We start from the raw sequence: 231,672 nt of genomic DNA, 5'->3' as shown, positions 1-231,672 counted from the left end.
TCAATTGGGCGGAGATCTGGTGTGTTAGGAGGGTTCTCGTCTTTGGGAAACACCTGCACGTTGTTGGCGGCGTACCACTCCATGACCTTTTAACCGTAATGGCAAGATGCCAAATTCGGCCAAAACAGTACGGAACAACCGTGTTTCTTCAGGAAAGGCAGCAGACGTTTATTCAAACACTCTTTCACGTAAATTTCTTGGTTGACAGTCCCGGAAGCTATGAAAATGCTGCTTTTCAAGCCACAGGTACAGATGGCTTGCCAAACCAGATACTTTTTCGCGAACTTTGACAGTTTCATGTCCTTGAAAATATCTGCAAACTTTTCCCTTCTTTTTGCCGTATAAAACTCCTGTCCCGGAAGTTGCTTGTAGTCAGCTTTGACGTAGGTTTCGTCGTCCATTACTATGCAGTCAAACTTCGTCAGCATCGTCGTGTACAGCCTCAGGGATCGCGCTTTGGCCGTCGTATTTTGTTTATCATCGCGATTTGGAGTCACTACCTTCTTGTAAGTCGATAGTCCGGCTCGTTTTTTGGCTCGATGCACGATTGTAGACGATACACCCAGCTTATTTGAGGCATCTGAGAGAGAGAGGTTAGGGTTTCGCTTGAAACTACCGGCAACTCTCTTTGTCGTCTCAGTGGCTTCCGGTTTTCGATTTCCTCCCGATCCAGACTTCCTGGCTGTCGACAAACGTTCCCCAAACACTTTAATTACATTTGTAACGGTTAATTTGGCAACTTTTAGCGATTTTACCAGCTTTGCGTGCGAGTAGCACGGATTTTCGCGATGCGCGAGCAAAACTTTGATACGCTGCTCTTCTTCCTTGGACGGCATTTTGACAACTGAAGAGTGAATTCCAAAATCAAAATAGGAGCAACATTCTACACACACACACACCTTCAAAATGAGGGGTGTTCAGGTTTTTTAAATGCAAAATTGAAAAAAATGCGTCAAGTTGATATTGACCAAATTTTGACCGTATCACCCTTTATGGTGTACGCGTAGCATTGGAGATTTGTTGAACTTCATAATCTAAGAATGCATGTGAGCACATACTGCGGTACAAATTTCTTGATAAATTTTTAAAATTAAAGTCCAAAGTGGCATAAGACTCCACCAGCCCATAGAAAGTGTTCTATGTATGCCGTTACTGAGATTCGATCTCATGACCTCTTTCTTAGAAGACTTAAACGCTATCCTCTAGGCCAAGGTCCAGTCGGCAGCTAAAATTTCAAATTTCAGAGATACAATGATTTAGAATAAGGTTGCCAGAATTTTTCCCTATCGTATTCAGGCCGGACAAAAAAACTGGCAAAATCCGAGCAGTTGGTTTTAAAATTTTATTTTGAACTCAAAAACCGGGCAATGTTCGGGCAAATTTGGGAAAAACACATAAATATTTGCTTCAATATCAAAATGGAAAGCAAATATTTTAATCAAAAACCCATCAGCCGAATTTAAATTGTATTTTAGGCTTCCATAAAATCGGTTATGTTAGTTTTGACAAAAATAAAATAAAATCCTCTCATTTTTGGTCACATAAATAAAAAAAAATTACTCGTTTAATGTTTTCTGTTCGTTTTTGCAAATAACCTGAAAAATCCGGGAAAACCATTTTCAACAAATTTTGGGCAATCGGACCGTTCTTAAATTTTGAACTTAATATTCGGGCAAGTCCTGATATAACCGGGTAATCTGGCAAGCTAAATTTAGGAAAATGAAAATGGAAATTCAAATGAAAATGATCCAAATATTCCTGACGTCACAGAAAAGTGTTTTGAATGTTTGATAAAAAAAAGATTTGAATTTATTTAACAACTATGTAGAAAACTGGTAAACGTTTTGTTTTCAAAAATACCTAAGATTCATTTTGAATATTTTTTTTTTAATTTGGTCAAATTCCTTTTTTTTTCGTAGAGCTGTTTAAAAAAACCAACAAGAAAACTTTTTCTCAGAAGTTAAAATTACTTGAACCAGCCAAAATCAGCTCTTAAACTTTTTACACTAATGTGATTTTTGTTACTTCATGCTATCAGAAATTGCTCCATTTCATAATTTTTGAATTATATCTCGAAAATTGTTTCTAAATATAGGGAAAAGTTCAAGGGATGAAAAACTATCATTTTATTCATACCATTTTTGTTGCAAAATTTTTACTATTTTAAACAAATTTCAAAATTTTCTTTAATTCGTTTCAGATCAAAAAAAGTTTTAAAATTTAAATAAATAAATTTGACAATGAAACTCTATTTGACAAAATTGAACACAACTCTTTTGGCAAACTCAAAGGTACTAAATTTGTAAAACTTGGTTCATCGGTTCTTTGATATAGACTGTCGAATTTCGGTGTTTCCTGGATTAGTTCATGTCTTCGCGGTCCTTAATGTGGTAAGATGCTTGAAACCCCGTGAGAAAAGCTAGTTGAAATAATAAATATTATTTATGGAAATTTCATCCTCAAGGATGGATTATGAAGGACGGTTCATCCCTAAATGGGCTGCATGGAAAAACCTATGAATGCCTCGAAATTACTTCCTATCGCACAACACGCATCATGCAACTTTTGAAGCTGTGTAGCGTGACATCAAATGTATCGCGACGTATACGTATCTTGTCACGCGTGCATTCACGCGACATTACATACTTTCAGGCGTTTTAAGCACAGTGGAGTTACTCTAACCCGTTTGGCTCCATGTAACGTAATCAAACAAACGGAATTTATAGAATCGAAAAAGTAATTGAAAATGAAAAGAAAAAATCATATTTTTGAGATTATTGATTGCCTTCACAAAAAACTGCTTTGGATCATTTAAGTTGTTGATTTGAAAATCCTACAAAGGGAAAAAATCATTACCTGCAATCTCAAAGAAAGTTTTCTTCGAAATTAAAACATCACAGCTATCCATGTTTATTTTTTCGTTAACTTTTGATTTTTCTTTATTTTGATACATACAGTTTTATCATGCCTTTTGCTTTTGATTTTTTGAAAATATTTTCAATAGCAAAAGACGCAGTAGAAGACACTCCTTCAAGACCAGTTCCGGCGTCAAGTTCTGAAATAACAACACCGCAAGGATCGACCTCAACCGGAACTCCAACGACCCATCGTTGGAAGCGCTGTAGGAATCCCTACATCAACTATCTAGGCTCATTCCGCGAATCTCATCGAGATCTCAGGCCTCAGGAAGTGCTGCACCGCGGGGCTGCAACTTGGAATGCGATGACCCAGGACGAGAAACTGCCGTACATCCGGGAAGCATTCTACTATCCAGCGAGACGCCGAAAATTTTCCACAACAGCACTTTCTGTGACGACACGAGGGCGAAGTCGAAGCCGTGTGGAACGATTGTCCAGGGAAGGGCTTCTGAGCCGAGAACTAAAATCTCTGAGAAAATGAGTAAAAGATTTACTAGGAAGTGTTTTAACAATTGTTTGGTTTGCTAGGTTTACTTGGAAAATATATGTACATAAATTATAAGGTGAACTGAAAACGTGTATTTATTGAAATTTTTGCAAAAAACAGCCCGAAAAAACACTAAAAAAAAGAAATTTAAAAACAATAAATACTAACCTGCATTTTCTTATGATTGAGAACCAATAATACAAGAAAAAACTTCATATATGAACCTGACATCTGAAGTATAAATCTGAAATCTGAATCTGAAATCTGAATCTGAAATCTGAATCTGAAATCTGAATCTGAATCTGAAATCTGAATCTGAATCTGAAATCTGAATCTGAAATCTGAATCTGAAATCTGAATCTGAAATCTGAATCTGAAATCTGAATCTGAAATCTAAATCTGAAATCTGAATCTGAAATCTGAATCTGAAATCTGAATCTGAAATCTGAATCTGAAATCTGAATCTGAATCTGAAATCTGAATCTGAAATCTGAATCTGAAATCTGAATCTGAAATCTGAATCTGAAATCTGAATCTGAATCTGAAATCTGAATCTGAAATCTGAATCTGAAATCTGAATCTGAAATCTGAATCTGAAATCTGAATCTGAAATCTGAATCTGAAATCTGAATCTAAAATCTGAATCTGAAATCTGAATCTGAAATCTGAATCTGAAATCTGAATCTGAAATCTGAATCTGAAATCTGAATCTGAAATCTGAATCTGAAATCTGAATCTGAAATCTGAATCTGAAATCTGAATCTGAAATCTGAATCTGAAATCTGAATCTGAAATCTGAATCTGAAATCTGAATCTGAAATCTGAATATGAAATCTGAATCTGAAATCTGAATCTGAAATCTGAATCTGAAATCTGAATCTGAAATCTGAATCTGAAATCTGAATCTGAAATCTGAATCTGAAATCTGAATCTGAAATCTGAATCTGAAATCTGAATCTGAAATCTGAATCTGAAATCTGAATCTGAAATCTGAATCTGAAATCTGAATCTGAAATCTGAATCTGAAATCTGAATCTGAAATCTGAATCTGAAATCTGAATCTGAAATCTGAATCTGAAATCTGAATCTGAAATCTGAATCTGAAATCTGAATCTGAAATCTGAATCTGAAATCTGAATCTGAAATCTGAATCTGAAATCTGAATCTGAAATCTGAATCTGAAATCTGAATCTGAAATCTGAATCTGAAATCTGAATCTGAAATCTGAATCTGAAATCTGAATCTGAAACTGAATCTGAAATCTGAATCTGAAATCTGAATCTGAAATCTGAATCTGAAATCTGAATCTGAAATTTGAATCTGAAATCTGAATCTGAAATCTGAATCTGAAATCTGAATCTGAAATCTGAATCTGAAATCTGAATCTGAAATCTGAATCTGAAATCTGAATCTGAAATCTGAATCTGAAATCTGAATCTGAAATCTGAATCTGAAATCTGAATCTGAAATCTGAATCTGAAATCTGAATATGAAATCTGAATCTGAAATCTGAATCTGAAATCTGAATCTGAAATCTGAAATCTGAATCTGAAATCTGAATCTGAAATCTGAATCTGAATCTGAAATCTGAATCTGAAATCTGAATCTGAAATCTGAATCTGAAATCTGAATCTAAAATCTGAATCTGAAATCTGAATCTGAAATCTGAATCTGAAATCTGAATCTGAAATCTGAATCTGAAATCTGAATCTGAAATCTGAATCTGAAATCTGAATCTGAAATCTGAATCTGAAATCTGAATCTGAAATCTGAATCTGAAATCTGAATCTGAAATCTGAATCTGAAATCTGAATCTGAAATCTGAATCTGAAATCTGAATCTGAAATCTGAATCTGAAATCTGAATCTGAAATCTGAATCTGAATCTGAAATCTGAATTTGAAATTTGAATCTGAAATCTAAAATCTGAAATCTGAATTTGAAATCTGGAATCTGATTTTTTATATCTGAATCTGAAATCAGAATCTAAAATCTGGATATGAAATCGGAATTTGAAATCTGGATCTGAAATCTGAATCTGAATCTTAATTCTGAATTTGAAATTAAAAGCTGAAATTTGAAAACAAAAATTTGCAATCTTTATAATTTATTCTTTACAGTCTATTTCTAAGCGTTTTTTTTTCGAAAAAAATGCTTACCATTTTTTCTGTTTTTTAAGGCTACGTTTCTTATGATTTCTTTCTAAATAAACAAACTTTTCTTAATTATGAATGTTTTTTATTCATACATTTCTATAAAATAATACTCACATCTGTAGTGGATTCATTTGGCATTCGAAACAAGCTTCGTTTAGTTTCTTCTGTATAAAAGAATATCGTTCTTCATCATATTGAAAATCTTTTTTTTACTTCTTACATCTAAACACATAAACAGAAACATGTTAAAATTAAAAATTGGTGACGCCTTTCCGAAAATAAGGCCTCCACCAATATCGGCTAGTTTTTTTTTCGGTTCAGAGGACGACAACGGCTGGTTCTACCTAATACTTTCCATTCTCGGCCTGATCTTTGTGGCCTTTCTTACCGAAGTTTTCACCGTCCTCGATCGTTTCCGGCAGCGGATGGCCCTGAGTTTCCGGGAGGAAGAACACGAAGAATGCTCCCACCAGGGGCGTCAGGCCGAATATGATCGGTGGCAGCCAGTGGGCAATGGTTCCGAATCCGGCCACAAACGGAGCAATCATGGAACCGATTCGGGCAATCATCGATGCCGTACCGATGCCCACATTTCGGACCACCGTTGGGAAAAGTTCACCGGCATAGAGATAAACCGTCGGGAAGGATATGCTCATTCCGACCAGACCGATTGATGCCAGACCCACGTTCAGCCAGTTGATGTGCTCCGGAACGAAGGCAATGGCCAACATCGTTAATCCGGTTAAGGTATTTGAGGCAATCAACGTCTTTTTCCTGCCGTAGGCCTTCATCATGTAGATACAAATCAAAGTTCCGGGAAGCTCAAGCGCAGCTCCAATAGCCACATTGGCAAAAATGTCTCCTCCCGAGTGACCAATGTACTGGGCCACTCCGAAGAATGCCAATCCGCACACGAACCAGTTGAAGCACATGAACAGTGTCTTAGCGCGCAAATTCGGAGTCCGGAACAGATCCATAACATTTCCCTTGGCCGCGGCTCCATGGGTCTTGGTCCTAGCATACTCTTCAATATCCGACCGAATGTTAGCTGTTGGCAGCTTATTGCGTTTGGCGGCCGTTTCCAGTACCTTGATCGCCTCGTCAGTGTTGCCGGATGTGAACAGATACCGGGGTGATTCCGGAACTAACCAATAGTAGGAAACTAGTAGGATCGAAAAGATGGATAGGGCAAACTGGAGATGGTGCCAATCACGGAGGAAGTAAGCGAAGCCGGCCAACGTCAAGTGGCCCAGATTGAAGGGAATCTGGTACAGGACCGAGAACAGCTCCCGCCATTTAGGACCGATGATTTCCATCACCAGGACGAAACTGTAAAGGGAAAGAAATTGATTTTCAAATTAATTTTCTACGCTTCAAAATTTTAACTGATATGAGAAAAAAAACATTTTTTAAATTACATTATCTTATAGCTAATTGTTATAACTAATTCTGGGAACAGGTAGAATGTAGAATGGCATTTTGTGACGTAAAGATTTTAAGATGAGAAACATTTCGTAGAACATTTTAAATCATTTTAACGCACGGAAAAAAAGTTATAGAGCTTTTAGTCCAAATTTTTCTTTTATATCTGAGATCTAAACTTACAAAAATGTTAAAAATGCTAGGTAATATGTCTTTACTTATTTACTTGCCAACATTCAACCATTTCTCGGTATTATATTTAAATTTAAAATATTTAATTAAAATTTAAATTTAAACTTAAAATTTCAATTTACCTTGTAACCATTGTTCCGCCGGTGGCAACGGCCGTCAGGAATCGCAACACCACAAAACCCCAGAACCAAGGAATATATGCCGCCCCGACGCCGGTGAGGAGCTGAATTATGACCGCTATCACCATTGGGGGCCGTCGACCAAACCTGTTCCACGAAAAAAAAAAAGTTTTAAAATAACAGTCAATCGTTTTGTTCGATTGACCATGACACTTCTTTGGGGAAGTATGATGGCGAGAGAAAAAAAAAACTTATTTTAAAACCTTACTTGTCCGCGAGCGACCCAAAAACGACTCCTCCAACCAAAATCCCAAACATGAAGATCGTCTGCGAAAGGTTGACCAGATTGGCCTTCTCGCAGACCAAATCCCACTCGCTGATGATGGTTTTGCTGAAGACGCTGGTGTCGTAGGTCCAGCTGCTGCACTGCTTGGAGCACTTGTCCAGGGTCGTGTTCGAAGCGCAGGTGTAGTCCTGGGCCGCTCCCAGGAAGATTATGCCCATCTGGTGCCAGGCTACCGGGAACTTAAGCGGGAACACCACGGCACAGACCAGAATGTGCCACCAGCCGAGCTGGCCCATCGCCTTCTGCACCGGGTCCAGGTTCCATTTCGAGTCGCTCTTGCCATCTTTGGCCGTCACTGGAAAAAGGGGAAATGAAGTAGAATAAAATTTGAACTAAAATCATTAGATTTGTTTGCGTTAGGATTGAAATTTCAAAGATGACCTCCGAGAAAGATTTTGAATCAGATTTTGTTTCAATAATCAAAATCAACAAATTCAAATGAAAATTATACCGTTTGAGAATTTTTTTTTTTTGCCGTAAGACAATACATCGAGGGAAGCGTCAAAGTCTCTTTATTAAAAGTAAATCGAGGAACGGATTTCCAATCTAAATGTTTTTCAAGGTTTGAAATGTTTAAAATAATTATCCAATTTTCAAAAATAAAAATAAAAATCTAAGTCCGAAAACATCAAAAGTTGACATTCTGTATCTCGAAAACGACTGTACCAAATTCTACAAACTATGGGTCATTGAGTTATCAAAAGTGTTTCAAACAATTATGCAGAATACACTTTTTTATAAAGTGTATCACTTTTGTGTTATGCTTCTCAGTAAAGCGCACTTGCATCAAGCGAAAAAAAAAGCGATATCTCGCATTTAGTCCGCAATGTGTTAATTATCATTGGAGTTTTAATTAAAGCAAATCGGAATTTTCCCAGTAACTATAAGTAAATTGGAAAAAAGTACCCTACCCAAGTTAAACATACTGCTTATATCCAAAGAAATTTGAAAAAAAAAATGAGTAGGATAGTTTGATTTAAAACTGTCTTCTTAAGACATTAAAAAGTGCCATTTATCCTTAAAACTAACTTCATCGTAAAAAGAACGAACCTCTGCGCTGCCGTGTTACACCGACGTGACGCATAAACCATTTTTGTTTTTAGCGGATAAAAGCGATTTTCTCTTTTTCCTTTTTATTCGTTTAAATATCTGGGACTTTTAATAAAATGTGATCTGTAGAATTTATGCATATGTCAAATGCAGCCTCTGAAGCACAACTCTTCATTTTGCGTAAAATTCGTACAATTGCTTCAAATGGATATGCGTCAGTTCGGCGTATAAACGTTTGTTTTGAGTTGACGATTCTCCATTGACATTTATCCTTAGTCTTGTCGTGCAATTTGAACAAATTTCGTTCTTCAGTTAAAATGGCCAGTACGTTGGATCTTCTTAAATTGTATTCGGGTGAGGAAGAAAATTTGAGTGATGCCATCGGAGAAACTTCTCAATGTTTGTATTTCTTTGTACATTAACATAGTACTTTAAAATGGACAAGGTAGGGGAAAGTTTTCCTAAATGGGCCTATCGGGTTAAATGCGCCTACGGCCGTTTGACGAAATGGCTGACAAGACAACATATCTAATCAATGCATTTTGATGGTAATACGCTTTGAAAATAAGGCAAGGAAGAATTTTATGAATAAACCAAGTCAAAAAAATTTAAAAATTCATACAAGGTTTTGATACCTTTTGATATAATATTTTGACTTTTAAAAATTATATGTAAAGAAGCTCAAAACAAAAAGTTGGGTGGTTTTTGTTTCTTTTCAAATGAACCTTAAAAGTAAAACAAATTTAAACTTTTATAATGGTTTCATAATGATGTGAAAGTGGAATAAGAGAGTGTTTTTGTATGCCCCTATCATGTTTGTAAAAAGCCGCTACCCTTAAATATCAGTATAAATTGAATAAATATATGATTTTCATCATCAAAACTTCAAATCTAAGCTCAAATTAACATCTAAAGAGCAAATCGAAGATCTCAAAACCGATTTGATAAAATTTATCTTAGGAATGAAATCCCCCCATATGATGGCAACCCTAAATTTTGTTTATTCCATAAGTTATAAAAGACATAGATTTTTATAAAACTTCAGCTTTGTCGTATAAAAGTTAACAGTTTCTAGCATTTGCAATGAAATTATGTAGAAGTATCGCCAAAAAACAAAAATTTTGCCTAAAACATAAATAGGCGCGTTTAGCCCGCACGGTTTGAGGTTCGGCTATTTTGAAAACAGTTATAATAAAATCAATTTCTCTAAAACGGAAGGAGATCTCAACAAAAAAAAACTCCAATGTATAGAAAACAGATGTCTGCTCATGTGCATATAGTTTTTGTACACATATTCGATGTAATATTTGATTAAATTAGTATTCTGCTTAATAGGCGCATATAGCCCGCTCCTCCCCTATGCTATTCCGCCCTCTTCAACTGTATTGGTGAAAGGCTCCAAAAAATAGTTCTAGAGTTTGTTTTGATTACGTCGTATGAGCCACCTGACGAGTTTCGAGAAAATCGATGTTGAAGTTTCGTAAGACATTTTTTAATCTTGTAATTAAAGTATCGCTCTGAATGGTATACCAATTAAGTATGCGCTATAAGAATATGTGAGATTTGTCCTTGCGTGTTTGTTATAAACATCAGTATAGTTGTTCGAGAAAACATGCACTTGCGACCTTTTGCATACCATTTTTGGCGCAAACGTCGTTTTGCAACTCGTTAAAATTTTTCTTATAACTTTATTCCATTTGGAAGTTACCTCTTAATATTCTGTTTAGGTACTAAATTTAACCCCGGGTAGCAGCAGAAAGCAGCAGTGATGTGTGCGAGTGTCCTCTCAGAGGCCTGCCGAAAAGGGACTGCGAACGACTGACTTCAGAAAACATTCTTTAACGCTGATTTCACACTGGTGTTTACTATCTGGTGCCTCCGATAACCGCTCAAAGAATAAGGGAACACATCAATAGCTCTCAAGCTTATTTTGGCTTCCACTGTGGTAAAAAATATAAATTAAAAATTTGCTTAGACTAAAAGTAATGTGTTTTTCCCTTACCAGCAACAAATTTTTCCACTGAGATAGCTTCAACCACTCACACTAATGATATCTTTCCGATTATATTAAGTTTTCCAGTTCTTTGATACCGTACTTTCTGCGAAGATGCAAAAGGACCGATAAACCAACTCACCGAACTGTGTTTTTAGGTCCTTTTGCATGCACGGCAATGCTGGGCAATGCGAAAGGTCGTTAAAACCAAATTGCACTCAAAAGTTATAAAGTCTTCATACGCCTTAAAATCAAATCATAATATTGAAGTTATTTATTGTTTAAATTTAATAAAGAATGCATGTTTATCAACTGTTTGCAGTCAATAACTAATTTTTGTTTATAATGGTTCATACGACGTAATCAAAAAAAACTCTAGAGTTATGAAAATTTTTAGCAAATGTATGGATTTCGTCTAAAAATCTTATTTTTTATAGAATTGGTAAGCAATGAAATTATGAAAAATATATGAGCTTACGCTTTTTAATACCATCAACTATGTTTGGCTCTTTGTATTAGTAAAAAGTTTGATTTGGTGGGTTTTTTTTCGACTGCAAAACAAAAATTTTAACGATTTTTGTAATGTAATGATAGTCAGTTCTTGTGAAAATTTTCAAAGTAATATCACAAAACGACTAATATTCATCGAAATATTATGTACCCTTCTTATTTCATAATTCTTTGCTAACAATGTAGGAATTTTTTCGTTGAGTTTATCATACATTCGCGGACGACGACAAAATTCTCATTTTAATGTTCACAATTTATGTACGATATTAGGAAATTTAAAGAAAATTTACCTTTTTATATGACCTCTAAGAATCAATCTTTGATTTCAAGCACTTTTCAGAAGAAACAAACGGCTAATTGAGACAAAATTAACGATTTTTATTTCTGTTCTATAGAAAACCAGTAATTTTTCATAACTATTTTTGTTTGTAGTAGGTTTGCCGTGTACATACACGGAGCTGCCAAATGAGGTTAAGCGCAGTCAATGTGGTGGAAAGAGAGGTGATGAGAAAGAATTGTTGCAAAAGTAGAAGTAAAGTTTTTTCTTCGTAAACATAGTTACCATGACAGAAGTGACGTCACTACCGACCATTTTCGCGAGGCATTTTGCCTGGGATAAATGAAGCTCCCTGACAACAACGCGTCGCGACGCAGGGCTTGTTTATGTTTATTTTTCTTTTTTCTCTCCGACGTGCAATAGTGTGCGTTCCTTTGCGCCACCTTAGTAAAAGTGTACCTCATTGAAGCGCAGTGGCCTCCCTGTTATATTTCAAAGTACATACTATGGTACATTTAAAACAATTTCCGGTAATTAATAAAATTCGATTGTACAGCTTCAAAAATAAATAAAACTGTTGATTTCACCACAAAAACAAATTTATTTGTAATAAAAAACAACGTAAAATTTATGAAAAATAAGTTTTATTCTACAAATGTTAAAAAATTTCTAAAATTTTTAAAATAATGCAGTTGTTGACATTTGCTTTCAAATTTTATTTACCAAACAGCTTCGAAAACTTCTTTTTTGAGACCACTTTTTTCTTCACAATGAGGGGAGGGGGTCGCTCTATTTTATGTTAAACAAAATGTCATGTCAAAATATGATTTTATTCCAAATCTGAGGAATGTCGCTTGCAAATTATACGGGTTATTGAATTTTTTCTGTATCACTTTCAGAAATGCATGGATATGCGTAACTTCGGCGATTCGTTTCTCTCGATTTTCTTAAAAACTGTTTGTTATAGATTTGTTGAAAGCATTTGAAAGCTCATAGAAAATCGCACAAAATAGCGTCAAAAAGTCAAAATCGGTAAAAATGGATATGCGTAACTTCGTCATATCACGGCAGGGTGCGTCGATTTGCCTTTGAAGTTATAGACAATTTTTTGTTCATCTTTACGTTCGATGGAGATCTTCGGTGGTGTGAAAAGGCAGAAGCCGCAAAATCATTTTCAGAACTTTGTTCTGAATCCTCTGGATGGCGTTCTTCCTAGTCGCGCAGCAGCTAGAATAAGGTTACCAGATACGCGCTAATATATTTAAAAAACCTGACAAAATCCGGGTGATTTCATAATTGTCAATCGAAAATCCGGGCAATATCCAGGCAAATTTGGTTAAAACGCTCGATTTAAAATCGTGTTTAAGGCTGCCAAAAAACCTTGCTCAAAAAGTTTCGTTTTGAACACATAAATAAAACATTTTTGCAACACAATTTGTTTTTAAGTTGGATTTGAGAATGAAAATAAACCCGGGCTAAGTTTGGGTTTTTCCAATGAAATCCAGGCAATCGGTCCGGCCGGACTTTTCCTAAATTGTATATTAGATATCCCGGTAAAACCGGATAAAACCAGGCAAGCTGGCAACCTTATTTTAGAAAGATTTATAGGAAAATCCAAACGAGCTAATTTAGCTACTAAACTAAACCTTTTTGTTGAATAACCTTCAGATTTGCCTGCGTTAACCATATTAGTTACACTCAAAGGTTGATGTGTAGTAGAATGTCCATGACGAAAACCAAATTGTTCATCAGGGAAAATAGAATTCTGAATAATGTGAATCATTATTCTATTCAAAAAAAAACTCTCTCAAATAATTTACTTAAAGAAGGAAACAAACTAATTGATCGATAACTTGAGGGCTCTGAAGCTCTTTTTCCAGGTTTCAAAATGGAGTTACTTAGACATTTTCCTTTTATTGGGAAAATAAGTCAAGTGAAAACATTCATCGAAGATTTCAAATTAATTATTTAAAGTGATTTCAAGCAACTTTAAAAAAATATGTAAAAATCCAATCTTTCCCTAAAGTTTTCATATTTTTAAATTTAATGAAAATCAATTTCAGTTTAGCAATAAGTCTCGCAAGAACACTAAATACATTTTGCTTCGAAAGCATATCATTAAATTCCAAGGAAATTTTAGTATCAATTGGACTTACAAAGTTTAAATGAAATCATGAGCAAACTCAAATTGTAGGGCTATTTTTGAGCTTTTTCTACGTTAGTTAGAAGAAGTTTATTTCCATCTTTCGAAGTAGGAATTGACTTTTGGTGCATTTTCAAAATTTAGTCAATTTCCAAAATGGCTTTGAGTAGGCTTTTATGTTTTCTACTGCTTTTGCCAAATTTCCATTACGAATGAAATTTGAATGACATTAGATCTCTTTTTGAAGGTGGCAATAAATAAATTTCAGATAAAGATCTCTAATTCGTTGATTTCATTTTTTTTTTCACTTCAATGCATAGTGTTGTTTTAAAACAATACTAACTGAAATCAAATCACCTCGAAAACACGTGGATTGTTTGAAAAAGTTATTGAATAAAAAATGGTGCTGAAGATTGAGAGAAACTTAGCTGTGTTGTTTTTATAACTGAATTTCAACTAAGGTTGCCAGAATTTTTCAGCACGTACACAATGCCGGACAAATCCGAGCATATGATTTCAAAATTGATGACCGGAAATTCGGGCAATATCCGGGCAAATTTTGTCAAAACCCAGAAATTACTCAACAAAAATCCAGAAAAAAAATTTAAAAAAAATTTCGTCAAAACCCATCGACAGATTTGGATTCATATTTCGGGTTTTTAAAAAACCTTTCATGATTATTTGTAAGTTTCAAAATAATCAGCTTTAAGTGAAATCAATCATTGATAACTGATTAACTATTTTAAAAGTCTGGTTTTTGGTAGCTTCCATATTTCTCAAAATAACGTCTCTAATCCTGTTGAGTTTGTGATTCGAATAGAAATAATGTAATTTTACTACATTTTATAAAGGGGTTTAAATGAATCTCTAAACTTAACACAAATTATTTAAATTAAGAAAAGTATATTGCATTTAAAAACCTAAACCAAGACTGTGATGTAAAAATATGTTTGGACAATCACCAATTTTCTTTAAATAAATATTTTTATAATTCAGTTACCAGACTTTGTTAAATGTATCAAATTCAATTCAAAGATTCTCCTTTTAAATCTAGTTTCCATTTGCTGAAATATGATTATTTTACATCACATGTTTGTTAATTTCAAAATTTCATCCATCCAAACAATATTTTTATGATTTCAGCTAGTTGAATTTTTTGTAGTATTTTTTAACCCCTTAATGTATGCAGCACCTTTGTACTTTTTCTATAAAAACATTTTTGACAAAAAAAATTTAAAATTTAATTCGAACAAAAACCAAAAATTAATGCCATTGGTGCTTTACGCGTTATGACATCAGAAAAACATCAAAAATTATAAATTTTCAAACGTTTTCATTTGATTTTTCATTAACAAAGTTTGCAGTAAGTTGCCCTTTATCTGGTGAAAATCGCATGCTTTTGTAAATTTAAAAATTACTGACGAAGTCAATATTTTTTCTGACTGCTTCAATTTGATTTCCCATCAATTTAAAAACTTTTGATGTACAAGCGGTTTGATTATTTATAGATATTAAATTTTTAGAAGCCATTGAATTGTGAATTTTTGAATGATGCCCCAGTGGACGGTACCTATTAAAAGGAGTCTAGGATAGGCATGCCAGATATTTTCAGAGAAAAGCGGGACATTTCATGAAAAAAAAAGCTAAACATCGCCGAAAACAGCGGGACATTTTGGAAACTCTTAAAAGCCTAATTTTTATGACCATTCCCATACATATGTATACGTTCCTACAGCTAACATAGTTCATAGAAAGTAATAAAATATAGATAAATGAATTTCTTTTAAAAATTTAGATTTTCAAGAAAACTTCCATCTTCGTAAACTGCGAACCCTTCAATCGATAACATTGTTGTTCAAAGTAAATTATAATCCAAAATTTGAAGAACGGTTTTATATTTTTGAACAGTCAATTTTGACCAAGTTTATTTAATTCAACTTGTCAATTCTTTCATTGTTTGATTGGAAACATATTTTTTGGCTCGGTAGTCCTATTTTATCCGGCATTAAGCTTTTCCTTAAGCTTTACATTCAAGGTATTTCGGAGAAAAATCTTAAGTCATCATCATTTGGAAGCAACTTAAAGAATATTTTCTTCAATAGAAAATTATTAACATCATTAGAACGTGCTTAAATAACGCTTAACTGAACCCCATTGTTATGGTGAAAATAAGATAAGCTTGCCAGATTGCCCGGATGTTTGACACAAAATTTAGGAATCTGGTTGCCCAGATTTCGTAGAAAAAAAGCCTGGATTAAGCACAGCTTTTTGCAAACGATTCTGTTTGAGCAAGTATAATCTAAATAATCTGAACAGTTTCGCGGAAGCCTAAAATACGATCTAAACTATGCTGATGTGTTTTGATGTGAAAATATATATTCAAGTGTATTCTATTTTTTTTTTGTTTCAAATAATTCCGTAGTTTTGACCAAATTAGCCCGGCCCTGATTTTGTGTTAAAATTTTTGAAATCAGATGCCCGGATTTTGCCTGGTTTTAAGAGAAAATTTCCCGGATTCACGCGGTCCGGATATGTCAGAAAAAAAACTGGGGCATGTCCTGCTTTTGCGGAACGGATGGCAACCCTAGTCTAGGACCCATAATTGATCCCCTCAATTGTAGGTCATTTTTTTAAACGATTTCTTAGGTTTATTTTTTTCAGGGTCCTATCAACAAATATTTTTGTGGTTTGAGTAAAAGATTGTGACATTTTAAATTCTGAACTGTTAATCAAATATAGAATTCCATTGTGTAATACGGCTTTTTCTCCGAAGTTATCCGTCTCACGAAAATCGGCATTCTCGTTCCAGCTCAAAGATCTTACAATTCGGAGTGCGTTCCATCAATTAATCACCATTAGTGCGTGAGATCCAGCATATCTTAAAGCTCCTCAAATATGAGCGAAAAAAAATTTCTTTACATCTGCGCCTCAACTTCATCAATGCCTCCAAACGACGACGACGGGTGTTAAGTATTTTTGTCACCCTTGCTGCGTAAGTTTGTCAGACATTTGATAATCATTCGCCGACAGCATTTAAAGATGGGGGATGTTCGTCCATCCGTCGAGTGATACATGCATTGACGGGCGAGTAATTTACCACCGTAATTGAAGATACGCAAAAAAGAGGGTCAAGATCTCCAGTAGAACTTGCTGCTAATGGTGGTGGATTGGCAGTTTTTTTTTCGTTAGGAATTCGCCTCAAAAACATGTCTGTGTCAATGTCAGTATCTGTGATAAAATTTCTGTAAAAATATCCCATAGCGAGTAAAACGGGGAATGCCACCCGTAGATTGACTACCTTTGATTGTTTTTTGACGTTGATCATGATGATGTTCTTCTGATCAGGGGATTTTGTTTGTTAAATGGGGTAGGTTTTATTATTAGTTTTAAATTATCCTTATTATTATCTAAATTTTTTCATAAATATAAAAAATTGAAGAAGTAAAATAATTGAATGAATTAAAAAAACAGTCAGATCTTCGATGAAACGATCAAACGAACGAAAGATTAAAAAAATCATGAGTGCACTCGTTACGTGCCCAGAATACTCACAGGGCGTTGACAAACAATTTAGGAACGGTGTGTTGCATATCAATTTGGCGGGTAAACAAACCGCTTTATTACAAAAATAATGAATACAGCAGATAGATAGTTGAAGGTGGTTGAAGTATACACTTTCTCGTATAATTTGCTTGGCATGTTCAAGCACAATCACAAGCTAATTCGATCAGACATGAGCGGCTAACATTAGACCTCATCATCATTCATAATCGACAGGGGAAATAAAACTTCCTCAATTCAAACGGTAGAATAGTCTGGTCTTATGATAATCTTTTGTAACAAAATTTTCAATCAATTAGATGTAGCCATGTTTTATCTTGATGACAACTTCATTCAATAGTTTGAAATATAAATCATCATCGACTCTGACCATTTTGCTGAATTGCTGCAAATTGTATTACTTTTTGGAGTCACTTAATGATAACAAAGTTTGTTTATATTGTTTTTGTACGTCTCGGTGGCCGAGTGGATAGCGTGGTGACACGGTAATCGCATGGACTACCTGAGGCATGGGTTCGATTCCCATCTTGGTACTGGGTGTTAAATGTTAATCTTAAGTTGTCCACGTTTATTCAGTCTGTGAGCCTAAATCGGCTAAGACGGTGTATGTCTTTTCAATTTATGTGTGAGTAATAAAAATTGTTTAGAGCTTAACTGAATAAACTGAATTTCAAATGCCTCTCCAAAATCTGAGCAATGGATTTTAGATTCTGATTCTCAATTAGATGAGAAAGAATAGATATTCCCTAAAGCAGAGCATTTGGACTTAACATGGTGTTTTGGAATGTATCCACCAAAGTTTAACTGAGATTAAATTGCTTTCAAAAACCTCGGGTTGTTTTCCAAATGGTCGATTAACTCTTTTGCATTACTCGGTCGTGATGAAGGTATAGATTAGGGTGACAGCGAATAAGATCATGTCGAATTTCAAAAACGGACCACATAGACTGTTTAATGTGTTGTCCTGTGCAAATTTTCAGCTCGATCGGGTCGAAAGGGTTGATTTTTTGTATTTTTTATCTTTTCCTCACTTTTTTAATCATTTGTTCTTTGGTCATTTTTTTTAATTTTGTCGTTTTATCGTCTTAGTTACCGATGTAATTTGACAAAAAAATGAATTTTTATTCATTTTGAAGACCACCTTTTTAACTGCTTTTTGAAAGCTACCGGTTTTTCTAAAAACGGTTAAGTCCCAGAAAGTTGATTTTTGGCCATAATTTTTTCTCAGGATGATAACAGATAAAAAAAATTCGGTTTCCCCGTTTTCATTCGGTCACTCCTTGGAGAAAGATAATCTTATCAAAACTCAAATATTTTAGAATAATTTTGTCGTTCAGCTGTTGATTTAAAAAGTAGCTGGTATTGAACTCTACTATGATGATAGTCATAAAATCGCATAAGGACATTACAGTTCTACAGAGTAATTATCAAGAAGGTATTTAAAGCTTGCTTCATTTAAAATTGGAACGGTGGACGGATTTGGAAGTTCTTGGCACCCACGTGTTGGGAATTTTGTCAGCTTCATGTATGCATCTTTGACATTCCGCAAATCGACTGTACTTTGCGAACAATCAACATGGAAGCCGAAAATAAGGAAAAAAAATTCTGAACAGTTTTTTTTTTTGGAAAATCCATTGAGGTCTGCATCTAGGTTAGCTGAACAGCAAAAATTGGCCAGAAATACCGTATGGCGCGTTACCAAACGGTATAAGGAAACATTGACGACGATTCAGAAGCCTCAAGCGAATGGTCGGAGTGGAACTGTCGAACAAACTGCTTGATAAGATTTTGAATACGATTAAGAAGAATATCTGTCAATCTGTCGGACCGTAATTTGGCCAGAAAATTCGGTGCTGCTCAAAGTACCGTGAAGAGAATTCGACTCCGTGAAGGAATCAAGTCGTATCGAGCTAGCAAATAGCCGAATAGGACCATAAAACAGAATAGTGTGGCAAAAATCCGTGCTCGAAAGCTATACGGTGCTGACCAAGTTCGACGGGTGTCTTCTGATGGACGATGAAACCTATGTCAAGGCTGACTTCGGGCAAATTCCAGGTCAAATGGCATTCGCTCCCACGACCATCCCGTGATGTTTTGCCAAGATTTGGCAAACTGTCTTTACAGCAAAAACGTTCTAAAATAGTATGCACAGAAAGGGGTCCTGTTTGTTTCGAAAACCCTTTACCCACCCAACTGCCCCAGTTCCGCCTTATAGAGAAATACTGGGCAACCATGAAGAAGAGACTCAAGGCAAAGGGAAAGGTTATCAAAGACATCAATCAGCTAAAGACCTAGTGGAATAAGATAACTAAAACGGTGGACGAAGAAGGTGTGTGCTGCCCAATAAGCCGTGTTTCAGGAAAAATTCGAGAATGCCTTCGAAACCGTGAAAAATATTTTTTCCACATTTTCCCTTAAAAGTATGAAGAAAATGCTACATTTGTATGAAAAAAGATCTGGAATCCAATAATAAATAACTGATTACAAGCAATTGCTTTGTTCCAATTCTAAATGAATCAAGCTTTAAATTATAAATTATTGATGAAGATTCATTCCTCTTATATTCATTTTTAAAATAATTTTTCTTGAATGCTTTTTCCTCCTATCACGAAAAACATTTTAAACGAAGGTTGCCAGATTGCCCGGATTTATCCGGACTTGCCCACATATTTGACACAAAATTTAAAGAAAGTCCAGCCGGACTCGGTAGCCCGAATTTCGTTGCAAAAAGTCCGGATTTTGCCCAGATTTATTCACTTTATTTGTAAAATGTAGCAAAAAACTAAATATGAGTTGTTAGAATTTTTCATTTTTACGTCTATAAGATATTTTTAATGGCTAGTTTTATCCAAATAATCATGACTTGCGCGTTTTGAAAGCTTGAAATACAATTTAAAATCTATTGATAAAGCTTGATGATGATTTTTCGTGTATTCTGCTTGATATTTATAGAATTATTATTGCCTGGATGATGCTCAAATATTGGGTTGAACATTTTAAAACCAAAGCCCGGATTTTGACAGGTTTTGTACGGTTCAGATACATCCGGAAAAATTCTGGCAATCTTATTTAATATCCACCTTTTTTAGGAAACTTGAATGGATTTACCCTTTTTATCAAAACAACAAATGACAACAATATATTTTTTATATGTTCATATGTTACTAGCTGTCCCGGTAAACTTCGTTTTATCTTTCACTTAATAAATCATTAGTAAATGTTTAATGTATTAAGTTGATTTTGTATGGGAGCCTCCCTTCCATAAAAAGAGAGATTCTAGAAACTATTACACAAACAATCACTTTCCCAAATTTTTGCACAGATTCGATTTTGGCAACATTCGTGCTGAATCGTTCGTTTTTTGGCAACATTCCCATAAAACGCCTTCTTTTGTTGCTTTTTTATTTTAATTAAAAAATTATCAAAATTAATGTAAAACGCAATATGTATAAGCATCAAATTTATAAGATTGGTTCAATTATATTATTTGTCAGCAGTTATAAAAAGAATAATTTCTTTTTTACTGTTTTAAACTTAAATAGTTGAGCAAATATAATAAATTTAATACTACGATATTATATTTATGTTACGTTTTATATAATGTTTGAGAAGTTTAAAATAATAATAAAAAATAAAAAAGTGTCATAATGACCGTTCCATTTTGACAACACAAAATTTACGAGCGTGTTGCCAAAAACGAACGGGTCTGTATTTGTTTTTGGGTTTCATGAATTTTCTATGTTTTCCGTCATTTCTGAGTAGGTACTAGTGTAGCATCTTGAACCTTCAAGATCTGTGGTTAAACTAATTATGATCTTAAGTTGACATAAGATTAACAGTATAAAAATACTTGACTACTTAGATACTACATTCCTCCCCTTTTTCCATTCTTAAATTTTCAATTATTCCATTGTACTTCCCCTGACCTATCATTTTGATGAGTCTAGTCTAGATCACCTCCACTAGACTTGATGAGGTTCCACTGCAAAGTTGTACCCTGTTTTTTATGGGATTGAATGCATTTAACACTGTCACTCACGCGACGTATCCTCGAATCACTTAGGGAACATCCATAAATGACGTAGCTTTTTTTGAGTTTTTATCCCCCCCCCCTCGTAGCATTTCGTCACAAAGTCATAGACCCCCCCCTCCCTCTAGATAATAACGTAGCTTTAATAAACCCCCCCTCCTCCCCATTTTTAAAAATCGGTTTTTGATTTTTACTTTTATTCTCAGCATTTTGCAAGAATAATACAAAAAATAACAAAAAAAGGGAAAGAAGTTATAAATGGAAGTTTAAAAAAGCATATCAATCCGTCAAAAAAAATCAAGCTACCTTCTTCTTCTCACCTCACTTCTTCTCTTTTGCCTCTCTCGTGTTGGGCGTCGATCGTGGCGATGGCGGCGACAGACTTGACGTTTTCGTCCAAAATAGAGGGAGAGAATATAAAATCTGCGACTGTATGCGTATGTATGGAAAACGCACAACCAAGGGGCGCGTGAAGGTGAACATTACTCAAAACAATTTTAATTTTTTTTTCCGATATTTAATTAAAGCTACGTAGCTTTACTTGAACCCCTACCCCCCCTCTCGTCACACACCGTCACACAAAGTCAAACCTCCACCCCACCCCCCCTCCCCCCCAAATGCTACGTCATTTATGGATGTTCCCTTAGCAGAAGGCCTAGTGTTAGCTTTGTAGTTGTTGGACGAATTTAAATACCATACCATACTATCTCATTTCATTTTTAGTATATTCTCTCTAGTCAGGCTTTACACTCGACTGCATGGTAAAAGAAATTACCATACTCCCACAATTATAGTGCCATGTATTGAGCAAAGGATTTATTCTGGACTGCATGGAAACATCGCATGTTTCCACACTTAGGGCAACTGTTCCCAAAATTCAAGAACTCTGCACTGTGTCTGAGGCACCTCCAGCCAGGATTTATTCTCGACTGCATGGAACATTATATGTTTCCACACTTTGGGCAACTTTTCCAAAAACTCCCGTTTTACCGGGTCTCGGAAACAGTTCCCGAATCTCGAGAACCATTTGCTGTGTCTGAGGTATTTTCGTAGCTTTACTGTATTGGCATACAAACTACGCACTACAACCGGTACCTCCAGCCTTTTCCATTTGTCGACTGCATAGTAACATTTGTCACCATACTTTGGGTAATTGCTTCGAAATTTACCCGTTTTAAAGGACTTCGTCAACAACTCCCACATTTCGAACGTGCGTCGTCAGGCTGTGTTTGAGGCACTCCCGAGTTCCGGTTCCGGTTATGCTTAACCCACTACGTACTTAATCGACACGAAAAATGGGAATGAATTTTTGTTACCATTATTGTCCTTTGATCGAAACACAAAATCTTGATGTTCTTCAAAATGAACTGCTGATAGCTCTTCCAAAAAGTTTCAAAATAAGATTTTTATTCTCGTCGCCAATTTGTAGCATCTTGAACTTTCAAGATCCGTGGTTAAACTACTGTACTTCCCCTGACCTATCATTTTGATGAGTCTAGTCTAGATAACCTCCACTAGACTTGATGAGGTTCCACTGCAAAGTTGTATCCTGTTTTTTATGGGATTGAATGCATTTAACACTGTCACTCACGCGACGTATCCTCGAATCACTTAGGGAACATCCATAAATGACGTAGCTTTTTTTGAGTTTTTATCCCCCCCCCTCGTAGCATTTCGTCACAAAGTCATAGACCCCCCCCCTCCCTCTAGATAATAACGTAGCTTTAATAAACCCCCCCTCCTCCCCATTTTTAAAAATCGGTTTTTGATTTTTACTTTTATTCTCAGCATTTTGCAAGAATAATACAAAAAATAACAAAAAAAGGGAAAGAAGTTATAAATGGAAGTTTAAAAAAGCATATCAATCCGTCAAAAAAAATCAAGCTACCTTCTTCTTCTCACCTCACTTCTTCTCTTTTGCCTCTCTCGTGTTGGGCGTCGATCGTGGCGATGGCGGCGACAGACTTGACGTTTTCGTCCAAAATAGAGGGAGAGAATATAAAATCTGCGACTGTATGCGTATGTATGGAAAACGCACAACCAAGGGGCGCGTGAAGGTGAACATTACTCAAAACAATTTTAATTTTTTTTTCCGATATTTAATTAAAGCTACGTAGCTTTACTTGAACCCCTACCCCCCTCTCGTCACACACCGTCACACAAAGTCAAACCTCCACCCCCCCCCCCCTCCCCCCCCAAATGCTACGTCATTTATGGATGTTCCCTTAGCAGAAGGCCTAGTGTTAGCTTTGTAGTTGTTGGACGAATTTAAATACCATACCATACTATCTCATTTCATTTTTAGTATATTCTCTCTAGTCAGGCTTTACACTCGACTGCATGGTAAAAGAAATTACCATACTCCCACAATTATAGTGCCATGTATTGAGCAAAGGATTTATTCTGGACTGCATGGAAACATCGCATGTTTCCACACTTAGGGCAACTGTTCCCAAAATTCAAGAACTCTGCACTGTGTCTGAGGCACCTCCAGCCAGGATTTATTCTCGACTGCATGGAACATTATATGTTTCCACACTTTGGGCAACTTTTCCAAAAACTCCCGTTTTACCGGGTCTCGGAAACAGTTCCCGAATCTCGAGAACCATTTGCTGTGTCTGAGGTATTTTCGTAGCTTTACTGTATTGGCATACAAACTACGCACTACAACCGGTACCTCCAGCCTTTTCCATTTGTCGACTGCATAGTAACATTTGTCACCATACTTTGGGTAATTGCTTCGAAATTTACCCGTTTTAAAGGACTTCGTCAACAACTCCCACATTTCGAACGTGCGTCGTCAGGCTGTGTTTGAGGCACTCCCGAGTTCCGGTTCCGGTTATGCTTAACCCACTACGTACTTAATCGACACGAAAAATGGGAATGAATTTTTGTTACCATTATTGTCCTTTGATCGAAACACAAAATCTTGATGTTCTTCAAAATGAACTGCTGATAGCTCTTCCAAAAAGTTTCAAAATAAGATTTTTATTCTCGTCGCCAATTTGTAGCATCTTGAACTTTCAAGATCCGTGGTTAAACTAATTATGATCTTAAGTTGACATAAGATAAACAGTATAAAAATACTTGACTACTTAGATGCTAGATATTTTTTATTTTATCAGCATTCAAGAAAGTTAAAACAAAGTTATGATGTTTGTTAAAATTATATAGGTCCTGTAATCGCGGAAAATATAAGGTAATGTTATGTAAACAAAAAAAAACGATGACCACACTTTACGGAATCAGTATTATTAAACTTTATCAGTGATTTTCTTCAAATCATTCCACAAATCTCATACGACCCTTACAAAACTGACTTTGTTTTTTTCGCTGCAATCTGTTGTTTTGATTGTTTTGACAGTTCTTATTGGTGTTTCTGGAGACATCCGGCCGGAGGCTTAGAAAAAAAAGCTTCAAAAACGTCGTTGGGATTTCTACAGGCGTTAGGTTATACGTCTGTTCTTTGTGATAATTTACTGATTTTTGAGTGAGGTTTCTGGTATACATCCTGTAGCATTCACGAGACTAACTAAACAGTTATCTAAAGTGTGTATTAACGTCTTCGTATTCAAAACAAATAAATAAATTACACTGCGTAAGCAATGAGCTATGATCATTCACAGCTCGTTACTTGAGGCGAAACTCACATAATTGTTGTACCCAATCTAATTGATACATTTGAAATTTCACTCCAGCCAGTAGGCAGTTATGATAACATGCCTCGTCACGAGCTATCGAGAGCTAATTATCACACTGATATCATCAATGCCACAACAATACTATAGGTAGGTATGTAGCTCCAATGTTTGAATGCGTCAAAAACTAGCACCGAAAGTGCGCATTATTATGATGAGAGCCAACGCCAGCGTCTCAACCAACAGCTGATTTTATCAGTTTCCGATGGAGACGATAAGTGATCATCTACTACGTGATCTTTGAGGAGAGAGGCTAGACTTTGAAGCAGAATTTTCCACTCAAACAACAGTTGCTCATCGTAATTGAGCTATGTTCAAATAGTTAAGTATTAAATCCTATGTAGACACAGTAGTAGGTACTAAAATTTTTCTTTCGAAATTATCCTACTTATTGAAATAACAAGGTTCATTGATTTGTGCTTACAAATTGATTCACGCGCCGCATTTGACGACATCATCCATCAACTCGATCAATTGATCATTCGATTGAAGATTCGAACCGACAGAGATGATGTTTGGGTGCTAACTATGTTGTCAAACAACTAGCTTTAGAAGCTTAGTCGTTTCTCTTCCGGAGAGCACATGGTGAGATCTCTGAAATGTGCTATGTATGGAGTGTAGACAACAATACAAAACAGTTACGTTTCAGTCAGATTTGTCGACGATTTGATGTCTGGTCTGACTGAATACATTTGATAACATCAGTTCAATGAGCAATCATAATACACAAAACAAGTTCATTAAGCTCTCGTGGGCAGCACGTTTGACAGAGCAATGACAAAGCTGCAATTACAAATATTAGTTTTAGAATAGTTGTAGCCATGCAGATTGTTTCCGACTGTAATTAACAAAATAGTGAGCGACTTTGAAAGTGTCTATCCGTGTATTTATCCCTAAATATATCTTAAAAATTTACAGGGTGTTCAATGAGTTCGAATAAGAATTATGACCACGTTAGTTTTAAGCCGATTGGTCAGAATTAATAAGTTTTTATCGGAATAGAACAGTAATTCGAGGCCCTCAGAATCAGAGGGAGATATCCCAAGCCACCAAAATTTTGGATATCACCTGACCTTGAGCTGTACAAAAGTTCCTGTGGAACTTTTTTGCTGTTTTCGATGTCCATGGAACTTCATTCTTTATCAAGTTCAGCCAAAGCTCAAATAAAGCTTTAAAGTACTGTTTTGGTTTCTGTTTCTACTTTTTGGTAGCTTTCACAATCTACTTTTGACGTATTTAAATATTTTTCCACATAAAGTAGCTACCAAAGGGTTGCAAGTCTTTATGTTATGTTACAGCTCAATAGTTCGTAAAAAATCTCTGTTGTACTCTTTTGTAAACTTAAAAGTTTTTAAATTAGTTCCAACAGGCGTTCAAAAGCAACTACGGAATATAGGAACTTTGAAATTGATTTAAAGGCTTAATTCTGCTTGTATCGTACTTCAACTCATGTTTGCTTGAGCTTGAGCTTGAGCTTAGATAAACCGTACATTTCAGTAGTTGCTACTCCGTGATTGACAAAAACCATCAAAATTGTACAAAGATCCAAATAAATGGGGCTTGGGATTAGCTTGCCATTTTCTGTGTACACGTTTCGAAGGTTCCTTATCTTTTATGGTCAACAACGGCGCCGGCCATGTCCTTAAGGTTCATCGGGGAAAGGGAAGGATTGTTAGTTCGACTTCCGTTACTACTAGAGACCGAATACACCTCTAAATCGTACTTCAACTCATGTTTGCATAAACAAACACGTTGGGAAACGGCAATGTGAAGTACACATTTAGTTGAGGAAGAACTTTCTAACAGATTGAAGATGGGAATCAAGTACCTACAAATTGTGAACAGGAAAGTCGTTTTAGATCACATCACATCAAGTTAAATTGTTGCCTACCCATGATGTTCATATAGAGCAGCAAGTATGTAGCTCGATTATCAAGCGCTGAGCTCGGGTTCGAAGCTTGGCAAGAACACGCAGAGAAAACTAGGCTTTTGAACCAAAACAAAAATAATTTTGTTTCAAAACATTCATTTTTTTGAATCTAACTCCTGTTTTATTTGAACCAAAAACTTTTGTTTTTGATTCAAAAAAATATTTTTTGAAACAAATAATCAATTATTTGAACTAAATATTTTTGGATTTTGAATTTAAGCAAATACTTTGATTCTAAATAAATGTTAATTGAGCTTATTTCTTTTAAAACAAAGTCAACTTTTTTTGAACCAAAGGAAAATATTTTTAACTTGAAGAAATGATTCCTTTAAATAAAAACTCCAGCCTTTGATTCAAAAGATATTTTGATTTGCCTTGCAAGAAGAATACAAAACCGAAAAATCGAATCAAGTTTGGCCGGTCGTGTGAAAATGTAGGTCAGAGTTAGATATATTAAAAGGATTCAGGATGAAGTATGGTAAGTATGTTAATTAAAGAGTGAATATCGAAGATTTTCTATAAGTGATTGCGTTTTTACAGAACCAGAGCAAAAGGATGGTTTCCCTGGATGCCTCAACCGAGATGAAAGCTGCGCACGATGACACCGCTCCAAATCCAGCGGTCAGGTCGACAAAAATTTAGACCGGATCGATTTTAGTGAACTAGTTTGTGGCCAAGTGTTTCATCTGTTGTAAATAAAAATTAATTTAACATATAAATTTCTTTCTTTTTATTTTTTGAAATTCCTAATAGGAATTTCAAAACAACAGGAAATATGTCCTCCAATTGGAATAAATGGAAAATGGTTCATGGTATCATCAAAGTTCAATGAACCAATCTTTTTAAATCTAAATCTAAATTACATTGTGGCGAACGAAAACAACTTTGTATCAAATGAAACAGTTTTTTGTTTCAAAGTATTAAGATTTTGATTCAAAGATTTTTCAAAAGAAAAATTCTTTGAAACAAAGGAAAATGCTTTTGAACCAAAAGAATTTTTATTTGTCCCAAAACCAAAGGAAAAAATCCTTTGTTTTTGCGGCACTTTCCTTTGAAATAAAAAACCTTTTCGCTGCGTGAACATGCTATTTAAATGTGAGTTAGTAACAAATATGGTTGATTGATTTAAATCCAATTAGCGGACTTGAGAAGGTGGAATATTAAGGATCGAAGAAGTATTTTTTTTAGATTTTTTGTACTGCTTATAAAAGTGCTTTTTGAAGCTGGTTAGAAGTTGTTTAGCAATTTATTAGAACTTTTTGTCAACTTCAAAGTTCGTTTAGCTACTTAAAAATGGAGCTGAAAAAAGCGTGTATTACAATACACGATTGAGGTGATCAAACTTGATAAAGGAATGTTATCCGAACTTTTGGTTGCTTGGGTTTATTCCCTCTGATTGTTAGGGCCTTAGTAATGATTAATCACAATTATGTTCACGAAAAAATCATCTTTAATCATTATAACGAGCTTCAAACCTTTCTCAAGTCTATCGTTTGCGGCACTTTATACTTAGTTAGGAACAACTTTCATGGTCGTTTAGGTATCCTGCGCTCGTTTATTCTCAATAACATCTATGATCAAAAGAATAAATCCAAAGAAGCCAAAATCTAGTGAACAAGAGTTTATTCTTTTCACTCTGAAAAATCGTTTTAATTTTCTTGAACCAGTACTTGCTGTGTAAAATGGCCGATTGAAAATTGATACTTAGCGCAAATGGAAAAATGAACCCTTTTGCGCCATGAATATTTTGTCTGAACATTTTAAAAAATGATTAAAATATTTTCTTTTTGCTTTATATACTGAACATATGCGCTATGACTTTGCCACATTAAAGAGACAAAAAAGTATACCTATTTGTTTTTAAAACAACGTGATAAAACAGTCAGAACGCATGGAAAGCAACACGAACTTAAAACAAATTAGACTCCGTTTTTCAAATTGCAACAAATCCATCAATTTTCATAAATTTAATGAATTAAAAGAATATTGACATTTTTAACACTTTGTTTGTTGTGACTGTTTTGGAATTTTTTAAAATGTTGATAATTTTGATAGTTTGAATAAATCAAAATTTTTACCAATTTTGTCAACCTCGTGATTCGTCAATTCTGTCAATTGAGTAAATTATCATAATTTGCATCATGATCGTTCGCTCAATTCTGTAAATTCTGCCAATTTTATCAATTCTGTCAATATTGTAAATTTCGGCAATATTGTCATTTTTGAAATTATTGAAGCTTTTGAAAATATTGTCAATTCGGTTCACCAATTCTGTCAATTATGTCAATTGTCAATTTTATCAATTTATCAGTTTTGTAATTTTTTTTTTTAATTTTGTCAATTTGTTCAATATGTCAATTTTGTCAATTTGATCATTATAGTGATTTTTATCAGTTTTAAACATTTTGACAATTGTGACTCTTTTTACTATTATGATAATTTTGGCCATTTTTAAAAACTTCGACAACTTTGATCATTTTGAAAATTCTGATCATTTTGACAGAAATGATCTAAATTTTTTACGCCAAAACGAAGCGTTTTAGACCTATAGTGTCTTTGAGACATTTTACCTACATTACAAGTGATTAAATCACCTAGTAGTGAGGTAGAAAAAATATTTTTGTTATTTTCATTTTAGAGCTGTCATCTGAATCAAAGCAATCGAAAGATTCCTTTTAAAAGGAATCTTTCGATTGCTTTGATTCAGTTGAATCATTCAACCAAGTAGGCTCATACCACAACAGAGAGAGCTGTCATGTTTTTAGAAAGTTTTTAGATAGTAAAAAGTGTATCCATTTTGTTGAAGACGTCAAAATTGTAGAGGATAACCATAAAAAGTTACAAGGATTCAAAAGTTTAAAAAAAATTAACGTTTCAGTTTTTTCACGATATGGGTGGTATAGGTGTGTTTGAAAGAGTTTTGAGTAACTTAAAATTAAATTTAATAAAAACATGCCATTAAAATTATAATCATTAATAAAAATAATAAAACTTTAACGAGATATATTGAAAAAAAAAACTAAGAAAAAATAGCTATTTTCAAACAACTGTGTCTTCCTAGTTCGGGTGAGTTCGGTTAATGTTTTGGTTGTATTGTAATCAAGCAGATTTTAAAATTATAAAAATCTATAGATTTTAACGTTAGAACATTTAGCTCTATGACTGATTTAAGCTAGTTATTTACAATGGATTTTGAGGGCAAATTTTAAAACAAAAATAAGCAACAGTATATTCTAATTTTTTCTAGCAGCAAAGCGTGGTCTATTGTGTAGGATACTTTCCTCAGGTCCAAACATCGAGCATCACGATTCTAAGTTGCCTTTCAACATCTTGTTGAGAAAGTTGAGGATTTCTTGAAGTTTTCGCAAAAGAAATTTTAATCTTAACTCTTTGAGTGAAGCCATTTTTTTTTCAACTCTCAAAAAATATACAAACAAAAAAATACCGTCAATACTAAACATCTTCCACTAACTTCATGCAAATTTTCAAGCATGTATTGATCAGTTCGAATTTTTTTGTTATGAAAAAAATGACCATTTAAAAAAAAATAAAATATGCTCTAAAAACCGTTGAAAATCACTAGCTTATATCAATCATAAAACTATAAAATAAACGGTTTAAAGTTAACATCTATAGATTTTTATGAACGTAAAATCTGCCAGATTATAATGCAACCAAAATATAAACCGAACTCACCCGAACTAAATTGCTACACTTTTTACAATCTAAAAACTTGCTAAAGACATAACAGCTCTAAAATGAAAATTACAAAAATATTTTTTCTATCTCATCACTAGGAAATTTAATCACTTTTATCAAAAGCTCATTTTGAAGTACTTTTATTGTAGGTAAAATGCTCGAAGACACTACAGATCTAAAACGCTTCGTTTCGGCGTAAACAAATTTAATAACTTTTTTGTATTGTTTTGTATTTTGTCAACTTTGACAATTTTGTCGATCTGGTCAATTATGTGATTTCTTTTTTAAATTTTGACAATTTAGTCAATTTAATCAATTTAGTCAATTTTGACATTTTTATTCAATTTTGACAATTTGGACAATTTGACACATTTTGTGAATTTTGGCAATTTTGTGTGTTTGATTATTTTTTTCCAATTTTGTTATTTTTGTTAAATGTTGTCAAATTTGTAAATTTTTGTTAATTTTTTTTTCTTCAAATTCAATAGTTTACCAATTCTATCTATTTTGTGAATGAGTTTGTCACTTTTTAAATTGGTCAATTCTTTTAATTTAATTTAATTTTAAATTTGAAAATTTGGTCAATGTTGTAGTTTTAAATTTTCGTTACAATTTTGACTATTTTGACTATTTGATTGACTGAGTAGGCGTCAGTTGAAAATGTATCACGCGTTTTTCATAGCTGCAGAATATCGATATGAAACATCAATAAAATTGAGTTAAAAATAGTACTTTTGCTTTAGATTAAGTTTACTATTCAATCACTTAAATAGAAGTGTAACGGTGGAAAATTGTTTTTTGTTCGACGGATGTTCAAACTGCGCGACAGGGAGTAAAATGGCTTTCCGAAGACTCCGCCCCAAAAGTGGGACAGTATTTTTATTTTCAATTGCATGATAACATTCATGTCCACAGAAAATACGAAGTTTTTGAAATAGAAGGACCTGCTTTGGGGGGTTCTCTAGTTTGGGTAAAAATGTGATTAAAAATGTGGAATTCGTGTATGTTCCAGATCGCAATTTGAATGCAAATGGTGTAAGGTGTTTTTGTTTAAGTTTAAGTGATGTTATAGAAACATATTAACAGATATGTTTTTTTTTTGTTTATTTGAAACAGCTCATACCATAGGTATTAAAGAGCCAAACTCTTGTTTGTCTAACAGATGTGTGAAGTGATTAATTTTAGGAATTAGGAAAAAAAACATTTAAGGAAAACATGATCATCGAATTGTAGATAAGGATTTGTAAAAATTGTGATTATAACGGTGGAAAGTGCTTGAATTTAGATACCAAAGCCTTCGTGTCGTAACAACATGTTTTGCTCGATTGCCGATTGCTGCGATTGTGAGCAAATTCTTCGACGGAAAACGAAGGAGCAGTAAAATTATCGAAAAACTGGATTTATGAGCTCTTACTGGATTTTCAAAGTTTGTTTTTCGGGAATTTTAAACAGAGCATTCGTTTACTCAAACTATAACAAAATTTTCTGTCACGTCCTGAGCGTGAAATTTGTTCTACTTTTGCTTGAGATAAAGTGATACACAGTAAAAATAAAAGCAAAGTTTTCGTGCTTGGTAGCAACGTGATACCAAATTTTGCTTAAATTGACTCAAATTGACTGTTTTCAATTGTGTCGTTAATGATAATTTTGTCATCTTTGTTAATTTCTTCCATTAGGATTATTCTTACATTTAGGATTATTTTGATAATGTTTCAATTTTTACAATTTCTGATTCTGTGTTCAGTTGAAAACTATTGGTAGTAAACTGAACATTTCGCATCATGGAGGAAAATTGATCTAGACATTAGCATATGTATACGCCGAGAAAAAAAAAACTCCATTAATGTCAAGCCTTGACTAATTTAGTCTATATGTTTCTCATTTGTTGTCAGTTGGCAATGAACGAATGAATGGGTTTAAAAAAAATCAGTGACGAGGTGGTATCTGGAAGCGAAAACAAGCTTCTGTTCCATTGAATGTTTGTACAGAAAATAGTTGCAGACCCGCCAAAAAAACGAAACCGCAGGCTATAAATAAATCAGTTCCAAACACGTCCATATGTACGTCCGATATCCAAATTGCATCACGTTTATTTGTCTCAGAGTTCAGCTCAATGGCAAAGAAACTTTTTTTTTCTAAGCTGATAAAATTTTAAATTTACTCAGTTTTTGTTTACTTTTTACTTACTTTTCAAACAGGTGCAAATTTCTAACCGGAAATTCTTTAAACTATTAAATAGTTTTGCCGCCTTTTATCACTGTTTTCCATTCAACTTTACACAACGCACCTGCACCTAGGGTTTATCTTTTCAGGGTCTCACACAAAGAAAAACTCCCTTGGCGCACGATGACGTGCCGACAAATTGCACTCTCACTTTTGCAGATCATGCATTCAACACCACCCGTCGAATATCTCCAATATCGATCAATCAAAACCTACAGCTTCCATACACTTAAAGCACCGGACCAGATCAAAAGAAAGATCCCTTCTCCTACGGTGGCTTGATTTTCCAATAGGCCCAATCACCTGCCAATCACAAGCACTGCGATTTTGCGCGATCGCGATCGCGGTTTCGAATTTCCAAATACCGAACAAATGCAACTACCGGGACTGCAGGTGTCCAGTTTCTAACAGCCAGCGTGCGATTGGCGTTACGCCTCACGAGATCGATTGGCGCACTCAAAGTTTACGCGCGCGTGTGTGCTTGATCTGTCAGACTTCCGTCGTTGGTGAAATTGGCGAAATAATTCCCAGCAATAGTTGTTGCGTTTTTACCTGGCCAACTCCACCGGCTTATGGCCAGAGACTAAACCCGAATCGCTTGTTTATGAATACTTTTATAGGGGATAAATAAAATTGAGCCTCAATCCGCAACTTAACATTGGCGGTGGAGAGTAGTAACGTTCTCTCTCTTTCTATAGAGGCGAAATTTGCTCTATGATCACACCTTGGGCTGGGAGGTTGAGACAGTGGATCTCAATCGAGATCAACGGATTAACTTACTAAACTAGGAACGCAACTTATCTTTCGAAGGAATCTTCTTTAAAAAAATTTAAAAGTTCGGCCTAAGATTTATTTTCGATTTCTTAAATATCCACCAGTTTTCCTACTTTCTGAACCTGAATTTCACCCTGATTTAAAATTTTATTTGCAAACTATTTTATAAATGCGACATATATGAAGTGTACTGGGCAAATGGAACCTGAGTTGCCAAGGATTCCTCCTCTGCTCTTTTAAGTGATCTGTAGGTTAGAAAGAGGAGGACGAATTACAGGTTAGGATCTTGGTACTTATGTTTAGCGCCATATATGTAGTATTTTTAAAATTATAACTGATATCATTATACAGAGTTACACTTAGTGAAGAAGCATTGAAACAAAACCACAACGTTCAAGGGAACTGTGAATTTTCAAAAAGTTGTTCAAGCGTAGATCTTCAAACTGTTGTTCAGGCTGTAGCTGTTTCGGTCGTAGATCTTCAGGCCATAGGTCTCCGGACCGTAGATTTTCTAGCTTTTGGTCTTCAAACTGAAGTTTTTCAAACCGTAGGATTTTTTTTCGAAGGTCTTCAAACCATGAACTTCCAGTTGTAGGTTTTCAAGATATAGCTTTTCAAGTCTTTGGTTTTCGAGCCCTAAATCTTCACGCGATAGGTCTCCATGCCATATGTCATCTAGCCGTAGGGCTTCTAGTTTTAATTCTTTGGGTCGTAGGCCTTCAAACTGTAGGTCTTTAGCCCGTAGTTCTTCAGGTCTTCAGGTTTATTTTTCTAGTTTCCAATTACAGCGTCGTTTACTTTGTGAAGTATCATTGAAACAAAACCGCAACTTTCAAGGGAACTGTGAAACCCAAAATACTCCTTAGAGCGTACACAGCAAAAATTATTTCCTGTAAAATTACGCAAATTTCCTGTAACAAAAAGGAGCAGGACATTTACCGCAATTTTACAGGTCGAAACCATGATTCCGTGACATTTAATTTTTAGTGTATATTTATTTCCGGCAAATCAGTCCAATTATGTTTAACAAACGATATTTATTTTTAAACCGACGTTTCGATGTCGTATGACATCATCTTCAGGGGTTCTACAATTATTTATGTGTAATTATAAAATTTGTGTGTGATGTTCGCTTACTTTTAACTCTACTTACAAAAATTGTCGTTGTTATTGCTTTTGGAAAAAGCGTACTGTTTGAATCTGTCCGTCACTAGTTTCACTGTGAAAATTGATAAAACTAAGTAAAGGCGTCTTGAATTTGAATTTGAATTTAAAATCTCACCGGTTATTTATATAAAAAAGTTGGGTGAATTTAGGCGGTAGAGTTTTGTATAACTGTTGTTTCAACTGTGTTCTTTCTTTCTTTTTTGTGGTTGGTTTTCTTGTAGTTTGACTTGTGTAAAATGTCCAAGATACACGCAGTCCCTTCACGCAGTATCTCTTCAGGCCGCAGTAGGTTTTCCAAGTCGTAGGTGTTCTGACCTGACGCCTCTGAACTGTAGTTCTTTTTGAAAAAAATCTCGTAGGTCTAAATTAACATAATGTTTTTTTTCTAGTTTCGAATAACAGTGTCAAAAGACACCTCAGCGATCATTGATCGTTTGATCACATGTGTTGAAGTTTGTGTTGGTTTTTTTTTAATATTTTGTTTGAGAGAAACATGAAAAAGCAGTTTTCAGATTTCTAGTTGGCTAGTATCTTTCAAATCATAAAACCACCAACCCACAGAATGTTTACTATGTATGCCAACAATTTTAGCTTTTTTATGGTCAGCAAAACGTCATCATGACCAATGTTTTATGCTTCGATAAAATCATCATGCTGTAAAATTTTTTCAACCGAAGCTTTAATAAAGCTTTTATAAAATATTGGGAATTGATTGCGATAAAAAAAAATATTTTCCAATACCGCCAAACGGGGTATCAACAGCAGAGTTGCAACATTTGTATACCACAACACATATTCAATTCATATTTAAATATACTGTTATAAAGTTATCATTTATTGATTACACATTGACTATGATATAGTTTCTCACATCGAGCGATAGTTCTTTAAAGTTTTTGATTCTCATAGAAAACTTGAAAAATCGTGGAATAGATGTCCACATATTTTACATTTTTCGATGCCGTTAAAAATATTTACCCAGTAGGACGAATTGACCTTATAATATCACCTACAAACCAATTTTTTTAAATAAATATTTTTATAATTCAGTTACCAGTTTGGGCTAAAATGCATCAACATGCAAATCAAAGATTCATCATTCACCATAGTTTTGCATCACACTTTTGCTCATTTCAAAATTTTATCCATCCAAACATTCAGCTTCATTCAGCTAGTAGAATTTTTTTGTAGTATTTTCTACCCCTTAGTGTTTGCAGCACTCTTATGCATTTTTTTAAAACATTTTTTACAGAAATAAACGTCAAATATAATTTGAACAAAACCAAAAATTAATTCAATTGGCGCTTGATGCGTTATGACATCACAAATATATAAAAAATTATGAATCTTCAAACATTTTCATTGGATTTTTCATTAAAAACAAAGTTTATTGCATCTTTCCCCCTTTTTTTAGTTGATTAATAACTGTCACTAAGTTTTATAGCAATATAATAATTAAGCACTGAGTGCTATTATAAAACATGTAGAAAATCTTGGAGCAAACTTCTATGTTTGTATTTCATTGTAGTTTTAACAGAGCATTCATAACTGTTTCAAAACAACTAAAACAGGATGTTCAGTAAAAGCTTTATAAGCGTTTTCAAAACTACCTGAAAACAAATGGTCGAAGGAAGAATATAAGCATTTTTCATCACTATAATAAAACCGTCATAAAACGAGCTGCACAAAAAAAATGCCATAATTAAATCATAATAGGGGAGATAACCATCATTTTTTTTACTATAATCAATTTTAAAACGCGTTTTTACTTTAACTTGTTGCCTCGGGTTGTATAGAGCACAATTGATCGGGGCACGATCAGCATTTTCTGCCGTAACATCCAGCAGCGAATTCAACTCGATGAAGTCCACTGAATTATAGAACCACAGCTTGAGTAGTTTATATTTGACGGTTTAGCCTATTGGTAAGGTGTCGGAGAGATTATCAAAAGATTCAAGTTCAATTCCTAGTCGAGGTTTTTTTTCATATATCATTCATACCATTTGAGTTTGAATTGTTTAACAATAAACATGAATGACAATTTACTTAGATTTTCAATCATAATTTAATTTAAATTTTTTCCATCTTGTTTTTTACACTTTAAGGACCGCGAAGAAATCTAAACTGAAAAACTTCAAAATTTGGTACTCAGTATGTCAGCAACCGCTGGACCAAATTTTACAAATGAATTGTTTTTCAGTTACCTGAAGTTTTGTGTTTATTTTTGTATAATAAAGTACCATTATCAAATTCACATTTGAGTTATGATTCAAAGTGTGGCAGAAACGCGGCGAGCGAAAGAACGAAATATCTCGTATTTAGTCCGCAAGGTGTTAATTACTTGTGAATCGTGCTCTTTGTTCTGATCTGTGGCTTCCTCAATTGTGTATAACATTTATTTGAATGATTAGATAATCTCTATGACAATTTTAATTCTCAAAAAACACCATTTGTTTCAAAATTTTAATTTTGAATTTATTTGGTGGTGCAATGAGTGATGAGTTCGAACTATTTTTTTTTATACGAACACAAACACATACAGGATCTCAATGAAACTTCATGTTTCCTCGAAGAGATTCCTTTTTACTTAATTCTAAGCGTACAACTTTCGAGGATATGATGGCTAACATCTTACAAATGCTGAAACCATCAAACCACAGAAAGTGTACTATGTATGCTGTGACCGGGATTCGATCTCATGACCGTTGACTTAGCAGACTTGAAGGCTATCCGCTACGCCACCGGCTACGGCTTCCGTATCTGCTTTGAATTTTTTTTAATCGTATACTAAATACTAAACGATACTGAGAGATAGGGACGCACAGTGGTTAAAATTTAAAAAAAGTTGGCAATAATTCATAAAAAACTTTTTTTGTATGCGTCTTGTTTGAGGTTTATACTGAAAAATTGAATATTTTATAATAACATTCGAATATTTTTGTTAAAATTAAGTATGTACTCCGAAATTCCTCTAGGTAAGTTGCATGAATGTTAAAACTGATGTTAAATGGCGAATTTGCATGAATATCGAAGGAAACAATGCTTGATTTACTCTGTATAAATACTTTAAAATTTTCATTTTTGAAACAAACAAGCTATCGTATTCAATATATAACAAAAACTAGCAGCTAACTTTAAGATATGTTTTTGTTAAGGCTTTCACCTACCCAACGATATATAATTTACCACGGGGTCAAATCATTAAATATTGGGTTGTTAACTAATTGAAATTTTAATAGCTCATGATATTAAGGATGTTCTTCATCTCCAAATTGTTAAATAGATTATAATATATCACTTCGGAATAGATATTTATAAATTTTCAAAGATGACGATGCTTTCTTAAGTTGTTTTTAAATTAAGAATAAAAATTCCATTTTTTATTCTTGTATTTATGCTGTCGTACAAGTTTGTTCCATGGAATGTGTATAAAAAATTATCTAATTACATCATAACGTTCCTTGGATATTGGAGATTTGAATCCTACATAAAAAATAGGCTGTTGATGACTTGAAAAAATGACCTTTTCCAACCTTTTGGGGATTTGAACCAATGTGCGACGTAGAAAGAATTGCCTCATGGAGGAGGTTTTTGGTGACAACATTTTTCCTACAACATTTTTGCTTGAATAATGCAAACGTAAAAAATTATGAAAAAAGCGAAACTAAGAGTATCTCATTATTCGGGTTTAAGTTATTTTACATTAATAGTTATTCATTTAAAATCATTACTTTCGAAAATTAGTCCTCTAAAATGTTCAGTATTTTTAATCTTAAAAAAAATGAGGAATCGTGAGCGCTTCATTTTAAAGGAAAACTTGTTTTGGGTCCAAGTCATATTTATTTTCAACTTTTGTAAACTCTATACATTCGGATTTCAGTTTAAATCTTGTTTTTGAAATATCTACTATAAAAATAATGTTTTATTTCATCATTGAAATCCTGCAAAAAAATTAATAGTGAAATTAAGATTTTTCAATGAACGAAAATGAGTTCTGATCTTATTTTATAATAGTGGTTTGGACCAGTTTTGTGGTATGTTTTGGGCAATTTTAAGTTTTGATTACACTAGTTTACAAAATTTAAAAAAAAATTGTGAACTTGATTAACTGACCAACATTTTTAATGTGAAATCGGGCGCTGAATCCGAAAATGAAATTCAAAAAAATCTCAGTAGAACCGTTTTTAAGTTATGCTCCAAATATGATATTTCGAAAAAATTAAAAAGTTTCTTGTACTTAGTTTAAAATATCTCAGACGGCATAACAGTAATTTGAAATCCCTCTTTTGCATATTGAAGGTGAATAAGTTTTCTATCGATCATTTGAACACTGTTTTTGCGTTTGACCAACAGTATTGCTGATATTAGTGACTTTATGTAAAAAATAATTATAAAAATCGCATTTTTTTAGAGAAAATTTTGTTTCAACGAAAGTTTTAGACTCGATGGTTGCATTTGAAAAATCTGATTTTCTTTTGCGCTTAAATGTGAATTCAAAACAAAGATTTCAAGTGGTTATTTATCAAAATCGGTTGGAAATTGAAGAAGTTATTGCTACTTTACAATAACTGAAATTTTTGGAGTTTTTAATAATTTAACAAACCGCAGTACACTTATCATAGTATAGCAAGAATGAAACATGATACATCTCACTCGCTCCAAGTCGAAGTTATTTATTAGCTTACCAGAAGGTCATATACCAAGTTTCAGGAAGATCTGACCATAGGGAGGGGTTGCTTAAGTCTCAAACGTGAATAAAGTTTTGAGGTATTTCGCCCGGAAGGAACGAAAAAAACTGGTTTTTCATCAATAACTTTTTTCAGCACTAGCTGATTGTTTTTTATGGTTGATTTTCTTAAAGCATAAGTTGAGACAAATATTTCACCCGAAGAATGTAACTCGATTGGATTTGAAACAGAAAAGTTATTGCGGTTGATTATGATTTTTTATCATTAATATTAATTCGTTATTTAACTAGTGGATCTGAATGAAAATTCCGAATGATGAAACATTGATAATTAAAATCTGGATCCCCATTATGAAACTTTTTTAAATTTCAATTCTGCATAAGAATTAAGAGTAAAAATTTCAAATCCAAATAACCAAAATTAGAATCAGAACTTTGTCCAATGATGAACCGAACTGAAAATCAAGGACTGGATACAGATTCCACAATCCGGTCACAGACAACAAATTTAGATTTAAGAAGAAAAAAATGGAAATGATTCAAACCTTAGCTCATCAGATATTTTTCCGCATTTATCCGGACAGGGCAAATCCGGGCTATTTTAACTAAAAACCATGCAAAACCCGGGCATACGATTTCAAAGTTAAAACACAAAATCCGGGCAATATCCAGGCGAATTTAGGAAATCTTAAATTGAAATCAAGAAAACCAAAACTCGAAAGGTTTTTTTTATTCATCGCAGCACATCAGCTAGTTTATTTGGATAAACTTTGTTCAAAAATGGCTTAAGACGGCAAAACACACAATTGTTATCACGCAATTTAAATTTTTATTTGATTTGGAAAATAAGTAAAAACATTCAGTAGCGATGATATAGCTCAGTTGGCAAGTCTGTTGTCTCCTGAGCCGATGTCCGCGAGTTCAAGCCCAAGAGTAAACATCGAACGCAGTTGTGCCGGATAGTTTTTCAATAACGATCCGCCAACTGAAACGTTGATAAAGTCGCGAATGCCATAAAGATGGTAAAACGACTATAATCGAAACAAAAAAAAAAAAAAAAAAAAAAAAAATAAAAACATTCAGGCAATCAGGCAACCTTAATGAGTCTTATTGAAAATTTGATATTCAAGACTAAGGACTGTACCCAAAATTCATGCACTAACCTTTTTGGTGAATAACTATTGATAGCGTTTTTCGAGAACTGTCTTTAAATATCTATCAACAAGTTTAAAATTTTTTGTAAAATCTTCAGTAGAATTGTGGAACTGGGATAAAATTTCGAGGTTTTGGCCTTAGTTCAGAATCGAAGTTGTTAGTTTTAGGTCACTTGAGTCGTTCATAAAAATTTGATTAAAAATTAAAAATTTTAATTTTAGAGAAGAACATTTTTTGAGCCGTTTCAAATAAACGAATTGTAAAAAAAAAGAGAGAAGAACATTTTGCTTGACACTTTTTGAACTCTCATGGGGGGATTTAACACTCAAACCCACCCACCCCGTTCCTACGGTCAAGCTGAGGGATCGTCAACATTAAAGAAGACCGAGTCATGCGATAGCACATTTCAGCTGGGAAAAGAGGGGTAACTCTATGTTGTGACCAGTTAAATAATTAAGATCGTCCACAGTTTCGTTGAACTTTGACAAATTATCCCGCCTATGGATGGGACCCATTTATTGAGCTCACCAATAATTCGCTTTAACACTGCGAGGCGTAGACGATGTAACCGAACTGCCTACCAATATCAATTTACAACAAATTCCGAACGAATGAGAGAAGAATCATGACGGAAAAGCATGTTTCCCGGTTAGATAGAACAAAAAAAATTACGATTGTATCAAACATTGTAAAGGGGTTTACTTAAATTTCCCAATAGCTAATTGTTAAGTCAATAAATCAATTGAGCGGTTATTTTATCTTGCCACAATGTTTCTACGCATTGCAGTTTAAAGACAGTCGGGATCGTTTGAGAATTGGAAAATTTGTCCTATTATAGAAGCTATAATTACAGCTTAGAATGTACACAGCAAGAAAAATTCGTGTAATTTTAGATTGAAAACGATGCACGAAAACGGAACATCGTTTTCAATCTAAATTTACATCATCATTACATTGAGGCGTGTAAATTTAAACCATAAACGATGCACGAAAAGAGAACAGCTTATTGTCGTGTAAAAATACACAGCGATGTAAATTTTAGATACTCCTCGGGATATTTGCATTTTTTTTTAAATATTGAGATATTATGAGTCTTTTGAGAAGAAAACTACACTACAGTTTACTATTATTAAACATTTATTGAAAAAAAAAAAAAAAAAAAAAAAAAATTAAAACATAAATAGTAAAGAAAAACTAAGTACACCCACCATCACGAGCACCGCCAGGCTGGTCACTGTAGAATACGAAGATATTCATATTCTGCTGATATTTCATCCGCTCACTGGGAAACCAAAAGAAATTCCGTTCCGGGCAGTCATGGTCCGGATCCATAGGTCACTGCCGGGTCAGGATGGATTTTTGCTCACAAATGCCTCGGATTGTTCTGGAAAATTCCTCTCCAGGCAATCATATTCCGGATCCCTGCCACTGCAAAATCTGCCGTCGCTTTAATCGAGAAATTCTGTTATCTTATTTTAATCGCCGCTGGGATATATTCTTATTTAATTTTTGGCATTTCGGCGAATTGTGAAAATTCAAGGTAGAATATTTAGAAAGAACATGAAAGTATTATAGGTGGAAAGGTCAAAGCTAGAGCGCTTTGGGTAGAAGAAATTGAATAGTTGGTGAAAATGTGAGCAGGGCTTTTGTTTTGTGAACAGCTTTTGAACTACTTGAACTACCCAAAGCGCTCTAGCTTTGACCTTTCCACCTATAATACTTTCATGTTCTTTCTAAATATTCTACCTTGAATTTTCACAACTCGCCGAAATGCCAAAAATTAAATAAGAATATATCCCAGCGGCGATTAAAATAAGATAACAGAATCACTTGGCTAAAGAAGGGGGGAAATGGGATAACAAAAATTACAACACAATTCATCACGATGCATTTGGCAAAAAAGTAAGGCATCGGATGGATAATATGCGAAACAAAAAGTAGCAACCATCCGATGCACCTAAAAGTAGCACGCATCGATAGAATTGGCTTAGCAATAGAACAGCACATGTGAGCGCTGCTTGGGTGATTTTTTGCCCGGTCGGACACAATCTCATGTGTTCGACCCGTCCGTGTTTCAATGTGGGTAGGAATGCGATGGGTTTCTTCATCGCTTCCTATCAACATTGAAACGGCGCGCGGCAAAGAATCACGCAAGTAGTTCAAAAGCTGTTCACAAAACAAAAGCCCTGCTCACATTTTCACCAACTATTCAATTTCTTCTACCCAAAGCGATTAAAGAAACGAAGACGTTCGGTTTCCGAAAAATGACTCGACTGGCAAATGGTATACAAACAAACAATTGCATTCAATTTTAATTCAACAGATATAATTTTACACTGCTTATGATATACATTTCATTGGCCGATTTATTTTTACATCACGGAATGTAAAATTATAACAAAACAATTTATTTCTATTCGTTTTTTGAGAACAGACTAAAATTACATCAAAAGGAGTGGAAAATTACATCTTTTTTCAATTATACTTGTAAAATAATAGATCACTCGTGTTTTAAATTCCGTATACTTTTAGAAATTTTTTGCTGTGTACATAAGTTCTTTCCTCATTAAATCATCCGGAATAACAAACAGAAGAGTCTTCTGTTGAAATTCTTTATCAAACTTGCCTGTGTAGCTTGCCTCTGATTGGACCAATTAACTTTCTATTTAGGGAAATAAACAGTAGCATGAGTTGAAAATTGTAAGTTATACCTATAACTATGAATTAGCACTACAATTTTCGAGTGGAAACTAATAAATTAATTGTAGATCTGGTAAACGTCAACAGAATTTCCAAACACGTAAGTCTGAAAATGACCTAGCGATAAGTGATTTGCGCCTTCTACTTGGACACACACACGATCTCTGTGGTCTGACGCGTTTGGCAAGCAACAGGTTTAGCTCACTTCTCACACCAGCTCTTGGTTTGCATTTAAGCAGCATCCACCTATGGCCTAAGAGCAGTTCGTCGCGCTCAAGAATTTCATTTTCGCACCAAACAACCTACCTCACCTCAATTGGTAGCCACCATCTGGTTAGTGATCAGTGGATGGAGATTGGAGCTTCCCCTCAACGAGAGTACACACTTCCTGCCAACATGCCTCTGCAGCGATTCTGGTTTTCCATTTGACGAATTTCAATTCCTCTCGCTCGATATCTGGTCTATTGAGCCAGAATATGCGAATAGCAGTGGTTTCCAAGCGAAGTGTCTTCTCTTCGCTATAAAGTATGTACTTTCATTCTATACTTCAAACATAGCTTCTATAGTGGGACGCATTTTCAAATTCTCTAACAATTATAACAACTTAAACTGGATAGCGTTTCAACATTGTGGCAAACTCAAATTAGATCTCAATTAATTTATAAACTCAACAATTGGTTGTTGGCAAGTTTAAGTCAACCCCCGTGTAAAGTTTATTTGATATAATCATGTTTTCGTTCTATCAGTCCATGAACAACTCGATTGTTCTCGCAATGCGTTGCTCGAAATTGGAAACCGGCTGATAGTTCAGTTACATAGGCTACATTAAACCGATTAATTGATGAGCTCGATGAATCGGTCTCTCCTTTAAGCGATATAATTTGTTCAAATTGAACGAAACTGTGGACATCTTTTATTCCTTTACTGTAACTGGTAGACACAACATATGGTGAATTGTTTTTCAAATTCACAAACTCAAAAGCACAGCTTTATAGATGGAAAATATACAGGGTCCGGCAATTATGCTACATTAGAACTAACAAATGATTTGATCAAAACAAAACTTTTTCATTCGAAATTATTAAGATTTACTTAAAAAGAAACCATTTATTCCTAAAACATTGGTGTAATTCGATTTTCTTTTCCTTGAGATTAACCACTCACTGCAAAAGCTCAAGGCGCATTTTCTTAAAAGCTTGCGGGTGGTTTTTGTGGTATTTTATCCAAGGTTTTAGCTATACTGTTCCAGAAATTATAAGCACACCTAATGTTGACGGTCATTTTGACCCGAATTGATCCCCCCGTCTGGCTGCGTCCTTTTGTTTACACATTTCTGTACGTGATAACATCAACAAAATTTTTAGTTTGTGATTACATTTCAAAATGCGTGGTATTACTCCAGAGAAAAGAAAAAGTATCGTGCACAAGTGGTGTACTGTGAGTGGAATCTCATTGAGAAAATTGGCCAAAGTAGAGGATGTGAGCGTCGGAGCGGTACGGACAGCTATTAAAAAATATGGTGAACATTGTACATTCGAAGATTGTTGAAACTTACGGTTTCCTAGCGGCAGCAACCGATTTCTGCTGCCACGAGCAGAACCAAAACATTTTTTTGTTATGGTTCCTCTTGCTATGTCCAATTCGCAATCGAGAACAATATAATAGCGCCAGCACTAAATTTTACTTCGGAAGTCCGGACTTCCGACTTTTGGGTAAGAGTATCAGAGTACTCTTTGATAAATGAGTTCTTTCCCGGTTAGGGAATGTGAGAAGTAGAGTGCGACAATAGCAATCGCTAATGAATTGTGTAGTTATTATGTGTATAGCACCAAACCGAATAGCGACAGTAGGACTAGCGACGCTTTATTACTAGCGAGATTTCTGTCATTCGCAGGGTTGTTTTTCTTTTTTCAGTCCAGTAGGCGATTTCGATGTAGTACTCGAACATTGTTTATGTTATTTCCTGTACATTTTCCTTAGGCTATCAATCGCATGCTACAGGTCTCCTAGGAAACTTGCGGTGCGTCGTTATTATTTTCAACGTCGCGACGTATGCAACGTGTCGCTTGTAGGCAAAGCTGCTATGATTATTAGCGCTCATATTCTGCATGCATAATATGTAATGACTAGACTGACGAAACATGAATAAAGATAACTTTATTCCATCACTGAAACCTGCGTTGAAATATTCATTTCAACAAAGTGGTCGAAAATCTGGTCCTATAAGTTCTGCTATCGACAAAAAGGTCAAGGATGCCTACAAACAGAAACCATCGGCTTCCGGTCGGGATGGGGCGAGAAAAGTCGACGTCTAACGTGATGCGTGCTAAAGAGCTACTTGAGATCAAGACGTATCGGAAGCAGAAAAAATTTAAAAGAAACCCAAATCAAGCCGTTTCTGTCAAACCAAGAGCCCAGAAACTGTATGATTCAATATTTTGCAGAAATTCTGGGTGCATTATCAAGGACAAGGATCAAGGACAAGGAAACTTTTCCTGGGCCACAATACTTCACTTTAAGCAAGGACAAGGATATCCCCGAAACGGAGGAGGCCATTTTCACCAAAAAATTTGGAAATAGAAGGTGATGGTGTGGCAGGCAATTTTCGAGTGCGGCTAAATATCTAGCCCATACGTCACATCGGAAACAATGAACACCCAGAACTATATCAAGGAATGCCTGCAGAAGCGTTTATTGCCGATGATCAAGCTTCGCCATCCTGTCTGACCTGCGGAGACATAGAAGAGACACCAGAGCACGTAACTAGTGTTCAACTGTCCAAGGTTCGAAGAGGTACGTGCTAACATGCTTGCCGTCTGCGGACCAGACACGACAGCCGACAACATCGTGCGGAGGATGTGTGAGGACGCCAATACTTGGCGCGTGGTCAGCGATGGGTTCACCCGGATCATGACTGCCCTGCAGAGGTGATGGAACCAGCACCAGTCTGCGATCGGTGTAGGGTGACTCCTTTGTCGGGGAGCACCTGAGTAGTGTACGTCCGACCCTGGCAGTAAAGCATACAAAGATAAGACAATACCTTCTGCGTATGCCGAGCTGCTAGCAGGCAACGCTATTCAAACCGTATGGAGCACATCTCTCAGATTTCCCCTTTTTTTCCCCTCGTTTTGACAGATTTAAGCTTTTTTCCTCAGATTTAAGCTTTCGTCTCCTATGCTCTCAAGGCAAAAAAAGCTTAAATATGAGGAAAAAAAAGCTTAAAGACGAGATTCACGACCACTTATTTAAAAGATGTTGGTCACACGATACATAGACAAATCGTGTAACGTTGCAGGGATCTGGCTGCTAGATACGTCGCGCGTCTATGTGTAGGATACCTCCAACGTAACCGTCGTGTAGTATCCGAGTCAAACGCGCCCTCTGCGACGGAAGCTGTGGGGATAAGAATATACCTTCTCCACAGTCGAACTCGTAGGGGGAAGAGTATTCACGTTGCGGAATACTCTCGGGTAGAGTGGTCTCACGTCGCCGTCGGATGAGCCACTCGAGTCGGGTAGGATGACATCACCGTCGGGATTCATCTGAGTCGCAAGCGTCTAAGACCCGTACGTGTGCTGTGACAGGCGCAAGTCTAGGATAAGCTGCTCTCGATTCGGCACACGGCGGGCAAAAAGCCTAGGGTTGCCAGCCAAAAAGGGAGGAGGAAGACCGGACCACGGTCGGAGTAGAATGCCCTTTCGGCGGGGGGTATTTGAGTAGTCTGCGTCCGATCCTAGCAGTAAAGCATACAAAGATAAGACAATACCTTCTGAGTATGCCGAACTGCTTAGGTACGTCGCGATCGTTGTGTAGGATACCTCCACCACCGCGAAATATCTGAGTAAAACGCGCTCCCTACGAGAGAAGCTGCGGGGATAAGACAATACCTTCTTCGCAGTCGAACTCGCAGGGGCAAGAGTATTTACGCCGCGAAATACTCTCGGGTAGGGTGACTTCACGTCGTCGGCGAGTAAAGGCCGGACCTCGAGTCGTTAGAGGAGAGGTCCTTAGTCTTGAATTGTAACAAGAGGCAGGGTATATATGCTGGAGTTAGACTCGAACTAGAGTTGCCGATCTGCGCTTAAGCGCGGACTTGGTCTTCCATCTCGGGTATAGCCTTCGTTGCAGGTCCGGATGGAAATTATTGCCAGAGGCCCCAGATGGACTTTATGGCGTAGGGGTACTTAGTATCATGAGTCGTCCAATTGCACCCATGGACCCAGAGTAGCATACTGGGGGGACTTGGTCGCTCGCCGTGCCTTGGAATGCAATCCGTTAAAAGGATTTACAACCTGGGTGATCAACTAATAAAAACACTAGGGTGTGGTACAAAAACCAATACGTCTGTTTTGTGCCAAAAAACATGAATCTGCCAAATTGCCCCGAGGCACGGACAAATCGAGACTTTTTAGGCGTTGACCAAAGCAAAGTTACGAAAATACATAAAACCAGCTGATGACATCGGAAAATTTAAAAAGGATTGACAAAAAGTGGTGAAAATGGTGGGTAATGCAACTGTGCAGAAGCGTATGAGTCATGTTCTAGGAAAAGTGCGAAGTCTGGCTTATGATTAAAGATTTTCATGGAATAAGAGTACAGTGTTGGTAAGACACAATTGATACAGTGTGCCAAATAAAATAAATAAAATTTGACTGGCTCATACCACAACAGAGTAAATAAAATTTAATAAAACTATTTTTTTTTATTATTTTGAAAGTGTGCGTATAATTTCTGAGACAGTCTATACGTCGAGGAATACTTTCAAGGTGTCGGTCGTCAAGCTACCCCTCACCATTCCGATTTCTTTTTGATGTTCTGTCCACCTCTTTTAAAATCAAGGCTATTTTTAATACGTTTGCTGTTTCCTGAAGCTTGACCTTCAAAATAACTCAAAATTTTGAGTTTGGTCGAAGTTATAGTAAATTCAGCTGATTTTCCCCCTTCGGCACATAAACAACATATTTGACTTTTTATCACTCCACCACCAATTTTGAGTAATGGCACGATCAAACTTGAACAGAGAATAAACTTTGTGAGACCTTTTGAAGTGCTTTTCTGAGAAAACGGTCGCATTTCAACTCAAACACAAACAGGATCTCAATGAAACTTGATGTTTCCTCGAAGAGGTTCCTTTTTCTTAACTCTAAGCGTACATCTTTAGAGAATATGGTGGCTAGCATCCTACAAATGCTAAAAGCATCAACCAAAGAAAGTGTACTATGTATGCCGTGACCGGTATTCGGATTGATTTTCAATTTTTTCAATTTTTGTTTCCTTGTTTATCTCCGGGAAATACAGGCGAGACTTGTCAATGAGAAGTTTTTGGTAGGCAACCTGCCAGTTGTCGCTAACAAATTCGTTTTGGTAGCCATTTTAAAAAAAATTCAAAATATCTCTCCACAAGCAGTCTAAATATTTTGCACACGATTTGACCACCGTATTTTGTTTATTTTACCAGTGCGTGGGCAGCTTTTCTACCTTGCAGAAATGAAGCCAGTCTGTTTATAAGTCAGCTAGACGAATCAGTCAGAGACTTCAGACTTCCTCTATTCATATTTTCAGATTGAGCTTTGAACAAGCTCTTACATTCCTCTCACTTCACTTCATTCATCACCTTCACTTTTATTCAAATTTTAGCTCACTATTGGGTCCTTTATGACTTCCTAAACGATTTACTATGTGAACTTTGGTCGAATAGTTGATTTCCAGCTGTTTTCGGGTGTCCTGGGACTTTTCTGGATTTCTCTCGATCCTGCCCAAAAAATTTTGTTAATGAATTTCAGTATTGGATGCTACATATCTCGAAAACCAATAGACAGATTGTCACCCAAATTGGTACACGTACAGATTACATTACTAGGTAGTTTCACTGAAAATTTCATCAATTTCCATCGCTACATTCAAAAGTTATTCACTAAACAAAGTGTTACATTTTTCCGAATACACTCCTTAGGCCACTTTTTGGCTTTTTTGCTGATCACTACGAGGCTAACAGAACCCTCATTCACTCCCAAGTACTCTGGCCAGATTTTAGCTCATTTGGATAAGTTTCCTATTTTTCATTAAAAATTAGTATATGTGTTATTGCTTGCCTTTGTAAATAAACAGTAGAGATGTTATAGGTTCCGAATATTCGACGCCGAATACCACCCTAAAACCGTTGAGCCGAATATTCAGCTCAATGAATAGTTGAGCAAAGTATTCAAATGTAATTAAAGTGTGAAGTTAAATTACAAATGTAATTAAAGTGTTTGGGGAACGTTTGTCGACATCCAGGAAGTCTGGATCGGGGGGAAAGCTAAAACCGGAAGCCGCTGAGACGACAAATAGAGTTGCCGGTAGTTTCAAGCGAAACCCTAACCTCTCTCTCCGAGATGCCGCAAATAAGCTGGGTGTATCGTCTACAACCGTGCATCGAGCCAAAAAACGAGCCGGACTATCGACTTACAAGAAGGTAGTGACTCCAAATCGCGATGATAAACAAAATACGACGGCCAAAGCGTGATCCCGAAGGCTGTACACGACGAAGACTGCGTGGTAAGAAATATCTGGTTTGTCAAGCCATCTGTACCTGTGGCTTGAAAAGCAGCATTTTCATAGCTTCCGGGACTGTCAACCAAGAAATTGACGTGAAAGAGTGTTTGAATAAATGTCGCTGCCTTTCCTGAAGAAACACGGTTGTTCCGTACTGTTTTGGCCGGATTTGGCATCTTGCCATTACGGTAAAAAGGCCATGGAGTGGTACGCCGCCAACAACCTGCAGGTAATTCCCAAGGAAACCCTCCCAACACGCCAGAGCTCCGCCCAATTGAGAAATACTGGGCTATTGTCAAGTGGAACCTAAAGAAGACCAAAAAAACTGCTAAGGACGAGCAGCAGTTCAAGGCAAACTGGCTTTCTGCAGCGAAGAAGGTGGACAAGGTGGCTGTACAAAATCTGATGGCAGGGGTTAAGCGTAAGGTCCGGCAATTCGGATTTGGAAAAGCGGAAGCCTAACTGAATATTTTTCCTGAATTTTATACTAATTAAACTTGAAAAAGAAATTTTATTTGATTTTGTAAATAAAGATTTCACCGATTTACACGCGTTTCCCTTGACCAAATTTTGACCGTATCACCCTTTATTTACCTATCTAAAACAAATATCACTGTAGATAGTTTTATTGGCTATTATTTGCTCAATAATATTTAAAAAAATTCAAATTCGTCTTTAAAAAGTGTTTGACTTTTAGTGTTCAAAAATATTTGTTTAGAGTTAATTTAAAAAAACAATTTCAATTTTCTTTAAATCCCTAAATACGATTTGAACGCTGATGTATATCATCAGCTTCGATAAAAGTTTCAAATTACATTTGTACGTCTCGGTGGTCAAGTGGTTAGCGTGGTAAAACGGTAATCGCTGGTCCACTGATGTCATGGGTTCGATTCCCATCTCGGTACTGGGTGTTAAATGTTAATCTTAAGTTGTCCACGTCATTTATTCAGTCTGTAAAGCCTAATCCGGCTAAGACGGTGTATGTCTTGAAATAATTTCAAGGAATTTTCCTTCACGTTCCTTTTGTTATAAAAAAAAAGCCTTAATTTGAATGGTATGCTCAAGGTTTAAAGATCGTCGTTCTTTTCAACAACTTTAATTCTACTTAAATTTGAACTGATTAGGTATAGTTTAATCAAAATATTATATTGGTTTTCGACCAAGGTTCAAGAAGACTGAATACACTACGAAGAAATTTTACTATCAATTTAGCTGTATGTGCATTGTACAACGCATGGTTATGGCCTTGAAAGAACCGTTCCAAATTTACAATCCAAACATCCGATTATATATGGCAAAACCTTCGGCAGTTTTATGCCGTGGATTCTATCGGTGTACAAAATAGCCTAAGGTAGGTTGCCAGTCGAACAAATTTCCAGAGAAAGGTTAACTGGATATACAAACTCTTTTATTCGACACCTGATGGTAAAACAGCGAGTTGCAAACATGTTTTAACCTTATTCTCGTTCAAGTGGTTGAACAAAATGAGAACCCGGTCAGTAAAAAATGTAAGATTTTGCTATATTGTGTACAGAAATTTATGAAAGTCGATAAAAATCCAATTTTTTTTTATTTTGCTAGATGATTTGACTACATACCTTCTGCATAACGCAAATGTTCCACGTGAGCGAATTAAACAAACGCGCCACGCATTTGTCAAAAAGCGTGTAATTAATGTAGGCCGGTCTTTCCGAAATTGGGACAAAAAGTTTGGCAGTAGTTTAATCGTCCGACACAATGAAATAGGTACCAAACATTTGTTCTTGAACTACATTTGAACTCATACGGTGGGTTTTGGCGAAATGACTTAATTAGTTTACTCGTGTCGCCTCCGGAATGAAATATTCTACATTCCCATACCGAGCGTTTAGTTTCACTCAATGAAATCACTACCTATTGAGTTTGAAGGCTATTAACCCTCGACTGTATATGAGACCAAATATGGCTTAGGAGTTTATATTACATTGATTGCTTTATTTTGTATTTCAAGGCAATTCATAATCTTTAATTTATCAAAAATACGTTTCGCCATAATAAAATCAAAATTTAGATACAACATTCTGATAATTATCTGCTGTAATCCATTCTATTCTATTTTGTTTATTTATATGTAGGTAGAGTATTTTAACCCGCTTGGACATTCATCCTCTAGTGCTTAGTATCATTGGCTACTTCTGATACTAGCAAATTTTCAGAAGTAATGGTAAACAATTCCACAAGTCATCTGTCTTTCAATTGTGTAGTTGATTACTTAATTTCCCTAAACTCACTAACCGGTTAGTGACAGCAATTGATAACGGAAAATGACACGGTCCATTGTAAGAAATATTGAACCATAAAGATAAACGTGGTAACAACTTAATAGTGGGTACTTTCTTATTAAGTAAACAACTGACAGTAAGTAAGCAAGTAATCGGTAGCCTTTTCCGAGAAGATCGTCATAGATGGCGTCTTGTGTGGATATCCAGTGCATCATTTGTGTCGTCACATCTTGATGATTGGTTTTCAGAATGCGCTTTTTGGAATTTTATATTACGTTTTAGACTAGACAATTTAAAAGAATATTTTCGGTCAGTCCTTTCCATACTTAGGTAATACATCACTCAACTTATCACTATGCTCAGACCGTTGGTTTTAAGGAGCCAAACTCTTGATTTCTTTGTATTTTCTATTCATTATTCAAAACTATTATAGTTGAAGATACTATGTCGTTTATTACAAAAATAGTTTTAAGTCCTAATAGCATTGTCCTCACTGTTTTATTGGTTTGTAGTGAAATGAAAAAAAAAATGAAAAAAAACGCGAATAGGAAACGATAAACGACTATAAATCAATTCCTCCTTCTATTATGAGGTATGTAAGATGTAAGCACATCAGTAAGTAAAGCCTGAGTATTCCAAGCTTTCTAGCGCGGAGCTCGCAAATCGATTTAGCAATTTTCTCAAATCAGCTGTCAGAGCAAATTGATTTTAAATCAACTTTATGATAGCATAATTTGCCCATTCGGGTTGCATTGTAGCTGAAGGGTCATTGTTTGCTTTGGTTGCCAATTTTAGATCCAGAGTCTTCAGGAATTCAATAATTTTCAATCAGCTTTATTTGTCTCCTCATGAAAGGTTGTCTAAAAATATGTCTTACAAATTCTAAACATTGAATTACCTGACTTACTATTCTAGGAATGATTAAAAAGTTCAACGATCACTAAGCTAACATTTTTGACCAATTTTTGCAATTCCAACGTTGGCTTGTAAAATTAATCACAATTTCCTCCAAACCACATGTTAACTATTAGATTGTTTAAAGGACATAATAAAAGTTTTTTTTTTCACTAGAGTCCTTAATTTATTTTCCACTAGGGCGGTCCTCAAAATGATTAAACCAAAAAGTAAAAATGCTTTTCAAGTGGAAAATTATCATCTTTAGATCACGTTGATTGCACTCTGATCTGAACAATATTTGATTGTCATATAACATAGAATTGAAAGCAAAAGTGACTAATGCAGCAAAAGAAACTAAAATTCAAAAATTATTATAAAAAATAACTTGAAAACAAACAAACAGATGAGAAAATTCGGAATATGGATTATAGATGGTAAGTTGCTGAAGAAAGTTTAATATAATTTGCTATTAACGGTTTTCAGAATATTTTACATTAAAGGTACTACAAAGGAGGTACGCTCCCTGCTGCAAAAAAAATAGAAATAGAAAGAAACACAATTTTGAAACTAGCATAAATACGAAGTTTTCGTGTGTTTCGAGATTCAATTTGCGAATCAAGTTCTACTATAACTAAACAGCTAAAATTCGTAACAGATATTTGGTCTCACTAATGACTTAAATTTCTGACTTTATGTCTTGTTAACGCGTTCGTCGCCATGGTCCCATATTCGGGTGACGGGTGTATTTCTTGGGTGGGGGGGTTGTGTTGGGAGTGCGTCACAAAAAAACGGGTGACGCTCTCTTTCTCAAATGAGACACTCAGAATTTCTTTGGGCCTGGCAAATAAAACTATCAAAATGCGCTTGGCGACGAACGTGTTAAAATCATAACATTGATAAGTTAGTTTATTTTCCCACGAAAATTGCAGAAATAGACCAATTTGTTTGTGAGGTACTAGGATTTTTAATCTAAGGAAAATAAGCGTGTGAAAATAACTTTGCACGCTCCTTTCTTAACTCAAAATTAAGTTTGTCTGAGGTTCAAAAGTTTTTATGTTTTGAATCAAAACATAATTCGATTCTATGAACTTAAAGTTAAGTTCCCTTTTCCTCCTTGCGAGTGTTCCAAACAGAGTTCGAACTGCGAACTCAAAAGTAATTCAATGTTGAAATTTTGGCCGAACTGTAGGGGAGAACTGTACAAGACGCACCAGTTAAGCATAATCGCTACTTACAGCGATACCCATCATCTATGAACCAAATTGAAAGTTCACGACGATTCAGTGATCACATTTACATCTTATCAAAAAGAAATAATATGTTAAAAACACGATTTTGGTAATATTTTTGTGAAAATCTTAAACGACCAGAAAACAAGCCACGGGGTAGAACGCCAAAACTAGTGGACACAACGCACCATACCAGATGGGTGGTGAGAAATAAAACAATGATTATACGGAATATAGTAATTAAAACATCAAATTTTTTATTACATGTTCATCGTATTTTTGCAAACTAACCATACTTCGGCAAAAAATCATTTATTATTGCTTAATTTACCGAAAATTTGCTGTTCAAAATTCACTTTTTTATATCCTTATAGGTAAAACGCCTTCAGGTAGGCAACGAAATTCAATTTCTTGACTGATATCGCGGCAAACATGGCGGCAGATAACTTCTTCGAGTCAAATATTGGTGCACCTTTTAAACTCAAACACGGACGAAATTTGCTATAATTATGCTTTCTTATCGTAATTTGAGAGTCAGCAAATCAACAGAAAGACATTTTGTTTCGACATATGGTTTTTCTGAAAAGTTAACTGTATTCAAAATTTGAGCTTAAAACACGTGGTTTTGCGGGCATTCTGCCCCAATTTTGATATGATTGATTTTTTTTTAAATTTGGGGAAGTTAGTGAAATATAATAAAATATTAATAGTCATTCGAAAGTTCATACGAGTGTTATAACGAAAAGCTGCAGTTGGATGAGATAGCGCAGACTGGTTTACCATAAAACCTTATATGTTAACCAAAAAAAAAAACAAATTTTAGGCAGAATCCATTAATCCTTCTGTTTCTAAGAATAAAAGTCGTTTTAGTGAACTTTTCATCTAAAAAATGATGAAAAAGCTCATTTGCTAAAATGAAAATGAAGAAAACCACCATTCGGAGCCAAAGGTTATTGTATTTTTTAAAAAGAAAGGCATGGGCCATTTTACCTCGCTGGTTCGTCTTGTACAGTTCTCCCCTACTTCCTGTAGCATCGAATGAAGGAATACAAAAGTTGAAATTGGAGCTCGGCTGTCGAACTTAGTTTTGGGTATGCCTGTCGGAAATTATGATCAGTAGTTGGGGCCAAAATGATCTAAGGAAAATAAGCGTCATGTTTCAGAATGAGTCATGATATTCCAGCAATATTTCAAGCCATTTAAAATGAATAATTCAACTGCACATTGTTTTAAATTTCAATTCAACTAACGTTTTTATTGGAACATTGTTCACTAACAGCACTTTGGTAAACTTGATTTTAAAAGAATGCAGAGTTAATTTCGAATTATTTTTATATATAAATGTTTTTTTCACATACAACAAATTTTTTTGCCAAATTTTCATGTTTAGAACAAATTACCAAAAACTTATTTCAGAGTTTATTTAGTTTCGACAATAATGTAAAAAAGTGCAATTTATTCAACAACTCCTTTTAAATCTATTTTTCCAATTTATATCCAATTTATATTCCAATTATTATCCAATCAATATTTTCTAAGTTTATTTTCCAAAGTAAATTTCGGTATGCTTAGAACGAAGTACAGACCCCGTTCGATTTCGGCAATATTCGATTTTGGCAACATCCGAGCAAAAACCGTTCGATTTTGGCAACATCCAAAAAAGACGGTTTTTTTTTGTAACTTTTTTATTTTTTATTTTCATTTCAAATTAATCAAAATTAATGTAAAACGTAATATTAGCATGAAATTTTCCATTTTGGCTTATTTATAATAGTTTTATACTGTAAAAACACAAATTTTTCCATGTTTTACTGCTTAAAACTAATATAATTGAGCCAAATTGCAAAATGATATGCTAATATAAGGTTTAACATCAATTTTGAATAATTTGAAATAAAAAAGTGACAAAAAAAACCATTCGATTTTGGCAACATTCGATTTTGGCAACATAAAATTTTCGGGCGTGTTGCCAAAAACGAACGGGGTCTGTATTTTACATGTTTATTTGAAGATTTTAAAATTGTTCAATGAAAAAAAAATTCTTTACCTCTTAAAAAAAATTATTTAAATATTAAATAAAAACTAACTACGTGCCAAACAGCTTTGCTGCAAACCGCCATGCGACTCTATCAAACAAATACTGTGTGTCTTTAGAAACTGACAGAAGAAAACATACTTCCGACAATCTAGTACAAAAATAATTTTTCTTCGTCGAAAGTTGGAAGTCAGACTTCCGAAATTAAATTTAGTGCTGGCGTGATAAAAATTTCATTTAGAGACTAAACTTGAAATCCTTAATTCAAATCAATTGAGTTAACACCAACATTCAACATTCTAACAAAATATACAAAGAATGTATCAAATAAATAATAGACGTTATAAAGTAACTCTCTCTCTCTCTCTGATCGATATCTTATTATTTAAAAAACTCGTCTAAAGTTATCATTCCAATAATAATTAAATGCATTTTAAAAAAACGTTATGCATTTCATATGATGATTTGCTTAAGTGTTGCTCGGCTACACTGACGAAAATGGAACCTATCAGCAGATCTGTCAAATTACGGTTGTCAAACTTCGGGCCTAACTACCGTTGCGTTAATCCAATATATCTCTGAATACACAATAGTGAAAACTCAGAGCTGGTAATGGTGATTGTTAACGACTGACATTTAACGAAAATGCCAGCTAGATCGAAATCATCATCATTTCTTGAACCCAAAGCATGCCATCATAACATGTGGTTTATCAGTCTAGAGCGTTTTCGTTGATAGCTTCGACCCATACCCAATCACTTTCTTATTTGTAGTGACGGAGTCAGTTGCTGAGATTTGGCTAGCAAACGTATGTCAACGTGCTACTGAGTTTGTGATTGACATTTTACGGTCATTAACTATCACAAAAAATGGGTACCGTGATATTTAGTAAAACACGGGTTTACATTCATGCACACGTGATTGTGCGTTAAAATAGTATAGGAAAAATGCGGGAAAATCCTTGCTCTGAAACATTTAGCAGGCTATCATCTCAATGGAAACCGATGACATTCAATATTTACCATGCTAGCTTGCATTGAAAATCCAACAAAGACGATTATCAGCCTGCTGATGATCGCTGACTGTGGCTCGGTGCATAGTTGGAGTTTTGGAAAGTGACGATGATTGGAAAAAAACAGTAGCCATCTTTAACTCTGTCAATTTTTCCCAGCTCTGAGTAAAAACTTTGTAGAGGAAAATCGGTCAGTGTATGCACGGAAGAGAAACCCAGTTCTAAAATAAAAGTGTTCCGTGATATCAAGTCCGGTTTTCTGTTTCATTATTTGAGTACATATTTCGGAAAGTTTTGCGTTTACAGGTTTAATATTGATATTCAGATGAGAATTGAAAAATTATCATCGATTCAGACGCAACAATTGAAATGAAAATAGGAGTTCATCTTGTAAAATTTAGTTTGGAAATACAGAAAAATACTTATTCAAGTTCTAAATTAAAGCTCAAATGCATTTTAAAGCTTAGACTCAAAATACAAAGTTGGGACGGAAATGAAACTAAGAAGTAAGAAAAAATGGTAGCTCGAATTCTACCGAATCAATTGAAAATCAAATCTCAGATTTAGAAGCCGTATTTAGATTTATAATCCATTTAAAATTCCATTGAAAATATAATAAGAACAATAATTATGAAAATGTGAAAATTTTAACATATGTCATGATTTCAACCGAGACGATGTTTTCCGAAGTTCATAATCTACTGTAGGTTGATTCTGATTATCATTAAATATTGGTGTTCATTTCAAAACTGTAAATGGAATCTGGTCTGATTCTGGCAAACATTTTTTTTATTTTGATTAAAAACATTATTTCAGTTTTATTTTTGACACTTGACTATCCTAATGGTATTCATTTCGGTCGATTGAAGACGTTCCAACATTTTTTCATGCTTCGTGACTTGAAAAATTAATTGGCATCTTGATATTGCCAAACCTATACTGTCCCCGTGTAAACTTCATGTATGACTTTTTGTAAATTTTGATGACAAAAAATATAGAAAACGTTTGAGACAGATTTTTTTAACAGTTCATTTGCTTTTAAAATTTCCATCAAAGTTTTTCCAAAACTTTGTTCATTCGGTAGTGATGAATGATTTGTAGTTGATGTAAAATTTTCCAGATTTTCGTTGAAAGTTTCATTTCTACTATCGCATAAGATAAGGTTGCGAAAAATTTTCCCGCTCGTATCCGTCTTGGCAAAACCCGGCCATTTTATCTAAAGGCCTTTCAAAATACGGCGATTTGTTTTTTTTTTTTCAATTTAAACTAAGCATTCGGGCAACATCCTGGTAAACTAGAGAAGTACCCAGAAATGTTTCGACCAAAATCAATAAGGAAAAAAAAATATTTAAACAGATTTTAATTCGTTTTAGAGGCTTCCGAAAATTCGGTCAAGATTATTTTGATAAAACTTGCTCAAAACTTTCGTTTTTTGCACGCAAAAATAAAAAAAAATATAACAACCTAATTTTGAACTATTTGTAGATTTTGCAAATATGGAGAACAAATCCCAAAATTTCAAAATTTGATATCAAATATCCGGTCAAGTCCGGATTTAACTGGGCAATCTGGAAAGCTTAGTGTAAGAACTTAGGCTAAAACCTTTAGATATGACTTTATATTTATTCATACAATTATTTTTTATTGGTAATAAAAAAAATGTCACTAAAACTCCTCTCATGAGACATTTCTTTCTACAGCCCTGGTTCTGTTACTCATCTTTATATCACTAGGTACTTTCCTAATAAAAAAAATGTTCAGTTTTTCATTCTGACTTTTAGGTGAGTATTTTATTGCGAATTTTTATTAATTCCAGCTATCTTTCTAATCTGTTATAATGTTCTTTGTCACTCAATATAAAAAAGTGATTTCCCGAATTGGACATTTCTTCAAAGTCAGGTGGATTGTTAAAGGATAATCCATTTTCTACTACATTGGTTAATGGAACAAGTGGTTTTCACCACCATTTTTTCAATTGACAACCATCTTCAAGTGGGAAAACTAACGCCGCGAATGATATAAAAATATTACAACGTCTATAATCTAAACTAAAAAAATGCTGGCTCTTAAATCAAACTGCGAAGCCTGAAAGAATCTCGCACTCACCTTATCATGGCAATTTAATCTTAACAGCAGCAGACTTGTGGGAGGCTTCAATTGTCGTTTTTGGATTGTACCATTGAAAATGTGGTGGATAAACTTCGATGATATTTGTTAATTTAATGCAAGAATAATTAATGTTTCCACATTTGTATGGTTTAGTTGTAGTGAAAAAAATCATTGATAATGCAGGAGAAAACAATCTAGGAAATTATCACAATTGATGTAACACTTCGCACGTAGTACTATCAATAATAGTAAACGTATTATGAAGCAACAGGTATTTGAAAACAAACTCTTAGCTGGGTGAACGTGCTCTATGAAAACAACTGTTCTAGAATTCCGGAATGTTTAGTAGAAATGTGTAATAGCTACACCTAAATGTATTTTGTGTTCGTGTTTTCTATGTATGAAATAAATTTAACAATAAGTTGTTCTCGTCGGGGAAAAAACACATCATTCCTACTAGGTTTTTGTAAAAAATAATATGCACAGAACTGTAGAGTTTGAAGCTTAAAGAGAAATTAGTGTTTTCGGAAGTTATGTTCAACACACTATAAAATGATACTTTTTACTAAAAACCATTTCGAATTCCTTACATAGACCAACAAAAATTAACACAATGTTTTCCAGAATCAAATTATCGAAAACAACGAGTCCATGTGCCAATTTTAATACGACATTAAACACTAAATGTTTAATATGTAGACATTGACCTGCAATCACACAGAAGACGTTAAGGATCCTCCAAGTTTCATTAATTAGCAGCTATTCGTGAAAGTCGTAGTTCACAATTCAGTTCCAGCTTTACAAACAAGTTGAGATTCAAATTCAAATCCTACGAATAGAAAAATCAACAAACATCAAAATAAAAACAATCTATCACTTCTCTATGACACCACAAAGTTATCCTGGGACTGGCGAAATATTTTGGTAGTTGTTTGTGGTACCACGGTTGGATGGTCCGGAACAATCTTGCACTTTTCGAGTACGGCATGGTTCATGGCTGAATGTTCAGCCTGGAGGCGGTAAATCAACGAACAATTTCAATTGACTATATGTATTTATTTACACGCCGGGTATCGGTCAATCGAGTGAGTATCGAATTTCAAATCTGCTTACCTCCATCCCTCGGTCGGTCCCGCATTTCTATATTGGATTCAACCATAGTTTTTTTTCTTTCCGTTAAAATCACTCACTAGGTTTTTTTTCTATACTTAATCACTAACTAAAGCTAATCCCTCTATCAAGTTCCACTTCAATCACCGGTTGTCGAATTCTCGAAGAAACCCTTCCTCAGTTCCGGACAAGGGATTGACAAGACCCACGAAAGGGCAACTATGAAGTCGCTGGCTTTTTTGACCCGGGACCACGCGATTTGGCTGGCTGTCCTCGACGACGGTTGGCCAACGAATAAAACTTCCCCATGTCCATTCCTAAAGCCAGGGCTGGATAAGTACTATATCTGATGATGATGATTGCCTCCTCCGTATCATTGTCATATATTTAGTTTTAGCGGGCGGCGGGAGCGCGAAACATTACTCGATGGCTAGCTACCAGCTAGTTGGCTGGATAGTGGTCATCATCAATGGTGTGGCGGGTAAGTCGAGTAGTTATCTATAAACATGCAATGGGCACTATCAGATGTGCTGGCTGCTAGAATACGCGTCGATAGGAGACGTTTACTATTTGGGTTGTAAGACAGAAAAGGTTGAGATATTGGAATACCTACGTGTCTACAGTTAACTTCTGCTTTCTTGAAGAATGATTTCTAAAATATTCTTCCTTCACATACATTCATTAGACACTAGTTTAAGCTTAGGGTACGTACCACACGTGTTTAGAGTACCTACATGTAATATTTTTCAATTATAATAATAAGCAGGAAATGGAATGAAAAAAATACCCCGGGATTACATGGTTGCTCAGTAACATCCCTCAACAGGAGCCTCTTACAAATGTTAAATGTTTCAGGAATACATACTTGTCAAACGAAACTAACATACCTACATACATGTTCGCAACCTCTTCTCTGGGTGTATAGAAGAGGTTGCAAAAATCCAATGCTAATTAAGCAAATTTCTGTGCGGAAATTGCGCTGAAAAGTGTACTGTACCAAAGATGATATGTGTTCGGGATCGCCATTGATGGCATAAATCGATAGCATCAGACCTTTCTTCGATGGAATTAATAAAACCGATTCCGCCCATTCCGAAACATTACAAAAAAGTGGACTACTTTTTAGTGAAACCTAATCTTAAATACAAAAATTCCGACACAAACTCTGGCTGCTCTAGGCATCTGACTATGGACATGCTGGCCTTTGACTTGGCCGCTCGGGCCTCTGACTTAGGCCCCAAGGGCCGCTAACTTATTATCGTGGCCATAGTACATTTTCTGTGGGTTGGTGGTTTTAGCATTTGTAAGATGCTAGCCATCATATTCTCGAAAGATGTACGCTTAAGAAAATAGGAATCTCTTCGAGGAAACATCAAGTTTCATTGAGATCCTGTATGTGTTTGTGTTCGTTAAAAAACGTCCCGTCTTAAGCTCGACCCCACGGAAAAACCCTCTTCGTAGCCGAGGAAATGCCGATGATTTTGACACGCATTTTGACTGCCTTTAATGCGCGCAGCATAGCCTTGGCATAGGCCTTTTCTTGCATGTTAGGATAGTTCAAAGAAATCGTTCGTTCCAGAACAAAATAATTGGGAAAGCACTACTGGCATAAAAACTCGAGCTCCCAAGCAAAATAATGCATGACCACTACATTTAAGCGAAACGAGAAAAACATTTTACGATATTTTCATCCTTATGGGATAATTCATCCCAAAAAAAATAAAAAAGTTTAAGAGGTTGTATATAAGACACAACCAAAAAATTACGTAGAATTACGGCTTTTCTTCATACCTTTTCACGAAAACCACATAAATTTTTTACTACGGAACTTGAAGAATTCACAATGAATAAATCATTAGTTCTTCTAATTATAATTAATCTTATTTTTTATTGTTATTGCAAGTGGCGTTTCTTATCAACCCTAACACCTTAAAGCCTAATCCACATTAGGCAACTTGAACTGCGATTTTTGTTGCGAGACGAACTTTTTTGTCAGTTTTTGTTGGAAGCTTGAGACAATCTCAGTGTCTCTCGAATAAAATGCGGGACATTTAAACCAACTGTCTCCTAGTGGGGACTAGCCTCAACACTGCAACATGTAAAATCGCCAGTTCCAGCGTGAACTTCCTAAGCCTTATATACTACACTATCGCATATGAGAAAAAGCCTAGCTCGAGTTGAACTTAGGTACATGTTTTAAGTTCAAAAGTTATACACCGAAAATATCATAGCGTACGCAAAATGTAGGTATGGTGCAAAGCATAATAACGAAAAAAGGATGGACACACCCGCAGAGTATCGACGAACAAAAGCTTGCTTTGATCCGTTGGTTTTTCTTCCACCCAGAAGATGAAAATCTCGTATAAAAAAAAAAAAGTTTTTCTTCCACGTCAATTGAAAGTATAATGACTGCCAAAAGTTTTTGATCACCCCTTCTAAAACATGAATACACACTTATCAGAAAAATCATTTGTAAAATTTTAAACAATAAATTGACTTGTACTTCAAATTATCAAATAGTTACCTAAGTTATCGATCAAAAGTTTGGGATCACCCGGCAGCATGGTGTATCGGCCAAAAGTTTGAGATCGGCCTTCAAAAGCTTGTAATTTTATTTCATCTGTATATCTGTTATCGAAAAGCTTGACCTAAATAAAAATACCTGGGAATTTTTTTGATCATAACTTTGTCATCTTACGGGTTATTGAAGATCTGTTGAATTTTTTTTTTTGAAAAATACATATGAAGAAAAGATATGCAATGTATCATAAGTCGGATAAGATATGGCGGCAAAAAAAAATTATGTTTTTGAAGGGGTGATTCCAATCTTTTAGCCAGAAGTCTAGGTAGTAGGTACACCAACTATTCTAGGGAAGAATGTCTCTCATGTGCACAATGCTCAGAAAAGTATACCGCTTTCTAGAAGGAGGTAATGGCCATGGTTTAAATCCTGAAAAAAACGTCATACGGAGAGACGACTCGTTGCGCTTCTACAACGTCTTGTCGTGATGGCTACCAGCCCCAGGTTCCATATCTCCGTGAGAGCGTTTGGACTCTTGCTTTTGGCTGGAGACGCAGTACCAGATGTGCAAGCAATTTCGGTAACACACATCTGGAATTCTGAAATGTTTTAACACAACTTGCCAATTGAATTTTTAGCACCAATTCGTATTTGCGCTTTAATGGTATTGGTGTACCAACACACAACACAATCATCACGAAATGATGTTTCGAAGAAATATCCGTTAAAGAGGCAATTTTCGTGACGAAAGATCCGTTCGCGATTTTAAATTTGTACCCCTATAGCAGCGGTCGGCAACCTTTTGAGTCAGAAGAGCCAAAAATTGCAAATTTAGGAAATTTCCAAGTTTTGAAAGAGCCGCATTTCATTTTATCCTTACTACAAATAATGCTGATCGCTAAGATATCTTGCATCCTGATAAGAACTCAGTTTCATTATCCTTTTCACATCGCCACAGATTTTCGTTGTTTTATTGGCAAACGGAAGCGATTTTCTTTCTTCTGAATCAGTACATTTTCAAAACGAGTACAGCTTAGTAACGTTTAATTATGGAGATTTGCCATTGTAACCTGATAAATTTTATCATTCAAAATTTGGTGCATTTTTTCCAAACACCTATTCCCATATAAAAAATATACTTTCGATGTGTTCTGTTGAAATATTAAAAAGATTAAAAAGAAAATTTTATATCATAAAAATGCATACTACAAGAGGTAAATTAATTTCAAAAAAACTAAACGAGGGTTTGTCACTCTTATTTTATTCTTTAAGTTCTACAAATACGCCTATTTTTTTTTTTGTTTGACAATCCGTTAAAAGCCATAGAAGTTCATTTGTTTGTTATGCGCATAAAACTATCATTTCAAGTAGATATATATTTCCGGGCCTTAGAATAAATAAACCAACAAATTTTAGTTCATGAATGCTCATATAACGGATTGAAAAAAATAAGTCAAAATTTAACGATCGGTCGCGAGATGTAGTCAGATAATACGGTTATAAAATTTCTTTTAATTTTTTTTATTACAATCATTCCGATTCAACTTTCTAGTTCTCCTTTTTATTTCTGATGAAAACAAAAAAAGGGTTTCAAAATTTATATTTTTTTTAACGAAAGTTTAAGTTTAATTTCTCAATTCTGTTCAAAATCGTAAACCCTTTCAAGTTGTTTCTTCTCCATACTAATGAAAACTTAAAAATAATGTCTAAGCCTCTGAGTCTTAAATATATCATGTTCTATAAATACTAATCACAAATTCATATTTTAAATTTGGCCGAAAACGTTAACCGATTATAATGATATAAGATTCGTTGTATGATAAATTTATTTTAATATTTGAATATTCCAAAACAAAACAAATTCAAATATTTCAAACAGTCAAACAATTTTTTTAATATACCTACTTTTAATTCTTGACAGATTTGCTATTTTTCAGTGTATTTGGATTTTTTTAATCATCACGAATAGATTCATCCAATGATGTAGAAATATGCTGGGGTCCAATGAAAGTTTTGATAGCTATCTCGGATCTTGGTTCACAATATTAAATCTTACATAATAATAGTTTTAGTTTTTGACGTTATTTTGATCATCAATTCATAGAACAAACCAAAACCAAAATTCTGATAAAGACTCAGAAATCAAAATCAATTTTTAAAACGGTCATGACGTTTTGAGATGAGATACGGTCATAACATTTTAAAACGGTCATGACGTTTTAAAAATAATTGCAGAAACATGATAAAGGTATAGAGTTTAGAATCAAAAATGGATGTAAAAGTTGTAAGAAGATATTTTAAAGTTTATGGAAGAAAATGCTTCTTTACCAAATAAAGTTGCTCTTTCAAATAAATACACGTATTATTTTTTTTACAAACTCGAAAATTTTGTTCACTTGAGCTCATATTCAAATTTAGAAGGAAGAACTTGAATTTTTGAAAATTTGTGAAATGATTTCATGGATTTGAAAAGGATCATTGAGAGAGGGAATTCAATATTTGTAAAATTTAAAAACAAAAAGTTTTAAGAAAGAAATTTTAATGCACATAACAATTATTATCAGTATTCAAAGCATTATTAAAATCATCATCTGATGTTCATATTTGATCAGAACGGTGGTAAAGCAAATTTATTTTTAAAATATTCAATTCAAGAAAAACAAACTCAATTTCATAATCTCAACAGTGAGGATTTTATTTGACGATTAAAAAATTCTCAGTTTTTATTCGATTAAATCAGAACAACAAAGAAAACAAATTCAACGGAAAACTTCCCATACCACCGAGGAAAAATTTCTCTAGGCTTCCAAATGCTATATCAGTCTTTTATGAAGAACGTTAACTGATTTCTAAATCTCATCTTGGTTGCAAACTGACAAGATGCTGTTAGTTTGTTCTATAGTTGTTTTATTGATTTCTTTTTTAAACCTGGAAAATATTATCTGAACTGAAGGTAAACTTATGTTGCGTCCGTTTACTCTAGAAAATTTCGAGGATTTTCAAAATTTTCACACATTGAACTAAAGAGCCGCAGTTATACATCCAAAGAGCCGCATGCGGCTCGCGAGCCGCAGGTTGCCGAACTATGCCCTATAGTGTTGCCGTAAGATGTAATTCTACGTCAAAATATAGTGCTTGTTCATACGAAATTCGAAGTCTATTCAAGCATTAATGATATTTGAGAACTAACTATCAGATTGTATAGTGAACACTAGGAAAATATAGCACTACCAGCTGTTAAATTATTCTAGCGATAAGCAGTTGAAGAATCCGCTACAGCCAAATCAACTTTATTTAAACGCTAATTTGTTCGTAGTTATCGATATTGATTTAGTAGAATCGTGAGTTTAACCAAAAACCTGTGATACGGAAGAGCCATATGAATTTTATAACAACCTGTAGAGTTTTTTATCCGTGAAGATTTCTTTTAAATTTCGTGCTGAATTACTGAATTCCAATCCAATTCTGAATTCATAGAAAACTTTCGGATGCTTCTTTCTCATTTATTTATTTATTTTATTTATTTTTATTTCCATAGTTCTCTGTCTCACGAGTAACGACATAGCTTGATTACTAATATTTCTCCAATACACTCGGTCCATGGCAAATGTTCTCCAATTTCTCGGACATCCCACATTCGCCAGATCAAGTTCCACGATTCACGTCCAACCACCTCACTCGTTGCGCCACAGCTCGTCTCGTTCACCAGGAATCGCAGCGAATTCCTGTTTTGCGGGACAGTCGTCCGGCATTCTCGCAACATGTCCTGTCCAGCGTATCCGGCCGGCCTTCGCTACCTTCTGGATACTGGGTTCGCCGTAGAGTCGCGCGAGATCGTCGTTCATCCTTCACCTCCACACTATGATCTCCTGCACGCCGCCAAAGATGGTTCTTAACACTCGTCGCTCGAATACTCCGAGTGTGCGCCGGTCTAAAAGGGCTAAGTCTTCTCGACCGCAATTGCTTGTAGAGTCCATAGTAGGCACGACTTTCGCTAATCATTCGCCGCCGGATCTCACGGCTGGTGTCATTGTCTGAGGTCAACAGTGAGTCAAGAGAGACAAAGTCACAGAGAACCAGAGTTCGGGCTGGAGCCCCAACCGTGTGTAAAAATACCAACAGCGATTTCAAAATAAACGACGCCATTTTTGCAACTTAGCTAAGAGCCACCAGATGTCGTTACCGGTTCTTTTATTTTTTCCATTTTTTCTACACGCTCAGACGATAGTACCTTCAACGGATGAAAAATGCGCTCAAAGCCAAATTTATTTTCAGTCACTCAGTCGGGTATTAAAATAATCGTATGGTTTTTCAGTTTTTGGCCTGTGTTTGTTTTTGTCGACATGAAATTCACTACATCAAGACTAAATTGATTTTCTTTTTATGATTTAGAGTAAATTTAGATGATGAACACAAATTTAAAAATTCGTTCAGTATTCTTTTTCTTTCACAAAATTGTTATCTCGGTAGGATTGGTGAAAAATTGACGCATGGTGTTATCGGATGTCTGTAATTAGTATAATAGAAAGGGGGAATATTTGAAGAATTTATAAAATTTTGATATCAAGTTGCATTTAAATGTCTATTGCTATTCCCTTAAATTCTAAGGATTCTTAGGTGTCCGGGTAAACTCCATGCAATTACTTTGCTCTGTCTAAGAGGCCAAATTCGATATTAAGAAGCTATTCCAATTTTCGAATCTTTTCAGAAGTAGGTACTGAAGTCCTATCCTGGCAGAAATTACGCGATGTTTACATGCTAGAATTTCGCAATGCTCGAACGAAGATGGGTGGTGATACTTTCGATTAATTAGATTTGAAATGCTTCGTTATGAGTGAAATTTTATTTAAAAAAAATCAGATCGTAAACAAAAAGTGGAGTTTATCCATTAGAAGGGTGTCATAAATTAACACATCATACAGAAATCCTGCGGCAAATGTTGACTGAACTATTTTTGAAATTATAATTCATATTAAAATAGACAAATAATTTAAATCTTATATGAACTTTCTCTTCAAACAACTAAATCTGCTTTTTTTCTCACACAAAATCAGTGGCTCAATACAAAACGAGTACCAAATGAAGCATCATTGCCAAAAGAAAAAGATTTCGTTAAAAGAGCATATAGTTCCTGCTGCAAATTTCATTATGTTGCTTTTCTACACCCCAAAGAAAAGAAAACTAACTGAACTCTGTTTTGGTGCGACCTGGAAGTAAATTTTGGGTTATTTATGTTCTGAGTGTTCTCAACTGTTGACAAAAAAAATCAACAGCAACAGCTGAGTCACTTAGCTAAGAGCCACTAGATGGTGCTGTTTTTAGACCAATTTTAACGGTTTTAAAATGGCCGACGATTCAAATTCTTACACACGGATTCGACACCTATTTGTTCGGGGTCCGTTCTCTGGTTCTCTGTGACAAAGTCTCTTAACTATTCCTGGTAGTCTCGATCGTGCCTTTGTTATTGCTGAACAAGCGGGTTCGGTCGGTCTCGGACCCTCAGCCTTGCATATCCTTAGTCTTGGACGTATTAATCATCAACCCAATCCTTCCTGCGAAGCAGTTTGCGATAGATTTTCTCCATCGCCGCAGGTGATCTGCCGACTATGTCAATGTCGTTGACGAAGCAGATAAGTTGACTGGATCTGTTGAAAATCCTGTCCCGTATTTCGCCCACGGCTCGTCGAATAACACCTTCTAGCGCCACATTGAACATCATGCAGGATAGACTATCGCCTGGTCCCCTAACCGCGGGATTCGAATGAACTCAGTAATTCACCCGAACCATGCACACAGCACAGCGTTCCATTTATCGTCGCCTAGATCAGTCTGGTCAGCTTCCCAGAAAAGCCGTTCTCTTCCATAATTTTCCATAGCCTGTCACGGTCGATCGAATCGTGTTTGGCTTTGAAATTGATGAAAAGATGGTGCGTAGGGGCTTGGACATTTTCGTACGTCCGATCGGGGTACGAAAAACACGTGCTTCGATCCATCTTAGTATCATTGTATAGATCAATGCAAAGTCAGCCTATCGACTTTGCTTCTTCTAGACAATGATACGATGCGGGACAAATGTTCTTGTACGGCAAGAAGTTTTCTCAAATCACGCTCTTAGCTCATTTTCAACACCTTTCATGCTTCCTAACCTAATCTATCCGTCTATAATTTTCATTACTTTCATCTGATATTCTTCGTCTTCACCGAAATGCCATTAATCATCAAATTAAAATCATAAACCAGCGGTGATAAACTGTTAAAACAATTATTTTATTCTTAAGAATAATCATTTTTTTGGAAACAATATAACTTTGGTAATCCTAGGTGCAATCCCTTGATTTTATTTGATCAACAATCGAATTAAAAACATAGCTTTTTTTTTTTTTTTTAAATATGTCTTTATTTGTATCAAATCATGATTACACTTATATTACATTATTGCATTAAACTAGGTGTTCAGCTCAATAATGAACTGTTCATAGCCCTATAAGTAACTAGATTATAAAAATTTATTTATAAGATTTAAATTTGCTGAGCGCAATCAAGTTTTTAATGTAGGAGAACATCCTGTAATAGCAAAAATATTTTATACTTAAAACTAAACACTATCTTAAAATTAAACTAAACATAAAGAGAACGAATCTCTGCGATGGAAGACTGCATCGATTTGCCTCTGAAGTTGGAGATGATTTTGTTGGCCATCTCTTCGATAGATTCAATGCCTGCAATCCGATGAAGATCTTCGGTGCTGTGCCAAGGTGGAAGCCGCAAAATCATTTTCAGAACTTTGTTCTGAATCCTCTGGATGGCCTTCTTCCTCGTCGCGCAGCAGCTAGACCAAATCGGAACTGCATACATGATCGCTGGTCGGAAAACTTGTTTGTAGATGAGCATCTTATTTCGCAGACACAACCGGGATTTCCTGTTGATGAGAGAATAAAGAGATTTAGTGTATTTATTACATTTAGATTGAATATCTTCAATGTGATTTTTAAAAGTAAGATTCCGATCAAGTGTAAGTCCCAAGTACTTCACGTGATCAGACCATTCTAATGAAACCCCATTAAAAGTTATGGAATGATTTTCATTAGGTTTTAAAAAATTTGCTCTTGGCTTATGGGGAAATAAAATAAGTTGAGTTTTGGAAGCGTTAGGAGAAATTTTCCACATTTTCAAGTAATTCAAAAAGGAATTTAAATTTTGTTGCAATCTACTGCGTACCACCCGTAAATTTCGACCTTTTGCTGAAAGCAAAGTATCATCAGCAAATAATCTTCTACCTTTTCCTTCTGGTACATCAGGAAGATCAGAAGTAAAAATATTGTATAAAATTGGCCCAAGTATACTGCCTTGAGGGACACCAGCTCTAATGGGTGTCCTTTCAGAGCATGAGTTTTGATAGCTTACTTGTAAGGTTCGGCTAGTCAAATAATTTTGAATAATTTTGGTGAGATATACAGGAAAATCAAATCGAGCTAATTTAGCTACTAAACCTTTGTGCCAAACACTGTCAAAAGCTTTTTCAATATCAAGAAGAGCAACACCAGTTGAATAACCTTCAGATTTGCTAGCGTTAATCCTATTAGTTACACTCAAAAGTTGATGTGTAGTAGAATGTCCATGACGAAAACCAAATTGTTCATCAGGGAAAATGGAATTCTGATTAATGTGAATCATCATTCTATTCAAAATAACTCTCTCAAATAGTTTACTTAAAGATGGAAGCAAACTAATTGGTCGATAACTTGAAGGCTCTGAAGCACTTTTTCCAGGTTTCAAAATTGGAGTTACTTTGGCATTTTTCCATTTATTGGGAAAATAGGCCAAGTGAAAACATTTGTTGAAAATTTTAACTAAAAAATTTAAAGTGCTTTCAGGCAACTTTTTAAGAAGAATATAGAAAATCCCATCTTCCCCTGGAGCTTTCATATTTTTAAATTTTTTGAAAATCAATTTAAGTTCATCAATATTTGTCTCACAAGAACTTTCAAACACATTTTGCTTAGAAAGAATATCATCAAATTCTAGGGAAATTTGAGCATCAATTGGACTTACAACGTTTAAATTAAAATCATGAGCAGACTCAAATTGTTGGGCTAATTTTTGAGCCTTTTCTGAATTAGTTAAAAGAAGTTTATCCCCATCTTTCAAAGTAGGAATTGGCTTCTGGGGCTTTTTCAAAATTTTAGTTAATTTCCAAAATGGCTTTGAGTAGGGTTTTATGTCCTCTACTGCTTTAGCAAAATTTTCATTACGAATGAAATTTAAACGACGTTTGATCTCTTTTTGAAGGTCGCAATAAATTAATTTCAAATAAGGATCTCTAGTACGTTGATATTGGCGTCGACGAATGTTTTTCAGTCGTATCAAAAACTGAAGATCATCATCAATTAAAGGTTGATTGAATTTATGTTTAACTTTAGGTATTGAAGCGGCTTTAGCATTGACTATTGCAGTTGTCAAATTTTCTACAGCCAAATCAATATCTTCTATTGAATTCAGTGGAACGTTTACATCTAAATTACGTTCAATAAAATTCATATATCGCTCCCAGTTAGCCTTTTGAAAGTTAAAAGTTGATTTTAAAGGGTTTTCAATGGGACTTTGGGATAAAGAAAATGTTACTGGAAGGTGGTCTGAATCGAGGTCCGCATGAGTAACTAATTGACTACAATGCTCGCCTAAATCCGTTAGAACCAAATCAATTGTGGAGGGATTTCTAATTGAAGAAAAACAAGTATGCCCATTAGGATATTCAACAGTATAATAACCTGCAGAGCAGTCATTAAACAAAATATTCCCATTTGAATTTGATGAAATATTATTCCAAGATCGGTGTTTTGCATTAAAGTCACCAATAATAAAAAATTTAGATTTATTTCTGGTGAGTTTTTGTAAATCTCCCTTCAAAAAATTTTTCTGTTCACCGCTACATTGAAAAGGCAAATATGCGGCAACAATTATAATTTTCCCCATAGAAGTTTCTAATTCAATTCCAATTGTTTCTAAGACTTTTGTATTGAAAGAAGGAAGAAGTCTAAATTTGAGACGACTATTGATGACAATAGCTACACCCCCACCTTGTCGATCAAGTCGATCATTTCGTAAAATTTTAAAGAAAGCATTGCTTTTCAAGTTATTGTCTGGCTTTAAAAAAGTTTCAGTGATGGCAGCAATATGTATGTTTTGAGTTTTCAAAAATAAAAAGAACTCGTCTTGGTTAGCCAGCAAAGATCTAGCGTTCCAATTCATAATATTTAAACATCTATTTGGATCCATGAGGGAATCGTAAAGTCATAATAATTTTGTTAGCATAATTAAAAGAAGTTTGGAAAGCTTCAAACATTGAATTTGCTTTCAACATAAGTTGCATCATTTCCATTAAATTTTGATGCAAAAATTTTAATTTTTCCTCAGTAATCTCACCCAAATCAACAAAATTGTTCGAATCAGAAGAGGAAGGAGAAGAAAAAGTATTTGAATTTTGGGGATTTTCCCAAGCCTTCGCATGAACGTTGAGACTTGGTTTTTTCCCATTTTTATTAGTTAAACCTGAAGAGGGCAACCCATTTTCAACCACCTCTGAGAACGATAAACAACGAGTCTGTGGTGCAGATTCACCACAGGTAACATTAAAATCACTTCGGGTATTACCCAGCCGTGATTCCAATGTAGACCGAGGCTGAATGCGAACAGGCAGGTTGTTTGCCGGCCTGACGTGTGAAGACGAAAAATAGGAAGGAGGAGAAGAAACTTTTCTGGAAACTTTGGGATTTTTCCTAGAAGCAATAATTTTTGCCCTGATGGGACAGTCTAGCGAATTCGAGGAATGATTACCTGCGCAATTTGCACACTTAAAAAATTCTGTTTTTGGCTTATCACCACCAAAAAGGCATTTAGATTTTTCATGATCGAATGAGCCGCAAAACATGCATCTGGCATTCATTCTACAATTTTTAGTGCCGTGACAAAAAGCTTGACAACGACGACATTGCGTAATATTTTGTAAAAAATTGGTATGGGATTTACGAAAAGGTTCAAATTTTACTCGACAATGAAACATAAGACGAGCCTTTTCCAAAATTTTCAAATTATTAACCTGATTCTTTTTAAAATGGATCAAATAAAGTTCAGGAGCAAAACCAACACTACTGATATTATTCGTGTTGGTTCTTTTCCTCATTTGAATTACTTGAATTGGAGAAAAACCTAACAAAGAATTTAATTCAGCTGTGATCTCATCCGGTGTCTGATCGCCAGTGAGACCACGAAGTACAACTTTAAATGGACGATCACTTCTAGTGTCGTACGTAAAAAATTGGTGTTTTTTATTATTCAAATAATTTAAAACCTTTTGAAAATCATTAAAAGATTCCGCCAATATACGAGCAGTTCCCCTTCGACCGATCTGAAAAGAAATCTTCACATCCTTGACGGAAGTGACGATTTCTTTTCGAAAGGCATTGAAGTCAGGAATCGTGACCGTTATTGGTGGAATCTTTTCGTTTTTAAGAGTATAAGAAGAAGAAGAAGGTTTCTTAGTACTCTTATCAGAATTAAATATGAATATTTCCTCATCACCGATGTTATGAAGGACATCGAATGAATTGGAAATTTCAACTTTTTTGGCAGATGGCCCTGGATTAGGTTCAGCAATCCGTTTTCTTCCGGCCCTTGAGCCGGCCGAAGACTTCCCCATGCTGGAAAGAAAAGAGAAAATATGAATAAAAGAAAATGAAAATAATTTTAGCACTGAAAAGTGCTGATTGAAATACAGGTAAGGAAAAAATAAATAATGTAAAATGTTCCTGCAGGTACACAGCAACGATACGATGCTCCGGCGTACGTGTTGACGGCTCAACGGTACAGATGGAAGTGGAAAAACATAGCTGTTTTGGTTGTTTGAATGTTGTTTAGTTTCACTGTGTTAGAAATCCCGATTTAAATGTTTCACCTTCAAATTTTATATCCGAAAGTATCACGCCAAGTTCTGGGTGAGATGTTAGCTGCGGGGGGTGTGCTGATTAAGGTGAAACATTTTTGGCAATTTCGCTCCTAAGTGATTCTAATTGAATAAATGTAAATTATCGTGTGTTTCTCTTTTGCTCCTCTCGAACTAGCAACAGTTGGCTGAACTTCAAGAACTAGAATGGAATTTTTTGAAAATGCATTCAACTTTCTACAATAGTTCTTTGTCATCGTTTAGCCATTAAAAGAGTTCATCTTATGGAATGTTGACAGCCGAGATTACATTATCAAATCTGCCAACCCACACACCTTAATCGTGTCCAGTCCAAATAAGTAAGGGACTGTTTGACGTAAACCGGAGATCAAGGTCAACGAGGTGACCCCCTCGGCCAAATTTAATCAAATTATTCCGCGGGTATCTTTGAATCAGAGGCGTTTAACCACTTGCGGTTCAAGAGATACTTGGACAGATGCTGGTAATACATACAATCAACGATCGTCAGAGAAGAACTTTCTTGTTGCTGTTCAGGAGCTGCGAGTTTATGATCTCAGAAGAAATGAAGAAAGAAACGCGTGCACACATTTGATTTGTGCTTACATCTGTCAATGATTAATGATCTCCAGAATGTTGTACTGTGTTATCCCTGAAAAAGCGTTTAACATTTTGGAATCTTTAAAACTCTTCTTCGAAAAAAAAACATTAGGAGGATGAATTGAAAAAAAAATTAATAAATTAAAAACACGAAAAAACTTTATAATGAAAACACCACCTCCTTTCTCAATAAACGAACAATAAAACCATTTAATTACCTCTACTGCGTATCCAATAAGCTACATAAAGAGCTAATGATATCCCCTTCACTTTTGGGAAATCCCAAACGAAAACGGACTACACTCACAAGAATAAATGAATGGTTGAGGGTGCTTTTTACCAGTAGTGATATCATTCGGCCGTGTCTGAATTAATTTGCGCAGATTCTCTTAATGCTTCAACTCCCGGCAAAGTAAGATTTATTTATGTTTCCCATTGTTCTCGCCATACGGATGAAAGGTGTTGATTGACTGTCATGAGTTGGTTGTCACGCTCTTGAAGAAGGGATCACCACATTTCAATCAAAAGGTGAGCCCTCAGACTGTCATCTTTGTCACGATCATAGTCACTTCTGTTTAAATCAATCAACACAAATTGACAGATGGTATCAAGAAAGATGTGAAACAGCCGATCTTTCATCTAAAAAGCCCGGGTCAGCTAACTAGGAGACACCGGATTAATATTCAAATTCAGTATTGAAGATACAGTCAAAAAGGGAAATTTTCAGGTAAATGACATCAAGTTTTTCCAACTTGACCCATGAGTCTGCTACATACTCTTGCCAAGCAATTAGCTGTTGACAATCTGCACATGGAGTGAACCACAACTCTTGGCCCTCCTCAGCTTTAAAGCAAACCTGAACATGTCTAACTGGGATAGTCAAACCATCTACGATCGAGGATCTCGTGCTTCACTAGGTGAATCTATACCCAATCCAACAAGCTATCATAGAATATCGAAAAATTTCCGTATAGCAGCACATGATGGGGTGGAATATAAGTTACGTCAAGTCTTAGTAAGTATATTTGGTCCAAATTCGAGCTGTACTGAAAGTACTGAGAAACATCCAGATGAAACATGAAACCCAAGCATAAAGATAGACCCTATCAATCATTTAAAAAATTGCCCTTCCCAGGACCTTAAAAGGTCATGCCGCATCTGTAGCTGCCCCGATATGCAGTATCCTAAATCGATCACTTAATGAAAGGACGTTTCCTAGTGCTTAGAAAGTTGCAGCAATTTCTCCGATTATCAATAAGGAAATGTTCATCACGTCGAAAACGAATGCCCAATCTCAATTTCGAATTCAATTTCAAAGGTTTTAAAGTGTTTATGCACGAACGATTGTATGCTGCCATAAAATCTCAGCATAGGATTGTGCAGTAACGCTCTACGGTTACGAATTTGATGTGTTACGTTACATTCCTGAGTATTCTCCTTGCAAAGATGGATTGCAAAGTTTTTTCAGCTTGGTCACTTGATTGGATTTCTTCATATCTATTGCACCGATAGGCTTTCACGATAATTAGAAATTCACAATCACGAACTTTCGACACCCCATGTAGAGTACCGCAAGGAAGTCACCTTGGACCACTTCTGTTCGTAGTTTTTGTAAATGACCTATGTAAAACTCTTCACACACTGCTTTATGCTGATGACCTGGAGCTGTTTAGAACGATTTTCATGACTGTCCTGCTTTACAAAATGGCATCGGCAGATTATAAGTTTGGTGCCGCTTAAATGGAATGAAGGCAAACGCCAAAAAATGTTATATAGTCAACTTCATTCGTGTGCGAAGCACAGTCGACATCGAATATCATTGGATCGACATTGGAGCATGTCAAGTCTATGCTCAACCTGAGAGTGAAAAATGGGCAATAGACTAACATTCGCCGAACACATCGTGCTCACGTGTGCGGAGGGATTTGCTGCATTAGGATTTTTGCGTCGTAGAACGAAAGACCTCGACGACGTCTATGCTCTGAAAGCAGTGTACTGCTCCTCGGTTCGTAGCACGTATGGAATGCGTTTGGACTCCCACTCAGAGTACACACTGCTACAGACTTGAACGTGTCCAGTGAGGCTTCGTAAGGTCCGCTCGGTGCCTTCCTTCTAACGAACCACTTCGACTTCCGCCGTACGAGCAAAGGTGTGCCCTGATAAGTATAGCTTCTAACGAGCTACAACAAGCATTTATTTTTGATATTTTAACTAATCGTGTCGACTCTGCTTACGTACTGGAACATGCCAACCTTTACATATCCACTATTTTTTTTATTTACATAGTATACCGTCTCACGACATAACTTTACGAACATAATTCCTATAATTCACTCGGTCCAAGGCAACCGTTCTCCAATTTCTCGGGCACCCCACGTTTGCCAGATCACGCTCCACTTGGTCTGACCACCTCGCTCGTTGCGCCCCCGTTCGTCTTGTTCCTACCGGATTCGTAGCGAACACCTGTTTTGCAGGACAGTCATCCGGCATTCTCGCAACATGTCCCGCCCAGCGTATCCGGGCAGCTTTCACCACCTTCTGGATACTGGGTTCGCCGTAGAGTCGCGCGAGCTCGTGGTTCATCCTTCGCCTCCACACACCGTTCTCCTGTACGCCGCCAAAGATGGTTCTTAACACTCGTCGCTCGAATACCCCGAGTGTACGCAGGTCCTCCTCGAGCAATATCCATGTCTCGTGCCCGTAGAGAACAACCGGTCTAATGAGCGTCATATACAGGTTACACTTCGTGCGAGGGCTAAGTCTTCTCGACCGCAGTTGCTTGTGGAGTCCATAGTAGGCACGACTTCCGCTGATAATTCGCCTCCGGATCTCACGGCTGGTGTCATTGTCTGCGGTCACCAGTGAGCCGAGATAGACAAAGTCTTCCACTATCTCCAACTCGTCGCCGTCGATCGTGACCTTGTTATTACTGGACAAGCAGGTTCGGTCGGTCTCGGATCCGCAGGCCAGCATGTACTTCGTCTTGGACGTATTAATCCTCAACCCAATCCTTCCTGCTTCGCGTTTCAGTTTGCGGTAGATCTCCTCCACCGCCGCAGATGATCTAACGACTATATCAATGTCATCGGCAAAGCAGATAAGTTGACTGGATCTGTTGAAAATCGTGCCCCGCATTTCGCCCACCGCTCGTCGAATAGCACCTTCTAGCGCCACGTTGAACATCATGCAGGATAGACCATCACCTTGTCGAAGCCCCCTGCACGATTCGAATGAACTCGACAATTCACCCGAGATCCGCACACAGCACTGCGTTCCATCCATCGTCGCCTTGATCAGTCTGATCAGCTTCCCGGAAAAGCCACTAGGATACTTAAAAAACGTCAGGTCATCATCCCATCATAGATAGATGTTGTGAACGTTTTAAGTCAGTGTACCATCTTTTTAACTTTGATATGTGTAAACGTAGATTTAAATCAGGATTAAGCAGTATTTCTTAGCTTTAAGTTATACTCTGAACGGTATCCCAAACAAAGACGAAAAAATAGAAAAAAATAAATACAGGGCTGGTAGCGGTTTGACAATGAAATAGTAGGGACTTTAGTGACCAAAATTTGAAAAAAAAAAAAAAAAAAAGTGACCAAATAGTGACTTTGAGGACCGAAAAAAGTGACCAAATAGTGACTATGTAGAACGAAAAAATAACTTTGAAGTACAAAAAATGTGACCAGTCAGGCCCGCGCGATGGACCCTTCCGGGTGGGTTTTCAAAATTCAAAATTTAAATAAAATTAATAACAATACCAAAAATAAACAATTGAAAAGGAAAGGGTTTTCTTACACCATTTGTCACTCATGTTCAACACAAAAACTTAAAAAATGACTGATAAACAAAATTTTGGAAACATATTACAATGAATGTTTCAAATTTTCGATAAGTCAAGAAAGTAAGAAATAAATTAGTTTCAAAAGAATTTCTTAGCTAATTTAAAATTAAAAAATATCTGAATTCTAAAATAAATGTCAAATCTTGTACAAAACTTAGCATGAATAGATGTTAGGAAAATGATAATAATTGTTAATTTTTATTCATCTAAATTTGGAATTCTTTTCTCATTTTTAACTGGACGTTTAGTGAAAAATTCCGCTGTATTTTTTTAATTTGAACAAAAAATATTTAATCACGATTTAAAATGTAAATTACCGATAACTGAATAAGAAATGAATTTTGAACAGAATTTATTCAATGTTTGATGTTTTAATTTTATAAAAAGTAGAATATATTTATAATTATTTTAAAAGTGCCAGTTATAGAAGCCAGATATAAAAACTTTAATAAAGTAAAATCCTCCATGTTCAACTACACTGACAAAGAAATGTTAGAAAATGAGTAATTATGTATGTGAATGATGAAAACTGATAAACAATTAAAAATAATGAGCTCAAAACTTTTGTTATTAACACTGCGTATTAAAATTTATTTTGAAAGTTGCTGCTTAGAACAATTTTTCAAACTTTTTAGATTAATTTTATAAATCATGATCGATCCAAAAATATGATTTCATAAAAAAAAATATTATTAAAAAGTTTTTAAAGTTTCAATCGCAGGTTTTTAAGCTTTGAATTACAAGCTCTGAGTATTTTGTCTCTTTTGATTAAAATATTGGGTCCTGAAAGAACAGAAGGTTGAAATTATGTTTTTTTTTATTTAAAATTTGGAGTTAAAGGCTTATGGTTGAAGAACACGAAAATTTAGAATTTAAAACAAGGAAACAATTGTTAAAAATATGTCTTAAAAATTTAAAAAGTTTGATTAAAAAAATCCGGCAAGTTGATTATAAAATTGAAAAAAAAACTGTACAATAAAATTCGGTAGATTTATTTTGAAAAATTGAAAAATCAGTATGGAAATAAAAAAGATTAGTTTTTAAAAACATTTCAGGAAGAGTTTTTTCAGTAAACATGTTTCATCATAACCATTTCGGTGCTTATTTTTTCAATTATTGATTTGGTAAATAGTGTCCTCAACTAGAAATTTTGTCAAATTCGGCCATATAGTTTTGGTAATAAAGAGTTTATTACTAGTAAAATTGATAGATAACTGATTATGGAAAAATGTCATTACAAGTATTTTTGACATCACAGCAGAAAGTGTAAAAAAACTAGATTCTATTTAAAGCTCATTAATTCATATAAAACTTTTATTTCTAAATAATATGTTTTTGATTTGAGTTTTTGTAAAAAGAAAGTGCAGAAACTTCTCTTAAGATTTTAAATTATTTTCATTTCAATAACAAACCCACCGTACGAGGAAAGGTGTGCTCTGATATGTCTAACCTCACTCGAAAAGCGGCGCGTCGAACTACAGCAAGGTTTTATTTTCGACACATTGACCAACCGTATTGACTGTGCTTACATTCTACAACGTGTTAACATTTATGTACCAACGAGAACACTTCGACAACGTTAGTTTCTTTCAATTCCTCACCACCGTACTGCCTATGGCCAAAACCACCCTATTGACAAGTGTTGTGAACTTTTTAATTTAGTGTATAATTTGTTTAATTTTAATATGTGCAAACGTCGTTTTAAAATAGGCTTAAGAAGAATTTCCTAGTTTTTAAGTCATCAGTGTATGGTAATTAAACCAAAGACGAAATAAATAATAATAAATATAAAAGCTGATAGAAATATTGCAATACATATTTAGATTCGGGAGTTCTTTCTCAGCCTTTGGCTAGATCGGTCGTTCTTTTCTTGCGCTCCAGATTCTAGTTTGAAAGGCTAAAGTTATTTTTTCTATGTTTGCTAAAGTGCGGTGCAAAGTATAGCAATGAGTCCATCTCCCGGAGATCACCCGGGTCGAACAATACCAGAATGGCTAGATCCGCAAAACCTGCATGGCCACCTTTTCTATATGTTTCTCAAAGCTAGTGATGGACATACACTTCCCAACCCGTTTTTGGTCGGAAGGTCGATAGAAAAACACGTAGGCAAGATTGAGGGAGCGTTTTTCGATCGCATCAAGAAGTGGTACGTGTTGAAACTACGGAATATGGACCAAGGAAGAAAGCTGGAAGAAATGAAGAAGCTCATCGATGGAACTCCCATAGAAATCGGTAGTCATCCCAATTTGAACCGACGTAAGTTCGTTGTTAGTTGCGGCGAAGTTATCGACATGACCGAGGCGAATTTGTTAGCCGAACTATTGTCACAAAAAATTACCGAGGTCAGAAGAATAACGAAGAAAACTTCAGCTGGCATAATCGGCACACCGACTTTAGTGCTAACGATAAACAGCACGGTCATCCCTGAATTCGTGAATTTCGGTCTCCTCCGAGTCCGAACGCGTTTGTACATCCCACAGCCACTACTATGTCGTCAGTGTTTCTCCTACGGGCACCCGAAGAAGCGATGTCCGAACGAACGCGCGTGTAGCATCTGTTCTAGCCAAAAACACGATAGCAGCGATTGCCCTGGCAAAAAATTTTGTCGCACTTGTCAATCACACGAGCACTCACCAGCCGAACGTACTTGTCCGAAGTGGGTTGAAGAATCCACTGCTCTTCGGATAAGCGCAGAACAAAATTTATCGCTTGCCGCAGCTCGTCAACAAATTAAAAACAACAACAATATCAAGATCAGCTACGCGAACATCACCCGATCAAGTAAAGAAAATGGAACTCTACACCACTTAGAAAAAAATCAACAGCAAGAACAACAACAACCAGAAAAGCAACAACAAAAACAACAACAACCACAAAAACAACAAGATAACACCACAAAACAGCAGCATCCAAAACGTGATCATACAACTGTAGCATCGGGACAACCAACTATTCCACCGACAACCCCGTCACCCCCTCGTAAGAAAACCCCTTCTTCTGCTTCTCCATCTGACTCCACGGACAAAGGAGTTGGACAAGAGAGTAATGCGTCAACCTCTGCCGCAGAACGGCAAACTAGTCTTAAGAATCCCACCTTTTCCCCCAAACTCCATCCAACTTCCTCCAACCCTTTCCAGCCCCCTAGTTTTAAATTTAAATTAAAAAAGAACCCCGGCACATAAAAACTTTGTAAAAGTAAACGGCCTAATAAAGATAGTTCTAGTTAAAAAAAAAATAAAGAATCCTGAAAAAAAAAGAAAAAAAAAATATTTAGATTCGGGGAACCCAAATTAGTTGAAATTACCGTTTAAATTCATTGCACCTAAAAAAAATGTAATTTTTGTGGCCTTGTGTAAATTTTTACAACCCTTTTTTTAAGTATTTAGAAGAACAAAAAACACGAAATAAAATTGAGTCTGAAATTGTTTTTTAAAGAATATTTCATATCATCATAACATTTGTTATGACATAAAAGATTTTTTTTTCATAAAACAATGGTTCGTTTCAATCTCAATCTTAGTTACACTTCTTAATAAAAACCCATTCTAACTAAAGACGAGATAGGGTTTTTGTATATCAAGTTTTGAGTTCCAATACAAAAGGTTGATTGAACTAAAAACTAGAATCTACAATCAAAGTTAGTTTCAATTCATGAACGTCAAAAAATGTCGTAGATCGAAATGCCTCAAGCCAAGGGTGATTCATGCCGAAATTCCGCCGGAGGTGAAAAAAATTTCTGACTGACTGATCAAGTAATTTACCGGTACTACCTACTCTTTCATTGGTTTATTTTCGGTGAAAAAAGTGACTTTTGGTGATAAAAGTGACCATTTTTCGAAAAATAGTGACTTTAGTGACCAAATGATGAAAAAAGTGACTTTTTAGTGACTGACCCAAAAAAAGTGACCAAGTCACTAAAAAGTGACTCGCTACCAGCCCTGTAAATACCGAAACGCTACATAAGACGTTACAGAGACGTTTATTGAGCAGTTTCATAAGGCTTGTACTTATTAGCAACCGACAAGGAAGTAACCTGATTGAATGGAGGTTAGAGTTGAAGTTGCTTTAAAGATAAGCGTGAATCCTTGTGAAGCAGGAATAAAACGAAGAAACGCAGAATAGACCACTCGACCTTGACCATTCGGACGGGGGGTTTCCAATTTTCGATGGGTTTCCTTATTTCGTCAGCTTCATCGACGTCTAGTCTTTTTATGGTGGTCTAAAGATCACGACGCACAAAAGCGTGGTGTTCGAGCGATACGAGCAGTACGAAACATGGGCTACACCAGCGAACTAGAATTATTACCTATTGCGAAAAGGCTAACGTGACCGATGGTAATTAAGAGGAGATACCTCAGAACATCAACGAGCTGGAACACCAGGACCATAGAAACTTCTGGTGGGCCGTTATTGACGAGCAGATATCATCGGCGTGCACCAACGCCAGAATCACGAGCAACCCATTTTGTCGTAGTGGGTGTTCACCGTTAAAGATAATGGTCGCTTCGAAGCTCATTTGATCGCATTTCCAGAGATCTGAACTGTATTGTTGGGAAACCTATGCTCCGGAAACCTATGCTCCGGATGGAGAGACTGAACGAATGTCTTGACGTCGCCAAATGAGTTCGACATAGTGATCAAAGCTGTGTTTGTCAAAGGGAAATTAGAAGAGTTTATCTTCATGCAATGTTCCGAAAATCAATCATTTTCACTGAGTCATGCTTTACTGCATTCTGAGCTAAAGAATCGAAGCAGTCAATTTTTTCTTCTCCATTCAAACCATAAAACAATCATGCATGACAACGACGCTCCTGTATTTGAAATACTCTTGCAAAACATGATGCGGTAAAGAAGGACGCAGACTATCAGCTATGAACGTCTCGATGATGATTGCCTTCCTTGATGATTTTTACCTTCTAGGATCACAACTGATATGTATCAGTTTTGAGCGATCTGTGGAGGCTATCAGTTGATTTTTTAATTTTCGCTGTGCATAGAAGGACAAATCATTACTAGGTCACCGCAATGAACTGTCCATCATGTGCTACGACTTTTTTTATGCATTTGGTGCTCAAATTTCTGCAATTTTTCCTTCTGATACGTTCATGATTGTCTATCAATAATGAACGTTATACACAATGATGCGTGGATAGACGTTCGTGAATGTTGTGTGCAACATTGTGAGCAATGATTGTGGGAGCGACGTTCAAAATGTATCATCAAGTATGTCGATCACCTTTGAAAAGTCACGTGACAAATAGCAACGGTAGCCCTCGATGGGGCATGGTATATTTTTGTGTATCGAGTTAGTGATGATGTTCGACAAATATTCAACAGAAACCATCACCATGTGCGTATCACAGCACTCGGAGGTATACGTTTTTAAGCTTGAAATAAATCCTGATTGCTTTTCTTGAGCGAATTTCCGAACATAGTCTTCATGCAATCGAAAACCGTTCGGTTGCAGAAAAGTTTGTACGGCTTGAAGTAAGCAGATTGTGTTGGAATAAGTGATTCAATGATGATATACGAACGCTTGGATTCTACACAAAAAACAAGGTTTAAATTTACCTTTTTTGTCGACCGGTTTCGGGCTCGATGTTGCCCATCTACAGGATGATGTTCGTCTGACTATATGAAGAGTGGTAGGGTTGATGAACTTATGATATGGTTGAATCCTGACGCATGGGCGGCTACACTTCATTTTTCGCTCCTGCATTCTATTACCTTCTGCATTTTTGTGTTCCTTGATTCTCACTCTAAGTTTTACTTTAGTTTGACCAGCTTGGATTCTACCCGTTCAAGAATGATTGCTGCGTTTAGCGATTCTAGAAAGTCTATTCCAAATGGAGGATCTGCTAGAGATGAAATCTTTTGAGGTCCAGATGACTACCAGTTGCTATTCCAGGCTAAATAAAAACGGAAGTCAATTCGATTTAGATGACACAGGTTCATTCACTAAGATGTACACGCCAACAGGTCGATTTCACAAGTTTATGATGGAGCAATTGGCTTTTTTTCAATATGTTGTATACTTTTATTATTCTTTCATATTGATTTCCAGTACGCAGTGAACTTATTACGAATTGCGAAATATAGCTTTGTTACTTTTGTTTCTTCATTTTTTGTTTTAGGTTTTTAGTATTCAAGTTTTAGTTTATTCTTCTCCTTTGACCATTTCTTCATACTCGCGAACAGTTTTACGTGGTAATTAGTTATAATGCATTTGTATGTTCTCCTCTTTATTGTGTGTATGTGTGTAAAATATTAAAAACGCTATGAATATCCACTACATTATGCTACATGCGACTAAAAATACGCTACTACATAGGTGATCTGAACTCGTATCACTACTCCAGTTGTGTATGTGTGAGTGACCATCAACAACAACGACTGGATGCTGTTATGGCCATCACCATTGAAATCCGATGAAAAAGCGATAAATAAAAGCTATCTGAATTAGTGTTAGTTTTTTTTTCTTTTTCTACGTGTATGGAAAAACAATTATTTTACTTAGAAACAAGATAATAAAAACAAAATTAAACATGGAAGCTTCAGCTAGTGAAACCCTTCTTTTGCGATAAAAGCCGTTGGGTTATTGTGTATGGAAACTAAATAACAAAATGTTAAACGGTAGTGGATTTTTTCGTCATTTTTCTACTATATGTTTAATCAAGGAAGAAAATGCCAAAAATAGTACACGCTTATCACATTTTCACTTCTATTTTGTTTGAGAATACCAGTAACGCGGGTTGTTGATTGATTTATACGATAGAATTTAAATATGTATGCGTAGATCGACAAAACATTAGTTTGTTTGTATGTTATTCTTTCCTTCTTGTTTCATTTTATTTTTAGTACTGTCAAGGTAATGTCACGTTCAATTCCAACAATTTAATAACACGTGCTAGCCGAAATGCGCACTTACACACAGACTTTAATCCCCTCGTTTTTTTTGCTCTAGGAATCGTTCCGGTTAGTTTATCATTTGGTTTTTTTTTCTTTCGGTTTACTGCTTCTGATAATCTTTTTATGGCACAATTTTTATTGTAAATAACCTTTGCTCATTTTATTTGTTCCTTTGTTTAAACTCTTTTTTTTTTGGTTTCGCGTATGCAGTTTTACCCAAAGTGTTCCAATTACTTTGTGTTTCACTAATTAGTCTCTTCAAAATATATGTGGGGTTATCAAAGTATCTCATTTCATAATTTTCTTTTTTATTTGTGTTTTAGATTTTTGTCTTGTTCTGTTTTTTTTTTTTAAGTGTAATAGTGTTTTAGTTAAAGTTTTGCTTCCTTTCTTCCAAGTTTCCTTAATGTGTATATTCATAAATATACACAAATGCTTCTGTGGGTGTATTTTTCAACAATAGTGCTTTTATGAGTTTATGTCTCGCTTATTTTGAAGTAAATCGTTGGAGTAAAGAATAATTGAACATCATAGTTTTTTTTTAGTTTATCTCCTTTGAGTTTTTTTTCTTGCTAATTGTATCTCATACTTTCAAATTTAGACTGCTGACTGCTGGTATGATTTCTAATCGAAGCGACAGAGCTGTGTTTTTATTTATTTGAACATTTAAAAGCGCATGTTTACATATTTTCACTTGGTTTTCGTTGATAGGATTATTCAAATACCATCATGTCACCATCTACCGCCCAGTTAAGCGGTTTTTCAACTTCAAACATGTGTAATAAAAAAACGACGGCAGATTTTTATTCGCTTTCTTTTCCAATACATCTCAAAACTGCTATACTTTCAATTAAAAATTTAGTGGAATGCGAAAAATGTGCGCTTTTCAAAATAATTAACTAAATGTTGAGGTGTTCAACTGGCCCTATTACCGCCCACTCGACTTTTTGGGTATCAATAAGGTTTTCTTAAGGAAAAACTATCTAACAACACGGAAACTGTTCTTTTTAGTATTTTCCATATAACGAGCTGTCAAAAGCATTTTGAGGAACATGAGAGAATACATTTTGTGAAATTTTTCCCGCAAATTTTTGACAAATTGTAACAAAGTGCGTTGACTGACAAAATGATGATTCCAGGCAAACAGCCTCAAGTAACCGGTTACTTTCAGCGATAAAACATCATTTTCTAACATAATCGAACTAAATTCTTCTTATAATTTACACATTTGATACAATACATGCGCTAAAAACAAAGAAATTGTGCGTGACCGGTCATTAGGAACCCACACTTTTTTTTAAACACCAATTACCGCCCATCACTAATCGCTTCCAAAAACAACAACTATTGAAAAAATCGGAAATTTTTCGATGCAAATCTATTCTACGAAAATAAAACTATCGTTTCAAGTCGATTTTAGGTCAAATAAGTACTATCTTGAAAACAAAAACCCTTTTTGCCCTAGGAGTACAGTAATGCTTAGTTCGCTAACAGGCGTCGAATTCAACAATTTGACCGGAAACCAAAAACTAAACATTTAATTTATGGCTATAGTTGGCATAATTAAGTGATGTTTTTTCAGTGAAATGATCGAACAATGATGCCGACACAGAACACAGGTCTTATTTTTGGAGAAAACATCCCAGTTTTTTCAAAATACAAACAAAAGGGTGATTTTGGGCGGTAAATGGTGTCTGGGCGGTAGATGGTGACATGATGGTAATAGACTTGGAGTGCTGTTTTGGTTTTTAAATTTTCTTTTAATTTTAGACGCAAAGATATTGGCTGTTATACGAAATAAGTTCGACAGGTCTTATTTTTCCCTACTATGGATCAGTTTTGTTTGTTTCTCAATATTCAACCTTTTTCACAATCCTGGAACTTGATGCACTTGGCAACGCTTTTTGTGCGTTTTATTTTTTTCACTTGATAAGTTATATGATTTTTTGCACTGGTTTTTCTTTCGATTTTTTTGCTTTCAAATTTTGTGCAAGAACAAGAGCCAAATAAAATTCAAACATGAAAAATACCCAAGAACGGGAAAATAAAACGCACTATTATACTACTTGAAAGTATGTGTTATTTTAAAAATTCCAAACATAACAGAATACAATCTAAATATAAGAATATTTCCAAAAATTGAAGACCGTTAGCATATTTACTAATTAGGCAAAATTCACCAAGAAAAAACTTCTTTTCTACAAATTAGCATTTGGTAAAATGTTACAACTTTTCGATTGATGTTGAAACCAAAGTCCGAAATAAAGAAAAGTGTATGCAGGGTTTCTCGATCATTAATAAGTATACAGAACTGTTTCGGCAGATGAATTCCGAAACGATTTTTGCATGAATTTGATTGGTGAATTTAATTAAAAATCATTAAACTTCAAACCAAATCTAATGCCAAATTTGACCAAATATAATATATTTAATCAAATTGAAGAAGAACCAAAGAAAACAGCACTTTTGTTGCATATATTTCCAAAACTGATTTTGGAAAAATTTGAATTTGGAAAATTTTTATCGATCATATATTTTTTTGGAGATTAAAATGAGATAAAATTTAAAACAGAAAAAAATAACATTTTCAAGTACCTACTCGTTCGAAAAGTTTTGTGTTTTTGTTCGCCCTCATTTAAAATAAAAATAAATGCATTGAAGTAAAATGTTAACATATAATAAAATCTTTTTACTAGTTTCACGATGCAATGGCAACAGGACACAAATACACATAGAAAAAACACTCTTTAAAAACCAATTGTTAAGTTGCAAACTACGGAAACAAGGGGAAATTCCCTCGCTAAGTGTTCTGCGCGCTACAGCACAGATAATGTTATTACCCGAAACTACTTTAGTTTGCTTCCAACAACATACATCATTGTAGTAGTTATTGTTGTTGTTAGATCGTAAAACTGTCTTCCACACGCTTGTTTGCTAGTTTGGATCTACTACTCCGGTATCATTTCGGCTCCGGCCGCATATATAGGATTGGAAGCATTAGAAGTGTCCCCGGAATCTAAATAGTTTTTTTGTACTCACTTACAAGTTACCTCCTTCCTTTCCGGAATCATCATCCTCGGCAAAAATAATAACAACGCCTCGGAAGGTTCCAATAACTGCTGGTAGTCGCTTCTCGGCTGACCACTTTTGGGACAATAAATACACAAATTTTGTTTCATATACACACACACCGTACACAAATTGTAGTAGGGTCATCTACAACTTTTGCCAAACAAGTCCAAGTACACTTGGAAAGATGAAGGGCCCACATTACGAGTTATTCAGTTTGTCTTTCCGTCTCCGGGCCAGATCGGACATCCCTACCGGCCCGAGGTTGGCGGCCTGCGGCGATGAAATGGCACGGAAGGTGGCGTGAACGGCTCCCTTGATGGCTTCCGGATTCTCGGCCGGGGTACAATCTCCCCCAGTGAGGGCAGCCGTCGCATTGGCCATCATTCCGGTGGCCATCGTCATGGTGGACTGCGTTGTCGAATGCAGATGTTGCTGTTGCTGCTGATAGGGATGCATCATGCCCGGCTGGTTGTACAACAACCGGGACCGGGACAGCCACGGATGCCGTAGGATCTGGGCCGCCGTTGGACGTCGCTGTGGCACAATGTGGAGCATCTGCCGGAGCAGTTCCTTGACCTCCTCGCTGATGTTGGGCCATTTCTAAATCGAAACAACGTTGTTATTCGAGTATAACAAACAAATCAGTCGATTCAACTTACCCCTGTTTCCAGATCGACCTTCCCGGATCCTATCCGGGCCAGAATCATATCCGGAGAATCGTTCGGAGTGCTTGCGAAAGGAGTTTTACCATCAAGCATTATGTACAGCAGCACCCCGAGGGACCAAATGTCACACGCTAGATCGTAACCTTGCTTCTTAAGCACTTCGGGCGCTACAAAGTTGGCCGTATAGCATGGGGTCATGAGCAAACCGTTGTCAGCCCGAAGCTGCTTGGCAAATCCGAGATCGCACAGTTTCAGCGATTCCGGAGTATGATTGGCGGATGCGTACAACAGATTCGAGGGCTTCAGGTCCCTGTGGACGACCCCATGCTCATGCAGATAAGCAACGGCCGATACGACCGTTTTCAGGACCGCACTGGCCTCAACCTCCGACATGTATTGGATGGACAAGATTCGATCCAGCAGCTCCCCTCCCTTTAGCAACTCCATTACCAGGTACACATAAGTGGGGTCCTCGTGGACACTGAACAGAGACACGATGTTCGGATGATTGCCGTATCGCAGTAGAATTTCCACTTCCTCTCGACAATCGTGACCGGATTTGTCGATAATCTAAAAATGAACAGAAAATAATTAAATTTCTCAAAACGTAGTTCGACGACCAAACAACGAACCTTAACGGCGTAATGCTTCTTGGTGGTACGATTCTCACACAACCGACAAACGGAAAACGTTCCCCGACCCAGCTCCTGCATCATTGCGTACTCATCGGCAAAGGCGACCGGTTTGACACCAGGAATTTCGTTCGTAAACGGTGCCCTGGGACCCATCTGATTCTGAATGTCGTCCAGCAAACAGGGCGCTATAAAACTGAATCCGCGGAAGATCTCATGGGCACTCGCACTAACAGGACCACCGGGGGAATCTCTGCAAAAAAAAAACACCAAACCCCTCGATTAGTCCCAGCTCTCTACTTCAACTCACAAGCTAACATATACTTGGGCGATTTGTTGGTGTACTCCGTGTCAAAGTAAAACGCATCGTCGCGGGAAACGGCCGGAATGAAGGGGGGTCGCACCTCCTTCCGCTCGAACGCATCCCAATCGACGTTAGAGAAGAACTCGTGCCGCTTGATGTCGTCGATACCGTTTGGGCCAACCCCCAACCGATTCTGGGGATTGCGTTTGAACAGGGCCCGCAACAAACTCTGAGCCTCCGGGCTCAGATTTTCTGGCATCCCAAGTTTGGTTTTCAGGATCTGGTTCATCGTATCGTTACGATTGCTACCGTGGAAGGGAAGGTTGCCCGTCAGCATCTCAAACTGTAATGAACGATTTTCATATTGTACTGATCTAACGAATTCAACGCTTTTCAAAGCATATTTACCATTAGAACCCCAAAGGACCACCAATCTGCGGCGAAGGTGTGGCCCTTTCGGTTGACGACCTCGGGGGCCATGTACTCGACGGTGCCGCAGAAACTGTACGTTTTGGATCCGTCCAGGGGTTGCTTCGAGAGTCCGAAATCGGTTAAAGCTATGTGTCCGTCCTGGAATACAGAAAAAAGAGAGTCATCAAACAGTTGCTCACGAATTTATACCGATAAGTTAGAACTGTCGGGGATTTTGGTTGCCCATCATAGGAGTTGGTTTCGGCAACGACAATAACTACATCTGGGTGAAGTGCGTCCGATTCCACGATTAGTAGAGGTCGAGGTAGTGCTCGCTTCCTTTAAGGGTAGCTGCGGGGATAAAACTTGACCTTATTCGTAGCGGACCTCGTAGGGAGGGGGGAAACCACTGTCGGGGGATACCCTCGAGGTAGATTGGCTCACGACTTTGAGCGATTGGGTCCCGATCGTGCGCTGTGATAGTCATGAGTTGAGAATACAGGACAACGGTTTTTGTAGACTGATCCCATTGGCAGGGAGCTGTCAAGTAGTGTGCGTCCAATCCCCAGGTTAGAGGATAAATCAGGCCTTGAGCGGAGGGGCATGCGTTTTAAAGTCGAGTCATTACGAGGAGAGGTCAGATCTCGAATCGTCAGTGGCGAGTCTGTGCGTGAACCTGGAGTTATAACGAGGAAAAGTGGGTTCTCAAGTTGTTATAGAAGAGATCAGATCTCGAGTTGTAAAGAGGAGAGTTATAGCTTAAAGTGGTTTCGTAAACGAATATATATGGTGTGGAGCGCACTAGCGCGAGTATGACCTGGCACCATTAGTTTAACGATAGTTCGAGGGGGGATCCAAGGTCAGAGACCCTAGGTGAACTTGAAGGAGTAAGAAGTACACATGAAGTGTATCATGATTCATTCTATTGCACCGATGGACTCATAGTGGCACCTGTGGTGACGTGGTGGCTCAATGATCTGGACGTAGTTCTAGACCAGCTGGAATTCAAGACACACACGAACTACGTTGTCGCCGAAGGCTCCAGAAGTCTTGGATTATTATTTAGAGTAGCCAAGGACTGCAAGGATATGTATCGCGTAAAAAGCTTGTATTTCAGCATAGTTCGCTTTATCCACAGCCACAGATAAATTTTATCCTCGAATACGTAGTAGGTGTCCCTACTAGGAGCCTTAAACACCTGGCACTGAAAAGACCCGTTTCGCTTGCCAAGCTACAAACATCGATGCCGTCTTATTGACATGGACACTCTTCAAGCCCCCAGAAACTAAACACGAAAAACCAGCCTCTTTCGTCGCCGATCTCTTGACATCGCGAATCTACTGTCCTACGCTACTGGAAGCCATTTCTCTAAATGTAAAATCCCGTGGAACCAAATTAGCTATTGGAGGGTGTTGTATACTACAAAGGTTTCCATTATTATTTTAGATCCTCCTCTCCTTCCAATGGAGAGATGAAAAGGGAGAAGGCGGACTTTCACACAACTTTTCGAGAATTGATCAAGCAAATGGATTAAATTTGGCATGGTAGGGTTTTCACGAACGTGCATGGACTCACCTGATCCAACAAAATATTCTCCGGCTTCAGGTCCCTATAGATGATGCCGAGACTGTGCAGATGGTTCAACGCCAACGCCAGCTCGGCCAGGTAGAACTTGACGTCCTCCTCGGTAAACATCACCTCCTTACTGAGCCGGGTGAACAAATCCCCGCCCCGCAGGAAGTCCAGTATCAGATACAGCTTTCCGGGCGTCTGGAAGGCATAGTGCAGCTTCACAATAAATGCATGACCAACGTCAGCCAGAATGTTTCGCTCGTTGGTACTCCGAACTCGATCCTTCACTTTGAGGGTGGCTTTCTTTAATACCTGGAAAAATTTGAATTGGAAAAAAAAGTTAGATCATTCGATTCAAACGAGATTATACCAATCAAACTTACTTTCATGGCATACATAGTACCCGCATCCTTTCCAACGATTTTCCTAACTAAAAATACTTTTCCGAAGGAACCCTCGCCGAGTACCTTGAGCAATTCGAACTGTGAGGGGTCAGCTTTGTCGTGACCCTCGCGGACCACATCCCGGATGTCGAACTCCTGCTCATCGCCCGATTTCATTCCGGAAGCATCCCCGGATGCGTCCAGATCCATGGCTTCCCCGTCCCCCTCCATCGGGTGGCACTGGTTGTGGTGATCATCCGGAAGCAGCTGATGGTGGTGATGATGCAGCTGATGCAGGTTCTGGGGCAGGTGCAGGTGGTGATGATTGGTGCTGGCCAACTGCCCGGCCGGGTCAAGCTGGGGAGCCTGCTGGCTGAGCAACACCTCGTAGCCCTCGTCGACGACCATCTCGGCATTATCCTGGGACGATGACTGCAAAAGGGCACAGGAGAGAAATATATTTCCATTAGCTGTGATTCAGACATATCCTGGCGTCATAGAGATGCAAAGCTATTTCAGTCATTAGGAGTACAATTATAATCGACTAACAAAAACTCATTCTAAGCTTCATGCGACATATTGAGGAAAAAAAGGAAGGCATAACAGGAGTTTTCTTTTAAGTCATGGCGCTTTACTGTTTCTCCACAAGGATCCTTTTATTATATGTCACGCTAATACAATATTAGGATATTACAGTCTAAATTTAACTGTGAGTCAGAGTGACATATAAACCAAAAAAAAATAATAAAAAAATAATTATAAATTTTAACACAAATTGTTAAACAGATGCAATCGAATCGACATTCCACTGGCAATCAAGGGAAACCTGAGGCCTCAAGCCATAAAAATCAATGCGCAAAGGAATCTCCTCGACAATGACAATAAAAGGCTGTTTGCATCAATTAAATGTGCATCAATTCATCGTGGCTTTGTGGGGTTGCATTTAATTTTTCTTGGATTCCACGCCGTTGCACCCGTCATTTTTTCTCAATGCAGTACTTCGGGGAGGGGGAAGCACATACCCAAAGCAAATACGATAGAGACATTTAGAGGGCTCGAGATGTACCCATATAAGTGGACTATTAATTTCCACCAGTTTTCAAAGAATCCATAAGATTGAAAAATGTCCAAAGAAACTTTTCCCTCGCAACCACTCGGGTTAAAAAAAAATTGACCGAGAAACTCCGAATTCGAGGAATGGCTTGGCCTGTGTAAGATACCATATTATTTCTATAATAGGTCACAGAATAGATTACTGCCTGTTTTCATGAAATTTTGGATTTATCAATAAAATCTCGGATAGCATTAACGCTATAGGTCAACAAACTCCTGGAATTTGATGATCTGAAATAGGATTGTAAGTTATTTGTATGGGAGAGTGGGGAATCATAGGCCACTTTTTTTCGTTGTTCCATAACTTCTTTATTACAAAAGATAAAATGAAAACAAAAAATGGTATGGTTTTTTACATTTTCAAGGTATCATAAGCTATTTTTTTAAATTTTAATATGTTATTTTCCCCCAATTCTGACTGTTTGAAAAAATGCAATATTTTTTGGATTTTGAAAAATGGTGGGGAATCGTTGGCCACCAAATCCAAATTGACCAAATAATATGCAAAGTTTATGAGTTGAACCAAAACTGTGATTTTCTAATTAATTTCGTTATTTTAAAGCAATTTCAGATGATGAAATAAAAAAGAGAGCTGTGTATGATCGCATAGATTCCAAAACCTGGCTCGCAAACGTTTTGGCAAAATTTCGTATATAAGATGGACAAAATATTTTTCATAACTGTTCATTTGGCATAAGAAAACTTTACAGATAGGAAAAAAGTATTTTAAGTTCTGAATGTGTATAAAAACATAAAAACATAGGTGATTCAAGATGTGTGGCCCACGATTCCCCACAAGCTATGACTTGCAAATTGGTTGCGTTTGTGTGACTTATTGATGTATTTTTGTTATGCACTTTAGGTTCCCTACCGATGAAATTAGCGGGTGTTTTTTTAATTATGTAAGTAAATTTTTCTAACTTTTATTAGCTTGATAAATAAAAGAAGCCCGAATCCAATCCGATTAGCTGGCTTAGTTGCAGAGTTAAAAGTAGAATCATGTATGTGTGTTCTTTAGAACAAAATGAAGTTTTCCTATAATCGTAAAAGATCAAGTTCACTCTAGTCCGAGTAACTCCTATTTTCAAGTCTGGAGACAATTCAGACGTTTCAAACTACCGCCCAATCTCAACGCTCTCAGTATTGAACAAAATCCTGGAAAAACTTCTCGTCACCAGGATAAGTGAGTACCTATCGAGATACGACCTTATAAGTCCGCGCCAGTATGGATTCCGGAAGGGATGCAGTACATTAACAGCAACTACCGAACTTCTGGAAGATGTATATGACGACCTGGACAATCGTAACTACGTCGGTGCCCTGTTTTTGGATCTGAGGAAAGCATTCGACACAATAGACTACGACTTGCTGTTGCAAAAATTGGAATGGTATGGTATAAGGGTATATACGGACGATAGTGTTGGCGAAAAATTGGCCTCAGCCATAACCTCAAACTTTGATTTGCTGGCGGCCTCACCAGTGATGCTAGGTGCGTTACTAAAATCAGTATTTGTGTGATTTCAACTAATTATAATATTTCTGAATTGATTAAATTGATTATTTTTTAAATGTCAACAGCTAAACGTTTGAATTCATTATGATGTGTCCCAAAATCGATGAAGATAAGCCATATTTTTCTAATGAATTTTCAAGGTGAATTTAAAACATCTGAAATATGTTTTCATATACTGCTTGATAGATTCAAAATTTGTTTCTATCTTCTAAACGAATACCAAATCATTAACTGTTACAAAAAAAGTATTTTAATGAAAGCCCGTCTATGTTGACTTTGAAAATAATCTCCTGCATGCTCTGATTATTATAAACAAATCCACATAATTTGCTACATCGTTTAAGTGTGCGATACAGGCAGTTGTTATTCCGTTCAGACAAATGTTGCAATCAATTTCTACGCCTTTAATTGCATTTCATTTTTTTCTAGAAATCTACGGGAATATTGCAAATTCTCAGTACTTATGAAAAGGTTTTTCAATAACAATGCAATAACAATGCAATTAAAAAATATAATCATTTTCCAAATATCAATGCACTTGGCAACCCTGAACGCCAAAAAAAAATCAAAACACGAACACCGTGTAATGTTTTTCCACAGGGCGAATTTGTCGATATGAGTGCCGGAAAAACGCGTTTATCGTGCGCCCTTCTCAAAAATCGATTCTGTTCTCCCATGGTTTGAGGTTATGGCTGAGGCCTCCTGCTAAGGTGGTGTTCGTGTAAAACTGTCAATATATCCTAATACGAGGTCAGCCTCATCGGTTAATTGAAAGCTACATAACAGATCGACAACAATTCGTGTCTCTGAAAGGATACTCAAGTAGCAAAAAATTCATTACAACGGGAGTACCACAAAGGAGTAACCTAGGCCGCTGATGTTTCTAGTTTTTATCAACAATCTTCCAAAACTGAACCTACATGGCAAAGTTCGGCTCTTTGTCGATGATACCATAATCTCATATAGTCACTTCAACCCCCTCAAGATAGTGGAATGGATTGGTAACAACCTGCAAGTCCTTCAGCAATACTTCGACTGTAACCTGCTTTCGCTCAACCTATCAAAAATTTCGTACATGTTGTTCAACTCCGGTTGTCGCTACATACCACAGCTGCCATTAATCCGTATAGGCAATACGATTATTGAACGAGTGCGCCAGTTCAAATATCTGGGATTACTTCTGGACGATAACCTATGCTGATCAAAATATCTGCATTTATTCCTACCCACTGGCAGCCAAACGTTTATTTTGCGCTGTTCCACTCGAGGTTACGATACCTAATATCGCTGTGGGGCAAAGCATGTAAAAGCCGCCTTAGAGAACTGCAAACCATGCAAAATCGTGTCTTCAAGCTGCTTTATTTATATCCTTCTGAGTTGTTATATGGCATGAATTACTCAGTACTTCCTATACGAGGTGCCCAGAAGTTCCAAACTCTAATATTCACCCACAAACTCCTGCAAGCAGAGAATCCCACCACAATTTGCGCCTCGAGAGAATGGCGTCCCACCGTTTGTCCAGAAACGCAAATCATCTCCGCCTATCCCGTGTAAGGACGGAATACGCGAAAAAGAAACCTAGCTACTTTGCCAGTAAACTCTACAACAACCTGCCAGAGACCCTGAAATAGTCTTCAACGCCCTCGCGATTCAAAGCGCAACTGTTATCGATCTGCAAGCTTAGCTTAGCTTAGCTTAGCTTGTTTGACTACTCACATCCACCTTTAATCATTGAGTCCGAAATGTTTTATACAACTTTTGAGGAATGGATTTCAAGACATTTTTTTTCCTAAATTCAATGTTAATAAATATAACTAAGTACTACATTTCGAGTTCCATGATCGCTGGCGTGGCTCAGTAGAACTAGTTCCACATCGCCAATGGTTGCTACTCCGTGAATGACCGAGGCCATCAATTTTGTTCAAAGGTCAAAAGAATGGTGTCTGGGATTGACAGCACATTCTCTTTGCCCAAAACTGATGCTCTCTTTTTTAACATCAATAACGGCGCCGGCCACGTCCTAGTAGTCAAAGGATAGATTGGAAAAGAGAGAAAGGGATAAAAGAACAATATTGTGCTTTAGGACCGAGGTTACCTCTGCATCCTAGCAAATAAATTGTTGTTGGTCATGGATGAAAGGATACGACCAGGAGACACTTTTGACTAGTGCGGTCATCTATATATATAAAAATGAATTTCTGTCTGTCTGTCTGTCTGTCTGTTCCCTATAGACTCGGAAACTACTGAGCCGATTTGCGTGAAACTTGCCAGGTGGGGGTATTGGAGGCCGGGGAAGGTTTCTATTATGGTTTAAGACCCCTCCCTCTTTCATGAAGGGAGGGAGGGGCCTAACAAACAAAAGACAATTTTCTCCATAACTCGAGAACCAATCAAGTGAATGGTATCAAATTTGGCATGGGGTGGTATTTGGGAACGAGGAATATTTCTAGGATTATTAGGTACCCCTCCCTCCTCTCAGTGAGGTGATAGGAAGGGGGGAGGGGGGGCTATCTTACAATTTTTTATATAACTCGAAAACTAATCAAGATATTGGAACCAAATTTGGCATGGGAAGGTATTTGGATACAAAAAATATTTCAATGATTATTTGAGACCCCTCCCTCTTTCTATTAGAAAGGGGGAGGAGGCCTATTTCATGTTTTTTTACATAATTCAAAAACTAATAAAGCAAATGGAGCCAAATTTACCATGGGGAGGTATTTGGATACAAAAAATATTTCTATGATTATTTGAGACCCCTCCCTCTTTCCAATAGGGAGATATCAAGGGGGGGGGGCTTCTTTTATATTTTTGACATAACACAAAAACTAATCAAGCAAATGGAACCAAACTTGGCATGGGCGGGTATTTGGGAACGAGACATGTTCTAATGATTGTTTGAGACCCCTTCCTTCTTTCAGCGGGGAGAAAGGAAGGAGAGAGGGGAGTTTCATACAATTTTTACAGCATAACTCGAGAACTACAACATCAAATGGAACCTAATTTGGCATGGTACGAAGTTTGGGTACGAGAAATGCTTCTATGAATATTTGGTATCCCTCACTCTTTCAAAGAGGTGGATGAAAAGGGGAGGGGGAAGGGTCACCCTTACAATTTTGAGTATAACTGGGGAGCTGATCGAGCAAATGGAACCATATTTGGCGTGTGAGGGTATTTGGATACGAGAAATGTTTCTATGATAAATTGAAGCCCCATTTTTTTCAGCGGAACGATATAAAGGGGGGAACCGGGGGCTTTCATACAAATTTTTTGCATAATCGAGAATTAATCGAGCGAATGAAACCAAATTTGGCATCAAAAAGTACTTGAGTACGAAAAATACTTCTATGAATATTAAATTCTCACCCCTCCATTCAATGGGGAGAATGGAAGGGGGATGGTACTCTGTTTCAAGTTTATGCATAACTCAAGAATTTACTACGCAAATAAAACTAAATTTGGCATGGAGTGGTATTTCAATACTACAGATATTTCTATGAGAAACAATTCCTTTCTTGCTGAAGGAGAATAGAACTGGGAACATAGGAAGAGAAGAGGAAAGCTTATGTTTTTTTTTACAAAATCCAAGAAATATGCAAAACTTAACATGGAAAATGATTCTGATATGATTCTTTGATTATTTGACACACCCTCCTCCTTCCAGTGAGTATGTACATAGGTAAAGGGAGGTGGGTCTAATGAAATTTTGAACAACAAAGCAACGAAACAAATATGGCATAGAGAGGTATTTGGATACGAGATATTTTTCCACGATAGTTATAGACCCTTACGATTTACAATGTAGAGAGTAAAAGAATGGGGGGGGAGGGCTCTATATAAATTTTGTTGTAAAGCTCAAAAATTTATCAGCTAATATAACTTTATTTGATATAAGAGGATTCTTGGTTAGGAAAAATATGGGTATGATTATTAAACACCACGACCTCCAATCAACAGGGGGTGATGGGAAGGACAGAGAGGTCTCTTATCAGTTTTTTAGCATAAATTTAAAACATATCAACCAAAAACAACCATTTTTTATAAGTTAGATGTTTGCGTACGATTGATTTGAGACCCTCATATTTCAGGGCGAAGCTTAAAAAAAATAGATTAAATTATCGGAACTTTAGCACAAATTTATAGATCAAAATTCAGAAAATTAGTTTAAATCATCTTTGTATTGCAATTCAAAACTTCAGCTGCAGCTCTCATTTTATATGGTTAATTTTGAATTATGTTATAATGGGCCAACAAAACAATAAAAATTTTAATAATTTCTGAAAATATCATTTGATTTGGAAAGGTGTAGCAAAGCACACCGGGTCAGCTAGTCTATATATATAAAAATGAATTTCTGTCTGTCTGTCTGTCTGTCTGTCTGTCTGTCTGTTCCCTATAGACTCGGAAACTACTGAACCGATTTGCGTGAAACTTGGCAGGTGGGGGTATTGGAGGCAGAGGAAGGTTCCTATTATGGTTTGAGACCCCTCCCTCTCTCATGAAGGGAGGGAGGGGCCTCCCAAATAAAAGACAATTTTTTGCATAAGTCGAGAACCCATCAAGCAAATGGTATCAAATTTGGCATGGGGTGATATTTGGGAACAAGGAATATTTCTATGAATATTTGGTACCCCTCCCTCTTCTCATTGGGATGATAGGAAGGGGGGAGGGGGGCTACCTTACAATTTTTCATATAACTCGAAAACTAATCAAGCTAATGGAACAAAATTTGGCATAGGAGGGTAGTGGAATACGAAAAATGGTTCTATGATTATTTCAAACCCCTCCCTCCTTCCATTGGAGATACAGGAAGAAGGGGGGGGGGGCTTTAACCACTTTTTTATTGCATAGCTTGAAAACTATTCGAGCAAATGAAACCAAATTTGGCTAGGAAGGGTATATGGGTACGATAAACAGTTCTATGAATATTTGGTACCCCTCCCTCCTTCCAGTGAGGATATAGAAAGGGGGAGGGTGCTCCTTTACAATTTTTAGCATAACTGGATAAATAATAAGCAAATGGCACCCAATTTGACGTGGGAAGGTATATGATTACGATAAATGTTTCTATGATATTTTGAGAACCTTTCGTCCTTCAAGTCGGAAAATCTTAAGGGGGGAGGGTCCTCCCATATAATTTTTATATCCCTCGGGAACTTACTAAGCATATGGAATGAAATTTGGGTTGAGAGGGTATTTGACCACAGGGAAGGTTTATGTGAATATTTGGTACTACTGCCTCCTTCCAGTGGGGTGATATGAAGGAGAGAGGGAGGGGGAGGGGGGGCTCCTTTACAATTATTCGCATTACTCGAGAACTAATCAAGCAAATGGAAACAACTTTGGCTTGGGAAAGCTTTGGCATGAATACGTAAAATGGTTATTAGCTTATTTGAGACTTCTTTCTCCTTCAATGATCTGGCGAACGTGGGGTGCCCGAGAAATTGGAGAACGGTTGCCATGGACCGAGTGAATTTTAGGAACTATGTTCGTCAAGTTATGTCGTAAGACATAACTGTTATGTCGTAAATAAAATAAAATAAAAATCTCCTTCAATTGAGAATTCAGTTAGGGAAGACGGAAGCTCATATATGTATGATTGTTTTGCATAAACCAAAAACTTATCTAACAAATGGAACAATCATTCAATTTAGCAACTGGGGAAGAATTTGGCATAGGAGTGTATTTGAATACACGGAATGTTCAATCTTGATCCTGTTCTTCTAGGTAGGAAATAGGTAGATAGAGCGGCTCCGATACAAATTTTATAGCATAACTCGACAACTTATAAATCAATCGAAACCAAATTTGGCATGAGAGGGTATTCGAGCTCAAGATATGTTTTTTCCGGTAGTTTAGCATCACTACCACAAATCAGTGGAACTATATAGAGGGAAAAGAGGGCATTGATAAAATTTGTTTAATATTTCTAAAACTTATCGAGAAAATAGAATTAAATTATCATGGGAGAAAATTTGTGTACAAGCAATGTTTCTTCGATGGTTTTAAAACTCCTTCTCTTGCCAGAGGGGAGATATACAGTAGGGAGAGGGACACCAATTTTTTGAATAACTCGAGAACTTATCGAGAATGGGGCCATATATGACGTGGGATCGTATTTGTATACAAGAAGTGTTTTTCTGATGTTATGAGACCCACCTTCTTTCAATTAGGGATATAGGAATGGAAGTAATTCGTATAGGTAAAATAAATGTCCCATGATGTTATTTTGTTACTGAAAATGCTCACATGATAGTTTGACAAAGTTTCATATTTATAAAAAAAATATTTTGGCATAAGTTATAAACTTTTTAAGCAAAGAAATTCAGAGTCATAAAAAGGATTAAAACACGGATTTAAAAAAAATAATTAAGATTTCAAAATAAAAAATTTGCAAATTCATTTTGAAAAAAAAAATTTAATGATATTGAAATTGAACTTAAAATTTTGTGCAAATAAATAACAAGTTAAATAACTAGGTACCACAAGTTTCAAAATTTTTTGAAGGTGTAGCAAAGCACACCGGGTCAGCTAGTATCTATATGTATAAAAATGAATTTCTGTCTGTCTGTCTGTCTGTCTGTCTGTTCCCTATAGACTCGAAAACTACTGAACCGATTTGCGCGAAACTTGGCAGATGGGGGTATTGGAGCTCGGGGAAAGTTCCTATAATAGTTTGGGATCCCTCCCTCTTTCTGGAAGGAGGGAGGGGGTCATTTAAATAAAAGTGATAAGTCTTCATAACTCGAGAACTGATCATGCATATGGGACCAAATTTGGCATGGGAGTGTATTTCGGTACGAGGAACGTTTATTTGATGGATTGGTACCCCTACCTCCTTCCAGTGGGGAAATAGGAAGGGGGGAGGGGGCCTTCTTTACAATTTTTTACATAACTGGAGAACTAATAAAGCAAATGGAAACAAATTTGGCATGGGAGGGTAGTGGGATACGAGAAATGGTTCTATGATTATTTCAGACCCCTCCCTTCTTCCAGTGGAGATTCAGGAAAAAGGGGAGGGGCCTTTAACCAATTTTTTTATTACATAACTTGAAAACTATTCGAGCAAATGAAACCAAATTTGGTTTGGAAGGGTATTTGGGTACAATACATAGTTCTAGAATATATGGTACCCCTCCCTCCGTCCAGTGAGGAAATAGAAAGTGGGGAGGGGGCTGCTTTACAGTTTTCAGCATTACTGGAAAAATAATCAAGCAAATGGAACCGAATTTGGCGTGGAAAGATGTATGATTACGAGAAATGTTTTTATGATATTTTTAAAAGCCTCCGTTCTTCAAGTCGGAAAATCTTAAGGGCGAAGGGTGCTCCCATTCAATTTTTCACATCACTCGGGAACTTACCCGGCAAATGAAACGAAATTTGATTTGGGAGGGTTTTTGAGAACAAGGAATGTTTCTGTGAATATTTGGTACTTCTTCCAGTTGCGTGATAGGAAGCAGAGAAGGGGGCTTCTTTACAATTTTTTGCATAACTCGAGAACTTATCGAGCAAATGGAAACAACTATGGCATAGGAAAGCAGTTGGATACTTAAAATGGTTATTTGCTTTTTAAGACTTCTGTCTCCTTCAATTGGGGATACATTTAGAGAAGACGGGAGCTCACATACGATTGTTTTGCATAAACCAAGAACTTATAAAACGACCACCAGTTATCTAACAAATGGAACCAAATATGACATGAGAACAATCATACAATCGAGCAAATGGACAGAATTTGGCAAGAAAGTGTATTTGAATACACGGAATTTTGATTTTTATCCATTTCTTCCAGGTAGGGGATAGATATAGGAAGAGGGGGTCCGATACAAAATTTAGAGCATAACTCGACAACGAATAATGCAAACGAAACCAAATTTTGCATGAGAAATCTTTTTCCGGTAGTTTAGCAGCCCTCCCTCCATTCAGTGGAACGATAAAAAGTGGGAAGAGGGCCACTCATACAATATTTAATATTTCGATAACTAATCGAGAAAATGGAACCTAATTTGCATGGGAGCATATTTGTGCACGGGAAATGTTTCTTAAATGGTTTGATTTTAAAATATTTAATTAAGATTTCAAATAAAAAAAAATTGCAATTTTATTTTGAAAAAAAAAATAATGTTTTTGAAATGGGATTGATGATTTTGTGTAAAAAAACTAAAAGTTGAATAACTAGGTACCATAAATTTCAATAATTTTTGGAAGGTGTAGCAAAGCACACCGGGTCAGCTAGTCTAGAATAATTTTTCATTTAATTTCCTAAATACCTGATTTCTAAAGAAACTCTCAAATTAACAGGTGAGTCAATGTTTTCTGCTTTTCAACTTTGAATTTTTTCCCTAAACCAGATATATCCTCGTGATGTATCTTTTATTTCAATTTCAATTTTTACACTAAATCTAATTAAATCATCAAATTTAATTTTTTAGGTAGAATTCCAAAGTGTTCTAGATTTTTTCATTGAATTTTTGGATTAGTAGAACAAATGTCTCAACTTAGTAAATTAGTTATTAACAGATTTACACAAGAATAATGCAAACTAAAAAAAAAATAACTTCTAAAGTATCTTTTAATCTGCTGTTCTATTGCTGCACTATTTGTTTAGATTTATATTGAACTAAATCAAAACGGTAATTTTTCAGAATGATTTCTTTCATAATGAAGTATTTTGTTGAATGTTTTCCTGCCAATTGATATGATTCATATGTATTTCATTTATATTTTTTCTGGGCAGAGGACATAACACTTCCATAAACGTTGCGTTGAATGCTCGATAATATAAGCAATTAAACAATTAAGGGGGGAGTAGGGTCTAACGGATAAAAAAAACACCATTTTCACGAATTTTTTTTAGAGCTATCGTTCAAACAAATGTATTCAAATTTTCTGCATTATACAAATCATTATTAAGAGAACATTTAGTAACTTTTTCGTAGATAATTCGTAGATAAATATTGAAAAATGAGCCGGTGACGGAGCACTTTCGAGGATGCCTTTTAGAAAACAGGATTTGCGGTGGACACTGTACCCTACTCCCCCCTTAAAGTACTATTTTGATTCCTGTTTCTACTTTTTGGAATTTTTGAAGGTGGTGTGAAGCAAAATAATCTACTTGTTACGAACTCCTCATTTATCAACATCAAGTAACTATCAAAGTGTTGCAAGTCTTTGGTATAGTTCAATAGTTCGTACAAAATCTCTGTTGCACTCTTTTGTAAACTTAAAAGTTGCCAATTAGCTCCAACGAGCGTTCACAAACATTTTCGCAATATAGGAACTTTGAAGTGGATTTGAAGGTTTCGAACTTCAACCCATGTTTGCATAAACAAACACATGGTTACTTGGGAAACGGCAATGTGAAGTGGAAATGCAGTAGAAATTACGAACCGGAGGTCATTTTGAAGAAAAACCATCACATCAAGTAAAATCGTTGCCTACTCATGATGTTTTTCTGAGGCCGCAATTTATCAAAATTTTGCTCAAATTTGACTAAATTTCACCATAGTCACCAGTCAAGCAAACCAAAAAGCATGGTAATATTTCTTTTGTCATTTTAAACAACTTTTTCGATCATTTTTTACTTCCATAGGATTTACAACCTGCACCCAGCCCTAGAAACTGTATCCCAATGACACCAGCTCAAGCTAACCGATGTTCCGAAGTAGCGAATACTATTAGGGTGGCGTCCGGTTTACCCATCATGCTATCCAGCGAAGAATTTCTTGGGTGAACCGACGGAGCCAGTTCGCCAAAAAAAACAGTGGCCCAGAAATATTTAAGATAGTATCTAATCGAAAAATCTTTACTACATAGCTTTTATTTCATAATTTATAAACAATAAATTGGCATTATCTAACCAAATTCAATTCGAAAGAAAATGTCCCTGCTTCCTAATTTCTAATTTGAATTAGGAAACTTTCCTTACTTATGTGATTTTAACATACTTTTCAGTTCACAGAGCTCTGCGTTCTTTCGCGTACTTTCTACATAGTGGTTGGTACGTACAAGCCTTTGCTACATAATTTTTCGTACCATCATTTTTACATACTACTGGGTTCCTGCACTTACGGTTTGTTTTGGCTTATTTTCACTTGCTTTTGTGTAGGATTTTCTGAGGGTGTAGGTCGATTTTCAAGCGGTGATCTTGAGGCTGGATAAGAACATGTTATTAAAATGTGAGTTAAAATTATTCTTGTTTAATTTAAATCAAATTAGTGAACTTGAGAAGACATATGAAGGAGCAAAAAAGTATTTTTTCAATTTTTTTTCTGCTTATAAATGAGCTTTTTTAAGCTGATTAGAAGTTGTTTAGAAATTTATGCGAACTTTTTTTCAACTTTACACATACACAACTGAGCTGATCAAACCTGATAGAGGAATGTTATCTGAACTTTTGGTTGCTTTGGTTTGACCATTATATGTATACATATTTTCGAAAATTGTGTTGATCAATTTTCGAAAATATGTAAAATGGTCAAATGGTAAGTTAAAAACTACAAAATACTCAAGTGAAAGTCAGAACTCGTTATGTTTTGAATCGAAACTTCACTAAAATTTTCAATTAGCTTATCGATTGCTGAGAAGAGGGTGTTTCTCATTCGACACAGCCTAGCCACGGACAAAACACATCGACTCTAACGATGGAAGCGCAAAGAAATGAGAATATCTGAATCTACAGACGTCTGTTATTACAGGAAAATATTACGAAAACTTTAATTCGACAATCCATACTGAACAATTTACTTTTGAAGATTGGTCACTCCAACTGGACACCTCATGCTTTTCCTTGCATTGGTTTGAGTGATCAGGAAATATTTTCAAGGATATGTAACATCCATTGCATTCATATTCCCTTGAAATCCAGGGGTTTTACAGGGCTTATAAATTTTTTTATTGGTTCGTTCTTATAGGAAAAGGCGGTATTTAAAAGGCATCATCAAAGGTTCTCGAGTTTTCGGAGCAGAGTTACAAGCGTTCATTTTTAGTTTACCTAGTGTTTTTAAATTTCTGGAACTTGCAAGAACAATCAAGGTATTTACATAGAAAGAATGTTTGTAACCATAAAGATTTTTGTGTACATTTCTCATATCGAAGATAAACTTGGGTAAGTACGCTGAAAGAAAGACACGCTTCCCTGAGGCACTCATCCAGAAAAAATGAAAACTCGCAAGACCCTTGGGAAACCCTTGCAAGCTACACTTGGACTTTAAGTAATAGAAGATAACTCATAAACTTTTTATGTGAAATAAAATTCTAAGGTAAAATTTGCAATACTCACTAAATACCCACAGAATGTGGTTTTAGATCCTAACATATTTTTGTGATTGGGCCACACTCTCTTCTTTTTCAAGTCACAATTCTGAGTTCATTTTCAATTCTGAATTTTGAATCCAAATTCATATTTTTTTTCCCGCCATTTTTTTAACACTGCCAACTTGTTGGAGGAAACATGACAAAATGCGTCAACGGAAATTATAACTTAAATAAAACAGTCTGACTTTTCCGGAAGCCAGCGAAGTGGTAAATCAAATGGAACCAATTTTAACATGATTTACTTGGAAATTGAAAGCACGGACTTACTACACGATGATTATGGTATGCAGATATTTAGTCACCGGTATCATCCAACAACCCTGCTCTCGGGTGGAGTAACTAATTAGTTACCTTTTAAGGAAAACTATGAACCATAAGCAGAAACGCCGAAACGGTATGAATACTGATGAGCAGCAGCGTCGTCCTTCCATCGTTAGCGGTTAAAATAGCAACGGTTTTGTGGAATTATGATGAACGGAGTTTTGTTGGCGCTTTATTCTTCCCGAAGGATCATATCCCATATCCGTTTTCTAGGCACAATAAGGTATGATGATACACATTTTCCATTTGAAACTGTATATGTGTTTTCATATATTCAGTAGACTGAGTCGATTTGGGGTCATTTTTGAATTTCTCAAACCCTGGGGTCTTAAAAGCTTCGTTTTGATCCAAAACTCATCCATGATTTTTTGCAGAATTTTTAAGTAACGTTTACATGAGTAAATTTGAAATTTTAGGTTTATATGGGAAAATTGAATATTTTGTACTGAAAAATCAACATCAATTTAGATTTTTCTGTGGAACCGAGCCTGCTAATGGTATTTGTACCAATTTATAAATTTCTTACAGGCAATTTTCTACTGAACAACTTTGTTGAATATCATAACTTCGCATCTTTTTAGACAAAAAAGTTATTAGCTGTTTAAGAGGTGTATGTATTTTTGAGTTGATAAACCATGAATTCAATTGACACCACTGCTTGTGCTCCACGAATTTGGCATGAAAAATGGTCTTGCAATACTTCGCTAGGCACCCAGCAGTGATGTCAATTGAATTTCTTGTTTATCAATGCCAAAAGACATACACCTGTTAATGAGCTAATAACTTTTTTGTCTAAAAAGATACGAAGTTATGATATTCGACAAAGTTGTTCAGCGGAAAATTTTCTGTAAGAAATTTATAAATTGGCACAAAAACCATTACCAGGCTCGGTTCCACAGAAGAAACAAAAATGATGTTGATTTTTCAGTACAAAATATTCAATTTTCCCATACAAACCTAAAAGTTCAAATTTAACCATGTAAACGTTACTTAAAAATTCTGCAAAAAATCATAGATGAGCTTTGGACCAAAACGAAGCTTTTAAGACCCCAGGGTTTGAGAAATTCAAAAATAACCCCAAATCGACTCAGTCTAATATTCAGTGCATAGTCAAATTTGCGTATTTTCAGTTCTGATTACCGAGAATTGCGATTACTGTAACAAGGATTTTCTTTTTTCAAACTACTTCAAAGATCTTATTGATACGTTTTCCTAAAACCATTTAATAAAACTACACTCATTACAATTTTCCATGAAAACCCTGCTGCCGGTAAGACTACTAGCCAGTGTTCTAGGAACTGGCCCAGCGCCAATAAACCGAATTAAGCCCAAGAGAAAAACTATAAAGTGTAAAGTAATGCAAAAGTCTTCAGTACAATTGTACTCCAGACGCCTTCTGTCGTCATCATACCACCATGTCATGCTGTGGCTTCATTTGTCTGCAATTTGCCCCAGCAAATGAAAAAGTGAGGCATCCGACCTTTGGCATAAATAACCTGATTATTTTTTTGGTAAAGAGGGTTGGAAAAAAAATCAGATACATTATTTTATACAGCTCTTGAAATTATTTATAGAGAATCACAAGAAATAGGACCTTCAACCTATCTTCAACATCGATAACACATCGTGGAGGCAGTAATTTCACTGCTGGGAATCGCATGTTGCTCGATTAATTGTGAATGAATTCGAAATGGCTCAAGTGGCCAGTAACTGGAAATGGGAAAGCTTTACTGTAGTTAGTCACTTTGAACAACGAATAAAAAACAAACACGTATCTCCACAACTAATCCCACATTATGACAAATTGAGCCGGAGACAGGTACCAAAAAATCTCAGTCAGGATCTTCTGCCACAGGACATGAAAACCATAATCTCAACCATAACACCCAGTATCCTTGTTTTGGGTGGGTATCAAACTCCAATCCCGGGGAACCAGACAGGTTTGAAAAAACAAAAAAGATAATCAAATTTCCTTCCATCAGATATTTACATCTGTTGATTTCTCGCCGGAAATCGACTGACGAAATAAGCTTTCCTCACTTGGTCCTTTCCTTGTTTTTTCTTCCTGGGAAAAAAGGGGAACTTTTCCGACGGAACAACGAATAAAAGAAAAAGAAAAATAAACGATATCCCATCGGCAAATCTAAGCTTTCCGAAATGCCAAAATCGGTTGGCGAGCCGAATCACGTTCGCACCTCTTTGCTTGCTCGCTCGCTGCTGCTAATGGATTGTGTTTGTTTTACGGAAGCCCGATTTCCACGAACACATCTGGCTGATATCAATCCGTACACATACATAAATAAAAGCGAATACGATTAACGATGGAAACTGCTGAATGTGCTCACGGCGCGGCGGTGGGGGAGGGAAACACTTGATGCTTCATTTTAACGGCATATGCTTCATAACTTTACTCAAGTCAATTAGCTGAGAATATTACGCACATAAATCTTATAAGTTGTACAACGAAACCAACAAAACATTTTCAACATACATTTTTTTTTTTTGAAAAAAAAACTTCTTATTATATTTACGAACACTCTTGAAAATCAGTTACATTTTTTATAACTTTCTCGAAAGTTAGCGCACCAAAATTCCACCAGTAATGGTAATGTTCTTCAGTGATCTATGATTGCTTCCATCGAGAAAACAGTTTGTTTCCAAATTTGGAATTTTGAATATGGGTCACGCATAACAATTTTTAACGTTCGCCATTAAAAGAATGAAGTCTTTCATAATACAAATCACAGCATCGATTGTCTGTACAATGTACACGGAAAATAATAAAAAGGTAAAATTTACCGAGTTAGCAAAGGTGAAAGCTCGTGAAAGCCAAAAAGGTAACTTCTACCTCTTCGAGGTGAAACTCATCGCGAGGTAAAATTTACCTGAATCGAAGTTGGAAAAAAGGTACAATTCACCGAGAAAAAAGGTGAATCCAAAAAAGGTAAATCTTACCTCGTAGCGAGGTGAAGTTCACCTGAATTGAGCTCAATAAAAAAGTATAATTCACCTAGAAAAAAAGGTAAATCCAAATAAGGTAAAACTTACCTCGTAGCGAGGTGAAATTGACCTGGATTGAGCTAAACAAAACGGTACAATTCATCTCGAACAAAAGTAACTATTTCTAGCGTAACATTTCATAAGGGCGAAACTAGCAGTTTGCTCGAAACGAGAAAAAAGCGTTTGAAAATTCGGAACACCTATTCAAATCCTATTTAAAAAATCGACCACCTTTTGTTCAACAAAATTAAAAAATGTGCATTAAATTCCCTTATTGTTCGATGGTTACCAAGAACTTTAACTTTTTTCGCTTAATTTCAAAGATTTTCGTGTTTCTTCCTTTTATGATTTTCGATTCCAGTTACGCTTGCAAGTTTCGCCCAATTGATCGGCCGTTTTTGTTTTGGTTTTGAAGTTTCGCCCATTCGTCCTACACGGAAAAACTAATTAGGCCGTTTTGTCACACACGGTCAACTCAGTTACGCCTATTGGCCCTACACGAATAGAAAAAATCACTCCATTTTGAATAGGCGTAACTTCACGTTCCAACGAAAATGCATCAACAGGAAGTTTCGCCCAATTAAATTTTATCATTTTTTTGAAAGTTTTAAGTAATTTTAAAATGAAACCGCGTTTAATAGGTAAAGTGCAACCGCGAGTATCCGGAATGACCGTTAACTCGATTTGTTTACATTTGGCAGTTTCGCCCTTTTGAAATGTTACGCTAGATTTGACGAATCCGTTTATTGAGGTTAAGCTGTTTTGTCGTTCAGAAGGGAAGTTATGTTTCGTGCCAATATGAGAAAATCGGAACAGAATGGTAAGTTTTTTCTTAGATATTATTTAGTTTTGCTGGTTCTCGTCATAATACTATGCTTTTGTTTCAGATCGGCCCAGCTTCGAGGTATATTTCACGTCATCCTCAAGATATCTTTCCGGAAAAGCCGGATCTGAATGGATTAGTCGCCATTATGGCGCGGAAGAACGTGAAGCTGAATTGCCACGAGCCTGGCGAAAAAGGATTTACTTCAATAATTTTTTTAAACACAGTGATACATTACAAAAATAAATAAAATGAATAGTCCCTATTTATTTCAAATAAATATAAATATCAGAATGAATTTTGTTTTCATTTTTATTGAAGAGCCAACCAAACCAAATAGCATTTACCTTTTAAATTAGTGAATGGGAAAACGGTATTATTTACTATTTTGCTAGGTGATAATGGTAAAATTTACCTTTTTGCCAGGTGAATTGAAAAAAGGTAATATTTAGCTTTTTGCTAGGTGAATGAAAAAAAGGTAAAATTTACCTCGAAAGAGGGGTGGAAAAAAATCACCTCGCAAAAAGGTAAATTTTACCTTTTTATTATTTTCCGTGTACATATGTAAGTGTATCCATTTTCAAATTTATTTACAGTTCAGTGAACAATAAAAAAAACATGGAAATGATAATGAAGTTTCTTAGTGACAAAAAACTTCCAAATGGAAAGCTTCACCCTAACAGATTTTTTAGTAATGGACTGAGCTTGCAACAAACAACAAACAGTAAGGAGATGAAAATTTGCGAAAAAAATTATAACTCAGAGTTGTGAGTACCAATAAACGTTAAAAAAAATATAACATATGTACTATGAAAACATGCAAAAGAAAAGATTGCTGTTTTTTTGGTAAAAAGGGCAAAATTTTTAAGAATGGTGGGGCTTTATTCGGAGGAGGGTGGTCCAATTTACCCAAAAGTTTGGATTTTTCTAATTGACATAACAATAAGCCATCCTACTGATTCAGGGCTACATCGAAGAAGGTCGATGTAGTTTCATGGGGACCTGGTATGGAATGACCAGTATATTTCCTGAGCTCTCCCAAATATTCGCGCCTGAAACGCCTCTCGAATATGGAAAATTACAGAAAAAATTAGAATATAGTTTTTGAATATGTTGATTTATTTTAATACGAATCAACAAATTTATTACAAACATTGCTCAGCAAGCACAGGAAGATTTTTGGGATTGATTGAGTTTGAAAAAATTGTTAAAATTTCCAAAAATCTTTTTAAAAAAAATATTTTTAATGGATATCTCACACATACATTGAAATACCGTAATGAAAATACCATGCGTTAATATCTTTCAATTTGAAATATTTTTTGTCAAAATGTGACTGAAAATTATTCACGCGTCGGCGAGGTAATTGGATTTTAGTAAGTGTTGTTTTAAAACAACAAAAGGCGTTAAAGGATTAACGGATAATCCATAAATAAGGTGGATTTATTTGGGTTGTTTTTTTGTTCAAACAAAAATTTATGCTTGAATTGTCCTTTGGATTATTCAGAACAAATAATAGAAGACAATTTTTACGACAGTCAATCATTCATGAGGGTGGCCACCACTTTTGACGTAGAATTACGTCTTACGGCAACACTATAGGGGGGCAAATAGAAATTCGCGAACGGATCTCGCGTCACAAAAAACGCCTCTTTAACAGACATCTTTTCCGTACATCATTTTGGGTCGGCTATGTGTTGGTACACCAATACTAATAAAACGCAAATACAAATTGGTGCGCAAAACACCCGAGCGAAAAAAAATCCAGGATTTTTTTAAATCTTGGTAAAAATGATCGAGAAATAATCAATCATCACTTGAAGAACTCATGAAGCAGATGGATAAAAGTATTCGACACATGCTAACTCATCGCAATTGCATTAACTCCAAAAAGTTTGTTATATTTGCATATTTTTAATGTGAATAGATTCTAGAAAATGTTCTCTATCAAAGAGCATAAAATTTCCATAAGAGGAAAGATTAAGTTAAAACAACAAAAATTTCAACAGAACATTAAAACTGTCGGATGTTTATGTTTATGTTTTATGTTAGTAGCTATAAAATTTGAAGCACAATGCAATCTATTGCCCAAAATTGAACTAATGTGTTTTGATAAGTGTGTTTTCATGTTTTGAAAAGGGGTGATCCGAAACTTTTGGACGGCAGTGTACTTTAAATTGATCCGGATGGAAAACCAATGAATCAAAGCAAGCTTTTGTTCGTCGATACTTGCACGTGTGCTCCACCCTTTTTCGTTATTATGCTTTGAACTTTTCCTTCATTTTGCGTGCGCTAAGATATTTTAGGCATATAAAATCAAAATTTAAGCGAATTTGATTAGTTGCTCAGCAACTTTTGAACTAAACACATGCAAGTTCAACTAGGGCTTGGCTTGCTCAGAGAGTCGGCGCTGGAGCTGGTGCTTATTTGGTTTACATGTTGCAGTGTTAAGGGTAAGGGGTTAGGGCTGACTAGAAATGACACTGGCTATAACAAGAAAAAAATATATAAGTTAAAATTAAACAAATTTTTTAAGTTTATGTGAAATTGAAAAAAGATGCCGTAATTCTACGTAAACCTTTTGGTTGTGTCTGATATACAATCTCTTAAACTTTTTCATTCTAAAATTTCCGGTTTTTTCCGGTTTTCCCGGTCGGGGCTGGGTCATTCGGCTGAAAGCAATTCGGTTGTAGGTCATTAGGATGGACTCATTAGGCCATGCCGAATGGTCATTAGACCGAATGGACACTAAGCCAAATGGGACGCTTGTTTACATATTCGGGCGAATAGCTGTTAGGCCGAATAGTCGTTAGGCCGAATGGACGATGGCCCAAATGGTCGCAAAGCTGATTGGTCCAATCCGGCATTATATCCATTCGGCCTAACGATCTTTCGGCCTTACGACCATTCGGCCTCACGAGCATTCGGCCTAACGACTTTTTTTTTCCTAGCATCAATTCGGCCTGACGACCATTCGGCCTACTGGCCATTTGGCTTAGCATCCAAACGATCTTATGACCATTCGGCCTAACATCCATTAGGCCAAATGATATTCGGCCAAATAACCTTCGGCCTTTTAACTCATTCGGCATAGTGACCTTCGGCCTAACATCTTTCGGCCTAGCGGCCTTCGGCCGAATGTTTGATTATCTAAACTTATCTTTAACAGATTTTTAGAGGGGTCGACTGGATGATTTAATGTAATCGTTTTTCGGCATATCAGTCTTTATTTTCTTGAAACGATGTTTGGATTGATCCTACGTTTCGATGCTGATTGGCATCTTCCTCAGGGAATTAATCTATTGTTCCGCGTGAAATTTCTGTGCTTATGTGAAGCTTATTGTCCACTTTTTTCTTCTCTAATCGTCTAATATTTTCTTCAAAATTATTCATTCGTTCACGAAAAACCATACAAAAATCCAAAATAAGTTTACAAACATAGATACGATTAGAGAAGAAAAAAGTGGACAATATGCTTCACATAAGCACAGAAATTTCACGCGGAACGATAGATTAATTCTCTGAGGAAGATGCCAATGAGCATCGAAACGTAGGATCAGTCAAAACATCGGTTTAAGAAAATAAAGACTGATATGCCGAAAAACAATTAAACCTTATCTTTAACCGTCAGTAATACATAATTTTATCAGTTCCTAAAATCTATGAATATGAGATTCTAGGACCAAATTTCTTATTCCTTTGTGCATACAAAAATTCCCTATGACCGAGTAAGGGTAAATTTTGGAAGACCATAAATCGTATCTAGACTAAGATTGCCAGGTTGCCCGGTTTATCTTGGTTTGCCCGGATATTGAATACAGTATTTGGAAACAGACCGGCCCGGCCCAGTTGCCCGGATTTTTGAAAAATGCTCGTATTTAGCCGGATTTGTTCACTGTATTTGGCAAATCAAACAATAAAAAAAAACAAATTGTATAATAACATTTTTTTTTTATATATGCCTCTAAAACGATTTTTTGAGCATTTGAGCAATCATCGTTTAACAAGCAAAATACAGGTGCTGTTTTTTTTTATTTCGCTCAAGGTATAAGTTATTTGTATGCGTAATTTGTTATGTTATTGTGGTGATCCCCAAGTACATAGTAAACTTAGTTCTTTTTAAACCTGCAAGCTAGAAAATAAACTAACAAGAAGATTGAAATTGGGTTGTAAATAGATTGCGAAAAACAACTTGAAACCCATTAGGAAAATTTAACAAAAATAAAACAAAGAATTATAATGATCACTATTTACGATTAATAAATTTTAAGTTGTGACACTGTTTTTCAATTTGGACACTTTTCTGGCAATAATGTTTTACAATTTTTCAAACATCGAACAAAACCTACGATTATTCTATCCTGCGGCAGGACATTACCCGGAAAAGGATGATTAAATTGAGTAAATTTTCGTGTTAGAAAAATTGCCAACCATTACTTTATTTATGGTCTTAACCGAAAGCATCTGCCAGAAGAGGGCTATGAATATCTCAACCTAACCGAATAGATAGCTGGCAAGTTCCCGGAAGGATGGTCCTGCGATGAACCGGGAGAGAGTTTCTTTCACTCAGTCGGTAGGATGCAAATTCGCGTAATGGCTTATAAATGAATTCACATTGGCTATCAACAGAAAGGCCGGGAATAAAAACGGCTGCCAGCATAACGTGGCCGTCGAGGCCGTATTTAAATATTAATAGACTCGTTAACAGGTGCAACAACAGCCGATTTTCACCTGGGGGACGACAGAACGGAACACGATGTTTAAATGATAGGATATAAAATTGACTGCTGCTGTTGCTGCTCATCTGCAGTTTAAGGCTAACACAAAAGCTGTGGGCGGAAGTCAGGCAACACCATTCAAATTTTATTTGATCTTCTAATCTTAATTGGCAAGTCGGCTCTCATAACAACGTAAAATGTTGCCGAAACACTCAACAGCAAAGAAAGAAAGCGGCAATGAACACTTGAAAATTTCCGGGCACGAAAAGTGAAAAACCGTAAGCTTCCGACAAATTAAATTGGGAATTTCCTGAAAACTGTTTTCGTTGAAATGAATTTTCTTCGGGTAGGCGACTTTTTGCGCCTAAATACTTACGCCCACGCAAAATCTCAACCCACACACGCTCACACGTCGTCGCTTGATTGAAAGCTTTTGGCACCGATTGTCGAAGTTTAACGAGCCGATGAGAAGAGAAATTGGTTGATGGTATTTTACAAATTAAAAGCGAAAGCTGCTTTTGCAAAAGACGACGAATCCTGTTTGAAAATGTTGAACAGCTTTTTCTTAGACTTTTGGCTGCTTTGAAAGTTCAAAGAAATGGAAGAAACATATGGAAGCCTTGAATTTATATTTTAAGTACCTTTAAATTTTCATACAATCTTAAATTCTTTTAATTTACTAAATTTTTTAAACTTTTTCCTACATTTTCTCAATTTTCTCAATTCTCTCAATTTTCTCAATTCTCTCAATTTTCTCAATTTTCTCAATTCTCGTAGTTCTTATTCCTCACAGTTTAAAACTCTTAACTTTCAACCCTCAAATTTTCTTATTTTTACTCTCTGCTCTCAATTATCAGCTTTTTACTCTCTACTCTCTACTGTCTTCTCTCTACTGTCTTCTCTCTACTCCTACTCTCTACTCTCTACTCTCTACTCTCTACTCTGTACTCTCTACTCTCTACTCTCTACTCTCTACTCTCTACTCTCTACTCTCTACTCTCTACTCTCTACTCTCTACTCTCTACTCTCTACTCTCTACTCTCTACTCTCTACTCTCTACTCTCTACTCTCTACTCTCTACTCTCTACTCTCTACTCTCTACTCTCTACTCTCTACTCTCTACTCTCTACTCTCTACTCTCTACTCTCTACTCTCTACTCTCTACTCTCTACTCTCTACATTATACGTTCAATTCTCAGCTCTTAACGCTCAACTTTCAATCCGCAGCTTTCAACTCTCAACTCTCAACTTTTCTTGGCTCTTATTTTCCTATTCTCTGCTCTCTTTTCTTACTCTACCCGCTTCTCTCTGCTCTATTCTCTTAAATTTCTACTCTGAGATGTGAATCCCACTCCCTTTCTCTTCTTTGTGCTCATACCCTAAATCTCAACTCTGCTCTCAGCCATCAACTCTCAACTTTTACATCGGAACTCTCATCCCCCAACTCTAAACTCTACACTCTTGATTTTAATTTTTTTTTTGTTTCCTTCAATTTTTAAAACTCAATCCTATAGTCTCAACTCAATTCATGTGCGCAATTCTCAGTTTCACTTCACGGAAAAATGGATGTGATCTTAAGGATTTTGTCATGAGGGTTCATGATTTGTACATAATTTTTTTTCTCGAGAATCACAATTATAAAGTGAAAATAAGATGGCATAAACAAACTTTCGGAAGTTGACCGGAAATTCACAGAAAACAAATCAGAAGTACTCGAGAATAAAATGGATGAAATCAGCATGACAAACAAACAACTCGAATTGGAAAAATATCTGTCAAAGGTTCAATGATATCTCTGCATGTGAATTGTTCTCAAGATCTCTAGGAGGAACCTCGAATCATGAATTTATTTTAGCAACGTTCATCAACTGGTTATTATTCGATTCATCATTGATTGTTAAAGTATCAAAAAGTGTAAACAAATTTTTGCCAAAATTCACAAAACTTCACCGGGACGAAGTTTGGAAAATTTGGATACCTTTTCTCGAGTTTGATTCCAGAGAAATCATAAATTTCCGTTCTCTGAAATTTCTCGATTAAACATTTTAATCAACGGATGCCTGAAACAGATATTTTTCAATGAAAATTTGCCGTGTGCCTTAGGATAGCAACCAACCAAAGACCCAGTCTAGGTTGGCCATCTAAAAATTCTAACAACAACAATAAAAGTTCAGCGTCAGTCCCAGTTTGGAATCGCGTGACATTTTTGCTAATTCCTTGAAGCAAAACGTTTTGCGTCCGCCCGACGAAAGTTTTCAACCAGCCAACCAGTCAGGCTACTCGTGATGTCTGCTGATGAGATGTATCAACAGCCAGACAAATCTCATCAAAGTTGAACAACACTTAGCAGTGAGAGATGTATTCCAATCAGGACTAACATTTTGGATGGAAGTTTATGCTAAAAACAGTTGCAATTTTGGAATGTTACAACTTTTTAGATGGGCTCTAGAACTAAAAACATCTCTTTCAAAAATTATAAATTTGTAAGGAAAATTTATAACCTTTTCAAAAGTTGCTCTCTCGGTATGCGTCGAGTTTACTTTTGAACTTTCGAAACGTTTCCAACGGAAGTATAGGAATCTGAGCTTCCATCCGAAAAAGTGGGGGAACCAGCTTCTCGGAAGGAAAAATTCATTTTCTCCTGCTTGAATTACAAAACATTGAGAGGTGCTCTAATGCCAAGAGGAAACCGGAATGGGTGGGGAAGTACTACAAATTGTTGAAGCGTGCCAAACTGGTACAACAACAATGGCCGAAGGTAAAAATGAATGGCTAGGACTAGATTCTATCCACCAAATGGAACGGCTCCTCTCGATTTTAGACGCAAAAAGTGAAAATGTCAACAAACTAGCTTCACTCCAACGCATTCATTCGCACCAAGTGGTGCTAATGGCCAGAGGCAAAATTTTCCGCGGGCAATTAATTGTTTATTTTTCTGTTCAATCGAGTTGAGAAGGTATTTTGAACTGCCGAAAAGTAGGTGTTGTTTGGAAAATATGCTGCAGTAGATTTGTCAATGAATTGATGGATTTGTTGAAGTTATTCAATAAATCAATGCAAATGTTTTTAAAAAAACATGATAGCGTATCAATTTTTGTATAAATTATTTGAATTTTTTTACGTAAAGTCTAACTTTCCCCTTCGCCACTACTTTTTGGAGTGGAAAAGGTCTTCCAATGCGATAAATTTTCTCGATTAGTAAAAACATGCTTGTGTGCCAAGTAAGGTGTGTTTTATTCTGATTTTGTATGTTAAATCATACTTGTTTACAAACTTTGGTGAAAATTGCATGAATATTCTTCGGGTTATATCGAATTTCAAGCTGTGTAACGTGGAAGCCCCGTTTTTCGAAATGAGACACATAATGAATAATTTTGTTATGTGAGAACTTCCATGTGTTCCTAATTTTATAAATAACACATAAAAATCATATTAGTGCTGTTGATTTTACTATTAATTTTGTATGGGAGTCCCCGTTTCAAATCCGAGAGGGGTTATTCTGCATAATACATCAACTTCCTTGGCCCGAAACCCTCGGGTACCGAATTTCACGGAAATCTGATCACCCTGTTATGTTATCACAGAGATAGTGCTCCCATTTTAAAATGTTTATAAGAATTTGTATGGGTCCCCCCAATTAAAATAAGAGAGGTCATTCATAACAATAAATCATGTTTTAGCATTAAAATAAGGTTGTGAACCAAATTTAATCACAATCTGGTTCTACGATTTTTCGTGTTATGTCGAATTGTACGTTGAATGTGACGTTCCCGTTATGAAAGAGCAACAAATCATCTTGTCAGGCCAAAATTTGCATGTGTACAAAATTTCATGAGCATCGCTTAAAATGATATGAATTACTTTGATTTTCTATAAATTTTGTATGGGAGCCACTCTTTTTTTGAAATAAGAGGAGTCATTCATCATTATAAATCAACTATTTGAGTCAATTTATGCTTGTGTACCAATTTTATAAAAATCGTCTGAAAACGGTTTCAGCTGTGTCCGATTTTGAATGGATTATGGGAGCCCCATTTCCATACAGTGTTTTGAAACTATTATACAAACCATCCTTGGTCCAAAAAAACTCTCGGGAAATAAATTTCAGGTCATTCTGACCACCCGTTTTTACGTGATAGTGTTACAAAGAAACCGCCTCAATTTTTACATGTACACCCATAGAAGAGATTGCAAAAATCCAATGCCTATTAAGCAAATCTCAGTGCCGAAAATGCGCTGAAAAGTGTACTGTACTAAAGATGATATGATTGGAAAAGCACCACTGGCATATAGACTCGAGCTCCAAAGCTTAATGATGCATGACCACTACATTCAAGCGAAACATGAAAAACATTTTATGGTATTTTCATTCCATTGGATAATTCATCCCAAAAAATATATAGCGAGAATCGAACTCACTGCAACATCTGATCTAGGCGTGCCAATCGGATATCTTACCCATTGCACCATCTGAGTCATCGAAAGTTCATTGACATAGTCCTTCTGCCACCGCCGATTTTTCACCCTCCTTTGTCTTTGATAAGAAAGGGATGAGAGTGGAAGGGGAACGGGATGGATATGGGGGAAAATAGAAACTATTTTCTATTGCCGGCCGGTTTACATACACACGCACAGCTAATCATAGCTGGTGATTTTTTGCCGTTCGGTTGGAATCAAATAATGTTTTCTTTTTCTACTGCCGGTTTACATACACAACACAGCGCTTGGTAGGGGAGAGGCGGGCTATATGCGCATATTAAGGAAAGCACTAATTTTCTCCCATATTACAATAGATAGGAGTCTAAAAACTATATGCACATTAGCGGACATCTGTTTTATATACGTTACAGCAATTTTTCTGTTAAAATCTTTAACAGTTTTTGAGAAAATAATTTTGTAATAAAGGAAGTCAAAATAGCCGATTTCCGAAACTGGCGGGCTAAATGCGCATATTTATGTTTTTAGCTATATTTCATTAACACTTGCAATATTTTGATATCATTGAATTGAAAATGGTAGAAACGGATGTTAAACATATGTCAAGGCTGAAATTTTGGTGAAAATTTTTACATCTCTAGTTCTTTTGCATGAAACATAGTAAGGTACTCCATATGGCCATATTTCATGGTAATATTTTGTACACATCGTATTTTTATCGGATCAGTATGAAGTTCTTCTTTTTCCGCTGTAAGATCGTGATTTGAGCGTAGATTTAATGTTTCAATGATAAAAAGTAAAAAAAAAATTAAGGCTAACCTATTTTTCTTGATATAGGCATTTTACCTGCCTTGATATGGGCATTCACAACCTGTCTCTTATTCCGATATCTTATCATTTACAACTTTGCCAAAAGCTTCAATTTATTGCATTTTCGATTTCCAGATGAATAAGAAAGAAAAACCATTGAAATTTTTACTCACAGAATCTGTTCGCACGATAATTAAAGTTCAATATATTATAACAAAACTGACAAAAATCTTATTAGAATTTTTAAATTTTTTCGACTTTATATAACAGTTTAATTTTTTCATGCCATGTGTTAAAAGCGTATTACCCTCAAACTGCACTGACTAGATATGATGATTCTCCAGCCATATCGTCAATCGGCTGTACGCGCATTAGACTGGCCCAAATTTGTATGGGATAATTTTCACAACATTTTTTTCAACGCGGCACCCCCTAGATTGATGCATTTAAGTGAAAAAATTACTTTCTGAGAGTTGGATTATTGGTACTAATTGATCGCATTGTCACACAATGAGAATAACAGATAGAACGTTTGTGTCCTAGGCAAAGTTGTAGCTTATTTTATAACAAATATCTGCAAAAGTTAAAAGAAAGGTCACAAACTTTCTGTTTGTTATTCTCATTGCGTGACGATGCGATCAAGTTAGTGCGATTATTAGCCCATACTCCCTTCACAATATATCAAAGAAATGCGAAAAAAATCACACACTAAATTGTGGATAACTTATCACAGTCAACTCGTATCGCATCACAATCTTCTACAAACTTATTTGTCATTGTTTGAACTACAATTCCTGAAATTCTGAGCTTTCCAGCATACTGACAACATATTTTAGAACACCAAGAGTAAAAGTTTGTCGATTTTTCATACATTTTGCTGACAATCTCCATACAAATTTCAAGCCATTTGAGCCAGCTAGTGCTTCTTCCAAATGACCTGAAACTTTCAGAAAGTCATTTTTTCACCTAAATGCACAAATTCAGGGGGTGCCGCGCTGAATATAATGATTTTTTCCGATGTGGGCCAGTCTAATGCGCATATTACCCAATATGCGCATTTAGGAACACTTTTCCCTACGTCATTCGACAATATCCTTGCTGGCTGATTGTTTCTATCTTGTATTGTCTTGTGATAGGATATGGTATAGATATGTGTATTTGGTTTCTTTCAGACATATGCAGTGCGGTTGCGCTGGGAGGACAATGCCAGTTATTAGAAAGCTTGTTAATGCCGGTCCGGCATAGAATCTTATAACGATAATTCCACCTCCAAGGAAGTTCATTATTGGAGTAGATTCCGATTTGTGAGTGTAGGTAAGAGATTGTATTATAAATTTTTTGGGGATCGAAGTAGTCATTGACCGAAGCATTTTTCTATAAATAACTTGTTTTTCTTTTTTCTCTTAATTGTATTTTTAGGCGAATAAATATTTTCTCGCTTATCACTGGAAATAATTTGTTCTTTTGTGAAGAGAAGATTGTTATAGAAAGATTTTATGTCTTTCGAAACCTTCCATTATACATATTACACCCAAACATAATTTTACAAATTTCATATTTTTAAAAGATTTTTGTTCACAACTCTCATTGTAGGAGCTAGGAGTTTCAGTGGGAAATTTTAGGGTCATAAGAGATGTAGGACCAAATCATCACCCTAAACAGTCCACCAGGGCACCTTCAACGTTCTGTGGGGCTGGTTTTTTCAGTATAAGAAATTTAAAAATCTGCCGCAACGAATTGGAAGATTTCAGCTTCTTTAAAAACTATGGATCAGAAAGTGTAACATCTCGAAAGAGAAAGTCGTACAATTTGAAAAAAAAATTTAGTTTTATGAAACGGAGAGTTGCTGAGTAGCTCCAACCGAAGTTTAAGGCGATTGTTCATGCGAATACGAATGCGAAAAGATTGCATTTTTAATTTTTCACTAAAACTAAAAATATAAGCATTTTGAGGAAGATTGAAAACAAAGTGAAGTCCTTATTCTACTCATATCAATATGCTGAAAATTTCTATTGTACTAAACAGATTCTTATTAAAGAGAAGTTTCGTACAAATGAAAAACAGCCACAACTAAGTAAAAACAAGCCACAATTTTGATTATTTTTAAGTCTTATGTGCAATCATGTGTTTTGGTGAAAGCTTGTAACACTTAGAATCGGTTCACATACAATTTCAGATTTCTCCAATCTAACGTACACAATTGGTAAAAATATGTTTTGAAGGATTTTTACCAAACGCTTAGGAAAAATACAAAAAAAAAAATTTTTGTTTTGATGGATTTTTGAACTTTTTAGAGAATACCTCCCAACAGTTTCTGCACAACCGTTTTGGCCATTTTTTATCCCCATTGGCCATATCAGATGATGATTTGATTGCTTTGAAACCCTTGATTATTGAGCAATATCTTCTGATGGGACGAAACTGTGGGCAGTTTGGTGGATTAAAACTTTATACAAAAACTTCGGATTTATTCTTCTGGTATCATTATAATTTATCCCAGGCGTTCTGGCAGTTTTCTAGATCGGTCTTAAACCTCACGGGGCTTTCGTATGAATGGATAAACGGCATAGCTGTCTCCTGAAGACATTTCTAAAGTCTGCTTCATTTAATCTTGGAACAAATTCTTTTGCTCATTGTGGCGCTCCTAGTGGACGGATTTGGAAACTTTTTTCACCCACGTGTCGGGAAATTCATAACCTTTCACCTTGTATTTATGTCATAACACCAAACGATAGCATTTCGTAAACAACCGCCATGGAAGCCGAACGGAGAGATCAAATTGTGCACAGTTTTCTTGAAAATCCATTTTTTTTTTTTTTCTTAGCGGCCCACCACACTCCCCCACACCATGTCGGCATCGAAGCTAGCTAAACAGCTTAAAATGCCCAGAAATACCGTATGGCGTGTTATCAAGCAGTACAAGGAAACATTGACGACGGCTCGGAAGCCGCATTCGAAGCGTCGGAGTGGAACTGTCGACCGGAAACTGCGTGGGAAAGTCATCAAGGCCGTCAAGAGGAATCCCAATCTTTCAGACCGTGATTTGGCAAATAAGTTCCAGAACGCTCACAGTACGGTGCGACGAATTCGTCTCCGGGAAGGAATAAGGTCATTCCAAGCCAGCAAACAGCCAAATCGGACGCTGAAGCAGAACAATGTGGCCAGAATCCGTGCTCGAAAGCTGTACGACCAAGTGCTGACCAAGTTCGACGGATGTATTCTGATGGACGATGAGACCTACGAGAAGGCGGACTTTGGGCAAATCCCAGGTCAAAAATTTTATTTGGCGACGGCTCGGGGGGATGTACCTGCAAAATTTAAGTTCGTGTTTGCGGATAAATTCGCTCGCAAGTACATGATTTGGCAGGGGATATGCAGTTGTGGACAGAAAACCAAAGTCTTTCTCACTGACAAGACAATGACATCAGAAGTCTACAAAAAAGAGTGCCTACAGAAACGGATTCTGCCGTTTATTCGTGCCCACGACCGTCCAGTAATGTTTTGGTCGGACCTCGCAAGCTGCCATTACAGCAAAACGGTTATGGAATGGTACGCAACGAACGGGGTCAGCGTAATACCGAAGGACCTCAACCCCCCAAACTGCCCCCAGTTCCGGCCTATAGAGAAATACTGGGCAATCACGAAGCGGAGGCTTAAGGCAAAGGGAAAACTTGTTAGGAACATGACTCAAATGAAGAACTGGTGGAATCAAATCGCCAAAACGGTGGACGAAAAGGGTGTGCGCCGCCTAATGTGCCGTATTACGGGAAAAGTACGAGAATTTCTTCGAAACAGCAATGAATAATTTTTTTAATTTTTTTTTATGAAAGAGTAAAGAAAATGCTACATTTGTATGAAAAACAAATTATGAATTCGTTAATAAATGACTGAACTACACGCAATTGTTTGTGTTCCAATATTAAATGAAGCAGACTTTATATATAAACTTATCCATACAGTCTATGCTCCAGTGTCTTTTTTTAACAGCCAAATTTACAATTACCAATTATACAACTGGGCTTGCCAAATCATAAACTTGCGGGCAAATTTATCCCGGAAACAAATTTAAACCATCTGAACCATCTTTCTTAAGGATAACAAGGTAAAATTTCTGACCCGGGATTTCTCGATCTCTAGATTTTTTCCCGACCATATTGGGTTTCCAATGTGATTGTGAAGATTTATTTTTCCTCTCCATTGCATTTTGTATATTTTTCAACACGTGTTCCAATCCTGGCAACATTTTCACCACTAGATAAACAAACTCTTCCAGATAAAAAAATTGTCATTAGTTTCTCGGTACGACAACTAGAGGCGCTGTAGCAAATTAAAAATTTCTTTTGGAAGCATTTTTGGAAGTTTGTAAAACCTCATAGTAAAAAAATATTGATTTTTTGACATTATTTTATTTATTTATTGTTCACGGTCTTCGATAACTCAATATCATGTCATCCATACAAGCACAATGGAACCAAAATTATCATTGATTTCTCTTCAATATTTCATCTGTTTCCTGACTTACTTTTTTATACCGAGAAGCATTTGTAGCATAGTGGAATCGATGGAGAATGGGGCAAAGATGGAATTCCAATTGTTCTCGTGGTTTAAAATCTTTTAAAAATGTTGTTGCTTCGATGCCTCGCCATGATGAAAATTTCGCGGTAAAAACCGAGAATCAAAATGAAAACAGATTAAGGACGTTTCAATGAACAAGTCCGCCTGGAATTTCATTTTTTCATTCACTTCACAACAGGTCACACGAAGCCATGGTTTCGGGTGTGATAGCCTCTGGATTGGAGATTTGACGATCTATTAATCTCAATGCAAAAAAAAATTCTTCGATAAAACTGCGGTGAATCCGTGCACCCATGGTGGATGTTCAACGAACATACAGTACCGTTCATAATTGTATAGAAATTGGAAGCACGCGCACTGTCACTTGGACTTTGAACTTCCATAACTTTTGACTCTGATGATATTTTTTGATAAAATTTTCTGCAAAACATAGATCAACTATCACACAATCATGTCACCTTCTTATTTAATTTTTTGGCATTTCGGCGAGTTGTGAAAATTCAAGGTAGAATATTTAGAAAGAACATGAAAGTACTATAGGTGGAAAGATCAAAGCTAGAGCGCTTTGGGTAGAAGAAATTGAATAGTTGGTGAAAATGTGAGCAGGGCTTTTGTTGTGTGAACAGCTTAAGATAACAGAATCACTTGGCTAAAGAAGGGGGGAAATGGGATAACAAAAATTACAACACAATTCACCACGATGCATTTGGCAAAAAAGTAAGGCATCGGATGGATAATATGCGAAAACAAAAGTAGCAACCATCCGATGTACCTAAAAAAGTAGCACGCATCGATAGAATTGGCTTAGCAATAGAACAGCACATGTGAGCGCTGCTTGGGTGATTTTTTGCCCGGTCGGACACAATCTCACATGTGTTCGACCCGTCCGTGTTTCAATGTGGGTAGGAATGCGATGGGTTTCTTCATCGCTTCCTATCAACATTGAAACGGCGCGCGGCAAAGAATCACGCAAGTAGTTCAAAAGCTGTTCACACAACAAAAGCCCTGCTCACATTTTCACCAACTATTCAATTTCTTCTACCCAAAGCGCTCTAGCTTTGATCTTTCCACCTATAATACTTTCATGTTCTTTCTAAATATTCTACCTTGAATTTTCACAACTCGCCGAAATGCCAAAAAATTAAATAAGAATATATCCCAGCGGCGATTAAAATAAGATAACACAATCATGTCACAAAATTTGAGCTTTCTGGACTTTGTGTGGCCTGAGATACATGAATTCTATGAAAATTGGACTTTTTGGACTTTTCTCATTCAAAATGCAATATGTCAGAAACTACGCTACATATTTTGTTCAAATTTTGCAGGGTGATTGTGGAAATGTAAAGCTATCATGTCTGAAGTTTTTGAAAAGTTCGATCGATGGGATCAAAAGTTACTGGAGGTACAATTTTTCAGGCATGAACCTAGAAATGCGATTTCTATAGAATTTTGGACGATTCATGAGAACAATATCGTTTCCATCCACAAATTAGTCAAAAAATGTCTGGTGAAAGAAATGAAGAAAAGAAAAAATGGAATAAATGATCTATTTGTGTTTTGAAATCAGAATCTCGCGAAATTGTTTTGATTTTTTGGTTGAAATAGATCTACTGGTTGTTAAACATAAAATAGGACTTTCCTATGGAAACAATCGTCCAAAATTCTATAGAAATCGCATTTCTAGGTTCATGCCTGAAAAATTGTACCTCCAGTAACTTTTGATCCCATCGATCGAACTTTCCAAAAACTTCAGACATGATAGCTTTACATTTCCACAATCACCCTGCAAAATTTGAACAAATTATGTTGCGTAGTTTCCGAGATATTGCAGTTTGAATGAAAAAAGTCCAAAAAGTCCGATTTTCGTAGAATTCATGTATCTCAGGCCACACAAACTCCAGAAAGCTCAAATTTTGTGACATGATTGTGTGATAGTTGATCTATCTTTTGCAGAAAATTTTATCAAAAAATATCATCAGAGTCAAAAGTTATGGAAGTTCAAAGTCGATGTGACAGTGCGCGTGCTCCCAATTTCTATACAATTATGAACGGTACTGTACATAATACATAAGACCGGTTGGAATTTCATTTTTCAACTTTTTATCATCGATTCCACTCTATGTTACAAAGACCGGTTATGTCAAGCTGACGAGTTAATGATGAAATAAGATTTGGTCACGTTAAGTTTCATGAGATCTGAAAAAAAGAAATTATTTCGACCAGCTATATATTTCTCGGTAAGAAATGGACTGGATTCTACAATTTAATAATACAATTTAATTAAAAGCGTCGCAGTTGTGGGGAGACAATATTTAGGGAAATGATACTCAAATGAGAAAGTTCATAAAGGCACAGTAATAGCCAATTTAGTTTTGCGATAATCAGGTTCGTCGTCTTGCGCTGTTTAGTAGTCATCTAGTGAATGATATATGGGTTTTAATGCACTGATATGGAAATCTTTCTATAGTGTTTCGACATTTGGATTTCGACTGAGACTGCCAAACTATCATTGAATTTATTGTGTCTTTTTTTATCAAAAAAGAGTAGTTAAACTATTTCAATGCTTCGCATTCATAAGAATACGGAAAGCTGGACAGGGGTATTCGGTAAATTTTGCAGCAAAAATGTTTTCGACGTGTCGATATTTTATGATAATATTTTATGATAATATAATTTTTTTTTGAAGACCCCACCAATGACATAATTCTGTACCTACCTTCCTCGTTACGTTGTAACGTTTATTCGTTTATCAAACATATGTATGTAGTTGATTTACGAGTGCCAGCAGCTCCTAATAACATTAACCATCATCGTTTTGTCATTACAAATCTAAACACCACCGACTTGTTCAGCTTGCCGACAATGTTATTGATAATCTACCATGCAAACATGAATATACATATGTACCTAGGACATGCAATAATAATATTTTGAGCTGGAAATTATATTATGATAGCGATATCGTTCGTCAACTTTTTCTGCCATTCATCCACACACGCCATTCGAAGAGAGTTTGTGAAATAGATAAATATCAAAATAATACGCAGAGAGTAAATGGTAGAATGTTTGATAAAACAATATTGAGAAAAACAACCGATAAACAGCGAACTAAACTAATCGAATGCAGACCTGAGTACGGAAATAACATAGTAAATTATTGTCCGGAGGATTTGACGATGATATTTTGGGCTTTCATCAGAGGGGAAAAATAATAGACAGTAGCTTAGTAGAAAAAAAAATTATCCACTTTCAACAGAAGAATCACTTTGATATTGAAAACGTGCATAGCGAGAGAAAAATGAATTGTATAAAATAGAAAGGAAATGGCTAACACAGATTATATGTTCAAGTTCTATATGACGCATGGAACAAATAAGATTAAGATAGATATACTTATGTTTGAAAATAGAGAGCAAAACAGAAATCGACAGACACGGGACTCTTTCTGAGGGAGCATATGAGATGACACTGTTTTGTTACGTACAGAAACTATCCGGAGACCTGAAATCGAGTTAGACACGCCGTGCGCTGAAAAAACACAATACAGTGAATGAAAGAGAGATGAGAATCGATGGGATTTTGGAATTCATTTTATGAGCTGCAAAGAACGAATATTTTGACGCACAAAAACGAAACGATGAACGAATAGTAAAAAAGGGGGGAGAGGGCGGCGAAAACAAAAATGTTTCAAACGAAGGAATATCCTTTCCGTGGAGTGTTGTAGTAGTTGGAGCGCAGCAATGGGTGAAATGAAGTCGGAGAGCAAACATATGGCGGTTTTGCACACGATTGTACTTGTCATATGGCGAAAATAAGGAAACAAAAACACTTGTAAAACTTGCCAATCGCACACTCACATCCGGGATGAAAAATCATACGTAACCGTTTCAACGAACACAAAATAAAAACCAACCGGAATTGAAGCTGAACGGAAAAACGCCAGCCATGCACACGTGGAACGAAATCTGGCAGCGAATAAGGATAACGAACAATGAAAATACTCGACAAACCGTTTAACGAAAATAAATAAACAGCATAAAAGTTCATTTTTTCGAATGCCACCACTTTGAATTTTCTAGAAGCGAAAATTTATGGGGCGTACCATAAAAATGTCAATTGAATACATTAATTTAAACAATTTTCATATTATAGTGTAATGTATTTTTATACTTTTGATTGAAATTGAAAAGATGAATTTACACACTTCTAACGGAAGCAACAAAACCATTATTTTAAAATACAAAATTTTCGTAAGATGCATACCAGCCCTTTTAAACCACAAATGCTTATATTAAGGTTGCCAGATTGCCCGTTTTTAACCGTGTTTGTCCGAATATTTCATATAAAATTTGGTAAAAGTCTGGCCCGACCCTGTTGGCGTTTTCATTGAAAAAGTCCGGACATTTCCCGGGTTTATTTCCATTCTCAAATCAAACTAAAAAAACAAATAATGTTGTACTTTTTTTTCTATGCGTCCAAGACGAAATTTTTTGAGCAAGTTTCATAAAAGTAATCATAAAAGTTAAAAAAAAAACTGAAATACCATTTTAAAACTATTGATGAATTTTGATGAACATTATCTTGATTTCTCTGGGTTTTGATCAAGTTAGTCCGGATATTGCCCACATGTTTGGTCGACAATTTCGAAATAAATGCTCGGAATAAGCCAGTTTTTTGATAGCCAGATTTGTCCGACCCGAATATGAGCTGAAAAAAATCTGGCAACCTTAGCTTATATGTGCCTGAACTTTGATTGGAAACACGAAAACGAATTGAGTAATGACGATATGATTTCTGAATTAATTCATAGATTTGTTTTTGAGTTCTTTGCATCCATACATTCTGATTAAATAAAACTCATATTGAATTCGTCCCGAGTTGAATTTGTGATCTTAAACTCAGATTCATGTTCCGGAATCCGAAGTAGAATCTCTAACTATTATTTTTTCATCTAAAATACTAAAAATGAAAAAAAAGACAGTCAAAAAAAATTTTTTTTTTAATTATAGGTATAAGTGGAAAACTTGTTCAATTGAAAAAGTTAATCATTAAACGTTCATTATAGTTATCAAAAAAGAAATCTGCAAGACTATTACTAAACAAGATTTAAAAAAATATAAAAAATATAAAAACCGTAAAAATAAGTAAAAGTAAAAAATTAAAACAAAAAACATATAAAGATAAAACAAAAAAGTAAATAATGAAAAGGAAAAACCAAACATGAAAAAAATAAAAACGAAAAAAAAATTAAAAAAAATGAAAACAAAAAAAACGAAAATAAATATAAAAAAAAGATTACCAATAGTAGAAAAATTTGTTAGTGAAATTAAACAACGAAAGTAACAATGCTGAGAATAAAAAAGGGTGAAATAAATCAAAGGTTGAAAAAATCATTTAAAATAAACAAGTTAGAAAAATTAGAATTAAACACAAAGCAAAAAAAAACAAAGTTGAAAAATCTGAAACTGAAAAAAGAACAGAAAATTTAGAGAAAAAGAATATTAAATATTAGAATTATAAAAAGAATTTGTAGAAACTAAAAACAGTAATGAAAATCACTGAACTTAATGCCTTAAAATGTAAAGAAACAAATCTAATAGGAAACAATATTTCCAAAACTGAAAGTTAGTTGAAAATAAAAATCATTGAAAATTCCAAAAACCATTTAAAAGGCAAGAAAAAATGACAGCTGAGAAAATATTAAAGATTTACTAAAAAATAAACCTAAAAACTAAAGAGAAAAAAAAAATATGAATTGGACAATTGATAAATTAAAAGTAGAACAAAATACCAGGAGTATAAAGATAGAAAAGACGTTAAGAAATTTAAAAAACAAATTGAACGAAATTGTTTATAAATTAAAAACTCAAACACATTTTGAAAATTTATAAAAAAAAACAAGAAAACATAAAAGGAACAAAAATAAATAAAATTAAAAAAAATTAAATAAAATTAAATTTAAAAAAAAATCAAAAAAAAAAAATTCAAAAATAAATAAAAATAAGTAAATGAAAATTAAATAAAAAAAACAAATAAATAAAAAAAATTCAAAAAATTAAAAAAATTAAAAAATTAATATAAAATAAAAAAATTAAAAAATAATAAAATATAAAAAAAAAATTAAAAAAAACAAAGAAATTAATAAAAATAATAAAAATAAAAATAGAAAATTAAATAAAAATAAAAAAATAAATAAAAATAAAAAAATAGTTTAAAATAAAAAATAAATATAAATAAAAATTAAAAATATGAATAAAAATAAAAAAATAAATAAAATAAAAAAGAAATAAAAAAAATTAAAATAAAAATAAAAATAAAAATTAAAAAAATAATGAAAATAAAGAAATAAATAAAAATTTAAAAAAAATCAAAAATAAAATAAAAAAATAATAAAAATAATAAAAATAAAAAAAAAATAAAAATAAAAAAAAATAAAAATTAAAAAAAAATAAAAATTTAAAAAAATAATAAAAATAAAAATAAAAAAATAGAAAAATAAATAAATAATTTATAAAAAAAAACAAGAAAACATAAAAGGAAAAAAAATAAATAAAATTAAAAAAAATTAAACAAAATTAAATTTAAAAAAAATTAAAAAAAAATTCAAAAATAAATAAAAATAAGTAAATGAAATTAAATAAAAAAAAAACAAATAAATAAAAAAAAATTAAAAAAATTAAAAAATGCATATAAAATAAAAAAAATTAAAAAATAATCTATATATATAAAAATGAATGTTTGTCTGTCTGTCTGTTCCCTATAGACTCGGAAACTACTGAACCGATCATCGTCAAAACTGGCATCTGAGAGTTTTTGAGACCGGGGATGGTTTCTGTAATAGTTAAAACTCCATCCGACTTAAGGGAGGGGTGGCTTCCATACAAAATTTGTAGTTTTTCGAAACAAATAAAAGTCATGACATCCATTTTCTCGAGATTTTTTCTTCCTTTGGGTGGTTTGTTTTTCGTCTCCAAGGTCGAGGCGTCGAGCCAACGTCGGAAAAGGATAGTAACCCAGGCATAGCATACTGATCAGTGGGAATATTTTGGCGCGTATTTCTCAACCAAGCATATTTTCTTTGAGGGGTTTGTTTTTCGTCTCCATGGGCGAGCAAACGTCGTCGCAAGAGGATAGTAACCAAAGCACAGTGTTCATTGATTGCTGGAAAATTTAACAATAAGGCGCCTGTTTCTCAAACACGTGGGGCGATATGCAACCTAGATGTGTTTTTTTTCTTGCTTATTTGATTTGTACACAGCACGTGGTAATAAATGACGCTTAGATGTGACACGGATTGGTATTTTATCAATCGAATCAAAACCAATTGAAAGATTTGCAAAAAATACTTCCATATTTAGTTCGTGTTAATGTAGGTAGCATTCGACTTTTCATTTAAGGAACATTAGAACATGTTCAAACGTTCAACTTTTTCTGTTAAAAAAAAATTCAAAACTATGTTTTCTTCTAGAAATTGTTACTTCGGCCCAAATACACAACTGAAACGAATTTCGAAATGAAAATGGAAGCTTTTTATTTTAAATAATTCTGAAAAAAAAACCATCGTACTTTTTGCTTACATACCAATTCAAGTACGTACTTAACATGAAAAGTGTTTTTGTGTTACATGGCTGCATAAAAGAGAGTTTTGATCTGCTTCGTTTTTGAAAAGCGATACTTTAGAACTGATATTCAACTGGACGCAAAATTTTTAAGAGAAATTTTTAGTTTACCCTTAAAGTGTTAAAAACAATATTCCCTTCTGTCAACTTACACGGTGGGGCAAGGGCAAACGTCGAACTTTTAAGAAATTAATCATAAAAATGATTCAATATGTTGGAAAGACCAGAAGGGGTATTCCGAATGTTGAAACTGCAGCGGATATTGAAAATTCTTAAATGTCTTTGTAAATGAAGGTCATTCCCTTTGAACAGCATTCGTTAAAAGTGGAGTAACAAACATAAATTTATATTGCAGGAATACTGCAGATATATCAGTGAAACTTGGTAGAACAAAACAAAAAACAGGAATTCGTATTAAATCCATTTTAAAGCCATTACTCTGACGCATCTGTAAATAAGCTTTGCATTGACACTTGCCCCAATATACGGGACAAATGTTAACTTAGAAATTTGTTTTTGCCTACATTTTTGAATATTTGACTTTCTAAAAGAAAATAAAAAAAAAACGCTGAGAACTTATTTAGTGATGCAACTGATTTTTTTTAAATATTTATATGTTTACCGTGGTAAATTATATTTAAAAAAAATTGCATTTTATTTAATACATAACTAATTTAATATATTTTTCATTACCATGATAAGTGCTGTTTGGGTATCGAGCCGGTTAAATTTGCCTACCTTCTTCAAGCAGTGGGAGACAAAATTGAAAAAGATAAGAGAGCTCCCATGTAAATTTAAGATAAAGAGCTTTTCAAAGAAGGGATCATATTTAAAAAGGTTTTTTTGGGTACAGAGTACAAATTTCAGATCTTGAAAAACGAGTTTAGAGATCAAGTTTCAGTAGATAATATATATCATCTTTGAATTGCAATTCAGAACTGCAGCTGCAGCTCTCATTTCAAAGTTGTTGGTTCTGAAGTATGATGAGGTTTGATTTAAAAAAATGCTCTCTAAAATCTAAATACGAATAAATTTTTCCAAATAACATTTATTTTCGGAAGGTGTAGCAAAGCACAACGGGTCAGCTAGTATAATATAAAAAAAAAATAAAAAAACAAAGAAATTAATAAAAATAATAAAAATAAAAATAGAAAATTAAATAAAAATAAAATAATAAATAAAAATAAAAATAAAAAAATAAATACAAATAAAAAAATAGTTTAAAATAAAAAATAAATATAAATAAAAATTAAAAATATGAATAAAAATAAAAAAATTAATAAAATAAAAAAAAATAAAATTAAAATAAAAATAAAAATAAAAAAATAATGAAAATAAAGAAATAAATAAAAATTTAAAAAAAAATCAAGAAAAAAATCAAAAAAAAAATAAAATAAAAAAATAATAAAAATAAAAAAATAATAAAAATAAAAAATAATAAAAAAAAAAATTAAAAAAATAATAAAAATAAAAATAAAAAAAAAATTAATAAAAAGTAAAAATTAAATAAAACAGAAAAAATGTATAATACAATATATTTTTTTTAGAAAAAATCAAAAAAAAAATGAAAGAAAAAAGAATCTAAAAAGAACGTAATAAAAATTGCAAAAAAAACGTACAAAATACAAAAAAAAGTTAATGAAACAAAACATAAAAAGAAAACAAGTTTACATAAATTCAAAGTTAAACAGCTTTTTTTTAAACGTAAAATTATAAAAAATTGTAAAATTGAAAGTTAAGAAAAGCTAACGGTTTTTTTTTTTCAAATTAAAAGGTGAAAAAAGTTAAAAATATAGAAAAAAAAGCAAGAACTAAACGTACATATATTTGAAAAGTTATAAGCTTTTAAGATAAAAATTTAAAAGAAATTCAAAAAGGATCTAAATAAAAAAATAAGAAGTTTATAGAAAAGTTAAAATAATAAAAGATAAATAAAAAAGTAAAAACTTTAAAAACAAAAAGTTAAAAAACGAAAAAAAAATTGGAAGGTAAGAACTATAAAATAACTTAGGAAAAATAAAATTAAAAATATTAAAAATAAAATAAAATCTTAGCAAGAAAAATAAAAAAAAAGGAGAAATGAAAAAACTGAAAAATAATTTAAAAAAATATATCGGATTTTAAAAAATATAAGAGATAAAAATTGAAAATTATTTTTCTTAATTTTGATTGTATATAATATTCTAAAATTCGGGTTCAAAGTCTTATTCCAAATCCAAAAGTTGAATTTATGATTCGGATCTCAGTTAGGCTGGTACAAATTTCATTTTCCCCATCCCCCCGCCCCCCTCCCCCTTCGAAATTTCCGAAAAACCCGAAGGGGGAAATAAATAAAGTTTGAAGTATTTTATGTAAATTTCGAAAAAAAAATCCAAATATCTGAAAGATTACAAGACTTAAAAACAAATTTCGGAAGATGGGAGGTATTTCACCTTTTCTATTCTTGATTTTATTGAATTTTTAGATAAAAAAAATACTTGATCTATAGATTTTGTGCAATGATATTGTATGCAGTTTTGTTGCATACAAGATTTCGAGCAATTTATTCCAATTTATTTGTTTTTTGCATTATTTTTTATTCTCCCCCCCCTTGCGGTGTTCCAACTCCGAGTGACAAAAGAAGGATTTGAGATTTGTTCCGGCCTTATTCGTTATAAAAGTCAAAAATGTTGAAATCAGACACTTTGAAGTGCAGAAATTGGGAAATCTTAAATAGTTAATTTAAAAAAAAAAAACAACTTTAATTGAGCATAACAAATTTTCACATCTTAATTTTGAAACCTAATTTTAATTTTTATTCCTTATCCATTTTCAAAATTTAAATCATATTGGGAAATTGGGGCCAATCTAGTCAAAACCCATGAGTTGCTCAACAACAATCGAGAATAAAAAACACTTTAAAAAATTCCATCGAATCACATTGACAGATTTTAAAAAATATTTTTTTTATTTCAGCAAACCGTTCTTAATTATTTTGATAAAATTTGCTCAAAAAATTTCGTTTATGAAAGTAAAAATTAAAAGAATTCTAATAATTCAATCAGAGATTTTATTTGATTTTGCAAGTAAAGTAATTGAATTCGGGCAAAATGCGGGTTTTTTTTCAATGAAGTTTAAGCAACAGGTTCGGGCCGGAGTTTTCCCAAATTTGTGTCCAACATCCGGATAAAACCGGGCACTCTTTGTTTAGTTTAAGCTGTGAGATTTTATTTTTAATTTTTGAGCGAATATTGTGTTACCTATTTATTTTTTAATAATTTTTCAAATAAGTAATTGAACAAATTTGAAAATTTCTTGTTTTTACCAAATTAACTTTTCAAGATCCTCTAGTTGTTTTAACTTTTCTTGAAAAAACTATTAAACATTTTAAAATGTTCTTTGAAAGCGATAACGAATGTCATAATGATGATAACACGACTCTACGCACTTTTCACTTATTTGCTGAACGACATCTTTCAGTGTAAACTTTTGAATAAAAACACAAATAAGTATAAGTATAAAATTTCTACGCAAGAATGTAACAGTGGACTAAATTCCAGCTAGAAACAAAAAAAAATGCGTAATGATATGAATTTTGCGTAATTTGAGAGAATTTGGAGCCTTGTTCCTAACGATAAAATTCATGATGCTTTCTGCAGACGTATGTTCATTTCAATTAACACACGACGTATTACAGGACACGATTTTTTCACAAAATTTGCTAAGGGGGGTGTCGAGCTTAAATATTCAGAAAAACGAAGGCGGTTAGTGAAAAAAGTTTGAAAACCACTGGTCTAGAATTCACATTTCCTATCAATTGAATCTCCCGAAATTATATCCAAACACTCTCTGGAGCCACTTTTATTAATATTACTGGCATAAAGACACATATCATGCTTAGAACGAATGTTTAATTTCTTTTTATTTACAAATAATGATTAAAGATAAATTAATTTAAATAATAATAATAAAAAATCATTCATTTATAACCGATGGAAATAAATTCACGCTTGATGTGCTGCAGCATCCGGAAATGTCATTCTCATAAAAAAATTCATTGACCCATGAGTGAGTTGCTGCTAGATTCTCGCTTTTCCGGTTGGTTTGTTTGATAACACCCACGCACACATTTCGCCGGAGCAAATTCTATAATTCAGAGCAAATGCCAAGGTGCTAGATACCGGAACGAAACCCCCAAACGTCTATCTAGAAGGTAGATAGTCGAAATCCAGAGTTCCACTTTCCGAATGGTAAGCAAATGATGTCTTCCTAGCAAGGAGTAGACGAATAACGCTCAATAATCAATTAATGAGCTCGATTTTATTATATTCAACCCGTGCGGACCGAACTATCCGGGGAAATTCCTTACTTGCGAAGTCTTGCAATCCTTGTTGAAGGAGAAATATTTCTACAGGGGTGCTCCAGTAAATTGATACAAATGTTGTTATTTAGATTTACTGAAACTTTTTAATTTCTATAGAATCAGTTTTGTATTTCACAATTCTCGAGTTATTTTTCCTCAATTTTAGAAATTTGAATAATATGAATAATTAAGTCAAAGAATTCCAAGTGATTTGAACCGTTCCAATTTCCAAGCAATCCCGGCAACGAAAAGTCTGATCGGTCACCAACAATACCCCCAGAAAAGCTTATGCACAGTTCACTAATTTCAACTTCGGCCTTCGTATGAAAGTGAACGTGCGCGTGGGTGGTCGAATTGGAAAGGACGACGAAATTCATAAAAGGTTCTTCTAATATCGAGAAACCAACCGAAGAGCCTATTCGAGGCACGTCTTGAATAATGTTCATATACCCTGAGTTGGTAGCAGGAGTTTCTGGCGAAACTCAATTCTATGAATTTGGGTTATCCAATGATGGCACCGTTTCTCTAGGATGGATGCGGATATATGAGCAAGCAAGACGCCCACCAAGAAATGGATGATGGGGACCGGGATGTTTGGAAAAATATTCAATTTGATAAACGAAATTCATGAATCTAAGAATTGAGGCTGGAAAAATATGTTTGGAAACGAGAAACAGATTCATTCGAAATTTGTTTACCAAAATCAAAAGCCTAGAAATAAAAATATGGCAAATAAATTCGAAATTCAGGGTAGGACTATGTAACTTGGAACCCTTAAGCATTGGACAAGAAAGTGTTCTATTAATACAATTTTCTTTTACTTTGCATCTGTACCAGTACTTTTTCACAATTTATTTGCTCATACCTATGGTTTATAAAAAACTGTTTTCCGATTATAAAAAGAAACGGCACACTGGAATGTGCGAAAAAAAACTTCAATCATAGCTTTTCTACAAGAATTTGCTCATGATTTTTCTTCTCCCATGGCGACTGTCAGAAATTGCTCTTACGAGTTTCAAAAATCACGTGGCTCAAAATATTTATAAAAATAATGGATGAGAAATATATCAACACGGTAAGTGTTGCGTTTGCTCACGCTTAATATTATATTTGAGCTCATCTACCTTGTTCTCTTGTGTAGACCCAGTGCGTATTTTTTAAAAACTTAAATAAAAGGTAATTTGTGTCAGAAACGACTACTAATTTTCCAGCGAATTTACCTTCCTGTTTACTCACATCAATAGAAAGAGAATGGTTTACGTTTTTAACGAAGAAGAAGATGGCGATTCAAAGAAACAAAACGCAACTTTTTTTAAACTTTCGTTTTCTTTCCAAACTGCCCATAATCTTTGCAACTAGACTTCTAACGGTGGGCGGCATGATGATATGAATGAGATTGTCATATAGTACAAGCAGTTCGAACGAAAATAAATATAAAACTGATGGAATTGTTTTTCGGCAATAAGCAGATTGAGGCTTTTCATAACAGCCGAATGTTATTGTTTTCGCTTGCTTTCCATGCGAACAGATTCCTCAAATTATGCTACCCTTAACGAATTAAATTACGGATTCCACTTGTATTTCATCTTATTGATATCAAACTAAAGCTGATATCAACTGGTATTTGATGGTATCATTTGATAAAAGAAGAAAAAATCAAGGAAAAGTTTAACTGATCGTAAATTTTGTACCTATTTACAAAAATATGGCAACCGATGTATGGGAAAAATTTCATGAATCGAAAAGGCGACCGTAAACATTTTGTAGATTGGTCCAAAAACATGACCAGATCGAAATTTCAGCTCGATCGGACTTGATTTAGGGGTGCCCAAAGCGTTCAAAGTCTAAGTTTTTTACCTTCAAAAATCACCAATGGGGGTCAAATCTGGTGTTGTCTCAAAAAAAAATTTGTCAAACATCGACTCCGAAATTTCTAAATCACGCAAGGAAGGACCAAAGTAAATTCGAAAAATCGAAAAATGCATGATGTGTTGAAATCTCATACTATTTAAAAAAAAATCTCGGAATACCGACTCCCAGAAAGTTAATTTTAGGCAAAGTAAATTTTCGAGATATCATTTCATGATTTTTTTTTAAGTCATTTGGCATTACAATTAAAATTTCAATTTTTCAAAATTTGTACCCTCATGCGAGTTTCAAAATTTTGAAGTCGACTTTTACCAAGTTTTATTTTTTCGATATGATACCATATTTTGACGAATTATGCATTTTTAAGTCATTTGGCATCAGAATTAAAATTTAGATTTTTCCGATTTCCTTTGGTCCCCCTTTGATGATTTTTGGGCCAATCTACAGAATGTATATGATCGGTTTGCTAAATTCGACATGACCTATTTAGCTGCCACCCTAACTTACACTCATTTTACTGGTTGTGCTAAACGTAAAAACTTATGCTACACAAATAACACACGACGTATTACAGGACACGACACTTAACGTTTTTACTAACGGAAAAAGGAATTAAATTTACCTTTTTTGTCGACCGGTTTCGGGCTCGATGTTGCCCATCTACAGGACGATGTCCGACTGACTAGATGAAGGAAAAACACTAATACATGTTCATACTATCCAATAGTATTCGTCGAAGGGTGGTCGGGTTGTTGAAAACTTGGTTTGAGCAGGTTGAAAAGCGGTGATATGATTGGAGCCTCATCCTCGTTCATAAGTGGCCTTTCCGATGTAGTGATATACATGGATTCCCATGCGTTTAAATGTGACGCTTTGCGCAAAGCGTCACATTTAAACGCATGGGAATCCATGTATATCACTACATCGGAAAGGCCACTTATGAACGAGGATGAGGCTCCAATCATATCACCGCTTTTCAACCTGCTCAAACCAAGTTTTCAACAACCCGACCACCCTTCGACGAATACTATTGGATAGTATGAACATGTATTAGTGTTTTTCCTTCATCTAGTCAGTCGGACATCGTCCTGTAGATGGGCAACATCGAGCCCGAAACCGGTCGACAAAAAAGGTAAATTTAATTCCTTTTTCCGTTAGTAAAAACGTTAAGTGTCGTGTCCTGTAATACGTCGTGTGTTATTTGCCTAACTTACACATACCAAAATTTTAAATATATTGTGTCGTTTTGGAAATAAAAGCTTAGGGACTAGACTAATTGTTTTTATCTGCCAGAAAGCCTTATGACCATTTTCAGCTGTTTTGAATTTTAAAAAGTTTGCCTCTTTCGAATTCTGAAACAAACTTCAAAAGTTGAAAAAGACACACCAGCTACAATGAATGAAATGGCGTCAATGTGGATATGTCACTATTTACATTATTACATTATAAGCTGCGTGCTGTTCAATTATCTGTAAATGAACTTTTTTCTGCGTACATAGAGTTTTTTTTCGATTTGGTTCGCCTGCGTTGGAAATTTTGCCCAAAGCAAATGTTTCAGTACCCACATTGCGATGATTTAGGGGGAATGATACAACGATGATTTGAAATACTTCGTTTGTAATTTCTGTATCCAATCTCTCTTCCTTCCAGCTTAATCATGAAATTTTAAAATATTCGTAAGAACTTTTATTTCCGGCTGAGTAGCATAATATAAGCATCCATTTCAACAAACTTTTGGTAAAAAGTTCTAGAATTGATCTCAAGTATCCTTTTCTGGAATCTGCTATTCAAAAATCTGATAATTGATTTATTTTTCTCAATAAGAACCTTTTCTCAGTAAAATATGAATTCTCAGTGCTCTTGTTAATTTAAAACGTTGCTTTTCTTTACTTTGAATATTCAGTAACGGCCCTTCATCAAGACTTTTTTCAGGAGTGCGGCACGAGAAATGCAAATAAACATCGAGATCTGATGTTATTCAGAAAAAAATTGCCCAAAATCGTCTTTCTGGGACTATTTGGAAAACCGGTGGCTTTGTTTAAATGGAACGTTTCAGAGTTGCCTAATAAAATACATCACAAATAGCGCCAAACGACACGATAACTATTTGAATGTTTATAAGGCCACTTTACCATAATATTTCACTAAGGAGGTCCAGCATTTCACAAAAGGGTGGTGATAAAGTTAAAAAAAAAACATCCAATTACAAAAATAACAAAATAAAAACAATATTTACAAAAAATGATAATAAGTGATAATGATAATGGTAAAGTATAAATTGACAATAATGACAACAACCACAAAAAAAAATCCAAAATAATAAAAATTACAATTAATGACAAAAGCGACAAGAATTGCACAAATTCTTGTGCAAATAATTTAAACAAAAATGACAAAAACAACAAACATGACAAAAAAGCAAAAAAAAATACTTTTATATTTTTTTTTTATTTTTGTGATTGTTGTCTTTTTTGTTATTTTTGTCAGTTTTGTCAAAATATATTTATTCTTTTTTTTGGGTTTAAATTGTTTTTCGGACCATCTTATTGAAAAAAATGACTAGACACCTTACTCAAGTAACACAGATTGAGCCAACTAGCATGAGGAAGTTTTATTATGGTTATTATAGCATTATATAGTGCAGCTCGGTTTATGACAGTTTTATTATAGTCATGAAAAATGCTTATATTATTGTTTCGACCATTTGTTGCATAGAATGCGCTTCTTCTGTGGAATCGAGCCGGCCTGCTGCTTACCTGGGTTTTTGTGCCAATTTATAAATTCTTTAAAGGAAATTTTCCGAAAAGCAACTTTGTCCAAGACTGTAACTTCGTATCTTATTGGGCAAAAAAGTTCGACAGGGATATGTTTTTTGGCATTGAAAAACAATAAATTTAATTGACATCACTGCTGTGTGCCCAGCGAGGTATTGCATAACTACTTTCCAGTGATGTAAATTGAATTTATTGTTTTGTTGAACTTTTTTGCTTAATAAGATACGAAGTTACGGTCTTGGACGAAGTTGCTCTTCGGAAAATTTCCTTGGCTCAAAACCCCTGGCAGGCAGCAGGCAGGCTCGATTCTACAGAAGAAACAAAAATGATATTGATTTTTCAGTACAAAATATTCAATTTTCCCATAAACACCTAAAAGTTCAAAATTACTCATGTAAATGTAATGTAATCTTTTTTTTTTAGTTGGTAACCACAGGTGGTAAATCCCGGTTTACGGATTGTATTCCAAGGCACGGCGAGCCACCGCGTCCCCCCAGTTTGCTACTCTGGGTCCATGGGTACAATGGGAAGACTCATGATATACTCCGTGTACACCCCCTACTCCCTAAACTCCACCTGGGGCCGCAGACCTGGTTCCCACCTGCTCCAATAGTGGGAGGTCTATTCGCGCTAATGCGCTCCAAGGCAATACTCATTAACGAAACCACTTTCAGCAAAACCTCTCATCCTTACGACTCGACGCCTGAACTCTCCTCTAACGACTTGAAAACCGACATCTCTTCGCAATGACTCGAGATTCTCACACAAACCTCTCCTCTTCGCGACTTGAGGCCTGATCTCTCCTCTAACGACTTGAGATCCGACCCCTCCTCGCATCGACTCGAGGTGTACCTCTTCTCTGCACGATTCAAGGCCCGATCTCTCCTCTAACGACTTGAAATCTGACCTCTCCTCGTAATGACTCGAGGTGACCACTTGTACCCCTCCTCTTGTTGATAAGGGGCCTGATCCCTCCTCTTACGACTCGAGACCCGACCCCTTATCATAAAGACTCGGGGTTGACCACACAAACCTCTCCGCCTGAAGGTTTGAGACCTGACCTCTCCTCTAACGACTCGAGGCCCGACCTCTTATCTTCCGGGTTCGAAGTTTGCCACCTTGCCCGTCGTGTGCCTGATCGAGAGCAGCTTATCCTAGACTCGCGCCTGTCATGGCACACGCGCGGGACTTACATCCTACTCCTTTTCCGACTCGAATGGCTCACCCGGCGTCGAGAGCCACTCTACCCGTGGGTATTCCCCGAACGTGGAATAACCCTTTCCCAACGATTTCCACTGTGAAGAAGGAATCCCCGCAGCTTCGGTCGTTGAGAACCGCTCTACTCGGATACTCCCCGAAGGTGGAGCATCCTACGCACGAACGCGGCGAACCCACGGCATCCGCTACGCAGAAGGTATTGTCTTATCTTTGTAACTTCAAACCGTGGGGTCGGACGCACTCTACTCGACAGCCCCCCGTCGATGGGGTCAGTCTACTCCGACCGTTGTCCGGTCTTCTTTATCCCCCTTGGCTGGCAACCCTATGATTTTTGGCCCGCGGATTTTCCCGCCCGTTGTGTGCCAGATCGAGAGCAGCTTGTCCTGGACTCGCGCCTGTCACGGCACACATTCGGGACTTGGAACGCTACGACTCGGATGTTTCCCGACGGTGACGACATCCTACACCGACTCGTGAGGCTCGTTCGGCAACGAGAGCCTCTCTACCCGTGGGTATCCCCCGACAGTGGTTAACCCTCTTCCCTCGAGATCCGCTACGAAGAAGGTAAAGTCTTATCCCAGCAGTTTCCCTCTTAGGAAGCGGCACTACTCGGATACCCCCCGACGTTGGGGTATCCTACACACGTTCGCGGCGCACCCCTGACCTCCGCTACGCAGAAGATTTTGCCTTATCTTTGTAGCTTCGATCAAGGGATCGGACGCACACTACTCAGATGCTCCCCGTCGATGGAGTCATCCTACACCGTTCGCGGACTGCCGTTGGTTCCAGCTCCTCTGCAGGGCAGTCATGATCCGGGTGAACCCATCGCTGACCGCATGCCAAGTGTTGGAATTCGCACACATCCTCTGTACAACGTTATCTGCTGTCGTGTCGGACCCACAGGCGGCAAATATGGAAGTACGTACCGCCGCAAACCTCGGACAGACAAACACCACATGCTCAGGTGTTTCCTCTTCTCCACCACAATCTGGGCAGTATGGCGAAGCCACATGTCCAAACCGGTAGTGGTACTTCATGAAGCATCCATGACCAATCAGGAATTGCGTCATATAGAAGTCCACTTCACCGTGCCTAGATAACATAATCTGCACCACCCAAGGTGCATACAAGTTTGTAATGTGTGCCGTATGGAACCAAAAAGTTCATCTACGGTTCTCTTAGGTAGGTACATGTAACTCACGTAGCTAGCAGTACAACCTTTCTAAACTTTTAAGTTCGTTTAGAGGTCAGAACTTGATCGAAGTGATCGAAGAGTTTTCAGTTTTCTCCGGGTATCATTTACCATTCAATGTGAACATTGGATGCTTCTTTTACAGTCGTAGTGTGATTTTTCGTACTCGGATGGTTTCTCGGCGTTCAAGAGTACGGAAATAATTATTTATATTAAGAAACTAATCATCACATTACTAAAACGCCCCTGAGAGTCGTCATTTCTACAAACATCACCCAGGATTAAGTTCTTTCATCGTTTTCCCTCCATGTAATTACTGCCGGTTTTTTTCCCTTTGATAACAATAGTATTACTGTTTTTACCGCGGTCCGACTCTCATATGACATATGTAAAGTTTTCGACTAGACAAATGATAACGGGGCTTAACAGCTATAACCTACTAGTTAGCAACCCGTTCCAGGCTAGGGACGTTGCTGATTTCACGGTTGTTTGCCGCCGTTCATTGGTTGTTTGTTGTGCATCCAACTTACGACAACTGTCTGTAATCTGCTGCCACCTACACACGGTTTTTCCTGATTCTCTTTCTCCTGGTAGGTGCTTGTACTTTCGGCGACCGAATGACACCGTCAAGCAGTCACTCACCGCGGCTGAATGAGCTAATGAGCTTCGGAAGCAATTTCGGGGCTAGGCGAGGACCTTCGGTTGCCTTGTCGTCGGTGTCTCTTCTTCTCTTTTGCGGGTGCGATAATTGAGCAGGCACCAAAGTTTTGTTTATTGGATTAACTAATTTGCGTGTTCATTTGGGTGTAACTGTTTCTATGGCAAAGGATTGGCTTTGTGTGCTTGCAGCCAGCGATACATCCCCAAATGGTGGTTCATTTCCAGGAATCTGGGTACTGCGCTATAATATGTAGCTGAACATGAACGAAAAGTTTCATGTGAGACCATGTGGAAACCTTTGAAAAGGTTCGCAATCTTCAGTCAAACAAACGGTCACCAAAAATAGTACACTCACGGAAAAGTAATAAAGCCGAGGCTCATTTCCATACATATTTACATAAATTAGTTACTGCACCAATGCGGCTTAGATAAAGCTTTGCCTACATTTTTCTGTCTATTAGTTGCGTTTTATTGCGAAAAACAAAGTAGGATTCCATCTGTATCTAAAGTTATATAATTTATTTCATTTATTTCACACAAAAGTCACATAAACTATAAGGAGATTCAATTGAACATCATTTTTTCTGTTCAGTGGTCCATTCTCAGAAAAAAAAAAAAAAACGAAGCTAGATCACACATTTCCCATTCCTTCAAAAGAACTGCAAATAGTTGTCCACGTGCCTGGGTATTAGAAACTTCTTATATTCAAATTACACACCCAGGTGTTGCTTCCCTCCCACACAAGGTGTCGGGTGCCAAAGAAAAGGGTAGCTATGTGTGAACAATTTTAATTAGTTGATAATTTGACCGACCACCTACACACAATGTTTTGCATTTTAATCGAACGAAAACTTTCAGGTGGTACGTAGGAGATCTGTGGGAGAAATGTCGACTCTCAAAGTGGGAAGGGCACAACTTATGTCCGGAACTTATTCTGAGGATCATCCAACATCTTCCTAGACTCATTGAGTACCGCGACTCTTCGAAAGATCAACAAAATTGAAAATAAGAACAGCGTAAGTACGTTGACTTCAAAGCTGTATCCCTCGTCCTGCAATCCATTTAAAGAGTGCCCCAAATGACCCGACTTTTGAAAAAAGTTATGCGCTGCAGGCTTAAATTGATCTCATGCCAAATTTGGGCCAGATCGGATCACGGGAAGGAGTCGCTCAACGAGCCTAAAGTTTGTATGGGATTTTGAGACATTTTGTTCGGGAGAAACATGAAAACTCAGTTTTTCATCAATAGCTTTGGTTCCTTAAGGCCTATTTCTATTGAGTATAGTTTTTCTTAAAGCCTAAACTATGACAAATATTTCATCCGAAGACTGGTTCAAAACAGGTGTTTTTTTTTATCTAAAATAAAACAGTCTGCGAACAGTTCCAAATTATATAATTTTCAAGTCGACTGATAACGGGTTTAATTTTTCTGCATCAATACGTCAAAAAGATGCACGTTCCAATATCTTATCAGCTGAAATCAATTTATTTCAAGTAGGTATGTTTATCTTTTAAAACAGTGACTTTGTTCAGTTGAGTTAAACCAAAAATAGATGTAGCTGCTAATTTCCGGATAGCATTAGAAACAAGTGATTCATTGTTCGAGCTGGCATGAAATTGTCTTCAAACACGAACGACACTTTTTCTTGCCCCTTCCCTTCTCGTAGGATAACAATTTCCATACTTGACTCTTTGGAGCTCATCAAACACGACATTATTCTTTCTTGGTGCTAGAGGAAGGCTGATGAAGTGTCATTAAACCGTTTCCCCCTCACACTAGATACTCGTTCTTAAGTTCTCGAGTTTCAACGGGGCTGTAAACGTCACGTCACGGAGTGCCGACTGGTACTTATCGGTACATCCCAATTGAGTCAATGATGTGCGCATATCGAAGCTATGCATTAAATTGTCTTGTCACTTGCTTGATTCCTAAGAAGAGGGAGTGGGGTCACGCTGAGATCAAAGGGCAGTCCATCTTTGGTGGCGACATTTGACACTCGACGACTGACTGATTAATAGGCTAATCATGATTGAATGTTGGAGAGTTTCATCAGCACGCGATGCTTCCTTTTATAGGCTTTAGACGTCTTCAACAAATGAAACGTGAACATAATGCATTCTACCAGGCTCCGTTGTTATCATTGATTAAAAATCTTTTCAAGGCTAATTACTTAGATGCTTAGATTACTTAGATAAACCAGAGAAACTGATCAAACTGTGTACTTGAACCACCAACAGATTTTTTACGATCGATCTCCGATAATATGTAGCATAGTTAGGTAAATTTTCAGTGCTCTATATTCTATTTGAGGCAGCATAAGGCTGTCTGTTGGGCTCATTGTTGTTGGAATACAAGCTCACAGATCTTCAGCTTTCATCATCCAGAACAGTGTTCCGAAAATCACTCGGAAGAAACGTTCATGATAGGTTTCTAGTTGGAAACATTCAAAACCGATTGCTGCTGCCTGTTGTTCCCTAGAGATTCGGCAGAGAGACAATGCGTCAATGTAAACAAGATGCAAAAGCAAGAGCGGATTCGCATCCAAGTCGATCTCTCAAGCTCACTACCTGGTGTATCAGAAGTGATTGAGACACTGACTGATACAAGATCTAATTCGAAAATCCACTCACTCACTCACTCAAACTCAATCAATGCGGCCTTGCATCGGTTCATACTGCCTGAGTACCTACTTTCTGGCAAAGCGGCAGATACATATGTTCAAACATACTGTCTGCGTGTTGAATGTCTATTTTGGTCCTCCCCAACAACAGCAACAACAAAGCAAGATGTATCAGGCAGACAGCATTCGATCATCGATCAGTAAACGAGTGAGTGAGTGAGTGATTGAGCAAGAAAAGTTATTGACTGAAAGAAGAAACTGAAAATCAGGTAGCTCCCCACTCAGTTGAGAATTCCAACTAGAGAAGAAACGTCTCTCTTCCAAAAGTTTTTTAAAGACTTTGAGCAACTATCCCACTATTATCCGACGAGATTTGGCGTTGCCCCTTGCCCTTTGCCCTTAGCCCTCTGCCCTTTGCCCTTTGCCCTTGACCTTTGCCTTTTGCCTTTTGCCTTTTGCCTTTTGCCTTTTGCCTTTTGCCTTTTGCCTTTTGCCTTTTGCCTTTTGCCTTTTGCCTTTTGCCTTTTGCCCTTTGCCCTTTGCCCTTTGCCCTTTGCCCTTTGCCCTTTGCCCTTTGCCCTTTGCCCTTTGCCCTTTGCCCTTTGCCCTTTGCCCTTTGCCCTTTGCCCTTTGCCCTTTGCCCTTTGCCCTTTGCCCTTTGCCCTTTGCCCTTTGCCCTTTGCCCTTTGCCCTTTGCCCTTTGCCCTTTGCCCTTTGCCCTTTGCCCTTTGCCCTTTGCCCTTTGCCCTTTGCCCTTTGCCCTTTGCCCTTTGCCCTTTGCCCTTTGCCCTTTGCCCTTTGCCCTTTGCCCTTTGCCCTTTGCCCTTTGCCCTTTGCCCTTTGCCCTTTGCCCTTTGCCCTTTGCCCTTTGCCCTTTGCCCTTTGCCCTTTGCCCTTTGCCCTTTGCCCTTTGCCCTTTGCCCTTTGCCCTTTGCCCTTTGCCCTTTGCCCTTTGCCCTTTGCCCTTTGCCCTTTGCCCTTTGCCCTTTGCCCTTTGCCCTTTGCCCTTTGCCCTTTGCCCTTTGCCCTTTGCCCTTTGCCCTTTGCCCTTTGCCCTTTGCCCTTTGCCTTTTGCCCTTTGCCCTTTGCCCTTTGCTTTTTACTTTTTGCCTTTTTTTACTTTGCCTTTTTTTTACCTATGCCTTTTTACGTCCTTGCTGTTTGTGCCCTTTGCCCTTTGCTGATCTTAGCCTTTTTCTGTTCTTTGGCTTTACCCTTTGCCCTTTGCTCATTGCCCGTTGCCCTTTGCCCTTTGTTTTTTGCCTTTTTTGACCTATGTTTGCTAGACTAGTTCACTTTTCGGTTTTTTTCGCAGATCAAAGCCGGACTCATATGGGTTGTTCCTCATGCATTTCCAAGTATTTCTGCCAAATTTGAGATCTTTTGAACTAAACTCTGTTCTGCGCAATAAGTTTTTGTGAAAAAAGACCATTTTCTTGAAAATATTCTTATGAGAGTTCTAGCAAGCCACTGTTAATATTAAACGATAATTTTATGATGCATGGTGGTTGATATTATAACCATTTTTATGAATCTGTTCTAGATAATCGTTCAAAACAAACCGAAAAAATTTAAAAAATCATAAACTACCAACTTGTACAGTAATTTTACTTACAAGTTGAGAGTTAAAAATCTGTAGTAAATCAGAAAAAAATATGTTTCACAAAATCTTTTTTTATTAAGATAGCCCTGTTTATTACCATTCATTTGATGCTTAAAATGTAATTATCGCTAGAACAGGAGCAAAGTTATTCAAATATTTATGCATCAGTTTTTAAATCATATTTATGTTCCTATTCAAGTTTTAGCTTCATGCAACATGAAAAACGTGGCATCAAGAGGACTTGCTTACAACTTGATCAAAGCGCGCGCTTTTTTTAACTCCTGGCCCCGTCATGGGGTACTTGATTGAATAAAATTTCCTTACTTGTGCACAAGTTGGTGAGGAGCAAACTTGAATGAAAAATATTTTATCAAATCAAATTTGTTGCAAACATCTTTAAATAACTTGACCGCTATACAACCAATTTGTATATTTTTTGCATCAATAGAAAGGTAATAATAAGGGCTAGCTTTACAAAAAAAGATTTTGTGAAACATATTTTTTTCTGATTTACTACAGATTTTTAACTCTCAACTTGTAAGTAAAATTTCTGTACAAGTTGGTAGTTTATGATTTTTTAAATTTTTTCGGTTTGTTTTGAACGATTATCTAGAACAGATTCATAAAAATGGTTATAATATCAACCACCATGCATCATAAAATTATCGTTTAATATTAACAGTGGCTTGCTAGAACTCTCATAAGAATATTTTCAAGAAAAATGGTCTTTTTTCACAAAAACTCATTGCGCAGAACAGAGTTTAGTTCAAAAGATCTCAAATTTGGCAGAAATACTTGAAAATGCATGAGTAACAACCCATATGAGTCCGGCTTTGATCTGTGAAAAAAACCGAAAAGTGAACTAGTCTAATGTTTGCCCATGTCTTTTTACGTCCTGGCTTTTTTGTGTCCTTTGCCCTTTGCTGATCTTTGCCTTTTTCTGTCCTTTGACTTAGGCTATGCCCTTTTCCCCTTGCTCTATGCCCTTTGCCCTTTGCCCTTTGCCCTTTTCTCTTTGCCCATTGCCCATTGCCCATTGCCCATTGCATATTGCTCTTTGCCTTTCGCCCTTTGCCCTTTGCCCTTTGCCCTTTGCCCTTTGCCCTGTGCCCTTTACCCTTTGCCCTTTGCCCTTTGCTCTTTGCCCTTTGCCCTTTGCCCTTTGCCCTTTGCCCTTTGCCCTTTGCCCTTTGCCCTTTGCCCTTTGCCCTTTGCCCTTTGCCCTTTGCCCTTTGCCCTTTGCCCTTTGCCCTTTGCCCTTTGCCCTTTGCCCTTTGCCCTTTGCCCTTTGCCCTTTGCCCTTTGCCCTTTGCCCTTTGCCCTTTGCCCTTTGCCCTTTGCCCTTTGCCCTTTGCCCTTTGCCCTTTGCCCTTTGCCCTTTGCCCTTTGCCCTTTGCCCTTTGCCCTTTGCCCTTTGCCCTTTGCCCTTTGCCCTTTGCCCTTTGCCCTTTGCCCTTTGTCCTTTGCCCTTTGCCCTTTGCCCTTTGCCCTTTGCCCTTTGCCCTTTGCCCTTTGCCCTTTGCCCTTTGCCCTTTGCCCTTTGCCCTTTGCCCTTTGCCCTTTGCCCTTTGCCCTTTGCCCTTTGCCCTTTGCCCTTTGCCCTTTGCCCTTTGCCCTTTGCCCTTTGCCCTTTGCCCTTTGCCCTTTGCCCTTTGCCCTTTGCCCTTTGCCCTTTGCCCTTTGCCCTTTGCCCTTTGCCCTTTGCCCTTTGCCAATTTGCCCTTTCCTTTGCATTTTTTCTGTCATTTGCCCTCTACCTTTTCTGTCCTTTGACCTGGTATGTATATACCCTTTTCTGTCTTTTGCCCTTGCCAAACAATATGATTGTTTGCATCTATTTTTACCGGGTTTGGCTTTTTTCATTACAGAAAAGAACCATGGAATGGTATGCCGTAAACAACGTCCAGGTGCTGTTGACGGTCTTGAATCCTCTACATAGTGGGTCTAGCGGGTGAAATGAGAAATTAAACGCGCTCCAAGTAAAAATGGTAGGCTTCATCCGATGAGGCTTTTCTTCTATCAAATAGAAATATTCGTTGATGATTACATCAGAGAATGTAGCTTTTACGTTTTTTTTTTAAATTTTAACATCGAAAGATGCCGCTATTTTAAAATTTGAATACGCATAAAAATCGTTCTTTGTTCAGCCATTCTTGGAAACCGTATCTTTTAAGTTTATTTTCAGCACACTACTGCTAGGTACAATGCAAGCCTCCCAAACCGTAACCCTCTCACTGAATTTGTTATTTACACCCCAGGAAAATGTCAACAAAACTTCTAAGCCTTTTTCAACTAGTTTCTGTTTCGTTTTTTTTCTGCATTCCATTACACCACATCAAGGGGGGAAAGACCCGACCATATGGATGGGCTTCAAGCTAGCTAGTTTGTGCTGGAGAACCATTGAATGTTGCGTAATTGGTAATATATTGTTGTAGCCATCCTCTTGGGAGTAAAAGCAGCTACTCACTTTACTAGTAGCAGCAGAGGCAAGAATATAGGTATGGTGGTCGGTCAATATTCAAGGCCACTTGTTACGCCACTCTATTTCTGACGCAATGTTTATGTGTATTTGTTTACATATCTACATACAAACAACATACATCGAATAGAGAGTTCTAAACGAATTCCCATCCCCAGTTAGTCAGCCAGCCACCCGGTTGGTCTTTGGATATATGTAGTACCAGCACTCTTTTAGCTAATGGGATGGAAACGAAGTTATTTGTAATCAACTCTGTTGACACGTGCAAGGGATTAAAAGTTGTAACGAAGAACTTGGCCCATAATGGTTGGCATTGTTGTGTAGGAAGATTTTTCTTTTTTGCATTTCCCGATGATTCAAGGGAAAGTTTCAAACTTTCAACATTTGACAACAGTTACATGATTGTTCTTCACTTCCGGGAAACTACTTCAAAATCCACTTATCCAGGAAGGGGAATTCTTGGAATTGCTCACGGTATGGTCTGGGAAGTTTATCGCATGAAATGAAATACAAACCGCACTCAAAAGCTGGAAGTAAATTGAAAGCTTCCACGATGATAATACTTTATACTTTATTTGAAAGTAATCTAGCTAGAAAGATTGAATAAAAGGGTTTATCGAATTGCAACTTTTTCGAACATCAAAACCCCTGAGGTCTAGAAGTTTTTTTTAATAAAAATTGACGTGTAGATATTTCAGATTTTTAAGATCAGGTAAAGGTAGTTTTGTTCAAAAAAGTTGTTTTTTTTTTAAATTTTTCTCCAATATTTTACTCCCATGCTAATTTCAATTGAAATTTCAATTAATGAACTAATTGGTAAATTCTCGGGCTACAACTTTGAAGACCGAAATGCAATTTAAATAGACGAACAAAAGCTATAACATTTCAAACAGATTAGTTTTTTCTATGAAATAAATTTTTGCAAGTTTGAAACCTTTTTAAATAAATGGGCCAATCATCCTAAGATTCATGTAAATCATTATTTCAATCTGAAATTCCCAATCAAATCAGTGCAAAAAAAGCATTTTCATGTTTTTCCTGTCAAATATTAAGAGAAAAAAAGAAAGTTCAACCATAACAAGGTGTAGATGTAAAAATATTACATCTACACCCAAGATTCAGCCTTTACTCCAATCATGAGTTCTTAATATTTCAAAGTCATTGGCATTAGATGTGAACGCCAGCGGCAATGATTTGATTTGCGACCGCCAGCATTAACCTTTCAGCGCAACTACGTTGCGTATAACTGAAGGAAACAAAATAAAAACGTTTTCATGACCCTCCATATCCGATCACAAGATAAAGGAGCTTGGAAGCAATCACCGGCATAGAATGAATTGATCCGCACGGTCAATGCTGTGCGTGTGTATGTAAGGCGGCATTCGGGAAAATACAGATAAAAAACCATTTCCCTTTTTTCAAACCACCGTAGGAAAGCAAAAAACAATTTCTCGTTTACAATTCCCTTTCCCATCATTAGACAATATTGGCAAAACTCCGGCCAAACGCCAGACACTATGCGTTTTTTTGGTGATGGGCCGTGATAATTAACTCTCCTTTTCCATCAAGTGGTACAGTGATTAAGCTATCAGGTGGGCAAGATCAAGGTTGAAAATTGTCGTAAGTTCGATTCTCACCGACGCCATTTTTTTTAAAAATTTTCTTGTTTATGGGATGAATTTTCCAATAGGATGAAAATCCCATAAAATGTTTTTCTTATTCCGCTCGAATGTTTATATGTAGTGGTTCTGCATAATTTTGTCCGAGAACTCGAGTCTTTATGCCAGTGACGGGAAAGCAATCATATAATCTTTGACTTTGGCGCAATGCTCATTTCAGCGCATTTTCGGCACATAAAGGGTGATACGGTCAAAATTTGGTCAAGGGAAAACGTCCTTAGCAGTTTTTTGGTCTTCTTTAGGTTCCGCTTGACAATAGCCCAGTATTTCTCAATGGGCGGAGCTCTGGCGTGTTGGGAGGGCTCTTGTCCTTGGGAGTTTCTTCAGGAAAGGCAGCAGACGTTTATTCAAACACTCTTTCACGTAAATTTCTTGGTTGACAGTCCCGGAAGCTATGAAAATGCTGCTTTTCAAGCCACAGGTACAGATGGCTTCCCAAACCAGATATTTCTTCGCGAACTTTGACAGTTTCATGTGCTTGAAAATATCTGCTACCTTTCCCCTTCCTTTTGCCGTATAAAACTCCTGTCCCGGAAGCTGCTTGTAGTCGGCTTTGACGTAGGTTTCGTCGTCCATTACCACGCAGTCAAACTTCGTCAGCATCGTCGTGTACAGCCTCCAGAATCGCGCTTTGGCCGCCGTATTTTGTTTATCATCGCGATTTGGAGTCACTACCTTCTTGTAAGTCGATAGCATGGCTCGTTTTTTGGTTCGATGCACGGTTGTAGACGATACACCCAGCTTATTTGCGGCATCTCGGAGAGAGAGGTTAGGGTTTCGCTTGAAACTACCGACAACTCACTTTGTCGTCTTAGCGGCTTCCGGTTTTCGATTTCCCCCCGATCCAGACTTCTTGGCTGTCGACAAACGTTCCCCAAACACTTTAATTACATTTGTAACGGTGGATTTGGAAACTTTTAGCGATTTTGCCAGCTTTTAATACGCTGCTCTTCTTCTTTGGACGGCATTTTGACTACTAAAGAGTGAACTCGAAAATCAAAATAGGAGCAACATTCTACACACAAACACCTTCAAAATGAGAGGTGTTCAGGTTTTTTAAATGCAAAATTGAAAGAACTATGTCAAGTTGAAATTGACCAAATTTTGACCGTATCACCCTTTAGTAAGCTCCGATCGGCATTGAAATTTTGAAACCTTTTCTTTGAGTCTAGTTACTCGGAATTTCTAGTAACTCGTTTTTTGTAAAATATAGAATATTTAATGTAGACTATTTTACAGAACATGTCAGGACTCTAAACTCAATAAATTTCTCGTCATACTAATATTTATTTTTTGTTTTTTTTTTTTTGTTTCGATTATAGTCGTGTTACCATCTTTAAGGCATTCGCGACTTTATATCAACATTGCAGTTAACGGACAATTTTTGAAAAACTTATCCAGTACAGCTGTGTTCGATATTTACTCTTGAGCTCGAACTCGCGGACATCGGCTTAGGAGGCAACTGACTTGCCAACTGAGCTATACCAAAATCCCATCAATATTTATGAACTTTGTACGATTTGCTAAATTCTTTTTATGAATAAACATTATTTCTGGAAAGTTAAACTTTCTGGCTCTATTACAATCGATTTGTGGTTTTCTGCAAAGTTGTTACCAGTTTTTTCCAATTAGCTCCCAAATGAAATTTCTTTTGAGCGATGAAATATTAAAAAAAAATGCTTAAACTTCAAATTAAGATCCCCGACATTTATTTCAATTTAAAATATGAAAATATTTGAGTTTCGACCAAGAATAAAACATTTCATCGCCCAGGTGTATTAAATTTCCGAAAAAAAAATGTTGACATCCCTAAGTACAGCGAAATGAAGAGTAGCTGGTAATGAATTGGCATTTATTACAAGCTTCCTTTTCAAGTATTTTAAGGCCAAATTTAACAAAATAAGCAGCTTTATTGCAAGCGAATTTTCTTTTTGAAATTCTCAAATTTTTCCTGGCTTTCTCCGGTTAAAAATGATGGCTTTTCCCAGTTTTTTTTTTATATTGGTTTTTGAGTATGTAAACAAGGCTTATCAAAAAGAGAATTTGCTTTCGCAATTTCCAATTACATAAAAATGGAGATCATTTTTTCTAAAGATGAGACATGCAGTTACAAAGGAAACTGAGTCTGAGTCTGAGATGGTTTAACCCGAATATCATTCAAATCAATTCATTCACACGTCTGCGAGTAATCGTCTGTAGTCTTTCAAATATTCTAATGAAAAATATTTCTATGCTTTTAAAAGAGTTTTGTGTGGTTTTAAGTATTATAAAGAATGTTAAACAAAAAACCTCATACATTTAAAATTCATTTGAAAATATTTTTTTAAATTTGTTAGAAAAGATCAAAACCAAGACAATTTTTGCGGTTTTTTCCCAATTACCCGACGTAGTAATGAAATTCCTAAGTTTTTCCTGGTTCGTTAGCCACAGAGTTCTTCCATATAAAGTATTTACTCTTGTTTCAGGCAACTTTCCAATCAGCAATTAAAATGTCATTATTTAGTTTTTTTAAGAATTTGTTTACTGCATATACGCACCATGTGTCGTAACTGGTTTTTTGATAAAATTTCTACAAAATATCACACAAATAAGTTCTTTTCAAACAATGCTTTTACAATCTACTGAGTAAAACAGAAAATAAAAGATTTGAACAAATCAACTACAGAAAATCAATCCAATCTATGAGGAACTGGGGAAGTATTTCCAGAGCACAATGAACGCAATCACATCATCGCGGTGTGGTGTGCTCGCTCATGGCAAAGTGAATCTTGCCCTCTTTCGAAAGAAAGCATATCTTAACCGCAATTTTTGTAAACGACAGAGAAACACAACGCAACAATCTACTCAATCTGGAATCCTGTCAAATGCAGAGCAAAGCGTAGGGTGCAGATGCATACTTTCTTCTAAAGACCATCTTAGGTGCAATGCTAAGGTAATGGTAGGAATTTTTACTTCCGATCTTCAAAAAACTGTCAAATACTAGAAAATCAATAAAAAAATTATTCAATTATCTGTACAAAACAGACCAAACAAAAAAATGACAGATGCATGAATGCATGAATAAGTTTAAAAAAAAAACTTTGGTTCAACTCAAGCTCTCTATCTAATGAATTATTTTATCTACAGATTAGAAAACTCTCACAATTGTATCCAAGGAAACAAATTGAACCATATAAAATTATGCTAGCAATCGGTTAACAAGCCAAAGATGGGAGATGCACCAGGCCCTCAATCATGGCGAAGTTTGTTCAGTTATTTTTTCTTTCTTCCCAAGAAAGAAAGCAACTTTTACTGGGAATAGAAAACTCTTGCTTTTAGCATCCGGTGCATGATGAGCTGATGCCGTCGTCGTAGCATGTATTGGACTTTTCTGCTGCTATGACTAGTTTCGTACGAGCAACCAACATAGATCTGTGTAGCAGCTAGACGGAAAAGGAAATGTACACTTGGAGAAAAGTGAACTTGAATACCCAGCTCAGCTGTTGATGCACCATACCATATGGGAAAAGGTGGAATGTAGAGGGCATCACATCACATATCAGCAGCATAGCACCGATCAACAACACTTTTACACTAACCATCTCGACTCTCGAGATGGAGAACGACAATGTAATTTGGAACCATTAAACTGTTATTTGTAGATGAGAAAAGTTCGCTGGGCCGTGATAGGGAAATGTCATCTCATTTTTAGATGTCGTTTGGGGGAGGGAAAAAAATTGGAACTGGTTTCATTGAACATATAATTTATTCTATCCTGTTCAAATTAGATTTATATTTATTTTTTTAACAAACATGTATCAATAATGACTTTTAATAGTTAAAGCCAAGATGACGTGGGGGGAAAAATCAACAATTCATGATACCATAATAACAATTCATAATTCGAAATTTTGGCAATCTTATTCAAACGGCAAATAGAAAGAATTTGAAAATTCAGAAGATCTAACGATTTTTGAACATGAGCGAAAGCATTAAGTTTTGACATGGATCAAGTTTTCTAAAAATAAAATCAACTTAAAGAGTCTAGTACTCTTCAAGAGAATCTGCACTCCGTACCATCACATGCTGCGCAAAGTAGTTAAGTTGATATGACGATCATAGATCAAAAGTGTCGAGTATTGCTTTCGGTTCAACTTTTAACATAGAATACTGTTTCCAAACAGAACGTTTTTCTACATATGACGACCGTGACAAAAGCATTCTAATAAAATGCCATCACAAAAGTATACAGAGAGTAACAGTAAAGTTCCCGTTTCTTTGAAAATACTCACAACTTTCTTTAGTATCAAATCGAATCAACCAAACAACTAAAACCTTCTTTGGAATCTTGGCTATCAGGTTAACCGAAAAAAATACAAAAATAGTTCAAAACACTCTCCTTAGACCTCCATACATTTTTTTTTCCAGTAAGTGAAACATTTATTCGATGGTGCTCTCCACCATGGATGGCAAAACTCCTCAGATCGGCTTGTCCAGTGAAAAAGAGTGCAGTTTTTTTTCGTCTGTTCTCCCCAAAAATTAAAAAAAAATCGAAATTATGATTGAATTTGTTGTTAAATGATCAAAACGTCAAACGAATCTGCCTGATTTTTTGACGAAACCACCTGGCACCTTTGCCCCGAACGCCATCTTTTACAGTTAAGGGAGATGAGGGCATAATGGCCACCTTAAGGAAAACGCTTATTTAACCATAGAGAACAGCTATAATATGTGAATTACATCATTGTTTCGTGTTCAGACACTCAAATAGTCTATTGCCTAATTGGAAGAAACTTAAAAAAGTAGATAAAAACGTTTAAAAATGCATTTTAAAATTTTTAGCCTAAAGCTGAAAACCAGTCACTGTAGAGGCATAATGAGAAACCCCCCGAGGCAGTATGAGCACCATTAATGAAGGCATAATGAGCGTTTTCTGCCGGGGAATCTAGCAGCAAATTCGACTCGATAAAGTCAACTGAGTAATAGAGCTACCACTTGACTTGTATCGTCTGACGATTTGGCCTATTGGTAAGATGTCGGAGAGGTAATCAGTAGACTCGAGTTCGATTCCTGGTCGAGGTGATTTTTTTTTTCATTTATCATTCATGATCATGATTGCATTAAACGATGAGGCATAGATTCATCAAACAAAGCAATAACAAAATAATCTAGGTCTGTTTGTAGAATTCAAAGAATTAACACATGCTCATACATTATGTTTCTGGTGTTTTGTTTGACGGATGATGCTTTGATGCTATTAGCCGTATAATGTAACAATAAAAAAAATCAATCATGAATGGTATGTGCAAAAAAAAATCCCCTCGAACAGGAATCGAACTCGAGTCTACTGATTACCTCTCCGACATCTAACCAATAGGCCAAATCGACAGACGAAACAAGTCAAGCTGTAGCTCTATTATTCAGTTGACTTCATCGAGTTGAATTCGCTGCTAGATTCCCCGGCAGAAAACGCTCATTATGCCTTCATTGATAGTGCTCTGTTCGCCTCCAGTGAACAAATTAAAGTAAAAACGCGTTTTAAAATTGATTAAAGTGAAAAATCAAAAAAAAAAAATGATGCTGAAAATTGAGAAACAATGTGTAGATCATGTTGCAGTGCGTACATTTCAGATCAAGATGATTTAAAGGTCATAAAAGCTTATTTGGTGGTGCTCAAAAATTATAATATTTTCGTCACTTGAGAACCTAGCTGGTTATTATTTAATATTTCTGTAAAGATGAAAAGGATATTTCTTTTTTGATGAAAAATTAATACTATAGGTAGTACGAAACAAGTCCTTATGAAAATTTGTTCAAGAAAATACGTACTTATGTAGAAAAAAGGAGTGCTTATTATGCCCTGGGTGCTCGTTATGCCCTCATCTCCCATATTTTTTGCAAAAAAATCCAAAAGAGCAGTGCGCGCGGTAGCCACAGATTTTTAAGATTTTGGTACAGTTTCTGTCCGCACAGAATACAGATTTTAAGGATTAAGTTCAAACAATTTTTGAAATAAGAAATAGAAACCATATGAAAGAAGCTTCCGGATTATAAAAAAACCATTTAATTTATTTCGATTATTAAAAAATTGAGAGTACAGAAATGGTCTAAACAGTCAGAAGAAATTAAAGAAAAAACTATAGATTTTTCTAACATTTAACACTGATGATGATCTTTTTGTTGTTGCAGATTTTTTGTCAGTGATTTTTTTTTTTCAATAAGAGTAAAGATTTGAATGTGGCAACAATGACAGCGGAAATGAAATTTTTGTTATTTTTTGTACGTTGTGTGGTGGGAGTTTAATTTTTTTTTCTCGTTTAACACTCAGGTGTATGACTGAAACACTAGGGCGCTCTTGGCCAGAATTCTCTTTCTCCCACTCAGAAGCGAGAGCTCTCACACTTGCCGCCCGAGTTGCTTACTGCCAGAGATACCAATTTGCCTGATTTTTCAGGATTTGCCTGATTTTTGAAGGTCTATCCTGATGGCCTGATAAGCCTCGTATTTTCACTTTTTTTTGTACGTTTTATTTAACGAGGGATTAACCATTTGTTTTCACCCTGATTTTTGGAAATAAGCCTAATTTTGCCTGATTTTTTGGTTTTTAAAGAAAATTTGTACAGATCCACCCAAAACTCGATAGAAATTCAGTTATTGCTCGTCGTCGTTCCAACCAGAGATGCCATTCTCTGCAGAGCAAAACGGAGAACGGAGAAAAAAACACCCCCGTGCGATAGTTGCAAATCACCCGGGTGAGATTTTTCGATCCTCTCCACACATTATTCGCACCCCGGTTTCGAAAGCCACACACACCTTAGTTCAATAGCTCCAGCGTGCGACGATTTGTCACTGTAGAGCACCCCGGTGAAAACACAGAACCGACTAGTTGAAGCCACCAAAAAGCAAAAACAAAAACAAACACGACGGTGTGCATAATAATAGCATCAACAAACGATGAATGTTTCGGGTGAGTGGTTCAGCTTCGTATGTGTTGGTAAACGCAACAAGCCAAGCCAGCTGCCGTCGCTGTCGCTCTCCGTGGTGAAAACATTTTTTCACTGTAGTGTGTGTTAGCTCTGTCGTGTTGATTTACAGATTCTCTACAGAGGTTCGGCCAAAAATCTCTGCGGTGCGTTTCAGAGAATCTCTACCGAGAATCGAAAACCGAGCACGTCGGTGATTCTCGTCAGAGAAATTGCAAGCCTGGTTCCAACCTTGAACTCAATAACTTCACACTCTGTTGGGTTCAAATCTTCTATCAATGTTTTATAACTGGTTTTAGAAGATATTGGCGTCCTGAACTCGATTTTTTGTCAGATTTTGTCTATGGCATCCAGTTTTACTAATACGACGTTTAAGAAAAAATAGTTGTATGATAAATAAATCATTGATATCTTTTTATTATTTTTTAACTTCTTTGTTGAAAATTTCTTTAACTTAAAAGTCAAAATTAGTTGCAGTCATCGGGAAAATCGATTATAACGTAATTTTTTTTTTAATTTTTAAAATCATGTTTTATTCTACAGTTGCTATTTATCTCAGACTAGCTGATCCCATACGAACTCCGTTTCGCTTTTGAACTTGGAATATGTCATGAACAGTTTGTATGAAAGTCAATTGCCGAAAATTTTCCAGATGCACTTCCGAATTCATTGTTTAGTAATAATTGCAAAAATATTGGACGATTACTTTTTCTGTCGTCTGCTTCTAAATTTGAAATCAGGAATCAATTAACCGTGCCAAAAAAACCCCGTGTATAAATTTTGACTCGATCGTTGCATAACAACGCGCTTATTGCCAAAAAGTTAAACCCCTTCGGTGGCATAACATAACACTCTTTGATACCTGAAATTGATTGCCCTTCCCTCAAAACTCCCGTGTGCAAATTTTCAAAGCAATCTATTGCATAATTACGTCAATATTGCTAAAAACAGTGAACATTAATATGGACGACCCTTTCGTCGACCCCTGGCAAAACATTTGACATCTGAAATCCATTGTCCGTCCCCGAAACTTACCGTGTGCTAATTTTCATTACAATCCGATGTCAAATAACGACGATATTGCAAAAATATTGAACGGTTAATATGGACGACCCCCTTTGCTGGCCCCTTATACTGAATTTAATACCCGAAATCCATTGCTCGTCCCTCAAAACTCTCGTGTACCAAATTTCATCTGAATTCTATGTATAATAACGACAATATAGCATAAACAGTGAATAGTTAATATGGACGACCCCTTTGGTCGACCCCTGTTTTTAATATGGATAAGTGAAATCAATGTTTTGTCCCTAATAACTCCTATGTGCAAATTTTCATCCCAATCCGATGAATAAAAACGTCAATATCACTAAGATATTGAAAATTTGATATGGACGACCCCTTTTACCGGCCCCTCACACTGAATTTGATACCTCGAATCGATTGCACGTCACTCAAAACTATCGTGTATCAATTTTCAGTTGAATACGATGTATAATAACGTCAATATCGCAAAAACAGCGAACATTTAATATGGACGACCCCTTTGGCTGACCCCTTATATACACCTTGACACCTGAAATCGATTGCTCGTCTTTCAAAACACTCATGTGCAAATTTTCAACACGATCCGACGAAAAGTAACGTATAGACCCCTTCAGAAGGGGTCGTCCGAAAATCTGAAAACATTTTTCATCCTTCTTGGTCCTAATGAGCATCCATGCCATATTTCAGACCTCTAGCTCTTAAGACGGCTGAGTCTATAGAGCAGGGCTGGTAGCGGTTTGACAATGAAATAGTAGGGACTTTAGTGACCAAAATTTGAAAAAAGTGACCAAATAGTGACTTTGAGGACCGAAAAAAGTGACCAAATAGTGACTATGTAGAACGAAAAAATAACTTTGAAGTACAAAAAATGTGACCAGTTGCTCCCGTGCGATGGACCCTTCGGGGGGGGTTTTCAAAATTCAAATTTAGATAAAATTAATAACAATACCAAAAATAAACAATTGAAAAGGAAAGGGTTTTCTTACACCATTTGTCACTCATGTTCAACACAAAAACTAAAAAAATGACTGATAAACAAAATTTTGGAAACATATTACAATGAATGTTTCAAATTTTCGATAAGTCAAGAAAGTAAGAAATAAATTAGTTTCAAAAGAATTTCTTAGCAAATTTAAAATTAAAAAATATCTGAATTCTAAAATAAATGTCAAATCTTGTACAAAACTTAGCATGAATAGATGTTAGGGAAATGATAATAATTGTTAATTTTTATTCATCTAAATTTGGAATTCTTTTCCTCATTTTTAACTGGAAGTTTAGTGAGAAATTCCGCTGTAATTTTTTAATTTGAACAAAAAATATTTAATCACGATTTAAAATGTAAATTACCGATTACTGAATAAGAAATGAATTTTGAACAGAATTTATTCAATGTTTGATGTTTTAATTTAATTTTATAAAAAGAAGAATATATTTATAATAATTTTAAAAGTGCCAGTTATAGAAGCCAGACATAAAACCTTTAATAAAGTAAAATCCTCCATGTTCAACTACACTGACAAAGAAATGTTAGAAAATGAGTAATTATGTGAATGATAAAAACTGAAAAAAAAAAATTAAAAATAATGAGTTCAAGACTTTTGTTATTAACACTGCGTATTAAAATTTATTTTGAAAGTTGCTACTTTGAACAATTTTTCAAACTTTTTAGATTAATTTAAAAATCATGATCGATCCAAAAATATGATTTCATACAAAAAATATTAATAATAAGTTTTTAAAGTTTCAATCGCAGGTTTTTTAAGCTTTGAATTACAAGCTCTGAGTATTTTGTCTCTTTTGATTAAAATATTGGGTCCTGAAAGAACAGAAGGTTGAAATTATGTTTTTTTATTTAAAATTTGGAGTTAAAGGCTTATGGTTGAAGAACACGAAAATTTAGAATTTAAAAACAAGGAAACAATTGTTAAAAATATGTCTTGAAAATTTAAAAAGTTTGATTAAAAAAAAATCCGGCAAGTTGATTATAAAATTGAAAGAAAAACTGTACAATAAAATTCGGTAGATTTATTTTAAAAATTGATAAAACAGTATGGAAATAAAAAAGATTAGTTTTTAAAAACATTTCAGGAAGAGTTTTTTCAATAAACATGTTTCATCATAACCATTTTGGTGCTTATTTTTCAATTATTGATTTGGTAAATAGTGTCCTCGACTAGAAATTTTGTCAAATTCGGCCATTTAGTTTTGGTAATAAAGAGTTTCTTACTAGTAAAATTGATAGATAACTGATTATGGAAAAATGTCATTACAAGTATTTTTGACATCACAGCAGAAAGTTAAAAAAAACTTGATTCTATTTAAAGCTCATTAATTCATATAAAACTTTTATTTCTAAAGAATATGTTTTTGATTTGAGTTTTTAAATTATTTTCATTTCAATAACAAACCCACCGTACGAGGAAAGGTGTGCTCTGATATGTCTAATCTCACTCGAAAAGCGGCGCGTCGAACTGCAGCAAGGTTTTAATTTCGACACATTGACCAACCGTATTGACTGTGCTTACATTCTACAACGTGTTAACATTTATGTACCAACGAGAACACTTCGACAACGTCAGTTTCTTTCAATTCCTCACCACCGTACTGCCTATGTCCAAAACCACCCCATTGACAAGTGTTGTGAACTTTTTAATTTAGTGTATAATTTGTTTAATTTTAATATGTGCAAACGTCGTTTTAAAATAGGCTTAAGAAGAATTTCCTAGTTTTTAATTCATCAATCTGTACGGTAATTAAACCAAAGACGAAATAAATAATAATAAATATAAAAGCTGATAGAAATATTGCATACATATTTAGATTCGGGGAACCCAAATTAGTTGAAATTACCGTTTAAATTCATTGCACCTAAAAAAAAATGTAATTTTTGAGACCTTGTGTAAATTTTTACAACCCTTTTTTTTAAGTATTTAGAAGAACAAAAAACACGAAATAAAATTGAGTCTGAAATTGTTTTTTAAAGAATATTTCATATCATCATAACATTTGTTATGACATAAAAGATTTTTTTTCATAAAAAAATGGTTCGTTTCAATCTCAATCTTAATTACACTTCTTAATAAAAACCCATTCTAACTAAAGACAAGATAGGGTTTTTGTATATCAAGTTTTGAGTTCCAATACAAAAGGTTGATTGAACTAAAACCTAGAATCTACAATCAAAGTTAGTTTCAATTCACAAACGTCAAATAATGTCGTAGATCGAAATGTCTCAAGCCAAGGGTGATTCATGCTGAAATTCCGCCGGAGGCGAAAAAAATTTCTGACTGACTGATCAAGTAATTTACCGTTACTACCGTCAATTTTAACACGCGCAATTCAAATTACTCTTTCATTGGTTCATTATCGGTGAAAAAAGTGACTTTTGGTGATAAAAGTGACCATTTTTCTTAAAATAGTGACTTTAGTGACCAAATGATGAAAAAAGTGACTTTTTAGTGACTGACCCAAAAAAAGTGACCAAGTCACTAAAAAGTGACTCGCTACCAGCCCTGATAGAGGACAAACAAACAAACAAACAAACATACAGAAATTGCTTTTAATATATATAGATATTGCGAAACTCCTTAAAGAAAGCCGGACGTTTCACGGTTAAACATATCATGTTTTCGCCCAATAATCAGCGAATTGCATAATCTTCAAAGTAATAAGTATGGAAACGGAATAAATGATTGATTTATGTTTCAAAATCAGAAACTCAGGCAAATGTACTTTTTATCAAAATTTATTGACTAGAGGATTAAAATGAATGAACATTTCAATAGAAATTGGATTTTTTTTAAACTTCTAAACTGTTCTTACGTATCTTTTGCTACGAAAACTTTTTAAAATCTGCCACATTTAAGCTTAAATTCGCGAGAACTACTATGAAATTTTTTTGCAAATGGCTTTGATTAGTATCTCAAATATTAAAGTTTGAATAAAATAAGTCCAAAAATGTAGATTTTCAAATAGCAAAATAATAAATAAAGGCAATGTATTGCAACTTACGATTGCACAAATGTGCCTCAACTTGGAACTGACCATGACAAGTAGGATAACTTGGTATAAACTTTCGAGTTTTGCTGATCTGTTGACATCTGGGTATTTTAAGGATATATCGTTAGGAAACGGCGTAGGCTTACCATTAAAGGTAATTTGACTAATTTGTACAATTTGCTCACATAATTATACGATGAACAAAAGAGGCCCTAGATTGCTGCCCTAGGGAACTCGAACAGGCAGGTTTCCTAAATTTGTGTATACTGGTTTGCTTACATACTGCCTTCTACTATCGATATAACAGTGAGTGACTGGTAAGCATTTCGAAATACACAGTGGAAAGATCGTATAAAATGTCGTCTGAAGTCAGTTTCAATCGGATATAATAGAAAGTCTGCCATGTTTGTAAATTTTGGAATGATTTTGCTGACGCGCGAGCTTCAAGTGAGAAAATCATCGTTATGTTCTCTTTGCAACTAGCGGTATTTTTGCACTCCAAATTCGAGACTGACAATGTCCTTTTGGAGAGCGCACCAGTCGGCTAATGAAGAGATTGTTTGTAAAATTTTGAGGTCGTCGGCGTACAGCGATTTTTCTGACTCAAGATTAGCATTCAAATTGTTGATGAAGAGGAGGAATATCACAGGTCTCAGGTGACTTCCCTGAGGCATTCCCGAGTTAATTTTGTGTCGAGTAAACAGAGCCCAGTCGTACGAAACTTTTTTAACGATCTTTTTACACGGTTAATTTTTAGCAATGTTCTTCATACAAGACTACTCATTAACATGTTTAAAGTTCATAAAGGACCCTATTCAAGCACTGGACAGGAACAACCTATGAAGGGAGAAATGTTCAAAAAAAAATCGTAGAACTACCCGATTTCAACCAGATCACTGTATTCTTAATCTCTTAATTAGATTAGCTTAGAAAAATTTAGTTTTTGAAATATAAGAAGAGACCGTTTAACCCGAAAGTTGCCTGACAAAACACAATATTTACTTCCGGATGCTCAGATTCATAGAATAAATTTCACACACATTTTTTTCTGTTCAGTGACCTCTTTTTCTACTTTTATTTGAAGACTTATTTGTTGAATTCCATCAAGAAGCAGCACACCGCACCAGTTGACATCCGCCCGACAAACACTTGTCTCAGTAGGAGAGAACATAATAAGAAGTTTGCTGACAGTTCCTGGGCTGGCAGGCAGGCAGGCTGCTGCCGCGAATCAAGTCAACAAAAAGCTCGTCAATTTCAACTTGGCAGCGGCGGAGGAGATGAATTGTGGGCTGTGGGTGGTGCCATCGTTCATTCAGCGAAAACATTTTCGAGTGGGAGGCTGCCGAATCTTGCACAGTACCTACTGATGGTGAACGTTTTTTCCGGAAAATACTGACTGTAGGCACATTCCATTTAACCATGTGTTACGATGTTTTTATACGAGGGGCATGATTGTAGCGCCTCATAGTGTGTCTGTGAGGCTCCAATCGGCTAACGGGGTACCGTTCATGAACCACGTGGACCATTTTTGGTCGATTCCCGTGTGGTATTGTGCTCTGACTGAGGATGACGATTAGCGTGGTATCTGGTCGGGCACCCAACACGTAAACCCGTGCCAATCGCAACATAATGTTGCCTTCTTTGGTTTTAGAGTGTGGCGAAAGTATCGATTTTCCACCTTTCGTTTCCAGTTTAGTAGCATTTAGGGAACATGAGAGGGACGAATGGATGAATGGGTGTATGGGTAGGAGCTGATGACGAAAACCGACGATGCTTTCTTTCTACTATTTTCCTAGATATGCGAAGGTCTATGCTTTCTCCACCATTCTCATCCTATGTTGGGCTGGGAAATGGGAAAATTTTCTTCCCACGCGCGCCTAGTCCAAATTGAATACTATAGGCAGACTCCATCCATGGCTGATTGCAGGCACGTTGTCATGGATTGTTTCTTAGTCGATGCTGTGCTCCTAAAATGCAAGTCTTTGTTCTGCGTTTAGTCGGAGGATCGGTGCTGTGTGGGTGAGTATGGGTAAACGGAAACCGTTCCGGGAAATCTATGCCCGGAACATGGAACCCAATGATGATGCTGCTGCTGTTGAATGGCCGTGGCGTGTGGGTGTCACGAAAAAGGCGAATTTGTTGGTCTGTTGACAAAAGGCAGTCAATGGATTGTTGTCGTTGGAAAATTCAAGCAATGTCGTGGAGTAATAACCTACAGACTCTGCGTGCACCATTTTTACTCCTATAAATGATGAACTTGAGAGAAGTATCTTTTCAATTATTGTAAGGTTTAGAGACTCCATTGTTGACCTATTAGAGAAAACTTAAGCGAATCCGGAAACAAAATCACCCCTTCGTCCAGAGTCGATATGAAATGTCTAATACAGGGGTGAGCAACCTTTTGAACCCACGGGCCAATTCAAATTTGAAATCTTGTCGGCGGGCCGCACTTAAAATAACTTTTTTTTATAATTAGCAGAACTTTACGTCATTTTCTATAACTACAAATATTTGGCGAAATCAAATCTGAAAAAGGAAAGATAAAACGAATTCACATGTTTAAAAACAGAAACACGACTTTATAAATACCCGATATTGAAAAGATACATCTCGACATCTTTGTCATTTTTAAATTCTCTCAATTTTTTAATAATACTTCTTGGCGAACATTCATTCTTACAGTATTCTTGTTGAAATCGATGGTACTTTTCGTCATCGCTTTCATTCAAAAATCTTCAGGAACTTACCACAGTGATAAGTAAGAGTGTGAAAAATATATATTTGAAGCGTTGGTCGTTGAATCGCTACTTGACTTTCTGTGATTTTTTTCCACAATTCGAACGTGTCCTGTGTCCTCAAAGCCTAGATTTTTTTCCATTGAAAATTAGTTCTTTAAATTGATGTTCTGCATTGGATCATTGCATTGGGATGTTGAGCAAGGTCGCCGGAATCACAGAAAAATGTTCAATTTTAAATATTTTAAACAACTATCTTCAAAACTACATTCTTAATTCTAAAATTTTTATCCAGATTTTTAACCTTACTTAGATATCATTGGTGTAGGATTTCTAAAGCTCTATTACGACTTTGGTAATGTGGAATGCGAATCATAAGTGACGTTACTCAATTTATCGATGTTTGTTATTAATTTTCTATCAAATTTCTGAAAAAAAAGAAAGACCTTTTAGGTCGAATCACAGAATCTCAGATATATATTGCTTTTATCAAGAACTAATAATTTTTGTCGGAAGCTTTGATGCCGGATGATTCATGTTGATAAAAAATCTAAAATCGTTCACCCAAACTTTATTATTAAACTTTCGAAAATTTTCTTCAATATTCAGAAATCAAAAAAATATTTCACAAGGTTTAATTTCAATTTTTTCCAGTAACAGAACAAGCCTTTTTGCCGAATTTGATAGAATAACTTAAAAAAAATTCTGCTAAGCGTATTTTTTATCATACAATTTTATTTACGCTTGGAACGAAAATAATTATGCATTAACGGACTTCGAAATTCCTTTGATCATGTGAGCTTCCGATTTTTTGCTGCTTTTTCGACTCACTTTAATGGGTTTTGTTTTTCAAAGCGTCAGGAGTAAAATAATTAGGAAAAATGTATCCTGAGTAAAGGAAAAACTCCAATATAACGTTATGCCAATAAAGAATATTGCATTTATGCCTTGAACAGAACATAATAAATGCTTGAAATGCCACAAAAAAGTTAACAATCTAAAAGATTGTGGGGCAAATGCAGATAAGTGCATATTTGATCAAGTCATATAAATTTTCCCAACAGTCAACTGTAGAAAAAAGTTAAGGCATAAAAATTTGAGAAAAGCTTCGCGGGCCGCACAAAAGGGTCTCGCGGGCCACATGCGGCCGCGGGCCGCGGGTTGCTCACCCCTGGTCTAATAGATCATATTTTCACAACCAAAACCAAAAAAAATTAAGGAGGGGGGGGGTAGGGTCTAACGGGTAAAAAACAACACCATTTTCACAATTTTTTTCTAGAGCTATCGTTCAAACAAATGTGTTCAAATTTTTTTCATTATACAATGCATTGTTAAAAGAACGTTTAGTAATTTTTTCGTAGAAAAATATTGAAAAATGAGCCGGTGACGGAGCACTTTCGAGGATGCCTTTTAGAAAACAGGATTTGCGGTGGACACTGTATCTCAGCACAGAATCATCTGAAGTCAAAAAATCAGAGCAAAATATTTTTAATAGATGTTTTTCTGGACCCCAACGTTTTTATTTAACTTAAAAAAAATTTTATGAAATTTTGGTGGCTGTTTGAAGTAGAAACTACGATTTTTCATGAAAAAATCCGCCATTTTTTATCTGTAAAATCTCCCCAAAGTAAAAAAAAAAGAAAAAAGAAAAACGTTGGGGTCTGGTATTTTATATGTAGAAAACATGTTCCAAATTTGAAAAGAATCGGATAAGTAGTTTTCAAATGACGATGTCCACGGACTTCAAAAATGTGCTTTCGAGAAAAACGCGTTCGAAGTTTCTGCTCTTGCTTTCTTGCAGTACTTGATAGGAGGAGATAAAGGCCCATAATTTCAAAAGTTTTGCTTCAATTGACTTGACAATTTGACACAACATTCTTGAAATGTTTTACAATAAGAAAATAAAAAAATAAAAAATCGATTTTTTGAAAGTTCTAAAGTCTCACTTTCCAAAAAAAGAAGCGGATCAAAAGTCTCTTTTATGCAGCCATGTAACACAAAAACACTTTTCATGTTAAGTACGTACTTGAATTGGTATTTAAGCAAAAAGTACGATGTTTTTTTTCAGAATTATTTAAAATAAAAAACTCCCATTTTCATTTCTAAATTCATTTCAGTTCTGTATTTGGGCCGAAGTAACAATTTCTAGAAGAAAACATTATTTTTTTCTGTAACAGAGAAAATTTGAACGTTTGAACATTCTCTAGCGTTCCTTGAATGAAAATTCTTTCCGAAAATGAATTCCTTCACTTTTGGTCAATAAAAATTAATTTATTTCACTGATACCTTTCACTTATGCACATGTCATTCCTATCTTACCTAATTTAAAGAAAAGGCTATTGAGCAGTTCATGTGTCGGATCGGATTTTTTTATCTTTTTAAAATTTAAATGGCGCTTGATAAAACTTCAGTTAAGTACATTTTTATATTTTTACAAAATGTTTCCGATCTACCTCTGTAGAAAACATCTTATTCATATTTCTGTTATCAATATTATTCAAAAATAACCTTGTAGGCGAAATGGGTTAAAAAATTGTATTTAAATTCTTCACTTTCTGTATTTTTTTTCAACTGTCCGCAAAGTGTCATACCATTATTTCATTAGCATGAAAACTAAATTTATATATTTTAGACAACAAATGCTACCTACATTAACACGAACTAAATATGGAAATATTTTTGCAAATCTTTCAATTGGTTTTTATTCGATTGATAAAATACCAATCCGTGTCACATCTAAGCGTCATTTATTTCCACGTGCTTTGTACAATTAAGCAAGAAAAAACACATCTAGGTTGCATATCCCCCCACGTGCATAAGGAATATAGGTACTTGGTTGAGAAACAGGCGCCTAATTGTTATATTTTTCCAGCGATCAATGAATGAGACGAAAAATAAACCGCTCAAAGCAAAAAAATTTCGAGAAAATGGATGCCATGACTTTAATTTGTTTCGAAAAACTACAAATTTTGTATGAGAGCCCCCCCCCTTCAGTCGGAGCGGTTTGTAACTATTATAGAAACCATCTTCGGCCCCAAAAACCCTCAAGTGCCAAGTTTCACGATGATCGGTGTTTCCGAGTCTATAGGGAACAGACAGACAGACAAACATTCATTTATATACATATATATATATATATATATATATATATATATATATATATATATATATATATATATATATATATATATATATATATATATAAATTAAGTAATTGAACCGGGAATTTTCGTTTTTAAAAAACTAACTACGAACTACACGACTTCACGGTCTGAACGATAATGATTTTATTTTATTACTTCAGAAGCCTAACGCCCTATCGTTTCCCTAAAAGTGTCTACCTTGCACCTGTCAACGATACCACGCCAGTGGGATCCATTGTTGGCTCTGCATTCCTGGGTTTGGCTATCACCGATGTTGTTGACTGATGTGTTCCCATATTCGATCTTGCTGACCACGCAACCTGGGTGTTAGCGCGTACAGGCCCACCTGGTTCAGGTGACACGATATTCGATGGTGCCGGGCATCTTGCTGACCACGCTGTCTGGGTGTTAGCGTGTGCAGGTCCAACTGGTTCGGGTGACACGGTATTCGAAGGTGTCGGGCTGGTCGCGTCCTTAACTCGTCCCCCCTTAGATATTGCTCGTCCCGAGCAATCTGCTGATTTTACTTTCTGCCAATTCTTGATGATGCCGATGGCCAAGAGTATAACCATGAGAATGATGACGGTGCCGAATGATCCGAAGCCAAGCTGGTACGTCAAGTCCACTGTCTCCAAGTGTTGTCTATTTTTCAAATTGAGTTCATGCAACTCCGAAAGGTTTACGTGTCGTTCTACATGTAAGGTTTTGATATTTGTTAATTGTACTGGTAGAACTGATGGGTGATCGAACTTTAATTCGTAATTTTCGAAAAGTTCATTTTTGATGTATAATGAACAGTTGTGGAACGTTACGAAATGGATTCCGGTCAACGTTCTAGGTGTTATGCCGCAGGTGCCATTGATGATTACGCCTTGGTGAGCGGTTATAATCAATAGGGTTCCTGGAGCAATTATTCTTGTTTCTGCTGATGGTGGCTTTTCTGACAAAGGACATTGTCCATGACGTCCATTCAAAAGTGGAACTTCGCAAAGGCTGTCGCTGATTTCAAGTAGTTGTCTTCTCTCACAGATTGTAATTTTGTTGTTTTCTCGGCATTCAGAGTTGATGGCCAGAATTTGCTTGTCGTTGATGAAAACTTTGTTGTATGTTATTTTTACTGAATGGTTGAATATCGGTAAGGGTTCAATGATGACTTTCTCGTAGGTTGTGTGTTGAAAACGTGGGATGTTAACGCATATGATGATGGATGAGCCTTTGAAGAGTGTGGTGGTCGTCAAGAAGTTGCTAGCGTCGTCTAGGTGCTGAATTTCTAATCCCTGATCTTTTATCTCTTGCAAAATAACTTCTATTTCTTTTGGTGTAAGTATAAATTTACTAATAATATTCACTTTTGACAGTAGTATAGCATATTCGATTGATTTTAAATGTTCGAGAAAAGTATCCAATTGAAATGTTATTGCTATTTTTTGATTTTCAAATATAAGATAATTGTCATTTTCCATAATTGTATTCAAAGTGTTCTGATGATTTCTGATATCTTTGTTTAGTAAGTCTAGTCTATTTTCAAATTTGGAATTGATTCTAATTTGCCGGTTATTTTGTTTTATAAAGGTGTTTCCTGTTTTTCTAAGTTCATCTAAATTGTTATTTATAACTTTTAGGTCTTCTGCATCTAGATTTCCAGTGATTAATTTGATGGTGCTTCCTAATATGTTAATTGACCTTTTGCTTCTATTTGATTTTGGATACAAAGTGCTAAGGATAAATTTTATTTCTCGTATTTTCATTTTGATAATTTGAGACAAATCACTCGTCGAGTTTTGCATTTGGTTAATGACATTTTCTATAATGGACATAGAAATTTCAAATTTTTCGAAGTCTATGACATGAAGTAATCTATCATAGCCGGCAACTATCTTTCCCTCCCCCCTTTTAAGAATCAACGCTCCTGCGTTGTTTGTGATATCGTGGATTTGGATGGTTTGTGGGTGGATGGATAAAGGTAGTAGTATGAGGATAAGGAATATCAAGGGTGTCCGTGCTAGCCGATCCATTTAGTCCTTCTGAAATATTAATAAAGCATTAGATTCGTTTCAGATTCTCTTTATGTATTTCCCGACCAGAATCGTCAACAAGTATTCTGCCCTTGTTCTCGACGGCTATGATCGGTAAATACTTTTGTTTGGTCTTCTTTTTTATTCCTTGCACTTTATTGTAGGCGACCTCGTCTGGTTTGAAATTTGGTTCGCCTTCTCTGTGTTTGTTGTGGTAGCTGAGGTTTTTATTTTTCGACTTATCGTGTGCTAATATGATGTCGTCGTAAACTTTATTGCGATTTTGGATCATCAATTCCATATCGAGGGGTCTTTCCTGATCATCTTTTAGTCCATAAAAGGCTTCTCGTGGTTTCATCTTGATAGCGGAATGAATACTATTGTTGTATTGAGTGCAAGCAATATAAAAGATTTCCTTCGTGCTTAGGTCTTCATAGCTAGGTTTAATACATCGAAAGATCTCAGCTATGGTAGAATGAAATCTCTCGACCGTACCGTTACTTTCGCTATGATTTGGAGGAGTAAAATAAATGTCAACGTTTAGATCCTGTAGAAGTCCTCGTACTTCTACTGATCGCAGGGATGGTTCATTGTCACATACTATTTGTTTAGGTGTTCCGTAGATTTTGAAAAATTTGGTTAGACCTTTTCTTACGTCTAATATGCTTCTAGATTTAATATGTGTCAATGATCCAAAGCGGGAAAATTTATCAACTGCTGAAAGAAAATATAGTTTTTCGGCAATGAAGATATCGATATGAACTATATCTAAAGGTCTATCGGGGTTTGGGGTGGAACCTAATATTATGTTAAATGGGTGTCGATCGTATTTATTTTTATGGCAGGTTTCACACAACTTAATGTAATCTCTGATTTTTGATTTTAATTTTGGAAAGAAGAATCTGTTGGAAATTTGTTGATGGTTCTCCCAAATTCCTCTATGAGAACGATCATGTGTTTGCTCAATAATGAGGTTTTGTTCCTCTGGTGTTCTCAGGTCTATTCTAAGTTTTTGTGTAAAAAATACTTTAAACTGTTTTGCTCTATTAAAGTAGTTTTTATACACTATTTGAACTAAATTCATGAGACTTTCTGGGCAGTAAATGCAATTTACCCTTTTCAAGTCCATGTAATCCTTAAACATGTTGTAAATAACGGGTGTTCCGAAAACCAGTCTAGTGATTGTTCTTCGATACACTCTAGGGAATATCTGCTCATAATTATCTGCTTCGTCAGGACCTACTTTCAGAATAATTTGATTAGAAAAAGCATTAAGTGGCATTTCGGTGCATTTAATGTATTCAGAGTCATCTGTGTCGGCTGAATGTACCGTCATATCATCAGATGAAACGCTTTCTTGGTTGTTGAGTTCATTTCGAACTCTTGACAAACTGTCAGCAACTACGTTTTGCTTACCTGGACGGTAGCGTATTTCGTAGTCAAATTCACTAAGTGAAAGACGCCAATGAACGAGCCGGTTACACTAGTTTACAGCATTTTTGAACTCAGTAAACTGAAGGTCATTTCCAATGTAAAATCGGGCGCTGAATTTGAAAATGAAATTCAAAAAAATCTCAGTAGAACCGTTTTTAAGCTATGCTCCAAATATGAAATTTCGAAAAAATTAAAAAAGTTCTTGTACTTAGATTGAAATATCTCGGACGGCATAACAGTAATTTGAAATCCCTCTTTTGCATATTGAAGGTGATTAAGTTTTCTATCGATCATCTGAACACTGTTTTTGCGTTTGACCAACATTATTGTTGATATTAGTGACTTTATGAGAAAAAAAAATTATAAAAAACGCATTTTTTTAGAGAAAATTTTGTTTCAACGAAGGTTTTAGACTCGATGGTAGCATTTAAAAAATCTGATTTTCTTTTGCGCTTAAATGTCAACTTAAAACAATGATTTCAATTGGTTATTTATCAAAATCGGTTGAAAATTGAAGAAGTTATGGCTACTTTACCAAAACTGAAAATTTTGGAGTTTTTAATAATTTAACGAACCGCAGTACACTTTGTCATAGTATAGGAAGAATGAAACATGATAAATCTCACTCGCTCCAAGTCAAAATTATTTATTAGCTTACCAGAAGGTCACATGCCAAGTTTCCGGAAGATCTGACCATAGGGAGGGGTTGCTTAAGTCTCAAACGTGAATTAAATTTTGAGGTATTTTGCCCGGAAGAAACGAAAAATACTGGTTTTTCATCAATAACTTTTTTCATCCCTAGCTGATTGTTTTTTATGGTTGATTTTCTTAAAGCCTAAATAGAGACAAATATTTCACCTGAAGACTGTAACTCGATTGGATTTGAAACAGAAAAGTTATTGCGGTTCAAAGATTGTATTTTGGTCAAAAATTGTCGTATAAAACGCAATGGGTAAAAAGTACTCATTGCGTGTTGGACAAAATTTGCGGCCTTTGAACCGCAATAACTTTTCTGTTTCAAATCCAATCGAGTTACAGTCTTCGGGTAAAATATTTGTCTCAATTTGGGCTTTAAGAAAATCGACCATAAAAAACAATCAGCTAGGGACGAAAAAAGTTATTGATGAAAAACCAGTATTTTTCGTTCCTTCCGGGCAAAATACCTCAAAATTTAATTCACGTTTGAGACTTAAGCAACCCCTTCCTATGGTCAGATCTTCCTGAAACTTGGCATGTGACCTTCTGGTAAGCTAATGAATAATTTTGACTTGGAGCGAGTGAGATTTATCATGTTTCATTCTTCCTATACTATGATAAGTGTACTGCGGTTCGTTAAATTATTAAAAACTCCAAAATTTTCAGTTTTGGTAAAGTAGCCATAACTTCTTCAATTTTCAACCGATTTTGATAAATAACCACTTGAAATCTTTGTTTTAAATTGACATTTAAGAGCAAAAGAAAATCAGATTTTTTAAATGCTACCATCGAGTCTAAAACCTTCGTTGAAACAAAATTTTCTCTAAAAAAATGCATTTTTTATAATTTTTTTTCTCATAAAGTCACTAATATCAACAATAATGTTGGTCAAACGCAAAAACAGTGTTCAGATGATCGATAGAAAACTTAATCACCTTCAATATGCAAAAGAGGGATTTCAAATTACTGTTATGCCGTCCGAGATATTTCAATCTAAGTACAAGAACTTTTTTATTTTTTTCGAAATTTCATATTTGGAGCATAGCTCAAAAACGGTTCTACTGAGATTTTTTTGAATTTCATTTTCGCATTCAGCGCCCGATTTTACATTAAAAATGTTGGTCAGTTAATCAAGTTCACGATTTTTTTTAAATTTTGTAAACTAGTGTTATTGGTATCTTTCAGGTTAAGCCCGTATGTAAGTGGCTTATGATCTGTATACAAAATAAATTTACGGCCGTACAAATACGGGCGAAAGTATTTGCATGCCCATACAACAGCCAGTAGTTCTTTCTCTATGGCTGAGTATTTTTCTTCACTTTTGTTTAAGGTCCTTGAAGCAAAAGCGATGGGTTTATCGTTGCCAATAGTCCCTTGAGAGAGCACAGCGCCAATTGCAAAATTGGAAGCGTCTGTGGTCAGGATAAATTGCCTAGTGAAGTCGGGGTATTGCAGAATGTTGCTGCCTGAAAGAATATTTTTGCATCGCTCGAAGGCGTCAACGAAATCTTTTGAATGTTTGATTTCCTCACCTTTCCTTAGAGCATTAGTAAGAGGCTTCGCTATCTTGGCGAAATCTCTTATAAATTTACGGTAGTATCCTAGTATGCCTAGGAAACCACGTAATTGCTTTTCATTTGAGGGCAATGGCCACTCTTTGATGATTTGAATTTTATCCGGGTTTGGCTTAACACCGTCGGAGGTGACGATGTGCCCTAAAAACGCAACTTCCTTTTTAAGGAATTCGCTTTTATCTAACTGAATTTTCAAATTATATTTTTCAAGTGTAGCAAAGATTTTTGCTAGGTTGTCTATGTGTTCAGTTAGACTGGTTGAAAAGATGATGATGTCATCCATGTACACCAAGCAGATGACACCAATATGCTCCCTTAGCACATTGTCCATAACGCGTTGGAAAGTGGAAGGGGCATTTTTTAACCCAAAAGGCATTCTGAGAAATTCATAGTGTCCATTCTCGACGCTGAATGCGGTTTTTGGAATGTCCTTTTTCTCAATTTCCACCTGATGAAAGCCAGAGGCTAAGTCCAGTGTAGTAAAATACATACACCTTCCTAGCTTATCCAGAATATCGGTGATATTGGGAATTGGATATCGATCGTCTACCGTCTTCTCATTCAATTTACGGTAGTCGATCACCAAACGCCACTTTTTAATTCCAGAAGCATCCAATTTCTTAGGAACGATCCACACAGGGGACGTCCATGGGCTACTAGAATGTTGTATGATGCCTTGCTCGAGCATTTTCGAAATCTGACGCTGCACCTCTTCTCGGTGACAAAAGGGGTAGCGGTACGATTTCGTATGAATCGGCAACTCATCTTTTGTTATGATGTTATGTTTAATCGCACTTGTGAAGGTCAATTTATCGCCTTCCAAGAAGAAAACATCTTCATGCTGATGAATCAGTTTTAAGAGCTTGTTTCGTTCATCACTATTCAAATGTGATATTCGAATTTGCTCATAAAGAGATTTTGGTAATCGTGATTTCTTATCACCAGGTGTACTTGTTTCAAAATTATTAATTTCTGGTTCAAAAATGTCAGGCGTTAAAACAACCTTTTGCGGTTCGTCAGAATAATTACTGACAACCACTCGAACATATCCATTCTGGGCTGCATACAGTCCACAATGGATGAAGACTTTTGAGCCTATGTTTAAATCATCCGCCAAGAAAAACTCACCATTCGTTTTTGTTGGCAGGTTTATTTGTTGGGTCTCGTGCGCGTTCAAATAAAGTGACTTGACGTCGGGGTATTTGCGCTGCATCGGAATTGTACCCATAGGAAATTTTAACTCGTTACTTGTAGTTATTATATTAGCATTTAAATTTTTTAATGATTCATAGCCTATAAGGCCGTCGAAGAAAGGATGGAAATCATAAATTAGGAAAGTTTGTTTTGACGTGTTTGGGATATTTGGGAATGGGTTAAATTCTACAAATCTATTGATGGAATGTGTTCCACTCACATTTCTTACGGTTGTTGGAGTCATGAACCTACAATTATGTAAATTGACATGCTTTGTTGATAAATAGTTGCGGTTGCTCCCGGAGTCGATTAAAAGTTTAAGTTCTCCCTTATTTGTGGGTAAAGTTATGAATGGGATAAAGTTGTTTACGTTTTTTCTGTTGGGATGCTCGCTATCTGAAAATTTAAGTCGTCAGCGTTTTGTTCTCCGTTTTGCTCTGTCTCGGGTTCGTTATTTTCTGCTGTTGGCTCTGATGTCTCAACGGCAGGGGAAGCGGTGTACTCTGTTGGTGACGAATTCGACAGATCATCGTAGCTTTGATAGTAATAATAATTATCATCAGCATACTGAGGGTAATAACCGTAATCGAATGGATCATGTTCCATGTGGAAGTTAGGCCGGTTCATATAATTTATTTTTCTTGATCGGATGGATGGGTCAATATCCATCGGTTCAGGTTTATGTTGGAAATTATGTCTTGGAGTAAAAGCGTTTTGATTTTGGAAGGGTTGTGCCCTGAAAGGCGTAAATGGATTAGGATTTGATTGCATTTTGAATGGGTGAGGTTGCATCTTAAATGGATTAGGATTTGGTTGCATTTTAAATGGGTGAGGTTGCATCTTAAATGGATTCTGATGTTGGTTAGGGAAAGATGGTTTTGATTGAGGATGGAAGTAGTTTTGTGGAGGTTTGGGAATTGGATATCTAAACATTGGTGTAAATTGTGGAGGTTTGGGTTGTTGGTAAGGTTGGTGTGCTGGTTTAGGTGGAATTTGAGGGGCATACGATTTGAAAGGGTTCCTTACATAATTATAGTTGCTTTCTTCTGAACACAACCTTAAGGCTTCTTTCATTGTTTCGGGAGACTGTGCTCGAATTATTGGACCTAAGGGCTCTTTTAGTCCTGCCAGGAAAACTTTTAATCCTATCTCTTGATAAAAATTCTTCTTGGATGCTCTAATAGCACCATTTATTTCGGTGATACAAAGATTATTTAGTAATAGTGATATTATATGTGACACTTTTCCGTAGAATTCTTCAACTGTTCCTGTTTGCGAGAGTTTGAACAAGTCTCTCGTTAAAGAAACCTCGTCCCTTTTGTCATTATAATGAGCAATTAAGTTGCTCTTTATCTCCCTCCAGGAGAGGTCTGTTCCATATAATTCTAATATGGTATCAGCGTCTCCTGTGATCTTTGATCGTATACACTGCACCCAAACGCTGTACATTGGTGTACCTCTTGCTTCTTCGATAACAGGCATGATGTTGTCGATGGATCTTAAAAATTGGTGTAACTTTATTGGGTTGCCATCAAAATGAGGCAAGTCCCTTAATATGTTTGGTGTTTGTAATTTTTTTAATACGCTCTCAGAGGGCGATAAAATTCTATCTTGATTATTACGTATGTGGATTTCGAGCGCAGCAATTTTTTCTGCGTTTTGTTCTGCGGTTTGTCTGGCGGCTGCCAATTCGGCTTGCGCAGATTGAACGATCTGTGCAGCACCTTCGGCTTCTAGTCGGAGTCGAGATATTTGGTCATCTCTATCCGCTAGAGCTAAATGTAAATCCGCAATTTGATTTTGATGCTCCATTTTAAGCAAAATTCACTAATCTGTTCACTAATTAATACTACACTAATTAAGTTTTAAAAAAAATGAAACTTACCCGCGCGATATCCGTTCGCGTTTTCGTTCTTTTCCTTAACAGCAACAAGTTGGTGCACTCACACTCGCGGTTTCGTTCGCGTAAGGTTTCACGGAATTTTTCTTGGTTTTAAACACAAGTCCACGATATGCGCTCGCGGATGCTCGATCGCGGTTAAAAACACTTAGAAAAATCCGCACGACTGCGCCAATTAAGTAATTGAACCGGGAATTTTCGTTTTTAAAAAACTAACTACGAACTACACGACTTCACGGTCTGAACGATAATGATTTTATTTTATTACTTCAGAAGCCTAACGCCCTATCGTTTCCCTAAAAGTGTCTACCTTGCACCTGTCAACGATACCACGCCAGTGGGATCCATTGTTGGCTCTGCATTCCTGGGTTTGGCTATCACCGATGTTGTTGACTGATGTGTTCCCATATTCGATCTTGCTGACCACGCAACCTGGGTGTTAGCGCGTACAGGCCCACCTGGTTCAGGTGACACGATATTCGATGGTGCCGGGCATCTTGCTGACCACGCTGTCTGGGTGTTAGCGTGTGCAGGTCCAACTGGTTCGGGTGACACGGTATTCGAAGGTGTCGGGCTGGTCGCGTCCTTAACTTATATATATATAGATAGATTTTCTTCACATATGAAAATTGAAATATCGTAATCTTATCGTAAGTGCCATGGGTCAACTTCTTTTAATCTCTTAAGTATTTAATTAACTCAAAAATATCGACGCGTTTCTGAGACAATTTGATCTTAATTATTGTTGTTTTAAAACAACGCCATGCATTAACCCTCATCCGTCCCAGAAATTTTTCCCCTGTTGTCGCAACTTTGGCCGCGCCCTTGTTGAAGCAGGAGAATCCAACTAACGTCAGTGGTGATGACAGCTATCGGGCCGGAGACGACGTCATCGTGACTTGCGATTAGAAAGATTGATTTCGCGCGACTTGTAGAGTGAACCACAACGATCGGACGGTGAAATTAAATTATTTTGTATCCTATTATATTCTAAAAATTATTCTTGCTATCGTGAGTATCTCAATATATATATATACCATAAATTTATCCTAACAAATCAAATACACAGCCAGGGAAATAATTCGATGCGTTGGAAGGAGTCAATTTAGGCTATCGAATAGTGGCACGTTTTGCACTACGTAGTTTTTCGAGAAGTTACTGCATTATTGTTATATAATTGATTTGCAGTTGTGAGTATTAACAATATTAAGGTAAAATCCATATAAAATTGTTATAATTATATTTCTATAGGCAAAAATCATTCCATACGATTGGAATCAGTATAATTATATTGTTGAGGAGAAGCGAAATTAGAGGTTAGCCAATGTGAGTGATATATTTGATTCACTATTTTTCTTTATAATCACACTTAAATATAGTTTTAACACCTACAAGTTATTACAATATCTTAAAAAAAACGTTCTGTAATTTTTTACAAAAGTTAGTTAATTTCGATTCCTCCGCCATAATAAAAATTTTGCGGTGAAAACCGGGGGACTCGAAATAAAATCAATTGTAGAAGGTTTTACGGAATGAGTCCTACTGGATCTTTAAACCATTCCCCATCGATTCCACCGCTTTACACGTGCTGGTTGTGTCGTGTTTTTGAGTTATTAACTAAATAATATTTTTTCACTTTCATTTTCACTTGAACTGTAAAAAAAATATTTGAAATTTGAGTGGATAGTGTAGTGGTATATATGCAAAAATCAGCAAAAAACGTGTATTTTTTGTATATTCGATAACCATTATTTTAAGACAAGCTTGGAGATTCTATCGAAGTTTTCAGCCTTAATGAATCATAAACATCCCTCTGCGCTCTATGAACAATGTTTAAATTTAAAATAAATTTTAAAATTGCGACCCAGAGATGGGTCTTGACTCAAACATTCAGTCAGCGAAACTTTTATGTAGAGAAATGAATCCAACTTAGATGAAATTTCAGGGACTAGATAAGAGAAAATCGATGTTGAAAAACATGCGAAAAAAATTCGCCTTGTCTCCCGGTGAGACTTGAACCCACATCTTGCGCCTCTCCGGGGCCCATGTATTAACATTCTACTACAGGAGACCAACCTGGCGTATGAATATTATACTGGTTGAGTGTCGATGTCTATCGGAATGAAGGGAATAGTTCTCCCATGTGATCATAATCATTTTTCTTGGTCTATTTCTATTCCCATCATTTCATCTTACGGTAGTTGGAATCAAGTTTGGACATCGATAGACATCGACACTCAACCAGTATAATATTCATACGCCAGGTTGGTCTCCTGTAGTAGAATGTTTATACATGGGCCCCGGAGAGGCGCAAGATGTGGGTTCAAGTCTCACCGGGAGACAAGGCGAATTTTTTTCGCAAGTTTTTCAACATCGATTTTCTCTTATCTAGTCCCTGAAATTTCATCTAAGTTGGATTCATTTCTCTACATTTAAAATAAATTTAATGAGGATTAACTTTCTAAAGCCGAATATCACGTCTCCAAACCAATTAGGTTGATGCATGTATCCATTAAAAAAATACAATAATATTATACATGTCTTGATAAATACTTTCCGGATTAATTTCTTCACGACAATTTTCCTCAAAAACGCGTTTTAAAACAATTTGACAGTTGGATGGCCTATAACGCTCTAAATTTCAGTTAAATGGAAATCTCGGAATCCTATATGAACCAGCATATAAAATGAAAATTAAAAATCTGTACTAGGAACCGAAAAATAAAAAAAACTCAGAGTCAGTGGTAAGCAAATAAATAATAAAAACAAAATGTATGCTCCAAAACTGAAATTTAATGACAAAAAATAGAAACAAGGAAACTTAACAATTTAACCGAAAAGGGGGGTCAATCTAAAATATACCATTTAATTGGAACAAGCAGTTTGTTTTCCGGGGACAATTTTTTTGCAACCTTTTTCGATCCCGCGTGTATAAGTCAAATAAAAGAAAAGATAAATCACCTGAAGCCGGGAAATATTATGACAAGGGATAGGTATGTACAATGTACACATTTGACGAGTTTCGGCGAAGAAAGCAGCAACAAAAAATATGGTAAATATGCAGATTAGATTAAACTTGACAGACTCGAATCAACAGTCTGTCTGTCCCTTCGAATGAAAGTAATACCTTGTTAGATATAAACATACATTTGTCACACACACACGCCTCTACAAACTGGAGCATGACAGAGGGGATTGGTTTGAGTTTTCACCATTGGAAATAGTTTAGTGTTGCATGTTACAGTTAAGCAATTACATTTGTATAAGTAAGTAGATATTCATAGAAGAGGATTTTTTTTTACAACACTTCTGATATTCACAACTATTATATCCAGGTTGGAGGTTTTTTTATTGAGTAAAGTTTCTTGAAGCTATCAACTTTCACGATTTTAAGGAACCCTACCAATAAGATTTCAGGTTCAGATTTCAGATTTCAGATTTCAGATTCAGAATCAGATTTCAGATTCAGATTCAGGTTTCAAATTCAGATTTTAGATTAAGATTTCAGATTCAGATTTCAGATTCGGATTTCAGATTTCAGATTCAGATTTCAGATTCTATGAAGGATTCTACCCGCTCATTTTCAACATCCTTCATTTCATCTAAACCTTCTATCCACCTATATAAAAAAAAATTTCATAATCCTTAGATGTCCCTACTAAAAAGAACATCACTTTTCACCGCTAGGCCGATAAATTAAATCTACAAAAAAAGGTTCAGATTTCAGATTTCAGATTCAGATTTCAGATTCAGATTTCAGATTCAGATTTCAGATTTAGATTTCAGATTCAGATTCAGATTTCAGATTCAGATTCAGATTTCAGATTCAGATTTCAGATTCAGATTTCAGATTCAGATTTCAGATTCAGATTTCAGATTCAGATTTCAGATTCAGATTTCAGATTCAGATTTCAGATTCAGATTTCAGATTCAGATTTCAGATTCAGATTTCAGATTCAGATTTCAGATTCAGATTTCAGATTTCAGATTCAGATTTCAGATTCAGATTTCAGATTCAGATTTCAGATTCAGATTTCAGATTCAGATTTCAGATTCAGATTTCAGATTCAGATTTCAGATTCAGATTTCAGATTCAGATTTCAGATTCAGATTTCAGATTCAGATTTCAGATTCAGATTTCAGATTCAGATTTCAGATTCAGATTTCAGATTCAGATTTCAGATTCAGATTTCAGATTCAGATTTCAGATTCAGATTTCAGATTCAGATTTCAGATTCAGATTAAGATTCCAGATACAGATTTCATATTCAGATTTCAGATTCGGAGTCAAATTTCAGATTCAGAACTTGAAAATCTTCAAAATATTGATGGTTTTCGCGAAAGCACCTTTAAGAACGTTTAGTGGAGAATTTTCGAGGGATGAATCTTCAAAAAGGTTGAAAATCCCGGAAAAAGTGAAGGATTCTTGTAACGGTTGGTTCGGTTTAAGAAGAAGGAATTTTGCTTTTTTAAGGTTCAGCAGTTTTCATTACTGTTAACTCAATGAACAAAATAACAAAGAAAATTGATTAATCTTGGAATATACCGGCAGTTTTCACTGCTACCCAGCACGCGTCATTTCACTACTAAGTTCTCATGAATATTCCTAAACAGAACATTACCTTAGTAGAATAAATAAAAAAAAAACAAAAATGTACAATCGATATGCGCTAAACATTCTAACCAGCAGAGGAAAAATGCCTAATAAAAGTAAATAACCAAACACATCTTGCCCACAATAAAAGCTAACAGGTAAACAGAAACTTGTTTACGGGGATCAACACAAATGCGGCCGAATGTTCCTGAAGTGAAGATAGCAGTGGCTGCATCAGTTGTTGTGGCATAAATTTGCAATTCGATGTAACTTTTTCTATTAGCAGATATTACTTAACTTCTCCAGAAGTAACTATTTCTCTTATTGACGTTACTAAAATAGGTAATTCAAAAATACGATTATCAAACTTTTGACTGATTTTTTTGTATTATTAGGTACATAGTTCTAAGACTTTAGATAGAACTTAAACGACAATAATAATTAAATATTAAAAGCTGTGCTGGGGCTTTTGAAAGTAACATTCCAAAGCATTGTTTAGTAGCTTCCACAAAAATAAAAGTGTCGGGCCTACACTTACCTCGATACCGACGATGTTGTGCGGGATTTTCTCTCTCCATGGATCCACCGAATTGGCTAATGGCATTCTAGACGTAGTAGACAATTTTTGCTGGGAATGGTGATGGTTCTTCGCTGGTGTGGTTCCTAATGCTGTTGGGCTGTTGCTGGTGCTGCTGCTGCTATTGTTAATGCAGTTCCTACCGAGCAACCCCAAGGGACAGAGACCGATAATGATGGTGAACAGAAGTTGTCTCTCTTCCGACGATGATGCTTTTACTCATTTATCAAAAGGAAACCACTTGTCATTAACCGGAAGTGGCGCGGCCCCACCACTCTCTGCTGCACTGACACTGACTGATGTTAGATAAGCGGGAGGAACACAACCACGGGTAATAAGTTGACACACACTTGGGCTGGGACTATTTCCTACCGTGCTGGTGGTGCCCAGATCCAAAAACTGAAGGACATACACGGCCAAGGATTTTCACCTCAGTTGCCCTTGGGAGTTTTGTTGTTTCCAGATGCAAAAATCAACAACTATTCACTATCCTATCTACATAAACGGGGGAAAACAAAAAAAAACCTCAAAAGAAGATTCCAGCACTGCCGCAGCGCCGATCACACTTTCTTTTCTTCTTTTTTGTAAGTGGCACTCGGGCACCCCGATTCACTAGCGGCGTCCTGTCAATGGATTGTGCAAATATCAAATCTCGCAAATCTGCTCTGAAATCTGGTTACCCGCTGTTACCATACAATCCGCCTCTATCGGAACCACCTTCAAACCAGGGAATTAAAAAATGAATTTCTCCCCGAAAACATTTGCGCACTACTACACAACACACACGTTTATTTATTTCCCTTTTTTCTGCTTCACTCCACCAGGCATCCAATTGTGTACAGTGGAATTATGGTTTTTCGCTGATGTTCTTCCGATAACTACCTACTTCAGCTAGTCCCTCACGGATGTCTATATGCAAATGTTGCTGCTGCTGCTGGTGATGACGATTCCCACTTGACTTGATGCACAAAAACCACCCATTAAAATACCGATCCGATAGACTCTACGCTGCGAAATGGACTGACTTGACTCCGACTGCGAAACTGACTGACTGACTGATGGCTTGGTTGTACGATTCCATGCTTGTTAACCATCATCATCAGCTATAACATTTTGATGCTGGTACAGTTACTATTCTCAAGTTGCAACTTCTGAAGGTAAACAACTTTATAAAAAATAGCGAATTATATAAACTCTTTTATACAAAAACAAAATTTATGAAATAATTTTGCAACAGATTTTATTCAAGAAAAATTCTAGATAGCGTTGGATGAACTGTATTCTTTGTAGCGCTACTTCTACTAGCAAAAAGGAAATCTGCTGGCTGAGTGCTGACTGACACCCCCGCACGCATACTCAAACAAAATGTGACATCATCGTCATCATCAGCGACCGCGATGGTCAACAAAGGCGCCGTCGACGTCGTGGCGTCCACGGAAAAGCGTCGTATTTTCGACATTTCGCGAAAGGAAACATCAGTTGACGCATACGCTATACACTGAATGTTTTCTCGGATATTTTCTTTTAAAAATGCTTGAAATGGAAGTTATTTTTTTTTTTAGATTTTCATCCTTTGGGATGATTTATCCCGAAAGAAAAAATTATTCAGACATCGAAGGTTTAATAAAAAGAAAATTTCGGTCTTTTAGCTTTAACCAGATTTTCGGTACAAAACCAATACTGATTTAAAAAATGCTGCAAATGCGGACTATTGGGATTAACTTTGACAGAAAAACCACTTTATAATCAAGATCATAATTAACCCCCTCCCCCCCCCCCCCCCCCCCTTGCTTAAACGAAGCAATTCTCCAAACTTTTAATAAAAATCAACGGTCTCAAAAGACTACCTTGAGACGCGCTGAAAACTATCACATAACAAAAACCATATGGCAGAATGAGTTGAATCTAACTTTGGTTAAGCAAGATTTCACATTCGGCGTATAGTTAAGCAAACGTAAGGCAACGATTAAAATTATTTAAGAAAGTTGTGCCCTTTTTTATTAAAATTTCTGAATATCTAATTTTTTTCTACGGCCACAAGAGAAAAAAGTTTCAGAAGTTTGCTTTGGTTTAATTTTTATAAAATACAAGAATTTTGGCAAAATATCAAATCCTAGAGAAATCTTGATTGTTTTTCTCATATCAAGCTTTTGGTTCGTTTTCATCATTTTCCATGCTGCCTATTCAAACCATCCATCTATCATTATCATTTGTAATATCCTTCCTGTGATTCTTCCTATTATAATTCCATGCTTCACCGAAACGCCAATCAATCTTTGTAATTTTAGTTTATTTTATTAGAGAGACTTGCTTGGTAGATTCGCCTCTGAATCTTTAGAATAAAATTTAATCTTTTTTAAAGTTGGGTAGGAATCAATTCTACAGTATGATTTTTCGAACAAACAAAATATTGAAAGAAATGTTCCGAATATGGTCCTTTATATTTATTTATATAAAACTACAAAAATTTGAACCTCGCATCACTCATCATCATCCACATCCATTCCACCGCGTTCGCCATCACTTCCACCACCCACATCGTCGTAATCGGAGGCATTATCGACATCGGACTCCGCAGCACGGGCTGCCTTCTTTTTGCTCCGCTCGGCTTTCTTCTCTTCGGACGTTTTTCGCAGACCTTTCATCTTACGCGTCTGGATATCGTTGATCTTCTGTTTGCCCACGTGCACTCTTCCGTGAACGTTACCCAGCTCATCGCGGCTGATATTCTTCCGTTTGGCAACCTTCAAGATAGCCGGCTGCTTGAGCGATCTCGCGTACAGATCATCCGAAGCGATCTTCGTCCTTCGGATGGTCAAATCCATCGATGGACCCATTTCGGTAAGCTCGATACGCGGCGTCCGTTGCCCACTTTTCTTCAATTGCATCCGATAAGAACGCATCATGACGGTCAAATCTTCTGTAATGGTGAAACTTAGCACATGTTCCAGACCCTGCAGTCGGATCGAGTCAATCGTTTCGATTCGAAACATGTCCAGCAGCAGGCTTCGCAAGCGGCGTAGCTCCTCGGTTAGCTTCCATTTGTAGCCGTTGAATATGATGACCGGTTTGACGAAGGCCGATATTTTCTCGTTTTTAAACTCCTGTAGGCTTTTATACTGCTTGATACCCAATTCGAACATGTCCAGTACCTGCTCATCGTAGATTCGGCCCAAAATCAGATTATTCGGACGTTTCTTGGAGGATGACCCGAATATGAACAGGTGGCAGTCGTTTGATTTTGCGAGCCTGTGGAAAAAAATAACCTTTGCTGTTGACAATTCTAGACAGTTTCGAATAAATGTAACTATGCATATAAGCATGAGCACGTTTGCTTTCTGCTAATTTTAAAGGAGTTTTTAGAACTCTTGAAATTTTGTTGCAAAGAACGGTAGTATTTTTGTACCTATAGTTATGTTCCAACGGATTGTATAGCGATTGGCATAAAGTCATTTGGCATAAAAGCCGCTTGGCATAAAAGTCGTTTAGCATAAAGCCATAATGGACATAATGGAAGTTTGGCATAATGGTCATTTGGCGTAATGGCCGTTAATCATGTCTTTTGGCTTTAAATAATGAATAAAACTAGATAGACGGTAATGTCCTGAAATGATTTTAAAAAAACTTCGAGGAAGCCTCCCCACGTTTCGCTTTTAACCTTCCCGCGCCGTTCGGGTCAATATGACCCGAAGCGTACATTCAATTCATCATAACTCGTGACAAAAAAATCGGAAAAATCTGAATTTTGAAACAATTATGCAGAGCAGCAGAAAACACAATTTGTAGTACCAGATAACTTCCGGGGACCACCGGAAATGGCCCCATGAAAAAAACCGATAATATGCCGTTCGGGTCATATTGACCCGAGCTCTTGCGCTCGTTCCCCTGGCCACAAATAATAACCGATTTTGATGCTATTATATTCGTTGTTTAGGTAATTTAATCTAGTTTCTCAACATTATGAAATTAAGTCAATATGTTTTAGGATTTTACCGGTAATCGACTCCTAATGAAAAAAGTCCAAAAAAAGAGCTCTTTTTGAAATGCTTATAACTTCTGGATGATGTATTGTTTTGATCTAACTTAACGATTTTCGAAATTGTTGAGAATTTACCTTTCTATAGATGTACAAATATGTAGGGGTCCAGTGGAAGGTTTGGCCGCTATCCCGGAACTTCCGGTAGAAAAAATTCTTACTTAAAAAAAGTCACCCAATTTTGGCTTTGCATTGCTGTTTCTGGCTTACCAATGGACCGATTCTCTAAATTCAAATTTTAGTTTTTTTTCGATAACTTTATTATTATTTTCGTAGAACATAGTTGGTTCCTCAAAAATCTCATTTTTTCAGTATATGGTAATGAAACTGACATCTTTTTTATCATTTTTCAAAATCCCCCTCGTGTCGGTGGGTTAACGGTATTTTGTTAGCGTGATTTCTCTAAAATTTGAACTCAAAGTGGTCACTTTTTATATACCAAGAGATTCATTAGAATCTCCTCTTCCGATGGACATACTTTTTGTGTGGTGTTTTGAAATTTTGTTGCAACGTTTTTCGAATTTACTGAAAGCTGCCAGATTTTAACCAGTTTGGCCCACGTTTTCACCAGGTTGGTGTACAAATCTCGCACCCCTCACGTAGCCGCGGGAGAAACAAATCCTTTAGCTCTCTTTTTGTCGCTCACCAAATCTACCACCCAACTCCCAACCCAGCAGCAGGAGGAACTGCCGTCTCGCCGCGTGGTTTGTTGATTAATTGTGCTGATGCTGATAATGTAATGAATGTTATATTATTGTAGGTATTGCTTGAATCTTTTTTGATATTTTATATTATATATGTACCTATATGTTTACGGATGGTATTATACATTATTCCATTATATTCAAGCACAATTTTCTGCAACTGTGAAATCTAATATTTTTATAAATAAAAATTGTTTCGATTAAAGTCGTTTTAACATCTTTATGTGATTCGCGACTTATATAAACGATGCAGTTTGCAGACAGTCATGGAAAAAACTTATCAGGTACAACTGGGCTCGATGTTTACTCTTGGGCTCAAACTCACGGATTTCAGATTTCAGATTCAGATTTCAGATTCAGATTCCAGATTCAGGTTTCAGATTCAGACTTCCTATTCAGATTCCAGATTCAGATTTCAGTTTAAAATTTCAGATTCAGATTTCAGATTTTTGATTTCAGATTCAGATTTCAGATTTCAGATTCAGATTTCAGATTCAGATTTCAGATTCAGATTTCAGATTCAGATTTCAGATTCAGATTACAGATTCAGATTCCAGATTCAGATTTCAGATTCAGATTTCAGATTCAGATTTCAGATTCAGATTTCAGATTCAGATTTTTGATAAGGGTTTCTGATTAAGGTTTAATTTAGAATTCGTATTTAGAACTTTGAGTTAAAAATTTAGAATACAGAAATGAGATTTTGAAATGTCAAATTAAGAATTTAAAACGTGAAATTTAGAAATTTTTGAATGAAAATACAGAACTTTTACAAAAATTGTCAAAAATCGTAGAAATTTCATTTTTTCTTCATAATTTTTTGTTCTAAACGCTTAATCCCTCAATTAAATTCTTTATTATGAACTAAAAATTTTCAATTATTAATTCCACATTTTAAATTTTAAAATTTGAGTTCTAAATTCTAAATTCAAGATTCTGAATTATTAATCTCAATTCATTTTTATTGAGATTTCAGATTCTGAATTTAGGAATTCGAAATGCTGAATTCTGCATTTTGATTTCTGATACAGAATTCAGAAACATTTGAATTTATGATATAATACGATATTTTCAGTTCTGAATACTGTCTTGTGAACCAAGGATAATGTATTCTGGACTTCGAATTATGAGTTCAGAGTTCTAAATTCTAAAAAAAAATATATAATATAAGATATATATCTTCCCTAATTTTCAAGTTTCACTTGTATTTTAGATTTTAGAGGAATTGAGTGAAATAAATAAAACTTTTCAAAAATATTCGAATAAGACAAGTAGATGATATAACTGAAAGAAAGATTAAAGAACTACATTAGTTATGATAAATATTTATTAGCAAATCATTGACCTTCCAACAATAAAACATAAAAGCCTTCAATGTTCTAAACCTTTGTCCAAAAACCCGCTGGCATGGTATGAGATCAAAAAAATATAAAATTCAATTACCTATAAAGGATCAGAACTTGTCTTCATGTGGGTGCCTTCGCATCGAGGAATCCCTCTCAATGAACTGGCTGACCAAGAAGCCAAAAAAGCGTGTACTGAAGGAATTGGAAATGATTACATTATAACTTCTAACGATGTTTCATTTCCATATCGTCTGCATTCCAAGCAACTTTGGCAGTATCGGTGGAACTCAGGAAGCAAAGGTCGCTTTTGTCATAGCATCATGAAGGAAGTGTCTCTACAACCATGGTTCTTCAAAACGGAGCTTTCAAGGAGGCAAATTGTTATACTCTCTAAACTGATAAGCAATCACTCTCGATTGCCAGCACACCTTCATCGTAACCGCATAATTTAAAGTGCAAACTGTAGCTGTGGAGCAACTAATGCCAATCCGGATCACTATTTGTTCAGCTGTCCCAATTTTGGACAGATGAGATGGCCTATCTGGAAAATTCTACTGGAAAAACGAATCGCACCTGATCTACAGTTGATGTTAAAAACCAAAAATTGAAATATGTTTAGAAATATTGCTGATTTTTTCATTAATTGTAATATAGACATGTAATTTACAATTTACCATTTAACACTTGGCCGGCTATGTATTAGAGGTTAAGCCATTTGTACACGGAAAATAAAAAAAAGGTAAAATTTACCTTTTCGCGAGGTGAATTTTTTCCACCCCTCTTTCGAGGTAAATTTTACCTTTTTTTCATTCACCTAGCAAAAAGGTAAATTTTACCTTTTTTCAATTTACCTAGCAAAATGGTAAATTTTACCTTTTTCGCATTCACCTAGCAAAATAGTAAATAATACGGTTTTCCCATTTACTGATTTAAAAGGTAAATGCTGGTTGGTTTGATTGTTTTCTTCAATAAGAATTTAAAAAATACCAAATTCCTTCAAAAATGATATTTATTGGAGATAAATAGGGACTGGTAATTCGGCTTCGCGTTCTTTTGAGCCGCTATGGCCGCTGAATCCACCTGCGTTGCGTACATTCATGGCCTCCTCCGTTCGACTAATCCGGTCAGGTTCGGCTTTTCCGGCTGGAGGATGACGTGGAATACACCTCAAAGCTCTATGGGCCGATCTGAAACAAAATCAATAGTATTATGACGAGAACCAGCACAACTAAATGATATTTAAGAACACTTACCTTTCTATTCCGATTTTCACATATTAGGCACAAAGCAAAACTTGTTCCTAGAATGACAAAACAGCTTAACCTCAATGAACGGGTTCGGCGAATAGTTACTTTTTTTTAGAAGAATTGTACCGTTTTGTTTGGCTCAATCCAGGTCAATTACACCTCGCTACGAGGTAAGTTTTACCTTATTTGGATTTACCTTTTTTTCTAGGTGAATTATACTTTTTTATCGAGCTCAATTCACCTCGCTACGAGGTAAGATTTACCTTTTTTGGATTCACCTTTTTTCTCGGTGAATTGTACCTTTTTTCAAACCTCGATTCAGGTAAATTTTACCTCACTGTGAGGTGAGTTTCACCTCGAAGAGGTAGAAGTTACCTTTTTGGCTTTCACGAGCGTTCACCTTTGCTAACTCGGTAAATTTTACCTTTTTATTATTTTCCGTGTAGAATAATAAAAAAAAAAAAAAAAAATAAAACATTCATAACATAAGTATCAGCATGAGCAAAGTCAAACAAAATTCAATCTACAAACCACGCGGCACGGCGATTCCTCCTGTTTGCTGCTAGGAGGTAGGTTTGGTGAGCGACAGGAGAGCCAAAGGATTTCGTTTCTCTTGAGACTACACGGAGGGGTGCTAATTTAGTACGCCAACCGTCTGAAAATGTGTGCTGGACTGGTTGAAATCTGGCAGCTTTCAGTATATTGGAAAAACGTTGCTACAAATTTTTGAAAAACTTCACAAAAAGTATACCAATTGAAAGGGCAGATTTCAATGAATCTCTGGGTATATAAAAAGTGGACAGTTTTAGTGAAAATATCCGAGAAATCACGATGACAAAACCCAGAGAACCCATCAACCCAAGGGAGAGTTGAAAAATGTCAAAAAAGTTGTTAGTTTCATTCAGAGATACTGAAAAACTAAATTGTTTTAGAAACAAAGTTTGTTCTATGAATATAATAAAAAAAGTATCGAAAAAAAACTAAAATTTGAATTTAGAGAATCGGTCCATTGGTAAGCCAGATACAGCAATGCAAAGCCAAAATTGGGTGACTTTTTTTAAGTAAGAATTTTTTCTACCGGAAGTTCCGGGATAGCGGCCAAACCTTCCACTGGACCCCTACATATTTGTACATCTATAGAAAGGTAAATTCTCAACAATTTCGAAAACCGTTAAGTTTTTTTTTTTTTTTTTTGTATGGGTTTATGAGCTACCTGGCTGACCCGGAAAAGAAAAACAGATTGGGGGACAGAAGAGGAAAATTTACATGAGAGTAGAATAGCTTAGAGTAGGATAGCGGCAACAGAGCCCGAGGGTTCTGAAGCACCAGTTTAGGGAAGCGTTAAGATAGTGCTCGACGGACTGGGACAATTGGGCCCTACATGAGCTTCGAGTTAACCCAACCTCCAATTCAACCGAGCAGAAACAGTATGGTAGCAAAAGTTATCATATGCTAACGTCTCGATATCATTGTCAGAAGGGTTCACTATCTTACCGTAGTTGAGTTATCCCTACATGTCACCTAACCTTACTCGATGCAATAACTTTGAATTGACTAAAAAAACATATTTTTCGAATTCAGAACAAAACATCTAGATAAGAAGCTTTCTCTCAATGCAGCAATTAATAGAATTTCGCTAAACACAAATAATAATTGTACCAAATATTTTGGAAATTAAAAAATAATATATAGATACAACTATGAATTGCATGTTCAATATCTTTTGTACTATCATTGACTTATCAAAATAACAGGATTTAAACCATAATGCAAATGGCGATGTTGTTCTTCTAAAACCTAATTGATAATTTTGAACAACTTCTCAAACAACCTTAGTCGATCTTTGGTTTGGTTAAAATGAATTGTCAATTTTTAAAACCCCGATCTTCTACATCCTTATTTGAATTTCAAACCTAATCGAGTTATAAGATCGAACTACAATAAAAAAGTATTAAATGAGAAAGAACTATGCTGTTTTTCTAAAATCTCGAACATTTACAATTTCACAGAAAAACTTTCCTCAATCTGTTTCGGATGAAATAAATTACACTCCTATTTATAAATCTCCAATATTATTTTCCTCGACTATCATCTATCTTTTACTTCATTATTTGAATTTCACACCTAACCAAAAAAAAGACAAATCTTTCAAAAAGTATTCAAAACGAAAAGGAAATATTCTTGACAGGAAACTGTCTAAACAGCATTTTGATCCAATCAGCCTCTAGTTCTTGTAAAATGCTTGATTTAAGAATAAGCCTTCGAAATTCATAAACCGCAAATGCACACTTATGCTCTAGATTGGGGAGAAGGAAACTATTACTTTACCTTGCCTAGTAGCACATTGAACATTGAATACCTAACCATGTGCCAATTGTTAACATCTTCATCCAACTAATTCTTGTACAATTAAATTGCCTATCTAATTTTGGCAGTTATCATTCATTTACAATACTGTCTATTCTAATCTAACTTGCGCATGGTGGAAAAGTGGAAATATCAACATTAAAACAACTAATTGTGATATTTCCACTGCGCAATGCTGTTGTTGTCCAACGGAAGGGAGGGCAAGTGTTTCAACTCCCATTCACCTTATCAACACGGATCATCAAAGAAAAAATATACGATTACGATATTGAATCACCTTTTAATTTATTTTCTATGATCTCATATCGAATAAGGCTACGTGCAACCGCCCTCTCAGGTTTATGTTAGTTTAGAGTCTGTTTCCAAACCGTCAACTTCCATAAACACAGTAATGCACGCCGTCGCCGTGACCCATTACAGCCTAGGGTACGGAATTTCGAAAACCGTTAAGTTAGATCAAAACAATAGATCATTCAGAAGTTATAAGCATTTCAAAAAGAGCTCTTTTTTTGGACTTTTTTCATTCGGAACCGACCACTGGTAATTTCCTAGAACATATTGACTTTATTTCATAATGTTGAGAAACTAGATTAAATTACCTAAACAACGAATATAATATCATCAAAATCGGTTATTATTCATGGCCAGGGGAACGATAACAAACTGCAGGTTAAATAGACCCGAAAAAATTTTAACAGATATTTTGCGAACGGCATGGGAAGGTTAAACTAAAATTATATATGGTCCTTACACATCGCGTTGCAGACCGGGCTAGGGGATTGTACCTAGCTTTGGGTAAACCAGGAAACACGGGGCTTCCTAGATCCCTGATAGCAGATCTTCAAATTTAAGAAAAAAAATCCTATTATGTTTTCAGCAACATTTGTAAATTTTTTGACTGAACTCTTAGCCATTCTTACAGTTAAACCATAGTTTATGTTCTGTGATAAAAATTTTAACCAACCTCGTTAAAGAACGAGGGAGCCTTTCCTAGGATTTCAATATTACAAAAGCAGTAAATATTTAATTGAATCTCGAAATCCTTAATTAAAATAAGTCATCAATTATATCTAATCCTATATTTAAAAAAATTGATTTCAAACGTTTAATAATGTGCTGCTGTAAAGCTTAGTCCACACTAGGAGACGGTTCGTCTCGAGACGGTCTCAGCGTCTCCCATTTTCTTCGAGAGAAACTGAGACCGTCTCAGGTTTCCAACAACAACAACAGACAACAAAATTCGTCTCATAACAAAAATCGCAGTTCATGTTGCCTAGTGTGGGTGGACTAGGCTTTAGAGCTAACCTTATTCTGATACCTGAAAACTGACCCTTATTGGGTGCTTGTCAAAAATTACAAAAATCTACCATATCAAATATTACTCAAATATTACACACTTACTGCTCCAATGGTGTGGCATCCTCGAACATCGTCACGTCGTTGTTCCGACGCATCAAGCTAACGAGCGGTTTCTTGAAGAGGTGCAAATCCTTCAGGGCCTGCCGTACCTCGTTGGAACATTTGCGACCCTCCATGATGAGCGTCTTTTTAGGATTTTCGATTGTTTTCGGTTCCCGGCCATCCAGTACCCGTTTGCCCCGGCGGGTCATCGGCTTTCTTGTTTGAGAAACATTTTATTCTATCATTTGTTATAAATTATCCAGAAGGGTATACTTACTTTATTCTACCTGTCGACATACTCGTTACTATCGAGTAAAGCTGTAGCTAAATGTTTCGATTTATGCACTAAATTAACAGGAAAAATACCGCTCTGGACCAGCACGAAACACGTTGTTTTGATGTTGTTTACTACCTGCGGTGCGTTTTACCGTTTTTCGGTGGTGATGCGTCAAATGACATTTGAATTTAAACAGTGCTGCAAGTACAACAGATTAAAAATCAAATCGAGAGTGAAATAAGCCCTCTGAATAGGCGTCACGCAGCGCCAAGTCTGATATGCATTTTTTGAACAGTTCAGTTATTTCTGGTATTTTATAATCCCAATAAATCTGTGCAATTAAAATTTGTCCACTTTAAAAATAAGTGTTTTATACAAGGCTGATTTAACTGTTTATATTTACTTCTATTCTGCATATGCCATTAAAAAAACGATGCATGCTCGTTCTAGTCTTCATCATCCACCATCTTCATCTGAAGCAACGTGTCATTGCGATGTAAACAAGCTTGAATCATACAAAAGTGAAAATGTTTCTATTGTGGTCAGCGTTTAATATTTAAATAAAAGTTTTCGAAAATGATTGAAATTACGGCAAGGTTGGTTCGTGAACAGAGCGCCGTTTTCCTTTGTGGCGAGGTAGTGGAGTGTTTGATTACTTTCTCCAACCCGTCGCTTCCAGAACATCGAATCTCACAGAGCAATAGGTAAGTAATCGACAACAGATTACCCTTCGTAAAATTGAACCAAATCTCTAATTTCAGTGACATTCTAGAAAATCTAGCATGGGCCACCGTTCAAATACATTGTTACTGCAATTCCACTCTTCAGGAGCGTGGTGCAGTTGGGGGTGGATCTATTGGATCCGGAAACGCAACCGGGGTTGATGGCGGTGGCGGTCACACTTCGAATAGTGTCACGGTAACCGCACTGCCAATCAACAAAAACATAGGCAGTGGATCGACATCTCTGAATGCCAGCAATCAACTGAAGGGTGAAGTGCTTCAGTCCTCGGAACCGAAGATCCTGTTCTGCGAGCTTCGATTATCCCCGGGGGAATCCAGACAGTGTAAGTAACATGGTTCGTTTTGAAATTGCAAATGGAGTTCAGTTCCTGGGCTAGACCTGACTTTAACATTTCACATAAATTGCCGATAATAATAGTTAATTGTAATCGACAGACTGCGTTAGAGTTATTAAATTACAAAATATAATAACCATTATTCATTTTAGTTATGTTCCGTGAAACCCTTCCCACGAATACTCCGCCCACTTACCGTGGAGTTATGGTAAAGTATTACTACAAAATCACCGTAGCCACTCAACGAGTTGGTTCCACAGTGCAGGCCCTGCACATTCCAATACGTGTTCTTCCATTGCCCCCGATTAACTGCAGTGATGAAACAATCACTCTGAACGACGAATCGAACGAGGACCTTGCCCCGAACAATCCTTTCCTGGAAAAGAAGAAAGCTCCATCGAAAATTGAGTACGCTTTGCACTATCTGCAGAACATTACCGCCAGAAGAAGACCGAACTTCTATCTTATTTCCAACAAACGCGGTAGAGTCGGTCGGTTTTGCTTGTTCAAGCCAATCTACAAACTGGGAGAAGATATTGTTGGAACATTAGACTTCAGTTGTGGCACCGTAAAATGTGTGCAGCTTTCGGTAACTTTGCAATGCGAAGAAATTGTAAAAAAGAAGGAAAGCGAAAAACCTAACTCCACGTCAACAAACCAACAGGAGAAAGATGCCGCTAGTTCCGCTACAGTTGGTCGCATTACTAACTACACTAAGCACCATGAAGTGTGTCTGGGCCTGCTCCAGACCCAGATGATTCTCCCAATTCCGCTGTACGTAACACCAACTTTCGAAACCGATCTAGTGGATGTGAAATGGCGGTTGCATTTCCAGTTCGTTACCAGTACCAATGATGAGCTGACCGTAGTAAATAACCCGGAAAGCCTAGAATGGCAAGCTCCGACAGATATATCGATCGAAACTATGATATGGAACCTACCAGTAACTCTGTACCCAACTGCTCCTGTTCAGATTCCGCAACCTAGCGGAACATTCGTACTAAACATGAAGTAACAAACCCTAGGTTAAGATAGTATAAACTGTATTTCATTGTATTTTTTATTATTGAAGTTAAAACTATATACACTCAAAGATAACGTTTTGCTTTTTTAACACCTAATTCAGCTCAAAATAATTGAGTTAGGATGTATTAATGTCAACCCCCTGGCAACTTGATAGTTTGGTCGAGTTTCGTGTGTCTGTTTCAAAATCGCAGATGTCGCATGTGTGCCGCTTGTTTACATACTTTCCGAGTCATGCATATGGAAAGGGCACACTATTAAATGTAGTGAGAATCAGGCAAATTCATAACTTTTGAATGAATAAAAAAAAGTTTTAACCAAAATTGTTAATCTTGTTCAATATTCTACCGATTTATATATTGTGTAGGAACAGTTTTTCTATAAAATGGCAAAAGTTCTGCGATAATGTGATTGTTTTGTTATTTATACCGTATTCGTTTTCACCACCCGAAAGTGTTGCACCATCCACGCTGAAAACGAGCATGAATCGAGTTTTGCACTCACCTTTATTGGTGTGCGTGAAATCGGCAGTGTCAACAGAAAATATCAAGCTGTCAAAAATCCATTACAGCTGGTATTTGTTTTCGTTTAATTTCGAAAATTGAAATCAAATTTACTTCAGTTGATCATTGTCTTGCGAATCATATAAAAATTTAAGCATGAATTTATGTACTATGTGAAAATTTCAGATTTATTTTATTAGAGGCTTGTTTGGTAGATTCGCCTCTGGCCCTGATGATAATAACTGCAATACCGGCTGATTCTGGGCGGTCTATGTTTGCTGCTGCTGGACTGCAGTTACCCCAGCTTGGTGGTTCCGATATTTTGTCTTGAGAGTAACGTTTATTCCTCGCAAATCTCATCTTCTTTGTTCGAGTATTTCCGTTTCAGATTACCAAAAAAATCCCAAAACAAGCCCTTGTAGTGATGAATCATCCCAGAGGAAGAAAATCCCGTAAAAAAAAAATTCAAGTCCCCAATGCGGGTGCAGTCTCGAACTGCCTTTTTTGAAGGGCAACGGGTTGGAATCCGGGACTTGACGCAACCGAGCATCGTCACCCTAAATAAAGCACAGTTCTTTCACGATTTTCACGCACTCGGGGGCTTCAACGCTCGAAGCTGACTTGTGGCAGAGTAGCTTCGAAGCAGCTTAACACTTCTTGCTGCACGAGACCAACTTAAGGGAACCGCCCGAGCAAGAGAACTCTTCGGTTTGTGCGATTCCCCAGATCTTTGGGTTGCACTTTTTGCACTCGGATTTGCTGCTTTTCTTTGGTATCTCCTGGAACCGATTGCAGTAAGCCTTCTGGGCACATTTCTTCTTGGGAGCGTCCGATCCGCATCCTCCATTTTTGCTTGAAGATTAAAACGAGTGACTCTTGGTAGTTTTCCGGCTGTCTCCAGTTGCTTGAGGGCCGTTCGTTTGTTTGCTTTGGAACGTTTTCTCCGGGTAAAATTCTCCGCCTCTGCTGGAAACGGCACTGGTATTGAATCCGGAACAAGTTTCCGTAAACTAAGGAAAAAACTATGTGGAAATAGCTAGAACGCAATTTTTACGGTATAAAATAAACAAGACCAGCTGATATTTGTTTACATCGGGAAGCACATCCTGTCAAAATTCATGAGAGTATTGGTGAGAGCGCCAGCAACACCGAATATTTTCAGAGTGTTCCACCGTCCACTTTATGGTGCACTACCAGTGGACTACTCATCGTGAAAACGAGCATGAAAACAGCAAAAAGTGCACTACCGGTAGTGCCCCGGTGCACCACCACACGAAAACGAATTCTCTATTAAAATGCTCATATGCATCGCACTTTAGGGAAATCTCTTAATGTTTGATAGGGTTGTGTTGTATTTTACATTTATTGTGCTTGAGTGTCTTCAACAGTTTCGGTGGAAGGTAAACTTGTCCCAAAAAACTACTGGATATCAGTAATTTATTTAAAGCAGTCCAGAACTTTTATACCTTATGTAGGACACACAAATTAACGCTCTACTCGATTTCTTAGACTAAACTTTTGAAAACAGATTCACTTCACATAAAACATAGAAAAAAGTTCTAATTTCAAAACTTTTTTTTAGTTATTGAACCAGTAACAGAAAACATATTTCAATATGGGTCCTTTCGACATGTTGAGTAGCTCGATTTTCGATTTGACAGAACCAGAGAACCAGAAAAAACTGGCACACGCGATTTGTATGGGAAACGTCAAGTTGCCAGGGGGTTGATTAATGTAAACTACCATCATGTCACCATCTACCGCCCAGACACCATTTACCGCCCAAAATCACCCTTTTGTTTGTATTTTGAAAAAACTGGGATGTTTTCTCCAAAAATAAGACCTGTGTTCAGTGTCGGCATCATTGTTCGATCATTTCACTGAAAAAACATCACTTAGTTATGCCAACTATAGCCAGAAATTAAATGTTTAGTTTTTGGTTTCCGGTCAAATTGTTGAATTCGACGCCTGTTAGCGAACTAAGCATTACTGTACTCCTAGGGCAAAAAGGGTTTTTGTTTTCAAGATAGTACCTATTTGACCTAAAATCGACTTGAAACGATAGTTTTATTTTCGTAGAATAGATTTGCATCGAAAAATTTCCGATTTTTTTAATAATTGTTGTTTTTTGAAGCGTTTAGTGATGGGCGGTAATTGGTGTTTAAAAAAAAGTGTGGGTTCCTAATGACCGGTCACGCACAATTTCTTTGTTTTTAACGCATGTATTGTGTCAAATGTGTAAATTATAAGAAGAATTTAGTTCGATTATGTTAGAAAATGTTTTATCGCTGAAAGTAACCGGTTACTTGAGGCTGTTTGCCTGGAATCATCATTTTGTCAGTCAACGCACTTTGTAACAATTTGTCAAAAATTTGCGGGAAAAATTTCACAAAATGTATTCTCTCAAGTTCCTCAAAATGCTTTTGACAGCTCGTGACATGGAAAATACTAAAAAGAACAGTTTCCGTGTTGTTAGATAGTTTTTCTTTAAGAAAACCTTATTGATACCCAAAAAAGTCGAGTGGGCGGTAATAGGGCCAGTTGAACACCTCGAAATTTAGTTAATTATTTTGAAAAGCGCACATTTTTCGCATTCCACTAAATTTTTAATTGAAAGTGGAGCAGTTTTGAGATGTATTGGAAAAGAAAGCGAATAAAAATCTGCCGTCGTTTTTTTATTACACATGTTTGAAGTTGAAAAACCGCTTAACTGGGCGGTAGATGGTGACATGATGGTAATCGATTTTTCGATTACTTTCAATCTGATTCTGAGCTTCCACCCAAATTACCATCTACATGTTGTTCAGTTTCCTGCTCCTCGTCCTTATCCCAACCAGATTTTTTGCCTGTTAAGAAATCGGCTCTTAACGCACCCCATGTAGACGTTGGCTCCTGTTCGTCGTTCCCCGATTCTTCCTCTGATTTTACCTCCTCTTTGGTTTCATCCTTAACCAAGTTGTCAACCAGCTCCGATTTAGCTCGTGGTCCATTCATCAAGATGTTCAAAAATTCCTTTTTGTTCAGACTTTTGAGTACCTTCTCTCGTTTATATTCCAGCTTACCAGCTTCGTCCAACTTCTTGCTGACATCTCGTTGCTGCTGCCGAACGGCATTGAAAAGCTGTACCGTTCCCCTAGTGGCAATCTTTTTAAGCGATTTTTCCCTTTCGTAGTCGCCAATAGACGGCTTTACCCGTAAACCCAAAATATCTTTCTTTTTAATCTTTTTTAGAAGAGCCTTCTGACGAAGCAGTTCTTTGGCCTTTTCCATGTCATCAGGTTTCTCATCGTTCTCCTTCGGTTCGTCTTTAGACTGAGATTTCAACAATGCGCTAGATTCCCCGACAACTTCAAACTGGTACGTCGGTTTGGGTTTTTCTTGTTTGCGAATCGCATCAACGTCTTTCACAGCTTTGGAAAGAATTTGACCACCGTCACTTTTGCGCAGATATTTGGCCATTGCGAGGGCCCATTTCGATGGACCTTCCTCGTCCGCATCCGCATCATCCTCCGACATAGGGAACTCATCATCCGACATGTGCTGATCATCGTCTTCCAGATTCAGCTCCGACTGATCACTATCGCTATCATCAGGTTGTGAAGCTACAGCTAGAAATGTAAGAAACTTATGGTCATTTGAAGCAATCTTTTATATGCAATTTACCTTTAGCTTTCTTGGCAATTTTCACCCCGGCTACCATACTCAGGTTTTATTGTTAACAGCTTTTTAAATGAATAACGTGAGCAATTTACTGAAACGCGAAACAAAAAACGCACGTGTATATACAGCGTCGGTGAAACCGAGAATTGGTAAACAAAGGTATTTCGCCAACCTCATTATTTTGATTTCTGCACTGAGAAAAATTCAATTATTGGAATTTTTGCTGTGCACACGTTAACCACTGATCATACTGACTGGACACTCGATTTCGTTTTCTGGATATTTTTTCCAACAGTGCGCAATATCGATTCCAGAGTGCACATCGATCGATTTGAAGAAATGCTATCCCAGTTAGGAAATGCCACCCAACTTTAAAATAAAAACAGGCAATTTCTACGATAAAATCGGGCTAAACAGGTATCCATTTTTCCTACAGGGCATTTTTTGTCGAATTTTTCAGGTTCGCCACCTGCCGTTGATATTGCGAACCTACTAAATCTGACAAAAAAAATTAGAAAGAAAATGGTTGAATTTTTGTTTCAAGTGTCAAGTCAGTGTGGTCAGTGCGTTAACTTTGGCTGCCCATAGTTCTTTCGAGATAGAATCTGGGTTGCCAGGTGCCCGGGATTTGACACTTAGTTCGGTTCCTTGACTGCCAAATATGTCACGTTTGTTATGGGCAGGGATGCCAGGTGTTGAGGATAAAAAATCTGGGCAATTTTGGAAAAAAGTCTGTGTGTGTGTCTGCATGTGCATAAGGAAGATCACAAATTTGGTACTAAACAAGAAATTTGAAGATACGCGTATCGGGTGGAGGGGGGGGGGGGGGTGAGTTGGTCTGATTGTCCTGTGGTATTCGGGTAGATGAGAACTATATAACTAACACTGTTTCCTATTGCGTACCATGCCGATCTTATTGTTTAAAAATGTTTAATGGATGATTGGTCCAATACCATGAATACAAGCAAGAATACAGTCCAATCTGGCATTTACGGATCAAATCCGGTGCATGAATATTCATTTCATCACTTAATTTTGAAAGTCTGTAATATCTGGGCACTCTCAGCAAAAATCTGGGCAAAATCTGTGTCTAACCAATGTCTGGACGAACACGCTAACTTTTGGCTACCCCTTAAAGGCGTAAAATTGACCCGTTATTGAGAACCTCCACTATCTGTCAAATAAAGGGTCATTTTAACGGATCAATATTACCCCTTATTTCGGAAGGCTTGATTCCCTTCAAAAAGGGTAGTTTTCAATCTTGTCATTTTTCAAACGTTTCATTTGCGGTCGTGAATCGTGGTAAGTTTTATTATTATTTAATGTAGACATTATTCATGAACATTAAGATATTAGATGAATAATTCCCGCTACAGATGATCTTGGAACTAGGAAATGGTGTTTCATCACCTAATTTGCAGCACAAAGACGGTTTCGTATCGGCACTTCAAGCCAGCCGATGTTGTCGGATTCTAACGTAAGCATTTTCCTTCAAATTTATTAAGCAATTTTCATATTACAAAAAGTTTAATTTTCTTTCAGTTTTCGTCATCTCGATACCGCTACCGCTAGGAAAACGTCCAGGGCAAATGGGAATTCCGGACAAAAAAATCGTAACGGAGGACCGGCATTTAAAAACTTCCTATAATTATTAATGAACAATCTTATTCCAAATAATACATGATGTTTTTAAATATAGTAATTCAGTTTTATTTTGATTAGACATTTCATTGCTTTTTATTCCATTCAACAAGCCACTGCTCACATCTCTATCCAGCGCAAGCGTTTCAAATAAGGGGTAGTTTTGACCCGCTAAGGCGTTATCATACTGAGTACCCCTTAAAGGGTAAAGGGGTTTTATCCGAAAAAAGGAGTTCTCCCAGTCTTATTCAATAACGGGTCAAAAGTATTCGTTAAGGGGTAGCCAAAAGTTAGCGTGAAGGTTCAAAAGTCTTGGTTTTACAGACAAATCTGGGCACCTGGCAACCCAGGTTATGGGCCCGCTGTTTATGGTTGCCAAATTCAATGACAATCCTCTTGATTTCTACACTGCAAAAAATCCACACATTGACTTTATGTTTCTCCACACATACGTTCTTCGATTTAGTCTGCTATATGATACAAATAATATCTATGTTTGAATTATAGCATGTATTCGAATTAAATATTAATTTTATATGTGACACATAGCTTTTATGATTTTCATCTTTGAAAGATTTCACGAATTCAAAATGGCTGCAATTGAAAAAAAACACGTGTTGGCGAAGGAGTATACGCATAAAGGCAGTATTAGGTGAGTAATTTTATTATAAAGTTCAATTGAAGTTTTTGTCATGCAAAGACTACAGAGTACACATCTCTCCCTCACAGTAAGCTACATCTTAAATTGGACCGTCGGCGTAAGAAGCTTGCAGAATGTATTTAAGAAGGTTAGTTTTTAATTCCTGATTTTCTAATTTCTGTTAGATAAAAAATGCGTTCATCTTCTTTCAGATCAAATTTCCGGGAAAAATGGGGAACATTAGCTTGGAACAGACCGCTCAGACGATAGCCCACCCATGATGAACGGCAGTTAAAATGGTGTCCTAGAAAATTAGGTTTGCAATGTGTTCAACTTAATTCGATCAATATAAAAATCTTATTTTGAAAACGAAAAATCATTCCTTATTGTGTTCTTGATTTTTAAACGCCGGAAAGTAGACAAGAAATGAAAATCATCAATAATATTTGGCTGCATATTTTTAGGCGTTTAATGTCTATGTGTGAAATTTTATAATGTTTATGTGTCACATATAGCACTGAAATATTTCCTGAAACCTATGTGTGGCACATATTTTTTAATTGGGAGACAAATTGCAAAAATCTATATAGGCTGACACATACCCCTAATGTGTGGATTTTTTGCAGTGTACCAATCTTTCTAGTGGTCCTACTAATCTTCACCGCTATAAACGAAAATAAAATCGGAAGATGGATTTTTTCAAAATGTGATTTTACTCAGTGCAGAAGAAAAATCGAGTGTTATTCTAACACCCCTCGTTACACCGCAGAAATGACGCGTCGGTGAATCGATTGCCAACATTGCCGACCCAAAACCACTCGCTTCCATGTGCACTCCTGAAGCCGGCCCTGATCAGTAGATTCGTTCCCTTTGGAGAAAACTCCGCACAGTGCAAAAGTTGGACGGTTTCGTCTCTGAATTTTTTTCGAGAAGCTGAAGCCCGTTTAGCAGCTCGATTCGGTAATAGAAGTGCTAGTAATCCGTAGCGGAAGTGTGCCGCAGTGCGCGTGTGATATTAACAGCATCCGGAAGCTGTTTTTAGTGGCAAAAAATCAATCTGAAAAGTGCAGCCCCACCATCTCACAGAGGTGAAATCATTGACTCTTCTTTTTTTTCCGTCGTCATTGTACGTATACTTTCTGCTGGGCTCCCCCTTCCTTTTATTAAAAAAAAAAGTTGCGTGGAGCGCTTGTTGGAAGAGAAAACGGAATAATTGCAAGACAGCTGACAAAAGTAAGACGAAGGAAAAGCCAAGCGAGGAAAAAGGAACGATCATTGTGCTTGCCCACAGGCGGCGGTGGTGGTGAAATTCCGAGTGTCGGAAGTTGCACGTATCGATCGGATACGGCTCGCTGGAAGTTGTTAAGTTAGTGATCGGACAAAAGAGTGATAAGGTTTTCTTTTTAGAGGACAAATTTCGATTATTAAATCGGTGTAACAAGTAGTTAAAAAGTTTCCAAATCCCAGCCTACTACTGCAGGAAGGAAGAAGACAAAAACCATACGAACGCTGGTAGTAATATGAGTAATGCTATTAACCAAAATGGCACAGGTCTAGAGCAGCAAGTAAGTAATGGTTAATTTCACATATTTTTACTAAGTCAAATAAATTTTGAAGGAATATTTGGGTGAATTGCATTGTTTTACGACCATGAAGTGGCTGTATGCGCTCCTTATTCTATTTTAAAAGTTATGAACATAAAAAAAAACCTTTGTTGCTAACCACTCAAACTAACGAAATCAAACTCATATTGTTACGACGATGCACGAATCGTATGAATCAAGGTTAGCCAGCAATGCACTATTCGTAGTTAGCTACTAGCAATAGAATTCAAATTCAATTAAGCGTTTTAACCATCTTTTTGTTTGTTTTGTTTGCCATGTTTTTTTTCCAAAAAAAATTTAAGAACATTTTCTCTTGATTAGACCCACAGTATCATGAGTCCTTCACATCTTTAGTTCAGAAGACTGTACAAGCAAAACCAAAATACGAAAGCGATCACGTTGATTACGATTGATTGTGTAATGCATCTCACAAATGGCTGCTTTGAGTTTCTAAATTCAGAATATATTTCCAAATGAGACAATCTTTTCTCCTTGTTTGACTATCCTTGAGTTTCTGAACTGAAATTTGTATACTAAATATGTACTTTTATTTTATGTATGTACTATAGACACTATAATTTCATATAGTCTGGCAAAGAGAATGACGGAAGCCAACCGAACTGTCATTCGCGCGGAGCCAATCGAGCATTCTATGATAATGTTCAAGCTCTTCATAGCTCTCTCCAGTTGCAAAATAAAAAAATAGTTTCTCAGCTTCTTAAATAAGATGCTTGGTTTGTCACTTCAACGCGAAATCGCTTTTAAAAATATATTATGATGTATAGGTGAAAAAATTGTGCAATTTAACTAAATAATTTTAGTTACTGTCACTAAAATGCCGAAAAAGCTAAGTGAAATTATAGTGTCTATAGTATGTACTAGCTGATCCGGTGTGCTTTGCTACACCCTTCAAAAATAAATGATATTTTCAGAAATCATTCAAATTTTTATTGTTTTATTAGTATTATTTTAAACCAAATTATTACATTATCCAAAATCAACCGTTATACAATGAGAGCTGCAGCTGGAGTTTCGAATTGCAAACACAAATATGACTTAAATCATTTCTTTCCCTCTCTACACTGTAAAGCGTGAGGTCTATAACAATCGGGGAAACATATCTCGTAATCAAATATCTTTCCATGCCAAATTTGTTTCCATTTGTTTGCATCGTCAGCATTAATTGAGAACTTATGCTAACAAAATTGTATTGGGCTCACTTCCCTCCTCCTATGTACTCACTGAAAGGAGGATGGTGTGTCAGATAATCATAGAATCATATCAAAATGATTTTCCATGTTAAGTTTTGTCCATTTCTCGATTTGTAAAAAAAAAGTTTAGTATAAGCTTTCCTCTTTTCTTCCTGTATTCCCAATTCTATTCTCGTACTGCCAGAAAGGAATTGTTTCACATGGAAAAGTTTCTCGTATTGAAATATCATCCCATGTCAAATTTGGTTTTATTTGCGTAGTAAATTCTTGAGTTATGCATAAACTTGAAAGGAAGTACCATCCCCTTCTGTTCTCCCCCATTGAATGAATGGGTGAAAACTTAATATTCATAAAAGTGTTTTTCGTATTAAAATACTTTTTGATGCAAAATTTAGTTTCATTTGCTCGATTAATTCTCGAGTTATGCAAAAATAATTGTATGGAAGCCCTCCTTACCCCCTTTATATCTTTCCGCTGGAAAGAAGGTGGGACTCCAATTCATAATAGAAACATCTCTCGTATCAAAATACCCTCACATGTTAAATATGGTCCCATTTGCTCGATCAGCTCTCCAGTTATACTGAAAAGTGTAAGGGAGATCTCTCCTCTCCCTTTTCACCCACCTCCTTGAAGGAATGAGGGATGCCAAATATTTATAGAAGCATTTCTCGTACCCAAATATCGTTCCATGCCATATTTGGTTCCATTTGCTATTGAATTTCTAAAGTTATTCAGTAAAAATTGTATGAAACTCCCCTTCCTCTTTCCTTTCTCCCCGCCCATGCCAAATTTGGTTCCATTTGTTTAATTAATTTTGGAGTTTAAAAAAAATTATAAAAGAGGCCCCATCTCCCTTTATATCTCCCTAATGTAAAGAGAGAGAGGTCTCAAATAACCATAGAAATGTTTTTCGTATCCAAATACCCTCCCATGCCAAATTTGGTTCTATTTGCATAATTAGTTTTTGAGTTATGTAAAAAACTATGAAAGAGGCCCCCTCCCCCTTTCTATTGGAAAGAGGGAGGGGTCTCAAATAACCATTGAAATATTTTTCGTATCCAAATACCTTCCCATGCCAAATTTGATTCCAATATCATGATTAGTTTTCGAATTATATGAAAAATTGTAAGGTAGTCCTCCTCCCTCATGCCTATCACCCCACTGAAAGTAGGGAGGGGTACCTTATATTCATGGAAATATTCTTCGTTCGCAAATACCACCCCGTGCCAAATTTGATATCATTCGCTTGATTGGTTTTTGAGTTATGCTAAAAATGGTCTTTTATTTGACAGGCCCCTGTCCCCCTTCATGAGATAGGGAAGGGTCTAAAACCAAAATAGGAACCTTCCCCTGCCTCCAATACCTCCACCTGCCAACTTTCACGCAAATCGGTTCAGTAGTTTCCGAGTCTATAGGGAACAGACAGACAGACAGACAGAAATTCATTTTTATATATCTAGGGTAACATTTAAAAAGGGCGAAACTAGCAGTTAGCTCGAAACGAGAAAAACGCGTTTGAAAATTCGGAACACCTATTCAAATCCTATTTATAAAATCGACCACTTTTTGTTCAACAAAATCAAAAAATGTGCATTATACTCTCTTATTGTTCGATGGTTATCAAGAACTTTAACTTTTTTCACGTAATTTCAGAGATTTTCGAGTTTCGCCCTATTATTGTTTTCGATTTTAGTTACGCCCGCAAGTTTCGCAGTTTCGCCCAATTGATCGGCCGTTTTTGTTTTATTTTTGAAGTAACGCACGCTCGTTTTTTTATAACCATTTCCGAGTTTTATTTAACCGTTTTATGGTTTTCTTCTGAAAACGTCAAAAATTGTTATTTTTCAACCAGAATGAATTGTTAAATTTCAAGCATATTCGAAGTTTGGGTGGAAAACCGAAAAAATGGTTAAAATTTCAATATACAAGCGAACATTTTCGTTCCGCCATTGTTTTTTTAGTGACTCAAATGATCGGGCTCCGTTTTTCTTCCTATAATTTCGCAACAAAGTTCCAAAGGTAAATTATTTTCTATTATAGCATTGTGTTCATCATAATTTTTACGATTCACATTTTAGTTTCATTTTATACAATCGTTGTTTGAACGCGGAACCATCGAGAGATATGCGGAGAATATCTATCATCAACAGCAGCGGAAAAATGTACCGAAAAGACCACCCGATAAGAACAAAAAAGATCCGGATTTGGAACTCAAGTTTGAAGAGATATTCAAAGCGTAAAAGGTGAGTTTATTTTCTATACTTTTAGTCATATGTAAGTAGGAAATTTTATTTATTAGGAAATGGGTTGAGAGGACTGATAGATATTATAACCTAAAAAATTAATGATTACTGAATTGTATCCGATTCAATTAAATTAGTAAATGCTTCTCCCCAGGGATATGAATCAGCTCCACCAAAAATCGATTTGAACACAGTGATGTTAGGTCCACAGAAAATTGGAAATCGATTTTGTGCTTCTTCCGAAACCCAAAAACACTACCGGAATTGCCCAGTTCTTATCGGAGGATCCACTAAAAACAGTACAACTTCCCGATCGGATGTTGGTGTACGAATGTTGGAGAGTCTGAAACACAGCTGGGGCCCAGAATAACTTTGTAAATGTACAATCGTATGTCCTCATTGCGTTTTCAGTTGTTACAGTAATTTTTTTTTCGTTTTTTTTCAGGTTACCCGTTTCGATATAATCCAAGCTATGGGTAAAAGCATCAGGTTATATTGGGTCTGGATACTCACAAGAACAAATTGGAATCAGCTTCAAGAACCGATGGACGTTCCTGTTGAAAGGCAAGTGGCTGTTTGCCACTCGTTTGGTCCCCCAGTTTCAGTACCATTTTAAGAATAATTTTCTAGTCAGATGTAAATTGTTAAATTAATAACAATTGTTATTCTAAATCAACTTATTCCAATTAAATAAATAACAATAAAAATCTATTTATCGTAATACGTTTCAAATTACTAAATTTATTAAGTAAATCCTTTTTTCTAATTCTGATAAGAAAGAATCACGTTCCCTTTCCCCAAAACGGTTGTTTTTTAACCATTATTCAGATTTGGTATTACGTTTGAAAAATAACCATTATTCAAGTTCTCTTTGAAATCCCATTTTATGAGTTTTCACTGAAAACTCATAAAACGACTTAACCCACAAAACTTCGATTATGGTTATTTTTCAAGCGTTAATGGTTTAACATGGCCCTGCGTGCGCCCATTCATCCTACACGCAAAAACTAATTAGGCCGTTTTGTCACACACGGTCAACTCAGTTACGCCTTTTGGCTCTACACGAATAGAAAAATTCACTCCATTTTGAATATGCGTAACTTCACGTTCCAACGAAAATGCATCAACAGGAAGTTTCGCCTAATTGAATTTTATCAATTTTTTGAAAGTTTTAAGTAATTTTAAGATGAAACCGCGTTTGATAGGTAAAGTGCAACCGCGTGCATCCGGAATGACCGTTAACTCGATTTGTTTACATTTGGCAGTTTCGCCCTTTTGAAATGTTACGCTAGATTTATACACGCAGAAAAATAGAAATAGAAAAAAAAGGAAAGTGCCGCAAAAACAATGGATTTTTTCCTTTGATTTTGGAACAAATAAAAATTCGTTCGATTCAAATGCATTTTCTTTTGTTTCGAAGAAATGCTTTCCTTTGAATCAAAACTTTTTCTTTGTTTCAAAAATTAAAATGCTTTTGATTCAAAAGCCTTTTCGTTTAATTTTATGAAATTTTCGTTTATTCTAATGACACATTCCACGCGCTTATACCGCTCAAAGGTGATTTTTATCCGTACGCGTATCAAAAAATCTCAAAATTGTCTATAATTTTGATAATTTGAATCACACAAAATCGACGGAAAAAAGAGAAAAAAGTTTTTTTACACATGTTTTAGATGATTTTGAAAATCAGTTTTTTTTGTTGAAAAAAGTGGTGTTTTTGACAATTTTTACAAAATCATTAATTTTAATAAATGGATGATTTTTTTTGGAAATATTTTTAGTATGTTCAGAACCCAAAAAACACGGCTTCATTTTGTAGAAAAAAGAATTTGTTTATATCCAATGTAGTTGGTTTCAGGGCTAGAAGTTGGTCACTTTTTAGTAACTTTGTCACTTTTTTCAGACTGGTCACTCAGATGTTACTTATTTTGAAATTTGGTCACTAAAGTCACATTTTCCAATGATCACTTTATAACTGAGCTAATTTTCAAAAATTTTTTTTTTAAATTATTGAAAATTCCTTTTTATGTTAATTGTTTCAAGACACGTAGTAAGTATATATATCAGGTTTACCCCAAGAATTACGTCAATTTGAAGTGTTCCTTTTCCCCCCTCTTTTTTCCTTCTTTCGTAAACCTATGAAAACTAATATTCACCACATCTAAGTGCAAAATTGCAAAAAGTAATAGAACTTTTAAAAATGGCAGGTAACATTTGCCATGCTATTATTTATTAATGCATTATGCTTAATCGAATCGAAAAAAAAACAGTTAATTCATTTCAAAGTTTGTATATTTATAGACATTTTAATTCATAGTTGGACTAGAGTGCATTAAAAACACGAATTGTTACTTGGATGTCCTTCAAAAGATAGCTTGGAATCAATTGAGGATTTCAAAGCATATTTCAGTTGTCTCTCCACCTTTTTTAAGGTTGGCTCATGAATTTTTTACAGTATTCTGAGGAACTTCTGAAATGTTTCCAAAAAAATTCAGGCGCTTTTTTTCAAAGTTTACGAGGCATTCTCAAACCTCATAAAACCTTTTCAATTTTTATATATCTTTTTTAAAATTCTGCTTGATGTTTCATTGTTATTAGCAAATGTTCTTTGAGTTAGTTTTGAATAAACAAATTATATTCTACGAAGAAGATTATTCTGGTTTAATTTGTGCGCTTTTTTATGTGAATGTCTTGAATCTTTAGATATTTTTTTACTAAGCTTCTGTAAGTCTTTTGTCAATCTTCTGTCATCATACTGTTGTTAGCTTATTTCAATCCTGTATTAATGTGTTGTCACTTTTTTATGACGATCTTCTATTTTTACGTCATGACTTTTTTTATTTATGTCATTTTTTTCAAAATTGAGCCAATCTTTGCTTAACCTCACGTCTAAATATTCTTCAAACTTTTCGTCAAACAGAATTTTACAATTCTGTAGTCGCTATTCCTAAACCATCAAAACTCATTTAGGTAAAATGTTACTTTTTGTCTAATATATGTCTTTCTATTAGTGGGGCCGAGGGCCTTTTAAAAAACTTTGTTTCCAACGAGCAAAATTGTTCTGGAATCGATCTTTAGGAATTTTTGTGATCACTATTGAGTTAGTTTTCGACTTGATCTGGTCACTATTTTTACCCTAATTTAACCTAAAAGTAACTATTTTGCCCTACTTTTTTGCCTCATGGTCGCTTCTAGCCCTGTGGTTTGAAAAGTGAACAAAAACAGTCGCAAATGAGTGAATTCACGTCACGAAAAAAGGGAAGTTTTCAATTTTACGAGAAAACTCTGACTTTTTTTAAATAAAAAAATGAGATTTTCTTTGAAAATGATAAGACAATTCTAAAACTCTAAAATTTATAGAAATCGGCTGGAATCTAGCTGAGTTACAACAGCGCGAATGAGTGAATTCACGTCACAAAATTTGATTTTTTGTTAAATTTTATATGAAAAATGTCCTCTGAAAGCTATTTTGACCCTCCAGATGGTCGGATTTTTACAAATCGAGCATAATTTAGTTTAGTTTTAATAAGTTCATTATTTTCAAATAAAAATACAAAAAGATTGCAAAAAAAAAAATTAAAAAATTTTTTTTTGGTGAATCTTTAAATGAAGACAGTAGTAATTTCAACATATGATCCCTCAATATGTTTCTATTCAGGGGCCAATAAAAATAAGGAAAAAGTTAGGTGCAGATACTGAAAATTTATGATTGTACAAGTCGGAACAACAAAATATCGTTTTGGAAAGTGTACATAAAATTCGAAGACTCCAAAGAATAGTTCAGTATAACCACATGTATAACTTTATATTTCGTGACGTGAATTCAGTCAACTACCCTGTTCTGTTTGAACTCAGTGAATTCACGTCACAACTTCAAATAAGCATAACTTCTTTCGTTGTTGTTCAATCGAGAAGTTCTATGCATCAAATTGTGGATAATGTTTTCTTAACAACTCATTCGAAGACACCGATATTCTATTTCCATAGAGAGAACAAAAAATCAAAGATGTATGTACTAAAGTCCGAAATGGTTAATTCTAGCGTGAATTCACGTCACAAAAGAAATTAATCACAATAAAAACAACTTAAATTTTTAAATGACCAAATTATATTAATTTTGAAGAAAATTCAATTTGCGACCGTTTGCTACATTTTTTTTTTTCATTTTCAAGTAAATTGGTTGACTTCTAGAATGATAACAGTGCAGAAAAGTCCGTTCTACATATTGATTGTCGTTCTATTGGAAATAAATAGAAATCAATCATGGTTTAAAACATTTTATTTCTTTTGAAAGTTCATGTTCACATTATCGATTTTCCCTATAATTAGAGTTAGAGAACTGGTACATCTGTAAATAAAGAGGAGAACAAAATGTACACATGAAATTTTTACATAGCGCACATAATACAAATTTATGACAAAAATGCTTTTTTTGTTGTGAAGCTCACAAAAAAAACGATATTAAACTAAATAATTCTAACAATAAAATGGAAAGTACTTACTGAACGATGTTTTTTGGCGACAGTTCCTTTCGAACAACTCATGAAGGGTTTCGGCGCCAGATGTCTCCTTGGACCGGATCGGAAGGAATTAGTTAGATGAATGGTTACCCTGAAAAAGTTGTTTAGGTTGGTTTATTTGAAATTAAATTGTTATTGAAAGACCTACCTAGGAGTCCACTATCGTTTTCCCTCTTAAAGCTGTAAGACTTTCCTACACCGGATCTTGTGATTCTGGTGCTGTCTGGCTGTTGCGCGGAAAATCTTCTCGCCGGCCCGTTCACCAAACAGAAGTTTATGAAGATGTGTCGACTGTATGACGAAAAAATACTTTGATTCAAAAGAAAATTCATCTAAATCAAAATAAAAATTCTTCACGCAGCGAAAAGATTTTTTATTTCAAAGGAAAGTGCCACGAAAACAAAGGATTTTTTCCTTTGATTTTGGGATAAATAAAAAATACTTTGATTCAAATACATTTTCCTTTGCTTCAAAGAAATGCGTTTTTTGACATGAATCATTTTCTTTGATTCAAAAGACGACATTCTTCGAAACAAAGTCGTTTTTCGTTTCATTTCATGGCATTTTCTTTCACTTTAAAGATGTTTTGATTTTAATTTGAAAGGATTATTTCTTTGATTCCATAAGCGTGGTCCTAAAAACTCTAGTACTTCCAGATTTCTTACATTAGAAAATTAAAACAAATTCTTGATCTTTTTCATTTTATTGAACATGAATGTTTAAATTTTTTACATTTCAATTACCTTCGCTTATATCACTGTTTGAATGTTAAAATTCAAATTTCGCCTCACAGAACAACATTTTCAGATGTTTCAGCCTATCTGTAAATAGGAAGCTAAATAAAATCTAATTAGAGCACAGCACTCTATTAAGAGGGAAATCACTACTTAACGGTAGATATTGAACGATGTCCGTTGGCGGACAATTCCATTCGAACAACTGATGAATGGTTTCAGCGCCAGACCTTGAGTAGTGCTTGAGTCTCCTTTGACCTGACCGGAACCAATTGCAACCGCTTAGCCGGAGCACCGGGACTGCCAGTGCTTTCACCTCTTCAAATTGGTTATCCTAAAAAAATTGTAACGTTGACGGTTTAATTGAAATTTAATTGATATTGAAAGACCTACCTGGAGTCCACTATCATTTGTCCCCTCGAAGCTGTCGAAAGTTCCCAACGCCGGATCGTCCCATCTTAGCCTTCCGGTGGTGTGTGACGGTTCATAGGTGGTTTGGTTCTGACGGGTTTTTTCTCATGTTTGTTCCGCCGCCGTCGTGGAGGATAGGCCACCTTTCACCAAACAAAATCCAATCCATTTGTGTTGACCGTGGCAGCGGCAGCTGCCCATTCACTTCAAAAGACCGATTTTAAAACACTTTACTACAAAACATCATTTTTGTACCCAATTTAAAACGTATGAGAAAAGGAATAAAAATAACATCTTAACTACTCGAGAATGAAAAAATACTTTGTTTCAAAGGAAAATTAATCTGTATCAAAGAATTAATCACATTGATTCTGAGTCAAAAAAAATATTCTTTGAATTAAAAGTAAATATTTTGATTTAAAGATTTGGGACATTGTTTTAAATACAAATAAATTCGGTTCAATATATAATTTACTTAAATCAAAATAAATTGGTTTTGTTTTAATGTTCACAAGGTTTTTGAATCAAAGATGTATTTTTTTTATCTCAATGGTACTACTTTTCGCTGCGTGTTTGAATTCAAATCAAATACTTTGATTCAAAAATTTGGAACATTGGCTTTAATAGAAAAAATGTTTGGTTCAATACAAAATTAACTTGAATCAAGGAAAATGGATTTTGTTTCAATGTACATGAGGTTTTTGAATCAAAGATGTATTTTTTTTATCTCAATGGTACTACTTTTCGCTGCGTGTAGATGTAATATTCTCTTATAAACTAGATTTGGGATGAATAAACCCATTGAGCTTAAAATCCCGGAAAGAAAATATTACTAGATTTGTGATACAAAAGATTTATAGAAATTGAAAAGACTGTCTTATAACTTAAATGAACACTTCGGTATCGATTTTTGAGAAGGGCCAATGCGCCAAGACCTCTATTTTGAGAAAAACGCATTCGAAGATTCAGAAAATATAATCAATTGCCTATTTCGCTGCATTTTATCATTTTCCTAACTTTGTAACTATACATCTTTAATATAAGCATAATTTCATTGCGCGATTGGTGAGTATAGGTTTTCCGTGATTGTAACGTAAAAAAATAATAAATAGGATTTTTGGCCCTTTTGATTGCTCTTTTTGTTGATTCGCCAAAATGCAAGCGCCCTTTAAAAATCCAGAATGACTGTTCGCCATTTGGTTCACTCACCTTAACAGCAAATTTCAGGCAAATATCGGCTTGAAAACACATCCAAGTAAATTTAAACAACACATTAGCACAATTTTCAGCTTATTACTATCACAAATTGACTGATATTTGCGTTATTTAGCCTTGCAAAACTGATTTAAAAAAAATCGGTATTGATTTTTGAATACGGCGAATGCGTACTCTTTATTTTACATCCGAAAATATGATCTTCTTTTAAAGGTCTTTTTTTATCAGTTGATCACCCAGGTGGTAAATCCTTCTTACGGATTGCATTCCAAAGCACGGCGAGCCACCGCGTCCCCCCAGTTTGCTACTCTGGGTCCATGGGTGCAATTGGACGACTCATGATACTATGTACCCCTACGCCATAAAATCCACCTGGAGCCTCTGGCCATAATTCCCATCCGGACCTGCAACGAAGGCTGTACCCAGGGATGGGAGACCATACTCGCGCAATGGGCTCCACGGCAAATACTCGTTTTATTCGTACTACACCAGCAATCATCATCCACTCTTTGTCACGATTCACGACTTACGGGTTGGCAGTCCGTTAGCCGCTACTCGTGACTCGAGTCCCACATGCGGCCTCTTGTCGCAATTCGTGACGCCATGACCCGCCTCTCCTCACGACTCGAGGCCCTCTCACATTTCCCCTCTTGACACAAATTGAGGCGTCTATACCCACCTCTCCTCGTTTCTCGAGAGCCCTCGTTCATTCCGTCTCTTGACCCAATTCGAGACGAGAACAACTCGGGTCTGGAGATAATCACAAATCCCACTTTTTCTCCGTCTCGACACTTCGAGACCCATCCTGAGGCCCATCCAATGGGCACCACATATTACGGCACAAGGCCCCTCTGCCCGTCGTGAGTCGGTCATATCCGCGAATCAGGGCTAGGACCACCCGACGCGCGAATTCGACCAACACCCGCTCGAACATTTGGTCGTCCCGCATATCGGGGTCGCGACTACCCGATACACGTTACGACCCCTCCCTCTTGCAACTGAGCACTGGTACCAAGGTGCCCAGTCGCACCACGTTTTTGTCCCACTCGGCACGCAGCCCGTCGGTAGCTGACTGCGCCAAGTGTGACGTGTACTTCTCTTGGCCGTACATCTACAGGTGACGAGTCTGTAGACACGTTTCCACTCTGCACCACGGGGAGGTGGAACTACGTCGCAGAGTCCTCTTTTAAAGGTCTGTGCAGATGAGACTGAGTAGATCCTTTGACAGACACTATGCCGTCATCTGCAAGTTGTCTTAGAGTGCAGCCTTCAGAGAGACAACTGTCGATGTCATTTACGTAAAAGTTGTACAAAAGTATCCTCAAACATGAGCCTCGCGTCCTTTGAATTGCAATATCTCCGTGAGCAAAGTTCAAATGTTTCTCACAAAGCAAGCTGTATAAGATGTTGTTCAAAAGAGGAGGCAGACCCCGGGGCTGCAGCTTGTCTGACAACACCTCCATTGGATAGCAATGACTCTCATTTGTCTCCACTCTTGAGGAACAATACTCCAAGAATTGATTGAATAAACTTAACAACGAAATTTTGCGACATCCGGAAGATTTTTCAATAAGTTAAATTTAATTTTATCAATTCCCAGAGCTGAATTGTTGCAAAGAGAAGAGCAAGTGAGAACTCAACCATCGAAAATCTACAGATCCAGATCTGTAGGCACATTCCGGATTATTTTTTGCACAGGTGTGGAATCAGGACAGACTTTCCGTGCGAAGTTGAATAACGATCTATGTGAATATTCCTCACTTTCATTTGAAGATGGTCGATTCCGCATGCTTCGTGCAACTTTCCACAAGGAACTCAAGGATGTTTCCCGTGATAAACCGCCTACAAAATCCCGCCATTACGCCTTCTTTTTCTCTTTCATTATTTTTTTGAACAGATTTTCAAGAGAAACATACCCGAGCAGACTTTTATGGCAAAATTATACCTAATTTTGCTATCACGCCTTGAGAGTAAATTTTGGTATCATTTTGCCAGAATAAAGGTGGTACAATGCCAAAATTTAGGTCTCACTTTTCATATACGGATACCTCGATAATCCCAAGTGTAGGTTTCACTGAAACCTTAATGATACCTTCTTTAGCAAACGTTTCCAAACGAGTTTTGAGGGCATAATGATGCCACTTTGAGGTATTATTTTATTGCCAAAATTTGGCATCGTTGTGCCGTCACATTTTGTTTCGAAAGTATGGCGAGGTATCATTAAACATTGCATGATATCAAAATTTGGCATGAATATGGTATCCACATATGAAAAATAAGAGGCAGCATATTTTATGAAAAACTTCAAAGGTGCGTTCTGGACCCTTTGTCCCGCATCAGTTGAATGGCTGGGAGAAGTAATAGCGAGAGGCGCAATTACGTTCACCCATACATCCAACCCGATGGATTGGCAAAGCACGTACATACTTGCTTCCCAATCGGACAAAAAGTCTAGACCGCATGGCTCTGGTGAAGCTTTCCTATTGCTGAGCCAGTTCAAGCGATGTGTTATTGGTTTTTTCGGATTCCGTTTTTATCGGCAGCGCTACTTATTGTTCTCACGCAAGTACCGTTCTTTTGTCAACTATTTTATTTTTGAACTGTATTTTGAAATATTTACCCCTTATTTAACCCTCCCACAGCCAAATGATTTTATTCTTTTTAACGAATAGTCACCGTTGATTATTATTATATGATAGTTTAATGGCATTGCGGTGAACATTTTACTGCGAAAATTCTTGAAAGAAGAATTAAAGATTGAAATTAAATGACGGATAGACACATCGCATGAACTGGCTCAGCAATAGGAAAGCTTCACCAGAGCCATGCGGTCTAGACTTTTTATCCGATTGGGAAGCACGTGCTTTGCCAATCCATCGGGTTGGATGTATGGGTGAACGTAATTGCGCCTGTCGCTATTACTTCTCCCAGCCATTCAATTGATGCGGGACAAAGGGTCTAGAATGCATCTTTGAAGCTTTCCATAAAATATGCTCTTGGCTCATTTTCAACATCTTTCAATTTTCTTCTATTAAGCATCTGCGTTGTCTTTAATTCTTCTTTCAAGATTTTTGCAGTAAAAAGTTCACCGCAATGCCATTAAACTATCATATAATAATAATCAACGGTGACTATTCGTTAAAACGAATTTTCAAGTTCCACACCGCATCAATTTGGAACTTTTAGGTAACTTGGGGAAAGCAGAAGATGCTGCTTTTGCATTTTGTTTTGTATTTTAAACAAATTTCAAGATTAAACGTGACTACTCACTAGATAGTTCAATCTAATTCCCATTATAAATCCTTAATTCTTAATTTAGATTTTTAAATGTAATGTAAATGTAAACATTTCAGGTTGATGAACCACTCTAGTTTAGTAAAAATCTTTCATAATAACTTCACCTTGTCATCGTCTGTCAAGTGTTATTTTTTATTTACATGGTTTTCCGTCTCACGACATAACCTGATGAAAAATATATTTTTGTCCTTCTATTTGGGCCCTTTCACTCAATTCTCATATTGTAGAGATATTCATTCCACCTCCAGTAATTTGAAGTTTTCAAAGATTTTTATATATATATATATATTTTTTTATATTTTAACTCAAAACCAACACTCATAACTTATCAAAAATGTGTTAAAATGGGAATTCCAATTCAAATATGTGCAATCTAACCTGAGCGTGTCCTGTTTTGACATCTTGATCGAGAGAGAACTGTCACTAAGTTTTATGGTGGTTTAATAATCCGGCACTGAGCATTCATAACTCTTTCAAAACAAAGTATGTTTAATAAAAGCTTTATTAGCGTTTTCAAAACTCAAAACTTATTAGCGTTCGAAAACATATTATCGATTCAAGAATATAAGCATTTTGCATGACCATAATTAAACCGTCATTAAATGAGCTGCACAAACGATGCCATAATAAAACCATAATAAAACATCCAAATGCTAGTAGTTAGCTTAATCTGTGTTACTTGGGTATTCCTCAAGTCTTTCAAATGTCTTTATCATAATAGCACATTATTAAAGTGTTTAGACCAGAATATCACGTTGTGCTACTTGTTTGTTGATTCTACTGGAAAGTTGGAGGTATATTTACAATAGATTTTTTCGAACGGCTAGTAGAAATCTTTTGACAAATTCACTAGAGGTAAGTTTCAAATAAATATAATTAATCTTAACTCGAATTTCAATGCTTGCCGAGACCTGATTTTTTTCGAAACATGAATTTCAACGAACTTGTAGAATAATTAAAATGTCCTAATAACTTCGAACACAAATTTCATAAAGAAAACTTAACCCAGATTCCAATAAAAAGCTGAGTTACAAAATAAAAAAGGCAAAGCCGCCTTCGCTGGAACAAAGAAATATCTCTAACTCAAGATGATTCTGCTAGCAGCTATTCAATTACTATTCCTGAAGCTCTAGCTCGTGTTTGGTTTATGGTGCATTTTTTTCGTACTTTTTACTTCGCCAAGCTCCATCGATGTAAAGATGCACACCGAGGTATAAAATGGAAGATAAGTGAACTGGATGCAGCTAACTTAGCAGCGCCGGTGATCTGCTGAATGCTTCGGCTAAGTTGGGTCGATAAATGAAAGGTATCTGCGATCGTGCATCATTTACGTAATGGAAGAAAAATCACGCAACAAAGAAACAGCTGATCGATTTCACTTTTTTTAAATGTAGGTCTAGTAAAAACAATTTCAATTGAGGAACTTATTTCCATTGTTAAAATTTGCATTTCAGCTGAACGATGGAACAAGTTGTGAAATTGACTCAATTTACTCATCGGTTCACGTGCAGCGCGCAGCCTAGGTCAACCGTCGTACTGCGTCGTCTTTAAATAAGTTGTGTTAGGAACGAATGGTTCACGGTCAACTTGTTGAACAGAGCTCAATGAGCGCGGGTAAAGGGTGGGCTCAACAGCTTCTACTGCTTGCTTCTGATACACCACAACGTTCTCCATGACTTTGACCGCCTTTCTGTTCGTTCTGGTTTCATCCTTCGCAAAGGCCTATTTGCTACCTCAGCGATAGTTTGGGCTGTTGATCTACAATGATTTAATGCCATTACTGTCTTACTGCGCTTCAAACATTGACGGGAGATTATAAAAAAAATTACAAAATCGAATAAAGACTTGTGTCGTTTTGCTTGTCTTGTTTTATTTAGCAAGAATTAAATAGGCCATAAAAAAAGAAAAAAATAGTCATATTTAGTTTACAATTATCTACTCATGTTTCGGGCCAATCAAAACGTGTATTCATAGGTAGGTACACGGCTGTAACATTTCACGCGATACATTGCTCGGAAGAATTCCTTTTTGCGTTGGTTAGCAAAAAAAGTAGAATCCAAAGTTTAATGACCTTCTAATTTAGTTTTGCGTTTTCTGTGCCTGGTCGTGACTGGAATAACTACAGTTAGTCGCCTCGCCATTCTCTCCGCACTGGTTTTTCATGTTGTTTTTTTTTATCTTTTTTACTCCCGCAGTTTGCTGGTCTGGACTTGCAGCAGCAGCAGCAGCTGGGCAATCAAGATTCAGGAAATCTAAAATCTTCGGCTGCGCGTTACGTTCCACCTCAGCTGAGGAGTGACCGTGACCCTCAACAGCCCTCCGGCGGAGGAGGAGGTCGTGGCGGCTACGAACGTGGTGGTGGTCGCAGTGACGACTTTTCCGGTGGTAGAGACTCATCGTCTCGTGGAGGATACTCTGATCGTGGTGGAGAATATTACAACAACCGTGGTGGGGACTTCAACCGTCGTGGTGGAGGAGGACGCTACCAGAACGATCGCAGGGACAACTACAACCGCGGTGGAGGCGGTGGAGGAAGCGGCGGTGGTGGTTACAACAATCGCGGTGGAGCACCACCGGTTCACTCTGAAGAGCAGCGGAATAATCCGCCACCACAAGACTTCCCACCCGCAAATGATGGCGAACCAGTTGTTGACGGTCAAGTTAACGATGGCAACGTCGCCCCAAGAGGAGGTGGTAATAACTGGAATAATGGTTCTCGCGGTGGTCGCGGGGGTGACTTCCGTGATCGGGGAATGGATAGTCGTCCGCCCCAAAACGATCGCTGGCAGGAGCCTCCGTCGAATGGACAGGAGAACAGAGGAGGAGGTAGTTATGGGGGAGGTGGATACGGAAACCGACGAGATGATCGCGGACCGGGTATGGGCGGACGTTGGAATGACCGCTCCAGAGGAGATATCGACTACACACAACTCGCTGATCGCGACGAGCGTCTGGAGCAAGAGCTCTTCAAACACGGTAATACCGGTATCAATTTCAGCAAGTACGAAGATATTCCCGTGGAGGCGACGGGAAACGATGTTCCTCCCAATATCAACTCATTCGATGACATTGAGCTGACAGAGATCATCGATAATAATATAAAATTGGCGCGCTATGATAAGCCGACGCCAGTTCAGAAATACGCCATCCCGATCATCATGAGCGGCCGCGATTTGATGGCTTGCGCTCAAACGGGTTCCGGAAAGACAGCCGCGTTCCTGGTGCCCATTCTGAATCAAATGTACAAGCACGGATTGACAGCGCAGCCGCAGAATCGTCCATTTAATAATAGACGCAAGCAGTTCCCCTTGGGTCTAGTACTAGCCCCAACGCGTGAATTGGCTACCCAGATCTTTGAAGAATCTAAGAAGTTTTGTTATCGTTCACGTATGCGCCCGGCCGTCCTATACGGAGGAAACAACACCGTGGAGCAGATCCGCGAACTTGAGCGTGGATGTCAACTCATTGTGGCAACTCCAGGACGTCTTGAAGATATGATTATGCGTGGCAAGGTGGGACTTGATAACATTCGTTTCCTTGTTTTGGACGAGGCCGATCGTATGCTGGACATGGGATTTGAGCCACAAATTCGTCGTATTGTTGAGGATAGTAAAATGCCACCGACTGGAGAACGCCAAACACTTATGTTCTCCGCCACGTTCCCGAAAGCAATTCAAGAGCTTGCTAGTGATTTTCTCTTCAATTATATTTTCTTGGCAGTCGGACGTGTTGGGTCAACTTCGGTTAACATCACTCAAGCGATCTTCTGGGTAGATGAAAATGATAAGCGTTCCCACTTGTTGGATCTTCTCTCCAATATAAAAGCCCAAAATGATGGTGACGAGAAAGACTGCTTAACTCTCATTTTTGTTGAAACGAAAAAATCCGCTGACTCTCTTGAGGATTTCCTGTACAATTTTAACCATCCGGTAACAAGCATCCATGGCGACCGTACTCAAAAGGAGCGTGAGGAAGCCTTGAAGTGCTTCCGATCGGGTCGTTGCCCTGTTCTGGTTGCCACAGCTGTAGCAGCTCGTGGTTTGGATATCCCGAATGTCAAGCACGTCATTAACTTTGATTTACCGACCGAAGTTGAGGAATATGTACATCGTATTGGTCGTACCGGTCGAATGGGTAACTTGGGAACGGCAACGAGTTTCTTCAACGAGAAAAATCGCAATGTCGCCTTGGGATTAGTACGATTGTTGGAAGAGACTGGACAGGTGATTCCATCATTCCTGCAAGACATGGTTAGCGATCGTTCGTTCGGTGGACGAGGACGCGGTGGTGGACGCCAACAACGTTACGGTGGCATGACATCCACATTCGGCTCCCGGGATTACCGTCAACAAGGCGGCGGCGGCGGTGGTGGTAGTCGCAACAACAATCGCGATCAACGCGGAGGAGGCGGAGGAGGTGGTTCTCGCAACAACTATGGCGGTGGAAATTATGGTATGAATAAGTAAAACAGAATTCAAACTCATATCTATCAGTGATTGTCCCATTCTGGAAATGGTTTTTGTTAATTAACTAGCAATGCAATATCGCTTGTTCTCATAAGTCTGACTCCAATGATAACAATTCCTGCAATATTTCAAATGTTTTTTTTTGTTTTATGAACAATTGTTTTTCCTTCTATCATCATTTTATAGTCAACAAAAGCACACGTTTCGAATAAAATTTTGCACATGAATATCTGATTTAATTCTAAAAGAACTGGGTTAAAAAATAGCTTTTTTATATCTTTTCAGTGTTTTTTCTTGGTAATTTGTTTTAATAATTTATGTAGTTATACCAAATTCATTAATAATACATTAAATTATTTTATAAATTATCGATAAAAATTGGTTAGACTTAAAAAAAGATCAGAAATTTGCTAAATGCATAAAGGACATACTTCATTCCAAGTTATAAATTGGGAAACTAATCATTTAAAACTATTATTAAAATGTTCGAAGAGATTTTATGAAAATCTTATAACTAACGAGTTTTAAAGTTTTCTCTCGGGCTTAATATTGTGCCTTTACATTAGATAACGATTTAACTATTCCAACGTTATAGTTAAGTAAGAAACATAGACATCGATCACGATCGTCGTTCTATCGGTTCGTAAGAGATCTCATTAGTATGAGTTATTTTCAGAGTTCATTTACAGTACAACACATCACACAAATTCGTTTGCAAATTCAAAGATTCCACGACGACTGTTTGATCCTATTTAGCCTTTAAGGAATTGATTATCGAAATGTACATACCTGAAACCCTCACTCATTTCCTCAAAGTCATTAACTCATAACCTTTCTATATGTAGTGATATCGATTAATTAAACCAAAGTGGCATGTAGGAACGCTCACAACGTATCATAAAAGTTCTTATGAAAGTAAACCTTCTAACGATTCAATCTATCCCATCAGGTCGAGACGAGGGAGGCTACTATCGCAATGGTGGCAGCTCCGGCGCAGGTGCCGGAGGAAGCTACGGCGGAAGCTACAATAACAACAGTGGAGCTGGAAGTGATTGGTGGTATGATTAAGCTAAAACAGTTAGTATAAAAAAAAACAAACCACATGATAACCAACCTCTCCCACACAAAACACAAACATCCTAAATATAATAGTGCGTAAAAGCTGCAAACACACGCCAATTATATAATGGCCACTCAAAATTAAAACTTATTGATCGGAAAGAAATAACATCATTTGAAACCAACTGAATAAATCTGCAGATATTGGTATAACACTAAGCGATTAGAAAACGAACATCTTCAAATATACTTATTATATTTCAAATGAACGCATAAGAAAGGGAAAGATAACAGATGGAAGCATGCAGAACGTGCTAAACATTTGTTGACATGAGTGTTAGGAAAACAAATATTAAAATTATCAAGCAAACCAGCGGATATGATTGTGAAGCGTTTTTAAATTAAAACTTACAAAATAAATCGCTTAGAAGCAAACACACAGAATGATAATAGGCAACCGTTAATATACATTCTTTAAACACGAATATATTCCCAACACACAAACGATAAAATGTATTCTTTCGGACGGAAAAAAGCTGTACTGAACGCTGCAACTTATACATTGAAACAAAAGGGATGCTGCGGTTCCTTCGTGGGCAATCTTGCCGGTTGCTTCGGTTTTTACAAACTACAGCTCTGACAATTTGTGATTGAGAAAAAACAACTGTTACGGTGATTCAAAGGAGTGCTAAAAGATCACACGTGTGACAGTGACACTCGAACGAAGGATTAGCGCAGATCGCGAAACGGACTGTCCTTTAACATCGGTACTAGCGAATATGGAAATTTACAGAAAATGAACACTTTAATAGAAAAGCAAAAAACAGTAAAAATCGTACTTTCTCACCCTATACTAGGATACAATAACTTGTTCAGTATAGTGAAAGACCATTAAGGTTTGAAAAAAAAAAACTACAAAAATAGCAACTACAAAATGAGACCCTACAAAATAAATGATTCAACAACATGGCAAGCAGAGAAGCACGGATTCCACGGATTTTATCATTCGATCAGTAGAATTCTTCGAAACTATCATTGCCATCTGGTGCCTATTTTATCGCTATTTTTTTTTTCTTGAGTTGAGCTTCTATTCATAGGTTCTTTATATTTTCGAGTAAAAAAGCGAGTGGCCAAGGTTTAATTTATCTAATGCAGGTAGAGGATAGTTGTCTATACTACCGGACACTTAAGGTGTTTTCCGGCATCGATTTTTGAAAAGGGCATATACTCCAATTGTAAAAAAAATCAATTAATAGCATAAACGTATTAAACATTCTATTTTACATATAAAAAAATGATCCTCTTTTAATTTTGTTTATTTAAGTGTAGTTTAGTTTGATTTATTAAATAAGGCGAATAGTTTTTTTTATGAGTGTGTAATCACGCCTTTCGCCCCTTTCATCTCACGGGCGAAAAGTTTTTTTTTTTGTTTTTATCTGTCAAGGTTTTTTCCCCTCCAAATCGCGAACAAAAGGGCGAATAGCAGGGCTGGTAGCGAGTCACTTTTTAGTGACTTGGTCACTTTTTTTGGGTCAGTCACTAAAAAGTCACTTTTTTCATCATTTGGTCACTAAAGTCACTATTTTCCGAAAAATGGTCACTTTTATCACCAAAAGTCACTTTTTTCGCCGAAAATAAACCAATGAAAGAGTAATTGGAATTGCGCGTGTTAATATTGACGGTAGTAACGGTAAATTACTTGATCAGTCAGTCAGAAATTTTTTTCGCCTCCGGCGGAATTTCGTCATGAATCACCCTTGGCTTGAGACATTTCGATCTACGACATTATTTGACGTTCATGAATTGAAACTAACTTTGCTGAAGTTTTCAATTTTTAGTTCAATCAACCTTTTGTATTGAAACTTAAAATCTGATATACAAAAACCCTATCTCGTCTTTAGAATGGGTTTTTATTAAGAAGTGTAACTAAGATTGAGATTGAAACGAACCATTTTTTTTTACTAAAAAAATCTTTTATGTCATAACAAATGTTACAGTACCGTTCATAATTGTGTAGAAATTGGAAGCAAGCGCACTGTCACTTCGACTTTGAACTTCCATAACTTTTTACTCTGATGATATTTTTTGATCAAATTTTTTGCGTTTGATAGATCACTATCACACTATTATAACACAAAATTTGAGCTTTCTGGAGTTTGTGTGGCCTGACAAACAGTAATTCTACGAAAATCTGACTTTTTGGACTTTTCTCATTCAAACTGCAATATCTCTGAATCTACGCTACATTTTTGATTGAAATTTTGCAGAGTGATTGTTGAAATATGAAGCTAACATGTCTGAAGTTTTCGAAAAGTTCTATAGATGAGATCAAAAGTTACGTGAGGTGCAATATTTCAAGCATGAACCTAGAAATGCGATTTCTATAGAATTTTGGACGAATGTTTCCATAGGAAAATCATATTCTCTGTTTAACAACCAGTAAATCTATTTCAACCGAAAAATCACAACAATATCACGAGATTCTGATTTCAAAACACAAATGGATCATTTATTTCATTTTTTCTTTTCTTTATTGCTTTTGCCAGACATTTTTTGTCTGATTGGTGGAGGAAACGATATTGTTCTCATGAATCGTCCAAAATTCTATAGAAATCGCATTTCAAGGTTCATGCCTGAAATATTGCACCTCGCGTAACTTTTGATCTCTTCGATAGAACTTTTCGAAAACTTCAGACATACTAGCTTCATATTTCAACAATCACTCTGCAAAATTTCAATCAAAAATGTAGCGTATTTTCGGAGATATTGCATTTTGAATGAGAAAAGTCCAAAAAGTTCGATTTCCGTAGAATTACTGTTTCTCAGGCCACACAAACTCCAGAAAGCTCAAATTTTGTGATATAATAGTGTGATAGTTGATCTATCAAACGCAAGAAATTTCATCAAAAAATATCTGAGTAAAAAGTTATGGAAGTTCAAAGTCGAAGTGACAGTGCGCGTGCTTTCAATTTCTATACAATTATGAACGGTACTGTATGTTGATATGAAATATTCTTAGAAAAACAATTTCAGACTCAATTTTATTTCATGTTTTTTGTTCTTCTAAATACTTAAAAAAAGGGTTTTAAAAATTTATACAAGCCCACAAAATTTACATTTTTCTTAGGTGCAATGAATTTAAACGGTAATTTCAACTAAATATGTATGCAATATTTCTAACAGCTTTTGTTATTGAAATGTCTTTTGAAAATAAGTAAAAATCTTTAGAGAAGTTTCTGCACTTTTTTTTACAAATACTCAAATCAAAAACATATTATTCAAAAATAAAAGTTTTATATGAATTGATGGCCTTTAAATAGAATCAAGTTTTTTTTAACACTTCAATGTTTGATTTTACTAGTAATAAACTCTTTATCACCAAAACTAAATGTGTTCAGCCGAATTTGACAAAATTTGTAGTTTAGGACACCATTTATCAAATCAATAGTTTAGAAAAATAAACACCAAAATGGTTATGGTGAAACATGTTTATTGAAAAAACTCTTCCTGAAATGTTTTTAAAAACTAATCTTTTTTGTTTCCATATTGTTTTTTCAATTTTCAAATAAATTTACCGAATTTTATTGTATAGTTTTTTTTCCAATTTTCTAATCAACTTGCCGGATTTTTTTAATCAAACTTTTTAAATTTTTAAGACATATTTTTTTAAAATTGTTTCCTTGGTTTTAAATTCTGAATTATCGTGTTCTTCAACCATAAGCCTTTAACTCCAAATTTTTAATAATAAAACATAATTTCAACCTTCTGTTCTTTTTCTAGGACCCAATATTTTAAGCAAAAGAGACAAAAAACTCAGAGCTTGTAATTTAAAGCTTAAAAACCTGCGATTTAAAATTTATAAACTTTTTATTAATATTTTTATATGAAATCATGTTTTTTGGATCGATCATGATTTTTAAATTAATCTAAAAAGTTTGAGAAATTGTTTTAAGTAGCAACTTTAAAAATAAATTTTAATACGCAGTGTTAACTAACTTTGTATTTGATTTGTGCTTTCAATATTAATAACAAATGTTTTGAACTCATTATTTTCATTTTTTCATCAGTTTTTATCATTCACGTAATTACTCATTTTCTAACATTTCTTTGTCGGTGTAACATTGAACATGAAGTTATTATTTAAACTTCAAAAATGAAATTTTGATAACTGGAGGATTTTACTTTATTAAAGGTTTTATGTCTGGCTTATACAACTGGCACTTTTAAAATAATTATAAATATATTCTTCTTTTTATCAAATTAAATTAAACCATCGAACATTGAATAAATTCTGTTCAAAATTAATTTTTCATTCAGTAATCGGTAATTCACATTTTAAATCGTGATTACATATTTTTGGTTCAAATTAAAAAATTACAGCAGAATTTCTCACTAAACTTCCAGTTGAAAATGTAGAAAAGAATTCCAAATTTAGATGAATAAAAATTAACAATTATTATCATTTTCCTAACATCTATTCATGGTAAGTTTTGTACAAGAATGGTCATTTATTTTATAATTCAGATTTTTTTAATTTTAAATTTGCTAAGAAATTCTTTTGAAACTAATTTATTTCGAAAATTTGAAACATTCATTGTAATATGTTTCCAAAATATGATTTATCAGTCATTTTTTTAGTTTGTGTGTTGAACATGAGTGACAAACGGTGTAAGAAAACCCTTTCCTTTTCATTTTTTTTAATTTTTGGTATTGTTATTATTTTTATCTAAATTTGAATTTCGAAACCCACCCTCCCATGGACGGATCCTTCGCTCGGGCCTGATTTGGTCACATTTTTTGTACTTCAAAGTTACGTTTTTCGTTCTACATAGTCACTATTTGGTCACTTTTTTCGGTCCTCAAAGTCACTATTTGGTCACTTTTTTTCAAGTTTTGGTCACTAAAGTCACTACTTTTTCATAGTCAAACCGCTACCAGCCCTGGAATAGACAAAATGAGAAAACGATAGGGCCAATAATCCAATTTATTCATTTTTATGGTAACCATCACGGAAAAGCTACATTTACCTCTCGCGAATTGAAATTACACTAATTCCCTAGAAGTTAGGGTACTAAGTGAGGGAAATGATCAGATACAGCGAAATAGGCAATTGATTATATTTTCTCAAACTTTTAATGCAATTTCTAAAAATAGAGGTCTTGGCGTATTGGCCCTTTTCAAAAATCGATACCGATTTAACAATAACTTCAAAAATATATTTTTTGTAAATATTGGTTCCTCCACTGATTTGAAGAGAATCACTATTATGAACACAAAGCTATATTAGAACAAAATTAATTTACATGATGTTCACGTGGTAACAGGAATAATTTCTTGTTAGTTTTCACAAAGTTTTGTCAATGGCCAGACACAACGAATTACTTAACCGAAGTTTGCACTAATGGCACAAAAAACGTAGCAAAACGACTCAAATGACTTGCACAGATGGGGCTTGTCTGTTGTCTCCTGAGCCGATGTCCGCGAGTTCGAGCCCAAGAGTAAACATCGAACACAGTTGTACCGGATAAGTTTTTCAATAACGATCCGCCAACTGTAACGTTGATAAAGTCGCGAATGCCATAGATATAGTAAAACGACTATAATCGAAACAAAAAAAAAGTTGCACAGATCTTGTTGGTACGGAGGTACGAATCGAAATTTTGTACATATTTAACTTTCCTAATGATCCCGCATCGATTCTCCGGCGCATAGGGCCGTGGGAAAAGAGCCAGCGTCTTCACTTGGTCCCAGTCAAGATTCTCGTCGACAGTTCGGATTTCGGCCGCCACGAGTTTCTACCTCTTCTTCGATGTCCTTCTGGATTCCATTCAAGCGCCACTCTGCAAGTCTCGTTCTCATTTTTTCGCAGCGAGATCTAACGTGACCGCCACATGTTCCGGAGACTCTTTACAGCAAATCGGGCCTTTCTGATCCGGGTTTGATGTCTTTCTTCTTGGTACCACCATCAGGCGTAATCTGGCTAACAAGGTACTGGAAGCAAGCAATTTTCTCCTGGATCGTGTTCAGAATCACTTTGTAAAGTACTTTGGGGGTTGTACAGATCAACGTTATGCCTCGCCAGTTACCGGACTCTGTCAGGTCTCATTTTTTCGGGGCCTCTACGAGGATACCTTGCATC

The 231,672-nt window shown here is 36.0% G+C and overlaps 7 protein-coding genes and 2 long non-coding RNA genes across 15 annotated transcripts; 4 read left to right on the top strand and 5 right to left on the bottom strand.

Annotated features, from left to right (window-relative positions):
* Positions 1-5,660: 5,660 nt before the first annotated feature.
* On the bottom strand, positions 5,661-60,704 carry LOC129757259 (organic cation transporter protein). Of its 2 annotated transcripts, none has more exons than XM_055754421.1 (4): positions 60,427-60,704; positions 7,562-7,934; positions 7,297-7,440; positions 5,661-6,889 (listed from the first exon to the last, which is right to left on the bottom strand). In XM_055754421.1, the coding sequence occupies exons 1-4, from the start codon at positions 60,470-60,472 to the stop codon at positions 5,905-5,907; spliced, it is 1,548 nt and encodes a 515-aa protein (XP_055610396.1). In that variant the 5' UTR covers positions 60,473-60,704; the 3' UTR covers positions 5,661-5,904. The 2 variants fall into 2 exon arrangements, with proteins under 2 accessions (XP_055610396.1, XP_055610397.1); XM_055754422.1 differs by lacking the exon at positions 60,427-60,704 and adding an exon at positions 32,718-33,329.
* Positions 60,705-85,592: 24,888 nt separating this feature from the next.
* LOC129758752 (ribosomal protein S6 kinase 2 beta) lies at positions 85,593-185,891 on the bottom strand. Of its 5 annotated transcripts, XM_055756358.1 has the most exons (10): positions 185,733-185,891; positions 184,812-185,345; positions 128,407-128,450; positions 92,294-92,725; positions 91,914-92,222; positions 90,336-90,497; positions 89,942-90,270; positions 89,624-89,876; positions 88,986-89,561; positions 85,593-88,926 (listed from the first exon to the last, which is right to left on the bottom strand). In XM_055756358.1, exons 2-10 carry the CDS (start codon positions 184,849-184,851, stop codon positions 88,525-88,527), a joined length of 2,547 nt encoding a protein of 848 aa, XP_055612333.1. In that variant the 5' UTR covers positions 184,852-185,345; positions 185,733-185,891; the 3' UTR covers positions 85,593-88,524. The 5 variants fall into 5 exon arrangements, with proteins under 5 accessions (XP_055612333.1, XP_055612332.1, XP_055612334.1 ...); XM_055756357.1 differs by having other exon boundaries at positions 184,812-185,891; XM_055756359.1 differs by having other exon boundaries at positions 89,948-90,270; positions 184,812-185,891.
* Positions 170,987-172,881, bottom strand: LOC129758754 (uncharacterized). The gene is made up of 2 exons (XM_055756362.1): positions 171,321-172,881; positions 170,987-171,239 (listed from the first exon to the last, which is right to left on the bottom strand). The coding sequence occupies exons 1-2, from the start codon at positions 172,879-172,881 to the stop codon at positions 171,061-171,063; spliced, it is 1,740 nt and encodes a 579-aa protein (XP_055612337.1). The 3' UTR covers positions 170,987-171,060.
* A 1,381-nt stretch (positions 185,892-187,272) lies between the features above and the next one.
* Positions 187,273-196,397, bottom strand: LOC129754785 (ribosome production factor 2 homolog). The gene is made up of 3 exons (XM_055751021.1): positions 196,229-196,397; positions 195,952-196,167; positions 187,273-188,099 (listed from the first exon to the last, which is right to left on the bottom strand). The coding sequence occupies exons 1-3, from the start codon at positions 196,246-196,248 to the stop codon at positions 187,331-187,333; spliced, it is 1,005 nt and encodes a 334-aa protein (XP_055606996.1). The 5' UTR covers positions 196,249-196,397; the 3' UTR covers positions 187,273-187,330.
* Positions 196,398-196,700: 303 nt separating this feature from the next.
* Positions 196,701-198,404, top strand: LOC129754784 (RAB6A-GEF complex partner protein 2). Its single transcript, XM_055751020.1, has 3 exons — positions 196,701-196,932; positions 196,990-197,294; positions 197,459-198,404. Exons 1-3 carry the CDS (start codon positions 196,805-196,807, stop codon positions 198,319-198,321), a joined length of 1,296 nt encoding a protein of 431 aa, XP_055606995.1. The 5' UTR covers positions 196,701-196,804; the 3' UTR covers positions 198,322-198,404.
* LOC129754786 (RRP15-like protein) lies at positions 198,333-202,635 on the bottom strand. 2 transcript variants are annotated; one of them, XM_055751023.1, is made up of 2 exons: positions 202,496-202,635; positions 198,333-202,440 (listed from the first exon to the last, which is right to left on the bottom strand). In XM_055751023.1, the coding sequence occupies exons 1-2, from the start codon at positions 202,530-202,532 to the stop codon at positions 201,590-201,592; spliced, it is 888 nt and encodes a 295-aa protein (XP_055606998.1). In that variant the 5' UTR covers positions 202,533-202,635; the 3' UTR covers positions 198,333-201,589. The 2 variants fall into 2 exon arrangements, with proteins under 2 accessions (XP_055606998.1, XP_055606999.1); XM_055751024.1 differs by having other exon boundaries at positions 198,333-202,434.
* A 976-nt stretch (positions 202,636-203,611) lies between these two features.
* LOC129751403 (uncharacterized) lies at positions 203,612-204,242 on the top strand. The gene is made up of 3 exons (XR_008738696.1): positions 203,612-203,794; positions 203,869-203,969; positions 204,035-204,242. It is a non-coding gene; the product is annotated as an uncharacterized LOC129751403 (long non-coding RNA).
* Positions 204,243-205,623: 1,381 nt separating this feature from the next.
* Positions 205,624-226,521, top strand: LOC129754987 (ATP-dependent RNA helicase bel). Its single transcript, XM_055751271.1, has 4 exons — positions 205,624-205,861; positions 206,181-206,338; positions 222,204-224,460; positions 225,424-226,521. The coding sequence occupies exons 2-4, from the start codon at positions 206,294-206,296 to the stop codon at positions 225,540-225,542; spliced, it is 2,421 nt and encodes an 806-aa protein (XP_055607246.1). The 5' UTR covers positions 205,624-205,861; positions 206,181-206,293; the 3' UTR covers positions 225,543-226,521.
* Positions 209,450-210,430, top strand: LOC129754988 (uncharacterized). Its single transcript, XR_008739137.1, has 4 exons — positions 209,450-209,607; positions 209,667-209,831; positions 209,986-210,205; positions 210,277-210,430. It is a non-coding gene; the product is annotated as an uncharacterized LOC129754988 (long non-coding RNA).
* Positions 226,522-231,672: the final 5,151 nt, after the last annotated feature.

This window comes from Uranotaenia lowii, chromosome 3 (assembly GCF_029784155.1).
Source record: "Uranotaenia lowii strain MFRU-FL chromosome 3, ASM2978415v1, whole genome shotgun sequence".
NCBI lineage: Eukaryota > Metazoa > Arthropoda > Insecta > Diptera > Culicidae > Uranotaenia > Uranotaenia lowii.
The sequence above is the reverse complement of the archived record's forward strand: the minus strand, read 5'-3'. Positions and strand labels throughout refer to the sequence as shown.

Coding starts and splice junctions, on each gene's coding strand:
- LOC129754987 (XM_055751271.1), top strand. CDS start 206,294: ATGAGTAATGCTATTAACCAAAATGGCACAGGTCTAGAGCAGCAA. Junction 206,339..222,203: donor GCACAGGTCTAGAGCAGCAA/GTAAGTAATGGT, acceptor TTACTCCCGCAG/TTTGCTGGTCTGGACTTGCA. Junction 224,461..225,423: donor CTATGGCGGTGGAAATTATG/GTATGAATAAGT, acceptor CTATCCCATCAG/GTCGAGACGAGGGAGGCTAC.
- LOC129754785 (XM_055751021.1), bottom strand. CDS start 196,248: ATGTCGACAGGTAGAATAAA. Junction 196,168..196,228: donor ATGTCGACAGGTAGAATAAA/GTAAGTATACCC, acceptor TTCTCAAACAAG/AAAGCCGATGACCCGCCGGG. Junction 188,100..195,951: donor GATGCCACACCATTGGAGCA/GTAAGTGTGTAA, acceptor TTTTTTCCACAG/GCTCGCAAAATCAAACGACT.
- LOC129754786 (XM_055751023.1), bottom strand. CDS start 202,532: ATGGTAGCCGGGGTGAAAATTGCCAAGAAAGCTAAAG. Junction 202,441..202,495: donor AATTGCCAAGAAAGCTAAAG/GTAAATTGCATA, acceptor TTACATTTCTAG/CTGTAGCTTCACAACCTGAT.
- LOC129758752 (XM_055756357.1), bottom strand. CDS start 184,851: ATGGAGAGAGAAAATCCCGCACAACATCGTCGGTATCGAG. Junction 92,223..92,293: donor GTACTATGTATGCCATGAAA/GTAAGTTTGATT, acceptor AAATTTTTCCAG/GTATTAAAGAAAGCCACCCT. Junction 90,498..91,913: donor AGAATATTTTGTTGGATCAG/GTGAGTCCATGC, acceptor TCTGTATTCCAG/GACGGACACATAGCTTTAAC.
- LOC129758754 (XM_055756362.1), bottom strand. CDS start 172,881: ATGGATCGGCTAGCACGGACACCCTTGATATTCCTTATCCTCATACTA. Junction 171,240..171,320: donor GGACGCGACCAGCCCGACAC/CTTCGAATACCG, acceptor GATGCCCGGCAC/CATCGAATATCGTGTCACCT.
- LOC129757259 (XM_055754421.1), bottom strand. CDS start 60,472: ATGGTTGAATCCAATATAGAAATGCGGGACCGACCGAGGGATGGAG. Junction 7,935..60,426: donor GGACCGACCGAGGGATGGAG/GTAAGCAGATTT, acceptor CCCTTTTTCCAG/TGACGGCCAAAGATGGCAAG. Junction 6,890..7,296: donor GGCGGAACAATGGTTACAAG/GTAAATTGAAAT, acceptor TTCCCTTTACAG/TTTCGTCCTGGTGATGGAAA.
- LOC129754784 (XM_055751020.1), top strand. CDS start 196,805: ATGATTGAAATTACGGCAAGGTTGGTTCGTGAACAGAGCGCCGTTTTC. Junction 196,933..196,989: donor CGAATCTCACAGAGCAATAG/GTAAGTAATCGA, acceptor CTCTAATTTCAG/TGACATTCTAGAAAATCTAG. Junction 197,295..197,458: donor CCCGGGGGAATCCAGACAGT/GTAAGTAACATG, acceptor TATTCATTTTAG/TTATGTTCCGTGAAACCCTT.